The sequence below is a fragment of the Lissotriton vulgaris genome, chromosome 12 (assembly GCF_964263255.1).
Source record: "Lissotriton vulgaris chromosome 12, aLisVul1.2, whole genome shotgun sequence".
In the NCBI taxonomy this organism is placed as follows: domain Eukaryota; kingdom Metazoa; phylum Chordata; class Amphibia; order Caudata; family Salamandridae; genus Lissotriton; species Lissotriton vulgaris.
Window position 1 is genome coordinate 277,443,662 of NC_141700.1, and position 288,358 is coordinate 277,732,019.

The 288,358-nt window shown below is 45.7% G+C and overlaps 1 protein-coding gene across 1 annotated transcript; it reads right to left on the reverse strand.

Annotated features, from left to right (window-relative positions):
- Window positions 1–58,895: 58,895 nt before the first annotated feature.
- On the reverse strand, window positions 58,896–239,985 carry LOC147673956 (uncharacterized). The gene is made up of 5 exons (XM_086945038.1): window positions 239,848–239,985; window positions 218,829–219,044; window positions 215,547–215,651; window positions 125,799–126,389; window positions 58,896–62,313 (listed from the first exon to the last, which is right to left on the reverse strand). The coding sequence occupies exons 1-5, from the start codon at window positions 239,975–239,977 to the stop codon at window positions 59,309–59,311; spliced, it is 4,047 nt and encodes a 1,348-aa protein (XP_086801164.1). The 5' UTR covers window positions 239,978–239,985; the 3' UTR covers window positions 58,896–59,308.
- Between the last annotated feature and the right edge of the window lie 48,373 nt (window positions 239,986–288,358).

A 288,358-nucleotide genomic window follows, 5' to 3' on the forward strand; every position in this document is an offset into this window, starting at 1 on the left:
TGACCTTACAGTGCTTATAGCATACACAGGTTTTGTGTGTGTTTGTAGCTGGTATTTCATTAAGCAGCTCCTTTTTTCGAATATTTGTACATTTAATCATAAATAGCATAGCCTGCATCAAATATGAATCATTTAACTTTAGCTGGGGGAGGACCCAGGAGAAAGTCATTGAAATCAATATTTTCAATAATTGTGGACATGTGCTACTTCAGTCACAAGGCTGGAATGTGCTAGCCAATGTTACCACAGCTTACCTACACTGTATGCGGTAACAGTTACAGGTGTACATGTATTAAACCGGGGTTCTGGACAATTAGAAAAGGAGCCTTGGAAAGAGATCTGCGAATGTGTACACCAGTATCAACTGACGGTAAACAGACATAATATCGATTCCAAAATATAGACTGGACATAATATCGATGAAAAAATATAGACTAGACAAAATATCGACCAGACATAATATAGACTACAAAAATATCGAGTTATATCGATATTAATAGCCAAAATATCGAATCAAAAATATAGACTAGACATAATATCGACTAGAAAGAATATAGACAAAAAAAAATCGAAAATAAGGTAAGTGTTTACTAATTTGTAATAATTGTGTAATATAAATCTGTAGCGGGTAGTGGGTTTATAGGGGAATAGGGTGGGAAGTAATTTAAATATAATTAATTAATTAATTAAGTAAATTAATAATAATTGTAAATTAATTAATAATTGGTAATTAAATAAAATATAATTGGTAATTAATAATTGATAAATAATTAATTTATAGTAAATTAGTTTCAGTAGCGGGTAGTGGGTTTATAGGGGAATAGGGTGGGAAGTAATTTAAATATAATTAATTAATTAATTATGAAATTAATAATGATTGTAAATTAATTAATAATTGGTAATTAAATAAAATATAATTGGTAATTAACAATAATTGATTAATTAATAAATAATTAATTTATAGTAAATTAGTTTCAGTAGTGGGTTGTGAGTTTAAAGGGGGATAGGGTGGGAAGTAATTTAATAATAATTAATTAATTATGTAAAATAATTAAATTATTTAATTAATTAATAATTGTCCATTAAATAAAAATTAATTGGTAAATAAAAGTTATTGGTATAGGAAAATAAATTTACTTGGTACTAATATTACTATAAATTATAATTATTTATGAAGTTTTTCATTTTTATACTGTTGCACTCACTGGAGTGGGAATGGTAATTTTTACCCCTACGCTATCCAACGCTTTCCCTACTGTTGCACCCACTGGAGTGGGAATAGTAATCTTTACCCCTACGCTATCCAGCGCTTTCCCTACTGTTGCACCCACTGGAGTGGGAATAGTAATTTTTACCCCTACGCTATCCAGCGCTTTCCCTACTGTTGCACCCACTGGAGTGGGAATAGTAATTTTTACCCCTATGCTATCCAACGCTTTCCCTATTGTAGCACCCACTGGAGTGGGAATAGTAATTTTAACCCGTACGCTATCCAACGCTTTCCCTACTGTTGCACCCACTGGAGTGGGAATAGTAATTTTTACCCCTACGCTATCCAGCCCTTTCCCTACAGTTGCACCCACTGGAGTGGGAATAGTAATTTTAACCCCTACGCTATCCAACGCTTTCCCTACCGTAGCACCCACTGGACTGGGAATAGTAATCTTTACCCCTACGCTATCCAGCGCTTTCCCTACTGTTGCACCCACTGGAGTGGGAATAGTAATTTTTACCCCTATGCTATCCAACGCTTTCCCTACTGTAGCACCCACTGGAGTGGGAATAGTAATTTTAACCCGTACGCTATCCAACGCTTTCCCTACTGTTGCACCCATTGGAGTGGGAATAGTAATTTTTACCCCTACGCTATCCAGCCCTTTCCCTACAGTTGCACCCACTGGAGTGGGAATAGTAATTTTAATCCCTACGCTATCCAATGCTTTCCCTACCGTAGCACCCACTGGAGTGGGAATAGTAATCTTTACCCCTACGCTATCCAGCGCTTTCCCTACTGTTGCACCCACTGGAGTGGGAATAGAAATTTTTACCCCTACGCTATCCAACGCTTTCCCTACTGTTGCACCCACTGGAGTGGGAATAGTAAATTTTACCCCTACGCTATCCAACGCTTTTGCTACTGTTGAATTCACTGGAGTTATTACAATAAATTTTACCCATTTTGCTATGCTACAGTAAAAATATTATATATGTTTAATTCATAATATGTTTATATATATATATATATATATATATATATATATATGTATTATTTTTGTTTTATTTTTGTAATGTATAATCATTATTTAGTAATATAACATTTATTTAATAATTTTAAGTAAGTTTATATTACATATATTTATTAGTACATTAGTTTTAACTTAATTTAAAGACATTTAAAAAAAACGATATTTTGACAGTCTATATTTTTGTAACTCGATATTTTAGAGTCGATATTTTAGTACTTACCTGTTTGAAGATAGCCAGTCGATATTTTGTCCATCGATATTTTATCCACGATATTTTTGCATCTCGATATTTATGTTGTCGATATAATTTCAGTGATCCCAACTGACCATAGGGCTATACCTTCAGGATGTAACATGGCTAAATTAGAATCACCATACTGGATAATATGATTTAATACGGAATCAATATTGTTTTTCTTCCTTTGGAAACTGTGTCAAATTGACTTTTGGAATTGAAGGTGTATTTAAATCTCTAGTGGTTCCAAAACCCAGACAAGTTGTCTGCTGATGGCTTAGTTTAGAAAAATAATTTCTTTAGGAATCATGCATGCTCCAAATAAGGGTTCTTTGCCTCGAATTTACAAAACGTTTGTTCTCCAAGTACTTTTCCCAACAATATTTTCTTCCCAATATTTATAGCCTTGTACAGCAAGACTTTCAACAAATCTATGGAAATAAATCAATTTTTAGGTCTCGTGGCGTTGAACCGCGCGAAGCACGGTCTTGCCAGAGACCTATTGTTAGGCATTCTGCTTTCCAGGAGAGGGGACAGGAGCTGGCCGCGCGCTCAGAATTGAGCGGGCCACGCGCACATCAACGCGCTCGGTGTGGCCAGCTCCTTTCTCCTCTCCTGGAAAGCTGCCACACAGCCACACCTCCCCCTGCACACATGCGCGTTAAACAGAGACACACACACACTAGCGCACCTACACACACGCACGCACACACACATACAGAAACCCCCACCCACCCCCCCGCCGCACACACACAGACACAGACACACACGAGCGCACCTACACGCACACACACATACAGAGCCCCCCCCGCGCACACGAGCGCGTACACACACACACAAGCGCACCCCACCCTCCCCACAAGAAAGGCCCACTTACCGCCACTCCGGACTTCAGCCGCCACCGCGGGGCTCTCCCTCGGGCATGGGAGACGCGCGTCATCAGCACTGCTTCTCTCCGTGGGCGCGTGCGCGGGCTTCTGAAGACGGAAGTCCCGCCCCCACAGAAGGTTTCTGTTTCGCTCACGGCTTGTTCTTTTAGGAGCCTTCCAGCAAGAAGCCGACGAAGACGGACTAGGCTCATGATAAACATACTCCGGCTTTCTTTTGTGATGGTGAGGCTAAGTTGAACCAAGTTTGGACTTTGCTTTAATTTCATATATATTCCGATGTGTCCACTCGTCCTGCTTGTTCTTTGGCCAACATCTAGCTTTCCTTGTCGTTGCTTGTTCTTTTCTTTTTTGGATTAGGTGTGTGTGACCCATTCTGAATGTCACATGCTTTCAATTTTTTACCGAATTTCAGGCCGAGCGTATGTTGAAAAGTTATGTTTTTTGCTATTTATTTACTTTTATTTGTTTGAGCCGCTACGCATATTGCTGGGGCGAGTTTCAGTCTGCACAGTTTCCATTACTTCTGTTGTTCTGTGGTGTAAAGAAGTGCTTTTGAAGCAAGACCCTGCATTGATTTCTCAGTGATGTCTGAGAGACACAGGAATACATTATCGGATACAATGCTCGGGCGGCTTCCAACATATTTGTTGTTATTTGGGGCGCGGTGAGCGGGTGCGCTGACTCGGCCTTGTACAGGTGCCGTGTCCCCCGGTGTTCACACTTCACGCTGCTGAACTGAACCGAAGGAGAATGCACCGCCGCCCAAATTTGGCAGTTCTGGGGGCAATCACCACAGCTGGACCTCTATAATCCGATGGGCCCCTTCATCTTGCAACGCGGTTGCCTCTTTGGTCTTTAAATACGGGCTCCCACTACTCCACAGGGCCTACAGTCGCTGGCAGCTTTCAGCGATGATGGCCCGTCATCAATAGCCGCCCTGGAGCAGGGAAAATACGGCCCAGCGCCGGAGCAATGGACCCACATGTCCGACTCCATGCGCTGCTTCTTTCGCCCCGATACCCTCTATTTTGGCAATAATGTGATCTTCTGTATTTCTTGACGCCCCTCTATCCATTCTCGGCAGTCCCAATATTGTGCCTCCTCCAGTTTATCCTATGGTGTTTGTTTGCCACCATGAAAGGCTCACCAAGCACAGAAGGATGAAAGTCTGACTCAACCCAGTCGGGATTAAAACTCGTGGCGTGCAGTTGTGATATTTAGATGTTGAAAACGTGATGGTATTGACACCTTAGGATTTCCCCCATTTTTTAAATTCATTTCGTGTAAATACCCACAAAAAAGTCAGTTTATACTGACTTTTTTTTTTGATGCACATAAGTACACGAAAATGCCTGCGCACTCTCGCAGAAGATCTGAACAGCGTCTTTCAGCACACGAGTGACATTTTTGCCAGATGGACAGATGTCAAGGAGGCAGGCCGTAGCCACAAAAGTAGTTCCCATTGTCCAATGTCGGAAATATGTTAAGGAAGCAGAACGGGTCGTTGTTTTTTAATTTTTTTATTTACTTGCTTAATAATAGCTGGCCCGCTTAATGAGGCACGCAGCCCACCCAACTCGAAACAAGCATTTCCAATGCACTAGATCTCGCATTTTTGCAAGTTTGAGCTGTTGCCAAAATGACAATGCCTTTTATTTATGTATTGGTTTTTAGATTTAAAAAAAAAAGCATAGACAATTAAAATGCCAATAGCTAAAACTTGTCATTCCTTTCCTCCACATATTGTCACTTAGCGCCCCAAGGCGGATTTAGGACTTATACACGCTATATTAGGACACCACGTAACATTATATTGTCCCTTCACGCCATGCTATGCACCACCAAGCCCAGGTGTTCATTTATACACCAATTCAAAGTTTGAAAAAAAATTGATGCAACGCATTGTCATACACAATGCCATAACTCAAACTTTAATGCTGCGAGACCTATTGCATTGTAAATGCTTGTTTATTGGTGTACCAGGGAAAACCTGCCGTCTGAAGGGGTGACCCCTGTTGTGGACTGGTGGCTCACTGACATGGCTGTCCCCCCCTCTTTTCCTTTACATCAGGACGAGTGGAGTCCGGACTCCCAATTCATGTGGAACGAGACCGTCACACAAGAACAGGAGGGTTCCTTTAATCGGGCGTATCTCAAGGAGGAAGATACGCCCCTGCATGACGTCTACACAACCGGATTGGTCAAAAGAAAGGAAGTAGCAAGACCGGCGTGTGACGACACCGGGAGAACGAGTTTGGAGTGAAATCGAGAGTCGGGAGAAGAAACGTGGAGAAAAGAAGAACCAGGAGGAGAAACACAGCGCGGGGAAGAGGCGGAAGAAGGCTGAGACAAGGCTCGAGCGGAGGAGGTTGCAGAGTCAGGAGGCCACCGTCACCGCGATTCGCCCAGCCACACTCACAGGGGAGTGTGGCTTAGCCAGGTACGGGAGCCGGTAACGGGCTGGCTCAGGAGGAGGGGAGGCGCCCCTCAGTAGTGACAAGAGCGCGTAGCACTGTACTACTCAAACGTCGCATTGTGTAAATACTCCGCGTGCTCCCCTCCCTTACCTTTCCCTGATTACCTTTACACCCTCTCCTCACAAAAAGCCTCACCACGTGTATATATCTGTAACATACACGTTTCACGGTGCCCCATCACACCCCGGTTTTCCCTGGGAAAATACAAATAAAGGTCTGTACCTAACTGGACCTCATTCTCTCTCCACGCATATCCTACGGTGCTGTAACCGAGGAGGGGTGGACCGACGAGGACCCCAAGAAAGAAAGCCGAAGACCCTACCCGAATGCAGGAGGAGTCAACCCAGCAATATTGGCTAGAGAAAGACTATCCCAGCGGAAAAAGAAAACCTTTATAAAAATAAAGCCCTACCTACCAAGGTCTGGTCTCTGTGCCCATGCTTCAGCCTCTTCACAATTGGTAATAAGGTTCTTTTGTGCCCTTTTTGCCTTTTCTGTATAGTAGACGGCTGATGGGTCTAACCTGTCAGCACTGTTAAAATAAGGGAATTTGTTTTGGAAATTTGAAAGGCAATATTCGTGAAACCCCACAATGCCCCCATTGTATATAATTATACCTTTCTTGGAGAGTACTGCTTCTGTGTATGTAGTTCTGGCTGAAGTGATTAAAACAATTAATTTCTTTAAGACTGTTAGCATTTAAATAATGGTCTTTATTGTCTGATTTAGTATGCGCTTGTAAATCTTTTAACATTCTTATGACAGTTTTACTGTGCAATTGATCTGTAAAGGAACCAGGTATTATTATATCAGCTTTAAAATCTTTAAAACTTGAGTGGTAACAGCTGTAGGTCTAATGATCCGATAGGGATTCTTTTCCCAAATTACACAGTTCAGAACAGGATATGAGGTGATGTTTATAGCAAGATGGTCCTGAAGTGCTCTGCGAGAAGAAGAATGCAGTTGCAATTCCTCAACCACAAAGAACGGTACAGTTTTATCAGGAATGTAGTGTCCATTTCTTAACAGCATAATCAACATGATTATCCACATTTAGAGGAAAACATTCCTGTAGCAATCTAGAAGTAGGGTCACAGTAGTAAAAGACACTTGTAAAAAAAAAACAGGCAAACAGCAAGCCATTAGTAACGGTGAGCAACTGTTGAGCGCATTCGTATGCCGCCTAATTCAATGAATCATTTTCATAAAGTGTTATTTCTTGAATTGCCAATATTTCAACATATGTTGCATCAGGGGCAGTCCATAATGTTCTGAACTCCCTCTATGGGGTACCTCAGGGCTCTATTCTGAGTCCATTATTATTTAATATTTATGTTACCCCACTAGCCAAAATTGCTGAAGAAATGGACCTCACTATTTATTCCTACGCGGACGATACGCAATTAGTGTTCTCCCTAGCAACTACAGACAAGTCTAATATTTCCCCTCTCCGATCTAGACTCTTGAGAATGGCCGATTGGCTTCACTCAAACAAATTAAAACTGAACGGGGAAAAGACAGAGCTACTTATCTTTGGTGATCATAAGGATCTTTGGGGCCCCACTCATTGGCCGGCTGAAATGGGCCCGACCTCGGTTGCGGTACAATCTTCTTGCAACCTCGGGATAATAGTCGATGATAAGCTGTCAAAGCATGCACATACCGCTTAAACGGCCTCAACATGCTTTGCAATCCTTAAATGGTTGAGGAAAATACTGTGGCAACTCCCGGAAGGGGCACAGAGAACTGTTTTACAGGCCTTGATAGGATCTCCATTAGATTATGGAAACATCCTTTACTTAGGATCCAATAAAGATACTATTAACCGTCTTCAGGTTATTCAAAGCACCGCAGCTAGGTTGCTCCATCTCCCAGGGCGCACAAGCATGTCAGAACATCTGAAGAAATTGCATTGGCTGAAGATCGCCAATAGAGTGAAATTTAAAGCACTCTGCTATATGTTTCGGATTAATGTGAAGGAAGCACCGACCTATTGGCCCATTGTAAATTGGCCCAGAAATACTTGCCCCCTCGCACTCTTCGGTCCATGTCACAAGGCAAATTTGTGGTCCCCAGGTTTAAACGAGCACGCCTAGGTGGACATTCATTTACTTATTTGGCCCCAGTCTTGTGGAATTCTCTTCCACTTAAACTGCGTCTGGAACCTAGCTACCTCCAATACTGGAGGGGAGTCAAAGCCTCGCTTTTTAATCAGTAGCATCCACAATATTCCTAGTTCAGTCAAACAGATCCAATGCGCCGGGAAACCCTCAGGGTAGCTGTTGCGCAATACAAATATAATAAATAAATAAATATTAAATAATGTACTACAGCAGTAGTTGCGACGGATGGTATTGTTGAAATTTCAGCATCCGGTTCCTTCATGGAATCTGGCACATAGTGTAGAGCAGGAGACACACCAGGCTCTACAATCCCCAGATCAAAACTCAACATTGCAGCATGACTGTTCACCTCTAGGGGCAGTTCCTTCATAGTCGCGAACAGCTGTGAGGTTCTACTTCAAAGGCTCTTTGGTGTCGAGGGGGCCTTCTGCTGAGCAGAACTGGCCATATAATGATTTTTAATGTGATCAATGGACACATTTCTATGCTTCTTTAAATTACAGTTTGTGTGCCTTCTACTCCAAGAACTGAGGTCAGCGATCTGCAAGATGGCCCAAACATGCCTTTATTGGGAACCTTTGTTTTACTTGCTCTTGCGTCTTTCAGAGCAACCCATCAGCAACTTTGTAAACCTTATCTTTGCCAGTGGTGGAATGCTTTAAATTTGATGCCATGGAGGATCCTGATAGTGTATATTCAATATTCTAATCCGACCCAACTACTGCTTTAGTATATTAGGAAGTTTCCCCTGATCTATAGATACCTCTCTTGAACAAAGACAATGCCAATACTAAAATCTTCTCCAATTTTAGGCCCATTTTTTTGCTTCTAGCGCCAGCTAAAATTCTGGAAAAGTTAGTCAAGGCACAATATTCTGAATATCTCAGAACACAATCTTTTTCATCCTTTTTAAACTGAATTTAGACCTTTGTATTCTACTCTCCTGGAAGCTTTTGGAAACTATAAAATTCATGTTAGACAGAGGAAAAAACGCAATGTTAATATTTTTAGATATGCCACCTTCATTCAACACAGTAGCCCACTAAATCCTTCCGCAAAGCCTGGCCAATATTGGAATACAAGGCTTGGTTTCAATCTTTTCTAGAAAATAGGAATCAGTTTGTGATTATGGGTGATTTTACATCTACTGACAAAAATCACTCATATATGGCATCCCTCAGGGTGTGTCTCTAAGCCATGCCCTTTTTAATATATACATGCCCGCCATCTTTGGAGCTGATCAAATGATTTGTGATCTACATTATCTCATTTGCTGATGATACATAAGGGATCTTGTCACTCCATAGGAACTCTTTTAACTCAGAGTCACATTTTAAGAATTGTCTCTCTCAAGTAATCAATTGGATGTATTGTAACCACTTAAAGTGAAATTCTGAGAAAACGGATATCGGCCGTTTGGAAATGAGTACCTTTTCTTACAAAGCTTTACTACAATGCCGCGGCTTCTCTCCATGCACACCCTTAGCATTCGCCTTAATTCTCGCAATTTTCCCACAGATGCTAGGGACTCCGTTTTTTCTTTTATGGAAAAGAAATCAACAAGCAAGTCACAGTGAGGGCAAGAATGATCCCAGGAACACCATGGTCAGTACTGAGCGTTAGCGATGTGGATCTAATAGGGCCTCACAGGGGATCACTGAAATATTATCGACGGGCACATTATCGACTTACCAAAATATCGTTGACAAATTATCGACGACAAAAATATCGACTTACTATACTTATTACACAAACTACAAAAATATCGAGTAAAAAATATCGAGTACTAACTATATCGAATACATAAATATCGCTTACAAAAATATCGACTACAATTATATCGTTGGACATGAAATTAGCCCTAACACTACAAAAATATCGACTACAAAAATATAGACTACCACAATATCGTTAAAAAAAAAATATCGAGTTCATGTTTGCACACTTTTCTTTCTAAAATACCATCTTTATCATCAATAAAAGTCATTTCTCACTAAAAAATACATTTCACATATAATACCTGTTACTTACATAAAATTACTATTAATCCACATTTGCTATACATTCTATTACATGCATTTTATCGTTTTCTATTAATCTTTGCATTTAACTAACATTTTCATTACTTATTTTCACATATAAATATATTTCATTTAAACACGAACCTGCTTTAATGCGGGAATAACCACATACCACCATTCTCACATCAACAAACACTCCAATTAACTTAAAAAAATTCAAACTAGCCTATACTATGCTTCCTTACATCCTACAACCAATCAAATCAAAGCACACATAACACATATACTATAAAAGGGCTACATGCATTCTACCATTTGTTGCTGCTACCTCTCTGGAAAGTAGATGCCAACACTTTGAAGATTTTGTTGCAGAATAAACATCTTTAAAGATCCAGCTTACTAGCTAATTAATCAAGTAAGTAACACAACATTTTTGTAGAAAACTAAATTAGAAGTGCACTATTTTCCTTACATCTCCTAAGTCTTACACTTATTTTATTTTCATGTCTTCCTACTTTTCTGATAGAAACTACTCCAACACAATTCCTATTACATGGTCATATTTCTTCATGTGCAAAATCAGATAGTAAGTATATAATAATTCTCTGTTACACACCAACTGCTTTTTTTAAACACTAATTTACAAGAGTATTTATTTTTCATTAACATTATATTTACAGATATACTGAAATTGTGCTATTTCTACAGCAAAAACAATAAAACTACCCTAATTACACATGTAAGTATAGATGTGTTTGTTATAAAACGGCCAATGTCATTAATGCACATTTTTAAACAACATATCTTGCTTTTTACATCTTCCCTATAGATCATTTGAAAGATCCAAGATCAACTATAGCAAAACACAAGAATACCCTTCAGAAAAATGTAAGTATAATTGTTATTAGCTAAAATGTGGGCACAAAAAATGCTAACTATATTCTTAACACCATGTTATTTATTTTGAATTGCCTCTACAGATATTCAGAAAACATCATACATCTATTCTACATATCATATGAAAACATCCTACACAAAATATACCAATATAGAAGAATAGCCTTGTAAAAAATGTAAGTATATTTATCATTTCTCTAAAACTGCCGAAAATAACACAGACTATGTTCTTAACAACATCTTATCTATTTTATATTTCCTCTACAGATATTCTGAATACATCATACAGCTATTCTACCTACAACAAAGAAAACGCCATATTTAGAAGTTAGTATACGTTTAAATCTGTTACATTTCCAAACGGTTCAGTATTAAAATTATAATATTTTGCTTTTATTTCTTCTATCTACTCTACAGATCATACCTGTACTAAATTGATGAACTCCAGCAATTACTACTATTCTACTATTTAAACAAGTAAGTATATCTAATGTTTACATCAAATGCACTAGTAGACAAAAATGACAACTGCTTTTGAGTAGGAAATACGTTTGTTATATATAAACATTAACGTTGTTTTTCAATATTTTCATACCAACAGCAAATAAAGACATACATACAAGAACATCATTCAAAAGACATTTCTGCTTCTGTGACTACTACTTTGATTAACTGTAAGTATAAATGCATCACTAATGATGTTAGCACCACATAAGTAAAAAAATGTGTACTGATTTTGTTTCTTTCTACTCTTTCCTAGAACAAGTAAATCAAAATGACTGAAGGTGCAGAATTTGTCATGTCTCAGAAAAATAAATTACTATTATGCTACATGGGTTATGTGTATAATCAGGAGAGACAAAGTGGTAGAAAGGTTTTTTGGAAGTGTACAAAATATTACTCCAACAAATGTTATGGGAGGGCCACTACCGAGGAAACTAATGTGCTATTTACTAGAGAACATAATCATCCCCCAAATGTCACAGAAATTGAAATTAGAGATGCCTTAGAAAGTATTAAAAGTGCTAGCACACAAAGTGACAAACCCACCACTCAAATACTTAAAGAAGAACTGGTAAAAATCCCTGCCCATGCTTCAGGGCAACTACCCTCTATTGACTCCCTGAAGCGCACAATTGCACGCACCAAACGACTCACTAGCACAACCCAACCCAACCCAACTTGTTTTGAAGAAATTATTATTTCACCCGAAATGGCCATCACACACAATAAAGATAAATTTATTCTTTTTGATAATGAAAGCAGTACAAACCGAATAATTATGTTTGCAACTGCAAGTAATTTACGAAAAATCCAACAGTGTCCCCAATGGATGGAACCTTTAAACCCTGCCCAAAACCTTTTTACCAACTGTATTCCATCCACGGTTTATACCATCATTCTAACATACCTTTCATTTACTGTTTGCTACCCAACAAACAGCAAACAACCTACACCGAAATTTTAAATGTTCTCAAAACGGAAATCAATAATTATTTTCCCGAAAAAATAATTATTGATTTCGAATTAGCTATGATAAATAGCATTTTGAGAACATTTCCCCACACAGCAATCCAGGGTTGCTATTATCATTTTAATCAGAGTATATGGAGGCATCTCCAAAAATCTACTTTAAGTGTACTATACTCTACAGATAGCACCTTTGCCTATCAAGTTAAAAAGTTAATAGCCCTGGCCTACGTCCCTGTTACAGATGTTGCTGAACATTACAATTTATTAATTGACAGCGCATATTATAAGAGGAATGAGGATAAGCTAACACCATTGCTAGACTATTTTGAAGACACTTGGGTGGGAAGGTTGCACAGATCAGGACATCGACGCCAGCCCAAATTCCAAATCCCTTGGTGGAATGTCTATCTCAGTACTTTAAACCAAGAGGCTAAAACCAACAACAGTGTTGAAGGGTGGCATAATGCTTTCCAAGCAACTACAAACCGAGGCAAACCCACATTCCACAACCTTCTTGAAGCTTTGAAAAAAGAACAAAGCTATCAGGAACTAAGAATGGAACAATCAGTGTCACAAATAGTGCCCAAGCTCACTAAACAAACCCAACAAATGTTCCGACTACTTCAAAGTCAAGTCACATTATACCCTACAACTAGAGGTTTAGAATACCTGGCAATAATAGCAAAAAGTCTACTATAAAAATATCAAATAAATATACGAATGTCTTCTTACAATACTAATAAAATTCACATGTCATAAACATATATAATGAATTATAAATAAAACATATTTGTTTTTCAAACTTTGAAAATTTATGTTAAAAAATTCGTAACAAATATGCAATGTTTATAATTTTTTATAACATACACATAACATTAGAAATCGACATTTCCCACCCAATCAAAATAGTAAAATAAATACTTACAATTTTTGGACTTGAGAGACGCAATCAAGGACAAATCAATCCATACAATCCAATCCAATATCTTACTATTCCAAAGTGGGAAACCCTCAAAAACCCGAAAAAAATAGTAAAAGGTAAAAAAACGCTCCAGGAAATCCCGAAAACAGTAGTGTGTACACGTTAGTATTTAAAGTTATATACACACTATTTTAAAAAAACGGTTACGCATATCAATGTATCAATCCGATTCGAAACCCTCCAAAAAACCCGAAAAAGGTTTAAAAAGTGAAAAAACCGCTCCTGGCAAACACGAAAAATAGGAGATAAAAGTCAAAATATAAGCATAATAACTTAAACATTTGTTTCTCCGTTAAAAAACACGCTTCCTTCCATGTAGTTTTCATGCGAGGAACCGAAACCTGTAAAATAACATATATAACGAAAGCCACCCACAAATACCCCCTTCACATTTGTAAATATACTAACAATTAACATTAACCATGTAAGAAGACATTTCCGAACACTTAAAATTAGACTTGAAGGAAAAAAAGCACGACACATCTATAACGGAAACTTTTCACCCAAACACTACTTAAACTATTAATACATACACCAAAAAACACTACAGAGTTTGATTATACCCTCAAACATGACAACTTACTTATAATTAGTAGTTAAAAATAACCTTACCTCTCTCCACGCGAAGCAACTCCCAACCGCGAGCTTCTCCAGTCCTGAATGGAGCGCAATAACCTTACGCGGTAAAAAAGTAGTCCCCTTAACCCATTTGTGTAAAAGGATAATAGAATAAACAATGTCAAATGTAAAATATATAATACATACACATGTATAATGTAACAAATTAATACACTATACTCATGACAATTTTCCTTTATTAACAAAAAATAATATATTTAATATAAATTAATATATAATATGTATTATATATTAATAATATTAAATAATTATATAAAACTTTGAATAAAAGATGTAAATATTTAGTTATTCAGTATATTTATATGAAAAAAATTGTGTATAATTTTAATAAAACATTATAAATGTTTATGGGAATAATTAATAATGATAAATAATATAACTTATTTATTGTTATTAATATAACAAGTAGAACCATTTAGTATATAAAGAATGGCCTGAAAAAAATCTCTATTTTATCTGTGAATGTATATATTTTTGTTAATAATAAATGAATGTTTATGTTTATTAATTAATAATAATAATAATAATTAATAAAATAATTATTATTTTTATTAATTAGTACAAAAAGTTATATAATTATTTCTAAGTCTAACAAAATTATATAATTGCTTTAGTAATATTTGATAAATACCAGATATTATAATTAAACATATTGTTTCCCTATACAATTAGAAACTTTACAACCAAATCGATTAATATGTTTTATGTAAAAACAACATTGTGTGAAATATACACCAAGAAAAAGTTTTTTTGTATTTCAATTGATCCTAAAAAATGTAATATTAGTCATGTTACTTGTTAAAAAGAAATATGTATTATATATTTTATTATATTAATATTTAATATTAACATTATTAAATATTAATGTAAGAAATATATAAGAAATCATTGTTTAATGTATTTCTATATAAATACTTTAAATTGTAAGTGACTGATGTGAATATGTAAAATTTACTGAAAGAATCTAGTAATCCAAATTATTTTTTACATTGACCACATGTATATAAATGTAAAGATGTTATTGTGTGAATAATAAAAGTCAAAAAAAATGTGATATTATATTTGTTTGTGATTTTATTGTAGTACACAATAAAAAAATGAAACATTGTTTAATAAACTTATTAGAAAACATCTATGTTGCATTATTTTTTATTTGTAAATTACAGTAATGAACAAATGTATACAAATGTGCTGCACACTGACCAATTTTATATATATTGTTACTACTCCAGTCAATCTCAAATCATAGAAGCTGCAGGACACTAGCAAAAATTAGTGTACTATTCCTACTACACTCAAGGTAATACCATAAAATGTGGTGGAGACTAACCAATGTATTTTCATTAATCCAACTCCAGTGTTGGTAATATTACTGATGGTGCTGTACACCAACCAATTAATAATTAGAATTCCAACTCCACTCTAGCTACTGTCTGGAAACATGTTAATACATAAATTGTTTTTTATCTAAATAAAGGGTACTAATGTAAATTTATAATAATAGCTATTTTTGTGTAATAAATTTAATGTATCACTGTTAACTTAAACTATACATCAGCACTCTAAAATACCCAAAACTGTCCCAAAACACTAAAAAAAAACCATCTCCCTAAAGGCCAAAACTGACCCAGAACCCTACAAATACCCCTTTATCAACAAACTGAAAACTGACCCTGAACCCTACAAATACCCCTACACCCACAAACTGAAAACTGACCCTGAACCCTACAAATACTCCTTTCCCAACAAACTGAAAACTGACCCTGAACCCTAAAAATACCCCTTTACCCACAAACTGAAAACTGACCCTGAACCCTACAAATACCCCTACACCCACAAACTGAAAACTGACCCTGAACCCTACAAATACTCCTTTCCCAACAAACTGAAAACTGACCCTGAACCCTAAAAATACCCCTTTACCCACAAACTGAAAACTGACCCTGAACCCTACAAATACTCCTTTCCCAACAAACTGAAAACTGACCCTGAACCCTACAAATACCCCTTTACCCACAAACTGAAAAGTGACCCTGAACCCTACAAATACCCCTTTACCCACAAACTGAAAACTGACCCTGAACCCTACAAATACCCCTACACCCACAAACTGAAAACTGACCCTGAACCCTACAAATACTCCTTTCCCAACAAACTGAAAACTGACCCTGAACCCTACAAATACCCCTTTACCCACAAACTGAAAACTGACCCAGAACCCTACAAATACCCCTACACCCACAAACTGAAAACTGACCCTGAACCCTACAAATACTCCTTTCCCAACAAACTGAAAACGGACCCTGAACCCTACAAATACCCCTACACCCACAAACTGAAAACTGACCCTGAACCCTACAAATACTCCTTTCCCAACAAACTGAAAACTGACCCTGAACCCTACAAATACCCCTTTACCCACAAACAAAAAACTGACCCTGAACCCTACAAATACCCCTTTACCCACAAACTGAAAACTGACCCTGAACCCTACAAATAGTCCTTCACCCACAAACTGAAAACTGACCCTGAACCCTACAAATACTCCTTTTCCCACAAACTGAAAACTGACCCTGAACCCTACAAATACTCCTTTTCCCACAAACTGAAAACTGACCCTGAACCCTACAAATACCCCTTTACCCACAAACTGAAAACTGACCCTGAACCCTACAAATACCCCTACACCCACAACCTGAAAACTGACCCTGAACCTCCAAAAAACTCCTTTACCCACAAACTGAAAACTGACCCTGACCCCTACAAATACCCCTTTACCCACAAACTGAAAACTGACCCTGAACTCTACAAATAGCCCTTTACACAAGAACTGAAAACTGACCCTCAAACTCAAAAATACCCATTTACCCACAAACGTAAAAATTTCCCAAATCCCACTAAATACACCTTTACTCACGACTAGAAAAAAGACCCTGAACCCTAAAAAATTAACCTATAACAAAAACTATGAAACTAAGCCAGAACACTATAAATAATAATGAACACAACATTAAACATAAATATATAAAAAATACATATTTTTTAAGAAAAAACTATTATAAAATATATTTTCACATTAGCTATAATATTAATTTAGAATAATTAATATTGTTTAATTCCAATTAATTAATTAACTACAACATAAATTAACACATTACATTTAAATGTATACAATTAATGTAATTAAGTCATTATTATTAATTAATTACCAATTAATTTATTTAAATGATATGCAATATATTAATTACATCATTAACTAATTATAATTAATGTGTTAGCAATTAATAAATGTAAATAATATACTAATTCTTAATACAAAAAATCACTAATTATTATTAATTAATAACCAATGTATCAATTAAATTCATATACAAAATAATTTTTAAAAATTATAATTATTAATAATCAATTAATCAATTAATTTGTATGCTAATTAATCAATTAAACAATTAACTAATTAATATTAATTAATTACCAATTAAAATCTAATTAAAACAATTACCAAACATATATTAAATAATTAATTATTATTAAATTACTTCCCACCCTATTCCCCTATAAACCCACAACCCGCTCCTAAACATTAGGTACTATTTATTTATATATTATATATATATTATTTTAGAAAATCAATATTTTCTAACATTTTCTCGATATTTTTTACTTTCACTATATTTCGATATTTTGTCTAGTCGATATTTTTGAGTCGATATTTTTGTATTCGATATTTTTGGGTCATTTTTCCAGTCGATATTTTTTTCAACGATATTCCTATAGTCGATATGTTGGTATTGTCGATATTTTTCCGTCGATATTTTGTCCATTCGATATTATGTAGTCGATATTATGTCCAGTTACCCTCACAGGATCATGGGTAAGGTGGAGGAATACTGTTGGATAACCCTGGATCTTAAGGGAGAAACAAAGAATACTGTAGATGAGACAAATTAATAAGGCAGTTATTAAGGGGCAGACAGACTTTGAGTATCTTCAGGACCAGTTCTGGAATCATGTTTCTGGTGGTGACTTCAACGACAGTTAGGGTACCAGTGAACAAAACGGACTCATGCAGACTTAGAATTAAAAGGCTGAGAAAGGGTGGAATTTGGAGACCGAATGAGTGATCAACACCAGTGGTAAAGAGTCTACACTTTGGGCACGGTTAATTGTTATCAAAACAAGGTTAGATGCTAAGCTTCTCTGCATTTCAAGTTCAAGTTCAAAAGACCTTTATTCGAATTCCTTAAAATTCATAAAAGTACCGAACATAATTCATCAACAAACATAAAGTAATTAAACATACAAATAGTAATTAAAAATCAATATACATATGACGTACCCTTTTATGCAGTGACAATACAATGTGTTTTAAAAACAATATGCTAATTTCCATAGTAATGTTAACAAAGCTGATTTATCATACTCATGGGTTTTCCATCGTTTTGCGTGCTCGTATAGCCAGTCTTAAAAAAGAACTGACACGAAAAGTCAGTTCATCACTATCCAAGGCAATTAACATGTTATATGAGTCTTGAAGGGTCAGTGGTCTGGATTTTTTAAAATACGGAGTTAAAAACCATTTGATATACACAGAATAAAATTTACAGAAAAATAAAAAGTGCAAATCATCCTGAGTGCTCACGCCATCACAGGGACATGAGGTAGAATCAACACTATGACAATGTCCTAATGGAAATGACAACATAAATTTTACTGTTCCTGCCCTTAAACGAAACAACAATGATCTCTCCCAGCTAGTCATAGGCAGCGAGAGATAGGGCGGCAAAGTCGGTCCACACAAACCATTGCCTATATATTTCGTTACAGTTGATTTTTGTGATTCGCTTCTGAGCCTTTCATTGTTGTAAAGTGCATATAGTGCGTTCTTAACCTGAACTTTGTCCTGCAGTTCTATAGTTGTGGGATCATTAAACAAAGTTCCTCTGCCAACTTCATTCAAAGATTTTAAAACTTCAGACAACCATGGAATTCTCATTCCATGGTCGCTACTTAGACAGTCCTTTATAATACTCTGAGTAAGAGCAGCAGCTTCATTCAGCCAGATTCTGATCCAAAAGAGTGCCGGTCTTGCTCTAATAAAATCACTAATATATGGAGTGTTCAGTTCACTATGACAGATGAAGGTTGATGAGGAGATTGGTACACCCAACACTTTCCTGCAGAAGCGATTCTCCTCACTTTGGATGCATGGACTGTTTCTTGATCCCCATACCTCCGCTCCATACGTGGCAACAGGTGCGCACTGTAATTTAAAAATCTTTAAAATAGCCCTAGTGGCACCTATTTTCTTTGGGCGCGGGAGACTTAGAACAGAGTTGTTGGCTTTCGAGAACTTGCTCGTGGCGTGGGCCATATGCCCACTCCACGAGCCGTTCGCAGCGAAAACCAACCCTAAATATGGGAATTTAGGGACAGATATCAATTTATCTGTGCCTAACTGGATGGTATTAAGTTTCTTTTTGCCAGGGCCGCAGGACATAATAAAAGATTTTTTTAAATTGACCTTTAAATCCAGATCCTCCATGAACTTAGCAAAACTATGTACAAGCAGACGAAGGGCATTAGGAGTGCGGGCCATTAGCACCGCATCGTCTGCATATAAAAGTACTGGAAGTGGTTTCCCTGAAACAAATGGGACATCTGTGGTAACTTTTTTCAGACAGGTGGATAAGCCATTAATATAAATGATGAACAACAACAGGGGTGCTAAAACGCACCCCTGTCTCACCCCCCTTCCTATCTCAATGGCTCCTGATACCTCTCCGCCCATCCCGATACGTACCCGTGCTTTCAGGTCCGTATGGAGATAGGCTAGGAAATTTACCAGAGTGTCATCAAGACCATTAGTTGAGAGAATGGACCAAAGCTTTGATCTATTAACAAGATCAAAGGCGGACGAGAGGTCCATAAATGCAAGGTAGGTGGGGGAGGAGCGGGCAACACTATATTTGTCAATTATCAATTTTAAGTTTAGGCATTGCTCCACTGTTCCTACCCCACTACGGAACCCCATCTGACATGGATCTAAAAAGTCAGTGTCATTCGCCCAGTCCAGTATTCTATGAAAGATTATACGACCCAATACTTTCAAAGTATTATCCAAAAGGGAGATAGGGCGATAGTTCGCTGGATCAGACCTATCTCCCTTTTTGTAAATAGGGACAATAATACTGGTGGCCCAAGTAGTTGGCATGGCTGTTTTTGGTAAACTGTTAAAAACATTAAGAAATATGGGTGTCCACAAATCAACATCATGTTTAATGATGTCAATAGGGAGACCATCTGGTCCGGGTGCTTTATTTCCCAGACTCTCTTTTATGGCTATTCTAACTTCATGCTCTAAAATTAATAGACCACCTGATTGGTCAAAAATAGATGGAGAATACTCCTCTTTAGGGGCTGCATAGATGTTAGAAAAATGGGTCTCCCATGCAGCACTTGTTATGTTACAACTGATTTGGGTGAGTTTCTTTCCCATTTCCCGTGTTTTTCTAACAGATGACCAGAATGGGCCGCTACCACCCAAGTTTGCGCTGATTACCAAAGAGTCCCATTGGTCGGAAAGTAGATTGGCCTTCCGTTCTGATATTGTAGCTTTGTACTGTTTCCTAGCTAACTGAACAGCTGTTTTACACCTAGGTTTCATGGAGAGAGCCTTTCTTAGTTCTCTATTTGCCAGAGAACATGCTGAATCGAACCATCTTGGCTCTTTACCTTCTATGGGTAGTGGAACAGACAAAAGGGTTTTGATGGCTGAACACAAGGATTCAAAATCAGCAATTAATTGATCATAATTATTACTTAAAACTTTACAAGAGTCAATCAAATGTGGAAATAGCAATTGTACATTTGTTAAAATAGCCTCACAATTCACTCCCCTCCATTTTAACCGCAGGCCGTCAATTGATGGGGTAATGTCCCTTGCACCATTTAAATTTTCGAAAATCGGGCTTGGGGCAAGATCCAAAATTACAACCAATGGATTGTGATCGCTAAAGGGTGTTTGTAAAACAGAAGTTTCCACTATACAATCTATTAACAGTGGTGACATAAAAACGTAATCAATAGTGGAACTACTGTTCCCACCAATATATGTAGGAGCGTGATGGGAGTCATAATTATGTCCTACACTCAAAGCATCATCTAAGTCAAATTCAGTGAGTAGTTTGGATAGTTCAAAACCCCTACGCTCTGCTGGGTCAAAATAAACGTGATTAACAGATCCAGCACTCCCTGCTAATTTTGCGTTAAAATCACCCCCTATTAATATACATGACTTTTTGTCTACTGCAAGGGAACATTCCAGATTTCTTAAAACATTAGATAATGCCAAAAGGTTCTTGTTTGGTACATAATAAAAATCATTGTTATAAAAATTTATTAAATAGATTGTGGTCTTTGACTTCAATTTATACTCAAGAATCTGGATGTTGGGGTTTGCCGGACCATCGTATTGCAGGTTTCCAATTGTACCACCTGCAAGAATCTTGATCCCGATGAAAAGACCACCCACCGCTCGGCCAAAACATGGTTTTGGCGATGTTAAACTAAAGCAGTGATAGCCCTCAATATACAAATTACCAACAGCCCATGTTTCCTGAAACATAACAATATCCGCATCCTTAATTATCTTAATCCATGCAGGATCCAATAATTTGGATTCTAATCCTGCAACATTCCAACTTAAGATTGTTAGCCCATGAGTATTGCAACGGTTGCTTGGCCTAACCCTAGTACAGCTACTCCCTGTTTTTTCAGAAATGATATTAACAACTGCAGGTTGATTGTCGTCAACAGGCATTAGGTCCAGGATTTCTTCAGTATCACCCATACCCTGAGCATGTACAACCGGAACCTCTGGTATATTAACTGTAGTTAGGCTATCGGTATCTTTTGTTGGCATTATATTCAGTCAGTCCTGTTCATCTAGGTTGGAAAAATAGTCAAAACGATTATAGGTAGGGATGTTAAATGTTGACCTCGCTTCGAATGATGGTTGGAATAGATGAAGATCAGGGGCAGGATAGGATCTATCTCTATAATAGTTAGCTTGCTGCATGTTTGGGAATTGAAAATGGTGCGGAGGGTAACTAGGGGATACTAACATTGGCATCTGGTTTGGCATTTGGTTCCGCCAATTATTGTGGCCATTCAAATGACCAAAATCCTGATTTTGTAAGAAGAGCGGCGATTTGAATCTTGCACCAAAATTCAAATCTTGAAAGGTGGTAATGGGATTGCTCTCCATGACTTGGTTCTGGGGTATCAAATGTCTATAGAAATACCCTAAGGGAAGGAGTGTAGTATTGAATTCCCGAGTTGAGGGTGATGGGGCGCTTGCTAGTGTTTTCTCTGCCCACTGTGGGTTTTTAAAATTAATTATAACACAGTCACCCTCAAACTTTTTCCTGAGTGGGCCTATCCAGCCCACCCGCTGAGTATTGATAATTTCTCTTGCACCTTCTATTGGGAAATTGCAATTTGCAATTAACCAATGTAGGGTTTTGTTTTTAAGAGATGTGGGAATTTCTTCTTGGTCCTTCCTTAGTTTGGATACATTAACTAGAACAAGGACATAGGCCCCGCATTCAGGTGGTAAATTAATGCGGGAAGGAGCATGTCTAGATGTTTTTTGTGGTGGTTGGGCCTGGATGGAACCACCTCCAGAATTTGGGGGCTGGCCCATCATAGGGACATTTACATGTTTTGTGATATTATCCTTCCTTGTTACAGGGGCTGCCTTGTTACATTTCGCTGTTGGTTGGCTGACACTTATCCCCTTCGGTGGTGCTAGGGCAGGTTTGGGTGGGTTAACTGTATTTGTAAATAATACCTGAGAGACATTCGAATCGGGACCCACTGCTTGATTAGGAGTGGGTTGACTTGTGTCTTTTGCAACGGTTACTTTAGCTAAGCTCTTAGTTGGCCTGGTTAGTTCTGCTAGATGCTTTTCTATCCGGGTGAGCCTACTTTCGATAGGGGATAGATAAATACCAAGAAGTTCACCCAGTTTTGCCAATATATAATCATTCATTAATTCAGTAGGGTCGATCAATCTACCATCTTTTACTGCTAACCCTTCCAGGTGTTCCGTTTCTTTTCCTTTCCCAGCCTCATACTCATGGCGATTGTTAGCTGTGTCCACAGTCCTGCTTATATTTGAGTTGGGGTTGGTACTAGTTTCTTCCCCTTGGTGTTTACTGACCCTAGGGGCTTTTGACGTGGGTGCGCTTTGGTTAAGTTGTAATTTTTGAATAGCGCCCTCACGTCTGCCCCTTACTTCCCTAACATTCTCTGCTGATATAATTTCAGGTGAGGGAGTCATATGTAGGTCAGGGGCCTTCTCCAAATCTAGGCTAGTGTCTGTATCGGAATCAATCAGGGGAATGGAAGCAGATAAATTTACTTCATTGGGTATGGTATGAACATCAACACACGTGTTCAGTAAAGATCTATTATTATTAACAGCTAGAACCTGAATGGGAGTAGTAGCAGAAGCAATAAGTCCCAAGGAAGAGCGTCTTGCATGAGCAAGATCTTGTGAGACCCTACGTTCCAAAAGGGATATACCTTGATTTATGGCATCATTGGCCTTGATTATAAAATTGTCAATAGGACCTGTTTTGCTAACTTTACTACTGCCCCCGGCAGCTGCAGTTCTGCTGCGGCTTCCCCGTGGAGACATACTTATTTACGGTAGGTAGGAGAAAGTAGTAACTGTAGTTGTTATCACCTCATAAATCGAAGTGTAAGAACTACAGCAATCAATTTATAAGTTAGCAAATGCCTGGTACCTAAGATAAAATATACGTGGTCCCACAGTCTGTGAAGCAACAGCAACAATAGCTGATAGTAACAGTCTGGTTTTCTCCCGATCCAATAGTCTTTAGAATGGTTGGCAAAACACAGAGTCACTCGGAGAGGACTACCAAATACCTTATGTTGATGGCAACGTTAGGGGACTGGACCCGTCCCGTCCACCTCCGGCCGCTGACGGCCTAAGACGGCCCGCCCTCTGCCCGGGCTCTGCCCGGCACCGCCCGCGCGCGTCCCGCGGGGCGGGAGGCTCTCGGAGCTTTTGTGGCGCCTCCGGGCGCGGGGAGAAGTGTCACGCCCTCTCCGGGGCTGCTGGGAGCGGTAGTCCGCAGGTCCGCGGGTAAGTTTGCCTGGAGCCGTTTCCCTCACGGCGGCGTCAGGCTGTCCAAATGCCCCCCAGGAGCTCTCGGCGCTCGGAGCTTTTGTGGCGCCTCCGGGCGCGGGGAGAAGTGTCACGCCCTCTCCGGGGCTGCTGGGAGCGGTAGTCCGCAGGTCCGCGGGTAAGTTTGCCTGGAGCCGTTTCCCTCACGGCGGCGTCAGGCTGTCCAAATGCCCCCCAGGAGCTCTCGGCGCTCGGAGCTTTTGTGGCGCCTCCGGGCGCGGGGAGAAGTGTCACGCCCTCTCCGGGGCTGCTGGGAGCGGTAGTCCGCAGGTCCGCGGGTAAGTTTGCCTGGAGCCGTTTCCCTCACGGCGGCGTCAGGCTGTCCAAATGCCCCCCAGGAGCTCTCGGCGCTCGGAGCTTTTGTGGCGCCTCCGGGCGCGGGGAGAAGTGTCACGCCCTCTCCGGGGCTGCTGGGAGCGGTAGTCCGCAGGTCCGCGGGTAAGTTTGCCTGGAGCCGTTTCCCTCACGGCGGCGTCAGGCTGTCCAAATGCCCCCCAGGAGCTCTCGGCGCTCGGAGCTTTTGTGGCGCCTCCGGGCGCGGGGAGAAGTGTCACGCCCTCTCCGGGGCTGCTGGGAGCGGTAGTCCGCAGGTCCGCGGGTAAGTTTGCCTGAAGCCGTTTCCCTCACGGCGGCGTCAGGCTGTCCAAATGCCCCCCAGGAGCTCTCGGCGCTCGGAGCTTTTGTGGCGCCTCCGGGCGCGGGGAGAAGTGTCACGCCCTCTCCGGGGCTGCTGGGAGCGGTAGTCCGCAGGTCCGCGGGTAAGTTTGCCTGGAGCCGTTTCCCTCACGGCGGCGTCAGGCTGTCCAAATGCCCCTCTGCATTTCATAATAGGTCATTCATGAATGCAATGATTTTAAAATGGTAAGAGATATCCTTTTGGTACCTGGCTAGGTTTAACAATGTTATTATAAGCAGAATTTTGACTGGAAGGCTCTATACAGAAAATTCTTGAATGCTTACTGTGATTCCTCTAACCTCAATAGATTATAAATAAGGCTCCCTGTTTTCTGTTTTTACGGATTTGCGCAGATAAATACAGACAGAAACACTTTTTTTCTGCCAACAGCCGATCTGATGAACACCATGGAAATTTGAAAAACAGGATGAAATTTCTTTAAATGATGGGACATGTCAACATACATTTGTGGTATAATGCTAATATTTTGTGGATGCATGGTTACGTAATATTTGGCAGCTTAAATAGCTAAATCACGACAGACATCAAAGTATGAGTGTGTGTCTATCAGTTAATTGAATATGGAAATGTACAGTTTTACAACTTCATTTACATAAAACACAAAATAAATATGTATAAGTACAAATAAAATGTATAAAAAATAAATATGGATAAATACAGACAGAATTGTTAAAGAAATAAATACCATAAAACTGGGAGCCCTAATTATAAACAACACATTGGGAAATGAGTTACAGACGTTATTTAGCAAGTTTCGCTGAAATAATATATGTATTAGTGACAAAGTGTCAAATATCAGTTGCATATATTAATTGCTAGTCAGTATACATGGAAAAAACCTGGCATACAGGTACGGAATTGGTATGTTTCTTAGAAGCCACTGGCCTTTGGCATTCAGCCAACACTTATTACACATTTCACCTAACTCTTTAAGCAGAACATGACACACGAAGAGGTGAAATTTTTGCTCCACCAAAGACAGCCATGCGTTTCAATCATATATGAAGCAATACCCTTTGCCTGTTAGCAAGTGCATTATTTTACACCATTCCACTCATGTGCTCTAGAAAGACTGGTCTACATAACACTGCTTCACACAGCCATGTCACAAAAAGCCTGCAAAAATGGGGTTCTATGGTAGGATACTCAGCTGGGTTACAATACAGCATGAGTTATGAACACAATACTCAGCTAGAGGCAAAAGGACAAAAACAATGGGGGCTGCGGACAGGCCCGTCAACCAGATTTCAAAGGACTGGGACAAGTCTGTGCTGAACAAGAAGCTAAAGGATACTGCAACCACAGTACCTTGTTATGGTACTTATTTTTAAAACCCCCTATACATAACAGGAGACGATAGAATTGTGCACAAAGCATTCAACTCCTTAAATAATACTTAAACGGTTCAACGTTTTTGAGTGACAGAAAAAGCAAGGCCTTCAAATAGAAAGGACAGGGGGGCGTGGTCTGGCCACGCAGGAAGATGGCCGCCTGAGGGAAGAGCTCCGCCGAGGGATGGACCTCTAACAAGCTTCCTTCTCTTACCAGGCAGCCGGGATCCTGCTTTTGGTGCTCATAGGACAGCGGAACTTTCGAAGAACGCTGCGACGGTCTTTTCTGTGGGGCAACGCTGACTTCCTCTGACCTTCGGCGAGGCGAAGATGTGACTGCCTCCTCCGGTGTGCACATCGGAATTTGCGCGTTGAAGACGCCGCGCTTCCTGTCAGGGTAAGCAGCGCCTCCTGCAACTTCAGGGCCGGGCTTTTCTCATGCCTTAGGCCGCACCCCCTCAGACAACGAGGCCGCGCTCCTTTAACCATGAATATGCCGTGACTAACATTGTGTGCATTCTTAACACACGGTGCCCTCTTTCAATGCTTTAATAAGAGGATTTCTTTGCAGTTCTGTGGCGAAGCACTCTGATATTTCATTTTTTCACGGTACCTTTCATATGTTAGTGGCTTTTGAAGTATTTCATGCAGGAATTTCTACTCTGCCTCAGCTTGCTTTTGCTTCGGGAATCTCTTCAAATAAACGCTATGTACTTCATTATGCTGCCTCTAACTGAAAGTCAGTAACAACAAATTAACCCCTCCATTGGATTCTATTACTACATTTGGTAGTTTTGCATGACTCTGCTTTCTCATATACCACCTTCAGTTTAACAAATGCTCTTTCTGAGTACAGACTAATTCATCACCATGGCATTACTGGTCGGTTGACGCTTCCACTTACTGCGCCCTCATGCTTTATTTCTGAGGTAATTTTGGCGCACAAGATTTGTTACTTCAGTGTTGCGCTGGTTCTAGGTGTGAAACAATACTTGGTGTTTCGTGGCAATGTTGTTAAGCTTTCCACTTTCAAGCATTAATTACGCGCTGAGTGTAGTGGTCACAAACTTGCTACATATGTTTCACTGCCTCTTTGCTATTTGATGCATCATTATTGGTCCCATCATTGCCTCATATTCCAATATTCACTATTGTAGACCGTCTCTACAAAGGTGCACCGACATGTCTAATAACAGAAATGGTGGTCGTGGACCTAAGCAGACACTTTTCACTGACGTGGTAAAACAACCCTCTACTTCGATAACTGAAAGTAATGGCTCTGCGTCGCCTCCTTCATTACAAGCTGCATCACCTCAGAGCGACAAGTCCTTGTCTGACACTATGCAACGCATTTTACAAGAACTTTCTGGGTTTAACCGTCAATTGGAGGGTCTGGATGTTACCATGACATCATTGGCTGCAGAGACTAAGTCAATTAGGGCAGAACTCACTACTTTTCACACAAGGATTGACACCATTGACTCTAAAATATTGGATATTGAAAGCCGACTGGATTCTGTTCAGGGTTCGGATCAGGACCTACTCTTTCTACACAGTAAGATCATCGATTTGGAAGATCGCAGTCGTACAGACAATATCCGTTTTTTCGGCTTTCCAGAAAATATTGAAACGCAAGATATGAAGACCTTTCTCTGTAATTCCCTCCCCATTTTGAATGGTATCTCTTTGTTCCTCCTCTTGAGATCCAACGTGCTCATAGGCTGGGTCCACCACGTTCTGGTGCTTCTGCAAGACCCAGGCCAATTGTAGAAAAAGGTAGGGCCGATGTTAATCGAGAACCTTTTTAAGTATTGCCCGGCGCTAACCGCCTCTCATACCACTCGAATCTTTCAAACAAAGAGGCAGGTGCTGGAGACTGGAAGGCAGGAAACAGAGGTTTTATTCCGACGGAGCAGAACACGTCAACTCAGACAACAGGGTATCTTCTCGAGGTGCTCTAACTGCATCTCTGAGGCCTGGCCTCTTATACACAAGTTTATTGCTTTATTGCATAAAACACATCTTTGTCAACACTTTGATGTACGGAAAGACATCCTCGGAATCCCCGCTTCAAGCCCGTTCCCACACACATTTACAGTAGAAGTCCCCACCCCGGTCACAACAGGTGACGATTGTCACGCAGCTGGGCATTCCGCCGATTCCCGGAATGCATGGGGATGATCGGATCTCCTGGGGTGGGGGCTTTGATCAGTTGTGGATCCTTTGATGGGGGAAGCTTCCTACTGTATGGGGGCAATAAACAGCATCCGCAAGGCCAGGTGGCGGCCTGGGAACGAGCAGGACAATCGGGCACAGAGGAAAGGGGTTTATCAAAGGATACGGGATCATGAAAGGAATGGAGGGAGGTGTTGAGCTGGGAACAGGATGGGGTTCCGAGGCAGGGTTGCGCTGAAGAGGGTTTTATGGCCCAAGCATGTGAGAGCGGGGGCTGTCAGCGCGCGGGGGATGCCTGCGAGGTTAGGAGAGAGAGAGACGCGCTGGCTATCGGCAGTGGGCAGAAAGGCCATGGCATTCAAAATGGCTGCCGCTTACGCGCACGAATGGGCCTAAAAGGGACAAGATGGAGCCGATAATGTTGATGTCGCAAACTAGATTTTAACAGTCCTCCCTTTTCAACATATCTAGCCAGCTTGTCTAATCGATATCTATCTTCATCAAGTTCCTAACCTCGACATCGTACAATGCTCTCATGCGTTCTTTTTCGAAGTCCAGAGTCTAAGGGCAGATACAGTTTGCACATAGTGAACACAGGCGGCAGGCATTGAATCCCTCGGCAGAACCCACATATCACAACAACAGGAATCAGTATAATCAAAAATAACCTCCACCCCCAGTTTTTCACAGTACTCCAGAACCAACCACCAAGCGACCATTCTTCTTGTTCCTGGTGAACTTCTGAGGAAAGTCTGTGGAGGTGTTCAATGGCTTTGTATACTGAGGGTGAATTGTCCGGTATATATGTGCAGCAGCTGGACCCAATGATACGGCATGCTCCTCTACGATCCGCTAGAACCACAGCTAGAACAAGGCGGTTCTGGAGCGCCACCAGGCGGACCGCTTGAAGCTCGGCTGTATTGTTCGCAAGGATGCCAGCTGTAATGTTCATTGTTGTTTCAACTGCCTGGGTCAAATGTCGGATGGCACGGCTGTTTGCCATTGGACCCCAGAGAGGAACAAGTCCCTTCATTGCATCGAGGAACTGTGCTCCGGTGGAGTCGGCTTGCTCAATGTCCTTTGCTCGTTTTTGTCTGTGATGATTCGCTGGAGCCACATAGGTCGGAGGAAGGATGAAAGCGATATAACAGGTGCCCCCCCAGCCTTTGGGGAGCCAGGTGTAAGCCTTTGTACCACAAACAAAGTACATGTTCAGAGAGGTGACAAAAGAGGGTGGATCAGTGGAGTCCAAAATTCTGATGATGCTGCAAGCGCTGCGGCCTACCAGCTGTGTCCCAAGCCCTTCGATACACATAAGGCCTGTGACGTTGATGACGGATAGGGCCACAGTCAGGGTGGCGGCTGTTCGTTTCCGGAGGTAGAAGAAGGTGTTTGAGTTTGAGTTTGAAGGGATTTATATAGCGCTCGTACACCTGGCGGTTTCTTGGCGCTCACTGGTAACAGCTACTCAGTCGGTCGGAAAAAGGGGGAAAGGTGAAGAATTCAGGATGGGAAGGCTTGGGTAAAGAGGAAGGTCTTGAGATCTCTGCGGAAGAGGGGGTATTGAGTGCAGGTTCTGAGGGACAGTGGGAGAGAGTTCCAAAAAGCTGGGCCCGTGGTAGCAAATTTGGAACCACCCCATTTCTTCCGTTTGAAGCGGGGAACCACGAGAAGGTGGTGGGAGGAGGATCGGAGGTCTCGTGAGGGAGTATAGGATTGAATAGCCGAGTTGATGAAGGAAGGGGCAGAACCTGTCCTGGCTTTAAAGATAGTGCCCGAGCTTGAATAAGACGCGCTGCCGGACAGGGAGCCAATGGAGGGAAAGGAGAAGAGGAGTAACATGGTGTGATTTAGAGAGGTTAAAAACCAGCCGAGCGGCCTGATTTTGAACCAGCTGGAGGCGCCTCATGAGGTAGTCTGATCGGATTGTTGAACACCTGCATTTCAATCCGTTCTTTGACAGGGATGTCCATGTGGATAGAGTCGTTAGATGTCTGTGGACAAAAGTGTGCAGCAGTTTTCTTCGTTTTGTTCTGCCAGACCTCATGAAAGAAATGTGTCACAGTTCCATTGGAGGCGGCATTACCCTATAGCTTTCTTGCAAGAGGATCAGCCAAGCAAGGCAGGAACCGTGAACTGAGAAGGGTGAAGGGATGAAGGGTATAGAGTGTCCAGTGGCGTGGGGTAGTAACCCACAGATCCAGCAGTTGGTGGCATTGGTGCCGAGATTGTGCTGGTGCAGCAGTTGTACGAAGGAGTTGTTCCAAAACTCCTTACGCCTTTCTCGGAGTTGGGGTGAAAGAGAAATCAGATAATGTTCCTTTATTGTGGTAGGCTGTGCAGTGGTCAGGAATGTCTCATGAGTTGGTGCGCTCTCTTCCACAATCCAGAGGGTGGTCATGAGGAGGAGGCAAAATAGAAGGGCGATAAATAGTGCAATAGTCTTTGAACTGTGGATTTTGTCAGTCTTTGGATTTCTGTAGCGAATCTTCGGATGTCCGGTTGCTTCCATCATCTTCTTATCGGGCGCTTCCATCATCTTCTTATCGGGCGCTTCCATCATCTTCAAGGGAGCTCGGTAGCGGGCAGAACCACAAACTTCGTCTGGCTTCTCTCCTGACAGCCTTAGTAGTGTTAGGCCACCGCTCTGAGAATTATGACTTAGTCAGTGGTCTGCTTAGCTGAAGCTCCCTCCTTTCGTCGTAGGTTATACCCTTCTCTGGATGGCACAGTGGGGTCGGGATATTTTGCCAATTCGAGTGTCTCTGTATCAGGATAACAGTTCAAGGATGGTCGGTCTTTGTTCAGGAGCTCTTCCTGGGTGGTCGTCGTCAGAGTCGATGCGATTTTCTTGCAGTGGTGTGCATGCACCCAATTGCGCTTTCCTTCCACTCGAAGAGCTGTTCGGGTGGTGAGTAGGACTTGCCAGGGGCCCGTCCACCGGGGTTCCAGACTCTTTGCACGCTGGAAGTTGCGAATCAGTACGAAGTCCCCGGGTTGCAGGTGGTGTCCGGGACCCCTGGAAGCATCAGGAATGGCATGCAGCACCTGTTGGTGGATAACAGACAGTGTCTCAGTCAATTTATACAAGTAATCAGACATTAGGACGTCCAGGACGTCATGAATGGAAGTCGGTTTTGGTGCAGACCAGACGCTCATGGGCCGGCCGAAAACGACCTTGTAAGGTGTCAAGTGGTGTTTGGTGGGGGTGGAACGCATTGATAGCAATGCCAGTGGGAGAGCGTCTGGCCATTTCAGTCCTGTGGTAGCCACTATCTTAGCCAGTTTTAGTTTCAGAGTGGCATTATGTCGTTCAACTAGTCCAGCAGATTGGGGGTGGAAAACTGCATGGAACTTCTGTTTTACACCCAACCCCTTCAAGATGAGTTGGATAACTTCGGCTACGAAGTGGGGGCCATTGTCGCTCCACAAAATTCGACAAAGGCCGTAACGAGGGAAGAATTCTTTCAGTAGTACTTTTGCGGTGGCAATGGCAGTGTTGTCACGGGTTGGATAGGCTTCCACCCACTTACTAAATGCGCATACCACAACAAGTACACACTTCAGACCTTGGCATCTTTCTAGCTGGATGTAGTCCATCTGCAGGACTTCAAATGGATGATTGGGGACCCCAAACCCTCCCCGGGGTACTACAGTTCCTTTCCCAGGGTTGTGTTGTAGGCATATCAGACATTGTTGGACCAGACGTTTGGCGGAGTCTGCGATCTTGTCATTGTGCCAAACTTTGAAGACAAGCTCGGTCATAGGGGCTGATCCTATGTGTGCAGGGGAGTGTGCATTGGTCAGTATGGGGATCAGGTATGAATCGGGTAGCAACCATTTGTTTGTGTCTTTTGTCCGCCAGCAGCCTTCACCATCTTTCAGTCCCACCCGTGCCCATTCAGTCAATTCGTGTTGTGAGCTGGCCATTTGGATGTCCCTAATAGTTTCCCGAGCGTCCGTCCATTTCTCTGCTTGTGACCTGGTCACATACATGCGTGTCGTCGTCCTATTCTCAGCTGTGGTTCGGGCAGTGATGTCGGCTAGTGCATTCCCCTGTCCAATGATGTCTGTCACCCTTTTGTGTGCTTGGCATTTTATTACTGCAAGTTGTTTGGGAAGAAGGACTGCTTCAGTTAGGTCGGAGACTCGATCTCCGTGTAAGATGGGGGTGCCGTGTGAGGTCAAGAATTCCCTCTCCTTCGAAAGAAGCCCAAAATGATGAACCACCCCAAAGGCGTACTGGCTGTCGGTGTAAATGTTTGCTGTGGTTCCTGCTGCCAGGATACATGCTCAGGTGACGGCAATCAGTTCTGCTGCCTGTGCAGATCGTTGTGTGATGCGGGCTGTCTCTACTACAGTTCGGGCTGTGGTAACTGCATAAGCAGCTGAGGTGGTGCCATCGGGGAGTTTGATGCAAGAACCGTCCACCCACAGCTCTCCGTCAGGGTCAGGGAAAGCTGTGTCTCTGAGGTCGACCCTACTCCTAGTCTGTTCGTCCGTGAGGGTCACACAGTCATGTACAGGGGACACATTGGGATCGTTCTCTGGTAGGGGTAACAAAGTCGCTGGGTTCAGTGTGGTGCATCTTTTCAGGGTGATGTGGGGTGCAAGCAGAGTCAATTCGTATCCAGTCAGTCGTGCACTCGTCAGGTCTTGCGTCTTAGTCTGGTTCAGGAGGGTGTCAACCGCATGGGGCACTAACACCGTGAGAGAGTTCGAGAGCACGATCCCCTCACTTTGTCGGATAGAGATAGCAGCGGCAGCTACAGCTCGTAGGCAGGCAGGCAAAGCACTGGCTATGGGGTCAAGAGTGGCTGAGAAGTAAGCGCATGGGCGTTGCTTAGGGCCAATGGACTGGGTCAAGACAGACAAAGCACATCCCTCCCTTTCGTGAGTGTAGAGGGAGGAGGGCTTCGTGTAATCGGGGGTTCCTAGGACAGGGGCTGAACATAGGGCATCTCGTAGTTCTATGAAGGAGGATTGGCATTCAGGGGTCCAAGGGAGTGGGAAGGGGACATCTTTAGCTAGCAGAGAAAGCAGTGGTTTTACAATGAGGCTGAAATTCGGTAACCACTGTCGGCAGAAGGAATTGAGGCCTAGTAGGGAGCGGACTTGCTTCTGGGTTTTAGGGACAGGGGTCTCTAGAATGGTTTGGATTCGTCGGGAGTAAGTTTCCTTCCGTCTTTGGACAAAAGATGGCCTAGGTAAGTGACCTGGGGTTGGCAGAATTGCAACTTCTTTTTGGAGACCTTGTGGCCATTTTCCACAAGGAAGTGCAAGAGTTGGATGGTGGCTGTGACTGCAAGAGGAGTGGTGTCGGCCGCCAAAAGGATGTCATCGACGTATTGCATCAATACCACTCCATCTGGTAACTGGACTGCGTCCAGTTGTCTCTTGAGGGCCTGACTGTAGATGCTGGGGCTTTCAGTGTAGCCTTGGGGTGCTCGACAGAATCTATATGGGCGGGCTTTTAGGGTGAAGCCAAAGAGGTATCGGCTATCTGGATGGATGGAGATAGAGAAGAAAGCATTCTTTAGGTCAATGACTGTGAAGGTGGTGGCAGTGGAAGGAATCAGAGTCAGAATAGTGGTGATGTCTGAGGCCACGGGGTACTGAGGTACAACTACTTTGTTGACCTCTCGAAGGTCGATGATGAAGCGGTACACTTTCTCATCTCCCTCTCCTTGTTTCTTTATGATGGGTAGGATAGGGCTGTTGCAAACATTGCTTACTACTTCCTCTACCACTCCTGCGTCTATCAGGGACTGAATAATCTTTACCAATGCCTTCTCGCCCTCGGGCGATATCCGATATTGTGGAAGATTTGGGAGTATTGCGTCCTGTCGAACAGTTATGTGCACTGGGTCGATCATCATGCGTCCTACGTCCGAGTCAGTTTAGGCCCACAGATACGGAGGCAGAGTGTCAAGTAGGGACGAGTCAGTGTCAGAAATGGAAAACATGCGTCGGGAAGGACAATGTCTGAGCAGAGTCGGGTTGTCGTACAGAAAGACCCTAACTCCATCTTGTGAACACCTAATAGTAGTTTGGAAATGTTTCAGCAAGTCAAGTCCCATAATGGCGTCAGGGGTATTGGAAGAAAGCAAAAACGTTGTGTCAGTGGTGTTGTTCTCTAGGTCAAAGGAGATCGGTGTGGACAAAGGGTTAGTGGAGGGCGTTCCATCGAAACCTATCGATGTTACAAGTGAGCCAGACAAGGGTGCCCTTGGAATCAGTTGTTTATATAACGCAGTACGTGTCGCGCCAGTGTCTACCAGAAATGGAGACTTCGTACCCAGGACCTTAGCGGTGACATAAGGACCTTGCTGGTCAACATAGAGCTCAACTGGATCCCTCCCTTGCCCTAGGCAGTCCTATGCGAAGTCGTGGGCATTGTCGCAGTCAGACTGTTGGTACTGGTTCTGTCGGGGACGGTCAAATGTATTCGGTCTGCCTGATCTGTCGTTATTCGTATCATTCGTGGACCCTCGTCCCTGTCCTCTATTTCTTGGTCCACCTGCTACGTCTTTGGGGTCCCTATTCTTATTCATCTCCAACAGAACCGGACACTGGGATTTTTAATGGCCGAATCCCTTGCAGAATGCACACTGGTCCTCGCTAATATCTTTACGTCCAACATAGGGTGCGGGAGTACGGTCTTTAGGGGGTGAGTTCCTAGGGGCATTCGTCTGGTAATTTCCCTTGTACTGCTCTCGTCCTATAGTCACCCCTTGCAACTGTGCAATCATCACCCTCTCCTTCAAGTCCTTTTTCTTTTTCTCAGTCGCCCTATCGTTTTCGTTTTTCTGATGCTCATAATATTGGGCCATTTGGAGGATAGCCGGGGGTTTGGAGGCTGCCCAACTACTCTCGCTGGCCTGAAGTTTCTGAGAATCCTCCTGCGACAGACCTTTGACATAATTCTGGACAAACAGATGGTGTCCGGTTGTAGTGGTCATGTCCTGGTCGCTGTAATCGGAGAACACCATTTCAAACCGGGAGAAGTATTCTGATACGTCTTCCTGGGGTTTCTGACGACAGGCCGTTACTATCGACCAGTCTACTTTCTTTTCTGGGATCAGGGTGTTTAGTTTCTGCACAATTTTGTCTGGGAGTTCTAGAATGGATTTCAAAGGCTTCTGTCCAGGCTCTCGTTGTCTATCTATGCCATCGAGTTGCGACCAGGTATGTCCAAACAGCTCAAGGTGGTCGACTTTCTGGATTTGCTTCCACACATCAGCTGGCAGACATAACCCGAAAAACAAGTCGATGTCAGCTAGGGTCATAATCGTTGAACCTAAGGCTGTACCTAGTTCAGTATAGAAGGCAGTGGGGTTTTTACGTAAATCGGGCAGAGATTTTCGGAATATATGTCAGAATATCTTGCCGATCCCATGGCTGGTAAACCCAGTTGTACACTACCCTCCCTCTTGCATCTTGATGGTTAACGTCATCGTGTGTTCCCTGACCTCGTGGGGGAACCCAGTAGGGAGCAGCCTCTCTTATTGGCATCATGGCACCAGCTTGCTCTATTCGTGGTTCGGTCGCTACAGAAATCGTAGGCTTAGCTTCCAACCCTTGTTCAGTGAGGTGGCGGAAAACCTCAAGCGTACGCACAAGGAGGTCCATCACGTCACACTCGCCCTCATCCCCGATATCGACTTTTCTATACAGAGTCGTTATGCTCTCGGGACCTTTGTCTCGATATCGGTCCTCATACGCATTTAGGGCATGGTAACATAATCGTACAGCAAAGTGCCGTCTGTGGCTCCCAGCATATGAGTTGAACATATTCATGATGTGCTCCTCGCTCTCTTTTCGTTCTACTAGTGTCCTTACTACCTTGTCAATCCCTGCTCGCTCATCTTTGCTCAACCGGTTCGTTCTTGTGGAATCTGTCTTTCGGGCCTCATGGTCATCTAACATTGTTGCTTGTGCTATATCTAGTACAAGGGGTTCGGCCGGCGCGGAGGCCATGGAGACCGAGGCCCTGGTACTACTCTCGCTTGTGCTTGGGGGCGGCAGGTGCTGCGCTAAAGGTTGGGAAGGGGCATATGGAGGGGGCATGTAGATGATCGGAGGACCTAATAAAAGATCATCGTTGGCTCGCTGTTTCGAGGGTAATTCAGGGTAGAGCGTAGAGGGTGTTCTAACAGGACACTGACTCGATGTTTCGGATTCTTGCTTCCGTTTGGCTTCCTCTCTCTCCTTTATCTCTTCTTCTAATTTTCTAGCTGCTAGGTGAGCTGCTTTTCATAGCTCTTTCTCTAATCTAATTTCGTTTCTCTTTTTACGTTGTTCTGTTTCTTTGCGCCACATGCCGAGACTATCAAGCATAGTGGGCGTTGTCTTATTGTTACAAAGGGCTGTTTCCAGCGCGCTTACTTTATCTTCATCGAAGGATCCTATCAGTGGCCACTGACTTTTCTGATCCCTTTTCGTATATTTATGCCATAGTTTGCTATAAGCTATGGCGATTAATCCATGCTTCATGAACATGTCCTTATTAGGGGTGCCTTCCAGTGGAGCTGGATGGTTCATCTCTAATAAGCGGTCCGGGCTGAACCAACTACCAATCACTGGGGAGAAGATAGGCATGACAGATTACAACGGGGGACAAAGGTCCGCACTACCTATCCTTTCACTACTTGCAAAGACTAGACAGAATATTTCTATTGTACGTTATTTGCAAACAGAGAATATCTCAAAGAACCAATTTCGAACAGTCAATGTCCGAACAATCAAACAATCAGTGGGGAGAATGAATAGGCATGACGGGTTACAATGGGGGACAAAAGTCCGCGTTACCTACCCCTCACTACCTGCAAAGGAAGAGAGAATCTATTCTTCTCCGTTTGCAGACAGAGAATCTCCAGAGAACAATCCGCGAACAACAATGTTCGGGCAAACAATCAATCAGTGGGGGAGAAAAATAGGCACCACGGGTTACAACGGGGGACAAAAGTCCGCGTTACCTACCCTTCACTACCTGCAAAGGAAGAGAGAATCTATTCTATTCTTCTCCGTTTGCAGACAGAGAATCTCAAAAAAGGACCAACAATCGAAGAGTAATACTAGTATTTTCCAAACAATCAAACAATCATTTAGCAATTTGTCGTGTTACACGACCTTACCTGGACCGTATGGACAGTTTCTTGTCTTCCGAATCCAGCGCCTGATCGTCCTCTATTCTCCATGACTGTCGCGGCACTCCTGATGGTTCCCAGTCAGGACCGTAGATCACTCGAGAGAGAGGTCTGTTCGGAACCAGTGAAGTTCGGATGATCGGCTGTCAGACGAGGGTCTATCGGACAGGAGCTCTCCCGATCGTTGCAGTCATACACTCTGTCGTCAGGACCTCTCCCACTGGATCCACGTGTCACTGATGGGCCCACCCAGGGACGCCAATTGTAGAAAAAGGTAGGGCCGATGTTAATCGAGAACCTTTTTAAGTATTGCCCGGCGCTAACCGCCTCTCATACCACTCGAATCTTTCAAACAAAGAGGTAGGCGCTGGAGACTGGAAGGCAGGAAACAGAAGTTTTATTCCGACGGAGCAGAACACGTCAACTCAGACAACAGGGTATCTTCTCGAGGTGCTCTAACCGCATCTCTGAGGCCTGGCCTCTTATACACAAGTTTATTGCTTTATTGCATAAAACACATCTTTGTCAACACTTTGATGAACGGAAAGACATCCTCGGAATCCCCGCTTCAAGCCCGTTCCCACACACATTTACAGTAGAAGTCCCCACCCCGGTCACAACAGGTGACGATTGTCGCGCAGCTGGGCATTCTGCCGATTCCCGGAATGCATGGGGATGATCGGATCTCCTGGGGTGGGGGCTTTGATCAGTTGTGGATCCTTTGATGGGGGAAGCTTCCTACTGTATGGGGGCAATAAACAGCATCCGCAAGGCCAGGTGGCGGCCTGGGAACGAGCAGGACAATCGGGCACAGAGGAAAGGGGTTTATCAAAGGATACGGGATCATGAAAGGAATGGAGGGAGGTGTTGAGCTGGGAACAGGATGGGGTTCCGAGGCAGGGTTGCGCTGAAGAGGGTTTTATGGCCCAAGCATGGGAGAGCGGGGGCTGTCATCGTGCGGGGGATGCCTGCGAGGTTAGGAGAGAGAGAGAGACGCGCTGGCTATCGGCAGTGGGCAGAGAGGCCATAGCATTCAAAATGGCTGCCGCTTACGCGCACGAATGGGCCTAAAAGGGACAAGATGGCGCCGATAATGTTGATGTCGCAAACTAGATTTTAACACAATTATTGCCTGTTTTCGTCGGCATGAACAGACCAGACATATTTTATCAATGGCTTGTTCATGGGGCTCCTTTATATTTCAAGGTCATACCATTCACATGGCTGCAGACTTCTCTAAGGAAACAAATGAGCGGAGGAAGGCGTTTCTTTCCCTACGGCCCCAGCTACGTCAAATGGACATCAAGTACGGATTATTTGAGCCTGCACGTTTTCGTATTACCAGAAATGGAGAGTCTAAAGACTTTTATGACCCTGCCCTGCTACAGCAGTTTCTAGATGATATCAAGTCCGATGATATGGAAACTCAATCTTTTTCCTATGCTCAACCTTCTCAATCCAAGACTTTATCTACAAACATGTCAACATCTCCCTTGAAGGACTCTACTGACTCCAGGCAACGTGGTAGAGATCTCACCCGCTTGCCTCGCTCTCAGGAAGACAGGGACTCAGCTTTACATTCCGTCTCCTCCCTCACTAACACACAGCAAAGGGACAAGTCTAGATCGCCTCTCAAGAAGCCTTCTGATGCTGACTGAATTTCCCCTTTTTATACTCTACTGTTTTCTCTTTCTTATTTCATACGTTTGTAGCAATGCTTATTGTTTGTAATGCGTTTGCTGCTTGATTTGCCAGTGGCGAATCCAATGCACTGTATAATGTGGTCACTTCTGCTACAGGTTTTCATAGTGCTCTTTACCTTACTGTTATTTTATATTTTCCACCAGTGCATTAGTTCCAGTTTGGAAGCTACTTATCCATTTTCAGGTTCTGCTTCTTATATATTGCATGGTTATTGCCTCTTTCATGAGGGGTTGTACTTTCCTCTACATGTATAGTGCCTTATGCCTTACTGATATTCTATATTTGCTATTAATATGCGATTTTCAGTTTTACAGTTATTTAATCATTTTCAGGATTTGCTTATTATATACTATAAGGCTGTTACCTCCCCACAGGTAGTCTTTCATTCTTCCTGTTCTGCCCCCTCCTATAGTGCTGTTATTGTTGTTAAGGTAATCACTAAATATTTCATTTATTAACTATTCCGCTTTTGAATGATGTCTATTTGTTTCATTGTTTTCTATGTTTAGATTGTTTCTGATCATTTTCTTTTGTTTCTCTTCTATTGCATGATTTTATGGTTTTCCCTCCTTGTCTTACATCTATCTCTCTCCCTCTTTTTATGTGCCATTGTTGGTTTGTTTCCTTTTCGTGTTTTTTCTTCTTCTTCTCCTTGTCCTAATATTCTCGTCTAGGTTTTATTCTCACGCCGTCTTTCTTTTTGTGGTGTGATAACTTTTGTTCTCTGTTTCATATTGTGTCTTTTATCTCCCTGTTCTTTTATGGTTTTACACTACGTGTTCGGCCTCCTCAGAGCATGTCTCTGTTTGCAGGCTTGCCTCCAAATTGTTACCTTTCCTATGGTGATCCTTTTTCCAATGCATTCCTTTCCCTATGACTTAGACTCGTTGCTTAACGTGACAATCTTCATTTCCTTCATTGGACACTTTGGATACTTTCATATATTTCTTAAAATAGGTTCTGGTATTTTCCTATGTTTTTATTCCCATGCATTATTATCTGTACTTTATATTTCCTTTTCTCCCCCTCTTTATGATGGTGCTGGATTTCTCTATTCCTCTCATTTAACTTTCATATTTATTTCACTCTATCTTTCGCACCTCTTTTATTATGTCATATGTCTCGTTTTTATTTAATTTCCCTTGCTTTTATTTTTTCTCTTCCTGTTATTCTCTTATTGTATGGTTCTTATATCATGATTTTTTTCCATTTTACTGCCTATATTTCATGATAATGGTATATGGTTTTCCATGTTTTTCTTGTTGTAATCATATTCTAAATGCGTTTTACATATTCAGTTTTATCACTTGTTCCCCGAATCCCCATTCTTCTTTGCTCGGAGGGGGTCCGACCTCCCTTGGTGCTGCTGTAGATGCACCCAGACCCGTAGTTAACCGTCTAGGTTTCTTTTTTATTTTCTTTCTCTTCTTTGCATCTTTAATACTTTTTTTCTCTCTATTCATATTTGCTTTGTCTGTTCCACTCTTCACTCTGCCTTTATAATCTCCTTTCCCTTTTCTTTTTCTTCTCCCCCTTTTTCCTCCTTACCCAGAGTAACAAACTTCTTCTCTTATATCTATTTATTTATTTTTTCTTTTCTTTATCATCTCCTTGTTCAATTTTATTGTCATGTCTTCTACCCATCCATTGTCAGTGATTTCCTGGAATGTTCATGGCCTCACCCATTACATTAAATGAAAGAAGGTTCTTTCTAATTTGCATTCTAAACATGTAGACGTTGCCTTACTACAGGAAACTCATTTGGACGATGTTGAATCTAGTAAACTTAGCAGGGATTGGGTTGGTAAAGTCATTCATAGCAGTGTTTCTAAACCGGACCCCACTAATCCCAACCCTGTTCGTAAATGTGGGGTAGCCATCCTTTTTCGGAAGTCACTTCCTTTTACGATTATCAAGACATGGACTGATCCGGATGGTCGGTATGTATTTGTTAAGTTGAAACTTGGAAACTCTTTCATTTGTCTTGGTTCTATCTACGCTCCATTAGGTTCCAAAAAGCAATTTTTCCTTCGACTCAATCGCCTCCTCACAGAAATAAATGCGGCCCAATTTCTCATTGGAGGTGATTGGAACTTGGCTCCAGATCCTGCCCTTGACAGAACAGGTTGCCTTGATACCGTCGATGCATCCGATAGAGCCATTTTGAGTGACATTCTTACTGATACTGGTCTTGTTGATCACTGGAGACTCAGTCACCCTCAAGATAAAGAATACACATTCTTTTCTTCTACTCACGGTACATTCTCCCGTCTCGACTACTTTCTTCTTTCGCAACATACAGTCCGGCTAGTTACAGAATCAAAAATTCTAGAAGCAGCCATTTCTGATCACTCCCCTGCTTTCTTGTCTCTTGATTTGGGTCTTTCCAGTCCGGGGGCGCAAGTCCTGGCGTTTAAACATCAATAAATATAAAACACCAATAGGTAAACTTCTTCTACAGTACACCTGCGTGACTACCTTTTGAATAATGAGGTCTCAATTTCCTCTAAAAGAACGGTATGGGCAGCTGCTAAGGCAACTATCAGAGGTCAACTTATGCGGGAAGCTGCTCTATATAACAAGAAAAACGCTGCCAAACAGGCTGATCTGGAAAAAGGCATTTGCCGACTTTCTCAATTATATATTTCAAACCCAACCCTTCAAAATCGTAAATTGTTGGAGCAGGCACGCATGTCTCTTAATAGTCTTTTTACTTTGAAGGCCGAATATGCCTTACAAAAGATGAAAGGGCGTCATTATGAGCAGGGTGAAAAGGCTGGCCGGCTATTGGCTGCGCAGCTGCGTCAGAGGGAAGCTGCTATGGCAATTCCGGCTATCAAATCAAGTTCTGGCGATATGCTTACTCGACCGCAAGAAAATCGTTGATGAATTTGCTTAATTTTACAGATCTCTCTATTCACCAAGCACTCACATAGATACGTCAGAGATGTCCAATTTTTGGGATACAGTACATCTTCCACGACTCTCTCATGATGGTAGAGCTCTACTTGACGGAGCTATTACGAAGGAGGAAATTTCCTCAGCTATCGCTGCCTTACCGTACCATAAAGCACCAGGTGATGATGGTTTCCCCCCTGAATTTTTCAAATGGACTGGTCAGAGTATGGCTGATACTCTACACGCCGTATTTGCAGAAGCCACATAGGAATCTTCTCTTGGTTCTATTTCCAACAAGGCCATCATAGCTGTTTTACCAAAACCTGGTAAATATCCTCTGCTGTGTGGTAGTTACCGCCCCATATCTCTCTTAAACTCTGATGTTAAGATTCTTGCGAGTATTCCTGCAACACGTCTTCGTAAGGTTTTACCTTCTTTAATCCACAATTCACAGGTAGGCTTTGTTCCTGGTCCTTCATCTTGAAATCATTTACGTACTCTCTCTCATGCTTTATGGTCAGCTAAAAATCTCGCTACCGATGCCCTACTCCTTTCTTTGAATGCCGAAAAAGCATTTGACCGTATTGAGTGGGAGTATCTTTTTACCATAATGCAACGATTTGGTTTAGGTGACCAATTTATAGCTAAAGTGCGTCTGTTATATGATAGTCCTTCAGCTCAAGTTAACTGCAGCAGTTTCCTTTCTACTCCATTCCCGATCAGATGGGGTACTCGTCAAGGTTGTCCTCTTTCCCCTCTTCTCTTCCTTCTGGCAATGGAACCTTTGGCTGCTGCAATACGTCAATCACCCGCAGTGGTTGGAGTTCCTCTTCCAATTGGTCATTCAAAAATGTATTTATACGCGGATGATATTCTTCTCACACTTACTGATCTTCCCCGCTCTCTCCCTGCTCTCCTTCGCATCATAAATAATTTCTTTTCTTTTTCCGGTTATAAGATTAACTGGGATAAGAGTGAAGCATTGCCCATGTCCATTGGTACTACAAAAGCTGCAATTTCTGGTTTTTCATTTCATTGGCAACCTTCCCGCCTTAAATATTTAGGAGTATTGATTGACAGAGGATTGGATAATATAGTTATGGACAATTTAACACGTTGATTGCACAAATGCAAAGAGATTTAGATAAATGGAAAGTCCTCGGCTTATCTCTTTGGGGCGGGTTCAGGCGGTTAAGATGGTTACCCTACCGCAATTTCTTTATTTTCTAGGTATGCTCCCTCTAAACATTCCCCTGACTATTCTTCGGTCCATTGACTCCAAAATTAAATTCTTTATCTGGGGTACGGCTAAACCGCGTCTTACCTTGGCCAAATTAAAATCTCACCAATTACACGGAGGCTTGGGTCTTCCCTCTATCGAGCATTACTCACTCGCCCTCCATCTTTCACAACTTTTCTTCTTTTTGCCCAAGTCTAAAGACATACCTTAATGGGTCTCACTTGAACGTCACTTATTATCTTCTAGTCTTGGCTTGTCCCTTTTATATGGTAAGGGTTCCAGTTCTTCCGACCCTAAAAATCCTATCTTATCTGCTATGTAAAAATCTTGGCAAAGAAGTCATCGTTTACTTAAATCTAATCCGCGGCTTCATGTCAAAGCTCCTTTATGGTCCAACTCGGCTATTCGTGTTCGTGGTCGAATGTTATCATGGCCTCTGTGGCAGAAGGCTGGTGTTCACTCTCTGGAACAACTGTTCCATGACAACAACTTTAAATCTTTCTCTCAAATTAGTGAGGAATTCCATTTACCTTCCACACAATCCCGTCAATATACTCAACTCCAACAAGCCATCACAAAACATTTAGGTTCTCCACCTGAATTGTTGACAGCATCTCCTATTTTGTCTTATTTACATTTGTGGGGAAACTTTAAAGGTGTGACTTCTGGTCTTTATAAAACTTTCCTGCATCCTCTTTTTTCGCAACCCCTCTCGAAAGCTCTTCAATTAAAATGCCAATCTCGCAATGGGATCAAATTCTGGAAGGTTTACATATAGGTATCCGAGAGGCTCGTCTCAAATTTTGCATTTTCAAAATCCTTCATGAATGGCACTGGTCTCCATCTAAACTACATCATGCTAAATTGATAACACACTCTTTGTGTTGGAGATGTTCTGCTTCTGGCTGTGATATTACGCACATTATTTGTGAATGCCCCCGTACTAGATCATTTTGTCTTTTTATAAGAAAGACTTTGGCATCTACTATGTCATAACCATTACCCTTTACTTCTGCAAATATTATTTTACATGATTTTCGAGGTCTTCCGAAACTGTCTAAACCACAGACTCGTCTTCTTCATACTGCTTTAGCTACGGACAAAATCTGTATATTACGTCATTGGAAGTCCTCCTTATCTCCTTCTCAGGAAGAGTGGCTGGTAGCTTTGGTACAAACAGCCTCCTATGAACGTGTAATTTATAACTTGCACGATCAGGCTTCTGTTTTTCTTCAAACATGGTACCCATTCCTAGAAGCCACGGTGGATAGTGACTCTGTCTCCATTCCTTCCTCTCCAACGTCTGTTGTCCCTCCTTAATTATTTTTAATTTGTGTTTATGTACTCTTCCTGGGTTTTTTCTGCTCCTTAATCCTTTTCATATGTCTCGGTCTCATCTCCTTTTCTCCTTTCTCTTGTTACTTTGGGGTTCTATGTTCTTTTTCCTTTTCTTTTCTCTTTTCCTTTCATTCTTTCTCTTTCTTCTCTTCTGCTATTTTTGCTTTATAGCTTATAGAATATTTGCTGTTTTTGTTTCTTCACATCCATTATATCCTATGTATAACTATATCATTTTCATACCTGTATTATGCCTCATTTATCAATATCTTATTTTATTAACTATTTACATATGTACGTATTTCTGTATTTTCATCTAAAAACGTTTTAATAAAAAATGTCAACACAAATAGAAAGGACAGAGTGAAGTACCTCAGTCACAGCTGTTAGCAGGCAGACAGTCTTATATTTCTTAGCATCTTCAGACAAGTAATGCAATATTTCTGGGGTGGGTGCGGACAACAAGAGTTAGGTAGGAGTGAACACAGTCAATGAATGTAGACATGAAATTGAAAGCAGGAGGGCAAGCGGTAAACACAATCAAATTACTAAAAATGAGCACTGCAATTGCTAATTTGAGGCACGATCTTTGGCACTGTATTCGGCTGACTGTGGTCTCAAATTGTGGTAGAACCACCAGTCTAAACCATGGTAAATGGTCGTTGGTTACTGGAACCTCAAGAAGGAATATGCTGCTTTAGACTAGAAATATAGCAGCATGTGTTAACTTCTGTAAACACATTACAGAGCAGAAACAATAACAAAAACAAACACAACAAAAACGTAAAAGGGCACAACACAATAAAACAATTTGCAACCGACCAACCACAGTACACCTCCATAACACAATGTAATGATTCAGCACAAAAGCATCAAAATAACAAAACACAACACCATCATAAAGGAATTCAACACAAGAAAATAAAAACTCTAGTCACGCATTATCCCCTCCACAAACCTTCTTTCATAATGCAATGCGAAAAGGCATTTGCACCAAACACTTCCTTAGCTTACTACCAAAGACAAGAAATAATACTAGTCAAAATGTTTTGTGATCCAGCCCATTGGGTCAAAAGGGTCTACGCTGAGGAAGCTGCAAAAAACAAGGTGATAGACCTTACTATTATAGGATATTATTAAGGCTCCCCGTTTTCCGTTTTAACAGATTTTTACAGATAAATACAGACAGAAAACAATGTATTTTCTGTCTACATTTATATTTAAAAGCAGATAAGTACAGAAAATTGTGCTGTTTTTAAGTGACTCTCCGTGCTGACTTTCATGATATAGCCCAACAGCTGAGCAGACAGACAGCATGGAAAATTAAAAATCTCTATGAAATTTCTCTAAATAATGCATGTGTCAATATACATTCGTGGTGTAATGCTGGTATTTACCAGTGGATGTATTGCTATGTTATATTTGGCAGCTTAAATAGCAAAAACATGGCAGACATCAAGGAATGAGTGTGTGTCTATCAGTTAAATAAATATGGAAATATACAGTTTTACACCTTCATTTACTGGCAAAACACATAATACAAGTTGTCAGGTTTTACTCTTTGCTCAAGTAACTGCAAAAAACTCATGTTGCCAGGCTTTCCCAATCTGTAAAACAAGAACTGCTGCACTTGCTTGACCCCCCAAAAAATAGTATCATATCAGGACTCCATAAAAGAAGATGAACAGCGGATACAACCAGACAACTCCTAAAGTTTTTTTTCAGTGGATTTTTATTTTTAAGCGAACCTACAATAGATTCTTCAGGCTTGTTCAATTATTTATTTAAAACCCTTGCAATTGCAAAGGGCACAATTTTAGTATCCAAAATTCTTACAAAAACCATAAATCTTTAAATACAAAATAAACACATAAAATACATAAATTAGAAAAATGTAGCAAAATGTGAGCATATGCAATTAAATAAATAAAAGAAGCAGATCTTTCTCGCTGCTGCCTTGAAAACCTGACCAGAAACATTAAAGCATGAACCAATTTATTAGAGAACCCCATGTACCAAAGCAAAGTAGAAATACTTTTGGGATCCAGTTTTTCACATACACAAGATAATTTTTTGGCTTAAGAGATCAAGTCTGAGACGTGTACACATCCTGTATATCAAAGGTGTAAGCCCTAACGTGATAAGTTACACATCATTGTAGTGAGTTTGAAAATAACACATTTTGATTACAACAATAGCAAGTTCAAAATCATCACCACAATATGTTTTCTTTCCTAGCTTTGCATAAAAGTCATTTTAATTGTAGGCTCATTCAATGCACCCAAAAACGGATGTTTTGCCAACTGCACCCAAGAACCATGCTATATGGCTTTAAATATTAGACATAAATATCCCTGAAACATGGCTAGGTGGAAAGTAAGTGGCAAAATGTGTGTCTTCGAGAAAATAATAATGGAGGTGGCTGAGGTAGGCCTTGGAAAATACATTTTCACGGGTCCTGCATTGTTAGAAAATAAGATTTGGAGAGCGACTAATTCCAAAACATGGATATATATGAGCTAAAATGCTTCTGGGTGCTGTAGAGAAACTTGAAGTGAAAATGTGAGACCTTTAACAGCTGTGCTGTTATATACGTAAATGTTAGATTCTGGAATACTCCTGAGATCAAATTTTCCCCAAAAAAAGTCAACATGCTAGCTGCATGATGCAATCGTCCACATTCAATAGCGACACAAAACTAAAAATGGATAGATCAGAATATTCCACTTAAGAAGCGGGATTGCCACACTTAGCACTATGTTCTCAAAACCAAATACTTTAAGGCAATCTATAATAGTGGCAGCCTGGGACATGGAATATTGACTGAGACACACACACACACACACCTACACTCACACTTGACAATCCTACACCAACCATAACAAAATCTATTCAGTAAAATGCAATGCATTTTCACTGAGAATGACAGACAGACAAGGTTCTATAGTGAATAAGGAGTGAAAAGACTGCAGCTGAATGGGGCTTAGTGGGTTAATTCAGTGATAAATAGAGGTGCCTTCTTCATGAATGATGTACTCAAAGACCTGAAGATCACCCTCAATAACAACTAGAAGGAAAAGAAATTGCTTGAAAGAAGCAACTAGGCAGACTTGTGATACAAACACTATGGGCCAGATGTAGGTAGGCAAATACCGGTCGGTAACGGCCAAAATTCGGTCATTTCGGCCGTTACCGACCGGTATTTGGAAAATGAGATGTAGGGTCACCTAAAATACAGATTCGATAATTTTACCGAATCGGTAATTTTACTGATTCGGAAAAATTACTGAATCAGTAAAATCACCGAATCTGTATTTTGCGATGTAGGTAGCACTGTAATCAGTGCTACAGGGCTTTCAGAATTCGTTATTTACCACCAACTAGAAGTTGGTGGTAAATAATGAAAAGCCTTGAAAAAGCATTTTTTTTGCTTTTCAAACGCTGCCATGTTGCAGACATACATGCCCTTAGGGCATGTATGTCTGCAACATGTGCACCCATACACGATTGAGGGGTGCAACAGGGTGTCAAAGTGACACCCTGCCACCCTTCAATGTTTCCCCCAATTACCGAATCGGTATTTACCGATTCGGTAATTGACTTTCATTCCTATGGGCAAACAGGCCCATAGGAATGAATGACAATTACCGAATCAGTAAATACTGATTCGGTAATTACCGAATCTTACCGATTCAGTAATTTAAAAATAGAAATTACCTACATCCCATTTACCTACTCTTAAATATCGAATCGGTATGATTCGGTATTTAAGAGTAGGTAAATCGAGATTACCTACATCAGGCCCTTAGTCTTGCACTCCAGCATGTGCTGCAAGTTCTTAACAACCAACGGCAATACAACTAAACTGCCCCTCATACATCTATCAAGTATACATACAGATGCTTATGATAGGCATGTTGAATTAACACCACAGACTTGTGGCAAACTCCTCAGAAATGGACATGTCACTGGAGACAGCGGTGCAGCCTTACTGGGGGTGAGTATACCATGTAAACTGCCAACTGTACGAGAAAGTGGCAGTTTAGAATTGAAGCTTTAGAGGGTTTCACGCCTGAGTTGCTTAGACGATATGTAAAGAATACACTGATTACTTCATTGCTCTCTCATATCTATCACTGTAGGTCTTAAATCTATCTGACGTCAAGTTTGGAGTTTTGGAGTGAACCACGGAATACAGATTTCTTAGATTAACCCGTTGGCTGCGTCGAAAATTCAGCTCCAGTGCTGAACATTCAAAAAATGGGTATGGCAGCGTCGGCCAACAGACGTGCACAGCACTACCAAGGTAGTGCATGCGACGACCGTTGGCCGAAGGCAGCAGCCAACGGGTTAAAAGTAAATTACACTATCTAATCAGAAGTCCAAAAAAGTCCTATATTAGTTCTTGGGAAAAGCATAAACTACATCTATGATCATTTTCATGGAACGGGTCTTTGTGCTACCCAATAATCAAATGCTGACTATAGAGTTCAACTGTGCACTTGCCCATTGTTGTTATTTAATCAGCCTGTGTTTTATGGCATCAATGTATTATTTCATACATTTTACTGCTAGGCTTTCCTATACTCTGCAGCAAAAACCAAGTTTGTATCAGCTGGAAGCAATACTGAGAACTGTATGAAGAGTTGCTGTCTCCCTACAAAGAACATTACTTACTGGGTGATCTTAGCTAATCGTTTAAAACATGGACGGGCGTTTATATCATGGGCGGGGAGTTGAGTTGCTTTTTAATTCTATCGAACATGCCACACTTCTGTCGCAGCAGGGGTGGATTTATTTTTTATATCTGTATCAATAAGTCTTCTTCGTGGTACTCCTGAGATAGGCCCACTTTTACTATTGAACCTTATTTACAAGACAAATTGATTTGGTAGAGCTGGTTGACCCTCACTATGAATTAAACAGCTGTTAATCCTGATCTAAAGGACAGTGGTTGGAAAATTGGCAAACAGACCAAATTTGGAAAGTCGTTGATGTAGTAAAATCTAAATTCATTAGGAGCAAAGTTCGTACAGCTTTCTGTTGACAGAGGTCCACATGAAAATCCTTACAATAAGTGTGAATTCTACAAGCCAGATGGAAAGACGCTGAAAGCAACAGATCCACCATAACACATGCTGTAACAAGGTCTTGCTTGGAATGCTTCTGCATAGTATTTTTAGTGAGCTTCAGAAGTTGCAAATCAGCCTCCAAATCAAACCAGAATCTCGCTGCTTTTGCATCGATTGGTTTGTTGAGGTGGTATCATGCAAGCCCAACAATTAGGCTTCCCTGGGTTTCTATTGTTAGTTGAGTAAAGTTTCATACTCCAGTGCAGAGTTTCAAAACCGTTAAGCAAACGGGGTTTGGAAAACAATATTCCTTGAAAAGCCTTTTGGTCTCAGAACAAAATGTTTTGGCACAGTTAAGAGGATGAGAAAAATGGCACATTTTGTAGATGGTAAATGGTGAAAAGACCTTTCAAAGAAGCTAAGTTATCCACGCAGTCTAGACAATTTCAAAAAGTAGTTACAAAGCTGTCTCTTTTTCTTTAGTAATGTGTATTGTGGACTGTCTTTGCAGGCGCCCGGATCGCCAAGGGTGTTCGTCACCTTACAAATTCCTAACTATAAATATCAGTATGCAAATGACATACAACTGTTAAGATATTTAAGCCATGTACATCTCCTTCACAGCACAAGTGAAAAAACATGCCAGACTGCCTGTTTTCAAATTAGCCTCTAATGCAGAATCAAACCCTTTCCTCCCAGTCAACACATTCAAGTTCACAATGGCAGCTCAGATTTTACAACACAATGATTGGGGGGATCCTATATGGAATGGCTCAGATCAAAAAGTCCGACAGGACCGGTTGTGCGAAATTTCTATCCCGACAGATCTTACTGTCAAGGCAATAGTACTTTGTGAACATGTGCACTGATGCTCAAGTAGCAGCCTGACAAATTTTCAGGACAGGCACTCAGCGTGTCAGCACAGTATTAACAGATTTGGTTTGAGTGGAATGAACCCTCAATCCTTCAGTTGGCCATTTATGGGCTAATGCATAGCCGATTTGAGTACAGAGGATTATTCAGCTAGAGTTAGTCCTTTTCTGCATTGCCTTAATTTCCTTTCCTCAGAGAAGCCCACAAATAGCTGATCGGCCATCCTAGGGTCCCTGGTACAATAAATGTAGACACTGAGGGCTCTCTTGGGATTCAAATGATGCAGCCTTTCCTCTTGTTTCAAGGAGTGAGGTGGACAAAGAAGGTCTAAAGGTTGATAGTCTGACCAACATGAAGGGGTGTCACTACGTTTAGCAGGAATGCAGCTTGAGTTCTCAAGACCAGTTTGTCTAGAAAAAAACGTAGCATAAGATGGTTGGATCGAAAGTGCCTGCAGCTCACCCAAGTGACGAGCGGACGTTATCATAGCTAAAAAGATAATTTTTAGGGTTAAAAGACAAAGTGGGCAATTGTTTGTGGCCTCAGAAGGGGTGGATATTAAAAGGTGAGGGCCCAATTCAAGTCCCACAGTAGCATCACAAAGAGCTTCTGAGGGAACATATCCTGTAAACCTTTAAGAACCCTCATCACAACAGGTGAATTGGATGATTAAGGCAAATCCTGTGTCTGCAAAAAAGCTGAAAGAGATTATAAATATCCTTCAACAGTGTCCAGTGCAATGTCTTGCTGGGTCAAAGTAAAAACAAATAACAAAAAGCCAGTTTGGTATGTAATGGGTCCATCCAGCCGTTGCAAAACCAAACAATAAACTTTTCACTGTGGCCGGCACACGTTAATTCTGTGAAATGGCAGCTAGATGCCAAGATGACATCAACAACTTTCGTTGGGAGATCAAGTTAAATCAGCTGCCACCATTCAACCTCAGTGCATTGAGGTGCAGATTGCGGAAACCCAGATAGAGGACCCGCCCTTGCAACAGAAGATCCTTCTGAAGTGACTGCTTGTTCGGAGGACATATGCTTATGCCTCAGGAATTCCAGGTACCATAGTTCCCTGGCCCAAACTTGGGCCTAGTTCTTACTGATCTTTTTCAGAATTCGAGCCAAGCAAGCCAGGGGTAGAAATGCATACAGGAGTCCTGAGTTCAACTCTAAGCATAATATGTATCAGAGAGAGATACTTCCTGGGAACTCCAGGACGCAAAAAGTGTTGACAATGCATATTCTTGCTGGTTGGCAAAAAGGTCTGTCCACTTCTGTACACTACTTCTGGATGCAGTTGCCATTTATGATCCCCTAAGCAGCAGTAGCTGAGTTTTTCTCCCCCTGGTGTTTAGAGATCTCACAAGATGGTGCAAAACTAGAGAAATACCCTAGTGATTCAGTCACTTCCACAAGCATAGAGCTTCCTTGCACAGTGCCAAAGACCCCACCCTGCACCGCTTGTTGCAATAACAAATGACGGAGGTGTTGTCTGTGAAAAACGATACCAGCCTCCCTTTGATGATTAGCAGGAAGGCCCTCAATGCCAAGTAGATCGCACTCTAATGAAACTGAGTAATTTTCCGCCGGAGACCCGAGCCCTTCGATCTTCACCATTCCCAGATGGCATCCCTAACCCAGAAGTAATATGTTCATCACCACTGTCAGCTCTGGGTGTGGTAAGAAGAGAGGTCCATGGGCCCAATCATGGTTGAACAGCCACAACTGCAGTTCCTTTGCAGTCTCTTCCGAAACCTGGATAGAATCTGATAGGATCTCCTAGTGATGCAGCCACTAGTGCTTCAGATCTAACTGTTCAACCAACAGCCCCAGGAGTCTGAGAGTCATTCTCACTGAAATCCATGATAGTTGCTGAAACATTGCGATCTCTGCTCTGGGGTTGGGTAGGTGGGGAGGTATACACAAAATCACAGGGTATCCCTCATGGCTCCAACAAACGGGAGCATCTGTGAAGAAGTCAAGTGTAACTTGGCAAGTTGATAATGAACCTTAACAATGTTAGACGTTTCGCTGTTATTTGGAGGTGGTCAACAAAGGCCTGGGGTGAGCCTGCATTCAACAGCAAATCATTGAGGCGGGTGAAGTCTGGAATACCTATCCTCGGAGGGGTGCGGTAACCAAAACGTTCATGAACACCTAGAGGTCACTGGTGAGGCCAAAAGGGAACACTGCAAACTGAAAATGCTCTTTGCCCTTTGTATTCCACACCTGTGGATCTGCAGGCTGGTGATGTGGAAATAAGCGTCATGTACGTCCAAGACTACTATCCAGTCTCGGGGGCAGACACAACCTGGCCCAATGTTAACATCTTGAACTTGTCCTGCTGTAGAAATTTATCGAGAGAGTGAAGGACCAAGGAAGTAGTGGTAGCAATATCCGGTTCCTTTATACGAGTCCAGAACCCTCTCTATGAGGAACAGCCGACTGAAGCTGAACTGGGACAAGACGGAGGTCCTCATCCTCAGATCCACCCTCTCGGCCTGGAACGACTCCTGGTGGCCGACTGCACTAGGCGCACCCCCAACACCCACCGACCAAGCACGTAACCTAGGGGTCATCCTCGACTCTACCCTCTCCTTAATGAAGCAGGTCAATGCTGTCTCCTCCTCCTGCTTCAACACCCTCCGCATGCATCACAGGATCTTCAAGTGGCTCCGCACCGATACAAGAAGGACGGTCACCCAGGCCCTCATCAACAGTAGACTGGACTAGGGTAACGCACTCTACGCGGGAGCCCCCGCTAAACTCCTGAAGCGCCTTCAACGCATCCAGAACGCCTGATCCTCGACATCCCCCGCCGCAGCCTCACCACACCCCACCTGAGAGACCAACAGTGGCTCCCTATCAACACGAGGATAACCTTCAAGCTCCTCACCCACGCACACAAGGCACTCCACAACACCGGACCAACATACCTCAACAGCGGACTCAGCCTCTACACCCCCACCCACCAGCACCAGTCCGCAGACCGCGCCCTCGTCATCGTCACCCCGGCTCATTCCCACCCCCCCTATTATCACAGAGCTTCCCAACCACCCACTACATCTATCCTTGAGGAACTTTCGCCCCAGAAGCATCTTTGTCACCTATCGGAGGAGGAAACCCCAGCTCTCGTCCTCTCATACAACTCTACTCTCACCACACCAAATAGTCTTGACCTTACCGAAAAGGAAATCCTTGGCATCCTACAGGACTACAATGCAGCCCCAGTTACACCCTACCCATCAGACGTGAGTGCCAAACATCCCATCTGCACGGTCGCTATCAACCCCTGCAAATCAGCTACCCTCCAAAAGAGAAGGGTGATTGAAAGCAATTTAGCACCTGTACACCTGTCCGCCCCTACTCCCGAAACCCCCTCCAACCCACCTCTGACTGGTCTCTTAATTGGCTGCCAATCGGCAGTAAAGCATGCCGCCGATATGGCTGCTCTCATCCTGAACAAAAATCTTGATTTAGAAATTCTAACAGCATAGCTAAACGACTCCTCATCCCCATGCCTAGACCTCTTAGTCTCTCCCAACTATAACATTGCAAGGCTGGACAGGCTACATAGGAAGAAAGGAGGCGGCATCGTCTGCATCTACCGCTCTAACCTTATTGTCGCGAAACTTCTGGCGGATACCACCGACTCCTGCAAATACCTTGTCCTCTTCATTCGCAGTAACTCCACCCTACTTCTTAAGATTTGTATTAACTTTGTTGTACATGTGTTTGTATTTTATGTGTTGTCTTCTATGAAGAATCCTTCGAAATAAAGACGTTAAAAAACTAAAACGGTAACTCCACCCTACTATGCAACCTGCACGTTTTACCACCCCCCAGGCATGAATGACTCCTTTACAGACCACCTCATGGAAATTCTCACAGCAAAGATATCCCCCAACGCTAAAGACATTTTCCTTGGTGACTTCAACCTGCACTGGAACGATCCCAAGGACTCTCATGTAAACCCCATTAAAGACCTCCTGGCCGATCAAGCCCTTACCCAATCTTGCTTACTCCCAACTCACTCGAAAGGGGCCACCATTGACTGGATTATCTCCAAGGAATCGACAGTCAAGCTCATCTCCATAGAACCCTGTGACTGGTCTGACCACCACGCCATTGCCAGACAAGGGCACTGCAGCCGGTGAGTCCTAGATGCTGGGTCAGAGACACCAAGAACATGGACCACAAAGAACTGGAGGCTCGGTGCAAATCTGACCTCCCACCCCCCTCGCATCTCACAACAGTCAATGACCTTAACAACCACTACTCTTCGACTATATCGAACATTCTGGATAATCTAGCCCCTCGAAAACTAAAAAGAACCTATCTATCCATCTTTGACCCAAGTCAAAGATAAAAACCCCTATTTCACTGGATCCCTCAACAATGAGAGGAGATCCCTCCGGCACCCCTCTGCTGCTCACCTTAAACGTCTCCGCCAGGCCAGAAATACATACAATAGGAACATCCTCAACTCAAAAAAAGAATTCTTCAGATCAGAACTGGGGAACACCCAAAACAGACCCCGCAAACTCTTCGAACTGGACAAACACCAAACCAACAAACTGGCCAAAACATCGAAAGAAAACCCCAAGGCTCTAATATCTTCCGAGGAATTCTCCTCATTTTTTGCGGACAAAATCAAAGCATTAGGTAACAAACTCAGTTCTGCCTCATACTCTCCAACCCCCTCTGACCTGCCTCCTCCTTCCACGCAGGCTTCACCTAAGAATCAAGCACACTGGAGCGACTTTACACTCTACGAAGAAGAGAAACTGAAACCCTTCCTTGACGTTCCCGACCTAAAAATGGCAGTCCAAGCACTAGTCATCTCTAGGCTGGAATATGGCTGTTCAACCCTCTCGGGTTTACCCAATATCTCCTTGGCACCCTTAAAAGCCTGCCTCAACGCGGCCGCTAGACTACTCACTGGCACAAGGAAATTCGACCACATTTCTCCACACCTGAAAGCGCTGAACTGGCTTCCTCTCGAGGCCATAATACAGCTTAAGCTGGCATGCATCACACTTAAGGCTTTACACTCAAACTCCCCTGCATATCTCGCACAGAAACTTGTGGTATCTGGAGGAAGCAGAAATTCACGGTCCGCCAGAGACATCCTACTCCAGCCGGCACGCTTTCGGAAAAAAACCGTACAATCGCGCTTTCACTGGGGCCGCTCCAAGAATATGGAACTCTCTCCCACCCGCCATCAGAAGAATCCCCTCTCTTTGCACGCTTCAAAAAGGAGGCCAAATCCTTCCTTATAAATAAATTTTTTCCTTAAACTTGGCCTACTCTTGCCTCCTTCTGATGACCTACTCACCATGTAACCTGGGACCTTGTCTTGAGTAAATGGATTGTAAAATGTCTATGTTATCCCTCCATCCCTTTTGTACCCTGCACCCCACTCCCTCGCTATTGATGGTACACTTACTATTTCATGCCTTTTGTACAACTTTGCGACTCTGTAACGCACTCTGATACCATAACGGGTCAAGTTTGCGCTCTATAAAACACAAAAATAAAATAAATAAATAATGTGATTTACCGGTAGTGGAGAAGGTGCTACGGCTAACCCTACGGCTAACCCTACAAGTGGATGCCTGAACCACCAAGCTCTCCAAATATTCGGTCTCCTGGAGCTAGTCTATAGCGTCACGGGACCTACCTGTTGACTGTGAGGCCAGAACATGATTTTGCCTACATACCCCAGAGTGTATCCATAAGAACCTCATTAAAATGCAGGAGAGGGTCAGTAGGGGTTTGGCCAGGCTGAAGGACCTCTGTGAGAACAAAGGTCTTAGCCTCCACTGCGGGGAGCTACTAGTCAATGACCACTACAGCTTGTCAACTGCAAAAGATGCACTCTCCTCTGTTGTAGGACCAGGGGAGAGGATAGTTTGTGTCTCGGGAAGTGTCCAAACCACTGGTATCCTGTCATTTTTCATAGCAATTGTTTGCATCCAATTGCGGAACAAATTGGTCTCCATCATCATACTGCTGGTTATAATTTGAAAATTTGATGCAGTATGTGTATATGCTAGCACAGTATGGGTAGCGGGTCAGAATTGGAAGAGTTTCCAAACGTCTGGTGGGCTTGTAGCGAGGTCTCGGTCGAGACACGTTTGACATGGATTCAGATACCACTAGAGGGTGCACCTCCTCTTTCACGTCAAAGGGACTGATGCAGGGACCGAAGCTGGCACAAAAGCAGCGTGAAACCCGAAGCAGGTAAGAGGGACACAGACACCACCAAGTGCAAAGGCCCTGGTGGAAGTTCCACTGGAGTCTCCTTCAGATCCTTGGGGCTCAAAATTCCCCCAAAAGTAACCTGTAGCATGGCAAAGACACCCAGTATGGCCTCCCCAAAGGCCTCAATTTGTTGAGATGTCACTGATGGACCTGGAAATTCGGGTTGCTTCTGGACCAGACTCTGAAATGGCTTCTCAGAAGTTCTGACGTGAGACCAGATAACGTGTTGATGCCTTAGTGCCTTCTCTGAAGACAGAGTGGCGAGGAGAAGCCAATTCCGGCTTGGATTTGTTATGCTTCTTCCAGGACAGAGATTCAAGTCGGAATATCTCATTGTAGATTAAAGGGGGTATAGCTCTGAATCAGCATCTGAATGTGCGGAAAGAAAGGAACTGAAGTGCGCGGGTGTCATCTATATGCAGTTCCATTGTCACTTGTGGAACAGAATGACGCAGACACAGAGCCGCATGAGTAATGCTTTTTAGTTTTCCAGATCCAGTCTGACCCCTTTGGCAATAGTCACAATTGGGGGAATCTGCAGATAGAAGTGTCTGTAGGGAATTATCTTTCCCTTTATCAGAGACTAACTCTTAACTCTCACATTTGGGCCGGTAACCAGGCACTGTAATAGCCCAATAACTCTCCTTGACCACTAGATTTGCAGCCTTATGGACCAGCTTGTATGGAATGAGGCTCTGCCCCAACACTGGATGATCCACCATACTCATGTAATATTGTGCTTCTCATTTTAAAAATCAGGCCACAATCATACAATGAGTTCATTCCTTATGTAAAAATCTGCAGGGGCATTTCATATTCTTGTTTTTTGTCATGTAATTTCGTTCCTTAAGTACAAAGTCTAGCTTCTATCACGGTACAGGTCGTGCTAAAATAAATATAATCAAAAGAAACAAATAAAATGTTTTAAGTGTGAAGCGATGCCTCGTCCTCTGAAAAGAGGGTGTAGCGTTCAGTGCATATCTAAATCATCCTAGCAGGTTTACATATTTTCAGGCATAGCTAAATTAAGTGATTTCACCCAAATCACTCTTTTTTTAATTTAATGTTGAAATCTGGAGTGCAACTCAAGTTTTCAAAACCAGCAACATGGTCACAAAACTAAACAGAAAAGCTGTAACAACTGATGTAACCACAAAATCAAACAGAAAAGCTGTAACAAGAGCTGTAACTTTTGTAAAAAAAAAAACCAAGAGGCTGCACTGCGACCAATGGGACAGAACTCTTGTGGTATTGTTGATTGAACACTTCGAACACCATGCTCTTCGGATGCACTTTCTGGGTGGAAATAGGAAACAGATAGTGCAAATCCACAAAGCACAATCAATCCCTGAGCACAGCAGCACTTTTAATACTAATTTTTAAAGGGCGATTAACAAACTCAAGTTGTAAAAATAGAAAATGAACAGAATCCAGCTGGTCTTATTTTTATCGTAAAATATTCCCTAAAATTGCTCTTCAGTGAATGCCATCATTATTACTGCCAAAAATTTTAAATTTTCAAGAGCTGGCCGGGGGAGACCCTTTGATGCAGCAGCAAATGTGCAATGAGACGAAGGGCATCTGATGGGAATAGCATCCTCTTAATGATCAGTACCCACGCTTGTAAAGTTGAAAGTGCTCCCCTGTGAAGAAGTAAAGCCCTCTCTTCCACTGTTATTGGGTGGTCTTTGAGGGTCAGCATCCCACAAGCTCCAACACCTACACTTAGATCCTATTGTGTCATGGCTGAAGCTGTTCCTCTCTATAACTCGAAGTCTTTGATCACCTTCAGCCTCCCCTACAAGTTCACACCAAACAGAGCAAGTGAGTAAAGTAGTTGCAACTTAGTATTGCTCTTATGTAGTCAGGGGTCCTTTGTACATCATTATCTAAATGTAATACTTTTTTTAACATGGTTTTAAAATGTAACGTATTTATTAGCTTATATGTAAAATTGTACAAACTGTTTTTTATGTATTTTGTCTTTTATGATGCAAATCGAATAAAGACCTCTTGACTGACTGAGTAAAGTAGATTTTCTTTCTTTGCTCTGCTCAGCCATCCGGGTGTTTAGCAGAGAACAGAACTGCAACACGGAAAACAGGAGGTGAATTGAATGGAAACCCATTTTAACAGCAGATTTAAACCGCTGCCTTGCTGTGAGTCGAACAAGATGGTGCCTGATAATAAGCGCCTGTTACTTGTGCCAGAGAAATCCGTTTCACAGAAAATTGCTTGGCGTTAAACTGCCTCCAATACCATTTCCTTCATTCAAGATACATCAAATAGTAAAAGACCTATGCAACTTAGTACAACGCCGCAGAATGTGCAATCGTGAATACAATACACCCTCTATCTTACTAGTCATCTTTGTAAATACTGCAAAAATGATCTCCCTGAAATTCCTTCAGGCATTTCCCGCAGGTCTGTGTAACGTTGTGGCTCAACGTGTGGAATGCAAGCATGTCCTTGCGGATGAACACTGCCTCGCACTTATCACACTTATATGAGGCGTTATATGACGCGTGCCTTCTTAGGTGCGTCTTCAACATCCTTGATAGGAAAAAACTCTTGTTGCATTCCGTGCACGCAAAGGTTTTTTCTGTACCTTTAGGTGAGTGCTTGAACATGTGCTCCTGCAATGCGCCCCTTGTGGTATATGATTTCTCACACTCCGTGCAAGAGTAGGGCCTCAAGCCATCATGTGTTCGCAGGTGAAACTTCAAGCTGGGACTGGTATAAAACTCCTTCTCACACTTGGTGCACTTGTACTCGCGCACGCTCGAGTGCTTTTTCAGGTGCAGCCTCCGGGCGGAGGGATCCATGAAGTCCTTGCCACAAACTGGACACAAATATGGCCGTTCTCCTGTATGCTTATGCGTATGTTTCTTCACGTTGCTGTAGTAATTGCTTGTATAGGGACAGTGTTTACACTGGTACGTTTTTATTGCACGTCTGCTAGAGTTTTTAGTGGCTGCTTTCCTTCCCACCTTGGATTGGCGGGATGAGGTCTTGCCACGTTCTTCATCAGTGATTGGAGACATTTCTTCTTCCTCAGCTTCAGAAACGACTTCTTTGTCTGATGCAGACGCATCACTTTCCATTCCACTCGACCCAGAACGCAATCCATAAGAACTCCCAGAACCTTTACTACATGCGTCATCCTCATCGCTATCCTCTTCAAAGGTGTAATTCACTTTCTTCTGATCCGTACATAAACTATAGCCATTCCGAGTCCTTTTTCTATTTCTAGATGAGGAAGACTTTCTATTATTCTCCTCTGCCAAAGGTGACGCAGGTAAAGAAATTGAAGCTGGGAGTATTGCTTCGTTTTTGTTGCTGGTTTTCTTTTTTTTGTTTAGGAATGGAGCTAGGACATTAGTGGGCATTTTCTGCAACACTACTGACACTGCAGGCAACTGGGACACGACTTTCCCTCCCAGTTGGTTGTCTAGGGAGACAACGTTCAGTTTCTGAATAGGAGTTGTGGCATTACTGGGCAGGCTACTCTTAGTCAAAAGTAATACAGAAGGGGACGGTGCAGGACTTTGGTTCGCACTGGTGAGATCACTGTTCTCTAGAGAGTTGAATAGCCCAGATGCAGCACTACAGGGAGGTTTGTCTTTGTTTTCGGATGAAAATGATGACAAGAGAATTTGAGGGCTGAGCTTTGTACTGAGCTTTATGTCAGTTACTATCTGTGTGGCAGAAACATCAGGAGGCGGAGTTAGCGGATGGTTGAGGAGCTGCATAGTTTTCTGTGGATCACAGAGCAGCCAAGGTGGCGTATTAAGCGGTAGAGGTTGCTCCCTAATTGATACTGAAGCAGGTAACCAAGGCGATGGAGTGGTGTGTGGTTCACTTGTATGGTTATTTGATTGTACATGGCTTGGTAGCGGGGCTATTATGATGCTGGTACGCATTTGATCATGTATGGGTGATGGTGGAGGAGACGGCTGCATTAAGTTGGGAGTGCAATGGTTGTGCAGTTCAGGAGTATCATTAGAGGGTTGATTCTGCTCCTCCTTAGATAATGGCGTAAGATGCTGTAGAGACTCTGATGAGTCCACTTCCAGAGGAGTCAGAAGATTGTTGCTTGTCGGACAGTTTTTTTGTTGGGATGTTTTGTTCATGGGAAGCGTTTGCTCATCTTCACATAATGACAATGGCAGCTGTGAGGTTTCTTTGGAATTATTTAGGTGGGAATTCTGCTCTGCATGATTCGAGCTCACAGTTGGAGTATTATCTGGAAGCACGTGTTCCTGTCTGGATACTGATGACTTGAATAGTGGAAATGGAATATTTCGAGGCTGATCTTTCCTCTTGGCACGGCTATTCTTTCTGGATAAGACAGGCATGATCATGTTCTTTTCTGACAACGATGACACTAACTGTGATAAATACATGAGTGGGGACTTCGCGAGAAGGTTATCCTTGCTTCTTGGTGAAGAGTAGGATACTGTTAGCGAAGGATGTGTCTGATCACTTGTCCTGGAAGTCTTCATCTGTGAAAAATTCTGAGACACGAGCAGGGTATTTTTATCTCCAGATCCTGACGACAAGAGGGAAGATGCCATTCCTTGAACGTTACCACCCTGGTTATTAATAGCAGAAGAGTTCACAAGTTGAAATGCTGTGCTTACTCCTGCTGAGTCAGCATTCTGTAATGTTAAGGACGGTGCCAGCACAGGTGATGATGTTGTTAATAATGATACCGTTGGTTGATTGGTACCAATATTATTCTGTGATGTGGCGCTTCCAGGCAGATTAGTTTGAGGGGATGGAAGTGTTAACATAAGTAAAGAACTATTTGTACCACTGGGCAACAGGATGAGGGTGTTTGCAGGTTGTTGCAACGGCGGTGCTGATAGTACAACTGTGGTTGCAGCCTGTGAAATTGATAGAAACACATTACCAAGGTTATTTGTGTTTGCTTGGGGCAGCGAGTGGCTCTCAGCACCACTGATTTGCCCAACTTCTTTTGAAGAGGATGGAACTGAAGGATTATTTGCCACGTGTTTATTAATCATGTTATTTGCAGATGCACTGCAAAGCGTCATTCCTGCTCTACCGTCATAACTTTGAGCTTCTCTTTTAGACAACAGTGGTGACGTCAATGATGTGCAAATGGGATCTGGAGGCTTAAGAGGCCCTGGAACACAGTTAACAGTGACTGCATCATCTGGAGATGGAGCAGTTGGGTTGCATGGTGGTTTCTCTGTTTGAGAAGATGACAAAGTTTGAAGAGGAGGCCGGGAATTTTTTGTGGAATACTCAAGGCTGCCATCTCTCAGTGCATCACAAATTTTGACCGATGATCTTCTTCTGGTTGGTCGAGGTTTCCTTCTCGCACAATTTTGAAATTCTAGAAAACAAAAACAAGTCAAGGAGTTAATGAAATAATATAGTGCAAATTAACACAACATACCTAATTGAAGTTCAAATGTAATGAATCTAGTTGTTGGAGTAAATCAGTTTTGTGCCTTTGGTGAGATGCTGTACTGTAAAGGCCAGGAGAGTGAGCACTTAAGTCTCCTATACAATTGTAACCAAGGAACATGAAGTATGCCGAAAGCATAAAGGTTCTCATTGCATGAAGTGTAATGATTAACATCTACCTTGGATAGATCCAATGCCAGACAGGGCATGGAAAACATGATGCGAGAAGACATGTTGAGTATCTGATGGAAGTCTCCAAAGGATGCATTACACAGCACAGAAAATTGACTCTCCACCAACTGCACTTTAAAGACAGTCAGGGAGTTGCCATAAACTGCCGCCTTCCCACATGCACTGATCCCACTGAAGAAAACGAAACCTTTAAGCAACCCTTGTCTACACTGGGACGATTCACTCTTAGACCTGGGAAATCTATGCCCAGATGGCATTCACCAATTCTGCGCAGAGCTCTCAGCCCAAAAGTAAATGTATGAGTCTCAACATCCTTACACCAGTAGGTGAAGTCTCTAACAATAGAAATTATGACCAAAGTGACTGGATTTCTGATGCAAAACTATAGAGGGGAGATTTCAACAAAGGCAACATCAAGCTCTGCCTCATCTACTGAAAACTCAGATTTGAAAGAACAATAAAGTATCTACCTGACGGCAATCATACAGAGCTGATTATCAACAAACCCGCAAGCACATACATTCAGCCCTACCCTGGACTCTCCCCATCTCCCTTATACTAAGTGCCCCTGTGGACACCAGGAACCAGAATTATCCTGGATGCAGATCACTATATTATAAAAGCAGGGGAACTTCACAGAGTATGATACCAGCCTTGTAATTGTTTTGATGACTACAGGGAAGGAGATGGTCTGCCTCCCTTCACCCAAAGGGCCGTGGAGAAGGTTTCCATGAGGCAAAGAATTCTGCACTTATGAGAAAAAGCAACCATAAAGGGAGATCTCCACCATTACCTTAGGGAACACTGATGGAGCAAGGACTCGTAGAAAAGAGACTTGCTCTGAAGCAATCCGCTCGTTTAACTCACTAACATATTATGTATTGTGTGAAACTAACGCGCACCACATAAACACATGAATTAGTGCAGCTTGCATATGTGTTTGCTAACGTTAACAACTCGAACTAATGACTAAAACAGCTTTAACAGGGAAATCTTTACTGCACATGCCTCAACTGCATCTACGTAATATGATGTACTAAGGTTTGGAGGGAAATTCTTGCGCATGAGCAGAAGGCACTAAAATGGAATCTTGAAGACTCACGTGCATGGCACCTGCTTAGCTGAAGCAAAATCGAGCTATTTAACTAATGCTAATGTGGGGAAAGTATTAATAAGTAAAGGTCGTTCGAGTAGAGACGGTGGTATACAGTGAAACCATTTATTTTTTTAAATAACATCTGCCTTTCTGACTTCATCACTAGTGCGCATTTGGGCCTCTTGTGTATGGCTGAAGTGAGCTGGGTCACATGATAATGGCGCATGGCAACTGAAAGTCAACCCAGAAGAATGACATGAGGGTCAGGAAGAGAATATGGTCGTAGTGTGCCTGAGCCTGGGAACCGACCATGAAAAGTCTAAATGAATGAGTATACATGTCCAATTTAAAACAATTGTTGCAGATGAAATGTGAATGCGGGTGGGAAAATAAAGCATGAATAAAAATTAAGGGGATGGGACTGTTAACAATGGGCTAACTGAAAAAGTGATATGTAAGCATGGTATGATGATCACCCCCCCCTTGCCTGACTAATTAGATTTCGTATTTTTACGATGTTGAAACTTTAGTGGGTGGTACATGAGAAACGAAAGGTATAATTGAGGTAGCTTTAGTTCGTTAGTTAGAGAAGTGAGCGCTCAAGAGATGAAGATTTGTTGAATGCTGCACAACTTGGGATGCTGTTGCTGCGGGAGGTGCCAATGCTGGGAGAGAAGCTGTGAGATGCTGATGAAGAAGCCGAATGCAGAGCCCTCTATCCTAATTTAATTAGGTTAGATAAGAAGATTGCGGAAGTATCTCGAGGAGGAAAAGAGTGTCAGAGAGGGGTGCGAGGCGACCATCAGTGTTAGAGAGGTCATCTATCCTGTCCTGAAGTCTTTGTTTCCTGAACTATCCTGGTTGACCCTAACCAGCCCTTTGGCCAGGGTGCTGGTCTTCACGCCATTCTTGGTGAATATAATTTTGTGCATTTGCAGATGTATTTTTCTCTCTGTCCTGTCCTTTCTGAGCATAATACATTACAAAAGTTCAAAGTATGTGTTTGATGATTGATTAATTGAATTTTCTCTCCCACGAGTGAGGGTGACTGTACTGTTTTCTTGAAGTGGTTCACATTTAATTAACTTAGATCAATGCTTAAAACGTACCAGAGTCTGTGGTTATTTACTTCAAGGTATAGAGAAGTTTAAAAATATGTTCATTATCACCATCAATTAGTTCAACTAATGGTCCATCGACCAGAGGAAAGAACTTTTTGATCAGAGGGAGGTTAGTTAGGAATGCTGAATAACTAATCTTGATATTTTGATCACACACAAGAAACTTTGACTCCAGCGGTTTACTCAATTGTGTATTTATGGGCCCAGGTGAGTATATGGTAGTGGAGTATCTGTTGTTGGTACACCGCTGGAGGCAAAGAATTCTGCACTTATGAGAAAAAGCAACCATAAAAAGAGATCTTCACCATTACGTTAGAGAACACCATATGTGAGTTCATAAAGTAATATGCTGGAGTATATGTTTCCTGTTAGAAATGGATATGTTTCCTGTCAGAAATTGGGTTTCTGCTGGGCAGAGGTATAAACCATAATCACAATCACAATCCAAGTCAGGGTAAGTCAGATACACACCCTAAATTGACCTATGCTCACCCTCTTGTAGCTTGGCACAGAGCAGTTAGGTTTAAGTATTTGTGCAACACTTCAAACAGTAAAACAGTGAAAACACCACACCAAAAGACAACAAACCTGATTAGAAAAATAAAGCTTAATTTAATTAACAAAATAAGAGTAAAACGACAAAATTACAATAACTGCAGTTATGAATGTTTAAAGAATAAACTGAAAGGTAGTGCTTAAAAACATAAAGCACCAACAGGGGTTATCTGGTCGCTCTAACCGGGTCAAATTGAAAAGTTCAGACTGACTGTCGGATACAGGGACCAGTCTTGCCCACTGCAAAGTACCTTAGTTGCGTCATCGATGGAGCCTTGTGCATCTCAAGAGGGCTGAAAAGGGGTCATAACCCCACAATCCCTATCCTCATAGCTATCCTAGAGAAAGCTGATCTTGAGAAGGATCCTGAGACAGGTCCTTCAGGTAAGACAGGAGAAGGAAACCCCCCCAGAGAATGAAACCATCACCCCAGAAGATGAGGATAAGGATGGAGAAGATTCAGATAATCAGGGGGATGACCAGGTTGAAGTCAGAGGACTCAGCCAGGCCAATCTAAGGCTACATCGGAATGGAGAAGGTGTCCACCTTCCCAGGCCCAATAGTAGACTCAACCCTGGCACTAGAAGGGTTAGATCTCCTTCCAGGGAATCTAACCAGTCTAATGCCTCCAGGGGATCTCAAAGGGGAATGACTTCCCCCCAGAGAAAAGAACATGAGGCTAGGATGAGAGCTGTCCAACTTCAAATTGAGAAGGAAGAGGCAGCCCTGGCCCAAGCTAAACTTGCTTTAGCAAGGGAGCAAAAATTAAGTGGATTAGAGTCCACTGATGGCAGCAGTATCCCTAAGGATAAAGACAGGTCCTATGATCATAGAAACCAGAGTAAGATTGTGCCCCCCTACAAAGATGGGGATGACATCCACAAATGGATGACTGCTTTGGAGAGGGCCTGCAGGGTACAGCAGGTTCCCCAGAGTCAGTGGGCAGCAATCTTGTGGGTTTCCTTTTCAGAAAAAGGAAGAGACAAGCTCCTCACTGTTAGACATGAGGATGCTAAAAACTACACTGTCCTGAAGAGTGCTCTAATTGATGGGTTTGGCTTAACCACTGAACAGTACAGATTAATGTTCAGAGATACCCAGAAGACACAGACTCAGGACTGGACTGATTTTGTAGATTGTTCTACTAAGGCTCTGGAAGGTTGGTTGCTTAGCAGAAAAGTACATGACTATACAGGATTGTATAATTTGATTAAGAGGGAGCAGATCCTTAGTAATTGTCAAAACCAGCTTTTACACCAGCACCTGGTGGACTCAGATCTGACCTCTCCACAAGAATTGGGTAAGAGGGCAGACAAATGGGTCAGAACCAGTATTAGGCCTAGAAATCAGGGTAATGACCAGAAGAACGAGTCTACCAAGCCTCAAGAAAAAGGTGGGGATAAATCTAAAGACAAGACTTCCCCAGGGCCCCAAAACTCCAAGGATGGGGGTGGGTCCCAAGACACTTCCTCTACAGTGAAAACGCCTTATTGCCATGCTTCTAAAAAGCCTGGCCATTGGAAGACTGACAGCGGTTGCCCTAAGGTCTGCAATAAGGAGAATATTCCTCCAGGTAATACTCCAACACCTCCTGTTACTACTAGTAGTAATCCCCCAGGTGGTGGGAGTGCCCCCCCAAAAATTGGCTGGGTTTACTTGCGGAACTCAGGTAGACTTTGGCCTAACCAGGTCCCCTACCACGGTACAAAAGGGGGTGGTGATGGACGGAGCATCTGAATCAATCAAACACTCACACCCAGTCAAAAGATCTGGGTTTGATCCATCACCGTTCTTTAGCCCACTCTGCCACCCAAGTTCAGACATGGCTATATGGAAATCAGTCTGACCCTGTGCCTCATGGGAACAGTCCAGCCCGAACTGCCAAGCCATGTCTTCCCTGGACCGGAAACAAGATTCCGAGGACCGGTTTCTGGCAATCCAGCCGTCTTCAGCCCGGCTTACTTGAATCCAGTGGCAAAGTGAGCAAGGGACTCTCGTCTGAGCATACCCTGCCACACTTATGGCGGCCAAAAGCGGTACAAAAGGGGGTGGTGATGGACGGAGCATCTGAATCAATCAAACACTCACACCCCGTCAAAAGATTTGGGTTTGATCCATCACCGTTCTTTAGCCCACTCTGCCACCCCAGTTCAGACATGGCTATATGCAAATCAGTCTGACCCTGTGCCTCATGGGAACAGTCCAGCCCGAACTGCCAAGCAATGTCTTCCCTGGACCGGAAACAAGATTCAGAGGACCGGTTTCTGGCATTCCAGCTGTCTTCAGCCTGGCTTGCTTGAATCTAGTGGCAAAGTGAGCAAGGGACTCACGTCTGAGCATACCCTGCCACACTTATGGCGGCCATAAGCAGTACAAAAGGGGGTGGTGATGGACGGAGCATCTGAATCAATCAAACACTCACACCCAGTCAAAAGATCTGGGTTTGATCCATCACCGTTCTTTAGCCCACTCTGCCACCCCAGTTCAGACATGGCTATATGCAAATCAGTCTCACCCTGTGCCTCATGGGAAAAGTCCAGCCGGAACTGCCAAGGCATGTCTTCCTGGACCGGAAACAAGATTCCGAGGACCGGTTTCTGGCATTCCAGCCGTCTTCAGCCCGGCTTGCTTGAATCCAGTGGCAAAGTGGGCAAGGGACTGACGTCTGAGCATACCCTGCCACACTTATGGATCCAAAAGCGGTACAAAAGGGGGTGGTGATGGACGGAGCATCTGAATCAATCAAACACTCACACCCAGTCAAAAGATCTGGGTTTGATCCATCACCGTTCTTTAGCCCACTCTGCCACCCCAGTTCAGACATGGCTATATGCAAATCAGTCTGACCATGTGCCTCATGGGAACAGTCCAGCCCGAACTGCCAAGCCTAGTCTTCCCTGGACCGGAAACAAGATTCCGAGGACCGGTTTCTGGCATTCCAGCCGTCTTCAGCCCGGCTTGCTTGAATCCAGTGGCAAAGTGAGCAAGGGACTCACGTCTGAGCATACCCTGCCACACTTATGGCGGCCAAAAGCGGTACAAAAGGGGGTGGTGATGGACGGAGCATCTGAATCAATCAAACACTCACACCCAGTCAAAAGATCTGGGTTTGATACATCAACCATTCTTTAACCCACTCTGCCACCCCAGTTCAGACATGGCTATATGCAAATAGGTCTGACCCTGTGCCTCATGGGAACAGTCCAGCCCGAACTGCCAAGCCATGTCTTCCCTGGACCAGAAACAAGATTCCGAGGACCGGTTTCTGGCATTCAAGCCGTCTTCAGCCCGGCTTGCTTGAATCAGGTGGCAAAGTGAGCAAGGGACTCACGTCTGAGCATACCCTGCCACACTTATGGCGGCCAAAAGCGGTACAAAAGGGGTGGTGATGGACGGAGCATCTGAATCAATCAAACACTCACACCCAGTCAAAAGATCTGGGTTTGATCCATCACCGTTCTTTAGCCCACTCTGCCACCCCAGTTCAGACATGGCTATATGCAAATCCGTCTCACCCTGTGCCTCATGGGAACAGTCCAGCCGGAACTGCCAAGGCATGTCTTCCTGGACCGGAAACAAGATTCCGAGGACCGGTTTCTGGCATTCCAGCCGTCTTCAGCCCGGCTTGCTTGAATCCAGTGGCAAAGTGGGCAAGGGACTGATGTCTGAGCATACCCTGCCACACTTATGGTGGCCAAAAGCGGTACAAAAGGTGGTGGTGATGGACGGAGCATCTGAATCAATCAAACACTCACACCCAGTCAAAAGATCTGGGTTTGATCCATCACCGTTCTTTAGCCCACTCTGCCACCCCAGTTCAGACATGGCTATATGCAAATCAGTCTGACCATGTGCCTCATGGGAACAGTCCAGCCCGAACTGCCAAGCCTAGTCTTCCCTGGACCGGAAACAAGATTCCGAGGACCGGTTTCTGGCATTCCAGCCGTCTTCAACCCGGCTTGCTTGAATCCAGTGGCAAAGTGAGCAAGGGACTCACGTCTGAGCATACCCTGCCACACTTATGGCGGCCAAAAGCGGTACAAAAGGGGGTGGTGATGGACGGAGCATCTGAATCAATCAAACACTCACACCCAGTCAAAAGATCTGGGTTTGATACATCAACCATTCTTTAACCCACTCTGCCACCCCAGTTCAGACATGGCTATATGCAAATAGGTCTGACCCTGTGCCTCATGGGAACAGTCCAGCCCGAACTGCCAAGCCATGTCTTCCCTGGACCAGAAACAAGATTCAGAGGACCGGTTTCTGGCATTCCAACCGTCTTCAGCCCGGCTTGCTTGCATCCAGTGGCAAAGTGAGCAAGGGATTCATGTCTGAGCACACCCTGCCACACTTATGGTGGCCAAAAGCGGTACAAAAGGGGGTGGTGATGGACGGAGCATCTGAATCAATCAAACACTCACATCCAGTCAAAAGATCTGGGTTTGATCCATCACTGTTCTTTAGCCCACTCTGCCACCCCAGTTCAGACATGGCTATATGCAAATCAGTCTAACCCTGAGCCTCATGGGAGCAGTCCAGCCCGAACTGCCAAGCCATGTCTTCCCTGGACCGGAAACAAGATTCCGAGGACCGGTTTCTGGCATTCCATCCGTCTTCAGCCCGGCTTGCTTGAATCCAGTGGCAAAGTGAGCAAGGGACTCACGTTTGAGCATACCGTGCCACACTTATGGCGGCCAAAAGCGGTACAAAAGGGGGTGGTGTTGGACGGAGCATCTGAATCAATCAAACACTCACACCCAGTCAAAAGATCTGGGTTTGATCCATCACCGTTCTTTAGCCCACTCTGCCACCCCAGTTCAGACATGGCTATATGCAAATCAGTCTCACCCTGTGCTTCGTGGGAACAGTCCAGCCCGAACTGCCACGCCATGTCTTCCCTGGACCAGAAACAAGATTCCGAGGACCGGTTTCTGGCATTCAAGCCGTCTTCAGCCCGGCTTGCTTGAATCAGGTGGCAAAGTGAGCAAGGGACTCACGTCTGAGCATACCCTGCCACACTTATGGCGGCCAAAAGCGGTACAAAAGGGGTGGTGATGGACGGAGCATCTGAATCAATCAAACACTCACACCCAGTCAAAAGATCTGGGTTTGATCCATCACCGTTCTTTAGCCCACTCTGCCACCCCAGTTCAGACATGGCTATATGCAAATCAGTCTAACCCTGAGCCTCATGGGAGCAGTCCAGCCCGAACTGCCAAGCCATGTCTTCCCTGGACCGGAAACAAGATTCCGAGGACCGGTTTCTGGCATTCCATCCGTCTTCAGCCCGGCTTGCTTGAATCCAGTGGCAAAGTGAGCAAGGGACTCACGTTTGAGCATACCGTGCCACACTTATGGCGGCCAAAAGCGGTACAAAAGGGGGTGGTGTTGGACGGAGCATCTGAATCAATCAAACACTCACACCCAGTCAAAAGATCTGGGTTTGATCCATCACCGTTCTTTAGCCCACTCTGCCACCCCAGTTCAGACATGGCTATATGCAAATCAGTCTCACCCTGTGCTTCGTGGGAACAGTCCAGCCCGAACTGCCACGCCATGTCTTCCCTGGACCAGAAACAAGATTCCGAGGACCGGTTTCTGGCATTCAAGCCGTCTTCAGCCCGGCTTGCTTGAATCAGGTGGCAAAGTGAGCAAGGGACTCACGTCTGAGCAGTCTGAGCATGCCCTGCCACACTTATGGCGGCCAAAAGCGGTACAAAAGGGGTGGTGATGGACGGAGCATCTGAATCAATCAAACACTCACACCCAGTCAAAAGATCTGGGTTTGATCCATCACCGTTCTTTAGCCCACTCTGCCACCCCAGTTCAGACATGGCTATATGCAAATCAGTCTCACCCTGTGCCTCATGGGAACAGTCCAGCCGGAACTGCCAAGGCATGTCTTCCCTGGACCGGAAACAAGATTCCGAGGACCGGTTTCTGGCATTCCAGCCGTCTTCAGCCCGGCTTGCTTGAATCCATTGGCAAAGTGGGCAAGGGACTGACGTCTGAGCATACCCTGCCACACTTATTGCGGCCAAAAGCGGTACAAAAGGGGGTGGTGATGGACGGAGCATCTGAATCAATCAAACACTCACACCCAGTCAAAAGATCTGGGTTTGATCCATCACCGTTCTTTAGCCCACTCTGCCACCCCAGTTCAGACATGGCTATATGCATATCAGTCTGACCCTGTGCCTCATGGGAACAGTCCAGCCCGAACTGCCAAGCCATGTCTTCCCTGAACCGGAAACAAGATTCCGAGGACCGGTTTCTGGCTTTCCAGCCGTCTTCAGCCAGAAGACGGCTGGAATGCCAGAAACCGGTCCTCGGAATCTTGTTTCCGGCTTTCCAGCCGTCTTCAGCCAGAAGACGGCTGGAATGCCAGAAACCGGTCCTCAGAATCTTGTTTCCGGTCCATGGAAGACATGGCTTGACAGTTCGGGCAGGACTGTTCCCATGAGGCACAGGGTCAGACTGATTTGCATATAGCCATGTCTGAACTGGGGTGGCAGAGTGGGCTAAAGAACGGTGATGGATCAAACCCAGATCTTTTGATTGGGTGTGAGTGTTTGATTGATTCAGATGCTCCGTCCATCACCACCCCCTTTTGTACCGCTTTTGGCCGCCATAAGTGTGGCAGGGTATGCTCAGACGTGAGTCCCTTGTTCACTTTGACACTGGATTCAAGCAAACTGGGCTGTAGACGGCTGGACTGCCAGAAACCGGTTCTCGGAATCTTGTTTCCGGTCCAGGGAAGACATGGCTTGACATTTCGGGCTGGACTGTTCCCATGAGGCACAGGGTCAGACTGATTTGCATATAGCCATGTCTGAACTGGGGTATGATCTAGAAATCTTAACCTGGGCTGAGGTGGAACAAGAAACCCATCCAAAAATGGTAAATCTCCATGGAAAGGTTAGTGGGGCTGTGATGGCCACAGCCCTAATCCAAGATGTCCCCCCTGAACAGGTCAGGAGGGCTGTGCCAGTCTCAGCCCAATCTCAAGCAGATTCCTTCCCTAAGCAGGTTGGCAGGACCTTGATGGTAACAGCCCATACCCAAACTGAGTCCCCTCCTGAAAAGGTTGGTGGGGCTGTGATGGCCACAGCCCAAACTCAAACAGATTCATGTGTTGGGAAGCCTGAGACTATGGATCACTCCACAAAAACTGAGAGCATTGAGGAGGAAGAGAAATCTCCCTCCCACCAGACTCTAGGAAAGGATCAGCCTCCTCAGGGAACTGATCTTACCCCCTGTGAAGAAACTGCCCCAGAGGTAGTCAGGCCTAGCCTGGCAGAGCCCCTGATGTCAGTGGACCCTTCCAAGGTGGGACCCAGTCTGGAGCAGGTAACCTGCCCCTCTCTACCCTACCTCAGTCAGCACAGGGCTGTAGAGGTCAGGGAGGCCAGTGGTGGACCGCAAAGGGCCCCCTGTCCACGAAAATCACCCCATCAGCAGATTAGAGGCACCAAAGCTAGCAGCCCTAGCAAGGTGAAAAAGTCAAACAGTCCTGAGGGATCCCCCTTACTCTTAGTTAGGAGCCTTCCCCAGATGGATTCTGTTGGGCACGGCCAAACATGGGACCCAAGGCCCCAAACCTGATCTGTCCCCCAGTAAACCAACAAAAGGGACCCAGCCTCCAGCTTTAGGTAGCCAAAGGTTGACCCTGAGAGCACAGTGCAACCCAGTCATGGAAAGAAAGGCATTCATGGTGGATAGTGATTGGAGGAAGCTGAGCCCTACATTAGTGGAGCCTCACTTCAATACTCCATTCCCACACCAGCCTTTTACTTTGCCAAAACACACCACAGGTAGTGATTCCCTATGGTGGATACCCTCTGATACCCCTAGGGTGAGGGATTGCTTAGTGGACCATGAGACAGGGGGTAACCATGCTAGTACAGGTAATTCCTTATATGGCCGCTTAGGCAATATAGGCTTACCTGGTCAAGGATGGCCTTCTCCTTTCGTTTGGGGGGGTTATGTAGGAGGTGGATACCTGACTATGGTTACCCCAGATTTTTTTGCCTAGTGTTTAGCTGGTTTTCGACTTAGTTGACATGGGATCCTGCTAATCAGGGTCCCAGGCTATCTGCTCTCTCTGTAAAATGGACTCCATGTACCCTAGGTACATCTCCAATTGGATATTGGGTCACCTTATCAGCCCCTGTACAGTGTACTAAAGGTACCCAGGGCATAGGTGCATCCAAGGCCTGCCAGGGGCTGCAGCATATCTTTTGCCACCCCTGGCTGGCTATCCAAAATGACACAACTGGCTGATCACTCAGCTGGGGCAAGGTGGTGTAATCACCCCTTGCTTAGATATAGTATACCTATATCTAAACCTATATCTGGACACATATACACCTATAAGTCACTCCTATGGCAGGCCTCAACAATCCTGGAGGCAGAGTGCTTGGTTTTATGTGAGATGGTGCTCTAGCATGAGCTGAGCCAGTCAGCAGCTTTCGGAACCTGGGGGCATATTACCAAGCATGAGCGAAATATATCGCTCAGCTTGGTTAGCGGCCAAAATTATATCGTCGAGCATCACTGATTTTTATCGCTTAGGAGCCTTGATATTATCAAGGTTTATCTCCTAAGCGATAAAAATCGGCCGAAATGCATGATTATTGCTGTAAAGTCAGCGATATTCATGCATTATCAAGCAAATGCTCTTAGCCATGTAATCCACCTACCATTGGATTACATGGCTAATAACAGCTCTGTTCAGAAAAGGGAGTGGTGATGGACAGAGTATCTGAATTAAGCAGAACACTCCTACCCAGTCCAAAAATCAGGGCTTGATCCATCACCTTTTTTTAGCCCACTGCACCATCCCAGCTCAGAACCTGGCTACATGCAAATTAGTCTGTCCCTGGCCCAGTGCATCATGGGAACAGCGCAGACCAAACTACCAAGCCAATTCTTATACCAGGAAGAAAACAAACCATGATGCACTGGGCCAGGGACAGACTGATTTTCATATAGCCAGGTTCTGAACTGGGATGGTGCAGTGAGATAAATAACGGTGATGGATCAAGCCCTGATCTTTGGACTGGGTAAGAGTGGTCTGCTTAATTCAGACACTCTGTTCATCACCACCCCCTTTTCTGAATCGTTTTTGGCCACTATAGGTGTGGCAGGGTATACTCAGACATGAGTCCCTTTCTCACTGCACCATCAGGATTCAAGCAAGCCGGGCCGACGACAGCTGAAATGCCAGAAACCGGTCCCCGGTAGCTTGTATCCTTTCTGGTGAAGAATTGGCTTGGTAGTTTAGTCTGCCCTGTTCCCATGATGCACTGGGCCAGGGACAGACTGATTTGCATATAGCCAGGTTCTGAACTGGGATGGTGCAGTGAGATAAATATCGGTGATGGATCAAGCCCTGATCTTTGGACTGGGTAAGAGTGGTCTGCTTAATTCAGACACTCTGTTCATCACCACCCCCTTTTCTGAATCGTTTTTGGCCACTATAGGTGTGGCAGGGTATACTCAGACATGAGTCCCTTTCTCACTGCACCATCAGGATTCAAGCAAGCCGGGCCGACGACGGCTGAAATGCCAGAAACCGGTCCCCGATAGCTTGTCTCCTTTCTGGTGAAGAATTGGCTTGGTAGTTTAGTCTGCCCTGTTCCCATGATGCACTGGGCCAGGGACAGACTGATTTGCATATAGCCATGTTCTGAACTGGGATGGTGCAGTGAGATAAATAACGGTGATGGATCAAGCCCTGATCTTTGGACTGGGTAAGAGTGGTCTGCTTAATTCAGACACTCTGTTCATCACCACCCCCTTTTCTGAATCGTAATAACAGCTCTGGGCAGGCGTTAGCTTTTGGAGATAATCGCGCTTAGCGCGATTATTTCCAAAAGTTGGTAATAGGAGTTAGAGATGTTAGCGACTGATTCCAGTCGCTAACATCTTGGCACGCCCACTTTGCATGTCATTAGCGATAATTATCGCTGACATGCAAAGTGGGCACCTAAATGCCCGCTATCTCCTACTAGCTGTCGCTAACTGGTGTTAGCAACAGCTAGGTAATAGGGCGATGAAATTATCGCCGCTTTAGCAGGAAAAATTCCTGCTAAAGCGGCGATAAGGCCCTTGGTAATATGCCTTCAAGTCCCTTAGCTGTTCTGGGATATTGCCATACCATATACTCTTAAGTGCATTATGAACCTCGCGGTTCACTGCTAACTTTGGTTTGGCTTTACAAAACATGTCGTGTAAGGTGTCATATGCTTTGGAATACTCCCCCCTCGCCAGTCCTGGCGACGGGGGTAGCATTCCACCCTTCTAGAGGGAGAAGACATGTTACTTTGCTTAAACGCGGTTAAATCTAACCAGAGCCCCAGCATCACAAAATGGATGCTGCTGCCACAGACACAAGTCTGGCCTCCTGCTGCTTACCGAAACTCCGGCAGGGGAGGCCTGGACAAAAGGTTTCCTGTCACAGGGAGGTCTCACACCACCCCAGACAGGAGATAGTGGATTGTAGCATGGAGGGTCGAATGAAACTAGACACTGCCAGTTCAAACCAGTGCTGGGGCACTCCAGCCCCAGCTCTGGTGCGAAACTGGACAAAGGGAAAGGGGTGTAACCACCTCCTTCCTGGGTCCCACCCATAGGAGGGACCTAGCAGGTGATCCAGCCCCTTGATTTGGAATAAAGGTAGGAGCTGTGCCAAGGCAAAGTAGATCATCCTGACTGAAACTTTGAAATGAAACTCTGGACCCTTCGACATGCTACTCAACGTAGAAGACTGAAGAATCTCCCTTGTGGTCAAGGAGTGGCCACCCTGTGCAAACAGGCACCACCAGCGCATCGAGACTCCTTTGCGGTTGCTCCTGCCGGAGCTCGAACGACAGAGACCGGCAAGACTTGGAATCCTAGACTTCCAACAGCCCGATCCACAGTCCTAGCAAAGCTTAGACCTGTGGAGGCGACGTGAGACGTGGGACCGGCCATCTTGAAAAGTCGACGAAGTGCTTCCTGTGCAGCTCCCGAGGCTCCCTCGATGCTGTGCTTTGGGGTTTGAGAAGCCCCACCCCCGAGCAGCCTGTGCTCCAAAGATCACCTCTCCACACTCTCCGAGTGCTGCGTGGGGCCCTTTTGCACTTTTCCTGCTCGACGCGTTGTCCGGTGGCTTGTCCGTTGGCTAGTGGCCTCTGTGAAGACGATCCATCGAAACTACACTGCTGGTCCGGTTGCTCCAGACTAGCTCCAAAACAATAGAGGAAGCATAGAGGTACTGATAGAATCGCCCTCCTAGCAGAATTATATAAACAATTGGATTCTATCAATTTGTGTGGTGACTATTTTTTTTAGGTTAAAATTTTCTGTGTCCAGTAAGATACTAGGCTCTCTCTTAGACCTGAAAAGATGAGAGCACTATGTGCTTTTTAAAATACCCCTCACACACTAAAAAGTCCTTTAGTGTCATGCTTCATCATGGGGGTCTTCCCGTCCCTCTAACGGGGCGGGGCATGCTGCGACCTACGAACTACGCGGGAGCACTAAGTTGTTGTGACAGAAGGCTATGTGTCAGTGAAGGAGGTGTCAGTGAAGTGTAGGGACCTAATAAGTGAGTGTAAGAAAAGGTAAAAAAGGTTAAAAATTCCCTGGCTAGTAGAAAAAATATATTTTATTCGCTTCTCTAGCTGGGAACGTTAAGAAGGGGGTTTTGAGGTAGAGCAGTAGCTTGCTACCAGGTCGACATGTTTCATAAGCAGTCCCCTACTGCTTACTCATCAGGACTTTCTAGTGGTCCCTACTACACAATGCTCGGTTCTAAAATGATAAGCTAAAAGTCCTACAAACAAGCAGCAAAAATAGGCTGAATGTTTGAGCTTTAGGGCATGAGCTGGCCCTAGTGAAGCATGGTAAGTTACCAATATTGCCAAAAATATTGACCTATTGCGGTCTCTGTAAAGGAAATGGGAAAAAAAGGGGAGAGAGAGGAAGGAAAACAGAACATGAATATGTTTGTCTCACATTGGTAGGCATATAGCACAAAACATGTGAAAGTGCCGAGGGCCACATAGGTGATGAGTGACCTCTTGCTGATGAAGCATTCGTCATGTGCTTCATGGACAAACAGACGAGTTAAATATAACTCATTCGAATGGTTAATGGACCAACGTGTCTCACACAACCCTACTGGTTTTAGGGCAACATTATCTCATCAAACACACACCAGTGACTCGATACATACAAACGAACAGCCTGTAATGGGAGAGAGGTTGGAAACCCAATATTTACATTAAAAACAACATTAAAAGAGGTTTGTTAGGCCGTAGTAAAGATGTTGTACATACTAGTTCGACAAATGTTCTAAGCCCCATGAGCTTGCAGTCGAAGGGTATTCAACGTGGTAAACTGTAAAACAAAACCGCACCCTTTTGTCAATTACGGGTTTGATCCGTAATTCATTAATGCCCCATGCACCAAGTTTTTAGAGACTCATGGTCAGAGTCTATTACTTACGTTGACCGCAAAAGAACACTGCCTTATTCCTACCCTCGTACTGCTCCGAAGACCTCTGGCGTCCTTCGTTAGACATCCTTTAAACTCATTCAGTTCGCATTGTCATCTCTGTTTGTAGGTACCGGCAAACACTAGTGCGCTACCCTAAGATGGCCGCCGCTTCTGGAACAACTATCTGAAAAATGGGAAGTCTTTTTACTATTCCTATACTCTATGGAAAAAGTATATATTACGGATAGATTGTGGAAAATGTTCCAAATACGTAATTAATTTTATAGTGGTACATCTGGGTTCATATGTTCCAGGAGAAACGTGGTTGTTCTAGGCAGGAGTTAGTATCATCATCAGAAAGGGTGATATGAAGTGGAATACGGTCATATATGAGGCCATGCATAGAGGTGATGGTTTGGGGTAATAATCATAATGACCATAATCGTGAAGATGCACGGCGGGAGCTAGAGGTTAATTTCCAAAGGTGGTGGTTGAAGTAATGATTGCAGTATTCATGATCGTGGAGATGTGCTGCAGGGGTTGGAGGTATATTCTAGGCTTTTCAGACATGTTACACGTTGGCGTTTGTTGTTGGCACTTCTCAGGTGTTTTCGCAGAGTGTAACACAAGCAGTGGTCAGGAGGTTGCATATTTTATAACTGACTCCAAGGTATTTCGTTGTTCAGGCCATTCTTATTTGATTTAATATGGAAGACCCACCTCTGTTCTTTCTCCAGGAGGTAATTCTCATTTTCGACCTGTTCTATTATGGTCCAAGAGATGTCTTCAGGCTTATGATTACTTTCCAAGAAGTGGTTCGTCAGTTTGGTGCTTGATTTTTTGCATTTTATTGTGCTTTTATGTTCGCCTATCCTGATCTTTATCGCCCTACTCGTCATGCCCAATTACTCCAGATTGCATGGGCAGGTGATTAGATACACGACATTCGAACTGTTGCAATTGCTGAAGCTTCTCTGTTCCCAGATGGTCCCATTGTTAAAAGTTAATTTCTTGCTCTTTTTGGTCAGGCAGCAGACTTTGCACCCACCACAAGGATAGTGACCCTGTACTAAATGTGGGTTTCTTTGCGAATTGGTATTGTCTGTTTATGGTCTTGTGTGTACCAAGAGATCTCTTATGCTTTGTGCTTTCTTGTGTGAAAAGATTGGTTTCGGTATCTGAAGACCACCGCTGTTCAGAATCTTTCAATTCTTGGTAATGATCTTTGTCGCTTGCGGTAATGAAGGATCTTGACGACCTCGACCCTTTCAACAAACGTGTCTTCCAAAACATCTCTAATGAAGAACGTAAAGCACTGCGAGAACTGAGTAACAACAAAGAAGTCATAATAAAACCAGCTGACAAGGGAGGTGCAACTGTGATACAAAACAAGGAACAGTATGATAAAGAATGTACACGACTGTTACAAGACCAAAGGAACTATGAAGTTCTCCGAGCTGATCCTACTGAGAGGTTAATAATCAAGATCAATACAATGGTAGAGGAGGCATTGGCCCACAATTGGATTACTAAAAAAGAGGGGGATTTTCTTTGTCAAAAAAATCCAAAAATCCCCTATATGTACACTCTACCCAAAATCCATAAAAATCTGCAAAACCCTCCGGGACGCCCCATTATCTCGGGGATTGGGTCGATCTTGGAACCAGTCTCGAGATTTGCAGATGCATTTCTCAGACCAATGGTCCAAAGGACATCAACATACCTCAGAGACACGAAAGACGTGCTGAACCTACTGGAAGAATTAACATTCGATCCCAACAGCCAGCTCTTAATCAGCTGTGACGTGAAAAGTCTTTACACCAGCCTGCCACACAACGAAACCCTTGAAATCATCGAGGATGTACTCTTCGAAGACTACTGGGAATACCAAACTCCACGCAATGTGGTCAAGGAATGTTGTTCACTCGCACAAAAAGAGAACTTTTTTTTAACACAACGGCACCCTATACCTGCAGAAACATGGGACCAGCATGGGGAGCACTTTTTCTCCCAGCATAGCTGGTCTCTATGTGCATCATCTAGAGGTGACCAAGATACTGAACCCTAGTAATCCCTTCAGAAACAACATCAAGACGTGGAAAAGATACATCGATGATATCCTTATCATCTGGGATGGAGATGAAAAGACCTCTGAACAATTCCTCACTTGGCTGAACCTACAGGACGACTTCTTAAAATTTACTAGCACCACCTCAAAGAGCAACCTGCTCTTTCTGGATCTAAACATTTTTCAAAAAAATGGCAGACTGATGACCACTACACACTTTAAAAGCACTTTCAAGAATTGCTTGCTAATGTACAAAAGCTTTCATCCCAAACATCTACGGGACAATTTACCGTATGGCCAGTTCCTGCACCTCCGCAGGAATTGCACAGAAATTGGAAATTTTTAACTTCAGGCAAAAGACTTACGGAAGAAATTGGAAGCCCGTGAGTATCCGAACAAAATCATCGATCAGGCATACAAGCGGGCCAGAAACAACTGTCGGGAGAGTTTGCTCGAGGAGAAAGTACCAAAGGAGGAAGAACAAAGACCCATTTGTGTGACCACTTATAATACGAGCTCAAACCAAGTGACAAAGATCAATACCAAGAATTGGAAGATTCTGAACAGCGGTGGTCTTCAGATACCGAAACCAATCTTTTCACACAAGAAAGCACAAAGCATAAGAGATCTCTTGGTACACACAAGACCAAAAACAGACAATACCAATTCGCAAAGAAACCCAAACTTTGTACAGGTGCACTATCCTTGTGGTGGGTGCTAAATCTGCTGCCTGACCAAAAAGAGCAAGAAATTAACTTTCAATAATGGGACCATCTGGGAACAGAGAAGCTTCAGCAATTGCAACAGTTCGAATGTCGCGTATCTAATCACCTGTCCATGCAATCTGGAGTATGTGGGCATGACGAGTAGGGCGATAAAGATCAGGATAGGCGAACATAAAAGCACAATAAAATGCAAAACATCAAGCACCAAACTGACGAACCACTTTTTGGAAAGTAATCATCAGCCTGAAGATATCTCTTGGACCATAATAGAACAGGTCGACAATGAGAATTACCTCCTGGAGAAAGAACAGAGGTGGGTCTTCCGTATTAAATCTAATAGGAATGGCCTGAACGACGAAATACCTTGGAGTCAGTTATAAGATATGCAACCTCCTGACCACTGCTTGTGTTACAAAACACCTGAGAAGTGCCAACAACAAACGCCAACGTGTAACATGTCTGAAAAGCCTAGAATATACCTCTAACCCCTGCAGCACATCTCCACGATCATGAATGCTGCAATCATTACTTCAACCACCACCGTTGGAAATTAACCTCTAGCTCCCGCCGTGCATCTTCACTATTATGGTCATTATGATTATTACCCCAAACCATCACCTCTATGCATGGCCTCATATATGACCGTATTCCACCTCATATCACCCTTTCTGATGATGATATTAACTCCTGCCTAGAACAACCACGTTTCTCCTGGAACATATGAACCCAGATGTACCACTATAAAATTAATTACGTATTTGGAACAATTTCCACAATCTATCCGTAAAATATACTTTTTCCATAGAGTATCGGAATAGTAGAAAGACTTCCCGTTTTTCAGATAGTTGTTCCACAAGCGGCGGCCATCTTAGGGTAGCGCACTAGTGTTTGCCGGTACCGACAATCAGAGATGACAATGCGAACTGAATGGGTTTAAAGGATGTCTAACGAAGGACGCCAGAGGTCCTCTGAGCAGCACGAGGGTAGGAATAAGGCATTGTTCTTATGCGGTCAACGTAAGTAATAGACTCTGACCATGAGTCTCTAAAAACTTGGTGCATGGGGCAATAATGAATTGCGGATCAAACCCGTAATTGACAAAAGGGTGCGGTTTTGTTTTACAGTTTACCACGTTGAATACCCTTCGACTGCAAGCTTAAGGGGCTTAGAACATTTGTCGAACTAGTATGTATAACATCTTTACTACGGCCTAACAAACTGCTTTTAATGTTGTTTTTAATATAAATATTGGGTTTCCAACCTCTCTCCCATTACGGGCTGTTCGTTTGTATGTATCGAGTCACTGGTGTGTGTTTGATGAGATAATGTTGCTCTAACACCAGTAGGGTTGTGTGAGACACATTTGGTCCATTAACCATTCGAAGGAGTTATATTTAACTCGTCTGTTTGTCCATGAAGCGCATGAGAATGCTTCATCAGCAAGAGGTCACTCATCACCTATGTGGCCCTCAGCACTTTCAAATGTTTTGTGCTATACGCCTACCGATGTGAGACAAACATATTCATGTTCTGTTTTCCTTCCTCTCTCTCCCCTTTTTTCCCATTTCCTCTACAGAGACCGCAATAGGTCAATATTTCTGGCAATATTGGTAACTTACCATGCTTCACTAGGGCCAGCTCATGCCCTGAAGCTCAAACATTAAGCCTATTTTTGCTGCTTGTTTGTAGTACTTTAGGCTTATCATTTTAGAACCAAGCATTGTGTAGTAGGGACCACTAGAAGGTCCTGATGAGTAAGCAGTAGGGGACTGCTTACGAAACATGTCGACCTGGTAGCAAGCTACTGCTCTACCTCAAAACCCCCTTCTTAACGTTCCCAGCTAGAGAAGCGAATAAAATATATTTTTTCTACTAGCCAGGGAATTTTTAACCTTTTTTACCTTTTCTTACACTCACTTATTAGGTCCCTACACTTCACTGACACCTCCTGCACTGACCCATAGCCTTCTGTCACAACAACTTAGTGCTCCTGCGTAGTTCGTAGGTCGCAGCACGCCCCGCCCCGTTAGAGGGACAGGAAGACCCCCATGATGAAGCATGACTCTAAAGGAATTTTTAGTGTGTAAGGGGTATTTTAAAAAGCACATAGTGCTCGCATCTTTTCAGACCTAAGAGAGAGCCTAGTATCTCACTGGACACAGAAAATATTAACCTAAAAAAATATTCACCACCACACATTGATAGAATCCATTTGTTTATATATATGCTCCAGACTGGGCCCAGCTCCCCTGAAAAGGAGCCATCGATCTGACCTTCCCGGTCCGATCAAGAAGACATCTTCGAGTCCTGCGTGGGTTGCATTTGCCAAGGCTGGGTGACTCAGATTCGAGAACCGACACCGCCGACAGCGAGAGCCTTCGTAGGACAGCCCGTGTTCAACTCCTGGTTGTCGTCGATACTTCCTGGTCTACTTGGCAGGGGAGACAAACTACTCGACAGCACCTGATTGCAACCCGACATTGCCTGGTTCCATCCTGGTCACTGGCTAGTGACCTAGACTCTGTCCCCTCTGCTTTCAGGTACTCTGCATCTTCGATCCACCCTTGGATCCAACCGGACTCTGTTCTCCTGGTCACCTGCAGCATCTTCATCTCCAGGCTCCATAGAACTTCACGACGAAACCCGACACACTTTGGCACCTAAGCACCCGCTTCCTGTGGGTGAGGTAACGATATAACTCACATGCTCCTATAGTGAATTACACCTCTAGTGTCCTAGTTTTAAGTGGCTAAGTTCTAGTCTAGTCGGAAGACTCCTAAACCTATAACTTTCTGATTTTTACGCACCATTGACTTGTATGGTAAACGCGGTTGCCTATAGACACTGCACCCGCATCCCGTGGGCCTCCTATGTCCTAACCTTCGTTAGTCCAGTGTAGGCCCGGCGATTCCCAAGGCCCTAGGCCTGTTCATTGTTCGTGACGTGGTACTTATACCACTTTCTTAATATATGGTTTGAGTGGCCACCCGGCCTATCCATAATTGTGCAGCTTATTGTATGTTATACTGTGTTCTTGTTTAATGCTTGTGCTTCTGTGCTCATAAAGAGTATAGGGGATTATTCTAGAAATAAATACATATATTTTGTAATATGTAACTTGTGTGGTGTCCTTTTATTTGGTAGTTAAAAGGATTGCATATGGTAAAACAGCTGGCTTCACATGCCCTCTTGAGTTTAGCCTAAGACTGCTTTGTCCATGCTACCATTAGGATAGCTGGTCTATAAGGTTGACTTACAACCAATCACCATAAGGGTCGTTCGTTTGGACTGATACAAGGTGCTCACTAGAATTAGTGGTCATCATATACCAGGCCAACTTCTCACAGCACCCTCCCGAACGCCTCTAATCCTTACGCTATGCTGTACCCAGCCAAGCTAAAGATAACGCATGAAGGACAGGCGCACTTCTTTACAGACGGCAAGGAGGCTCTTAAGTACACCAAACATATATGCTCCAGAAAGTCACTGCCTTACCCATCCTGCCAAACTTAATCCGAGCAGAACTTTAGTGAAAATGACTGATATAGTTACTGAAATTCTCGTTTTAGATAATGGTCTACTACGGTATTCAGTATATAATCTAACAAATGTGTTCAAAAGATTTCCCAATGCTATTAAGCTACACGTAACTTATTCCCTTTGACTCTGTAAAGGCACAAGTTTCACATCTGTCGGATTCTATATAACTGGTACGGCCTGGACACCCTGGTTTATGCCAGCGTCCCTAGCCCCCAAAGGGACATCTCCCATGTGTTTCTGCTTTTTGGTTAAAAGGGGTTGTAAAAGGGGAGAGGGGGTAAATTGTCACAAACCTAATTGGGAGGTTGGTGTGGGTGGGGGGTGGGATAGGGTGCTTGCAGCATCTTCAGACATACATTCGTTAGCTATACATTATATGTTATGTTATGTTAGTTTATATTTGTAGAGCGCCAAATCACCATAAGGTCTCTAAGCGCTTACAGCATTTAATATGAACCTGGGAATCCCTTATTCCTGCTGGGCTCAGCACGTTTAAGGTGAGCTTATCCAAATGCCTCAGTGAACAAGATGGTCTTGAGTTTCCTCCTGAACAGGAGTAAGGTGGCTTCCCCACGCATACTGTCCGGTAGCTTTTCTAGAGCTGGACTATCACAACTGAGAAGGCCCGACCCCCCAAGGTGGCTCTATGGAAGCGCAGGCAGGCCAACAGGCTTGACTCAGATAAACTGAGGCATTGTCCAGGCACATAAAGCTTCAAACGGTCTTTGATGTAGCTAGGCGTCGCTTCATACTGTGCTTTATGTGGAATGCACAGGCCCTTGAACCTGACCCTCTGCTTAATAGGGAGCCAGTGAAGCTGTTGTAGCAGGGGTGTGGCGCGTGCTCTTCTTAGCAATTTAAAAATCAATCCTGCCGCATCATTTAGAACCACCTGAAGTTTCCCCTAAAGTTTATCAGGAAGCCCTATGTATACCGTGTTACCGTAATCCTTGCGTGACAAGGTTAATGCCGACACAACGGTACGCATGGTAGAAAATGAGAACAGGGTTGCAAGTTTACGGAGTTGCCTCATCAAACCCACACAGCTCCCCACTACAGCAGACACCTGGTTGTTCAGAGTTAACTTGGTGTCTAGCCTGATACCCAAGCTCTTTACAGCTGGCACCGGTGTCAGGGTGGTGCCAAGCTCTTGTTGCCAGAAGAGGCTGGACCAGGGGTTAGCCCCTGTAGTGAGGACAAGCACCTCTGTCTTGTCAGGATTTACATTAAGTGAATTAGAGGTCATCCATTTCATAGTGAAACGGAGAATGTTCTGAACATTAATCTGTACCGGAGTGGAATTGTCAACTTGCACAATTAGTTGGGTGTCATCGGCATAAATGAACACCTGACATTCCAGTTTTGCCAATGCTTCTACCAATGGCTAAAGGTAAATATTGAAGAGTAGGGTGGACAGCGTAGAGCCCTGCGGAACCCCACATGACAGTGCGCCATACCTAGATGTACATTCCCCTAGTTGGACCTTTTGAGACCGATCCTTCAAGAAGGAGGTGATCCATTTGAGGTCCATCCCGGTGACTCCCAGCCACCGAACATGGGCCAACAGCTGTGCGTGGTTCACCGTGTCGAACGCGGCTGAGAGGTCTAATAGGATCAGTGCTGAGGGGTTCTTCTTATCAGCTGCGAGCCTTAGTTCATCCAGCACTGAGAGCGTCACCAACTCAGTACTATTGTGGGCCCTAAATCCTGCTTGCCGTGCGTGTAACAGCTGATATTCTTCCAAAAAGGACAAGATAACTCTGAGCACATGTTGCTCAAGTACTTCAGCCAAGATTAGATTATTTATCTAAACCGTTATTCCAGATTCCATTGGTACTTAGGTATTATACTAGTAACATATCTGTACTGCTCCTGGCTCTAATTTGCACTCGATTTCTATGGGTATATACCATATAACATACCAGCTGTCCCATGACGGAGGCTAGATTCATTACTTGCAAGTTTAGAGGGCTTAACGACTTTAGAAAATCCAGACTGATGCACATATATTTAATTAGACATCGCATAGACGTGTGTTTTCTGCAAGAAACTCATCTGAAATATGATATGGATCCCAGATTACACAACAGATAGTGGGGGGAGACGCACTCAGCACCATATTCCAACTACGCAAGGTGATTATCAGTGTTGATCAGACCTGGTTTGGGCTGGACAACTGCAAACACACAGATAGACCCGGATGGGCGCTACGTCATTCTCAATGGCTCATTGATGTCCACACAGGTTACTTTCAGTGGCTATATATGGGTCAAATGTGGATGACCCTCAATTCTTTCTCACTGTATTCGCAAAGGCTGGGGGTGAAACAGTTATATGGCGTGGGGATTTTATTATCACTTTACAAAACGAATGGGACAGAGTTGGAGCTACTCGTTGCCCACACACTAAGGAAGCCCAACAATTAAACAATATCATACGTGATCACAACCTAGAAGATATCTGGGGCAGCAGAAAACCAGGCATCCAGGAAGGAACTTGTATCTCCTCATATCATAGTGCTTGGTCCAGACTAGACTACTGGCTGGTTACTGGTGACATTGCCTCCTGAACCACAGATGTGATATACTTGCCCGCACTTTGTCGGACCATGCTTCTGTTGTGCGGTGCTGGACGATACCACAGACTTTTCCCCGTGTGTTTAGCTGGCGCCTCCCGTATTTAAAGAAGAAATTAGAATTGAAATCACCCAATTTCTAGCCCACGAATGAGGGGGTCGGTAGACTCTCCTTCCACCATGTGGGAGGCCTTTAAAGCAGTTATCATAGGTGTATGCATCCCCAAGCAAGCAGGAGTTCTGAAGGCAAATAGGACAACACTAATGAAATTGAAAAATACCATTAGAGCCACAGAACTGATGTTTTTTCAGACAGGGGCGTCCACACATCTAGCTTCTCTACGTGAGAAGATCTCGGAATTTGTAGAGGAGGCGGAAAGGGAAACCCAATTTTGGGGATATACGCGAAAGCTCGAAGATATGGCAAGAGCCAGGTAGAACCCTTGCTAATACACTTAAAAAACATACATCCCAAACCTTCATAACTGAACCACTTGATGATAGCTTGGCCCCTGTCAGAGGCTAGCAGGTCACACACAATCTTCTCACACGCTTCTATGCCTCACTATATTCACCCACACAAAGCAGCACCCATCCTGAGCTAGACACATACTTAGACTCCATCGAACTGCTTTGGCTCAGTAACGCCCACAGATCCTACTTAGACTAACCTTTTTCGGTGGAAGACATAACTCAGGTCATCAACGGCCTACCTGGGGAGAAAGCACCAGGACTCGATGAGTTGACGACTTCTTTCTATAAAGCTTACGCAGCAGAGCTAGCCCCTGGCCTGCTAGATGTATACCAAGAATCATTAGAGTGTGGGATGCTACCGTCAAATATGCAGGAAGCAGTGATTATTTCCCTCCTCAAACCTGATAAGCAAGCAAATTTATGTGACTAATATAGACCTCTCTCTCTAATTAATGTGGATGTAAAGATCCGTGCCAAACTAATTGCCAATAGGCTACAACCGCTCCTACCACTTATAGCCAGACCAGATAAATCTGGTTTAATTCCAGGTAGATCCACAGCCCATAATTTGCGCACCCTTTTGCCACAGTTCACCAAATTGATCCCAAGTTGCCGGCTATTGCGGCAGTTCTTAATGCCACTAAAGCATTCGATTCTCTTGAGTGGCCTTTTTTTAAACACCATATTGCCCAAGCTGGGATTTAGCCCTAACTTCACCAAACTGATTAGCCGGCTCCACACCAATCCCTCTGCTCGCCTTAAGGCTAATGGGCTTTTATTTGAACTATTCCCCATAACACACGGCACAAGAAAGGGCTGTCCACTGTCGCCACGCCAGAATACAACAACACCATTTTTTCCAGGGGCTGGGTTTCACAGACAGTAGCCTTATAATTTCAATGTACACTGATGACATCACATTATATATTCCCAAACCAGATGAAAATTTGAATCCAGTGTTACATGCAATCCTTCAATTTGGCGGTATGTCAGGCATTACAATCAAGTGGTCCAAATTGTTGATTCTGCCATTAACTGATGCCCCAGTTGTAACTGAATTATAATTCCTGCTCAAATGGGCTGAGGAAGCAGTAAAGTACCTAGGTGTATGGCTCAGCAGAGACATGCAAGAGATCTGGCGCATGAAATTTGGTAAACTGCGAGAATGGCTGGAGTGCAAATCTAAATTTTGGTTGGATTTACCATTGTCCCTGGCTGGTAGAATCGCCATAACAAAAATGATAGTTCTCCCCAAATTTCTCTATTTATTTGTTATTATACCCATCCCTCTCACCCGGGCCTTTTTTACATCTCTTCACTCTATTTAAATAACAATAGTGTGGGCTGGCAAACAGCCGCAAGTTAGCTGGGAACTTCGGACACGGCAGCTTTCACAGGGAGGTTTGGGTGCCCCTGACCTCGAACTCTATGCATTATGCGCACAATACCAATTTCTCCATTTTTGGATATATCCCACTCCATTTCAGCCTCCCTGTGCTATCGAGAAAGGTGTGGCAGACCCCACTCCTTTGCATGCTGGTATTTATAAGTCATATCATAGAACAACGAGCAAAGTAAATACGGTTGAAACACTCAGATGGACCTGGGAAGTCTAAGGAAGCATATAAGCACCCCACTGCTACACGCTCCATCGATCCCTTTAGCATACCACCCACTATTCCCTATCCTTCATGAGAAGGGCACCATTTCACACGCACACAATATGGGCCTTTCTACACTGGGGGACCTGTACCCAAAAGATACTTACTTGGAGTTGCCGCAGAACCGAGTACAACCCCGTACCCGTCCTGGACCTATTACTGTACTACCAGCTCAGAGCAGCCTGTAGGACCCTACACCCTTTGTTCCCATCCTCTCTGGCCACTATGAAGTCGCTCGACTACTTATAAGTCACCCCTTCTTTCCGTAAACTATAGCCAGATTATACAATCTTACGCAGTTAAATTCTGCAGTTGCTGCCCCGAGGGCTGTGCTTCAATGGAGGGAAGATCTGACTAATCCGCCCACAGATGAACAATGGGCATTCTGTTGTTCCCAACTAAAACACCTCTCCCCAAATTATAAGCTAAGACTTATACAAATTAAATTCATCCACAGGGTATACCAGACCCCCTGGCAATTGCACAAACTAGGACTATGCCAGGACGCTAGGTGTTGGAAATGAGAAAAAGATAACGCAACCTTCCTGCACGTTGCATGGGCAGCCCATACATAGCTACATTTTGGGAGGGGGTGTATGGTACCATACAGGAAGTCACTGGGATAGCACTAGACTGCACACCGTTGGTAGCCATGCTGGGTACGTTGAAGAGGTTATACCTGAGAGACGCCGAGTCATAGCTATGATGCTACTTTTAGCAAAACGTAGTTAGCCACACAGTGGGGAGAATCTGCAAAACCTCGTATAGACACCTGGGTGCAGGATATCGCTTATTGTCAGGAACAACTGGCCGAATTCTGGGGTCTTATGCCTGCTGCGTCTCGCCCAAAGGATATTTGGGAACCTTTCCCGATTTGGCCTCAGAGAAAGAGATGTGACAGTTGCAGATGCCGCAACGTAAGACATGGATACTTAATTCTTTACTGTGTCCCAATTGTGGGTCTAGCCCAGATCACCCAGGGAATGGAGTTCTTTCTCCCTTATATTTGCTGCTACACTTAACAAATCATGCACTCTATATGTCACAAGTCAAAACTCTATATTTTTCCCTAAACTTGCATACTGCCCACCAACATCTAATGTATCTATGATTAACTCCAGTTGAACTGCCTTGTATATATGGTTCTTTAGGGGAACACCTCGTGCATAGCATAAGAGCACCCAGGGATATCAATCAATCAATTGATCAGAACATTTGTAGAGCGCACTACTTACCCGTGAGGGTCTCAGGCGCTGGATGGGGGGGGGGGGGCCTGCTGCTACTGCTCGAATAGCCAGGTCTTGAGCAGTCTTCTGAAGGTTAGCAGGTCCCGGGTATGCCGTAGGAGGATGGGGAGGGTATTCCAGGTCTTGGCGGTGAGGTGGGAGAACGTTCTGCCGCCGGGGGTTGATCTTCAGATGCGGGGGATGGTGACGAGGGAGAGGTCGGCGGAGCAGAGCTGGCGGTTGGGGTGTAGAAGGTGAGGCGCCTGCGGAGGTATGCTGGTCCGATGTTGTGGAGTGCCACATTTGTGCTTGGGTGAGGAGCTTGAAGGTGATCCTCTTGTTGACGGGGAGCTAGTGCAGGTCTCTCAGGTGGGGTGTGATGTGGCTGCGGCGAGGGATGTTGAGGACCAGGCGTGCAGGGGCGTTCTGAATGCGTTGTAGTCATTTCAGGAGTTTGTCCAGCTCCTGCGTACAGGGGGTTTCCGTAGTCCAATCTGCTGCTCACAAGGGCCTGGGTGACCGTTCTTCTTGTTTTGGTGGGGATCCACCTGTAGTTCTTGCGGAGCATTCGAAGGGTGTTGAAGCAAGAGGATGAGACGGCGTTGACCTGTTTTGTCATCCAGAGAGTAGAGTTGAGGATGAACCTCAGGTTGCCTGCGTGGTCGTGGGAGTTGGTGCTGTTCCCAGAGCGGTCGGCCACCAGGAGTCGTCCCAGGCCGAGGGGGTGGAGCCGAGGATAAGGACTTCTGTCTTATCAGAGTTTAGCTTCAGGCGGCTGTTCTTCATCCACTCAGGCGATGGCTTTCATTCCTTTGTGCAGGTGGGTTTTGGCGGAGAGGGGGTCCTTGGTGAGGGCTAGAATCAGCTGGGTGTCGTCGGCATAGGAGATGATGTTGAGGTCATGTAGTGTGGTGACGTGGGTGAGCGGTGCCCTGTAGATGTTGAACAATGTCGGGCTGAGGGATGAGCCTTGGGGTACGCCGCAGATGATTTCGGTGGCTTCGGAACAGAAAGCGGGAGGCGGACACTCTGGGTTCTGCCGCAGAGGAAGGAGCAGGTCCAGTCCAGAGCCTTGTCTCGGGTCCCTGCATCGTGGAGGCGTGTGTGTAGGGTGCGGTGGCAGACAGTGTCCAAGGCAGCTGACAGGTCCAGGAGGATGAGGGCAGCGGTTTCGCTGTTGTCCAGCAGGGCTCTGATGTCGTCGGTGGCGGCGATGAGGGCAGTTTCGGTGCTGTGGTTGCTGCTGAACCCGGACTGGGACGCGTCCAGGATGCTGTTCTTCTCGAGGTAGCGGGTCAGTTGTCTATTGACGGTCTTCTTGATGACCTTCGCCGGGAGCAGGGAGATGGGCCAGAAGTTCTTGAGGTCCTTAGGATCAGCCTTGGATTTTTTGAGTAAGGCATTGATCTCAGCGTGCTTCCAGCTCTCCGGGAAGGTCGCTGTCTCGAAGGAGATGTTGATGGCTTTCCGGAGATGGGGTGCGATGGTGGTGCTGGCTTTTTTGAAGATGTGGTGTGGGCATGGGTCTGACTGAGATCCGGAGTAGATGTTGGTCTAGGAGAGCAGGGGATTGCTGCGGATGGTGGCTGAGGGGACGGACGTCTCAGTGGCTGTCGGGCGGTCGTGACGTTGAAGCTGTCCTGGATGTCTGCAATCTTGCGATGGAAGAAGGTGGCAAGGGTCTTGCACAGGTTTTGCGAAGGTGGGATGTCGTTGGTGTTGGAGCTGGGGTTGGAGAGTTCTTTCACAATGTTAAAGAGCTCTTTGCTGTTGTGTGCGTTGTTGTCTAGGCGGTCTTTGAAGGAGGCCATTTAGGCGGATCTAATGAGGTGATGGTGTTGGCTGATGGCGTTCTTGTGGGCTGCGTAGTTGTCCTGTGTTGGTTCATGGTGCCATTTCTTCTCTAGTTTCTGCAACTTTGCTTGGAGGCCTGGAGGTCCTTGGTGAACCAGTTAGCTTTCTTGCTGGTGTGGATGTTGGGGGGTTTCTTGATCGGGGCGAGGGTGTTGGTGCAGTTGTTGATCCACTGTCTGAGTTTGCAGGCGGCGGGGTCGGTGGGTGGGCTCCGTGCGACGGTGGTTGTTAGCTGGTCTTCGGTGACTTTGCTCCAGCAGCGGTGAGGGATCTGTTGGGTGCGGTGGTGCGTGGTTGGTTTCCGGAAGGTGAAGTGGATGCAGCAGTGGTCGGTCCAATGGAGTTCTGTGGAGTGGCTGAAGGAGACGTGGGAGCTTGCGGAGAAGATGTGGTCAAGCGTGTGCCCGGCAGAGTGGGTGGGTGTTGTGATGTCTTGCTGAGTCTGAGTTTGGCAAGGTTGTCAATTTGGTGTCATTGTTGTTCTAGAGGTGGAAGTTCAGGTCCCCGAGGAGGATGTAGTCTGTGGAGGTGAGGGCGTGTGTACTGACAAAGTCGGCTTTGAAGTCACTTAACTGTGGCCGGGGTCCGGGGGGCCTGTAGACGAGGGTTCCTCTGAGTGTGGTGATGGGATCGGTGTGGATCTGGAAGTGCAGGTGTTTGGCGGTGCGGAGGGTGTCGTCGTGTTGGTCGAGACTCAGAGTGTTCCTGTGGACGATGGAGATTCTTCCTCCAGTTCTGTTGGTGTGGTCCCTGTGGGTGATCTTGTGGCCGTCCGAGATGGCTATGTCGATGTCGGGATAGATGGTTGTAACACAATCCGGGTATGCTTTGATCTACAAATGTACACTGTGACTCTGTAACCCTGGAAGATAGCTGCATAGTTTGTTATTGCGTTCCTGTATGTAACAGCACATGTCTGCAAAATGGCAATTAAAAATAAATAATTAAAACAAATTAACTTAGTTTGGAAGACAGAATATTTCTGCAGTCCTCACAGGTCTTGTAGCAAGTAATTCCAATGCTCTGTCCCCCCCCCCCCCCTCCCCACACACACCAATAAAAATAGAATCGATAATGTTACCAGGCAGAATGAACTGATCAAAATATCACTGAAGGAATTAAGGGATTAGCCCCACCAGGCACCAGGTATGTATTTGACTATTACGCTTTGGGACGCTGAAAGTAGGCAAATAGAGAGGACCATATTATGCAGCAGGGTCGACTCCACTACAGAGTAAAAAAAAAAGACAAAGTATGCAGCATAATGTGGTTTTACCTTAATCATACCAGTTTAAAACATAAATACAGCACTCAGAATCTGAACACTGAACAGGCATCGTTTGAAAATGTGTACCACTGCGCAGCACCACCTGTTTTTTGGTATTGTTTGGGCAGTTTATGTAACATTTTGTTCAAATCTGCAATTTATGGTAATGGTAGATTAAGTGAACAGTACACTAACGTCATTATTAATAAGAAAACACAGCAGGCTCTCAAAATGACAGTACTTGTGCTTATATCCGAGAAAGGAGTAAGTGTTATATGAATCACCTCCACCTTTAAGGCCAACGAAGCCAAAGGAGTGATTCTACTGATGTAATATGATCATGCAATTCAAGCCCACTATCAGTTATGTTATTAAAATTTATTGAGCGCACGAATACCAGGAGGTGTCTTGGCGCTAAGACAATGATGAGCCCTTTATGAAAGCAACTAGTTCTGAAAAAGCCTTGTTTTAAGGTCATTTCTGAATGTAGTGAGTGACCCAGCATTTCTAATAGCAAATGTTAACTTAATCCATAATGTTGCTGTGCCGTATGAGACACAATGGCCTCCCCAGCATAAACTTTGGATCCTTGAAACCCTCAAGAGTCTGGCGGCTGAAGAGCGTAGTTGTCTGACTCCTGAATGAATGAATGAATGAATGAATGAATGAATGAATGAATGAATGAATGAATGAATGAAAATATTTGTAGAGCGCACGATGGCCAAAACGGCTTCCTGGGGCTGGTGATCGGCCCAGCTGTGGAGAAACATCTGCAGTTGGCTATATGTAACATTCTACCATGCCTCAAAAGTGTGTAGGACAATTGACTCACATCAGAGGTTAAAATGGAAAGATGTTGCTATAAGAGAGGTCCAGACCTAAAGACATGTCATCACTCAACAAGAGGCTCAAATTACAATTATTATTCACTAGGAATTATATTTGCCGTAACAAATCCAGGGGGTTGATGCTTGTACTCAGCTGAGACACTCTTTAACCCCGAAGACATCAGTGCTTCAGCAAGATTCACGTTTGCTAGAAAGGGGTTTAGCTTTGAAGATGTTTACCGGTGCTAAAGGGAAGGTGTGTCAGAAAGACGCCACAAGAGAGTGGCCTTCACCCTATCAGGTTCATATACCCTCCTCTGCTTTCAGAATTGATCAAATACATTCATACGCTCTCCCTGTGACATCCATTTGCTGCTCTGAGCAGTTTTCCAGGTCCATGCCATTAGTATAACTAATAAACTTCAAAAGGGACTCTTTTGTTCAGGAAAGTCAGGCTTTCTATTCATTCATACTTTATGATTCCCCTCCACTCACCCATCAGGTGACAGTGCGATGCATTTTTACGAGGATGTGTGAGAAAGTGCCCTCTTTCTGCATGGTTGCCCCCTTTTTTGCTGAGTTGCTGATGTACTTTGACTGAGTGTGCCTGGGCTCCATGCTAATCAGGTACACAGGGCCTATGTTCTTTCCCTAAAACTGTATTGAAAACCCAATTGGCATCTCTGGCCACAGGTCAGCCCCTGGTAAATGGTACCACAGCTACCCAGGGCACTGTGACCAGATAAGGCCTCTAAGGGCTGCAGCAATTATTGTCCCACCCTTAGAGGTCCTGTACCCTGACACTCCCACACTGCCTTGCAGGCTGCGTGTCTTGGTACAGAACAAAGTGAAGAGTCTACATGGCACACAGCCCTGTGTGCCATGCTTACAAACCACTGCCCTGGCATAGATCAGTCACCCCTCTAGCTGAGTGCACTATACCAGCGGTGAGGGTACAGGTGAATGAGCCCTGTACCCCTACATTGTCTAAATACACTCTTAGACATTGTGAGTGCAGTGCTGCATTAAGAGTATATAGTGCTGGGAGTTTGTCATTACGAACTCCACAGCACAATAATGGCTACACTGAAAACTGAAAAGTTTGGTATCAAACTTCTCAGCAAATTAAACTCACACTGATGCCAGTGTGGGAGTTAATGAAAAATGCACACAGAGGGCATCTTAGAGATGCCCCCTGAAAACTAACCTACCACTAGTGTCCAGGCTGAGTGGCTGCTTTGAGCTGCCACCACCAGACATGTTTCTTGAGCTCTGGGTCAAGAGCCTGCTGCTCCCTGGGGCCTGAAACAATACACATCCTGGGACGAGGTGCCAAGCCTCCTCTACCAGGATGGGCATGGTGCACGAAGGGGAAGCTTCAAAGGCTTGCCGCCTTTATGAGCTTCCCCAGGCCACTTGTTGCTCTCAGCAACTGGTGCCCACTGGTTCTGACCCCAACTGTGGGCGGGAGAACCGGCGGGAAAAACAAGTGAGGAGGAGAGGTGTGCCCACCTCTGCCAACTCCACCCCTCAGGTGGAGGAGGTGAGGTGAAGCACAACTCTCAGTCCACACCATCTTTAAAATGGGGGACTAAATCAACCAGGGACGGGCTCATGCCCCCCTCCCACTGGAGGGTTGCATAATAGGGGGTGTACCCATCCCGGGGAAGGGACCCATTGGTCCCTGCCTTTTACCTAACTGTAATGCCCCTAAATCTAGTATTTAGGGGCATCCTTGAACCTTGCTTCATCAGACAAGAACCTCTAAGAAGAAGAAGAAGGACCGAACAGCTGTGCAGCAGCTAACAAGAGGAAGACGCCCCGTAACTTGGCCCCAGCCCTACCGGTCTGTCTCCCCCTCAAACCTGTTCCTGCGAAATCCCGGTGTCCTGCAGCCAGCTACCTCGAAAACTCCAGAGGACCTGCCTTCCTTTAAGCACAAAGACTTTGTCCCCCATAAACACCAGATCTGTTCATCTGCAACCTCTGGCTCCGGTCGGACAACGCAGATCCGCCCCACTCTGCACCTGCCGTCCACGGCCCGAGCGGGCAAACACCATGAGGAGGTCACCAGAGATCCGGCTACCCCAGACCTGCCTCAATCCTCCAGCAGAGGTCTGCAGCCTAAATCCAGAAGGCCCCCCTAACCGTGACCTGGAGCTGGTAAGAAGATCCAAACCCAAAAGGCACCCCTGCACCCAAAGCCCTACGGCCTTGAGTGCCCAAACCAATGGTGCCTAACCAACCCCTAACTTCCCAACATACCTCTGGAAGTGGTGGTCATACCTAGACCTTCATCCCCAAGCCTGCAGTGTCTTTCCAAACCAGAGTTTCTCCATTGAAAACAACAGGGCGGCCAACATCGAAAGAACACCTGGCCGCCCTAGTGCAGCTGAGGGTGCACCTTTGGTGCTACTTTGTTTCCCCATTTACCCTGAGCTGAAGTCCTGGAACTTTGCTCCCACAGCCAAGTGGCCTGCTAGTCAGCAGTCACCAACCGGAGGCCCCCTATCCCCCACTGGATAACATTGGGCCTCAGCACTCTGCACTTGGCCGCCCTAGTGCCGCTGAGGGTGTAACTAGAGTGCATCCTTGACCCAGGGGGACCCCTGAGTCTACCCCCAGAACCTCAACTCCCACTACCAAATACTTACCTCAAAACCAATAACACTATTTTCCTCCATAGGATAACATTGACTGTTTTTCTGTGAAAAGTTTTTAAGGGTGGAGTTTGAGAAACTAAAGAAATTCTTTAAAGTTGCATAATCTAACAAAAACTATTTCACTTACTGGTTTTCAGGAAATGGCCCAGAGTAGTATCTAGGTATGCTACTCTCTGTAAGCCTAGTAATCTCAATAGTTACTTACCTGCTATTTTACTAAAAAGCCTATTCAAATTGATGTAATGCATTTACTAAGTGTTGCATTTCTCTGCATCCACACTGTAAATCAAACCAAAGTGCATATACAATTATCATTCAAACTGTATTCCAAATGCATTACTACTGTAAAGTATTTATTGCTAACATGTGCCAGGCTGGCTCGGTTCTAGAAAATAAAATAACTAAAATAATATTTTTATACAAAAACAATTGGTCTGAAGTTCAGTCTTTGAGTGTGGGAATTTGTTTGCTGACTGAGTGTGTACAACAAATGCTATATACTGTCCTCTAATACTGCCTTACTGCTCAACCACACTACCACACATAGAGAGTAAGGTTCTATCTAACTTTATCTCTGCCTACCTTTCGGGTTCCACTGGACTCTGTGCACACTATACCTCACTTTGGCATACTATATACAGAGCCAACTTCCTACAGTATGTTCATTTCTCAAGGAAAGATTGCAGCGATGTCTCACCACACTTACCAAAAAAGATACCACAAAACTCATGTTAGCTGTAGGGCTCGACACCTATTGATAAATGCTACTGAGAGAGACAGCAGCAAATACCGACTGCTTGCTATTTCATTAATAAATACTTTTCTTCTTGAAAATAAGGAAACAACTATCTCACTAAGCTAGATACATTCGCACAACTACAGAGTTGATGCAGCTCCCTCTGGCAAGCACTTCATAAGAAAGAAAATGTCACCTAAGGAAATAGCTGCAGCCGTCAAAATAGAAAGGCATGTTCAAGTACACCCACAACGTTTTAATTCTAGCAATAACAGATCCAGATGAATGTAGGAAGCTGGGATTCTGTTGCTGCAACCCTTCACTTTTTCCCAGATGTCTGATGCACTTTAAATTGATGTGCCCTGGGTCCGTGCCAATCAGGTTCACAGGGCCTGTGTTCTTTCCCAAAACTGTGCCTTTGGACCCCCGATTGGCAACTCGCTGGCCACATATCAGTCCCTTGTAAAAGGTACCATGGGTACCAAGGGCACTGTGACCACGGCAGGCCTCTAAGTACTGCAGCACTTTTTGTGCCACCCTTAGAGGCCCTGTCTTTTTTTCACACACACTGCCGTTGCAGGCTGTGTTTTTTGGTACAGAACAAAGTGAAGAGTCGACATGGCACACATCCCTGTGTGCCATGCCTACAACCCACTGTTTTCAAAGGACAAAAAATCAAACGGATAAAAATTTAAAATGGTTAAAAGGAAGATGAACATGGTTGTAATTTAATTCATTGGATTCATACGGAGGGCATGGTTGTGCAACTTGGTGGAACCGGTAAAAAAGTTCCCCCCTGTTTTTGTTTTGAATGCAGCGCAGGAGGCAAAGCGCAAAACAAGTTTGCACGCTTACAAAGTGGGATCAGATTAAACAGGATAAATAATGGAAGAAATTTGGTGTGCATCTCACCACCATGAACTTCTTAACAAGAATCATTCGTTCCGATTTTGTTGAGATTGCACCCAGAAGGCAAACGAAGCAACTAAAAATGGCGAGCTTGGTTAAAAATCAAATTAAACATGCATGACAAGAACCGGAGACACGAGCAAGCAATCAAGAGTGACAATGGCACAGAATTGTATTCCCGATCTAGTAAAAATAAGCGCTTAAGGTGTACACAGCTAGTTAATAAGTTTAGAAAAATACGAAAAAGAAAGTTAAAGGAATACTTATGGAAACTGTCATGAAAATATATTGTTTTAATTCATTAAGATTTATATCGTACTTATTAAGGAGAGGATTTAAAGGTTGAGTAATTTTGCCATTGGGTGTTGCAGTCATGTTCAAACATTTTGGAGTGTGAATGTATAATTTCGGTAACCCATCTTTTAGTCTAGGATGGTAAAATGCATGCTGGGAGACGACGCAGTTGTTTAGACTATAGGTGAGGGATCACTGCAACAACGTATTCAGCAGATTGAAGTTAGGCTGAAGGCAGTGGCGTCACTAGGGTTGGTGTCATCCAGTGCGGGTAACTCATGGTGTCACCCCCTCACGACTTGGGCATCCGGTGCCCACGAGAACCCGGAAAGAAACTGCAGGGAGCAGTATCTGGCAGAAGTGCCCCTCAGCAAATTAAAGAGCAGGCGGATCCGGCTGCTTGAGGGCGCCACTTGTGTTCCTGGAGACACAAGAGGTAGGAAGGAGTGTGTGCTGCAGGGCCTCTCGTGAGAGAGAGGCCCTGGAGGCCAGTGGGAGGCCACAGTCTCATCCATTCCTGGTGCCCAGTGTAAGGACTAGAGTGAGGTCGCAGCCCTGCTGTGCCCTGGCACAGCCCGTGACTCTGGACTTGTCCTCTCCGCAGAGCCTACTTAACCGGCACCGCTGTCACGCATACCTCAAAGGGACCTGCTGTGTGGAGTCACTCCTACTGCGTGACACCCCCAGGAAGGAACCTAATTGTTTAGGATCCTTTTCTGGCAATACGGGTATACACATTAAAGTATCTTTAAAGAAGGAGAGATTATTTGCTGGCTGTGACAAGGCAATCGAGGAGGAACATCCCTCTGCACTAATTCTGTACTATGATTTATCATTTGTTACGTTCTCTATGCAGATCATGAGTGTTTTATGTACCAGAGTTGGATGGCACTGCGCCGTGGGATGCCATTTCCTCTATACGTTTCATACACCTGAGTGCATAAACGATGGTTAGTAGTCAGCAAAGCCTTCCCTCCAGATGTGTTACTTCATGCAATCTCCGACGGGCAGGGCCGCCTGAGGTACCTTTCCAGGGGATGTCGCAAGAAGATTGCTGGCATAGAGGCTGCCACGATCACCACAGGGGCCCAAATTCAACTTTCGTTTTGGGCTGTTAGGCTCCATCATCGCACCTGGCTGGCCCTCGCCCGCCTCTGCCCATAGCCTGGGACCGCCTGCCTGCTGGGCGAGGGCTGTGCTTGTTTTCACAGCTCTGGCTGCACTTGAAAGAATGCATTTATCTGTACAAACAGACGTCGAGAGCATGAGGTGACAACGAGGCAGGCATAGCTCCTAGAAGAGGAGACGAACTAGTCTCAACTTCCTTCTCACGCAGAGCCACCGAAAACATGGTTTAATGTTTCGTTCCTGCTTGGTTCTTGGTGCACGCAGTACATTCATCAGACAGGTGCTAAAACATTGGTTCGTGCGTGAGCATTAAACACGCTCCAGTTTGCATTTCTGCATGCGTGCAGTCTCAGACCAGACACCTTTCCACAGGAATATCTTGAAATGTACGTGTTTTAGCTAAACAAAAAAAACATACATCACAAACAAAGGAAGGCGCAGGCACTTTAAAAAGTGTACATTTCCAATAAGGAACGCCACACTTCTCCTGTCAGCTCACGCCTTTCTGTTTTAATGCACACTTTATTTGCCTGTTCGGTGGCACTTAATAAGTTCTATATCTCTAACTTGCGCCACCTGGGAAGATTCGCATATCCTGCAAGGCCTCAATGTGGGCACCCATGTTATCCACTGACAGCTGACAGGGGATGGGGGGGGGGGGGCACCCGGGCACCCTGACAAAGACCATCCACAACTGGAGGTTTGGAAGAGATTACAAAGAGGCAGTGGCATAGCTCCTAGAAGACGGGAAGATAACGATGTTGGACATTGAACCTGTAAAGACGGGCGGTGCTACAGTTAGACATGGCGCTCTGAAACCTGATGGAGGGGGTTAGTGCCAGACTGTAATATAAGTACCCAGGGGCTTGAGCAGAGGAAGAGTCAAGATGTCACATAGCGCAATAAATTGAGGAGAAGAGGGAAGGCCACATGCCAGGCAAAAGCGCCAAGAGGGGAGGCTTATAGGAAACAGGTAAGGAGCTTCGAAAGTGTGGGCGGGGACTGACGGTGTCACCCCATGTTAATGGTGTCACCCGGTGCGGTCCGCACCCCCCGCACCCCCCTAGTGACGCCACTGGCTGAAGGTGAATGTGAGTTTAACACCTGAGGGTAATTTAACAGGGCGTAGAGTCGGTAAAACTGGGGTTTCTTCGGCAGTTGAAACGCTGAGTTAAATGAAAAGCTTGTGCCGTGGCACGCTCGGAAAAGCACCATGCCGGAACTGGAGAATGATCATGTTTATGAACTTTTTGTTTTGGATGGAGATTTAAGTGTATACAAACGTGGCAAATACTGGTTACCCTTTTGAATATCTCTGAGTAACATGTGATGTACGTCACTTACTAAATTGCATAAAAGAGATAATTTTGGTCTAAACATTAACATAAGTACTTTGTATTATTTTCTAGATGCCCCTGACGAAGGGATTTTTTTATATCCCGAAATGCATTGGGTTCTTTTTAAAAAATAAACATCATGATATGCGGAATCAACTTGTGCCTTGGAGTTTGTTTGAACATTCCAGTAGCAGAAAGTGTATGGATAAAACGAATTGAAGGACAAAAAATCAAACGGATAAAAATTAAAAATGGTTAAAAGGAAGATGAACATGGTTGTAATTTAATTCATTGGATTCATACGGAGGTCATGGTTGTGCAACTTGGTGGAACCAGTAAAAAAGTTCCCCCCTGTTTTTGTTACACATCCCTGTGTGCCATGCCTACAACCCACTGTCCTGGCATAGGTCAGCCATCCCTCTAACTGGGTAACTATACCAGTGGTGAGAGTACAGGTGCATGAGCCCTGTACCCCTACAGTGTCTAGACCAATTATTGGACATTGTAAGTGCAGTAATTAGCCACTCTGAATTCGGCAAGGGGAAAGGGGGGGGTGTAGCTCCTGTCTCTAAACCTATAGTGGATACAAGACCTGTAATCACTTTAGTGACTACTCAAGAAACACCACCACTTACAACTGTTACTACCCCCTCAGCTGCCAAAACTGAGGGTACCCAGCCGATTGTCCCCACCCTGGAGCTTCTTGAGCAAATGCTCAAGACGCTCACTTCTCCTATTATAGATAGATTATTGGCTATTGAACAACGGCTAGGGAACTTGGAACAGGCTATTGTCAACAAGCCGGACAAGCAGAAGGCCCCTCCTAATTCTAACACAGCATTGGCTACGATCGGTTTAAACAATACCTCAAAACCTACTTTAGCCAAGGCGGCTCATACATCATCCATTATCACCACAACAGCCTTATTCCCTAAGCCCAATGCTCCTACTAAAATAGTGACCCACAATCCTCAAGGGTTTACAACCTCTACTATTCCCCCCCGACCTGCTATGCATACGGATGGTGCCATTCCGAAGGGCGTAAAACAGTACGGCTGCAAGACCATCGCAGCCGGCTGGAGAGAGGGAATCCCTAAGCAAAGCAGCAAATCTTAGAATTCCTCAGGTTGAACTTCCTCCGGAAGCACTACCCTATGTAGTGGTGCTTACGGGTGTTCCCATCCTTGACCCAGATAAGCGAGAAGGTCCACAGCAGCTTAAAAATAAAACTATGTATTGGTTGTCTAAGAATAGGCCACTCCCAGGTAATGTTAATGGGGACATAGTGCACATGCGTCGACTCCCCTGGTTGGGGGGGCGGGAGAAAGACATTGAGGGTGATTTGATTGTGATCAATTTTAGGGATCCAGAAGCTGTTAGGCACATTTTGAGCTGGATGCCAGGGAACCTAGGCAAATCAATTATGCCGTGCGATCTTACTTATTTCTATCCCAGAGCCCTAGTAGCTCCCCTGTCATGTCCCTGGCCTTCTATGGCCCTGACAGGTACTCTAGGCCCAAAACATAACAATCATTACTTCCCTCCGCAGCCTGGCCCTATGGTCTCAAAGAATGCATATGGGTGGGAATCCATACCACAAAGGGGATATGGTACCAACCTTAGGAGGTCGGACTATTCTCTTGAAACAGGGGGGATGGACCATTTGCTTCCTTTTACACCACTGGAAGTTAGTAATAGATTTGATGCTTTTTCTGGCTTGGACTCATGCGATTGACGCCTGGGTACTTCCCCTAGTCATCCTGCTCTAGAGAGGGGGTTAAGCGCACAGGATGTTAATTCTTATTCTTATTCATCTGGTGCAAACTCCCCTCCTCAGATGGCAAGTGATTCCCATGGCACGACTCAAACCCTTTCAGCCACTTCCAGCCATAGTCCATCTCCTCCTTCAGGGATTCCAATCTCACATGCAAGCTGTGATAGCGATACTACAGGGGGGGCAGGGATCCACATTGCACACTCCTTCTAGAGCTCTGAGGGTACTGTCATGGAATGTTGCAGGCATTGTCAATAAATTGCACACTGAAGACTGGGACACCCTAATAACAAATAGTGACATTTGTCTCTTCCAAGAGACATGGGCGAGGGAACCCGTGCTCAAAACTGGATATGCAACATTTGAAATTCATGCTACCTGGAATGGCAAGGGGAGGCCCTCGGGTGGTCTGGCGGTGTGGATAGCATGTCACATTGGTTGCACAGCAGAAACTATAGCCACGTCCTCTCAAGACATCCAGTGCAATGTACTGAATTGGCCGGGCGCCCACAAGCTGGCAATTATAAATGTTTATTCTCGCCCAGTTGGCCCTACGGCGGAGTCCACCACAGTAGAAGATCTTACGTCCTTTTTGGGTCAGTTGCCGACCGATTATAAGGTGGTAATGGGTGGAGATTTTAACTGCCACTTCAAGCCCTTAGAGGGCCTGAGGGAAGGGGCCCTTACGGCTGAAGACGATTTCTGGGGCATTCCAGTGTGTCAATCGCCCCACCCAAGATCCTGGTCCCCACTTGCGGTCCAAATCATGTCGCTGACCCTTAATTTTGCGTTAAGAGCTTGCAATGGACGTACACCCTCAGACACCCCCTCAAAATGTACATTTAATAGAAAAAATCATGAGTCACGACTGGACTACATCTTTGTAGATACCAGTCTCTGGCCAAAGCTTGAGGATTTCAAAATAATTCCCCGCACAGATAGTGACCACAATGCTCTCCTACTTTCTCTGGCCTACCTCCCAGTATATCCCGGATCACCAGCACTTGAGGATAGAGATGATCGGGGTAATTTGGTACTAACCTCTAATAGGCGTAGGGTGAAATGGCAGAAATTTTTCAAGTCAGAAGAAAATATTGGGAAAATCTATGATTTGGTGCTGCCTAAACTCGAGGCCTTGAGTGATTTAGTTAGCCAATCCAGTAACCAGGATTTACTTAAAACTCTACCTCTCATTCATGAGGATCTAGTGGGAGTTTTAGGTGAGGTCCTTTACCCTGAGGTGCCAAAGTCCAAGCAAAAGACCAGAACCTCCTCCTGGTACAACTCCGACTGCAGAAAGGCCAAATCTGACCTTATTACTGCAGTCAAAGATGGTGTTGCTCGGACCAGGGTGGCCGAACTGCGGCGTCAGTACAAGGCCACAATGGCCCGTGCGAGGTCAGACTGGGACTGGGACAGATGGCAAGATCTTTCAGCAGCCCTGACAACCAAGGACTTACAAAGATTCTGGTCTCTAGTCACCACTGGCACAGGGGAACCCAAAGCTGCAGTTGAACCCAATATTGGTGCACACATATGGGAATACCACTTCAGCAAACTTTATGCAGATACCCTAGAGAATACTGATGCCGTTGTTGCTACACTCCTATCCCTTCCAGGAGACACCTTAGAGTTTACGCTAGGGGAAGTGGTTTGTGCAATAGATGGTCTGGCGCTGGGAAAGGCACCGGGCCTTGATAAATTACCAGGTGACCTTTTTAGGTCCCAACCAGAGATCTGGGCGCCTTACCTCCATATTCTCTTCAATTCAATTGCACGTGGAATGGCGATCCCCAGTACTTGGTTGGGGGCAGAGATAGTCCCAATCTACAAGAAGGGCTGTTCTCTGCTCCCATCCAACTACAGGCTGATTAGCCTCATAGATGTCCCCCAAAAGCTTTATTCACGACTTCTACTGGACCAACTCCTGGACTGGATGGAGGATAATGTAATCTTAAGCCCCCTCCAGGCTGGCTTCAGGAAAAATACGTCCACCATGGAACAAATCTTCCGCCTGGTCCTCCTTTTTTGGAAATCGGTGAGCATCGAGGGAGGGAGACTGTACATGGTGTTCGTAGACCTGAAGTCAGCATTTGACTTGGTACCACGGAAAAAACTCTGGGAGGTCCTGAAGGAGATGGGAGTGCCCACTAACTTACTACAGGCCATAATAAGACTTCATCAGGGCAACTTCGCCCAGGTACGATGTGGGCGTGGTGGAGTTTTGACAAAAAGGTTTCCTGTCTCCCGGGGGGTTAGGCAGGGATGTGTCCTGGCCCCTACTCTCTTTTGTCTCTACGTGAACAATGTCATCTCACACCTAGTCAATGTTAGGGACAATGACGCCCCGGTTTTGGCAGGCAGGAGGGTGCCGGCAATTATGTTTGCTGACGACACCCTCCTGCTCTCCAAATCCCCCATGGGAATTCAGCGAATCCTAGATGGATTTGGTCTTTTCTGCAGGCAGTACGGCCTTGAGATCAACACAGGGAAGACCAAATTCATGATCTTCAACCCCTCTCCCACAACTAGACCCAACCCATCCCTAAATTCCACGGAGTTGGAGAGGGTTAAAACATTTCAGTACCTGGGCGTAACCCTACATGAAAACCTATCCTGGGGTCCACAGATCTCAAGTTCGCGAATAAGGCTTTCTCAACTCTCTGGGGCTATTTTAAGGGCTACGAACACCTCAACCTACAAACCCATAGCTCCTGCAGTTGAGATGTACAAAACACAAGCGAAATCAGCTGCACTCTACGGAAGCGAACTATGGGACATCAAGCTGCAAACGAGTTGCTGCGTGTTGAAAATAACTTTCTGAGGCGTCTTTTGGCCCTCCCAACTGCAACTCCTCTGTTTCCCCTACGCCTAGATTTGGGTCTACCATCTATTAGGGAGGACCTTGAATCCAAACCTCTAAGATTCTGGCACAGACTTTGGTCAACAAATGAGCTCAGACACTACAGGCAAGATCTTGTGCATGTTATGAATTTAAACCACAGTGATAATATCCCTTGGCTATCCTTTGTCAAAAGAGAACTGTTCCGGCTCGGTTTCAACGAGCTGTGGGAGGCCCCGGAAACAGGATGTATTAGGGTCCCCCGGAAGAGACTTGTGGTAGCTTACAAGGAACAAAATCTTGTCTCCCATGTGACTGCACCTCGCATCGGCACCCTAACACAGCGTTTTATTGAATCCAAAAATTCTTATAAGTTCGAAACCTTCATGGATTTTATTTACCCAATCATGGCAAGGAAGCTATTTTTACAGTGGCGGTTTGGCACTCTTCCTATCAAATCCTTTACCAGTAAATGGACTAATGGAGGGGACAAAATATGCCCTGGCTGTAATTCCAGCGATGAAGAGGAAATTCATGTTCTGTTTTTCTGCCCTTCCTACAAGTCACCTAGGAAATATTGGCTTGTGCCCTTATGCAGGAATTTGGCAATAAGGAACTGTGTAACATCTTTCAGAATACTGAAAACTGATTCCTCCCCCCACATTGTCTTCGCGGTTGCAAAATATCTTTTAGCCATGTGGCGCATTAGGTCCAAGTTGATCAAGGCAAAACCACCCTAGGATGCATGCCTACACCACTGTGACATTGTAACATCTGGCTCCCGTTAACAACGTCTCCTACCACACTTCATCTATTCCATTTTCAATGATATGAAATGTTGTTGTTTATTCTTTTTATGTACTCCATATTCCTGATTTTAAATGTCATGAATGTTGTCACTTGCTCTCTGTTGCACTTTATATGTTTGAATTTTAAATGTATGTATGTCTTTTATGCATCTTTTATGGCCTAAATGGCCGAAATAAAGAATTTTTGGATTGGATTGGATTGGCTTCTAAGGGCTGCAGCAATTATTGTGCCACCCTTAGAGGTCCTGTACCCTGACACTCCCACACTGCCTTGCAGGCTGCGTGTATTGGTACAGAACAAAGTGAAGAGTCTACATGGCACACATCCCTGTGTGCCATGCTTACAACCCACTGCCCTGGCATAGATCAGTCACCCCTCTAGCTGAGTGCACTATACCAGCAGTGAGGGTACAGGTGAATGAGCCCTGTACCTATACATTGTCTAAGTTCACTCTTAGACATTGTTAGTGCAGTGCTGCATTAAGAGTACATATTTGTGGGAGTTTGCCATTACAAACTCCACAGCACAATAATGGCTACACTGAAAACTGAGAAGTTTGGTATCAAACTTCTCAGCACATTAAACTCACACTGATGCCAGTGTGGGAGTTAATGAAAAATGCACACAGAGGGCATCTTAGAGATGCCCCCTGAAAACTAACCTACCACTAGTGTCCAGGCTGAGTGGCTGCTTTGAGCTGCCACCACCAGACATGTTTCTTGACCTCTGGGTCAAGAGCCTGCTGCTCTCTGAGGTCTGAAACAATACACATCCTGGGACGAGGTGCCAAGCCTCCTCTACCAGGATGGGCATGGTTCACGAAGGGGAAGCTTAAAAGGCTTGCCGCCTCTATGAGCTTCCCCAGGCCACTTGCTGCTCACAGAAACTGGTGCCCACTGGTTCTGACCCCCACTGTGGGCGGGAGAACCGGCGGGAAAAACAAGTGAGGAAGAGAGGTGTGCCCACCTCTGCCAACTCCACCCCTCGGGTGGAGGAGGCGAGGTGAAGCACAACTCTCAGTCCACACCATCTTGAAAAAGGGGAACTAAACCAACCAGGGACGGGCTCATGCCCCCCTCCCACCCCAGGGAAGGGACCCATTGGTCCCTGCCTTTTACCTGACTGTAATGCCCCTAAATCTAGTATTTAGGGGAATCCTTGAACCTTGCTTCATCAGACAAGAACCTGCAAGAAGAAGAAGAAGAAGAAGAAGAAGAAGAAGAAGGACCGAACAGCTGTGCAGCAGCTAACAAGAGGAAGACGCCCCCTAACTTGGCCCCAGCCCTACCGGTCTGTCTCCCCCCTCGAACCTGCTCCTGCGAAATCCCAATGTCCTGCAGCCAGCTACCTCGAAAACTCCAGAGGACCTGCCTTCCTTTAAGCACAAAGACTTTGTCCCCCATAAACACCAGATCTGTTCATCTGCAACCTCTGGCTCAGGCCGGACACCGTGGATCCGCCCCACTCTACGCCTGCCGTCCACGGCCCGAGCAGGCAAACACCAAGAGGAGGTCCTGACCCGAGATTCCGCGACCCCTGACCTGCCTCAATCCTCCAGCAGAGGTCTGCAGCCTAAATCCAGAAGGCCCCCCTAACCGTGACCTGGAGCTGGTAAGAAGATCCGACCCCAAAAGGCACCCCTTCACTCGACGCCCTACAGCCTTGAGTGCCCAAACCAATGGTGCCTAACCAACCCCTAACTTCCCAACATACCTCTGGAAGTGGTGGTCACACCTAGACCTTCATCCCCAAGCCTGCAGTGTCTTTCCAAACCAGAGTTTCTCCATTGAAAACAACAGGGCGGCCAACATCGAAAGAGCACTCTGCACCTGGCCGCCCTAGTGCCGCTGAGGGTGCACCTTTGGTGCTACTTTGTTTCCCCATTTACCCTGAGCTGAAGTCCTGGAGCTTTGCTCCCACAGCCAAGTGGCCTGCTAGTCAGCAGTCACCAACCGGAGGCCCCCTATCCCCCACTGGATAACATTGGGCCTCAGCACTCTGCACTCGGCCGCCCTAGTGCCGCTGAGGGTGTAACTAGAGTGCATCCTTGACCCTGGGGGACCCCTGAGTCTACCCCCAGAACCTCAACTCCCACTATCAAATACTTACCTCAAAACCAATAACACTATTTTCCTCCATAGGATAACATTGACTGTTTTCTGTGAAAAGTTTTTAAGCGTGGAGTTTGAGAAACTAAAGAAATTCTTTAAAGTTGCATAATCTAACAAAAACGATTTCACTTACTGGTTTTGAGGAAATGGCCCAGAGTAGTATCTAGGTATGCTACTCTCTGTAAGCCTAGTAATCTCAATAGTTACTTACCTGCTATTTTACTAAAAAGCCTATTCAAATCGATGTACTGCATTTACTAAGTGTTGCATTTCTCTGCATCCATACTGTAAATCAAACCAAAGTGCATATACAATTATCATTCAAACTGTATTCCAATTGCATTACTACTGTAAGGTATTTATTGCTTACATGTGCCAGGCTGGCTCCGTTCTAGAAAATAAAATAACTAAAATAATATTTTTATACAAAAACAATTGGTCTGAAGTTCAGTCTTTGAGTGGGGAATTTGTTTGCTGACTGAGTATGTACAACAAATGCTATACACTGTCCTCTGATACTGCCTTACTGCTCAACCACACTACCACAAATAGAGAGTAAGGTTCTATCTAACTTTATCTCTGCCTACCTTTCGGGTTCCACTGGACTCTGTGCACACTATACCTCACTTTGGCATAGTATATACAGAGCCAACTTCCTACAGAATGTTAATTTCTCAAGAAGAGATTGCAGTGGATGTCTCACCACACTTACCAAAAAAGATACCACAAAACTCATGTTAGCTTTAGGGCTCGACACCTATTGATAAATGCTACTGAGAGAGACAGCAGCAACTACCGACTGCTTACTATTTCATTAATAAATACTTTTCTTCTTGAAAAGAAGGAAACAACTATCTCACTAAGCTAGATACATTTGCACAACTACAGAGTTGATGCAGCTCCCTCTGGCAAGCACTTCATAGGAAAGAAAATGTCACCTAAGGAAATAGCTGCAGCCATCAAAATAGAAAGGCATGTTCAAGTACACCCACAACATTTTAATTCTAGCAATAACAGATCCAGATGAATGTAGGAAGCTGGGATTCTGTTGCTGTAACCCTTCACTTTTTCCCAGATGTCTGATGCACTTTAAATTGATGTGCCCTGGGTCCGTGCCAATCAGGTTCACAGGGCCTGTGTTCTTTCCCAAAACTGTGCCTTTGGACCCCCGATTGGCAACTCGCTGGCCACATATCAGTCCCTTGTAAAAGGTACCATGGGTACCAAGGGCACTGTGACCACGGCAGGCCTCTAAGTACTGCAGCACTTTTTGTGCCACCCTTAGAGGCCCTGTCTTTTTTTCACACACACTGCCGTTGCAGGCTGTGTTTTTTGGTACAGAACAAAGTGAAGAGTCGACATGGCACACATCCCTGTGTGCCATGCCTACAACCCACTGTTTTCAAAGGGCAAAAAATCAAACGGATAAAAATTTAAAATGGTTAAAAGGAAGATGAACATGGTTGTAATTTAATTCATTGGATTCATACGGAGGGCATGGTTGTGCAACTTGGTGGAACCGGTAAAAAAGTTCCCCCCTGTTTTTGTTTTGAATGCAGCGCAGGAGGCAAAGCGCAAAACAAGTTTGCACGCTTACAAAGTGGGATCAGATTAAACAGGATAAATAATGGAAGAAATTTGGTGTGCATCTCACCACCATGAACTTCTTAACAAGAATCATTCGTTCCGATTTTGTTGAGATTGCACCCAGAAGGCAAACAAAGCAACTAAAAATGGCGAGCTTGGTTAAAAATCAAATTAAACATGCATGACAAGAACCGGAGACACGAGCAAGCAATCAAGAGTGACAATGGCACAGAATTGTATTCCCGATCTAGTAAAAATAAGCGCTTAAGGTGTACACAGCTAGTTAATAAGTTTAGAAAAATACGAAAAAGAAAGTTAAAGGAATACTTATGGAAACTGTCATGAAAATATATTGTTTTAATTCATTAAGATTTATATCGTACTTATTAAGGAGAGGATTTAAAGGTTGAGTAATTTTGCCATTGGGTGTTGCAGTCATGTTCAAACATTTTGGAGTGTGAATGTATAATTTCGGTAACCCATCTTTTAGTCTAGGATGGTAAAATGCATGCTGGGAGACGCAGTTGTTTAGACTATAGGTGAGGGTTCACTGCAACAACGTATTCAGCAGATTGAAGTTAGGCTGAAGGCAGTGGCGTCACTAGGGTTGGTGTCACCCAGTGCGGGTAACTCATGGTGTCACCCCCTGACGACTTGGGCATCCGGTGCCCACGAGAACCCGGAAAGAAACTGCAGGGAGCAGTATCTGGCAGAAGTGCCCCTCTGCAAATTAAAGAGCAGGCGGATCCGGCTGCTTGAGGGCGCCACTTGTGTTCCTGGAGACACAAGAGGTAGGAAGGAGTGTGTGCTGCAGGGCCTCTCGTGAGAGAGAGGCCCTGGAGGCCAGTGGGAGGCCACAGTCTCATCCATTCCTGGTGCCCAGTGTAAGGACTAGAGTGATGTCGCAGCCCTGCTGTGCCCTGGCACAGCCCGTGACTCTGGACTTGTGCTCTCCGCAGAGCCTACTTAACCGGCACCGCTGTCACGCATACCTCAAAGGGACCTGCTGTGTGGAGTCACTCCTACTGCGTGACACCCCCAGGAAGGAACCTAATTGTTTAGGATCCTTTTCTGGCAATACGGGTATACACATTAAAGTATCTTTAAAGAAGGGGAGATTATTTGCTGGCTGTGACAAGGCAATCGAGGAGGAACATCCCTCTGCACTAATTCTGTACTATGATTTATCATTTGTTACGTTCTCTATGCAGATCATGAGTGTTTTATGTACCAGAGTTGGATGGCACTGCGCCGTGGGATGCCATTTCCTCTATACGTTTCATACACCTGAGTGCATAAACGATGGTTAGTAGTCAGCAAAGCCTTCCCTCCAGATGTGTTACTTCATGCAATCTCCGACGGGCAGGGCCGCCTGAGGTACCTTTCCAGGGGATGTCGCAAGAAGATTGCTGGCATAGAGGCTGCCACGATCACCACAGGGGCCCAAATTCAACTTTCGTTTTGGGCTGTTAGGCTCCATCATCGCACCTGGCTGGCCCTCGCCCGCCTCTGCCCATAGCCTGGGACCGCCTGCCTGCTGGGCGAGGGCTGTGCTTGTTTTCACAGCTCTGGCTGCACTTGAAAGAATGCATTTATCTGTACAAACAGACGTCGAGAGCATGAGGTGACAACGAGGCAGGCATAGCTCCTAGAAGAGGAGACAAACTAGTCTCAACTTCCTTCTCACGCAGAGCCACCGAAAACATGGTCTAATGTTTCGTTCCTGCTTGGTTCTTGGTGCACGCTGTACATTCATCAGACAGGTGCTAAAACATTGGTTCGTGCGTGAGCACTAAGCACGCTCCAGTTTGCATTTCTGCATGCGTGCAGTCTCAGACCAGACACCTTTCCGCAGGAATATCTTGAAATGTACGTGTTTTAGCTAAACAAAAAAAACATACATCTCAAACAAAGGAAGGCGCAGGCACTTTAAAAAGTGTACATTTCCAATAAGGAATGCCACACTTCTCCTGTCAGCTCACGCCTTTCTGTTTTAATGCACACTTTATTTGCCTGTTCTGTGGCACTTAATAAGTTCTATATCTCTAACTTGCGCCACCTGGGAAGATTCGCATATCCTGCAAGGCCTCAATGTGGGCACCCATGTTATCCACTGACAGCTGACAGGGGATGGGGGGGGGGCACCCGGGCACCCTGACAAAGACCATCCGCAACTGGAGGTTTGGAAGAGATTACAAAGAGGCAGTGGCATAGCTCCTAGAAGACGGGAAGATAACGATGTTGGACATTGAACCTGTAAAGACGGGCGGTGCTACAGTTAGACATGGACCTCTGAAACCTGATGGAGGGGGTTAGTGCCAGACTGTAATATAAGTACCCAGGGGCTTGAGCAGAGGAAGAGTCAAGATGTCACATAGCGCAATAAATTGAGGAGAAGAGGGAAGGCCACATGCCAGGCAAAAGCGCCAAGAGGGGAGGCTTATAGGAAACAGGTAAGGAGCTTCGAAAGTGTGGGCGGGGACTGACGGTGTCACAAACATCAAGCGGGGGTTGCTGAACTGTTCCTAGTAAAAAAGGAGGAGACTGGCTGTGCCGAAGGTGTACGTTAACACCCCTGGGCATCCATTAAGTTGGACATGTTTGCCTCACACACCCCGAGGGATGTCATGCTTCATCATCGGCGGTTGCTCCTCGTCGGGGAGGCGGTGCAATCCCCGACGGGCTCACCTCAAAGAGGGGCTCTTTGGGGGAGATCTTTTTGTCCAGCTGCCTGTTGATGAAGTGCGGGTATGTGGGCCAGGGCAATAGTATCCTGAAATGGAAGGTGAGGTTTAAAATATAGTAGAGGGTCCCTGAAAAGACTTTATTCTGGAGGTCCTCCTACTATCATTAAAAGGTGTAGTTTAGCTTGTTGGGTCACGGAGAGTTACGTGCCGTGTTTCAAACTAGACTAATGTGAAGATCGGTCAACATGTTTCTCGCTAGGGGATTTCCCGCGATTCGTCAGGACCTGGTGAGAATGTGGGTGGGGGTTTAAAACAGGGACATGCTAGTGTCATGAACCTCGTGTGCTTTACCTCAGGGGAAATCCTGTGCCTGAAGTATGGAGACAAAAGGAGACATTAGAGCAGGTATCATGTTAAATATCAACAATTGTCTTTGGTATCAGCCAATCTAGCATCTCAGTGCAGTGAAGTGGAAGTGGTGTGTGTTGTTTCACACATACGAACATGCCTGTGATGTATAATGAGTGTGTGGTGTAGTGAACACTCATATACCTATGTCCGTGGTGGGTGCGTTGTGATTAAAAACAATAGTTAAAACCAGTAGTTAAAAACGCAACTGCTATCTCAGGGAGAGAACTCGTTTCAAGAGGTGGCAAATCATGGCGTGGTTAATTACAAACTCACCTAAAGGTCTTGGACTAATAGCCACCTGAGTTGTCGGCGGGTCGGTACAACAGAAGTTGCCTAAAGTTCAGGCTAAGGAAAGAGACCTAAAGTTATGGAAGTTCTTGGTGTCTTTTCCTCCGTATAGGGCACCTATGGAGTTGTTAGATCTTACCTCAGGTTATCCGTGTCCGTGCTGAGTCACCTACCCTTCACCGCCGAGCTCGAATAGGTAATGAACTAGCGGGGCGTGGGCTATTTATAGGTAGACTCGTCATCAGGTAGCGTCAGTTAACGCCCTCAGTGCGGGTCACGTGATAACCAAGGTCATGCCGGCCATGATGGAGTGGTGTAGTTAGTGTTTGACCTGACGTGGGTTGACACAGTGACAAGGGGTTGGATGTTTACAGGGAATGCCAGGGAATGTCTTCATTCAGACCTTGTCTATCTGTGGAGAGGCGGTGTACCCACCTTTGTTCTTTGCGGAACAGGGCATTTTTTGGGCAATTTGGACTTGCCTCAAGAATCACCCACCGTATGCAGTCGGCGCTGTGTTGTTTCTCAAGATAGTGTTTGCACATCTTCGTGTGCGGTTTCTTGCACCGGAAATTACTGCGGTGTTCAGTGATCCTTGTCTTAATTGTACGTGTAGTCATCCCAATGTATTTGAGACCACATGGGCAAGTCAGCATATAGATGCAATGAGTGGTGTTGCAGTTCGTGTGGCCCTGGATGACCCATTTAAAGGTGTCGGTGAGCTGTAATGTTTTCTGGGGGGTAGTGTATTTGCAAACCCCACAGTTACCGCATGGGTAATGACCGGTAACCGGTGGCAGGTTCCATAGTGTCTGTTGGGAACTTTTTTTGGTGGTCTTAGGTCGAGTGTGGATCAATATGTCCTTCACATTTTGTGACCTTTTGAAAGCAAACCTCGGTTGTTCAAAAGTCAAATCACCTGTGTTAAGGATTCCCCAGTGGCGTTTAATTGTGTTTTTGATCTTGGTTGATAGTGGGGTGAATGTCGTCACACAGGTGATCGGTTGGTTTTCGATGGGTAGTTTTTCCCGTCTCTCCAGGAGTGCCTCTCTGTTATTATTCCTTGCCCGTTTTTTTGCTTTCATAACCTCTCCTTTGGGATAGCCTCTGTCTAGTAGGTTTCTTGATAAGATGGTGGATTCCTTTTTGTAGTCTGCAATGTTACTACAATTCCGTCTGATCCGGAGGAATTGTCCAAATGGTAAATTGGACCGTAAGGCTTTGGGATGGTGGCTCTCAAAATGTAGGAGACTATTTCGGTCTGTTGGTTTCCTAAACATTGTTGTCTGGAGTCTACCATCTACCAGTTGTACTGTTAGGTCGAGAAAAGCAATCTCTTTGGGCGAGGAGGACATGGTGAACCGGAGATACGGGTTCAGTGAGTTAACCCATACGAAGAAGGCCTCATGTGAGTTAGGACGACCCGACCATAGGATGAGGATATCGTCAATGAAGTGCTTCCACATTGTGATATTGGCTAGAAATGGGTTGGATTGGTGGTGGATGAATCTGTCCTCGAAGTCGGCCATATACAGACATGCCACCGACGGGGCAAAAGTGCTGCCCATCGAGGTTCCTTGGGTCTGATGGAAGAATTGCCCCTTAAACTCAAAGAAGTTTTCAGTGAGTGCCAGTGGCCACACTAGAGGTAATCGAGTCACGCCTGAGGATGGAGGATTGGGATTCTAACACTCCGCCCTCATTCATTATGGAATGCGCTACACTGGCACTCACTGAAAACTTCTTTGAGTTTAAGGGGCAATTCTTCCATCAGACCCAAGGAACCTCGATGGGCAGCACTTTTGCCCCGTCGGTGGCATGTCTGTATATGGCCGACTTCGAGGACAGATTCATCCACCACCAATCCAACCCATTTCTAGCCAATATCACAATGTGGAAGCGCTTCATTGACGATATCCTCATCCTATGGTCGGGTCGTCCTAACTCACATGAGGCCTTCTTCGTATGGGTTAACTCACTGAACCCGTATCTCCGGTTCACCATGTCCTCCTCGCCCAAAGAGATTGCTTTTCTCGACCTAACAGTACAACTGGTAGATGGTAGACTCCAGACAACAATGTTTAGGAAACCAACAGACCGAAATAGTCTCCTACATTTTGAGAGCCACCATCCCAAAGCCTTACGGTCCAATTTACCATTTGGACAATTCCTCCGGATCAGACGGAATTGTAGTAACATTGCAGACTACAAAAAGGAATCCACCATCTTATCAAGAAACCTACTAGACAGAGGCTATCCCAAAGGAGAGGTTATGAAAGCAAAAAAACGGGCAAGGAATAATAACAGAGAGGCACTCCTGGAGAGACGGGAAAAACTACCCATCGAAAACCAACCGATCACCTGTGTGACGACATTCACCCCACTATCAACCAAGATCAAAAACACAATTAAACGCCACTGGGGAATCCTTAACACAGGTGATTTTACTTTTAAACAACCGAGGTTTGCTTTCAAAAGGTCACAAAATGTGAAGGACATATTGATCCACACTCGACCTAAGACCACCAAAAAAAGTTCCCAACAGACACTATGGAACCTGCCACCGGTTACCGGTCATTACCCATGCGGTAACTGTGGGGTTTGCAAATACACTACCCCCCAGAAAACATTACAGCTCACCGACACCTTTAAATGGGTCATCCAGGGCCACACGAACTGCAACACCACTCATTGCATCTATATGCTGACTTGCCCATGTGGTCTCAAATACATTGGGATGACTACACGTACAATTAAGACAAGGATCACTGAACACCGCAGTAATTTCCGGTGCAAGAAATCGCACACGAAGATGTGCAAACACTATCTTGAGAAACAACACAGCGCCGACTGCATACGGTGGGTGATTCTTGAGGCAAGTCCAAATTGCCCAAAAAATGCCCTGTTCCGCAAAGAACAAAGGTGGGTACACCGCCTCTCCACAGATAGACAAGGTCTGAATGAAGACATTCCCTGGCATTCCCTGTAAACATCCAACCCCTTGTCACTGTGTCAACCCACGTCAGGTCAAACACTAACTACACCACTCCATCATGGCCGGCATGACCTTGGTTATCACGTGACCCGCACTGAGGGCGTTAACTGACGCTACCTGATGACGAGTCTACCTATAAATAGCCCACGCCCCGCTAGTTCATTACCTATTCGAGCTCGGCGGTGAAGGGTAGGTGACTCAGCACGGACACGGATAACCTGAGGTAAGATCTAACAACTCCATAGGTGCCCTATACGGAGGAAAAGACACCAAGAACTTCCATAACTTTAGGTCTCTTTCCTTAGCCTGAACTTTAGGCAACTTCTGTTGTACCGACCCGCCGACAACTCAGGTGGCTATTAGTCCAAGACCTTTAGGTGAGTTTGTAATTAACCACGCCATGATTTGCCACCTCTTGATTCGAGTTCTCTCCCTGAGATAGCAGTTGCGTTTTTAACTACTGGTTTTAACTATTGTTTTTAATCACAACGCACCCACCACGGACATAGGTATATGAGTGTTCACTACACCACACACTCATTATACATCACAGGCATGTTCGTATGTGTGAAACAACACACACCACTTCCACTTCACTGCACTGAGATGCTAGATTGGCTGATACCAAAGACAATTGTTGATATTTAACATGATACCTGCTCTAATGTCTCCTTTTGTCTCCATACTTCAGGCACAGGATTTCCCCTGAGGTAAAGCACACGAGGTTCATGACACTAGCATGTCCCTGTTTTAAACCCCCACCCACATTCTCACCAGGTCCTGACGAATCGCGGGAAATCCCCTAGCGAGAAACATGTTGACCGACCTTCACATTAGTCTAGTTTGAAACACGGCACGTAACTCTCCGTGACCCAACAAGCTAAACTACACCTTTTAATGATAGTAGGAGGACCTCCAGAATAAAGTCTTTTCAGGGACCCTCTACTATATTTTAAACCTCACCTTCCATTTCAGGATACTATTGCCCTGGCCCACATACCCGCACTTCATCAACAGGCAGCTGGACAAAAAGATCTCCGCCAAAGAGCCCCTCTTTGAGGTGAGCCCGTCGGGGATTGCACCGCCTCCCCGACGAGGAGCAACCGCCGATGATGAAGCATGACATCCCTCGGGGTGTGTGAGGCAAACATGTCCAACTTAATGGATGCCCAGGGGTGTTAACGTACACCTTCGGCACAGCCAGTCTCCTCCTTTTTTACTAGGAACAGTTCAGCAACCCCCGCTTGATGTTTGAGTACTCTGCACATGGGCACACGCTGGAACTGGACCTTCCACCTCCCCCTTGAGGTGGTAATTGGTGCCCGTTCGATCAATAGATCACACTCCCTCTTGTTTGATGACGACTGACGGTGTCACCCCATGTTAATGGTGTCACCCGGTGCGGTCCGCACCCCCCGCACACCCCTAGTGACGCCACTGGCTGAAGGTGAATGTGAGTTTAACACCTGAGGGTAATTTAACAGGGCGTAGAGTCGGTAAAACTGGGGTTTCTTCGGCAGTTGAAACGCTGAGTTAAATGAAAAGCTTGTGCCGTGGCACGCTCGGAAAAGCAACATGCCGGAACTGGAGAATGATCATGTTTATGAACTTTTTGTTTTGGATGGAGTTTGAACTTTGAAGAAATAAGGCATGTCATGGTAAGTTCAAATGTTAGAAAACCTGCTGGGTGGTAGATATGAGAACAAAGCCTAATTTAAAAAGGGACGGGTTATATTATGCATTTTCGTACATTAACATAACTGCAGATACAGGCGTTCAATTGATTTTTAGGTCTCGCCTGTCGATGCGCATGCGCATCGAGCAAGGCGAGAGTATTGCGAGTTATCCACTCTTTATCCACACTGCAAGGAATCGTGGCGATTCCTTGCAGTGCCCGTGACTTTTAAGGTCAATGCGCATGCGCATTAAGCTTATGCGCATGCGCATTGACCTTAAAAGTCACGGGCGCGTGCATGTCCGTCTTTGTTTACCCGCTCCGCCCCCTCCCGCCGTGTCGCCTTGCCTACTCTCTCTCTCCCCTCTCCGCCCCCGTTCCGCCCCCTCCCCTTCCCGCCGTGTCGCATTTCTCCTCCCCCCTCCCCTCTCTTCCCTCCGGCTTCTTTTTTTTTGTTTATTTTACTCGCACCTCTCCCCTCTCTGCCCCCGTTCCGCCCCCTCCCCTTCCCGCCGTGTCGCATTTCTCCTCCCCCCTCCCCTCTCTTCCCTCCGGCTTCTTTTTTTTTGTTTATTTTACCCGCCGTGTGACACAGATCCAGCATATACCCTTTCTAAAATACTAACCAGCTACCCCGTTCACTTGTTGTCCTAGGATCGAAGTACATCTCTGGTCTTTTTGCATGTCCCCTACATACATGCACAGGCCGCATGCTAAATCCTGAACTCACCAGCTATCAGCCTCCTCACCACGTCTTCTCTACTATGCTCCTTACGCCAAGGGAGCATCTTCACTACATGATGTCCTTCACAAGCATCCACACGTTGCAGCAACACTTTTCAGCTCTCCGCCCCCGTTCCGCCCCCTCCCCTTCCCGCCGTGTCGCATTTCTCCTCCCCCCTCCCCTCTCTTCCCTCCGGCTTCTTTTTTTTTGTTTATTTTACTCGCACCTCTCCCCTCTCCGCCCCCGTTCCGCCCCCTCCCCTTCCCGCCGTGTCGCATTTCTCCTCCCCCCTCCCCTCTCTTCCCTCCGGCTTCTTTTTTTTTGTTTATTTTACCCGCCGTGTGACACAGATCCAGCATATACCCTTTCTAAAATACTAACCAGCTACCCCGTTCACTTGTTGTCCTAGGATCGAAGTACATCTCTGGTCTTTTTGCATGTCCCCTACATACATGCACAGGCCGCATGCTAAATCCTGAACTCACCAGCTATCAGCCTCCTCACCACGTCTTCTCTACTATGCTCCTTACGCCAAGGGAGCATCTTCACTACATGATGTCCTTCACAAGCATCCACACGTTGCAGCAACACTTTTCAGCTTAACAGCTGGAGCACTTCTCCAGTCACTAAACAAACACCATCCAGTCTAGGTACAAGCCACACCAACAAACGCATTTTTCTCCCACACTTGCATGCACCAACCAGTATGTCTTTGAGGGCAAGGTAACAACAGTTCGGGCCACCCTGGTAGAAAGTAGAAATGACAAATGCTGGTGCAGAAAAGTCAGATATAGCTATCTCTTAGCACCACGTGTCAGCATTTGCTGGAATAAAAAATAAATGTAATAAGGCAAGAGGCTTAAATTAAGACCTTCAGCACATTTAGGACCCCCAACTAAACACCAGGATCCCGTAGTCTCACCCTCAACCCCTCACCCTCACTCACCCTCACTCACCCTCACTCACCCTCAACCCCTCACCCTCACTCACCCTCAACCCCTCACCTCACTCACCCTCACTCACCCTCAGTCACCCTCAGTCACCCTCACTCACCCTCAGTCACCCTCACTCACCCTCAGTCACCCTCACTCACCCTCAGTCACCCTCACTCACCCTCAGTCACCCTCAGTCACCCTCACTCACCCTCACTCACCCTCACTCACCCCCACTCACCCTCACTCACCCCCACTCACCCACACTCACCCCCACTCACCCCCACTCACCCTCACTCACACTCACTCACCCACCCTCACTCACCCTCACTCACCCTCACTCACCCTCACTCACCCACCCTCACCCACCCTCACTCACCCTCACTCACCCCCACTCACCCTCACTCACCCACCCTCACCCACCCTCTCACCCTCACTCACCCTCAACCCCTCACTCACTCACCCTCAACCCCTCACTCACTCACCCTCACTCACCCTCACTCACCCTCACTCACCCTCAACCCCTCACTCACCCTCACTCACCCTCACTCACCCTCACTCACCCTCACTCACCCTCACTCACCCTCACTCACCCTCACTCACCCTCAACCCCTCACCTCACTCACCCTCACTCACCCTCACTCACCCTCAACCCCTCACCTCACTCACCCTCACTCACCCTCACTCACCTTCACTCACCCTCACTCACCCTCAACCCCTCACCCTCACTCACCCTCACTCACCCTCAACCTCACTCACCCTCACTCACCCTCACTCACCCTCACTCACCCTCACTCACCCTCACTCACTCCCACTCACCCTCACTCACCCCCACTCACCCACACTCACCCCCACTCACCCCCACTCACACTCACTCACCCACCCTCACTCACCCTCACTCACCCTCACTCACCCTCACTCACCCTCACTCACCCCCACTCACCCTCACTCACCCCCACTCACCCACACTCACCCCCACTCACCCTCACTCACCCACCCTCACTCACCCTCACTCACCCTCACTCACCCTCACTCACCCTCACTCACCCACCCTCACCCACCCTCACTCACCCCCACTCACCCTCACTCACACTCACTCACCCACCCTCACTCACCCTCACTCACCCTCACTCACCCTCACTCACCCCCACTCACCCTCACTCACCCCCACTCACCCTCACTCACCCCCACTCACCCACACTCACCCCCACTCACCCTCACTCACCCACCCTCACTCACCCTCACTCACCCTCACTCACCCTCACTCACCCTCACTCACCCACCCTCACCCACCCTCACTCACCCTCACTCACCCCCACTCACCCTCACTCACCCACCCTCACCCACCCTCTCACCCTCACTCACCCTCACTCACCCTCAACCCCTCACTCACTCACCCTCAACCCCTCACTCACTCACCCTCACTCACCCTCACTCACCCTCAACCCCTCACTCACCCTCACTCACCCTCACTCACCCTCAACCCCTCACCTCACTCACCCTCACTCACCCTCACTCACCCTCACTCACCCTCACTCACCCTCAACCCCTCACCTCACTCACCCTCACTCACCTTCACTCACCCTCACTCACCCTCAACCCCTCACCTCACTCACCCTCACTCACCCTCACTCACCCTCACCCTCACTCACCCTCAACCTCACTCACCCTCACTCACCCTCACTCACCCTCACCCTCACTCACCCTCAACCCCTCACCTCACTCACCCTCAACCCCTCACCCACCCTCAACCCCTCACCCACCCTCAACCCCTCACCCTCACTCACCCTCAACCCCTCACCCTCACTCACCCTCAACCCCTCACCCTAACTCACCCTCACCCTCACTCACCCTCAACCCCTCACTCACCCTCTCACCCTCAACCCCTCAACATCAACCCCTCACCCTCACTCACCCTCACCCTCACTCACCCTCACTCACCCTCACCCACCCTCACTCACCCTCACTCACCCTCACCCTCACTCACCCTCACCCACCCTCACTCACCCTCACTCACCCTCACCCTCACTCACCCTCACCCACCCTCACCCTCACCCTCACTCACCCTCACTCACCCTCACTCACCCTCACCCTCACTCACTCTCACCCTCACTCACCCTCACTCTCACTCACCCTCACTCACCCTCACTCACCCTCACTCTCACTCACCCTCAACCCCTCACCCTCACTCACCCTCAACCCCTCACTCACCCTCACTCACCCTCACCCACCCTCACCCTCACTCACCCTCACTCACCCTCAACCGCTCACCCTCACACAGTGCAATAGGTCTCGGAGCATTTGAGTTAGAGCTTTTAGAAATGTTTATGGCTTTTTTTTTTAATTCTTTATCATTGGCTACAGGAAACAAAAATGCTAAAGATTTACAAAAAAACCCATAAACAATTCTAAAAGCACTAACTCTAATGCTGCGAGACCTATTGCATTTCCAATGCTTGTTTCAGTGTATTTTTGGTTAATCAGATTTAAGTGTATACAAACGTGGCAAATACTGGTTACCCTTTTGAATATCTCTGAGTAACATGTGATGTACGTCACTTACTAAATTGCATAAAAGAGATAATGTTGGTCTAAACATTAACATAAGTACTTTGTATTATTTTCTAGATGCCCCTGACGAAGGGATTTTTTTATATCCCGAAATGCATTGGGTTCTTTTTAAAAAATAAACATCATGATATGCGGAATCAACTTGTGCCTTGGAGTTTGTTTGAACATTCCAGTAGCAGAAAGTGTATGGATAAAACGAATTGAAATAATGTTTTCAAAGGACAAAAAATCAAACGGATAAAAATTAAAAATGGTTAAAAGGAAGATGAACATGGTTGTAATTTAATTCATTGGATTCATACGGAGGTCATGGTTGTGCAACTTGGTGGAACCAGTAAAAAAGTTCCCCCCTGTTTTTGTTACACATCCCTGTGTGCCATGCCTACAACCCACTGTCCTGGCATAGGTCAGCCACCCCTCTAACTGGGTAACTATACCAGTGGTGAGAGTACAGGTGCATGAGCCCTGTACCCCTACAGTGTCTAGACCAATTATTGGACATTGTAAGTGCAGTAATGCCATTAAGAGTATATGCTGCTGGAAGTTTGTCATTACGAACTACAGAGCACCATAATGGCTTTACTGAAAACTGATAGGTTTGGTATCAAACTTCTTAGCATATTAAGCCCACACTCCTGCTCAATGTGGGATTTAATGAAAAATGCAATCAGAGGGCATCTTAGAGATATCCCCTGAAAAACGACCAGCTTTTGGTGGGTTCCCTGACGGGTACGCACCAGCCTGCCATCACGAGACATGTTTCTGGACCCCTGGGTGGAAGCCTGCACTCCTTGAGCCCAGAAACAAAGCCTTTCCTGGGCGGAGGTGGTCACGCCTCTCCCAAGCCAGGAACAGCCATCTGTGGCAGGGGAGCTTTAAAGGCCTTGATGCCTTTGTAATGCGACTCCCAGCCTCTCCTGCCATCAGGAGTAGGCACCCTTCCTGTCTACCCTCCTATTCAGCAGGAAGACAGGCGGGAAATATTAGAACAGCCCAGAAGGTGGGACCACCTTTGCCAACCCCACCCCTCAGGTGGGGGAGGAGAGGTGAAGCCCACTCTTTAGTGCCCACCATCTTGCAGATGGCAGGCACTCTCTAATCAGGATTAGAGATTGTGCCCACTTCCCCACGTGGGGTGAGCACACCAAGGGTGTAGTCACCCTAAGGTCGGTAGCCCATTGGTTACTGACCTCAAGTCCCCTAACACAGCCCCTACATACAGTATTTAGGGGCGGTCTTGAACCAAGAATACAGATTCCTGCAACCTACGAAGAAGGACGAAAGAAGGCGCCCAGCAGAGGAGACTGCAGAGAAGAACTGACTTGGCCCCAGCCCTACCAGCCCGTCTGCAGTTTCCAGAGATCCTGCACCAAAAGTCACCTTGTCCTTCATCCAGCCACCTCCAGAACCCCTGGGAGGACTGACTGCCTTCAACAAAGACCGGATCTCCTTTGAACAGCAGCTCTGTTCAAAAGAAATAGCCAAGAAAGACTCAGAGCCTGTTGAGGACAAAGAAACCCGACGCCTGGGACCACCATTGCACCCGACGCCTATGGCCTGAGTCCAAGTGGCCACCCATCCCTGAAAGGCCCCCCAGCGCCCCAGCGTCTGAGTCCACCGTGGGTTGACCACTTCAGGACTCAATGACTTTGCCTGCAGCCTCTGCACGGATACCCCCCAACCGCTAGTGGCCCGGGAAGGTGAAATCAGACCTTAAAAGACACCCCTGCATTCAGCCGCTCTGCGTCTTGGAGAGGAGAACCCGAGGTGCACCTACATCCTCAAGCCCTCTAACTTACCTGCCCAGCTGTTGGTTTCTCCCGGAAGTCTTCCTGGACCGAGCCTGCAGCCAAAATCCAAAAGCAGCAACTCTCATTGAAATCAACAGGGCACCCAACGCCAAAACAGCACCCTGCACCCAGCTGCCCCTGTGCCACTGCGGGTGTACTTTGTGTGCTAACTCAGATCCCCTTTTACCCTGAGCGTAACACAAGGAGCTTTGCTCCCCAACCTTGTGGCCTGCTTGTGAGCAGCCACCAACCGGAGGACCCCTATTCCCCCATTGGATAACATTGGGCCTCAGCACTCTGCATCGGCCGCCCTCGTGCCGATGAGGGTGCTTTGAAAGTCCATTATTGACCCTGGGGGAACCCTGGTTCTAACTGCAGATAACCAACTCCCAAACCCAAGTACTTACCTTGAAGCCGATAACCTCATTTTCTTCCACAGAACTGCATTGACTGCTTTCTTGTGAAAATTGTTTCAAGTGTGGAGTTGGTTTTGTATGAGAACGTGAAAAACTACACATATCTAAAAATAGTTTTTCTTACCTTTTCTATAGGAAATGCCCCAGTGTGATATCTAGGCATATCACACTGAGTTGAAAAAGAAATCCATAAAGTAATTAAAAGTAATCTAACAGTAATTTCAACTGTATTCAAAGCATTTACAAAGTCATTTTCGTTCAGTTTGCTTGTAATGTTCAACCTGCCTTGAAAAGTACCATTTACACTTACTTGTGTCAGGCTTGCTTGGTTCTAGAAAATAAATATAACTAAATATTACTTTTATAGAAACAAAATCGGTCTGAGCTCTGAGTGTGTGACATCATTTGATGCCCGAGTGTGTACAACAAATGTTTAACAGTACCCTCTGATAAAGCCTTACTGCTCGCCCACACTACAACAAATAGGGAGTAAGGTGCTATCTACTTTTACCTCTGCCTACCGTTGGGGTTCCACTGGACTCTGTGCACACTATACCTCCTTTTGGTATAGTATATACAGAGCCAGTTTCCTACAATGATGTCTTGAGGTACATACCCAAGAACCTAGTTGGCATTACCCTTATATTTCGTCATCTTACAGTACATAGCGCAACAGGAGATCAGTGGGCTGTGACCATCCCCTGATTTTTTTGCATATAAATGTAGACCTATGTGCTTGGTCATCCAATTTGTCTCTTGATTGCAGATGATCTGTAATACTGTAAGCCAAAGGTTGCCCTAAGGCTTCCCTTACTGCTTACAGTAGCCTTTCTTAACCTTAGCTGAGAACCCAAGTGGTGTGGCTTGGACCCTCAACATGCAGGATCAAGTGTAAACATGTAAAATAGAAAACTCAGTGATTCTTTCTCTGCTAGGATACCCTAAATATTTATCGGAAACTTCTCAACCACTTATGAAAGATCAAGCGGAAATGTATTCCTCATATTTAAAATGCTGTAAAGTATTTGTATTAAAGCCTATGGATTTAGAGTTGGTCTTACCCTCCTCATTCTCACTCAAGTCGTCTTCGTTCATTTCAACAGCATTCTCTTCATCTTCATCTTCATCTTCATCCTCCTCATCACAGGTCCAGGATTTCTCAGAACTTCGGTCTGACCAGCTATAATTCTCCTCATCTTCTTCATCATCATCATTGAATGTGTACTTAACCTGTACACTCTTTTCTCTGAGCTGGTACTTCCGTTTTGAAGTCTCATCCGGCTCGGGTGAACTATATCGCTTTCTGCATGGTCGCTGGCTATGTGGGTGTGCTGGAAAAATGCTGGATTCTCGTTCCTTAATTGTTGGTTGAAGTTGCTCTGCTGCAGAGTAAGTTTGAGTCTTTCCTAAGGCTAGGTTGATCTTTTGAGAAATTTTAGAGCTGAATGTTTTGGCAAGATTGTTCCAATCGGAATGAAACGGTGATAGAGCTGTGGGCAACTGTGATGCTGGGGGAGGCTTTGACTGTGTTGTTGGCAGATACAAGGGTGGTGACTGTGATACAGATCGTATTGGTGCTTGAGGTTTCTCAGGGACATAGCTATCAATGCCATCAGGAAACTGACTGTGATCAGAAAGTTGTTGATGTTCACCTAGAAACAAAAACATACACATTTAGTCATATAGATTAGGCATAACAGTGAATAGAATCAGAAACAATGTGAAATGCAAGATTGTCCTGCTGAAAATAGAGAATTTTCAGAACAGCTAGATCAGCCTGAAGAGGTGGAGTGCCAAGTATATAAGACAGCCTTCAAAAGAGGACTATTTTCATGTACTGCCTGTTTTAATTAGCTGTGTTATTTTTAAGAAAAATTCAAACTAATGCCATATTGACTGTTCTTTCATAGATTTTTAGGGCCTCCATCACTTGTAATAAGGTACTCCAATTTTAGGCGGAAACAGCTGCTTACAATCTAATCAGGATTATGATGATTGTTCTTATACCCCATCAAACCTGCTGAAATGTGTACTTAAGGACCACTCTGAATGTGGGAAAAATGAGCAAAAATAAATGTCTCTAAAAAGATGTCCGTTTTTATTCCCAATTCCAAACGCAAAACTTGTAACATTGAGCTAATACCACACCAGGGTATTAGGAAGTAAGATGAGGAATTCCAGGTATAATATTACTTTACGAATTTCAGGTCATCTTGGAATGAGGGGTATTAGTAGGATGTTTTGATTGAAACTTAATTTTTCTGTCTGTGCCCTGATACTTTAGTTGTCCCCGTGCTGCCCCTCGTTCCCCCCCCTGTACTGCTGACCCCTGCACCCCCAATTCCCGCCGCCGGGGAGTATAGCCACGCCCCCTTCCTCCCCGCTCCCGCCTCCCAGCTGCCCCTCCCTCCCTGCACTTGGCCATAAATGGCGACCGCGCGGCACAGGTGAGTGTGACCTACTTGTAGGACACCCCCGCGCCGCACGGCCACCAGCTGCTGCGTGTGCCCCAGCCTGCCGATTCTGCCTGCCTCGCAGAGCCCTCCCGCCCTCCGGTCCGCCCTCAGGCCACGCCCCCCGCCTGCTGTCTCCTCCGCGCTGTGTACCACTGCCTGCCTGTCTCTGCTGTATTGTAATTTTTCTGTCTGTGCCCTGATACTTGTTTAGTTGTCCCCGTGCTGCCCCTCGTTCCCCCCCTGTACTGCTGACCCCTGCACCCCCGATTCCCGCCGCCGGGGAGTGTAGCCACGCCCCCTTCCTCCCCGCTCCCGCCTCCCAGCTGCCCCTCCCTCCCTGCACTTGGCCATAAATGGCGACCGTGCGGCACAGGTGAGTGTGACCTACTTGTAGGACACCCCCGTGCCGCACGGCCACCAGCTGCTGCGTGTGCCCCAGCCTGCCGATTCTGCCTGCCTCGCAGAGCCCTCCCGCCCTCGGGTCCGCCCTCAGGCCACGCCCCCCGCCTGCTGTCTCCTCCGCGCTGTGTACCACTGCCTGCCTGTTTCTGCTGTATTGTAATTTTTCTGTCTGTGCCCTGATACTTGTTTAGTTGTCCCCGTGCTGCCCCTCGTTCCCCCCCCCTGTACTGCTGACCCCTGCACCCCCGATTCCCGCCGCCAGGGAGTGTAGCCACGCCCCCTTCCTCCCCGCTCCCGCCTCCCAGCTGCCCCTCCCTCCCTGCACTTGGCCATAAATGGCGACCGTGCGGCACAGGTGAGTGTGACCTACTTGTAGGACACCCCCGCGCCGCACGGCCACCAGCTGCTGTGTGTGCCCCAGCCTGCCGATTCTGCCTGCCTCGCAGAGCCCTCCCGCCCTCGGGCCCGCCCTCAGGCCACGCCCCCCGCCTGCTGTCTCCTCCGCGCTGTGTACCACTGCCTGCCTGTCTCTGCTGTATTGTAATTTTTCTGTCTGTGCCCTGATTCTTGTTTAGTTGTCCCCGTGCTGCCCCTCGTTCCCCCCCCTGTACTGCTGACCCCTGCACCCCCGATTTCTGCCGCCGGGGAGTGTAGCCACGCCCCCTTCCTCCCCGCTCCCGCCTCCCATCTGCCCCTCCCTCCCTGCACTTCGCCATAAATGGCGACCGTGCGCACGCGCAGCAGTAATGCGCAGCGGGCGCGCCGATTGTGCGCCGAAGGTGCGCCAAAGGTAAGCCCGTCTGCGCCCGTCCGCGCCTGGACCGCGCCAGGACCCCTGGCCCCCGCAGACCCCTGCCCACCCGCCGGACATACGACACCGCCACCCTCAACGCACTCAACGCCGGCCGAGGCCCGGGCTGCTACCGAGCCACCCCGAGACGCACTCACGGACCCTTCTTCTGCAACGCCTGCAAGTTCACCTGCATCCGGACCTGCACCACTCCAGCAGTGCCCAAGACCTCAACGAGCAACAGCAGCAGCCACCTGAGATGCATCCTGCTCAACACCCGCTCTGTCCACAGGCACACCATTGAGATCTGGAACCTGCTCGACACCACAGCCCCAGACGTCGCCTTCTTCACAGAAACCTGGATGAACGCCTCCTCCGCGCCTGACATCGCCACCGCCATCCCAGACGGCTACAAGATCATCCGAAGGGACCGCATCAACCACACCGGAGGAGGCATCGCCATCGTCCACAGGAACACCATCCGCATCACGACCAACACCGATGACACCCTCGCTACCGCCGAGCACCTGCACTTCCAAGTCCACACCAACCCCAAGATCACCCTAAGAGGCACCCTCATCTACAGACCCCCTGGACAACGCACACAATTCAGCGAAGACATCGCCGACTTCATCAGCCCACACGCCCTCTGCTCCGCTGACTACATCCTCCTCGGGGACCTCAACTTCCACCTGGAGAACAACAACGACCGCAACACCACCACCCTGCTGGACAACCTCGCCAACCTGGGACTCAAGCAACTGGTGACCACCCCCACCCACTACGCCGGACACACACTCGACCCCGTCTTTTCATCCAGCAAGGACATCGCCTTCAGCCACGCCACCGGGCTCCACTGGACGGACCACAGCTGCGTCCTTTTCAGCTTTGCAAGGACCACGATCCACCACCACCAGCAACAGGCTTCACGCAGAAACTGGAACAAGATCACAGCCGACCAGCTCGCGTCCTCCCTGAGCACGAACCCTCCCACCATCACAACGAACCCTAGCCAGGCGGCCACCAACCTCACAAAGTGGATCAACGACTACGCAGACGAGCTCGCCCCCCTAAGGACCCCGCCCAGCAGACCCGGCAGCAAGAAAGCCCCATGGTTCACCGACGAACTCAAAAGCTCCAAGAAGAACTGCTGAGCCCTCGAGAGAACCTGGCGCAGAGACCCAACACCGGACAACATGACTGCCCTCAAGCTCGCCACCCGGAAACACCACCAACTCATCCGCGCCACCAAGAAAACTGCATTCAAGGAACGACTGGACAACAACGCACACAACAGCAAAGAACTCTTCAACATCGTGAAAGAGCTCTCCAACCCCAACGCCGGAAACAAAGACATCACCCCTTCGCAAGACCTCTGCAACTCCCTCGCCTCCTACTTCCACAACAAGATCGCGGACATACACAACAGCTTCAGCACCCAACCGACGAGCACCACGACCGAACCACCGCCCCCCACCTCCACCCTCCGCGCCTGGACTCCGATCAGCACCGAAGACACCGTCCGCACGATGAACTCCATCCACTCCGGATCTCCGACCGACCCCTGCCCTCACCACGTCTTCAACAAGGCCGACGCTATCATCGCACACCACCTACGGGACATCATCAACACCTCCTTCGACACCACTACCTTCCCGGAGAGCTGGAAGCACGCCGAACTCAGCGTGCTACTCAAGAAGCCATCGGCTGACCCCACCGACCTCAAGAACTACCGCCCCATCTCGCTGCTCCCGTTTCCTGCAAAAGTCATCGAGAAGACCGTCAACAAGCAGCTGGCCGCCTTCCTCGAGACGAACGGATCCCTCGACCCCACGCAGTCTGGCTTTCGGGCCAACCACAGCACCGAGACCGCCCTGATCGCAGTCACCGATGACATCCGAACGCTGCTCGACAACGGAGAAACAGCGGCCCTCATCCTCCTCGACCTCTTCGCGGCCTTCGACACTGTCTGCCATCGTACCCTAGTACAACGCCTCAGCAACGTCGGAGTCCAGGAGAAGGCACTGGAGTGGATCATCTCCTTCCTCGCCGGAAGAACACAGAGAGTCCGCCTCCCCCCGTTCAGATCTGAAGCCACCGAAGTCATCTGCGGCGTCCCTCAAGGCTCCTCGCTCAGTCCAACCCTCTTCAACATCTACATGAGCCCCCTCGCAGACATCGCACGCCAGCACAACCTCAACATCATCTCCTACGCCCGACGACACCCAGCTGATCCTCTCCCTTACCAACGACCCCGCCACCGCCAGAGCCAACCTTCACGAATGGATGAAAGAGGTAGCCGAATGGATGAAGAACAGCCGCCTGAAACTGAACTCGGACAAGACGGAAGTCCTCATCCTGGGATCCTCACCCTCCGCCTGGGACGACTCCTGGTGGCCCCCCGCCCTAGGCAGCGCACCCAAACCAACAGACCACGCACGCAACCTGGGCTTCATCCTGGACTCCTCCCTCTCCATGACCAGACAAGTCAACGCCGTCTCCTCGTCGTGCTTCAATATCCTGCGCATGCTACGTAAGATCTTCCGGTGGATCCCCACCGAGACCAGGAAGACGGTCACCCAGGCCCTCGTCACCAGCCGTCTGGACTACGGCAACACCCTCTACGCCGGAACCACCGCCAAACTCCAGAAGAGACTCCAGCGGATCCAGAACGCCTCAGCACGACTCATCCTGGACATCCCCCGTCGCAGCCACATCTCCGGACACCTGAGAGATCTGCATTGGCTTCCGGTCAACAGGAGAATCACCTTCTGTCTCCTCACCCACGCACACAAAGCCCTACTCAGCCAAGGCCCAGGATACCTCAACAGCCGCCTCAACTTCTACGCTCCCAAACGCCAGCTTCGTTCGACCAGCCACGCCCTCGCCGCCGTCCCCCGCATCCGCAGAGCCACCACAGGGGGACGGTCCTTCTCCTACCTCGCCGCCAAGACATGGAACTCCCTCCCCACCCACCTCCGCCTGACCCAGGACCACCTCCCCTTCAGGAAGCAACTCAAGACCTGGTTGTTCGAGCAGTAGCAGACCCCCCCCCCAGCGCCTTGAGACCCTCTGGGTAAGTAGTGCGCTATATAAATACGATGATTGATTGATTGATTGATTGATTGAAACTTAACCCCTTTTGTGCTTCGGACGGCCCCCGGCGTCACAGTGGACGTGTGCTGACGACGGCCGGTTGCCGTCCGAATCCTGCCCACTTAATAAAATTCCTGCAGAGTGCGAAAATTCGCGCAGCGCAGAAGGGGTTAAAGACGCGCCTAGATAATTGAAGTGAATCTCCTGCATTAGTAAAACATGATTATTGTAAGTTACAATAGTTATCAACACCCACAGGACGGTAAGCCATACAAATTTACCATTCAGCAGAAGCAACTAGTGGCACAATGAAAATGTTACTTACCCAGTAAGCATCTGTTCTTGGCATGTTCTGTAGATTCACATGCTTTGCATACTCCTGCCATCCAGTGTTGGGTCCGGATGTTGGCACTATGGTTTTCTTTGAAGAAGTTTTTCCAGTGACGAGGTAGGTGACTCCTCCTTTCAGTGATAGTGTGCATGGGCATCAACTCCATTGTTAGATTGTTTTCCCGTACAGAGTGAGAATGGAGTTAGTAAAGGCGGAATAGAGATGTCCATGCGTATGTATGTAAGATAAGAAATAAAACTGCAACAGGTATAGGTACCCAGGGAGGCGGGTGGGCGCATGTAAATCTACAGCTCTACATGCCAAAAACAGATGCTTACTGTGTAAGTAACATTTTTCATTTGAGGCATATGAGCTGTAGATCACATGCTTTGCATAGACTATACAGCTGTATTCTCCCAAAGCGGTGGTTAACCTGTAGCTGTTGCAGTTGTTTGAAATAGCGTTTTAAGTACTGCCTGGCCTACATTAGCTTGTTGCCTAGCTAACACATCTACACAATAGTGTTTGGTGAATGTGTGCGGTGTAAAGCATGTTGCTGCCTCACAGATTTCAACTAAGGGAATATTCCCTAGAAAGGCCATAGTAGACCCTATTCTGTGGGTGGAATGCGCTCTAGGGGGTACTGTCAAGGTTCTCTTCTCTTTTGTATAACATGTTTTCATACATTACACAATCCATCTTGCAATGCCTGATTTAGAAATGGATTGCCTTTGTGTAGTGGCGAAAAGGTAACAAAAAGCAGTTTCGTTTTACGAAAATCTTTTGTTATTTCTACATAATATAGTAGAGCTCTTTTAACGTGTAGTGCATGTAGAGCTTGTTCTGCTACAGAATCAGGATGAGGAAAGAATACAGGTAACTCAACTGATTGATGTGAAAAGCCGAAACTACTTTAGGCAGAAATTTGGGAATGGTTCGAAGAATCACTTTGTCTTCGTGAAGTTGAAAGAAAGGCTCCTGGATAGTTAGAGCCTGGAGCTTTCCAAATTGCCTTAAGGAAGTGATTGCAATAAGAAAGGCAACTTTCCATGAGAGGAATTGTTATTGACACCTGTGCATTGGCTCAAAAGGTGGACCCATTAGCCCTGTAAGGACTATGTTCAAGTTCTATAGTAGTGCAGGTGGAACTCTTGGTGGTAATACTCTCTTTAGTCTTTCTATAAAGGCTATAATGACTGGTACTCTGAAAAGAGACAAAAGTTGTCTATTTTGTAAGCACGCAGCTATTGAAGTGAGATGTAAGAGGATGGATGTGTAAGCTAGTCCAGTCTGCTGCAAGTGTAACAAATAACAAATAATATTTTGTACAGAAGCATCTAATGGATTGATAGGTATTGCAAAATATAACAAATCAATTCCATTTAGCTGCACTCCTGGCCTCTTTAATGATATTCATACAGGCTGGTGGAAGATTTAAATAGCTAAACTCTATGACTTCAGGAGCCAGATCGCTAGGTTGAGTTCTTTGGGAGCTGGGTGTCAGCTTTCTCTATGGCTCTGAGTGAGGAGTCTGGAGTTGAGATGCAGCTTTTGGTGTGGAACTACTGACAGCTTCATCAGGGTGGTGAACAAGGATTGACGGGCCCATGTGGGAGCTACTAGGATTAGTGTGAGGGATGTTTGTCTGAGTTTCCGAACTACTAATGGAATGAGTGGGAGAGGCAGAAAAGCGCAGGCAAATATCCCTGACCAGTTCATCCATAGGGCAGCAGGTGTAGGTACCTGGAGGTGAAGCTTGGGCATTTAGCGTTTTCGGCTTTTTGAGGAAATCCCCATTGTTGAAAGTATGGGAGGAGAACCTGAGGGTGAAGTTCCCACTCTTGGATTTGTTGCCTCTGCCTGCTTAGAAGGTCGGCAATCTGATTGTTCACTCCTGGAAGATGTTCTGCCAGAAGAGACATTTTGTGATATATGGCCCATTTCCAAATGGTCTGTGCTAGGCGTGACAGTTGGAGAGAGCGTGTCACCCTTGCTTTTATATATAGTACATAGCTGTCATGTTCTCTGTGCGAACTAGAACATCTTTGCCCACGAGGTGAGTTTGAAAGGCTTTAAGCGCTAGAAACACTGCTAGCGGCTCTTTGTGATTTATATGGAGATCTTTGTGCTTTTGACTCCACAAGCCTTGTATTGCGTGATCTTGTAGGTGAGCCCTCCTAACCAGTGAGAGCTGCGACTGCGGTTAGTACTGTCTGTGGAACAGGCTTGATGAAGGGACGCCCTTTTGTTAGGTTTTGTGGGTTCCACCACTGCAGAGAGCACTGGGTGTGACCGTCTACCAACACCAGATCGGTTAATTGACCATGCAACTGGTTGCACTGACTTGCTAAGCATTCTTGAAGGAGACCCACCTGAAGCCTTGCTTGGGGAATAATCATGATGCAAGACGCCATCATTCCTAGTAGTTGCATTAATACCCAAGTTAGTAATGAGTGGTTGGGCTGGAACTGAGTGATCAAAGCCTGGATATTGTGAATCCTGGCTGTACTGGGAGATGCTAGTGCTTTGGCAGCGTCTATAAAGGCTCCCAGATAGGTTTGTGTGTTGGAAGGTTGAAGATAAGATTTCTGATTTGCATATGGCCATGTCTGAACTGGGGTGGTGTGGAGTGCAAAAAACTATGGATTTAGGCCCAGATCTCTGTACTGGGGTGAATGTATGACATTGTTCTGCATTCTGTCCATCAACTGTGGTTTTTAAAGATAAGATTTCAACACATTTACTGTAAACCCTAGTTGATTCAGTAATTGAAGTGAGAGTTGAGTGTGTTGGAGACAGTTTTGGTAAGTTTTGGCTTTGATGAGCCAGTCGTCCAAGTATGGGAAGACATCAATATGTTGTCTTCGCAGGTGGGCCGCCACTAGTACGAGACATTTTGTGCAGTGGCGACTCCAAATGGTAGCACTTTGAATTGGTAATGTTGACCCGCTACAACAAATCTGAGATATTTGTGATGAGCGGGATGTGGAAATATGTCTTTTAAATCTAGCGTAGTCATGAAGTCACCCTGTTGTAGAAGTGGGAGCACTTGTTAAAGAGTTACCATGTTAAAATGGTCTGATTGTATGTATTGATTTAGATCTCTGGGGTCTAGTACAGGTCTCACAGAGCCGTCCTTTTTGGGGATTAGAAAATACAGAGAGTATACGCCTGACTCCTGATATTGTAGCGGTACAAACTCTATTTAATAAGAGAGACTGAACTTCCTGTTTTAGGAAGTGCAGATATCTGGTGACATTTTGTGTGAATGCAGTGGAATGTTTGAAGGATTGTTGGGAATCTCCAGGCAATAACCATATTGGATAATTCCTAGCACCCATTTGTCTGTAGTTATTGATTGCCAGATTGGAGGAATTGTAAAAGATGTCCCTCAACAGGTGTTAAATGATCAGGGGGAGTGTAGGCAAGTCAGTGTTTGTTAGCAGCGGGGGAAGTGCGTCTTGTGGAACTTTGACCTCTTCCCTTGCCATTGTTACCTCTGTAACCTCCTCTAAAGTAACCTCTGGAGGTGGAGGATTGATTGTTGCCTTTGTATGGTGCAGTAGTAGTGTCTGAGGAGATGGTCTTTGACCTTCCACGGTAGAAGGAGCAACAAAAAGAGTCACGATTAGAAGAAGACTGTAGGGCTCCCATAGGTTTAGCTACTTCTGTATCCTTTTTCATCTTTTCTAAGGACGTATCTACTACCGGTCCAAAAAGATGTTCTTTGTCGAATGGTGTATTTAAAATGAATTGCTGGACTTCAGGAAAAAAAACAGAAACCATTAGCCATGCTTGCCTCCTTAATAAGACACTGGTATTCATTGCTGTAGCTACAGTGTCAGCAGCATCTAAAGCACACCTAATTGAAGAATTTGAGATGAGCTTCCCTTCTTGGACTATGTCCTGAGCTTTAGCTTTATGCTCTTCTGGGAGATATTGGAGCAATTGCTCCATCTCGTCCCAGTGTGTCCTGTCATACCTGGCTAAAAAGGCAAGTGTGTTGGCAATACACCAGTGACTTGCAGCTTGGGCGGCTACCCTTTTACCAGATGCATCTATAAGTTTGGACTCCTTCTCTGGAAGGGGGGGCATCCCCTGAAGTTTGAGAATTGGCCAGTTTACGGGCATTAGAGACTACTAAAGAGTCCAGTGGGAACTGTTCCTTAATAAAAGCTGGATCTGATAGGGAAGGATTGTATTTTTTATCTATCCTGGGGTTGAGAATGCGTGCACAAACAGGGTCTTTGAATAGATCGTCTGCATGTCTCACCATGCCCTTGAGCATAGGGAGAGTGTGGCTAGACCTTTGCGAGCTACTAACGGTTTTAAATAGAAAATCCTCTTTTAAGGATTCTTTATGTGATTGTACCCCCATGATAATCTGCAGCTCTAGATATTAATTCTATGTAACCTACATTGTTGTCAGGTGGGGAAGGCTTTGTAGGATAAAGGTCTGGGTCATTATTTGTGGGTGTGTCAGTATTATAGTCTTTCCAGGGATCTGCGGGTAAAGGTTCGTCCCCCCATTCCCATCATCCTGATCATCATCCGGTAGTTGAGGAGAGTTATTTGGCGTAATTAATAAGTGATGTAATTGTGGGGAATGAGGTGATGAAAAAGGAGGAGGAGAGGGGTTAGTACTGACATGCTTCCTCTTCAAAGGAATATGTTAAGTGTGTTCTGACTCAGGCTTACGTTTCTGAAGCAATTTGGTAGACAGATGTCCAGTTTGAGGATTAATATAGAGTTCTTTCTGTTTGGGGGTCTGATTTCGGAGATGGAACATTGAAACAGAGATCCTGCAGTGGCACTGGAACATCTTTTTGTTTCAGCGCCAAAATATTTGGTGCTGGGGTAGTTTTCGGTTCCGTAGGTATTGGTTGAGAAGCCGTTTTTTGTTTTGGCGTCAACAGTTTTCGCTCTGAAGTGGGTTTTATTTGGAGGCCGAAGGCTTCAACTCAGTGCCCGACTTTGGCCAACTCAGTCCCAGGCCGGAAGGCTTTGATGCACATTTCGGTGCCGAGCCGGAAGGCAGGCATTGGTAGCATCTTCTAGGTGCCGACCATGACCCCAAAGGCAGAGGTGGGACCGGAGCCTTTTTATTGGGCTGACTAGGGTTTTGGGGCAAGGAGTGCTCAGTACCCACGATACGTGGACCTTGCGGCATGTCTTCTTCTAACTCAGAGTCTGATTCAGAAATGGATACAGGTTCTTAATATTCTACTTCGGCCCCTTGTGCATCGTAATCTTCCTGCTCTGAACCATCTCCGAAGTTGTCCGGCGTGGATTCAATGTTGTGGCTTTGCATTTCACAACGTCGAGCCCTATGGCTGCAAAGCGTTTTCTTCAAATGGAAAGACTTGCACGCCTTGCAGTCCTGTTCATTGTGCTCCGGAGATAAGCACAGGTTGCACACTTCATGCGAGTTGGTGAGCGGGTATTTCACGTGGCACCAAGGACAGAATTTGAATGGAATTTGTTCCATCGACTGCGAGGTGGACCGACGCGGTTAGGCCTGACGGCCTTCCAAGAGTTTCCTGATCGAAATAGAGGTTTTGTCGACCGATACTATACACAGAGAAGTGGATACGCGTACGAGAACAATACCATCAAAGGTAAAGTAGATTTCGCACCGAGGGAACACGAGAACGGCTTCGAACCGGAGTGCAGCAATTTACGTCTGAACCTGATGGCAAAAAAAACTATCTAACAATGGAGTTGATGCCCATGCGCACTATCACTGAAAGGAGGAGTAACCTACCTTGTGACTGGAAAGACTTCTTCGAAGAAAAACAAAGTGCAACATCTGGACCCAACACTAGATGGCAGGAGTAAGCAAAGCATGTGATCAACAGCTCACATGCCTCGAATGGGCGAATTACATAAATAGACAAATGGAAGGGAGACCTAGAAGGCGAATAGTTTCCTGTGTGATTTAATACTTTCCAATTAAGGAATACTGGTAGATTATTACATATTATTAAGGCACTAAAACAGATTTGACTGCACACCAAGCCCTGCTAAAAGGAGCTTTTCTGGAAAGACGCACCAACAGGTCTAGAGGAAGAACTGAGTAAGCTACTTACACTCAAGTAACATGCTTTCAGTCCATACTCCATCTAATTGCAGAATTCTCACCTTGTGACTCTCTTTCAGCAACTACAGCAGACACACCATTGACCTCTTTTGTAACATTGTCCTCCATCTGGACAGGAGGAAAGGGAGCTGCTTATGCGTATCACTCCTGTACTCTGCAGTGAGTTTATTCGCTGTTTTTTACTGCTTCCTCATATGGGGAAAGTACAGGACAGAATTAATATTGACTGATAGTGTGCTAATCTAACATTGGACATTATCAATTCCTGAGTGAACAACACAGAATGGGGGTGAGGGATGGTTGTAAAGAATCTGAAGTCAAATAAAGTATCCACAGAAAAAGCGCTACCATAGAAAAGTGCAATAATAGGGTGGGAGAACCCAATACACCCTTGGAGGCTTGGGGGTATTCTTGTAATGTCCGGTAAAGTGTGCCAACAAGGGATTTTATTCAAGAAATATGATTCCTTTTGAGTTATATTTAAGATAATTCTTTGAAAGTTTGCTAATTTTGATACAGTGCAAATAAACTGAATAACTTGTACAATCAATGCGCAGAAGATCAAAACAACACAACACACACAGGAATATCTTATAGTCCATATATAAATATATTTTCATTTATTAATCAGAATTAGCAGGGTACAGTCAAAACTGAGGTTAATTCGATGCATACACATGAAAAAGGTACAGTACACGTTAACCTATAGTTCATGAGTAGAAACAACCATTCCTAATTTAATCAAAACAGTGACAGCACCGAAGACTGGTCTGCTGCCCCTACTGCTCAGGCCACAGAGTGGGTTAGAGCACCCACCGAATGGCCCTAAATGTCTATTCCTGGACATAACATCAGTTCTGAAAATAAACTTTTGAACTTATAAATTTGTGTTGTCACTCATAAAAAAAAAGAAATCTTGTGATTGCGACCCAAACCTTTATTAAGGTCATCTGTTGGAATATAGCCAGGTGCCAGAGCAAGCTGTTTGATTGTGACTAGCTGGCCAGGCTGAAGAACTTTGGTCTGATCTGTCTACAGGAAACATGGGACACTAAGGGTTGTTTGTATCTTGATGGTTATTCCTCCACTCAGTTTTAGCTTCCCGCTCTTCTAGTGGGCATGCTAGGGGTGGCCTTAAGACTCTAATTAAATTAGAATATAACTGTAAAGTGCAGCTGATGCATTCTAAATGTAAAACTATCTTGGGCACCCTTTTAATATTTCCTAACAAACGTAGACTGCTCCCTATCAATTTCTATAATGCAGTTTACCTGAAAGATGAAACCGAAGATATGGCTAGTCTTAAATGTTTTATGACTGACTTTTTTCTGTCAGAGCGCCCTTTTACTCTAATTATGTTGGTGGGAGATTTTAACCAGCATCTATCCCGATCCTGTGTTAATAATAAGGAATCTGATTTTGAAGGGCCTTTTGTAACCCAGGCACATTTTAAACACAAATGCCAAGGCGAAGCAGTCTCATTTCGGAGTTTAATCTGGTGAACTTGTTGGTGACAAAAGATGACCCTGAGGAGGCTTACACACCCACCTTTAAAGGGGGAGGGCACCATAGTGTAATTGACTACATCTTTGTCTTTTGTTGTCTGCTCCCCACACTTTTAGACTTTGAGGTTTTACCACATCATCTGAGCGATCATAACCCTTTAACCGCTTCATTCTATTGGGATAATTAAGCGGTGAGCTCTATACCCGCTTACCAGGCGCACACCACACTAGCTGATCAGGGCCGAAGGATAAAGTGGGCTAACATCGTCCCATTGACATTTGTTGAAAACTTGGTTGGCTCCTGTCATGATGATTTTCAAACTTGTCTGTCAGATGCTGGGCCACCACAGAGGATCCTGGCATCATTTACTAACATCTGCAGGTTTATTAAGTCAGCATTCCTTAAATCGGTTACTTCGCCGGCCACCTTTGTGGTCAGATGGTTTGATAGACAACACTCTAGAACCCATTAGGACCTCTGAATTCCTATTGCATGCCAAGCCCCGCTTCCAAGAAAAAGTTAAGAAGGCTAGGACGGCCTTATGAAAGCCGGTAAAGATCATAAAGCCAACATCAAAGACAAGACCTGGGACAAGTTGATGATGGATAGTCAACAGCGGTGCCTTCTGGAGTATCATCAACTCGCCCCTTTTTCTTGAAGATCATCTCACCAATCAGGCATGTACCATTCCATCTCAGGCCTGGCTGGATCATTTTAGGGCCATTTATAGCCTTGAAGTAGAGCCGGAGCCTGCAGGTCTCCGGACAGAATGTAACTTAACCTTCAGCCTGACGGAGGTCAGAGCTGCTATTTCTCAGCAGCCAATAAATAAGGCACAAGGGCCCAATGGGGTTCCTGGTGATCAATACAAGGATTGTACAGATTTGTGGGCCCCAATACTGACACCGCACTTAAACTCTGCTGTATCTAGCTATCTTCCCTCAACATGGTTCCAGTCTATAATAGTACCTGTCTTTAAAAAGGGCAACAGATCAGACACTGCTTGTTTTAGACCTATTTCCGTCAGACTCAGAGCTGAAAATTACTGGTAGGATCCTCTTAAATTTCCTCATCGACTAGGCCGAGGAGCGAGGCTTTCTGTCTGACCTCCAGTACGGGTTTCGTCCTGGACGGGGAACAATAGAACAGACCTTGAATCTCTATCTTTTAAGCTGCAAGTATTCTGAGGTCCAGAAGGGGGCCATCCATCTGGCCTTCATGGCCTTAGCTCAGCCTTTGATAGAGTCAATCGCTCTAAGCTCTGGCCAATGAAGGAACAGATGGCTATTGACATAGTTTTCATTAACTTCCTGCACAAGTTGCACAATGGCCTGTCCACCAGTGTTAGGTTTGGCCTCAATGGGGAATGTACTGAGCACTTTAAACTCCAGCCAGGAGTACGGCAGGGTTGGTTGTACTTTAGCTCCCTTTTTAATTATATTTTACATCAACAGTTTAGAGCAGGTCCTGATGTCCCCAGAGTAGGTGGCCGCCCCGTTCCTGAATTACTGTATCTGAAAGATACAGTTTTAATGGCCCGAACTGCTAAAAACCTGAAAAAGCTTCTTTCTCTTTTTATTAATTTTATGAACAGCCTTGACCTATCCACCAACTTTTCTAAATCACATGCTATAAGTTTTGGCCCAGCAAAAACGAGAACAAAGAAATATGTAAGATGGCCAGCACATCAGAAAGGAGGATACGTTCAAGTACCTGGGGATACAACTGGACTCTGAGTTTAATTGGCACTCACTCATTAATCAAAATGTTTCCTCTTTTAGCAGGACAATATTTGGTGTCCGGGATTTTACCCACCGGTTGGGGCGCACTCATATCCAATCGGTTCTGGAGATTTACAGGGCTTAATGTATCCCTTTTGTGTGTTATGGCAGCGGAATTTGGGGATACTGCCAGGTGGCCCCACTCCAAGTTGCAGAAAGGAAAATTTAACTTACCAGTATGCATCTGTTCTTGGCATGTAGAGCTGCAGAGTTGCACACAGTGTATAGATCACCACCTAGTGTTGGGCCCGGATGTTTGCAGTTTGTTGTTGTCCTGAAAAGTTCTTTGGAAGTCACGAGGTAGGTGACTCCTCCTTTGGACCACATTGCGCATTGGCATCGTCTCCATCCCCAGATTGTTTTTCGCTATTAGGGAAATGATGGAGCTTTGCAAGAAAAAGGAAGGGTACCCATGTAATTTGTATATAATTAAGATAATACTGGAACAGACAAGGGTAGACGGGGAGGCGGGTGGGCGTGTGCAACTCTGCAGCTCTACATGCCAATAACAGATGCATACTGGTAAGTAGCATTTTCAGTTCGAGGCATATGAGCTGCAGATTGCACACTGTGCATAGATTGTATAGCAGTACTTACTCTTAGCGGCGACCACCCCTATCTGTTGCAGTAGTTTGGAATAATGTTTTTTAGAACAGCCTGGCCCACATTAGCTTGTTGTTTTGTTTGCACATCTACACAATAGTGTTTTCTGAATGTGTGTGGTGTAGACCATGTAGCTGCTCTGCAGATGTCATCTAGGGGAATGTTCCCTAAAAATGCCATTGAAGCCCCTATCTTTCTTGTAGAGTGGGCCTTAGGAGGAACAGATAACGTACGTTTAGCTTTGTGGTAACAAATCTGTATGCATTTGACAATCCATCTAGATATCCCAGATTTTGAAATGGGATTACCAATGTGTGGTGGTGAGAAAGACACAAAAAGTTGTTTTGTCTTACGAATGGGTTGTGTCCTTTCTATGTAGTATAGCAATGCTCTTTTATCATCTAATGTGTGAAGAGCTCTTTCTGCTACTGACTGTGGTTGCGAGAGAAAACGGGCAGTTCCACAGATTGATTGAGATGGAATGGAGAAATAACTTTGGGCAGGAATTTTGGATCAGTACGCAAAACTACCTTATTTTGATGCATTTGCAAGAAGGGTTCTTGAACGGTTAGTGCTTGTAGTTCACTAACTCTCCGCAGAGAAGTAATAGCTACTAGGAACACAACTTTCCATGTTAAAAACTGTAATTCACATCTGTGTAAGGGTTCGAAGGGAGGTCCTATTAACCGTGTGAGAACAATGTTTAAATTCCACACAGGTGAAGGTGGTACTCTGGGAGGAATTATTGTTTTAAAGCCTTCCATAAAGGCTTTAATGGCAGGCACTCTGAACAGAGATAGATGTTGTGTGTTTTGCAGATATGCTGCTATTGCAGCAAGATGTAGTCTAATAGACGTATAGGCTAAGTTACATCTTTGGAGATGCAGTAAGTATCCTATGATGTATTGTATAGACACATCTAGGGGATTAATATTGTTGTTGTGACAATATATTGCAAATCGTTTACACTTGGCTGTGTAACATGCCCTAGTGGTTGGAAATCTAGCTTCTTTAATGACATTCATGCAGTCTGGAGGAAGGTTCAGATATCAAAATTCTAGGATTTCAGGAGCCAGATTGCAAAGTTGAGCTGAGCTGGGTCCGGGTGTCTGATCTCTCCACGGTTCTGTGTTAAGAGGTGTGGAGACAGGTGCACTTTTTGGTGCGGTACTACAGACAGTTGTAGTAGTGTGGTGTACCACAGTTGTCTGGCCCACGTTGCAGCAACTAGGATGAGGGTCAGAGAATGCTGCTGTAGTTCGCAAATCTGTTTGACCAATTCATCCATATCGCATTGCCTTTGGACAGTGGGTATGGATATCTGGCGGCGAAGCTTGGGCATTTTACGTTTTCGTGGGTGGAAAATAGGTTTATTTGAGGTTGTCCCCACATCTGAGAGAATGTCTGAAGAACTTGCATATGAAGTTCCCACTTGTGGGTCTGTTGTGTTTGACGACTTAACAGATCCGCTATGGTATTTTGCACTCCCGGAACATGCTGGGCTAGAAGGAATATGTTTTGAGGTATAGCCCACCTCCATATGTCCTGTGCTAGTTGAGAGAGTTGCAGGGAGTGTGTGACTTCCTGCTTCTGTATGTAATACATTGCTGTCATGTTGTCTGTGCGGACTAACACAGCTTTGTTTGATACTTGCTTATGGAAAGCTTTTAGTGCTAGGAATATTAATAGTAACTCCAGATGATTGATGTGGAGTAATTTTTGTTGCGGTGTCCACCTGCCTTGCATGGTGTCTTGCAGTAGGTGGGCTCCCCAGCCGGAGAGTGATGTGTCCGCAGTCAAGATTATCTGAGGAACTGGCTCTAGGACCGGTCGTCCCTTGGAAAGGTTTTTGGTGTTCCACCATTGCAGAGAGCAATGAGTCTGAGCGTCTACCAACACTAGGTCTGTTAAGTGACCTTGAGCCTGGTTCCATTGATGTGATAAGCACTCTTGTAGCGGACGCATTTGAAGTCTTGCATGGGGTACTATGAAGATGCAAGAGGCCATCATCCCTATGAGTTGCATGAACACTCATGCTGGGAGGGAGTGTTGTAGCTGAAACTTTGTTAGAAGAGTTTGCATGTTGGCTATCCTTGCTGGAGTGGGATAAGCTAGCGCTGTTGAGGTGTTTATTGTGGCACGAGGTACTGTTGTATATTGGATGGCTGTTAGATGACACTTGGTGTGGTTTACTGTGAACCCCAAGTTGTGGAGCAGTTGGATGGTGGCATGAGTGTGTTGCACGCATTGATTGTGGGAGCTGGCTTTTATGAGCCAGTAGTCGAGGTACGGGAAGACATGGATGTGCTGTCTTTGTAGATGCGCTGCCACTACTGCTAAGCACTTGGTGAACACTCTTGGTGCTGTTGTGACTCCGAATGGGAGTACTTTGAATTGATAGTGTTGCCCGTCTATTACAAATCTGAGATACTCTCTGTGAGCTTTGTGAATGGGAATGTGGAAGTATGTGTCCTTGAGATCTAGAGTAGCAAGGAAGTCGTTTTGTAACAGGAGCGGAAGGACTTGTTGGAGTGTGACCATGTGAAAATGGTCTGACTGTATGTATATGTTTAGCGGTCTGAGGTCCAAAATAGGCCTTAGAGAGCCGTCCTTCTTTGGAATCAGAAAATATAGAGAGTAAACCCCCTTGTTTTGTTGGTGCAGAGGAACTGGTTCTATTGCACTTTTTTCTAGCAGAGATATTACTTCTTGCTTTAACAGTGATAGATGTTCTTGTGACATTGGATGCTGTTTGGGCAGTTAGATGTTAGTTCTAGACAGTAACCTGACTGAATAATTTGTTGCACCCACCAGTCTGATGTGATGTTGGTCCAGGCAGGCAGGAATCGTTGTAGTCTTCCCCCCCCTAGGAGTGGAATGTTGGGGGGAAGGGAAGGAAAGTCATTGGGTAGGGGTAGAGGCAGAGCGGGAGTTGTTGTTTTTGCCTCTGCCTTTGTTGTTGTTACCCCTGTAACCCCCTCTCTGGTAGCCCTTAGTGAATGTAGATTGGCTACAGGTTTTGTAGGAAGTGGAGGGACTTTCTAAGGAGTAGCCTCTTGTGTTGCATCTGTATGATGATCTATGAAAGGAACGTCTGGGAGCTTGCTGCTGCAAGGTTCCCATAGATTTTGCTGTATCGGTGTCTTTTTTCATTTTTTCTAAAGACACGTCAACATTTGGGTCAAATAAATGTGTCTCATCAAATGGCTGATTAAGGATGGAGTTTTGTACCTCCGGTTTAAAACCTGAAATACGTAGCCAGGCATGTCTACGTAGTAGGGTGCTGGTATTGATTGCCCTTGAGGCGGTATCTGCAGCATCTAGGACACAACGAATGGAAGTATTAGAAATATTTTTACCTTCCTGTATAAGTTCATTAGCCCTGTTTTTGTATTTTTCTGGTAGGTGCTGCATTATGGACTCTAGTTCATCATAATGTGCCCTGTCATATCTTAGGGGTCTTATTAGGGATTCAAGCGTAATCCTCTGCTCGTCACCACCTTATCAATAGTACAAGGGTATGAACAAAATGAAATTAACAAACCAGATCACAAGATGTGAAGAACCAGTAACGTGAGTCACCCCTGGTGTAGGATTCCCATCAAAAGTCTTGTAATGATCAATATTATCATTTGGTAGTCCTTATCGGGTATTGTCTCTCTAGATCATTGAGACCGGCATGGCCCGATAACCAGATACGGGGTAGCGACCCACAATCACTCGGTACTGCCACATGATGTTGATGTGATGGGAAGTGCAGTGTAAAAAATAATAAAACATAAGTGGTAGTCTTAAAAAAGGATAGGGAACTCAACCCAGAAACCTTTAATAATTGCTGGCCCCTTCCTTACTAAAAACAAGAACAGTATAATATCGTCATCGCAGTCCAAGCAAATAGCTGCGAGGAGACCAACATGTTTCAGCCACTAAGGGATGACTCCTTCGGCTTTCGTCAGGGTCTCTGTTCTATGATAATACTACTGCATTGGTTGTGATTAAAGTGTGAAAAATAAAGGTAAAAAACACACAAGTGAAAAATCAGTAAAGGATATAATGTTCCTTCGACTGTTTCAACTCCTCTCTTCGGCACCTGGTTGAATATGTACTGTTTAGGGAGGACAAACGTACAGGAAAATCACAATCTGTTACCCTGGTCTGTAAAAGACATAATAAATTGTTTAACAAAAATATAACAACTTGCTTACTCACCCAGTGTGTCCGGGGAGTGGACCTCACCTCTTCCTGGACCTGGCTCAGGATAAATGAGACCCCGCTCTACAACAACAGAAACCGACTGCGTAAAATACACAACCCAGACAACCAGACATGAAGCTATTCTGGCGATGTATATATCTCCGCAATCCAAGGTATTCTGTACATGGAGTCAATTAACACCCATCAGTAGGTTCACAAATCACCCTCACTCCACCTCCCTGTCAACTACAGGCTCAGCTACCAATGGTATACAAAGCTACTTAACTACAGCATAAGGCTAGCACAGTGGCATCCACCTAGTATAAGGCTAGCAAGCCAGGTAATCATACCTGTCCGTCGGTATCTCAGGCCTTGACTGAGTCAGGGGGAGGCGTAGTCACCAGTAAGCTCTAACTACTTCACTGTTCGGCTGAACAGCACTCAGCCAATCGATATCGGTAGGGGAGGGGCTTGCCCGAACACCGCCTACCCACAGATCACTTAATATATGTATCAAAGTTGTTCATCTGCCGCTTACCTTCCTACTAATGCCCGATGATGGTATCAGGACCTGATGTTAGACCTGTCCTTGGCAATACTCTGTGACACACTCATTCATGGCTTTGCGCGCGTACTCTCGCGAGCATAGGTCGGTGTGGAACTACAGAGTGACGTCACGTCATTCGAGATTGTAGTTCTTTCTTTATAAAAAAAAAAATTCTTATTATACTGCCGCATTACTAATCGTGCGTGGCCGGGCGCAGTATCTCACAGAACGCCTGCGGCCACGACCAGCAATGCTGACACCCATGCCTAGTCACAGTCCTGCCCTCTAAAGTAAACGGACTTGCTAATCGCCCGGTGTTGGGCCGTGCCCTCGCTCGCGCTTGTTCATGGACAATTGCGCGTCCTTCCTTTAGCATAGAACTACACGGTGACGTCATGTCGTTCGTAAGTGTAGTTTTTGATTATTTAATTTTCAGATTTGAGATTGAAAACCAGACTCTCGCACTGCTAGTTAGTCCACGGCAGAACGTGATAGGTCCTCACTAACATCTCAAATATAGTTAAATGAAAAAGACTAACTAGATAATAGTTAGACGTGGCAAAGCGCGCTCGCTTGCAGATGGTACACTGCTGGGTCAAACATTCCACAAATGCCTGGGTAGCACGGCTCCACCTCGCAACGCTGGAAATAGATGTGCCCGGTCAAGAGCATCAAACCGTAGGCGGAGTACTCTTATGGTAATCAATAAGTTGTAGGCTAAAGGACCACCTGGTGTATTACCCTCAAAGGAAGAATCCTATTATGTACAAAGGCAAAACATCCTTGTACTCTGTCGGAGGTATGAGCCACGCAACACCCTATATATTCATGCATAGATAGAATAACAGAGAGCTCAAGACAAAGCGACCCACGGAATGTCATCGTTCAGCCCTTGTCTGTCTGTCCCTAATTTGAAAACCCACTTTTGTTCCCGAATGAAAAGATATCTAGACACGTCACTCACATGTGGTGGAACGATTAGTTTCTTATCTGTCGGTGTAGTTTTGCAGCTTGATGATCTTTCTGGATTCACTATGCTGTGCATATTCCGCGGTCTTGTGGTTGGGTCCGGATTCGTAGTCTTTTCTCTCTTTTTTTTTTTTTTTTTTTGTGTCCCAGGTGGGCGTCGGCGTCACCCTTCCTTGGGTGTATTTCCGGTGACGTCGGCATGCTTCCTGCGGAAGCTCCCATCCCTGGGCGCCATCTTCGGATTCTTTTTTCCGTGTTTCCTCCGTTTCCGAAGTGATGGCAATGTTCTATGTAGGTGAATTTTCCTTAACCGCCTTGTATGTAAAATCCATTTTATCTATTCATCTTCTCTTTTTTTTTTTTTTTTTTTTTTTTGACCACCCCTTTTCTCTCCAGCCTCATCTTTCTGGCGGAGGTGGGTGGGTTCGCTAGTGAATCCAGAAAGATCATCAAGCTGCAAAACTACACCGACAGGTAAGAAACTAATCGTTTTGCAGCGTGAATCTTTCTGGATTCACTATGCTGTGCATAGATTTTGTAGCGGTTTCTCATTTCCATGGCGGCTGGGTGGAAGATGAGTTCTGGTTTCTGAATATGTGCTGGAGCACCTTTTGTCCGACTTGCGCTTCCTTGTTCATCTGCACATCCACGCAGTAGTGTTTTGTGAACGTGTGCACTGAAGCCCATGTTGCCGCCAGGCATATGTCCTGTATGGGCGTGTTAGCCAGGAAGGCTATTGTGGCCCCCTTCTTCCTAGTGGAGTGTGCACGCACTCCCTCGTCTAGTTCCTGTCCTGCCCTGTTGTGGCAGAGCTGAATCGTCTGTGCTATCCATCGTGCAATAGTGTTCTTCGTTACTGCTTTGCCCATGTAATTTTTGGCGAATGACACAAAGAACTGTTTCGTTTTCCTGTGCTCCTTTGTCCTTTCAATGTAATGCATGACCGCCCTTCTGGCGTCCAAGGTGTGCAGAGCTCGCTCAGCGCTATTGGTTGGTTTTTGGAAAAAACTCGGTATCTGTATGGACTGGTTCATGTGGAACCTGGAGACCACCTTCGGCATGAAGTGTGGGTCCGTCCTCATCACAACCCTATCACTATGTATTTGTATGTAGGGCTCCTGTAGCGTCAGCGCTTGTAGTTCGCTTACCCTGCGTAATGACGTTATAGCAACTAGGAAGGCTGTTTTCATGGTTAGCATCTTTAAGGAGGCCCTGTGCAGTGGTTCAAAGGGCTCCTTCATGAGTTCCGTGAGAACTACGTTCAAGTTCCATGCTGGTGGTGGCAACCGCTTGGGCGGTGCGATCCTCTTCGCTCCTTCCAGGAACCTCTTGACAACCTGGGATGTGAAGAAGCTTCTGCCCATCTCACCCCTTGTGTAGGCTACTATAGCCGCTAAGTGAACCCTCAAGGAGGATGAACTGAGTTTTTTGTCCAGCAAGTGTGTCAGGTATCGCAGCACTGTGGAGTCTTTCTTCATCTTCTTGTGAAGTTGTTCACGTTTGCACCACATCGTGTATCTTTTCCACTTTGCGACATAGCACCGCCGTGTGCTCGGCCTCCGTGCCTCGCGAAGGACCCTGAGGGTGCTCTCTGGCAGTCTCAAATGTGCAAACTCTATGTCCTCAGGAGCCATGCTACTAGGCTCATGGTCTCTGGCTCTGGGTGCAGCACCTCCCCGTTCTGCATGGAGAGCAGGTCCTTTCTTCTGCCGAATCTGTGGGGTGCACTCTGTGACATCTCCATGATCTGCGAGTACCATGTCTGCCTCGCCCACTGTGGCGCGACCAGTATCAGGGTCATCTTGCTCGCTCTGCACTTGCTCAGTACTCGGTGTATCAGTGGTATCGGGGGAAAAGCGTAGTCAAATCTCCCGGACCAATCTATCCATAGGGCATTCCCAAGGGACCCCTCTTCGGGTAGTCTGGATGCGAAGTACTGGCATTTCGCATTCTGGCGTGTTCCCCACCTGTTGAATAACCACCTCGTTTCCTGAGCATTGAGCTCCCACTCGTGGGATGCCGATGTCTGTCTGCTCAGCCAGTCTGCCTGAATGTTCTCTTTCCCTGGTAGGTGTATGGCTAGCAGGTCTATCTGTAGTGGGATGGCCCATCTCCATATCTCCTGTGCCAGTGTTGAAAGCGTTGTTGACTGTGTTCCACCCTGCTTGTTGATGTAGAACATCGCCGTGGTGTTGTCTGTCTGCAGTAACACCCTTTGTTTGTACAGTCTTGTCTGGAAGGCTTTCAGTGCCAGGAAGATTGTCTTCAATTCTAGGTAATTGATATGCTTTGTCGCATCTGCTGGCGTCCACAGTCCTCTCACTTTGAGCTCCTCCATGTGAGCGCCCCATCCCTTCAGGGATGCGTCCGTGGTGATGGTCACAGTCGGAGTTGGGGGTGTTAGAGGCTTTCCCATTGTTAGGTTTTCCATGTTCCACCATGTCATCTCCCTTTGCACTGCGTGCGTCACCACCACAAGATCCTCCCAACTGCCTGACGCCTGTGACCACTGTTCCTGGAGCCATTCTTGCATGGGTCTCATGTGTAGCCGCACATTCGGCACCAGGTGGATGCATGATGCCATCATCCCCATGATCTTGCTCGCAGTCCTCGCTGTCCGAGCTTGCCCCTTCCGGTAGAGGCGAGTTTCCTTGACCAGTGCCCTTGCTCTCTTCTCGCTGGGGAACACCTTGGCCTGCACGGTGTTGATCACCGCCCCCAGGAAGGTCTTCACTTGCTCCGGTTCCATTGACGATTTTTCCCAATGGACGGAGAACCCCAGGTTTATGAGCGTGCTCGTCACTGTCTGTGCGTGGTGTTTGCACCTTTGGTACGAACTCGCCTTCACCAACCAGTCGTCTAGATAAGGGTATACGTGTATCCCCTGTCTTCGTAGGTGTGCAGCAACTGCTGCGAGGCACTTCGTGAATACCCTTGGTGCTGATTTGAGTCCGAAGGCCAGCGTTGTGAACTGGTAGTGGCCTCCCCCGATTGTGAACCTGAGCATATGCTTGTGCTTTTTGTTCATCGGTATGTGCAAGTAGGCGTCCTTGAGGTCTATCGTGACCATGAAGTCTCCGACCTGCAGTTGCGGTAGCACCTCCTGCAGGGAGGTCATTTTGAATTTCTGTGTTCTTATGAATTTGTTGAGGAACCTCAGGTCTAGGATGGGCCTCATCTTGTCGTCTACTTTTGGTACCAGGAAGTACGTCGAGTAGACTCCCTTGTTCCTTTCCTTGAATGGGACTCGCTCTATGGCCTGTTTTTGCAGAAGTTCCTTTACCTCTTCCTGAAGCCTCGCCAGCTGGTCTCCTGCTGGTGGTCTTCCCCTTGGTTTCCTGCTTGTTGGCCTTTTCTCCAATTCCAGGCAATACCCGAATTGGATAATGTTTAGGATCCATTTGTCTGATGTGATTTCTCTCCATTCCTGGAGGTAAAATTTCAATCTTCCTCCCACTGGTGACATGTGGTCGTAGGTGTTTTGATTGTCCCGACCCCTTGGTACGTGGTGCCCCCCGGGGTCCTTTATGTGGCTGGGCACCCAGAGTTTTGTGGAGTCACTTCGAGGAGGGCTGCTGTCCCCCTCTCCTATTCTGGCCACGTCCGTTTCTCCCTCGAAAGGACTGACCTCTTGGTTGGTACTGCCAGGACTGCTTCTGCTGACCTTGATGTCCCTGTGAGTCTGTCTGTTGCGTTTGCTGGAAAGCCTGGTGTGATGTACCTGGTTGGTTTCCACCTCTCCCGCCGGGCCTCCGTGACGGGGTGCCTCTTCTGTTGCCTCTGAACTGCAACGCCCCCATAGACCTTGCCGTCTCATTATCTTTCTTGAGTTGGCTGAGTTTCTCGTCCACAGTTGACCCGAAGAGCGTTTCGCCGTTGAACGGTGTGTTGAGGATACTGTGCTGCACCTCGGGTTTGAACCCTGAAATCCTGAGCCAGGCGTGTCTCCTTTCCGTGACACCCATCATCATCAGCCTGCTGGCAGTGTCTGCTCCGTCCAGGGCCGTCTTAAGGCAAGAATTTGCCGCATTTTTCCCCTCTTCGACCAACATCTCGGCCTTCTGCCTGGCCTCCTGGGGTAGGTCCTTCACCAAGTGCCCCAGGCCGTCCAAGATCTGGTACATGTGCCTGTTTATAAGAGCGTTGGAGTTAGCCATGCGCCAGTGGGTCGCAGCATTCCGTTCGATCCTTCTGCCCACCAGATCCATCCTCTTGCTCTCCTTATCCGGTGGTGGGCCCGAGGTAGTGGATACGTTGGCCCTCTTCCTAGCCGTGGCCGTGATAATGGAGTCTGCGGAGACCTCGCCTCGAATGTAGGCCGGGTCCTTCGTGGAGTGTTTGTATTTTTTCTCTGTTCTAGGGGTTACCGCCTTGCACGTTGCGGGCTCCTTGAATGCTTCTTGTCCCTGAGCCAAGACGCTCTCGAGCATTGGGAGGAACTGGCTCCTTGTCTGTGTTGGGAGCAAAGTCTCGAGCAGGAAGTCTGCTTTCTGCTTTTCCTCGTCGAGCTTTAGCTTAAATGCCGCTGCGGCAGACTGTATCGCCGAATTGTATGCCCCGATGTCGTCAGGCGGCGAGGGCCTCGAGGGGTATGTGTCGACCGCCTCCTCCGGGCTCTCGGTGTCGATATCCAGGTAATCCTGCTCGTTGGGGTCAGAGGTGGCCGACTCGGCGTCCAACCTACTGCCCTCCTCCTCGTCATAGCCGTAATCCTCGTAGGGATTCTCCTCATCTCCCTGGTCGTCGACCATCTCGGCGACCGGGCCATGTGCGTCGACGAGTTCTTCTTCCTCTTCTACCAGATCTAGCACAACGTGCTTGGTCTTGTGTGGAATTGTAAAGGCACTCATCTCGGCGTCGAAATCCTTTTTCCGCTGCAAGATGCTCGCCATCTCGGCCTCCAAACGCCGTCTTTTCTTTTCCCTTTCGGCCGCGTTCTCGGCCTCGGAACGCTCGGCCCCTCTCTTCGTCACCTGGCTCGGCGGCGAGACTCCCGGCGTCGAATGTTTGGACGTCGAACTTTGTTTCGGGTCCTTGGATGTCGTCAAAGTTTTCGGGTCTTTCTCCCTCGACGCCGATCGGTCCCTTTCGGAGACGATCTTCTGCGCCTTCTGCTGTTCAACAGCTGGGCCCCTTTCGGAGGCGATCTTCGGAGCCTTCTGCTGTTCAACAGCTCTCGGCGCCAGGGACTCCTTCTCCGAGGATCCGCTGGGCCTGTGTGTGGTCGCGGACTGCAGATGTCGCTGCGTCGGCACCTTCGGGGTCTGGCCCTCGTTCTTTCGAGACTCAGGGTCTCTCGTGCTCTTGTGGGACGTCGAGTCTCCTACCTTATCAGGCGTCTTCTTGGAATCGGTCTCTACGACCGTGTAGCTGTCGTCTTCGGCGGCAGCGTTGTCCTCTTCCTCTGAGGACATCCCCAGGTCGTACAGCGAAGGCGGCGGGGCTTTTCCTCCGAGGGTGGCGTGTGCTACCCTCTGACTCTTCCTCACACGAAGGGTCCTCGCGGCGAAGACGGAGCAGGCGTTGCAGTCTTCGGTTCTGTGGTCCACCGGTAGGCAAAGGTTGCACACCGGGTGCTGATCTTTCTGCGCGTACTTGTGTCTGCAATTCGGGCAGAACTTGAACGGCGTGTTGTCCATCCTCGAGCGTTTCAGGCCTCCCTGACCGCGTGGACGTCGATGATTGTCGAAGTTCTCGACGTTCTCTCCTTCTTCTCTCTTCGCCAATGGTCTGCGAAGTCTTCCTTGGTCTTCTTCCTTCAATTTCTTCTCGAACTTCTCTCTTTGCAGTACTTTCTCCAAAAAAGTCTGGAGCCCAACGGGAACGATCCAGACCCGACCGCGGAAAAAAGAATCTGAAGATGCCGCCCAGGGATGGGAGCTTCCGCAGGAAGCATGCCGACGTCACCGGAAATACACCCAAGGAAGGGTGACGCCGACGCCCACCTGGGACACAAAAAAAAAAAAAAAAAAAGAGAGAAAAGACTACGAATCCGGACCCAACCACAAGACCGCGGAATATGCACAGCATAGTGAATCCAGAAAGATTCACGCTGCAAAATGTATGGTTTCTCAAGAACATGCCATTTGAAGTCTGTCTCGGCATGATTACATGTGATAAAGTGCTTAGTAAGTTTAGAGATATCTTTCTTACAGCGGAAAGTACTTTTGTGTTCCAGCATCCTCACACGCACCTTTCTCGTGGTCATGCCCACGTACCTTTCATTGCACGTGCAAGTGATGAGGTAGATCAAGTTGGTGCTGTTGCAGTTCGTAAACTGCCGCAGCTCCCAAGGCCTATCTGTACCAATGTCCACACTCGTGATTTTAGTTGTTAAAGGGCAAATGGAGCAACCTCCGCAAGGATGGTGCCCCACCACCGGCGGAAGATCCCATAGTGTGCCTAGCTCTCTCCTGGGTGTGGTCTTGGGTCGTGTGTGTACCAAACGGTCTCTCAGGTTGGTTGAGCGTTTGAAGGCGAAAAGTGGAAAGGGAATCTTTTCTTTCCCACTGTTCAGAATTCGCCAGTGCTTTTTAATCACTTTTTGAACATAGTTCGATTTGGTGTTAAAAGTGCTCACTAGGGTTAGACGATCCAGTGGTGGTTTCTCTATACGTGGTTCCAAAAGGGCAGCACGATGATTGTTAGCTGCTCGTTTGTATGAACGTTGGACCAATTTTTTTGGGTAATGCCTCTCTCGCAACTGTTTAGAAAGCTCCTCTGCATGGAGTTTGAAAGTATCTGGGGTAGAACAGTTCCGATGAACTCGAAGAAACTGTCCAAAGGGCAAATTATCCCTCAAAGACTTGGGGTGTTGACTTTCATACAGGAGCAATGAATTTCTTGCCATTGGCTTTTTGTACAGTTCACTCTCCAAACCCCTCGAAGTGCTGTAAATCGAGAGATCCAAGAACGGGAGTCTGTCTTTACTCATTTCCATCGTGAAACGGAGATAGTTGTTCTTGCTGTTAAGCCATTGGTGAAACTGTGTGACAGATTCACTAGTCCCTCTCCACACCATCAGAATATCATCAATATATCTTTTCCACCAAATAATGGATGGAAAGAAGGGGTTGGTGGGATGCAGCACTGTGGTCTGTTCAAATTGATGGACATATAAATTCGCCAGCGAAGGGGCAAAAATACTGCCCATGCTGGTCCCAGAGACTTGGTGGTATATCTGGTCCTCGTACATAAAGAAGTTTTCTTTCATGGCTATGGTAGCCAAAGCCATAATAAACGGTACTGGAGTGATAGAGTCCAGTTCCGATTCACCCAGGATGGACCTGATGGTATCCAGGGTCGCATCCTGGGGAATGGAGGTATACAGGGACTCAACATCCAGAGAGACAAGATAATCTGTGTCTCGATCAAATGCAATCTCGGGAATCACTCTCAGGACATCCGCAGTGTCCTTAAGAAACGTAGGCATCATGCTGACCAAGGGTTTAAGAAAGTAGTCGGCAAACGCTGAAAGCGGTTCAAGTAATGAGCCCTGGCCTGAAATTATGGGCCTCCCTGGAGGCGGTCTCTGTGACTTATGCACCTTAGGTAAGGTATAAAAATAAGGCATGGTAGGATGCTTAGCCTGTAGGAATAATGCCTCTGCGGGGGTAATCCAGCCTTCCCCTAAGGCTTCTTCAACCAAGACTTTGATCTCCTTCGTCAGTCTGGGAGTCGGGTCGATGGTCAGTGGACGATAGGCATCGCTATTGCTCAGCTGTCGGGGACACTCTGCCCTATAAGTATCTACATTTTGGACCACAATGGATCCCCCTTTATCAGCGGGCTTCACAATTATAGTACTGTCTTGGGTCAATGATTTCAGACCGTGTCTCTCTGCGGTGGTGAGATTATTATACCGTGATCTGGAACTGTACTGTATGAGATCTATCTCATTCTTGACAGCTAGTTCGAACGTGAGAACTTGAGTCGGTATGGCATGTAAGGGAGGTGAAAAAGTAGATTTGTTCCTCAAACCTGTATTAGTATCCCTCTCCTCCTCTGATTCCTCAGAGTTCTTGTTTTTGAAGAAATAATGGAGCCTCAGTTTACGGAAAAACTGCGCTAATTCCATTTGGAGGACAAATGGATCGCCCTCATCAGTAGTCACAAAGCCTAAGCCCTTATTCAGCACCGCTTCCTCTGTGTCAGTTAAAGTTTTTGAACTAAGGTTGACCACCAAGCTCTGTTGAGGTTTAATTATTGTTCTTGAGCATTCCTTCTCGTTTGACTCCGAGTTCCTGCATGTGGGCCTGTTGTATCCTCCCATTGCACCTGAGGTTGTCCCTGTGCCGGTCTTCTTTTGCCCCGTGACCGTCTGGGGCCACGCGCTAAAAAAGGCTGGCTATTAAAGTTTTGGAAACCTGGAAACGGGCCCATGGGTGGCGCAAAATTGCCTGGAAAGCCCCAGGGTCCTGGAGGCCACCACGGCCCGTCGTGGTGGCCTCCAGGACCCTGGGGCTTTCCAGGCAATTTTGCGCCACCCATGGGCCCGTTTCCAGGTTTCCAAAACTTTAATAGCCAGCCTTTTTTAGCGCGTGGCCCCAGACGGTCACGGGGCAAAAGAAGACCGGCACAGGGACAACCTCAGGTGCAATGGGAGGATACAACAGGCCCACATGCAGGAACTCGGAGTCAAACGAGAAGGAATGCTCAAGAACAATAATTAAACCTCAACAGAGCTTGGTGGTCAACCTTAGTTCAAAAACTTTAACTGACACAGAGGAAGCGGTGCTGAATAAGGGCTTAGGCTTTGTGACTACTGATGAGGGCGATCCATTTGTCCTCCAAATGGAATTAGCGCAGTTTTTCCTTAAACTGAGGCTCCATTATTTCTTCAAAAACAAGAACTCTGAGGAATCAGAGGAGGAGAGGGATACTAATACAGGTTTGAGGAACAAATCTACTTTTTCACCTCCCTTACATGCCATACCGACTCAAGTTCTCACGTTCGAACTAGCTGTCAAGAATGAGATAGATCTCATACAGTACAGTTCCAGATCACGGTATAATAATCTCACCACCGCAGAGAGACACGGTCTGAAATCATTGACCCAAGACAGTACTATAATTGTGAAGCCCGCTGATAAAGGGGGATCCATTGTGGTCCAAAATGTAGATACTTATAGGGCAGAGTGTCTCCGACAGCTGAGCAATAGCGATGCCTATCGTCCACTGACCATCGACCCGACTCCCAGACTGACGAAGGAGATCAAAGTCTTGGTTGAAGAAGCCTTAGGGGAAGGCTGGATTACCCCCGCAGAGGCATTATTCCTACAGGCTAAGCATCCTACCATGCCTTATTTTTATACCTTACCTAAGGTGCATAAGTCACAGAGACCGCCTCCAGGGAGGCCCATAATTTCAGGCCAGGGCTCATTACTTGAACCGCTTTCAGCGTTTGCCGACTACTTTCTTAAACCCTTGGTCAGCATGATGCCTACGTTTCTTAAGGACACTGCGGATGTCCTGAGAGTGATTCCCGAGATTGCATTTGATCGAGACACAGATTATCTTGTCTCTCTGGATGTTGAGTCCCTGTATACCTCCATTCCCCAGGATGCGACCCTGGATACCATCAGGTCCATCCTGGGTGAATCGGAACTGGACTCTATCACTCCAGTACCGTTTATTATGGCTTTGGCTACCATAGCCATGAAAGAAAACTTCTTTATGTACGAGGACCAGATATACCACCAAGTCTCTGGGACCAGCATGGGCAGTATTTTTGCCCCTTCGCTGGCGAATTTATATGTCCATCAATTTGAACAGACCACAGTGCTGCATCCCACCAACCCCTTCTTTCCATCCATTATTTGGTGGAAAAGATATATTGATGATATTCTGATGGTGTGGAGAGGGACTAGTGAATCTGTCACACAGTTTCACCAATGGCTTAACAGCAAGAACAACTATCTCCGTTTCACGATGGAAATGAGTAAAGACAGACTCCCGTTCTTGGATCTCTCGATTTACAGCACTTCGAGGGGTTTGGAGAGTGAACTGTACAAAAAGCCAATGGCAAGAAATTCATTGCTCCTGTATGAAAGTCAACACCCCAAGTCTTTGAGGGATAATTTGCCCTTTGGACAGTTTCTTCGAGTTCATCGGAACTGTTCTACCCCAGATACTTTCAAACTCCATGCAGAGGAGCTTTCTAAACAGTTGCGAGAGAGGCATTACCCAAAAAAATTGGTCCAACGTTCATACAAACGAGCAGCTAACAATCATCGTGCTGCCCTTTTGGAACCACGTATAGAGAAACCACCACTGGATCGTCTAACCCTAGTGAGCACTTTTAACACCAAATCGAACTATGTTCAAAAAGTGATTAAAAAGCACTGGCGAATTCTGAACAGTGGGAAAGAAAAGATTCCCTTTCCACTTTTCGCCTTCAAACGCTCAACCAACCTGAGAGACCGTTTGGTACACACACGACCCAAGACCACACCCAGGAGAGAGCTAGGCACACTATGGGATCTTCCGCCGGTGGTGGGGCACCATCCTTGCGGAGGTTGCTCCATTTGCCCTTTAACAACTAAAATCACGAGTGTGGACATTGGTACAGATAGGCCTTGGGAGCTGCGGCAGTTTACGAACTGCAACAGCACCAACTTGATCTACCTCATCACTTGCACGTGCAATGAAAGGTACGTGGGCATGACCACGAGAAAGGTGCGTGTGAGGATGCTGGAACACAAAAGTACTTTCCGCTGTAAGAAAGATATCTCTAAACTTACTAAGCACTTTATCACATGTAATCATGCCGAGACAGACTTCAAATGGCATGTTCTTGAGAAACCATACATTCCACCACATGTGAGTGACGTGTCTAGATATCTTTTCATTCGGGAACAAAAGTGGGTTTTTAAATTAGGGACAGACAGACAAGGGCTGAACGATGACATTCCGTGGGTCGCTTTGTCTTGAGCTCTCTGTTATTCTATCTATGCATGAATATATAGGGTGTTGCGTGGCTCATACCTTCGACAGAGTACAAGGATGTTTTGCCTTTGTACATAATAGGATTCTTCCTTTGAGGGTAATACACCAGGTGGTCCTTTAGCCTACAACTTATTGATTACCATAAGAGTACTCCGCCTACGGTTTGATGCTCTTGACCGGGCACATCTATTTCCAGCGTTGCGAGGTGGAGCCGTGCTACCTAGGCATTTGTGGAATGTTTGACCCAGCAGTGTACCATCTGCAAGCGAGCGCGCTTTGCCACGTCTAACTATTATCTAGTTAGTCTTTTTCATTTAACTATATTTGAGATGTTAGTGAGGACCTATCACGTTCTGCCGTGGACTAACTAGCAGTGCGAGAGTCTGGTTTTCAATCTCAAATCTGAAAATTAAATAATCAAAAACTACACTTACGAACGACATGACGTCACCGTGTAGTTCTATGCTAAAGGAAGGACGCGCATTTGTCCATGAACAAGCGCGAGCGAGGGCACGGCCCAACACCGGGCGATTAGCAAGTCCGTTTACTTTAGAGGGCAGGACTGTGACTAGGCATGGGTGTCAGCATTGCTGGTCGTGGCCGCAGGCGTTCTGTGAGATACTGCGCCCGGCCACGCACCGATTAGTAATGCGGCAGTATAATAAGAAAAAAAATTTTTTATAAAGAAAGAACTACAATCTCGAATGACGTGACGTCACTCTGTAGTTCCACACCGACCTATGCTCGCGAGAGTACGCGCGCAAAGCCATGAATGAGTGTGTCACAGAGTATTGCCAAGGACAGGTCTAACATCAGGTCCTGATACCATCATCGGGCATTAGTAGGAAGGTAAGCGGCAGATGAACAACTTTGATACATATATTAAGTGATCTGTGGGTAGGCGGTGTTCGGGCAAGCCCCTCCCCTACCGATATCGATTGGCTGAGTGCTGTTCAGCCGAACAGTGAAGTAGTTAGAGCTTACTGGTGACTACGCCTCCCCCTGACTCAGTCAAGGCCTGAGATACCGACGGACAGGTATGATTACCTGGCTTGCTAGCCTTATACTAGGTGGATGCCACTGTGCTAGCCTTATGCTGTAGTTAAGTAGCTTTGTATACCATTGGTAGCTGAGCCTGTAGTTGACAGGGAGGTGGAGTGAGGGTGATTTGTGAACCTACTGATGGGTGTTAATTGACTCCATGTACAGAATACCTTGGATTGCGGAGATATATACATCGCCAGAATAGCTTCATGTCTGGTTGTCTGGGTTGTGTATTTTACGCAGTCGGTTTCTGTTGTTGTAGAGCGGGGTCTCATTTATCCTGAGCCAGGTCCAGGAAGAGGTGAGGTCCACTCCCCGGACACACTGGGTGAGTAAGCAAGTTGTTATATTTTTGTTAAACAATTTATTATGTCTTTTACAGACCAGGGTAACAGATTGTGATTTTCCTGTACGTTTGTCCTCCCTAAACAGTACATATTCAACCAGGTGCCGAAGAGAGGAGTTGAAACAGTCGAAGGAACATTATATCCTTTACTGATTTTTCACTTGTGTGTTTTTTACATTTATTTTTCACACTTTAATCACAACCAATGCAGTAGTATTATCATAGAACAGAGACCCTGACGAAAGCCGAAGGAGTCATCCCTTAGTGGCTGAAACATGTTGGTCTCCTCGCAGCTATTTGCTTGGACTGCGATGACGACATTATACTGTTCTTGTTTTTAGTAAGGAAGGGGCCAGCAATTATTAAAGGTTTCTGGGTTGAGTTCCCTATCCTTTTTTAAGACTACCACTTATGTTTTATTATTTTTTACACTGCACTTCCCATCACATCAACATCATGTGGCAGTACCGAGTGATTGTGGGTCGCTACCCCGTATCTGGTTATCGGGCCATGCCGGTGTCAATGATCTAGAGACACAATACCCGATAAGGACTACCAAATGATAATATTGATCATTACAAGACTTTTGATGGGAATCCTACACCAGGGGTGACTCACGTTACTGGTTCTTCACATCTTGTGATCTGGTTTGTTAATTTCATTTTGTTCATACCCTTGTACTATTGATAAGGTGGTGACGAGCAGAGGATTACGCTTGAATCCCTAATAAGACCCCTAAGTTTGTAGTTGTTTGTTGATTCCTACGGGGGATAATACTTAGGCTGGTCTATAAATATCCCTCTAGCCCTGCAATAGATTTTGTTTTTTCCCTGTCATATCTTGCCAGCAACGCTTGGGTGTTGGCAATGCGCCAGATGTTAGCTGCTTGTGCCGCTGTTCACTTGCCTGAGGCGTCAAGGAGGCCTCACCTGCTGTCTGGGAATTAGCATGTTTACGTGCATTAGACACTACTAAATAATCTAATTGTGCTGGCCCTTTAATATAAACTGGATCTGCAGGGGCAGCTTTATATTTTTTCTCAATGCGAGGATTGAGGACCTTAGCCCTGACAGGATCCTTAAAAACCTCGGTTGCGTGCTTGATGACAACCTTAGGCATTGGCAAAACGGCAGTAGACCTTTCTGTGTTATCAAAAGTGTCTAATAGGAAATCTTCCTCCACTGCATCGGCGTATAAGTCCACCCCATGATATTGTGCAGCCCTTTGGACTAGTAGGTTAAAACCTATAGTGTCCTCTGGTGGGAAAGGTCTGGAAGGGTATACATCATTTTGTGGGACGTAAGGCACATCAGGGGTGTTGTAATTATCCCATGGATTAGGTGACTGAGGGAGACTATTGGTCCCTGCTGGGTCATGTGCACCTCCACCTGTGTCATCAGAATCTGTGTCTACATCATCGTTTGGATTAGTAGATGGTGTAGGTGAATGTTGTGGTGGAGGAGGTGTAGGAGGAGGAACAGTATGGGGAGGTGGTGGAGAAGGGACCCTTAATGGAGAGGTTGCAATGTCTCTCTTCTTTGGAGGGGAGGAAGTGCTGGCGCCTCAAGTGGTCTCTTCTTGGAGCTGAGAGTCAATTGTCCGGTTTTAGGATCCTTTACAGGAGTTTTCTGATTGGGATTCGGTGTAAAAAGTTCCTCTGAGTAGGGCAGATCCTTCGGCATCAAAGTTTTTGGCTCCGTAGGTTTTTTCGGCACCGAGTCGGTAGCTGGTGTTGGGTCTTTTGGCTTAGGAGTGTGCCCTTTTGAAATGTCTTTTACTGGAACCAGTTTTTTCAGTTCCAGGTGTTTTTTCGGCTCCGATGCCTGTGAATCTAGAGCTTTGGGCGTTTTTTTACTCAGCTCCGAGTGCGGTTTCGGCATCTATGAACCGCTGCCAGTCTTCGGCGCCATGTGCTTAGGCGTCGGAGCAACGGTCGGCGTGGTAGAGGAAGATGGCTTCTTCTTCGGTGTCAGTATAGGATTGGCACCGGGAATAGGCTGGCTCGAGCACGAGCCACCTGAAGGCTTAGTGGGCTTCTTTGCCGGGCCCGAAGGCGGGGCGTGGGAAGCAGTGTATCAGTGGGCACCCGAGCCCGAAGGTGAGGGTGTGACTGAAGCCTTTTTTGAGGGTGTCGAGGAAGGGTTGGGGTTGACGGTCTTACTTACGACCCGTTGAGCTGGAGTGATGTTCTCGACGTCGGAGTCTTCGACATCTGAGGATCCGATACTCTCTTCGGCGTGCTGGTGTTCTGGCACGTCGACGCCCTCTTCAAATATGCTGTCGGGGATCGAAGCAGACGAGCGAGCCATGGTTCGCCGAGCCTTTCGGTCCCGAATCGTCATCTTGGAGAGGAATGAGGCACACGCCGAACAGTCTTCGGCCTCGTGCTCCGGTGAAAGGCAAAGGTTGCACACCTCATGTAGGTCGGTGTGGGGAAACTTCAACCCACATTGAGGACACTTCTTGAATGGCGTCCTTTCCATGAGCCAGAAATTAAGGCATAGGAAAGCCCGAAGGCCTTTGTCGACGACCGGAATCGAAGACATTGAAGTGGTAGAGAATCGCGTCGATGTGGAGCGCGATCGAAACAATACCGTCGAACTGGGTGAGGATTGCGCGCCAAAGGAAATTCGGTTCCAAACCAGAGCGCAGGAAACAAATTCGAGCTCAATGGCGGAAAAAAATAATCTGGGGATGGAGCCGATGCCCATGCGCAATGTGGTCCAAAGGAGGAGTCACCTACCTTGTGACTTCTAAAGAACTTTTCAAGACAACAACAAACTGCAACCATCCGGGCCCAACACTAGGTGGTGATCTATGCACAGTGTGCAATCTGCAGCTCATATGCCCTGAACATACGTTTTTAAGGAGTCTCTTGGGCGTTTGTCAAAGCACACCTTACGAAATTGTTCACGAAGAACTAGGTTTGGATCATTTAACTGATCGGATTCGCTTAATCCATTAAAACTCTGGAACTCGATCTGGACAAAGGAGAAGTTGGGCTTTAGCAGACTGATCCCCCAAGACAGCTTACAATTAGACAAGCCCTTACAGATTCCGCCGCTGGCGTATGCGGCACGTAGCTTGAGGGCCTTGGTAACACCATAAGTATAACTCGAGCGGATGGTAATTGGATTGAATCTGCACTCATGGACAAGCTCAGGTCAGAACGCGAAGATGTTGCTTTAACAAAACACTCTATGCGAAACGCGCTGCTGGTGAAGTTAGTAATATTGAACTCTATCTGACCTGGGACATACCTCACTATCATCATCGCTTGTTGACCTATTTTAGGTACAATTTATTTGACTGACTGGTTCCTTTTAACTGTGACGGTTTTAGATACTCAGATTTGCCCCCCTGCAACTGCGATTTTTACCTCGATCAACAATACATTACAAGTGGTTATTTTTTGCCCAAAATACAGCTACCTGCGACACAATTAAATTCGCCCAATTTTCTCACCGCTCAATTTTAACCAAGTCAGGCCAACCTTACTCTTTTTACAGTTGTTGAATTCACCTTTTACCTGCTTTTCTCTTGTACGTATTTTGGTGGTAGTTTTAAAATATGGACGATTATGACATTGATATTCTGTGTGTTGTTTTTAAATGACTTGTCTTTGGTGATTTTATCCATAAAATCGAATAAAGATTATGATAATGATGAACGGTGGATATGTTAGTCAGTTATTTGAATTGAGAAGGGTAGCGGAGGAATAGAAGAGGGAAAAAGGTTTGCATATATATGGCGCTTGTTACTCCTGATAGGCTGTTGAAGTGCTTTTTTTGGCGAGTAGCACACTCCTCCGAAACCCATAAAGGATTAGTGGTGAATTAGTATAGTGAAATATGAGAGTAATTTGAGTCGTTGATATGTTATTCAGTTACTCGGATAGAGAAGGGTAGCGGAGGGATAGAAGAGGGAAAAAATGTTTTGCATTTATATAGAGCTTGAGGTGTTGGAAGCGCTTTTTTCAGCGAATAGCACTCTACTCTGGAAGGCATAAAGGATTAGTCGTGAATTAGTGTAGTGAAATATGAGATATGAGAAGTGGACATGTTAGTCAGTTATTTTGATTGAAAACGATAGTGGAAGGATAGAAGAGTGAAGGATTTACATTTTTTTGGGGAGGTCATAGCAGTAGGAGGAGACTTGGAATAAAAAGTAAAAAGGGAGGTGGAAAAGAGAGTCGGAGGGAAGAGTTTAGAACGGCTTGCTTTAGGGGATTGGTATAGTAAAAGAGGTGTCAGATGATGCAAGGAGGGGTAGAGTAAGGTAGAGTCTAGAAAGGGCAATTTTGGGGATCATAGTAGTAGTATGGGGGTTGGGATGAATGAGAGAGTGGATGTAGAGGATATATTGATAGAGATATAGGGTAAGAAATAGGGTAATGCATTAGAAAGAGTGGTAGAAAGAGGTTTATGATGACTCTGAGAGTTGGCTAGAAGACATATTGAGAGAGGTACAGGGTGAGAAATAGGGTAGTGCATTGGATATGCTGAATTAAAAGAGTAATAAATATATAGTTCCATAAGTGCATGGATAGTATATAGCTGAATAAAGGAAATACGTATAGTTAGATTAAACATATTAATATAGGTATAGGGTGAGAAATAGGGTAGTGCATTGAATATGCTTTTTTTTTTAAAAGTAATAAATATATAACTCCAAGTACATGGAAGGTATATTGATGTATAAAGGAAGTAAGTATATGTAGATTAAAGATGTATTAGATAAACTCTGCTTTTCAAGTGTTGTGCTAAAACATTTATTTTTTGTTTAAAAAAACAATGATTCTACATTTTTATACAAAGAAATCTACATATATATATGGGTACATATCTATAGTACAAATAAATGCTTATATACAGAGGGGGTATGCTGTATATTTCAGTTTGCGTATGGTGCTTATGCGGAACTACACTTGACCCTTTCTGCACTGCTGTGAATGAAAGATTCTTATGTGTGCTTACAAAATTATACCAAAAACACAAGAGCAGCAGCTGTCTGCCACAAGCACAATAACTTATGAAGCTTGCTTGCTTGCTTCATGAGCATTAGGAACGTTGAACCAGCGGAGCAGCGTGTGGGGGTAAGACGGTGGTGTATAGACAGGCTTTTTGGCCCTATTTTGGGAGTGATATAGACTTTAATCTTGCTCACATCTAGGATATGTATTCCTAGCTTGTGTTGGTCCTTTTAAGCCCTTTCTTTCAGACCTAGAAGAGGCCATCTATTGCCTATTGGCTTTGGCCTGTCATTTTTGCTTATAGTAGAGGTTGGATCCTGTGGTCCTGACTTTATATTACACATTGGTATGGTTTATGTAGGTACTCTGACAGAGCTAAGGGTTATTTCATCCTTCTTAGGCGTACAAGGCCCAGAACTAGAGGGACTCCATTTTGATGGAGCTGAGAGGCTTCAAGGGAAAAGGTAATATTTTGGTTTTGAGTTGTTGTTCGCCCTAAGCGAACCGGAGAGAACCGGCCAGAGCTGAATCTAATCAGGAAGTGTCTCTGGGCTCAGGTCTCTAGACGAAACAAGCAGCTGGTCACTGTGGGAGCGTCTAGCGCAAGGAGCCTGGTGCATGGGATCGGTGGGAGGAAGCTGCTGGCTGGAACTTTCCATGAGGAGACAGCATTCTATATTAGTGAAGTGCAGAGGCGGAGTCAGTTAGTTGAGTTGGAGGAGCAGAGAGAGTGAGTTGAGTTGGAGGAGCAGAGAGAGAGAGTTGAATTGGAGGAGCAGAGAGTGTTAGTTGAGTTGGAGGAGAAGAGACAGAAAATGCTTGGAACAGAGAGAAGACAAACAGACAGTCAGTGAGCTGGAACTGAAGGAAGCAGTCAGAAGCAGTTACTTATCAGGAGGAGTTGTGAATAGCTGGAGTCTGAAGTAATGCCTTTTAGAAGAGACTGAAGTTATATCGTGGATTAACCTGTTGGAGCAGCTGGAGTTAATTGGACATTGGCACAGAGACTTTACCCAGAGTGAACAAGCTAGTGGAATGAACAGTTATCAGAGCGGCAGAAACCATTAGATTGAAGTTGGAAGGTGGAGAGAGTCCGTGGGGGAGAGAAATCCAGTGCAAAGTGATCAGCGCAGATGTGTATCCAAGAGTACAGGAGAGAGAGAGTCTGAGATGAGCCAAGACACAGACGAGAGAGGGGCCCAGAGGACAGCTAGAGCAAGACTTCATACTCCCAAGGTGACCTCGTTCTTTATACTTACCCCTTAATCTTGTCCTTATTCCCTAGGCTATTGTATGTCTAATCCTTTTCTTTCAGCAGTGTGTTAAAAGTTCCTGTCCCCGCAGATAACCTTGTACTGTATGCCTAATCCTTTTCTTTCAGCGGTGTGTTAAAGTTCCTGTTAGTTATAGAGACCCCGCAGATCTGTGTATGTGTATTTCATCATTGTTAAAATAAAGATACTCCAGTTCTTAGTGAACTAGTGTGGTGTATATCTTTTGTCCCCATACAGTGGAGGTAACCTTGTCTCCTAGTCAGGTATTACTGTTTGAACAGAGTTACCCCTGATCAGGTAAGTGATAGTTGAATAATTAGGGAGATAGGAGACCTGCAACTAAGGCATAAAGTTTATACCAAATAATTTGGCCATCCCATAATATTATTGTAGTAGCAAACCCTTAGTGAATAGTGAGAGAGACTTCCCAACATAGAGAGACAGAGAGCTGAAGGTATTCATAGGAAAGTGGTCGTCATTGGTAAGTGGCGTTAGTGAGAGCACTGATTGTGGTCAGTGTGTAGATCTGCCGGATTGCAGATCGGATTGTAAGTGAGTGAGCATCAGGTAGGAGACTGGTGTGTAGTCCCGCTGGATTGGGGACACAATAGAAAGGACACAATAGAAAGAGAGTGAGCACGGGGCTGCAACCCGGTGTATATGGCACGCTGGATTGTGTGTCGAGTGAGCACTGAGGGTGAGCAGTGTGTATACCCGCAAGATTGCGGCTTGAGTGAGCACTGAGGGTAATCAGTGTGTAATGGTAGATAATCAGAACTGCCCCAGGGTAGATTAGTCTGGACCCATGTGGTCGCGAGACTATGAGGTATGAGTGTGGTGTAGGGCATGGATGTCCTTAGTAATCAGTGAGTATTCTTAGTATCCCTATAGATTTAGTGGTGTTTCTGATGATATGAGCTTGTATATTGCGAGTTCCCCATCCTCAGGTAGGTACCCAGGTGCCTGGATAGATGGTCCTCAGGAGGGAGGTGGTTACGTTCCGGCTGGGTTAGAGGGGCTCTCAGGAGCTGATCCCATCTGGTCCAAAAATCCAGTCGTTACAGGTGGTCACTGTGTCCCGATCCTATTGCAAAACAAGCAACACCTCTGACGTTCCTGATGCTCATGAAGCAAGCAAGCAAGCTTCATCAGTCATTGTGCTTGTGGCAGACCGCTGTAGGCACACTTAGCCTAATATTTCACTTTTTTGTAAATACATTGTGATATTTATTTAGAGATACGTGAGTAAGGTGGGGAAGTTGTGCCCCCGTCTTGAAGAAGGAGCATGCCTCCGAAACATGTCGACGCACACCAGAGGTCCTGTTCTTTAATATAACAGATCTGACCTCACACTGCACCCTTTTAATAGTACCAGCCAGAGTTCAGAATAAAATTTTTCCTTTATACTCATGTGCCAGGTACTTTTTAAATCTTCACCACATCCCACCACTCACTTGTAAATACACCGCACACACATACACCACACATAGTCATTTACTATAAGTGCTCCCGCGTAGTCGTTGGTCGTAGCACGCCGCATCCCGTTAGAGGGGTGCGAAGACCCAGATGATGAAGCATGACACCAAGGGGCCTTTTGGTGTGTGAGGGGTATTTTACAAAACACTGAGTGCTTCAACAATTGTTGAACACTCAACCCCACTTACAAAATTATACCTCCATTTCAATGTAACTCTTTTACATATACTAGTCATAAATCAATGCCATATTCATCATATTTTTATTATTGTGGCAATTTTTTTGAGGATTCCTCTCCGCTCGTGCATCAATAATTGTGTCTTACAGAAATCAATTTCAATAAACAGTTTGTACAATATTGATGATGTATTCACTGTGCACTAACTATACATAGTAATGCTCTCTCACAACATGTTCCCAATGCATTTCGGGATAATCAGTATCCCTTCTTCAGGGGTACAGTAAATATAAGTAATAAATCTGATTATTGATCTATACAGGAAGGAGCTGTTATATTACATGCTTCTTGCATGCAAATTAAGAATTAGAATATTGTACTATATTTCGATAATCCCAAGTATCAATGATAGTGTAAATATCATGCGTGCCATGCGTATCAAGAAACCAATTCGAAGGGAAATCAATACCAAAGAATGTAAGAGATTGCCAGTTAGTTGACTCAATCATCCATTTGACACTAAACCATACAATATTGCACTTCAACTAAGTGAATAACTGGTGATTGTTAAAATAGTGCTCTCGAAAGTTCAAAAGTGTTGACTGCATTTAATGCAAAATACCTTGTTCGAATACTTACTGAGAGAAAAGGTCAGTCCTCTCTGTGGTTTGATGCTAATGCCTGCTGTTATGTCCTGCGAGACACCTTCTAGTGTCTCGACAGACCCGGAGTTAGTAGCCACTTCCCTATGGGAGTGGGCACACTTGCACCCCACACGCATCCCTCACAGGCGTCACGAGTGACGTGAGCCGGTTAATAAAAGGGATGGAGTGCACGTGCTTGTGGCCAGTTAACTAACCATCGCCACAGTGTCTGTGTCAGTCATTCAGCAGTATGTGGGCCTAGAGCCCAGAACACCACAATGGCGACGAGCGGGTCTGACCCCGCGTGTACACCGGTTGGCTCTCAGTTATGGCCCAAGGAGAAATGTAGCTCGAGGCACCCTGCACCGGTATGCCTGTAAAGTATGCCGCTACTACCACTGGTCTGCACGCGCTTGGCCTGGGAGACAAGCAGAGGGATCGAGGAGTGACTCCCCCATAGCCACTGCTTGCACGTCTAGACACCACGGAAGCACCGGTGCTGGGCACGATCAAAGAGGGCAGAAGAGGACGAGGCATGTATGCCGAGCCCGACCTGCAGCTACAGACACAGTAAGCACCAGCATGGTCCCGCACCACGTAGGGGCCTCAACCCTGGTAGTGGTAGGACAAGAAAGTCATAGCTTCCGCGTCAAGCCCTGCCCCTCCCGCCAGCAGTCTGCTTTCACGCACTAGCGCAATACAGCGAGCGAGGCCCCTGATGCAAACACTGACCGCACAGTGGGGAAGCGAGTAGCCCAACCAGAGAGGAAGTGAGGGTGAAGCCGCAGCTCTGTGAACAGATCTAGGCCCCCTTAAATACTGAGGTGCCTGGAGCCTGTCTCGCCCGCCGCCAGCTGCCCCAGCGAGGAGGTGCCGTAGCGGAAGCATTGCCTTCCAGTTTTTCAAGCCCAGCTCCAGCAGCCATCACCTAGCCTGGAAGTCTGCAAAGGTTCTAATGGCTGGCGGAAGACATCTCAGAGTGCTCCCGATTCCTGCACCCGGATGCGGCCCGTAAATAGGCTAGGGTGACCAGCTGGCATTGGTGCAAATTCAGGATGGTGAGGGTCAAAATTCAGGACACAAATTCAGGACAGGAGGTCAAAATTCAGGACAATTGGATAAGTTTTACAGACACAGCAGAGGTCGAGCAATTGTATTTAAGTAAGTCCAGCCATACCTGGACATATTCAGCCATTTGCAAACCTATTCATCATGTATCCTTTCGTCTATCATTTCACTCATCCATCCCTTCATCCATCTTTTCACTCACCCATCCATTATCCATCCATCCGCTCTTTCACCCTATCCATCTGTACACTCATCCATCCACTCGTCTACCCATCCATCCATTCACTCATCCATCCAGCAATTTACCCTTTCACTCATCCAGCCATACTTTCACTTACTCATCCATCCACCCAGTCACTGATCCTTCCATCCGTCCACCCTTTCAGTCATCCGTCATCCTCCCTCTCTCTCTCCATCGACTCTTTCACTTAGCAATCCTTCCTTCCATCCACCCACCCATCCATCCATCCACTCATCCGCTCATGAATCCATCCATTGACCCTATCACTCAACCACCCTTTCTCTCATCCATTTATCCTTTCACTTCTTCACTGATCTATTCATCATTTTGTCCATCTACCTTCCCTTTCACTCACTCATCCATCCTTACATCCACCCTTTCACTCATCCGTCCATCCATTCGCCCTTGCACTTATCAATTCATCAATCCATCCATCATTTCACTCATTTATCCACCTACTCACTCATCATCCACCTTTTCACTCATCCATCCACCCTTTTACCCATCCAGCTACCCTTCCACCCATACATCCAGCTCTTTCCCTTTTCTCTCTTCAATCCTTCCACTCACTCATCAATCCATCCATCGCCTCCTATTATCCATCTATTCAATCTTTCATTCATCCATTCACCCTTTCACTAATTCATCCATCCATCCCTTCACTTACTCACTCGCCCACCTTTTCATATTAATTTTGAGCTGAGCCTTTTTGAGGAGAGGCCCATCAAGAACCTCACCCTCGCTGCAGGAGCCATTCCAGGACTGGGACAGACGCCACCCAGGGCAGAAACAGGATCCAGCACAGGGAGGGGGGTGGGGGGACAGGAGCCATCACAGGCAGGGGGGGACAGGAGCCACCACAGTCAGGGGGCGGGGCAGGAGCCACCACAGGGGGCGACAGGAGCCATCACAGGGGGCGACAGGAGCCATCACAGGCGGGGGGGGCAGGAGCCACCACATGAGGGGAACAGGATCCACCAGGGTGGGCACAGGGGTGGGTATGCAGTATTCTAGCATCATCTTGGTCTCTTCCAGGGTGGGGGAGGCCTCCTCACCCCCTCCTGGACAAGACAGGCTCTGTTTCAAAAATGTTAGTTTTGCCCCCCTCCCCCCCCACACTGATGTACAGTACTGAAAGGAGATACTCTAAGAGAACTGATTTAGCTGATTGTCCTCCATACTTTGTTAATCAGTGTAGTTGCGATTGTGCCATTTCTTTATTTCATTACAATATAGACTGCATGTTTGAAGAATCGAGGTTTGTTTACAATTTAGTGACAGTAATTAAGCTTTGGGGCCTTGGGCAGAAAGGGAATGTCTCACACCAATTGCAGATACAAGACGCATTCAGTGCTGTTTGCATCTGAATAGATGCCCTTGCTCCTGAAGCTGCAGCCCGTCCCTCTCAGTCACCTTCAAGCACCTCTTAACAGCTCATCAAGGGATGAAGATGTGAGGGTTGCCATCCCGCTGTGCATCTCCAATGCTGATGGTTATCTGAGCTTAAGTACAGCATCGGAGTCTGTTACACCCGACCTCAACAGCATTGGAATCAAGAAGGGAGGTTGGGGCCAGCTGTGCCGGTTGTGCGACCAGTGGTAAAATTATGGACAAATGGCGTCAGTTAAAGAATCCTTCACGGACAACGGATAGACGACCGAAATTACAGACTGTCCGTGAGATTTACGGACGGTTGGTCACCCTACCCGTAAATGAAGAGGCCACACTCGCCATCGGAAGGAAGACTGCTGCGCCTGGAAAAAAGTGTGCAGCGCCACCTAGCGGTCGTCGGAGTGCACCACATTCACCTCAAGCCCTACACGGTAATGGCACAATGGTGAAATGAACATGGGGAACTGCATTACCGTACCAGTGAAGCCGGTCTTTTCAGCATCCTCAGCCCAAGCGCATTCCCGCACCTTGCCTGCCTTAATTGCCCCAACCCTGGGTGTGCTGAATGTAATGATGACCACTGCGCCACCGGGAGGTCTGCAGCCATAGCGCACTCGGCATGCTGTGGGCCAGAGGTTTTGCTGAGAGACCATGTAACCAAGGACTGTGAAGCCACCTAGTGGTCATCTAGCCCTAAGTCCCTAGATTCATCGTAGAATAACATTCAGAACAGATACCACTGTACTTCTACTGTCTGGGCACTCTGTACGTTGCTGGCCTTTCTTTGGGCCTAACTTAGGGCTAGATGTAGGTAAAATAGATTTACCGATTTTCAATTACCGAATTTTACCGATTCGGTAATTAAAAATTGGTAAATCTATGGGGTCGACATGTAGGTATTCCAGATGTGCTGGAATACCGAATCGGATGATTTCGGTATTTACCGATTCGGTAAATACCGAATCGGTAAAGCCCATTCATTCCTATGGGCTTTGAAGCCCATAGGAATGAATGGGCATTACCGAATCGGTATTTACCGAATCGGTAAATACCGAATTTCACAAGGGTGCAGGGGGTGTCACTTTGACACCCTCTGGCACCCCCAAAACAGGCTCGGGTGCCATGTGGCAGGCATACATGCCCTAAGGGCAGGTCTGCCTGTCACATGTCATAGGTGTGCATGCACACATGTGCATGCACACCGGACTCGGTATTTTACCATCAAATTGGATTTGATGGTAAAATACCGATTCGGTAAGGCTCCTGGGGCTCTGAAGAGTCCCACCTACATATGGGTGACTCAGATTCTGTAAATTTACCGATTTTTTATTTTACAGAATCGGAAAAATTACAGATTCAGTAATTTTACCGATTCGGTAAAATAAAGCCCCCTACATGCCAAGCACCTTTTTACCGATCGGTAACGGCCAAAAATACCGATTTTCGGCCGTTACCGACCGACCTACATCGGGCCCTTAGTCTCCCTTTCAGCCTGCTGCATCATCTGTGCATCATACAGGAACCTTCCAAGGCCTGTGAAGGATCCAGGACTACCAAAGTAATCTCCCTTGGAGTGAAGTAGGCACCGCCACACTGCTGACCGGTCTGCTGGTCCTGAGCTCCTTCGGACTCCAAAGGGTTCTGCAACACAGGAGGTGGGTTTCTACATCCCTCAAGGCCCGAGCTGTCCTCTCACAGAATATGAGGCCAGTATCCTTCATGGGGGCTGCAATACCCAAACCCCTGTGCACGCGTACTTTTGCAAGTGCAAATGCTTGTTGGCAATTCTGCAACAAGTGCATTAGGCTCCAAGTAGCCCCAACTTCTGGAAACTTCTCCTGCAAAGATCTTCTACCACCTCACACCGTGTGCTCCATGGCCTGTTTTGTAAAGCTGCACGAGTTCCTCCTGCAACTCCAGTGTCTTCAACCTGTGGAGGGTCAACTACATCTTCTTTAGGCTTCCCTGGTTGCTCCAGGCTTGCCCTGAATCCCCTGACTGTGGTGAGTCTCCTGGACCTTGCTGGTCCTCTCCTTGCAACTTCTTGACCTCCTGTGTGGGTTGCTTTTGCTAAGGCTTGTTAGTGCTCCTGCCGGACACCGACCCCTCAGGACTCGACATCCTTCGTGGGACAGTTTGTATCTGGCTAAGGGCCATCCTCAGCGTTGCCTGGTTGCCACAGCTGGAGAGTCAAGATCAACGACATCACTCCTGAAGCACCCGATATTGGTGGGCATTTGTCTACCGAGCCCCTGGTCACTCCCAAGTGACCCAGACTCTGTCTCCTTTGCTTTCAGGTATGCTTCTTCCAGAATCCCCCTTTGGATTCCCACATACACTCTCTCCTTTTCCAGAAGCGACACTTTCAGGAAGTCCTCCATTGGGTTCGACGGCAGAGTTCGACACCACTTCACATCTATGCACCCAGTTCACTGGTGTAGGTAAGGTGGGTATTAGGGTATCCACGGGTGGGGTAGCTCTCCAACCTTCGGTCTTCCACTGGGTTTCTTCATGGTCCTCTGGGAAGGGTCCTTAATCTTTAAAAATCCAACCGCAACTTACACATAGAGTTGTACAGAGCCCGCGGTCGTGTTCACACACTTCACGTGGCCTCCGTGGGGTCCCTGTCTACTTACCTTTGGTGGTTCCTTTGGTCCCCAGCAATTCTACAGCCTCTCAACATTGTCCTGACTCGAGTCGTGGTTCTTATACCACTTACTTAGTATATGGTTTGGTCCCCACTGTGTATTAGTGCTATTTACTGTGATTTCTTTGCTACAGTATTTGTGTATTGTGTATATCTCCGTGTGGGAGATACTGCAACGTGCTAGAGAGTATTATATAATAAATACATATTTTTCTAAACACCTTCTCTTTTATTTAATCTATACTATAAGATTGCATTCTGGTAAAACAAGCTGCTTTACACTCATTCAAGACTAAGCCTGAAGCTTTCTGTGGTTGTCTAAGACCTCTTAAATCACCATAAGGGTTGTCTGGACATATGCAAGCTGCCCACTTTAATTAGTGGTCACCATATACCAGGCCAGCTTCTCACAGAGCCAAATCGCTAAGTTGAGCTGCTTGGGTTTGGATGCTTGATTTCTCCATGGTTCTGAGTAAGAAGACTGGAGATGAGATGGAGTTTTTGATGTGGAACTACTGAGAGCTCTAACATGGAGATGTACCATGGCTGATGGGCCCATTTGGGATCTATTAAAATCAGTGAGTAATGTTTGTCTGAATTTCTGAACCAGAAACGGAAGAAGTGGGAGAGACGAAAAAGCATAGGCAAATATCCCTGACCAATTAATTCAAAGGGCATTGCCTTTGGAGAGAGGGTGTGGGAACCTGAAGGCGAAGTTTGGGCATTGTGCCTTGTCTACTGTGGTGAACAGATCTATTTCTGGGTGTCACCATTGTTGAAAATATGGAAGGAGAACTTGGGGATGAAGTTCCCAATCGTGTATTTGCGGTCTCCTTCTGCTGAGGAGGTCGGCAATCTGATTGTTTACTCCCGGGACATGTTCTGCTAGAAAGTGAATTTTGAGATGTATTGCCCATTTCCAAATTGTCCGAGACAGGTGTGACAGTTGGAGAGAGTGTGTCCTCCCCTTGTTTTTGTACATAGTACATTGCTGTCATGTTGTCTGTGCGGACTAGGACAATGTTGCTTGTGAGATGGAGTGAAAAGCTTTCAGCGCTAGAAACACTGCTAAAAGCTCTAAATAATTGGTGTGGAGACATCTGGGTTTGTTGTCCCAGAGACCTTGGATTGAGTAATGATGGAGATGTGCAACCCATCCTGTGAGAGATGCATCTGCTGTTAGCACGACTTGTGGAACAGGGTCGACGAAAGGGCGCCCATTTGATAGATTTTGTGGGTTCCACCACTGCAGAGAGGGTTGAGTGTGGCTGCCTACCAACATTAGATCTGTTAATCGACCCTGTGACTGATTCCACTGATGTTCTACGCAATCTTCAATGGGTGCATGTGTAATCTTGCATGAGGTACTATTGCAATGCATGACGCCATCATTCCTAGTTGGCGCATGAAAGTCCTAGCTGGCATGGTTTGGTTGGTTTGAAACTGCAGCAGTAAAGTTTGGATATTGGAAATTCCAGCTGCACTGGGGCAGGCTACAGCCTTGTGAGTATTGAGATTGGCTCCCAGATAAGACTGTATCTGTGAAGACTGTAGGTGAGACTTTTGAATATTGACCCTGAAACCCAGTTGGTGAAGTAGGTGTAGTGTGTCTGAGTGTTTTGTAGACAGTTTTGGTGTGTGCTGGCTTTGATAAGCTAATCGTCAAGGTAGGGGAAGACATGAATTTGTCTTCTGAGATGAGCTGCTACCACTGCTAGTTATTTTGTAAATACCCTGGGAGCAGTAGTTACTCCGAATGGAAGTACTTTGAACTGATAGTGTTTGCCTGCATCTTTTAAGTCCAGTGTGGACAAAAAAATCACCTTGCTGTAGGAGAGGAAGAACCTGTTGAAGCGTTACCATATGGAAATGTTCTGACAGTATGTAGTGATTTAACTCTCTGAGATTCAAAATTGTTCTTAAGGAACCGTCTTTTTTGAGAATCAGAAAATAAAGAGAGTAAACCCCTGAACCTTGGTACTGAAATGGAACGGGTTCTATGGCTTTCTTTTGTAAGAGAGATTGTACCTTGTTTGAGTAATTGCAGATGGTCTGACGACAATTTGTGAAAACAAGGTCGTATGTTTGGTGGATTGGAGGTGATCTCCAGGCAGTAACCATTTTATATAAGGTATAGTACCCATTTGTCAGGTGTTATAGATTGCCAAATGGGGAAAAACTGTTGAAGTCTTCCCCTGACAAGTGTAAAGTGATCAGGGAGAGGTGTGGGCAAGTCACTGTTTACTAGGAGAAGTGGTGTTAAGTGATGTGGCGCCCTTACCACTGCCTTTGGAATTATTTCCTCTATATCGTCTTCTGTAGAAACCTCTAGAGTAAAAGTATTGATTGTTGCCTTTATAGGAGGAAGCATTTGGGTCCGAGGATGTAGTTTTGGACCCTCCTCTGTAAAATGAGCTTGCCCTCACATAGGCCAAATGACAAAGGCCGAAAACGAGTCTGAAGGACACGTACACCTTTGCTGACTCCTCTGTGACCTGAGCAAGCTGACTCCACTGCCTGAAGCCAAACCTGTTCGGCCAGTTCCTTTCCCAGTGGCCGAATAAGATTAGTATCAAGGCACAACATATCATAAACCTTTCATCGCACACAAACCACGCCTAATCTTACACACACCTGTCCCTGTTTCTTTCTTTATGACTTGCTTTACGAGGAGGAGGTGCCCGTTTTTATTGGGGGTCCGTCGATATCTGATGAAAATACTGGGTCTTGCCGGGTAATTGATTGTGGGCTGGACAAACTAAAATATGGGCTTGTCATCATGACTCTGCTTTTTCTTTGTAGTGAAAATATGTGAATGGTCAACTGTAAAATAAGGAATGTTTGCCTAAAGCATAATATTTTGTATAAAAAGAGAAGGCTGGCTTTGTAAGATTGAGCAGTCTTGTGAGAATATACACCGTGTTGTACTTCTAGGATACCTGTTACTGGCTGCAGCCAATAAATACGATCTTTGACTTCACCAAGAAGACTCTGTTTCTGTAGTCTGAAACAGGAAGGACTCGAAGTCTTAGGGTGTGTTCCCTGGCACCGCTGGGTTCTTAAAAACCCAGTACTTCAGTTGGCGCCCAACGTAGGGCGGTATTAGCGGTACCGGTCCAAGCCAGAAGTTTGTGAGGAGCTTCGTGTGAAAATTCTGGAGGAAGGCCGCCACTTCATCGACCCCTGTATGTCGACGTGGTCCGAAAGTCTTTGCTGCGAGGTTCCCCGCTTCCCGACGGCTACGAAGGACTGCTTCCCTGACTATCGCCCTGTTTTGGACCCTTGATGATTGGTAGAGCGAAACGTTAGACGAGTCTTCTGGTGACGTCATCGATACCTCAGTTAAGTATGAGTGGAGAATCTCCCAGTCCTTAGTTTAGTTCTTAGTTTTTGGGTATCCCCTTGGGATCGCTTTAATTTGGAACTTGCAAGTACCAAAGCCGAGGGACTCGTGTATTCACGAGACTATCGTATTCGATAATCCTTTGAAGTTTGAAGCTAGACTAGAGAGCGAAGATGCCTGGTCTTAGCAGACTTGGAAATCTGTTTTGTCTTGGTTGTAATAAGGATTCCCGATTGGAGGACTCGTGTCCGGTTCCTCCGATTGGAACTCCAACCTATGAACTTTATGTGAAACATGGCGTAGGCCCCATCGCATATAATGAAGTATGGACCCGATACACCAGGAAAGATGGTGTTTTAAAATGGCCCCAATATGGTAGTTTTGACGCGGAGATCTTGGATAATCTAGAAGTTAAACTTTTTAAGAAGAAAGCCCGGCTGGCAATTTTTGACTCTTTTCGCATATGGCGCAAAGAAGCCAAACAGAGAGAAATGAAATTAGCGAAGAAAAATAAAGGAGAACGAGGTATGTCAATGGTAAAAGCTGCTGTTGCATTTAGGGATAATGAGGAAGTGCAAGAAAGGGAACAGATGCTTAGGGTGAAGAAGTTAGCGGTAGATAGATGCTATCCAGTTTTGCCGCGTAAAGAACAGGAAGAAAAGAAAGATCTTGAGAAAGATCCTTTAATGTCGTATCTCTTAAGTTCGCCACCCCCTTATGCACAAAATGCTACTACACCACCGCCACCAGCTGTGGTTCCACCACAGCCAGCTCCCTTTCCGTTGGCTACTATTCCTTTGCGCAGCCTCCTCAGGGGCCGCCACCTTTGCCTCCTTCTTCGTCTGCTACTCCTACGCCTGTTCTTAATGCTCCCTCCATTCCGACTTCGATTTCTTCTGCTATTGTTCCGTCTTCTCTTATTCTTTCACCTTCTCCTTCTGCTAGACAACGAATGACTACTGCAGTTACTGGTTTCTTTTCTCCTTTGTTGGGACAAATGGGTATGTCCCCTGTTACTGAGCGTAGACAGTCACGTAGTCAGTTGCCGAATATGGATGAGCGTACGATTTTGGACCACATGGCGCGTAAATGGATTATGTACGATACACAGTATGATCTTGAGGGTGTTATGCATGTTTTCCTTCAACGGGAAGCACCGAAGCAACGGTACGTTTTCGATACGATGTGTGCTTTTCTTGTTGAAAAATCGGATGAGGAAGTGGGGCAAGCTCCTGACGAGTTGTACAGCATACATTCCGAATTTGCGAAAGGAACTATTGTAAGTCCACTGATGTTGGGAAAGCGGTCGCGATGTTGTTGTCATTTAGGAGTGAGTCTCCTTCTCGACAATTGTTCGGGCCTGATTCTTCAGTTGGGAGAAAGGCACGACAATATCCAATGAGAGAGGTTCCTCCGGTGTGGAAAGAAGCAGTGGTTGCTGGTGCAGGTAATAATCCGCCAGCTGTGCCGGTTCATTTTCAGCGTGTCTGGGTGCATGTTCCATGGAAACGTGCTGAAGTATTAGCTATTAAGCAGTCTTTGCCTGATCCACGCAAAAATCCAGCAGGGTACTATAAAGAGTTGACTCAGACTGTGGATTTGTGTATTATGAATTTGACGGACATCGACATGTTGTTTGGCAATGTTGTTCCACAACCTATTTGGAGTAAGATTCGCCATACGGATCATGCGGTTGAAATGGGTGATACATGGGTTAATCTTAGAGATGCCGACAATTGGCAAGTAGGCGGTGCTAAGCCTGAGGATTTGATTACTGAACTTCCTGATAAGATTATTACGTATATGAAGACTTTAATGCCCGAATTGCGTGTCAATTGGGACAAGTTGTCTGCATGTAAGCAGAAGAAAGACGAAACAGTGTCTGACTTTTTCACGAGGTTCGAAGAGACCTTTGTCGACCATAGTGGTCAGGATATGGCTACAGAGGGCGGTCAGAGATTGTTTGTTGACAAATTTGAACATAATTTGCTTCCTGAATTGTGCAATAAGTTGAAGGATTCTGAAAGTGCTTGGGCTGTTTCCACGTCAGCACAAATTTTGGCTACTGCCCAGTACTATGAAAATAGGCACAAGATGAGTTAGAGAAAGCGGATAAGAAGACTAAGGAATTGAAAACTAAAGTTCTTCTGCAGCAAGCTTATCCACCCCGTACTAATAATCAACGCGATTATCAGCAGAATCAGCAGTATTCGAGAAACTCGCAAAGAAACGAGTCTTCTCAACAGCATTTTCCGTATGGTCCTAATCAGTGTGCGTATTGCAAAGAAGAGGGTCATTACAAAAATAGTTGTCCGGTTTTGTTGCAGCGTACGAATGGTGTTTCTGGTGTAAGAGGTAGAGGTGCTCAACAAGCGCCTAGAGGTAGAGGTCGTGGACAGAATATACTTTCTTTGCCTCCACAGAACTCGATGAATAGTTTTGATCAACAGCGAGGTTCATCTGGTAAGACCGCTCAGTACTATACGGACGATTACTATAATGAAGGTGAGGAAATAAATGGTAATGATTGTTAGGACAGCCATGGACAAAGAGAGGGAGTTGTTTCAGTTCCAGTAGATCAGAGTGGACCTTATGTTGAGGTGATTACATCAGGTGTGTCATAGCCTTTTCTGTTGGATACTGGTGCTACAAAGAGTTCTATCATGCACTCAAAACTCCCTGGCGCACCTTTGTCTGGCAAAATGAATGTTTCAGTAGGTTTTTCTGGCGCCCCGGTTAGGAACCCGATTTCTAGTCCTATGTCTCTTTCTGTTGGACCTTATGAATTTGAAGCACCCCTTATTCTGACGACAGGTTGTGGGGAGAACCTTCTAGGATTGGATCTGTTGAAAAGACTGTATGCGACGTTGTATTGTTCTCCTTCGGGAGTACAACTTACACTGGGCAAGAGAGTAGTCTCCCCGATGTATTTGTCGAAGGATACACTTCCGACAGAATTATCTTCCCTTCCGGATGCTCTTTGGGCTACTGGTCCTAACGACGTGGGTCTTTTGGAAATACCGCCATATATTGTAACATTGAAAGCCAATGTTAGAATGCAGCGCATTCCCCAATACAAGATCTCTAGCGAAGGTGAAAAGGCGTTGTTAGCGATCATTTATGATCTGATCGAAAAAGATGTAATTGAAGAGACAAGAGGCAACGTTTGTAATAGTCCTGTTCTGCCTGTTTTGAAGAGTACCGACCTTTCCCAGCCACCTGTTTACAGGTTTGTGATTGATCTTAGAGAGGTAAATAAAATAGTTGTGCCACAGTTTCCCGTTGTCCCTGATATCACTGCCCTATTGACTATGATTCCAGCTTCAGCCACTTGGTTCTCGGTGATTGACTTGAAGAATGCTTTCTATAGCATCCCGATTGCCGAGGAGAGCAGGGATATTTTGGCTTCAGTTTAGGAGGCCGAAGCTTCCGCTTCAAACGCGCTCCTCAAGGCTACTGTGAAAGTCTTTCAATATATAGTCAGGCTTTAAAAACACAGCTTGATATGATTGTTTTTCCTGATGGCGCTACCCTTATACAGTACGTCGATGATTTGCTAGTCGCTGCAGATACTGAGGAGATTTGTAAACAAGCCACCTTGTCGTTGTTGCGTCATTTGTATGATTTGCATCACAAAGTATCTCTTTCAAAATTGCAATATTGTCGACAAGAAGTGACCTACTTAGGTCATCTCTTATCGAAGGAGGGAAGGAAACTGACCCCAGAAAGAATTCAGGCAATTGCAAAATTGAGTGTGCCAAGGACACAGAGAGAAGTATGTGCTTTCTTGGGCATTACATCATATTGCAGGCAATGGATACCGAATTTTTCTTTGTTGGCCAAACCTTTGGTGGCATTAACTTGTAAGGATACACCGAATTCCATTCCGTGGTCTGAAGATTGTCAGAAAAGTTTTTCCGAATTGCGTGATGCATTGTGTTCGGCTCCTGTGTTGGGTACCCCCAACTACAGTAAGCCCTTTACACTGTATGTCCATGAGAAAGAAGGTTGTGCATTGTCAGTGCTGAAACAGTCTTTCGGAGACAAACAGCGTCCATGCGCGTATTTTTTTCGTCGACTTTGGATCCGGTAGCTAAGGCGTTGCCAAGTTGCTTGAGGGCCACAGCGGCAGCAGCTGTTTCTATCCGACAGTCTGCTGGATTAGTGATGAATAATATGTTGATTGTGATGGTTCCACATGCGGTGGACACTTTGTTAAACAGGACCAAGACACAGCACTTAACTAGTGCTCGTTTGTCAGGTTACGAGTTGACACTGTTAGCGAGTCATGTGCACATAAAGAGGTGCAATACGTTGAATCCAGCCACGTTATTGCCGATTTCAGTAGAGAAAGATGATGTCGAACAGCACGATTGTTTTCTCACGACAGAAGAAGAAACTAAAGGGAGAGTAGATCTAAAAGATACTCCTCTTGTGAAGTGTGACGGAACCTTATGGGTGGATGGTTCATGCTTCAAGCTTCCGAATGGTGATACGACTGCGGCATATGCTGTCACGACTTTGCATACGATTGTTGAAACTGCACGTATCCCACATAATTCAGCTCAAGCAGCAGAATTGATTGCACTTACGAGAGTGTGTGTTGTCGAAAGGAATGAGAGTGACCATATATACTGACAGCCAGTATGCCTTTGGCGTGGCTCATAGTTTTGGACGATTGTGGAAGGAACGTGGGTTCCTGACTTCTTATGGAGCTAAGATACAACATGGTCAGTTGGTGAATGAGCTTCTTGAGTCACTGACCTTGCCGTTACAAGTGGCGATTGTGAAATGCAGTGAACTCAAAAAGGTTACTGATGATGTTTGTTGTGGAAATGCATTTGCTGACGAAATCGCAAAAGAAACAGCAAAAGATGTAATGAATCGAATGTATGTTGCAGGCCCTGCAAGATGGGTTGGTGACGTTGGAATGTGTGAAGATACGATAGAGTGTGAAGTCTATTCAAGCTGAAGCTTCAGAGAAAGAGTTGAGTGTGTGGAGAGAGAGTACGGGTAAATTGGATGCAAATGGTTGTTGGGTTGAATTGTCAGAACATCAGGGATGGTTGTTACCCGACGCGTATGTGCTTGCAGTGGTGACAATGGCCCATGGAATGGCTCATATCAGTGTGAAAGGGATTTGTAATTTGTTAGCTCCAGTATGGCAAAATGCTGGAATTCCTAAGTGTGCAGAGAATGTGGTCAAGAATTGCATGGTTTGTCTGAAATACAATCCTGGTAGGGGAATCCCAACTCCAGCTGGTCATTTTGCGCCTCCAACGTATCCGTTCGAGGTTTTGCAGCTAGATTTCATCCATATGGAAAGGTGCAACAATTTGAAATATGTACTCGTTGTTGTTTGTGCCTTTTCGAGATGGGTAGAAGCATATCCCTTAAAAAATAACACTGCCATATCCACAGCTAAAGCCCTTGTCAAAGAATTCTTCCCTAGGTTTGGAATGCTGAGAATGGTCTGGAGTTATAATGGGAGTGAATTTGTGCGTTGAGTGATGAAGAAAGTATGTGAAGGGCTAGGTATCCAACACAAATTCCATGCTGCAAATCACCCCCTATCAGCTGGACTAGTTGAGTGCTATAATGGCACACTAAAACTGAAATTGGCCAAGATCCAAGCGAGTTCTGGTCTTAAATGGCCTGACGCTCTGCCTTTAGCACTCCTATCAACAAGAATGACTGTGCATTCGCGAGTGGGACTTAGTCCCTATGAAATTATGTTCGGCCGCCCGGCCAACATATGGGGAGTGCCAAGGCCGACAAAATTCAGTGAGATCGAACACCCTATACTGCTTGATTATTTGTATGAATTGACGGCTAAATTGCGTGTTTTACACCAACAGGTTCACGATACTCTGCCTTAGGTCTCTGAAGCTCCAGGACATCCTATCGATCCTAGATCATGGGTGCTGGTCAAGAACTTCCAACGGACAAAGAATGGCCAGCCCCGTTGGACCGGCCCTCACCTCGTCCTTCTCTCAACAAGATCAGCTGTTCGAGTGGAAGGGAAAAAGAACTGGATCCACGGCATACACTGCTAGAGGGTCCCTTTGCCTCTACCGTACGACCGGTGGGTCCAGGAAGGGATAGCTGACTCTGAGACTGAGACTGTGCCTCGTTTTCTGCCTTTTAGCGATGCACGTGTAAAGGAACAATTTCTGAACGAGAAAGTGACAATATTTTGCAGGAAGCTGTGCCACCGTTAATCCGATTGAACACTACAGAGCCTGAACTCTTGTTCCAGAACCAGACAGTACCTGGAAAAAGCCGTTATAATTTGAGCCCGAGAACTATGGACAAATAAAAAATTATTTTTTCTATTTTTATTTTTTTTTAAAAACCTTTATTTAACATTTGCAATCAAGTACAAACAAGGGCCTACAACCCCCAGGGCTGGCCGCTAATCACAGGATCTTAATTCACAATGCGCATCGGTTGCAAAGGTAATTCAAGTTAGACACAGGATAAGAGGTTTTCATTTTAAAATAATAAGTAGAGAGAGTCAGGTATGGCACAGCGTCTCGGATCACAAAGTGGGGGCGAGCAAAAAAAAAACACATATCCAAGAGAAACTCGCTATCAACTAAGTCAACCGACGTAAGACGTAAGTCATCAGGATAAACTAGTGCATTGTGATCGTCGACTCCATCAGTAATGTCCGCCCCAGAACGCCAAAACCTCGAACAATCAAGGTACAAATATAGAGATCAGGATGTGTGAAACCGAACCCACTATACTAACCCGGGAGAAGAAAAGAGAGGAAAACAAGGGGAAGAGAAGGAAGAAAGAGGCCATAGAACAAAAATAAAAACGAACACCCATCCCCACACCCCCCCACCCTGCACCCCTGCGGATGACTACGGCCACCCCCCTCGCAGCGTGCCTGTCGCCCAGTAAGAGAACCCGAGATATAGAAGATGAGAAAGAAAGAAAAGACAAAGAACCCCACCCAGTGAGGGAAATCGGAGGAGGGCATGTTGTACGGACTCCAGGTCTCCTTCCTCCGTCATGACCAACCCCGCCCCGGACTCCGTTAGATCAGATAAACAATCCCGGTAAACCTATACGACAATGAGAGACCCAGATAACAGTATCAACCCTGGCCCCGCCTATCAAATGCACAGAAATCATTAATTAAAGAAAGTCTTTTCCACGAAGCACTGCAAGAGTCCAAAGAACAGGGGCAAACAGAGAAGAAAAGTGCGGCAGTTCTCGATGTGGAAAGTCGGTGCCAAAGATGCCCCTCCCCGCCTCCGAAGCCAAGCATTACCCCATCCGCCATCTTGAAAGCCCGATAGGGGAGGGAAGTCGACAAAATCCAAAACAACAAAGGATAAGGAATGGAAAGTTCCAGAATGGGGATATCTTGCAAGTGTCCCACAGGATACACAATCGGGGGTTCCAACGGCTCTACAGGGTAATCGGGCACAGTACAGTCGGATAGGTTAAATATAGTAGAAGCAAACCCTGCTTCCAGCGCCGGGCCAATACAAGTCTCCGAGGCATAAATTGAAATGCAAGCTGGTTGCCGGGGCGCGGGTGTCGAGTCAGGATCCGCTCTCAGGTCTATGAGTAGATCCGTCTCAGACAGCAAGCTGCAAGTCCGGGCTGCAATGGTTCCCTTGAGTGCCAAAAGTGCCTCCAGCACCGTTCGCAGTGACTGGCCAGTTCGAGCCTGCTCCGCTAGCTGCTTTTCTTCCTCCAACATAGTAGTACCCACGGAGTGGCGCCTTCTCCGGGGCAAAATTAGACGGAGCAGGAGTAAGCCATGAGGGACTGATGTGGAACAAGCAATAATACGCAGCGAGGTACCGACCCGGGGGGGATCGACGATGCGAATGTCGTACCCCCGGTCAGGGACCCCCGCGACACATCGCCGTGCGTCACTCGTCACCTCACCTATTGTAGAGCACTAGGCAGTTGGTGGTAGCAGACCAATCAAAAGTCCGAATGCTCCAGAGAGCGGACCCGACCACGTTCAGCAGTCCGTTGTTTTTCAACCCGGACCCGGCAGAGCCCGCACTCGAGACCCCGGCATCCCCGCTGGGTTAGGCCTCGGACGACCATCGATGTATCTCCACTCCACAACGGCGGAGGAACTCCGGGATTGCACCACTGGAAAGCAGGTCAAATCACACACACGGATCCGGTGCGGGTAACCAGGATAGTCGACAGGATAATAGGCCGAAAGACGGAGGTCGGCGGAGCCGGGAGACTATGCGGCCATCTTGGTTGGTGTCGTAGCTCCTCCCCCCATTTTTTCTATTTTTAAAAGTGCAGCTCTCTCATCTGAGAAACTTTCTTATTTTTGTTTTTCGAACCGCCATCCGGGTTCAGCTGCTAGGGTCGTGGTTGCCCAAGTCTTTGGAGTGCAGCTGAAGATGTTAGGTCGACAGTTCTGGTCGGTCTAAGGGAGTTGCCCTGGACTGACAGAAGCATTCCTAAGCATAGAACATCCTACCGCCACGGGCAGCAATTAGAGAGGATGGAGTTTTTCGAGATGGAGAGACCTGCCAAACAGATGGACTTTAAAGCCAGAATGTGTATATTGATGACAAAGAAACAATTTTTGATATTATGTGTTTTCATGTTGCTTAGTGTAATGACGTTTTTAATAGGATATGTTTTATTCTCTTTTCAAGTGACCTTTGCACCCACTACACAGTCCATACCTCCTTCTACTGTTTCCTCGCATTCTTTTCACCCTCTGCCTGAACATGAGTCCACTAGAAGATTAGAGTTTATCAATAACTCCTTCATTCAGCTCCTACACCAACACCAATTAGTAGTGAACACAACTAATTGTTGAGTGTGTGGTCTGGTATCGTATAAGTGAACAATGAAGGTGGGAGGAGAAATTGGGAAGTGTTCAGAATTAAATAATCTGTTCGATGTGCACGTTAATGAAGGCACCAGCCATGTTCAGTATTTATGTTTAATATCAGCGTAAGGGAACAGAAGACAAACAGCGCGTGATACATGTAACGCTTGTTAATAATGTTTATTATTATGCATGAAGCCATTTGTACATAATGCTCACCGGTGAACTGATGTAGTTTAATTCTTTTTACACTGTAGAAACCCCCGAAGAAGGGAATATTCCCGAAATGCATTGGGTATCTCGCATTAAAACGTGGCATGAGGAAATGATGACTCCTGTGTTTTTTGAAGAGTGGAATGTTTATGGAAATGGATAGAATGGATTGAAGAATATAACGGAGTAAAAAGATGAAGATGAAGAAGATGAAAAATATTGGATAAAAGATAAACTGATTACGAATTTGATGCATTCAATTCATTATAATAGGTTGTGCAGCTAAGGGGACAGAATGTTGTTCTATTTGTGTTTTGACTTATGCCACATACAACAGATAAGGGTATCCCATACTTGGTCTAACCATTTAGTTACAATGGTTCTTTGTGGGCTTTTCAGACGATGTTTATATATGCCATCGAACCATATCCCCCATGTTCCACGAAAAGTAACTCGAGCAACAAGACATTGGTAATGGGAATCACAAGTATGAGCAGAAAAATTGACTCGTACAGAACGATTCCCAGAGATGAGTTACAAGCTTACGCTAGATGGAATGTAACAGGATATGAAGTTACTCTGAGTGAGAACCAGCGAGCAAAGAGACCCCCCCCCCGATTTGGATTGTACCCCAACAGGGTCACCTATGTCTGCAAGGTAATGGCAAGAATCCCAGAGCTCAGTTAGGGAAAAGTATCTGCACTGAAACATATGTTTTTTCGTCTCAGATTTCCCCTTCGTTTCTAGCAGCTAAGGGTACCTATTTCATCTGCCATGATAGAGCCTATACATGGTTGCCCCCTGACTTCTCGGGCACATGTTTTGTTTCGTTCCTGTTGCCTGCCACCTACACGGCCGCGCGCAGATTACCATAAGACAAGGATAGTTAGAGGTGTCATCAGTGAAGAAGACACTGCAGGACAAGAATTTGGAGATTTCGTAAAGGGTTTTCTGCCGTTTTGGGGACCTATGGTTAACAGCAGGAACATAAGGCAATTGACAAGGGTGGTTGAATCCACGGGGATGGAAGATTCTGATAGTCATTGGGATGATCTTAGCCATTCTTTTCCTGTTCTGTCTGTGTGTACAGTGTGCTCCTGCAATATGTGGCCTCTGTGCTACATCGTGTGTAAGGAAACCAGTATCAATAAACGAGCTAAGTAATAGGATGATGCTACAGCAACATCTCAATGACTTTATGAATATAGACCTGGACTCAGATTAGCGTGAGTATGGGTTATTGCCTATGTAAGGGCAAAAGGAGGGTCTGTGGTACTGAAAATTCTGGACCCGTGTTATAAACATCCTCGTATCATGACGATTTTGGTATCAGTAGACCGAGAAGGATTAGAATACTATGGACAAGCATTTTCGTCATCTCCGGGTGACGAAATCACCCTGAAATCAGTTTCCGTCCTGAACCCTCGGGTTCCATTTTGTGAACGGCAGCCATTTTGTGATTGCCCTCACATAGGCCAAATGACTAAGGCTGAAAAAGAGTCTTAAGGACACGTACACCTTTGCTGACTCCTCTGTGACCTGGGCAAGCTGACTCCACTGCCTGAAGCCAAACCTGTTCGGCCAGTTCCTTTCATCCCTGAGGTGTTATGTGCAAGGGATCTTCAATTAAATGTAGAGAAGAAGGTGAAGATGGAGAGGGTTGTGGGGCAGGATAAACAGGGCTGAAAGCCATGTCCTCCTCCTTTTTTTAAGGGAACCTTATCAGAATTGTCCTCTGTAGGAAGCTGGTGTTTTGCTGGAGTTTTAGCCAAGATATGTCCAGTATCAGGATTAATATAGAGTTTTTTTCTGTTTGGGATCCAATTTGGCTTTAAAGATGTCTTGGTTCTGGAGGGTCAGGAACACTGTCCTTAGATTTTGGCATTGAAATCGAATTGTCTTTGGTGGACGGTTTTGGTTCTGAAGTGTGTTTTTGTTTCGTAACTGAGGGTTTTGGCTCTGAAGCATGTTTGTGTTTTGAAGCGGAGGGTTTCGGATTCGAACCAGATTTGTCCTTGGAGTCTGATGATTTAGATCTGAAGGTCGACCCGGTCCCGAGCCAGAAGACTTGGCGGTTTGTTTCGGTTATCGAGCTGAGAGGCGGGGCATCTGAAACATTGTCTTGGTGCCAACCTTGACCAGAAGGCAGAGGTGGTGCCGTAGCCGAATACGTTTTGGAAGAGGATCTCGGGGGCGAGGGTACTCCTGACACCTTGTCTCGGAGGCACATCTTCGGACACCTGATCGATCTCAGAATCGGATTCTGGGACGGAGAGAACATCTTGCTTGCTTCAAACTCTTCTTGGTCGGATTCTTCCCGAAGATATCCGGAGTGTGTTGGATGCTTTGTCATTGCATTTCTCGTCGTCGAGCCAGACGACTGCGTAGAGTTTTCTTGGACCGAAAAGATTTACAAGCGTTGCAGTCTTTCTCCTTGTGCTCCGGAGAGAGGCACAAGTTACAAACTTGATGTAAATTTGTGCGAGGATAATTGGTGTGGCACACAGGACAAAATTGAAATGGAGTCCGTTCCATCAGCAGAAGGCTGGACCGACAGCTACACACAAGGATTTCGATCGAAATTGGAAAGTTTGTTGAGCGATTAGATATGTGAATAACAGGGAAAGGCGTACAGAAACAATACTGTTGAGGATAGAGTGGATTGCGCATCAAGGGGAACCTGAAGAACGGTCTTCAAACTGAAGCGCAGCAATACACGTCCGAACCGGATGGCGGAAAAAAACAATCTAACAATGGAGTCGATGCTTATGTGCACTATCACCGAAAGGAGGAGTCACTTTACCTTGTGACTGGAAAGACTTCTTAGAAGAAAAAAAACATGCAAACATTCGGACCCAACACTAGATGGCAGGAGTACGCAAAGCATGTGTATCTACAGCACACATGCCTCAAACAAATATTTTAACTAAAGACAATTTTAGATTTCACTTATTGATCAAGTGGTACAACAAATCTCAAATTCTTGTACCCCGCCGCTGCACCACCAATGTAGGAATCTGGCTCTGAATATGGTATTTCACTAGGTGGTTAAACCTTGCACAGAATCCAGAGATTTCCCAGTAGTGTACTGGACTCAATGTAAACCCAAAATGCTCTATTAGTTATAGTGTTGGCGAGCAGCCTTAGGCCTAACACAGTGGAGTGTAAGATATTTAATGCACATACACTGACCAATAAGGGACACAAAACTCAAAAAGGAGCTCCACACCAATTCTTCAAAAATAAGCTTTGTTTAAGTATTTTTTTTTAAGACCAAGATCTTAGCAAAAAGGTAAGTATGTTTTTTAGGAGCAATACTTTAGCCTTTCAAAAGTCGACAGTGCAATTTTCGAACATTTCAATTTTATCTTATAGAGGAAAACAGAAATGGGGTTTCACAGGTAAGTACCCAACTTACAGTTCCAGTCTTCAGTGTTTAAGAACAGCAGAAAGTAAGGTTCAGGTAAGCACAGCAGCAGCGTTTGGGTTCAGAGGTCAACTTCGGAGCTGGGCCCAATGCTTTTCAATGGAGACTGGGGGTGCTTGGAGCCACGCTGCTTGCAGACAAGTAGATTTGTGGCAAGGGCCAAGCTTTGGGTTTTGAGCAATCACGGGGGACCACAAAACAGCAACAAACTTACACCACCAGCAGCACAGGTGCGGCCGGGCTCAGGGTGCAAATACAGCGTTAGCCGCCCAATGCGTTTCAATGGAGAACTTGGTTTGGACAAACAGGCTGCAGGTGTCACATCGTAGGATGCAGGAGGGAGACCAGCAACAGCAGAGGTAAGAAGGGGTGTTGGGTGTTGAAAAGGCACTGTCTGTTCAGCTTAGCCATAGGGCTTTGAGTGCCATAGGGCTTTGAGTGCAGGGGTGTCCTTAGAATCTGGGTTCTTCTTACCGGAGCCGGCCACGGGCAGGGTAAGCCTCTGCATTCAAGCTGCAGGCATCACCAAGGAGTCCAAGAGGGGTCAGCCAATGCTGGACTTGAGATCAGGATCACTGGGGAACTTGTTCTGGATCGGTGGGCCACCTAGACACGGGCCAGAAGCGTCGTTTGCACAGCGGGCAGGACTTATGGTTCCGGAGGACACCAAAGTCCTTTGTGTAGGTTTCTTGGGGGCAGATCCACTGTTCTCTGAAGTTCTGGTCTTAATCAAAGAGCATGTCAGTCTTCCTCTGGTTCTGGAAGTCATTGGCCGCAGGACAGGTGTGGTCTTCTTTTGCAGGGACTTGGAAGCCGGAGACTAGCCGTTGGGCTGGGGTCAAGTCAGTCAATCAATCAATCAGGCATTTGTTAAGCTCACCCGTAAGGGTCTCTATGCGCTGGTGGTGGTGGTGGGGGGGGGGGGCGGGGATGCAGGTTCCAGTCCATCAAGGAGGGGGTCTGTCGAAGAGCCAAGTTTTGAGGTTTCTTGCGAAGATGGAAAGCGGATGTTGTCCATCTGAGGTGGAGCGGAAGGGCGTTCCAGGCTCTGTCCGCGAGGAAGGAGAAGAAGCGGCCTCCTGATCTGGTCTTTCTGGTGCGGGGGACGGCGGCGTAGGAGAGCTGGGCTGATCGCAAGGTCCTTTTGGGTGCATGGAAATTGAGTCTGCTGTTCAGGTATGCTGGTTCGGTGTCGTGGAGGGCCTTCTGTGCGTACGTGAGCATCTTGAAGGTCACTCTGGTATCAATGGGGAGCCAGTGGAGTGTGCCCAAGTGCTGGGAGATGTGACAGTGTCTTTGCAGGTTGAGGACCAGTTTTGTGGCGGCATTCCGGATGTTCTGTAGCTTGCGGGTGAGGTTTTTGTTTATTCCAGCGTAGAGTCCGTTGCCGCAGTCGAGTCAGTAGGCTTCTTCAGGCTTTGCTGTACAGCATCTTCTTCGTCCTTCTTAGGTCGGCAGGAAATAGTTTTCATGTCTGGGGGAGCTATCTGAATACTAAATTTAGTGGCATTTTAGGGGAGTAGCAAGTAGGGCCCTCTGAGTACATGCTACAATAAATCTCACACTGGCATCAATGTGGTTTATTGAGAGGAGTAGTTTGGTACCAAACACTCCTGTGTTCAGTGAAGCCATCATGGTGCTGTGGAACTTGAGTTGTCAAGTTCCCAGCCCATGTACTCTCTAGGCTTCCGTGACACTTACACCATTGAAGAATAGACCCTAGTATTGTAGGGGAATATCTGCTCATGCAGCTATTCCCTTATCTGTGGTATAGTGCACCCTGCCATAGAGCCGCAAGGCCTGCTAGAGGGGCGACTTACCTAGACTTCAGGCACTTCTGGCTGGCATGGTACCCAGACAGGGTGCTATGTCAACTTTGTCGTTTTCTACCTCACAGGGGCATGAATGAAAGCTGCGAGGGCAGTGGCATGGTCCCAGTGAGAGTGGTCTCAGGGGACCCTCTTCAGCTCCCAGGCCCTAGGTACGCAGGTACCACTTACTAGGGTCTTACAGGGAACAGATGTACCAATTCTGGATATGTTTTAGGGATGAAGCACTGGCAAAGGGGAGCTCGTTGGCAGGGACACTGTGCACTACAATTTAAACCACATCAAAACCAAGCAGAAAGTGGGGCTAACCTTTTCAAAAGAGGCACTTTCTCACATGTGCTCCTTTGGTGGGCCAGTCTTTTTATTAAGGAGGTAGACACTGTTTTGGCGCGCTTTAAGCACAATAGGATTATGGTGCACTCTTTAGGACTGTTGACCACTGCTAAATTTTCCTGGATGATGAACCAGAGGGCTGCCTTATAGAAAGAGACCGTCTTCATAACTAGTGCAGCAATACCCCATTCCTTTGGACGGCGTGGACCTGGGGCTAGCAGTCAGTGCGTGACACAGCTAGGGCATCAATCTTCCAATTCCGCTTTCCATGGTACTTCGGCCACCAAGCCACCTTAGTTTGCCCATAGTGGCGAATGCCCAACCGGTGGGGCCCAGCATTCAACATTTCCTCCCAAGTTGGTGATCCATCACGTGAGACAGATGGATCTTACCAATGGTTCAAAATGGCTATGGGTGCTGCTGTTGCTCTCCAAAACGCCACTGAGATGTTTCTGAACTCAGAAAGTGGAGGGGGTTGTTACTCTCGCTATTGTTCTAGACTCAGAAAGTGGAGGGGGTTGTTAATCTTGCTATTTTCTCATTCCAAAGGAGGACAGTGGCCTCAGACCTATTCTGGATTCTGGCCTCAGAGTTCCTTCCTGTGCAAGGACAAATTAAGGATACTCACACTGGCCCATATCATGTCCGCTCTTCAACGGGGTGACTGTATGTTATCAATGGACCTGCAGGACGCATCACAAATATGTTTTCTGCCGTTCATGGTAGGCCAGGAGCATTTTCAGAATGCTGTGATCTTTTTCGTCCTCACCAGTGTACTTTGGTTGTTCACCAAAATGATGGCGGTGGGCGTGTCCTATCTTCAGAGATCAGGGATACCTGTATTCCTATACCTGGATGACTGGTTGTTAAAGGCGGGCTTGCCACTGTCAGTCATAGACCACCTCTAGACATTGTTACGGTTCGCGATCAATAGGCAGAAGTCCCACCTGACTCCTTCTCAGCTTGCATTCATTGGAGCAATCCTCAGCACTGCGAACTAAAAGATTTTCCCTCTGAAGAATAGACTGCAGGGCATTGGACTATTATCTTGTGTAGCAAAGTGCACCTTTTTGCTTTGATACCCTTTAACTTTTTGCCATATCCCAGACAACAACTTGACTGAGTATGTGCTGGGATCCTGCTAACCAGGCCCCAGCACCTGTGTTCTTTCCCAAAACTGTACCTTTGTCTCCACAATTGGTCCACCTCTGGGACACAGGTAAGTCCCTTGTAAAAGTACCTTTGGTAGGAAGGGCTTTGTGACCAGAGAGGGCCTCTGAGGGCTGCAGCATGTTTAACCTCAACAACCAAACACTGCGACTGCAGGCTGCGTGTTTTGGTGCAGACCAAACTGAAGTCTCGAAATGGCACACCCTCCCCAAACACTGTCTGTGGCATGGGTAAGTCACCCCTCTAGCAGACATTACAGCACTAAAAGCAGGGTGTACCATACCACAGGTGAGGGCATAGCTGCATGAGCAATGTGTCCTAGAGTGACTGTGCCATTCACATACACTGCAAGTGCAGTGGAGCCATTTCGAGTACATGGGCTGTGAGTCTGCCAACACAAACTCCACAGCTTCACGATGGCTTTACTGAAGACTGGGAAGTTTCGTACCAAACTTCTCAGCCCATCAAAACACACACTGATGCTAGTGTTGGATTTATGAAAATGGGACTCACAGGGCATCCTAGAGATGCCCCCTGAAAAAAGGCCAACTCTGGTATGGGTTCTGGAATACTGGGTAGAGAGCCCTCCGCTCTCTGTAGTCACCCCAGGTAAGGTGCTCATTAGCCCTACCTGCTATTCCCCTAAAACACCCCTAAATTTAGTATTTAGGTCCTTGGACAGCAGATCCGTCCCCAAAGAACCGAAACCCAATGACTTCGGATCCAGGCAGATCCGCGTCTCTTGCCCATTCTGCACCCAATACCCATGGCCCACGTCTGAGTGGCTCACGTGTGGAGTGAAGTCTCCCAAGCGATTCAGACCACGAATCCAAAGTTGGCTGACCTCTCCTGGATGCCACGAGGTAGCCTGCAGTGGAAATCCAGAGTCTCCACATTACTTTGACCGGCTTCGTAAGAAGACTCCGACATCGAAAGGCAACCCTGCACCCGAAGCGCCTGGACCTTGGTGAACTGAAAGGACGGTGCCCCCACGACCCCCTACATCTCTACATCTTACCTCTGCTGCTGCAAGTGTGGTACTTACCTGTGGAACCGCAATATTGTTTTCCACATATGATAACATTTTACTATGCAGAAACTGTTTCAAGTGTCGATTTTTGAAAGTGAAAAGTATTTATATTTAAAAACGTACTTACCTTAATGCGAAGATCTTGGTCTTAAAATAAAATACAAACAAAGCACATTTTTCTGAAATTGGTGTGGATCTTCTTTTTGAGTCGTGTATCCATTATTAGTAAATGCTGTGCAATAAATGTCTTACACTCCTCTGTGTTAGGCCAAGGCTGCTCGCTGACACTACTATCAATAGAGCACTTTGGGTTTTACATTGAGCCCCGTACACTTTTGGGGAACCCCTGGACCCTGTGCATGGTAAAACCAACTACTAGTTGGAGCTACAAGTGGCGCTTTGAGTTTGGGACAATCTTTTGATGTTTGTGCAAGCAATGCTAACAAAAAGAAAATATGTACTTTATATTTTACATGTTCTGTGTCCGGACCCACTTGGGATTTACACATGACTCCAACTCCTGTGATTCTTTGCTTCAGGCCCAGCTGGGCAGGAGATTAATTAGAGGGGATTTGTCAGTTGGAGTTTTCACGGAACGAACGTTGTTTTACATGCTGCCTCTGAAGAAAGAGTGTTTACTCTGAAACGCGTCAGGCAAGGCGTGTGTTGATTAAATTACTTGTTCTGCACGAAGACTGTCCCAGTGCATTTGAAAACCTTGTGTGGAGTGCTTTCTAAATTGGCAACTTGTGGAACTCATAGTAATAGTACCATATACAGAACCAGCTTCCTACAGCACATACATGAGGGAGCCCTATACATCACCAGAAATACCTGTGAAGAGCATCCATGCATGTCGAAGAAGTTCAACACTAGTCCTGACACTAGTCACCTTTTCCTTTTTAGCAATGGTCATCTGAAAACTGCTTTATAAAGGAAAATTCATCTCATTAGGATGCAGGGTTTTGAAACGGACATGATCGTGAAGATAATGAAGATTTCTTTCACAAAGCAAGCAGTTGATAAGTGACAAGTAGAATGGTGAACACGTTTTTCATTCCAGTATTGATTTATATCCTTAAGTATTCTGTGTAGCACTGTTTAAGTAATCTAGAGCTCGAGTCGATGGGTAATGCCAATTTGACTCTTCTGAAAGGTGCAGGGTCTCACAAGGAATTCTGTAACTACTGCAAAGTACATTTTTTTCACCCCTTCAATTTTTTTCGATGAATACCACCACAGACTTGTTGGAGAACACGGCAGGACTTACCTTAGGTGGAGCTTGAAGTATCCTCTATTAAAAGATGCTACAGGAACATTCCCATGTGGAATAAGTACCTCTAGCCCAGAAGATTCCGAACCCAGAGGTATGAGGGAGACTTAACTTCTGAATCAAACAGAGAAAATTGTCAGCAAAACTGTTTTCACAGTGTCACTATGAGGATTCAGAGCAGCGATAATGACTACCTTCCTATAAAAGCAAGGTGTGCTTATAAAAGGAAAGTTGAAAGTGATGGGGGATTGGTCTCCCACAAAGTTCAAAAATTGTCAGTTGAACTATTTGGCATTTGCTCCGATTCAGAAGTCCGTGGGTCAATGTTCAATGGTGCTCTCTGAGGAAGTGCTGAATATTCATCATCCAGCCTTTTGCAGCTTGAAATCACAGTTATGAAAGAAAAGCCAGAAAAGCACTTCGACACCCATCAGGGGTAACAGGTGCTATATGAATGCAAACCTTTCTTCCCCTTCTATCCCTCCGCTATCCTTCTCACTCCAGGTAACTGACTAATATCCACCACTCAAATTACTTTCATATTTCACCATTCTAATTCAACACTAATCTTTATGGGTCCCTGAGTAGCGTGCTACTCACCGAAAAAGCACTTCAATGCCTCGTCAGGGCTAGAAAGCGCTATATAAATGCAATTACAATACAATAAATTTGGCAGGACAGGTGGGAAAATTAGTTAGATTAGGAGATGGGCCCATATTTAGCCAACACCACTCCTAAGGTGGGGCAGATGATGTGGACCCCACTTTTCAGTTTCCTCCATCTTTTTGAGATGGAATAAGCCAATTATGGTCAGGGGTGTGCCTACTCCCCAAAGGAAGTGAAGTGGTTGCATTAGAGGGTGTAGACGCCTTAAAGATAGGTAGCCCACTGGCTACAACCTGTGTCCTACTATAACGCCTCTAAATTCAGCATTTAGATAGCAGCCATGGACCCTGAACTTTTGATTCAAGGGTCCTAAAAAGACAACGGATAAAGAAGAGCAGCTGACCCGAGAACGGAGCACCTGCTGCAAAATTTGGTGCAAAACCCTGCATGCAACTTCCAAGGACTTGACCATCATGGTATGCCTATTCATCCAGCTGATTTGAGGCCTCCAAGACCCCCCGAAGAACCTCCTGCCCTTCGACAATCGCCAGAGAACTCCCTTGTAGTAGAGGAACTACTCCCCTGCACCCACAGGCACCAAACCGTAGAGCCCGACTTACATCTCCCTTGTGACGCAGCAACCAAACCAGCAGCGGTACACCAGTTCCTCCGAGGCAGATCTGTCCCCCTACCAAGGGAGAGGACACCAGAGCTGTGCCATTGCAATACCTGTGGTTCCGGGCCACCTGAAACCAAAACGAGAGTCCAATCCAGATATCAACTTCCCAGGAAACAAGCACCCATAGAGAGACTTTGAGACCGCCGAGACCTATCCGCGGTCTCGAAGTCTTTCCATGGGTGCTTATTTTCTGGGCAGTTGAAGTCTAGATTGGACTCTTCGTGAGTAACCCAGCTGTCCTGGAATTGTCCCTACAACCTGTCTGCTCCTAACAGCTAAGAACATCTTGATACACAATGCCTGGCTGACCTATCTTGTCTGTACCCAACCCGCCTGGCCTAGGCGCTGGCGAACCAGCGGTGCTCCCATGGTCCTGAGGCACTTGAGATCTGATTCCCAGTTTGGGGTCCTTCTGCAGCCTGTTTTGAGGCGACCCACTTCTTTGTAGCGCACCAGCTACCAACGACCTAAGCACCCTGCTCCCAGCGGAATCCGGAGCGCTCCAGACAATCCGCTGGCAGAAAATTAGGCCTTGGCCTACTGCTACCCTAAACCTCCAAGGTGAACTCCTAGAATTTACAGTCCGATTGTATATACATTTATGTGTTTTTCTACATTGACTTTCATTGTTCATAATTGCACACAACAGTGAGCTATTTTCCAAACTTTGAAAAATCATAACTAAAAAAAATTGCTTACCTGTGAATTAAGTTCTTGCTCTTAAAAAGTATATAAAATTCAATTGGTCTCGGATTTATTTTTGACTGTATGTCCCAGTTATTGCCTCTGTGAGTACAATTAATGTTTAAGACTATCCTCTGATAAGCCTAACTGATCACGCACACTACCACAAATAGAGCGTTAGTATCTACTTTTGCCATTGTATACCAATCTAGGAACCACAGGACTCTGTGCATAGTGTACTTTGTTTTAGTGCATTATATAGAGAGCCAGCTTCCTACACCTGGTGAAGCTGGTGGTGCCAGCAAAGCTGTATTAGCCGGGGTTCTTCAATCGCTTTAATTTTTAGTGACTCCTAATTTTACTTCAGGAATGAATTTATCTCTTGGTAAGACTGAAGGTCCAACCTTACCAGGTACGGCCACAAAGAATCCTGCCATTATGAGGTGGAGCATTTTAGTGGTTGCTGCTAGTTTTCTCAGCTTTTGTCAGACTTCGACTTTCATTACTGATTTATGGGCACCAGGAACTACCTGTTGTCATGGTCCTGATGGGCAAGTTGATGAATTTTACAATACTCCAGACTTTTCTACAGTATGCTACAGTTTAATCTCCTGGAGTGTCTATCCGACAAAATAATCCATCCATTACAATTGAATATTCCAGTTTGTCATTGCCATGTCGCAATTTCTTTTTGAAGATTGACGATAATGTTGATGTTGCCCTTTAGTTTCTTTACGGACACAAACGGGATATGTCTTATTTAGACATGAGAGGTAAATCAGGCCAGAGGGATTTAAAGGTCATTTCTGAAAGGTTTGCAAAGTTTCACAGGCTTGTTTCTGATGCCATGTGGGCATGATGGATGTATGACATTACAATGCACGCTTTTACCACACATGCCTTTACAACGCGGTTTTTACATCGCAAACCTTTTCAACGCATAGCGCTTTGGGGTGCTGGATAGTGAAAAGTTTAATTTACTATTCCAACACCAGTCCCCGTGGACACTAGGGAAGGTGTTGGATAGTAAATTAAACGTATTCCCTATCCTAGAGCGCCCCCCAGCGCAATGCGTTGTAATGGTTTGCGTTGTAAATACCGCGTTGTAAAGGCACTGCGTGGTAAAAGTTGCGTTGTAAAGGTTGTTCACCGGGCATGATGGATTGTGAGCTTAATGAAAAAAGATGGCGCTGACACCAGATCATTTGCGGCACATTTAGAGAAAGTTGCTGCCAGTAGCACATCTATAATTCACTGACTAAACTACGAGCAGATACGTTTTTGAAGAGGTCTATTGAGTCACTGTTGTATCAGAGTTTAGTCAAATCTGAATCTGTTTGACCCAGTCAGGGTGAGGATTTTTAGCCTTTCAACGTGCATTTAATCCGAACCTCAATAGGTAGATTGTTCAATATAATTATTCCCGCTGGCCTTTTATGATGGTTTTTTAATTCCTTTATCTCTATAGTAAAAAAATATCTAACATATGATAAGAGAGCATTCAAGGTAAAACGTATTGAGAGATCTGAAGAACAAATCCTGTGCACACGCAAGTGTAGTTTGTAGTCCTAGTATGAGGACTATTAAATCTGCTGAGAGAAAATTAATGCTTCAAAGTTCAAAAAAGTCGGATACAAGGGTTCATGTGAATAAAGTTGTTTATAAGTCAAGTATTGGTCAGTACAGAAAATAGTAGCCAGCCGACACGTGTTTCGTCACACCGTGAAGGAGATGTGACTCATCAGGGCTGAAGGGCTACAGTGGTAACAGGATCGAGGAGGCACGGAGGGTTGGAATGCCAGCCATGTCCGTGTGGACTATGAATAAAGTAACGCCAGAGAGCTGCTAAGCTAGCAGGCGTAGAAAGCTAGGACGGTTGCGTCCCGAGCTTCAGTGATCCATTATCCGGACCTCGCACGACCTACAGACGCACGTATCGGGTGCGCTCCCCATAGGCACCTCACTGAAGCTCGGGACGCAACCGTCCTAGCCTTCTAGGCCTGCTAGCTTAGCAGCTCTCTGTAGCCCTTCAGCCCTGAGAGTCACATCTCCTTCACGGTGTCCTCAGAACAACCTTGTCCGGATGGACAGAGAGGAAAGGAGGCTTAGAAGAAAGAACCTGGAGCTCACTCACTCTTCTTCATAGGGAGCGCACATCAGATAGGTAAGAACCAGATACAAGTCCCACTGAGGCATCACGAAAGGAACAGGAGGGAACATGTGCGTGATGCCTTTCAAGAATCTATTTACAACTGGGGTCTTGAAAAGAGAAGGCTGATCAGGAAGCCTCAAGAAGGCTGAAATGGCCGAGAGAAAGCCCTTGATAGTGCCCAGAGCAGAGCCCTGCTGGGCAAGAGAAAGAAGAAAGAGGAGAACCTCAGAAAGAGGGGCAGAGAGTGGATCCACAGCCTTTGCTGTGCACCATGCCACAAATTTGTTCCACCTGCAGGCGTATACCGTTTTCTTGGAGGGACGCCTGGCTGCCAGAATGACATCACAGACTTCAGGAGGCAAGTCAAATGGCCTCAACTGTCGCCACTCAATCTCCACGCATGTAGGTGTAGACTGGACAGGTCCGGGTGGAGGACCCTCCTCTGCTGCTGCGACAGAAGCTCCTCCTGAAGAGGCAGTGGAATCGGGGAATCGATGGACATACTGAGTTGCTCGGGATACCAGTAGCTTTGTGCCCATTCCGGAGCCACAAGGAGGACTTGGGCCCAGTCGCGCTTAATCTTCTTCAGCACTCTGGGCAGAAGTGGTATAGGTGGAAAGGCATACAACAGACCGCAACTCCACTTGCGACGAAAATCGTCTCCGAGTGAGTGCTGCCTTGGAAACTCCAATGCGCAGAACTGATGACACTGCGTGTTTTTCTTCGGTGGGGAATAGATCTAACAAAGGCTCTCCCCGCTGCCGAAATAGACCTTGCGCCACGTACGAGTTCAGACGCCATTCGTGATCCATCATGCACTGGCAGCTGAGTTTGTCCGCCCTGGCGTTCAGGGAACCTGCCAGGTGTTGAACCACCAGGGTGATGCCCTGGTGTTCCAGCCATGTCCAGAGGCGCAGAGTCTCCTGACAAAGGGTCCATGACCCCACACCGCCCTGCTTGTTGCTGTACCACATGGCGGTGGTGTTGTCCGTGAACACCTGCACTACACTTCCCTGGACAGAGGGAAGGAATGCCATCAGTGCAAGCTGGATCGCCCGCAGCTCCAAAAGGATGATATGGAGCCGGGACTAAGCCGAAGACCAGAGGCCTCTGATCTCCGCCTCTCCCATGTGGCCCCCCCCATCCCAGGAGGGACGCATCCGTCACCACTGTGTGCGCCATTTGGGGAAGGGAGAGGGACTTGCCACTGACCCAATCGCGGTCCATGAGCCACCACTGCAACTGACTCGAGGCGCCCTCCGAGATCAAGACTTAGTTGGACAGGTTGCGCTGATGCGGTGCCCACTGGAACTTCAGGTCCCACTGCAGAGCCTGCACCCGCCACCTGACGTGATGTACCAGCAGGATGCAGGAGGCCATCAGCCCCAGGAACCTCAGCTTCATCCTGACCGAAACTCTGGATAAAGGCTGAAAGATCGGAATCAGAGCCTGAATATCCCGAACCCGCTGCTCGGGAGGATAAACCCGAAACTGCGCCGAGTCCAGAACCGCTCCGATGAAGAGGAGCTTTTGGGAGGGACTCAGGTGGGACTTCGGCACGTTGATGAAGAACCCCAGTGAGTGCAGGAGATCAGCCGTAGTCTGGAGGTGGGAGACGACTGTCTGGGACGAGCCCGCCTTCAACAACCAGTAAGACTGGAACCCCTAATCTGCCCAGATGAGCTGCGACCACCGCCATCACCTTCGTGAACACCCAAGGGGCACTGGTAAGGCTGAATGGGAGCACGGTAAACTGAAAGTGCTCGTGGCCTACCGTGAACCGCAGGTAGAGCCGGTGGGCCGGCAGGACGGGGATATGGAAATAAGCATACTGCAAGTCCAATTCTACCATCCAGTCTTCAGGGTCTAGGGCAGCCAGAACCTGAGCTAAAGTCAGCATCTTGAACTTCTCCTACCGGAGGAAGCCGTTGACGCTCCTGAGGTCCAAGAGAGGGCGCAGGCCACCTTTGCCCTTCTTTGGAACCAGAAAGTAGTGGGAATAACAACCACATTCTACTTCCGAATGGGCCTGAAAGCTCGGACTAGGAAGGCTTGGAGGCGGATGCTGCGGGAGCGTATGTGGACTGACATTGCCGTTGTCGCCCTGCATCGCCACGGCGGTTACCACGTCCGCATTGAGGTTGGTTTTGCGGCCTGTGGCTAAACAAACGTGTGGGGGCGACCCCTCCATGGCCGACAGGCCCAAGGACTTGGCCGTAGCCCTGGAGTCATTGAAGTGCTCAAGTGCACTGTCTGCTTTGTCGCCGAACAGGCGACGGCCATCAAAGGACATGTCCATGAGTGTGTTCTGGACATCCCCCAAAATATTGGCGGACCTCAGCTAGGTGTAACTTATTTGGGGAAAGAGTTACCGAGATTGAGGCAAGGGTGCTCTCTAATGAAAATGAGGCTACGGCAAATACTGAAAAGATCAAACTGCAAGAAGCAGAACTAACTGATATCAAATGGAAACTCGAAGATTTCGAGAATCGGCAACGCCGCAACAATTTACGCATACTGGGAATTCCCGAGAAAGTGGAGGGGGAGAACGTACGTGCTTTCGTGGTGAAACTATTTAAGGAGTCAATGCCTGAAATAACTCATTGGAATTGGGATGCTGAAGTTCAACGTGCCCATCGGATGCCGTTTAATCCACCGCCCAAACCTGGAGTCTATCCGCGAGCAATCTTAGTTTATTTCGGAATTTTTTTGCTAAGGCAGACAGTTGCAGAGAAAGCTAGGCATGATCACAAATTGATGTTCAACGACCTTTCGTACTTTACAAGGCCAGACTTTTGCCATGCAACGGTCGAGAGACGTTGGCGACTACGTTCATTAATCAAGACTTTTCAGGACAAGGGAGCCCAGGCTTATTCGAATAATCCGGCAAGGCGTAAAGTGGTTCGAGGTGGTCAGACAAAATTCTTTTTGTCTGAGATTAAAGCGAAAGCCTTTTTGGACGAGATACATTAAAAGGGGGTGGAGTAGATCTTTTGCCAAGTTAGAAACTTGTTTGAATTTAAAATCCCCAAAGTATTCTTTTTGCACTATAAGGAGAGTGTTATCATGGCCAACCGTTAATATTTAGTAGCGTTTTGGTTGGTCCCCTCTGTTCTGTCCCGTTTGGTTTTTTCTTTATCTACACATTCTAAGGTGGTAGCTCAGGTGTCGCACTGCATTTAATCACCCAGACTCTGATGGAGTCTGAATGCCTTTGTTCGGGGGAGGGAGGTCACGGGGGGGGGGGGGGTATCCTGGGGTGGGTGGGTTGGTTGGGGGGGAGGGGAGGGGAAAACAAAAATCTTAGAAAAAAACCAGGTCTACTAGCAAGAGTCATATTGTTCACTATTTTCTGTTCTGATTGTTGTATTCTTTTAACTAAAACAAAGGTAAAGAGAAACAAGTCAATGCACTGTATTAAACAGCATACTGGGAAGATTAATCGGTCAATTGGTCACATAAAGCAATGGCTAGGTTGAATATTCAAACCTTGAATGCAGGGGGTCTACTGACTGTTGATAAATGACGCCGACTGGGTGAACTAATCTGTATAAAACCTATTGATATACTATTTCTCCAAGAGACACACGTGCCTTGGGTTAAAAGATCATTATTGAGACTAAAAGGTTATAATCTATTAGCAACATCGACACAAACATCGAACATAAGAGGGGTGGCGATCCTAGATAAAACACATCTCGGAGAGGCATTACGCCACCTCTCAGATCCCCATGGTAGATGGGCGATTGTGAAATTTGCTGTGGTTATCACTATTTGTACTATTTATGGGTCCAATCAAGATGATCCCGCAATCCTCGAATATTTAGAATCAGAGCTTGCCACATGGCAGGGCCCACTTATTATCTGCGGCAATTTAAATATTTCACTTAAATTACAGTCAACTAAACACCCTTCGCAACAGAAATATGTTGGTCGCAAACCGAGGGTTTATAAAGCTCTTAATAGACTGGTAGACAGCTTTGGTTTAATTGATCTAAGGGACCACACGAATCATCTAGATCCAGGCTACACCTATTTTTCTCATCCACATCAGAAGGAGGTTCGGATAGATTATATGTTTGTCTCTAATGATCTAGCCCCACAATCCTCAATAAGTAAATGTCCTAAAATCATTTCAGATCATAATGCACTTATTCTTACGACTACAGTTGGAGCCTCATTTAAACAACATAGGCCATGGACATTCGACCGTAAACTTCTGTCGAATAATGATTACATTAACTTTATTAAAAATTGGACAGAAGAATTTTTTAACGTCAATCGGTTTAGTGCCTCAAAAAATGTGGTCTGGGACTGTTTTAAATCGGCGCTTAGGGGGGACACCATTAGTTTTCAAAGTCGGGCAAGAAAGCAATCAAGCAATGAATATAATGTAAAGATATTAACCCTGGCAAAAGCAGAAGAAGAGCACACTATACAAATCTCACAGGGGCTGGATGCTAAGCGCGCTATGTATCAAGTAGCAGTGCTGAAATCAGAACTCAACTCTAGCCTTAGTCAGAAAGCGGCTCAAACGTATAGGGCCCATAGAAAGGATGTATATGAGAGTGGTGAAAGGGTTGGTGGACAGCTGGCACTGCGCACACGGCAGAAGAATGTATTTTTTTTTTTTTTTAAAACCTTTATTGCACATTGTATAGTACACAGCGGAAAGCCTACAACCCAGTGGGCCGGCCGCTAACATAGTTCGTGATTCAAAATGCAGCATTTCAAAATAGTCATTAAACCATCAGTCTCTGTATAAATCCAAATAAGGTCGCTGCGAAAGAAAAGTGCATCCCAGATATCTGTATCGACGCTGGATGAGGCTTTTGATTTTACTTTTTTTTTTAAAACAACAACTTTCAACTTCAAACGTTAGGAATAGTATTACGATCTTGCATGAATCAACACAGTCTGAGTTACAAGTACCTCTTGGGAGAGGCCTACTCTAGTCTCATACCCATGTACTCGATCGCTCCCCACCAATCTTACCCTTATATCCACCCCCAGCCTCCCACGTAATAATTCAAATAGGAGATCCCGTACAGTATCCTTGGCTTCTCTTCTCCTCACACATTTCACTTAGCTTTACCCCTCATCCTCTTCCTCGTCGGAGACATCTTGATCATCTTCCAGCAAGGGGTCACCAATTTCCCCCCTGTACACATTCCATTTCGTCCAAACCTTATTCCACTTCCCTGGGCAGGCCCGGTTAGAGTATACTGCCCTTTCGGTTACCATCACCCTGTCCATATTTAAACACCATTGTGACTTGGTCGGCATTTCTGCCGCACCCCAGCGCTGTGCGATGTCTCGTTTTGCCACCATTAATACTACCGTGACCCAGAGCTGTTCATATCTGGAGAGGTCAGTAGGCTCCCATATGTTTGACAAGCACCTCCGTGGGTCAGGCAACAGCGACAGGTCCAACGTTTGCGAGATTGTGCGGAGTATCTGATTCCAGTATTCCCGAATCTTGGGGCATTCCCATATGGTGTGAAAAAATGTTCCCTCCTCCCCACACCCACGAAGGCAGTAAGGATGTGGTATCCTATGGATGCAGTGTAGCATGGTCCTAGTGTAGTAAACCCTGTGTAGTATCTTGAGTTGTACTAGCCGCAGTCGGGCTGAGATGCCCACTTCCTTAGGGGACCCAAGCGCCTCATTCCACTCATGTTCATCCATTTCGCTAGTGTCACCCTCCCATTTCGCCTTTAACAGGAGTGTTGGATCTGGGAAGTTATTGAGCAGTTTGCGGTATGTGAGTGATGTTGCCCTTTCCATCATACAATCAGTAAGGAGGCGGTCTTCCAATGGAGAGGACTCGGGCAGCGTTGTGTCGGGGGGCAGGGCTGCGAGCAATGCATGTTGTATTTTGATGTACCTGTAAAGTTCCCTGTCACCAAGGTCGTATAATTCTTTTAGCCGGTTAAAGGGTATCACCCCGTTCCTCTCCCAAAGATCACCCACCATGGAAATCCCTATAGTATCCCAGTGTGTAAAACCCTTGCTGTTCCTCATGTTGCCCAACACCCGAGAATCCCACAGCGGGGTCATTTTGGTGATCTTCCCTTTCCAACCCAGCGCTGCTGTTGCTGTATGCCACAACTGTACTGTCAGTTTAGTGGGCCCCAGTAAGGCACAAACTTTACGGTGATCATATAATGGACCCAACAGGTTGTTCGTGCCCAATTGTGCCCTGTCAGACTGGAACGCTGGCTCGGCTTGAGGTGCGTGAATTCACTGGTTGATCGGCTTAAGGTGTGCCGTCCAGTAGTACAGTCTTAAGTTAGGTAATGCAATGCCACCGTCGTACCAGCCTCTGTGCAGCTTGGATTGTGCAAGGCGTGCAGGGAGGTTCCCCCATAAAAGGTTGGAAACCAGCGCTGCCACTTTCTGGAAAAACCTAGGGGCTACAGGATAGGGTGTATTTTCGAGGACATACAAAAAACGTGGCAACGCCATCATTTTATAGAGTGCAGCTCTACCCAGGAGTGTTAACGGAAGACCCGACCAGAACGTAACATCTCGTTTAAGTCGATCCAGGTGAGGCTTCAGATTCTTATCCGTGAATTCCGTTGGATCCCTAGTGACATGAATGCCCAGATATTTAAACGACGAGCCCGCTATCGTTAGTGGGCACGCCTCGCCAAGGTTCGGGCCTGCCCCTGCAAAACATACAGTTCCGACTTATTCCAATTCAGCGTATAGCCGGAAACGCTGCCGTGTGTGTCACAAATGTGCAATAAAGCCGGCACTCCGCATTCGGGGTCTGTTAGATAAATCAACATATCGTCTGCATATAAAGACAGTCGGTCCTCCCATCCCTCACTCCATGATATGCCCTTGAGGAGAGGCGAGGTCCTTATGAGGGTCGCAAGGGGTTCCAAGGAGATAGCGAACAGCAGGGGTGACAAAGGACAACCTTGCCGTGTGCCCCTCCCCAGCGGGAACGTGCGCGAGATATGTCCATTAGCTACCACGTGTGCCATCGGGTCAGTGTATAATAGTTTGACCCACGCAATAAAGCGGGGCCCGAATCCCAAGCGCTTCAGTGCCTCAAAAAGATATGCCCATTCCACCAGATCAAATGCCATTTTAGCGTCAAGCGCCAAAATCACTGCTGGTGCGTTGATGGAATCTGCTCTAGCCAGCACGCCGTGCAGCCTTCGCAGATTCAACGCTGTGTTTCTGTGTGGCATAAACCCGGATTGATCCGGGTGTATAATCAACGACAGATGGGGCAGGATTCTGGTCACTAGGAGTTTAGCCAAAATCTTAACTTCGGCATTTAGCAAGGATATGGGGCGATAAGAGGAACACTCATCAGGTGGTTTGCCCGGTTTAGGAATGGTTACAATGGTCGCCGTTCGCTGATCCGGCGGAAGGGAACCCTTCTCTAGACATTCCCTAAACATTCCCAATAGATGTTCACTGAGGGTCCCAGGCACTGCTTGGTACCATTCAATGGGTATGCCATTGGGTCCCATTGCTTTGCACGGGTTTAGAGCCCGAATCGCCAGTTGGATTTCATCGGCGGTGATGTCCGTTTCCAACTCATTTGATGCTTCCGGTGACAATGTTTGGACCTCGATCGGAGCTAGGATGTCTTTGGCCATCTCAGGTGTGATCACACGTTCCGGGGTGTACACCCGTTCAAAGTGGGTCGCGAGTAGCTCCGTGATATGTCTTGGGTCTGTGTGTACCGCCCCATGTTCGTCTTTCAAACGTTGGATCCCCCTGGAGTTACCCTCCCGTTTATCAAGCCACGCCAACATTTTCCCAGCTTTTTCACCCACCTCGTAGATTCTATTTTGAGAGTCGGTTATGTGCCCTTTTACTTGGATGCGCAGGTGGTCGTTGTATAGTTGTTGTTGAAGGGTGAGTGCGTGAAGGGTTGATGGAGAGGGGTGCTGTTCATGGGCTGTGGTCCGTTCCTGTAAAGCCACTTCCAGATTAACTAACTCCTGAGACAGCTGTCTTTTATGACCCGTGATGGAGTTAATGGCTTGTCCCCGCAGGACCGTTTTATAGGCTTCCCAAAGTGTCTCGGGGGAACGCACTGAGTGTATGTTTTCTTGGAAGTATTGCTGTGTTGTTCTTTTAAGGGCCTTACGAACCTGTGGAACCTTGAAATAGGTAGCGTGAATGGGGTAAATGCGTTTACGTGATCGTGCCTGAGAAGAAAGTGTTAGCGTGAGTGGCAAGTGGTCTGAAATCCCTCGAGGGTGAATTGCCATTGCGTCTATATGTTGGAGGCCCTCTCCCAGCGCCAGGAAGTGGTCAATGCGAGAGAGACTGCCGTGCACAGCGGAGTGAAAAGTGTATTGTTTCGTACCAGGGTGCAAATGTCGCCAGATGTCAGTCAGTCCCATGGCCGTTGCAAACCGCTGGAGGTAGGAGACCCCCCCCCCGCCTGAACCGGTGAGGGGTGTCTATCAAGTTGGGTGTCCATAACTGCATTAAAGTCCCCCCCCAGGATGATCTCACCCTCGGGGAGAGTCAGAAGGAAGTCACCGAATTTTGGGAGGTGGACCGAGTGCAGTGCCGGTGAGATATATACTGAGACCAAATTAAAAAGTTTCCCCTCCCACTGCCGGGCAAGGCCGCGAAGCAGCCCTGGTCATCAGTCTTAGTCAGTAAGGGGATGAAACGTGCGTTTTTCTGTATCAGGATACCGGTCCCCCTGGAACCGGACGTGACTCAGAGTGGACCAACATTTTATATCCTCGTCTATCCAAGACCTTGGTAGCCCCCCCTACCAGATGAGTTTCCTGCAGTAGGGCTATGGTGGGTTTTTGTCTTTTAATTGAAGTCAGTACCAACCCTCGTTTGACCTTGTCCCCTAGACCTCTCACATTCCAAGACAGCAAACATAAGGGAGGGCACTGTGACTCAGGGTCCACTACCCCCCTTACCGGGACAGAGTTATCAGCCATTAGGTACTACGGGATTCATGGTGTATTGGCCAAGAAGTGGATCCGGTATGGTGGCTATGCCGGTGCATAGCGAAGAGCTAAGGGACATCACGGGGGCTTACGATCATTGTCCATCCCACCCATCTTGCATTGACTCATACAGAAATTCAAACATTGTCCTCGGCCGTATATATACATTCCTAACTGTAACAATACAACCCCCCCCCATCCCCCCTCCCTGCTACCCTGCCTAACGGACTTTCAACTGCCCGCCCCCCCAACTGAGCAGAGTGCTTAACTCATCCCACAACCAGAGTACTTGCGTGTAGGGGGAGAGCGTCTCCCCGAGCAGGCGGCATCCCTGCGTGCCGTTGGGGTGTTCGTGCCAGTGTCCAACTGCAGCTATACAACAGTGTGTAAATGGTCAGCGATTGCCCTGTTCATGAGAATTGGAGTATGGGGTTCATTCTTCACCACCGGCCCCCGCAAAACCATGGGACGGAGAGCCCTCCGCTCCTCCACGTCCTGACGTCTGTGAGCCAGTTCTGCTGTCGATTCTGCGATCCTGGTCGGACCTGTGTCGCCTCCGCTGCTGGTCCACAGTATGCTATCCCTCAAGCCAGTCCCGGGCCGCTTCTGGAGAATCGAAAAACCATACTTTTTTGTTCGCCACCACTCGCAGCCGGGCCGGAAAAAGCTTCGAGTACGGCAGTTCCTTTTCCCTCAAAGTTTTCTTTACCTCCAGGAACGTTCTGCGCTTTCTAGAGACCTCTGCCGTGTAGTCTGGGAAGAAGGCAATTCTTGAGTTCTGTATTTGAATCGGCGGCGCCACCCTCGCGGGCTGCAAGATGGCGTCGCGGTCCCTGAAATTGAAAAGTCTTGCCAGTATTGGTCTAGGCGGACCACCTGTCTTTGGTTTGCCCCCCGGCACTCTGTGGGCCCGCTCCACCGAAAAAAAGTTCGAGAGGCCTTTGGGCTGGAGTCTGGTTTTAATTAATTCTTCCACATAGAGGTCCATGGCGCCCTTGTCTTCAGATTCCGGCACTCCTAAGATTCGAACGTTATTGCGCCGGGAGCGCCCTTCTTGATCGTCCAACTTATCTCTGAGTAGTTTGTTATCCGTTTGTAGCCGTTCCATCGCCGTTTGTAACTCAGACACATCTTCGACCAATGATTTAGTGACCACATCCACCTGCTTTACCCTTTCATTCATTTTCTGGAGGTCCGCCCGTATCAGGGTGACTTCCGTGGCTGTCGCTCCTACCGTTGCCTGCACCTGAGCCAGCGCCGCCAGAACGTCCTCTAGTGTGGCCTTCTTTGCCCCCCTCAGACTCCGACGTTTTCCCCGCATTCTTGCGCTGTTCTTGGGGAGGAGTCTGTCTCTCGTAAGCGAATTTGTCCAGTTTGGCCTGAGTAGTGCTATTCCTGGGGCCTCTGTTGGACATGGCTCTGGTCTTACGAACCAACGCAAGTCCGAGATCAAATCAAGGAGGGCCGATGCTTCGTTATCCCGCCGACGTCTGTTGGAGGTCACGTTAGTTGACCGTTGCAGTAGTAGCCAACTGGAAGGTCTCCAAGACCGCAGGTCTTTATCGCCCCGCCATGGTGGGCGGCTCCGCGGGGGCGGTTGCTGGAAGAGCCCGGGGCACGACGTGCAGCCAACGCCCAAAATGGCGGGTCCGGCCGCCTGAGCCTTGGCGTTATCTGCGGCGCCTCCGGGCGTGGTCAGCGAATATCCACCGCCACAGGCCGTCTCGGGGCCCCGCTTGTATCACCGGGCCGCCGGGGGATGATTACGGATTGTCCTGGCAGTGCGTCCCGGACACCGGTACATCCGGCCAACCACCGCCGCCAAAAGATTATTTCCGGCTGGGTCCCATGTATACGCAACTCCGCCGCCTCCAGGAGAGCGCTAGGCCCCACCTTTCTGCCAAGCGATGTCGCGCTGTTTCAGGGTCTTCGCCGTCACGAAATTGGACCACCGGGTGCTGCACGGCCTCTGGGTCCGATCCACCCCTCTAAGCACCTCGAAAATCAGGATAAATATGACGGATTTAAGTGGGAAGCCGCCTCGTCACGGGAGCCTCTCTAAGCTGCGGCCGCCATCGTTGGCTGCTAGCCACGCCCCCCAGAAGAATGCATTTAATAACATTAGTTCTATACAGGACAGGGGGCATACCTATACACAACCCTCAGATATTATGTATTTGTTTCAACAATACTATCAGGAACTTTATACTGAGGATGTGGCCACAACTGAAAGTGAATCATATGTTTATCTTAATAATCTTCTTAATAACCCAGAGGCTGCGAAACTTTTAGACGACTTCTCCCGGGAAGATTTGGAAAAAGAAATTACATTGGCCGAGGTGCTGGCTGCCTTGTCGTCACTCTCATCGGGCAAAGCCGCCGGCCCTGATAAATTACCGATTGACCTTTACAAAATATTAAGTCACCAACTTGGACCTCTCCTTCATGATTTATTCCTAGGGATACAATGGAATGGGGTTCCCCCCGTGTCATGGAACGAGGCTAATATAATTGTCTTCCCTAAAAAAGGTAAACCCCCGAGCTACTAACTTCTTATCGCCCCATTTCGTTAATTAATTCGGACTCCAAATTTTATGCTAAAGTGATGGCCGCTAGGCTCAGTGGGGTCATTGAACACCTGGTCTCCCCGTGGCAGCATGGCTTTGTCCCGGGCAGGGGGACTACTGATCATACGCTCAGGGCTATTGCCCTATTTGATGCCATGTCTGTCACGGGGGATCGGTTGTCAATGATCCTACTGGACGCCGAAAAAGCTTTTGACCGCGTCTCATGGAACTTCCTTTGGGCGGTCATGTCGCAAAACAATTTCGGCCCCAAATTTCTGAAATCCATTAAATCCATGCATCTATCCCCCAAGGCAAAGCTGCAGATCTTAGGTTTGGAATCTGGTCACATCAGCATTTCCCGGGGCACTAGGCAGGGGTGCCCATGTTCGCCCCTATTATTTGCACTTTATATCAATCCCTTAATTTTGAAATTTCTTGAGAATCAGACAATTAAACCTGTTTGTGGCCAATATGAGATGAAAGTATTGGCATATGCTGATGACATCGCGGTAATTACACCTGACCCAATAGAGGCTATGAAGGAAATTGAGAATGTGACTTGTGAATATGGCAAGCAATCTGGATATTTGCTTAATAAGGGGAAGACAGTTATATTATGCACTGACAACATTGTTTGCCCTGATCTAAGGAGAGCCAATAAAGCCACTTACCTGGGAGCTATTATCAGCTCTAATATTAAACATATACCTAATCTTAACTTTGATCCTCTCTTGGATAAGATAAAAAAAGATCTGGATCGTGTAAACAGTCTCCACCTATCAGTTATTGGTAGAGGTAATTTTTTTTAAATGAATGTGCTACCCAGATGCTTATACCTTTTTCGAGCAATCCCCCTTGCCATCGATGATAAGACATTAAAAACACTCAATTCTCTGTCTAAATTCGTATGGCAGCAAGGCAAGATTAGGAGATCCCACAAACTTCTTTCACTACCATTTGATAGAGGTGGGCTCGCTATACCTAATATCATCTTATATTATTGGACAACATTTCTTCAACAAATTGCCCCGTTGGTTAGCCTCTCTACCGTTGAAACTAATTCCGATGCTAGCTCAATACCGTCAATATACAAGCTTGTACTCGGGCACAAAGCGAAGGGTCTTTTTACACTGCAAACTGACGCGATTTTTTATAAAACGAATTATAAACTTGTAATTATAACTAGCGCCTGGAGGGTATGGGACAAAGTTACTAAGCATATGCACATCGGGAAAATCAACAGGTATTCACCTCTCTGGCACTCAAATTTTACAACGGGTTTGGAATTTGATGTTATAGCTAGGAAATGGGAAAGGATCGGAATAAGAACAGTTAACGATTTTTTGTTAAGAGATTTTGAAACTACCTTCTTAGATTTAAAATTGAAGTATCATTTGTCCAATGGAGATTATCTAAAATTTGTACTGGTGTTTGCCAAGCTTAAAGCAAAAGAATCAACCATCAGTATGTTAAGAATCGAAATTATTGAAGCAATGAATAGAACAAATAGTAGAATTGGAACATTCTATGTTATTCTTCTGACTAGAATTCAAGATGATCTTGAAAAAACTGAAGTAAAGTGGGCGGCTAAATTAAGTGACCCTGATGTCGATATCGACAGAGTGTTGGAAATGACCCGTCACCTTCTTATGTCCAGTAATCTTAAAGCACAGCTCTTTAAAACTATATTTAGTCTCTATTACACTCTGGCCAAGTTATATGCTTGGGGTAAAAGGGAGAATGATTTGTGTCCCAGATGCTCACAAGGACCAGCAACCTTAATTCATATGTATAGTAATTGTTGTGAGCTTGCTGTAATTAAAAGTATGATTTCAGACTTCTGGGAAGAGCTGTTTGGGCATAAACTCCCTGATTCTGATACACTGTATGTACTAGGATATGATAACTATCTAAGTCTATCAAGAAGCGAAGAAAGACTGCTATTTATAGGTACTGTTGTATTAAGAATCATATTGTCCGCACGATGGAAAGAGGCTGACCCACCCAGCTTCCAGATGTGGTTAGCCCGCTTCCTTGCGGTTTTTAGTTATGAAACTGCCATATATGCCACAAGGGGTCGCAAGGCAAAGAAACTGGGGGACGCAATATGGCTCCTCGTCACTAACTGGAAGGCTGGTATAAAGCCGAATCTTAGTGATAGCAATTACTGCTGAAGCAATATACTGTTGATAACATAAGGGCTTGATGAAATCATGATTGTATTGTTTAATCAATTTTAAGCCGGGTGTTTTCTTTGTAATAGTTTCCTTTTGTCAGATTTTCAGCATGCCTGCTTCTTTATTATCATCCATATGCAGCGTCCACTTATTATGTTTTGAATTATTGTTAAAGTATGTTTTTGTTTTTGACTCTTGTTTTTCCCTGGTTCAATAATAAAAAGAAAATTAAAAAAAAGAGGTTGGTTTTGCGGCCTGTGGCTAAACAAATGTGTGGGGGCGACCCTTCCTTGGCCGACAGGCCCAAGGACTCGGCCATAGCCCTGGAGTCCTTGAAGCGCTCAAGCGCACTGTCTGCTTTGTCGCCAAACAGGCGACGGCCATCAAAGCGCATGTCCATGAGTGTGTTCTGGACATCCCCCAAATATTGGCGGATCTCAGCTAGGCGTGACGACGGATCCCCACCGTCGTGGAAATCGCTCTGCCTAGCGAATCTGTGGTGTCAAGTCCACATCTGATGGAATACCGGGCTGCGTCCTGCCCCTCAGCAAGAGCCTAGGCGAGCAGTGTCTGGGCCTCCTCCGGACACTGGGGCAGCACATCCGCCACCGTATCCGATAAAGAGTGGGTGTAACGGCCCAAAAGGCATACGGTGTTGATGGACCGCAACCCTAAACGAACTGAGGAGAACAGTTTCTTTCCAAACTGATCAAGCCTTTTGGATTCCCGATCCAGGGGAGCGGTCGGGTATGCGGTCTGGGACGTAGAGGCCTGGATGACCATACTCTCGGGGTGGGGTGGGTGGACAGAAAGCAGGGGTCGCCCGGAGCCGGGCAATGGTGTTGGGCCACGTTCCGATCCACAGAGGGCACTGTGGAGGGCTTGGACCAGGTGCCCATCTGAATGTCTGTGAGGGCCTCATTGAACGGCAGCATAGGCTCCGAAGAGCTTACTGGTGGTTGAAGCACCAAGGTGAGGAGATTAGTCCTCACAGCCTCAGCAGGGATCTCAAGAGCCAAGGCCTTGGCTGCCCTGCGCAACACCACACCATATGTAGCACCCTCCTCCATAGCCACGGAGGGAGTAGAGCTGAAACCAGTGTCCGGCGATGTGTCAAGACCACTGGCCTCCCCCAGCTTGTCTGCCCAGTCCTGACTTAACTGGCACTGTTGTGCCAGAGGGTCCTCAGACCCCTCCTAGTCCTCCCCTTCATCCGTCTACTGATAAGCAGGCAGAAATGACGGAGCCGGGTCGTAGATGAATTGCTCACCCACCGACGCCGGAGACAGCGCCGTTCCAACGTCGGACCAGGACCGGTGCTGAAACGGGGGGCGGCGGTATCCGAGGACGGCACCGGGAGTGACACCATAGGGGTCGGCGCAAGCGGAAGAGTCGTAAGGTCGACTGGCGTTGACCAGGATCTAGGCCTGGATCCGGGGAGGTCCTGCGGCGCCGGGACCAAAGTCTCAGCCGGGGCCAAAGGCGCCAGCGCGCTAGGACCTCTAGTCGGACCAGCGGGGCCCGAAGGCACACCGGCGGGTCTCAAGGCCGGAAAGAGAGTCATCATGGCCACGAGGAAATCTCGCCCGGCGTCGCATTGGGCCCAGGGACCGGAGGGTGTGGGGCTGGATGCAACACCTGCGGATCCGGCGGAGCCGCGTGGGTGGTGCCACCCGAACCCTCGGCCGAGTCGCGCGACCGGCGAGGGGAGTTAGAAGAGCGGTGTCGCTTCTTCGACTTGGAGCCCGACGAACTGTCGTGGGTCCGCGACCGGTCCCTCGACTTTCTCCTCGACCGGGGCCTCGAGCGGCAAGGAGCCGACTGACGGACCTCGAGGAGCTTACGGGACCACTCCCGCCTAGCCTTTGAAGTCAAGGCCCAACAGTCAGGGCACGACTTGTCGTCGTGGTCAGCCCAAAGGCAGTAGAGACACCGACGGTGGGGGTCGGTGACCGACATCAGGCGGTGACAGGCGTCACATGGTTTAAAACCGGGTATCCCTACCGGCACCAGGAGTCGAAGTCGACTCGAAAAAATTGTCCAAAATTGACCAAAAAGTTAGTCAAAAAGTGACTAAAGGTACTATCTCTTCCCGGATCTGCGCTTGCTGGCGGGGAAAAAAGAAGAACTGACATCAGCGCGCGAAGGCGGCGTCTAAGTACTCCGACGACGAAATCCCGGCGATCACGACGCCGACGACGGACGTGGAGCCGCAGAAGACGTCTACCAACGCGCAGGGGTACTGCTGATGAAAACTTTCCGGATCCAGTCTGATTCCTGGGGATATTCTAAGATAAGGAATCTAACACTAACGTGTTTCTTTCAGATACAGGATTTTTGTTGTATACATGGCCTGAGGCAGAATGTGTTTATCTTCTTAAAATCATACCTCATTTGGGTGACAATGAGGTGTGAAATTAGGCTCTAAAACTCCTCAAACAGGTATAAAGAAGATTCACTTCAGTAAAGCACATGGCCACACAGTCAATGAATAAAATATGTCCATTGAAAAAAATATGCATCCTCTTTACTTACTATCCTCCAGGTGCTGAAGAGCTTCCTTGTCCACCTGAGCCATATCGTAGGTCGGTTCTTCTGAAAGATCATGCATTCCCAAGAGCTGCCGCCAACTTCCATTACCTGAAATGAAACATGCACATTCATGTACAAGAGCTCATAAATAGCAACTCGCCTCAAAAATACAAAAAACATACTGAGTATAAGCAGCTACTGATGTCGATTACATACAAAATAAATTGTCTTTTTCAAGCAAAGAATGCACACTCTTACCAATAACGATCAAACCCAATCAAATTCAATAAAAAACTATTTGCATCAAGTATTGCACCCAACATGAAATAGGTCCCCTCTACTAGATCACTAACATTTTCTTTGGTGTTGTCAACGTACCTTAGAACATAAGGTTAACAATCCTCAAAAAAGAACATCTGATACCGAAGCACACATAGTGTAAAGATAAAAGAATAAAACGTCCCCGGCTGCGAGATGATGTGCATAAAGATAGAATCATACTCAGTGTGAAGAAATAAATTGAGAAATGGCTTTCACTGAATAAAAGTTCTGGAAACTAAGAACTGAATCTTTTCTGACTTTTTATACGTTGGGCTTTACACCAAGTGTGTTTTGGTATCAGCTGTTCTTTTCTTAGGATTGCTAACCTTGTGGACATAAACAACATGCACTCATTGGTAGTGAGATGCAGGATATCATGGGAGGACCACCATTATTGACTTAAGTAGTGACTATACTTGACCCGAAGGGTGTTTTGGATGTGCGTATGAACAACCACTGCTAACCGTTTAATTGTACATTAGAACTCCCCCCAAAATAATCAAAGCTAGAAGCGATTTGCTCCATAAACCAACTCATAAATAGCCTTATTTCCGAACCTCTGAGAAAAGGCAACATACATACTAGATTTATTAAAAGCTCTCCTAACTTTATTACCATAGACAAAACATTAAAGCTCGACTGGATGGATCATCTCCTTCTCCACCTTTCAAAACCATCCTGCTAGATGTCTTGAAAGAGTAAGGTTACTTAAAACCCAGAAAGAGCTAAGTAGAGTTCTAGAAGATATAACTCTGCAACAACTTCACGAGGGCTCCATAGCCACATGCTCTAGCATAACAGACTTCAGATAAAAGCGAAAAGAAAGTACACCACATGTATCCTAAAAATTTTCAATGATAACCTTGCCACTTTCGCGTGAAACCCAATTAGAGATAAAACCCACTTCCCGTATAGCTACGTTAGAGAGAACATAACAAAAGCAAAAAGAAAAAGAGGAAAACTATACAGAATTTAGAGAAGAATCAAAACTCATCCTTCTAAGGTAATTCAGAGTCCTTTGGCAGGTGACTGTCTGGACAGAGTCGGAGTACTCCACTACATCTACATGGTCCATCTCACCTTTACCTCTCTACAGTGTCACTGCCTCTCCCGACCCCTCGAGCCAGGACTGCGACTATTTCTCACCCTTTGTTATCCCCCAGCACTGCGAGGGCCGGCTGTTTTTACAGCATGTGTCTCATTTAATAGTGAACAAATAACAGTCACATAGCAATCCGTGTCAACCATTCGTATAGGTTTTGAAATTGTTGCTCTTCCCCAGATTTAACAGTATTGATTGGACCATCTGGGTTCTTATAGTACTTTGTAAACTGATGGACTTAGGTTTGGTTTGTGATATTAGTACTACATATTATCAAAAAACACAACAACCATCACCACTCAGTCCTGAGAATTGAATAATCACTGAAGTACACATGGAGGTCAAATCACCAAAAAAGCCCAATTTTGTGAAACTGATATCATGGACCATTTGACTTCCTAAATAACATTGCAGGATTGGCCCTTCCTAAATAACATTGCATGATTGGCCCTTTCTAAATAACAATGCATGATTGGCACTTCCTAAATAACATTGCAGGATTGGCACTTCCTAAATAACATTGCAAGATTGGTCCTTCTTAAATGACATTGCAGGATTGGCCCTTCCTAAATAACATTGCAGGATTGGCCATTCATAAATGACATTGCACAATTGGCCCTTCTTAAATGACATTGCAGGATTGGCCCTTCCTAAATAACATTGCAGGATTGGCCCTTCCTAAATAACATTGCAGGATTGTCCCTTCTTAAATGACATTGCAGGATTGGCCCTTCCTAAATAACATTGCAGGATTGGCCCTTCCTAAATAACATTGCAGGACTAGCCCTTCCTAAATGACATTGCATGATTGGCCCTTTCTAAATAACATTGCAGGATTGGCCCTTCCTAAATAACATTGCAAGATTGGCCCTTCTTAAATTACATTGCAAGATTGACCCTTCCTAAATAACATTGCAGGATTGGCCCTTCCTAAATAACATTGCATGATTGGTCCTTCCTAAATAACATTGCATGATTGGCCCTTCCTAAATAACATTGCATGATTGGCCTTTCCTAAATAACATTGCATGATTGGCCCTTTATAAATAACATTGCATGATTGGCCCTTCCTAAATAACATTGCAAGATTGGCCCTTCTTAAATGACATTGCAGGATTGGCCCTTCCTAAATAACATTGCAGGATTGGCCCTTCCTAAATGACATTGCAGCATTGGCCCTTCTTAAATGACATTGCAGGATTGGCCCTTCCTAAATGACATTGCAGCATTGGCCCTTCTTAAATGACATTGCAGGATTGGCCCTTCTTAAATGACATTGCAGGATTGGCCCTTCTTAAATGACATTGCAGGATTGCCCACTTTTCCCATCCATAATACTTAAACCTCCTCCTACTTGTCACTAAAGGGTTAGGGTAAGGACAGCAAGTTAAAAGCTTTTAGTTCTCCGAGTCACAATCACTGGGAACAGGGTCAGCAAGGGAATGGGATACCAAAGGGCAAGCTGGGGGTAGCATTGGATACTAATTGATTGGAAAAACCTAAAACTTCAAAACAGTGATGATTAAAACATTTATTTGAATAAAAGAAAATTCAAAGAGCTATTAACCTATTGCAACAGTAAAACGTTTGTCATTACTAATGTACTTTTACGTACCAGATGTAAGAAGGATAGATTGTACATTTCGGCTCTCAGCCTTCATGTTGGAAGGCATTAATAGCTTGACTACTAGATGTGTCTGACATGTATTTCATAACAAATTATAATTGTGGCGTCCACCAATAAAGAAACTATGGCCCAAACATAGCAGTAACGGTCTGTTCTTGTTTTGACAATGATTCAACACTGTAATCATAATGCTGCTTCAGGATACGTTGCGACCATAGAACTCTGGTGTACCTACTGGTAATTAGAGGATAGGTGTACATCTCTTCGAAGTCTGGGCTTGGAGCTCTGGTTTCTGCTGGTCCCACTTCCCATTGAAGCATGATCCCTTCAATTTCATTGTCCAACGTTTTGAGAAGCTGATCGAGAGCCTTCCAGGTAGCCTGCGCCTCAGGATCCACTGGAGCAGGAACCATTTCTTCGCTGTCTTGTATTTGAGAGACCTTCTCTAGAACTACAAGGAATGCAACAAAGTTCATAAATGGAAATCGAATGACAACCGAGGCAGTAATTTCAGGATGACAGTACAAGTGGATCAAAGTTAAGGACTTTGGTGCAATTCTACTTGGACGCCCACACAAAAGGCAATTACAAATGCAAAACAATGTCAAATACAGGGCAGCAACATCAGAAAGGCAACATACGGGAAGCAACACTGATTGTGCAAGATAATGAAGAAAAGGTAGAAAAACTCATGTGGAAATGAACAACTATATGGCTGCACTCTTTTACAGGCATTCGAAGGAGTGGGCAATGAAGGCAGCAACAGAATAGTAATAGCATGATTGCAAAACGAAGGCAACTGCATGGATGCAATATGAAAGGTATGAATGTAAAGGGGGCCCACAAGACAAACACAAGAATGCAAAGTGAACAACTGCAGAATAGCAACAGATAGGAATATGGAAAAAACTCATGGAGATGTAGTTTACCTTATACTGCAATCTTGGAACTAAACGAAATATAGGAGATGGACTTAACCGAGAGACTATCGATGCGGATAAATCGATTAAGCGATCAACAGATGGACAGCTAGAGCTCTATTGAGAATGAGTGAGAGATCAGGACAGTGAACAACAAAAAGGAGTGTAAATGCCAATTAGGCAGTGTGACATCACAGGAGTGAGAACACCACGTAAGCAGTCCAAGAGGCATACGTAAAGAAATTTAGAGCAGGAGTGACAGATAAGTCCTGGGAAAGTGACAGATCAGGAGAATTAATGAGTGCAATATGCAGGAAGACCACGAGTGACAGCCCAGGAGAGTAATAGCATCAGATAAGCAGAATGAAACGCATGTAAAGCAGTGAAGGCAACAGAAATGGAGAATAAGAAACAAATGGCTGGACAGTAACAGCAATAAATGAGGAGAAAAGAAAGCTGGTTAAGTTAGTGAAGGTAACCGGTTAGGGGAATGAGAGCAAAATGGCAGGAAAGCGATATTAGGCAAGAGAGAAAAAGAGGTTACGAGAACAACAAAGAGTGACGGATAAGAAATGAGAAAGACTGTCTAGGAGAGCAAGTGCAACAGGTAAGGTGAGTGAGTCTGGCAGGTTAGAAGTGTAACTGCAGCAGATACAAAGATAGAGAGAAGGGGGCTAGAAGCATGAGAGCAGCTGGTATGGAGAAAGAGAGCAGAGGTTTTGAAAGTGATATCGAAGCAAAAATATGTGACTGTCAAGAACGTGTAATCCTCACTCAGTGTAGTAACTGGTGTACTCGTAGTCTTTCAGTCCTATTGAGTCTTACTTATTGGACATCCTTGTCCTTTGAGGATGTTGTAAGACAACAAAGGGTAGTCCGGACACATGAAAAAAGGAGAGAAAATGAGTAGGAATGTCAACTAGACAGTAGTGATGGTGAACATGACTGTTTTCTGATCAATATTACCATCTTTGAAAGTGAGCCGATGAGCTTTGGCTACCACCAAGGTTTGTGGATCAGCATTGACTACTGCTGGCCCCTGCTGCTGATCGTTGCCTGTAGATGAGTGTTCCTGCTGAGTGGCGACTAATGTTGCTAGCGGCTGCAAGTAGGTGATCGCTCTAACTAATGAGTGCTGATGCAGCTGAGGGATGGCTGCCACTCAAGAAGGATTTTTCTGATTGTTGGCAGGAATTACAGACTGGTGCTGCTGACTGGCACTGGCTTCTGTAGCAGGGTACTTCTGCTTTGTGTTGGCTCCAACACACATTCTGTCCAACTAGTGGTTAAACACACACACTCACTTGTAAGCTGGTGAGTAAAGTTAAACTTTTTCCGTAGTGCTGATTCGTAAATCCTCCTGAGTATGAGGATGAAAAATGTGCTTGATGTGCTATCCCCAATTCGGGGAGGCAGTGGGGGGGTCTCTAATTCGCACCAAATTTTTAAGTAAAAGTCTTCACGAGGTGTAAAGTCTTTTTTTAACGAAAATTCTTTTTATTTCATGTTTTTGTTCTTCACGAATTGTTTGCTGTCTTCATGCATTAACTTCCATTGGAACAATATCAAACTTGTATTCAGAAACTTAAATATGCCCAATGCATTTTGGGCTGCGCCCTTCATCAGGGGATTAATCCTACAGAAATAGAAGAAACTTGAGCTCAGTTTTTTTTAAATAAATAACATTAAACCAATTGACTGTCAATAGTAAGAAAAGATCAGTACTCAGATCTCCAATGATTCATGCAAAGTGTTCAACTACAATGAATGGTATAGTGTAGCATCTATTTCAAGAGATGAACTTTGTTTATCTGCTAGTTGTTACCATATTAGAGGGTTACAAAACCATATGGTCAAAGACCCATTCTTTACCAGTGGATATTTTAAGAAAATTAACTTTGCAACTGTCGTGATAAAATATGAAACAAGGTTTGGTCATGCAAGTGCTTTAAACTTCATGCTGGTAACCATGTGTGAACTGAAACGAGAACCAAAATGCAAGCGAAGATTTACTAAAGTGAAAGAAAGAAGTTCAAATGCGTAGGGAGATTGATGCACTCATTACTGTGTGATAGATGTTCCCATGCTTAGAGGCTCCTGCCAGTGACTGTAGAAAAGTGTCAAGAAAATACGTGAAGCGATTCGCTTGATCAGATCTATGTGATTATTATTTACATGCTTAAAGATTCATGTCAGTAGTTGTGATGAGAGTGCCAGTGATTACTTACTGAAACGACAAATGCATGAGTGTCCATGTACGGTGTTTTCAAGGTTAACCTGAAAGAAACAGGGGTGAATGTTACCACTAAATGGTGGTACTGCTACTTAAGAGCACATATGACCGTAGGCAAACTTACCCTATCAGAAATGTTTTACTGCATGAACCGATTCCGCGATTCCATAGTTGGAATACTCATGTGTGTGCGGTGAACCAGATGTGCATGTGCGCTTAGCCCAGAAGTATCCAAACGTGCATGTCACGTCGCAACTGCCAAAGTGCATAAAAACAGAAAAAAGACTGAGGGAATTAACTCTTTCAGTGATGTAAATGTGGATAAAAGAGCCTGTATTTAGTGAATAGACTGCTGGTTTAAGAACCATGGAACAGGACAATTAGATATCACTTCTAATAATGTGTTACTGGTAACAAAAAATGGTAGAGATGTATGTATTTAAACAACAGAGCATGCAATGTTGTTCAAAATTCACCTGCTATCAAGATTTTCAATGTATGAACTGTGTTTCCTAAGACATTAACCCTGTAGGGGCATGTACAAAATTTTTTGATGATAAAGTTTTACAGAATTATACAGCTATACACTAAAAGTCACAAGTGTATGATTTAATTAGGTATGTTGATGTTCATAAGGCTGTTGCTAGAATGTTAAAGAAAGCAACTTAAATCCATTCTTTCATTGAGACCTTTTGGGTTGAAAGTATTCAAGTAATTATTCCAAAAGGTTTCCCTTTGTAGCAAGAATTGTGTATTGTCTCTTCCTGGTGTAACGGGAATCTGTTCCAAAATTAAATACCTGAGTTGGCTTATATTGCGATTGCTGAGGTTGAAATGAGTAGCAACAGTTGATTTTTGATTCTCTGTACGGATATTACTCTTGTGCTCATGGATTCTTTTTTAAATTTTTCTCTCTGTTTTTCCTACATATGCATATCCGCATGGGCATTTCAACATGCAAATTACGTTACTACTGTTGCACGTAGCTGTCATTTTTAATTGGACAGTGGTACCTCAAGTGGGATGGAATGTAGTATTCCCTTTGATGATGTAATTGCAACATCCACAATTCATGCAGGGTAAAGTAACCCGATGATTCTGTTCTTTCTTATCCTGTGTTTTGTTGAGAATTTGTTTTAGATTTTTCGTACGTAGATAGGCAAATCCAGGTTGGTGTTCAAATATACCTTTGAAGTCCTTTTCCATTTTTAACATTGGCCAATACTTTAATATGGTGTTTTTGATTCTTTATCTACAGGTTGAAAACTTGGATATGAAAACTGTTCTGTTTTCCTTTTCATTTGATAGCCTTGTGCTGGTTAACAAGTTTCCCTGTGTTTTGTGCCTTTATCACTGCTTCCTGTAAAAGGTTTCTGGATAACCCAGTTTCTGAATTTTTCAACGGTTGTAACAAGACTGTCATTGTACAATCCTTCGTTTGATGAAATCCGTTTCAACCTTAGCATTTGGGAGGATGGTAAGTGATTTTTTAATGAAGGTTGGTGGAAACTCTTTTAATGTAGTAAATTGTTCCAGTCAGTGGGTTTGGTGTACACGCTAGTGATGAGATGACCTTCTTGTTTTTTAATCAAAGTGTCTAAGGATGTGATCTGTTCTTTACTGATTGTAAAGGTAAATTTGATTCTTTCATCCACTGCACTACGTTTTTTAATTGCTTCTGTTAAATTTTGGTGTGAGCCTTTCCAAAGTATGAAAATATCATCAATGTATCTCTGATAAATGATGAGATTGTCGATCAATACTCTTTGATTCAATATGTAGTTAAATTCAAATCTGTATATAAACAAGTTCGCATACGCTGGAGCGGTGCAGTTTCCCATTGATGTTCCAGATGATTGGATGGAAAAAAAATTTGTTCTGCTATTTAAAATAGCTATGAAACAATATGAAATGTAGTAGCTCCATCAAGAATACTTTAAGATCCTCGTCCTTGTTTGTATCCAACAAAAATGATTCTATTCCTTGAATACCCAAATTGTGAGGGATTGACATGTATAATGATTTAACATCTATTATACATAAAATCCGTCTTCAAGTTTTCCAAGATATTTAAAAGATCCGTGGTATCCTGTATGTACGTGGGCATATTCTGAACCAGGGGCTGAAAATGCTTGTCAAAGTATTTCCCAATTGTTTCGTGAATCGAATTTATGGTAGATACAATGGGTATGTATGGTGGTTTTGTAGGATGTTTATGAATTTTCTGAATTTTCCATTCTTCTCTTTTTCTCATATCCTTTCTTTCTCATTACTATATTCACATTTCTTCTCAGTTCTCTCAGCTTATTTAAATGCATTTAACGAGCATGTTGCTGTTAGTTGTTTCTCTATGCCGTTTCCTTCCGTGTTACGTCATGGAACGTTAAAGGTTTAAATAATCCTATTAAAAGGCAAAGGGTTTTATCACATTTGGCTAGGCTCAAGACGGATGTTGCCCTCCTGCAGGAGACTCATCTCTCTGAGTCAGAAGCTTTGAAGCTTAAGCGCTGTTGGGTGGACCATGCTCTATGCTCCCCCACGATTAACAGGAAAAATGGTGTTGTGATTTTGTTGCATAAAAAGTTGAATGTTTCCTCAATTTCTCACGAATGTGATGTTGAAGGCCGTTGGGTTATTGTTACACTACTTATTGACAACATTCCTCTCACCCTTTTTAATGTGTATGCCCCTACCGGGATTGACCAATACTTTTGGCCCTCTATCTCTGACAAGTTGTCCTCCCTCTCCGGTGATTACATCCTTCTCGGAAGGATTGCAACCAAGTCGTAGATCCCTTCATTGACCGACACTCAAAAGTCAAATTTGTTCCATCCAGAATGCACACCCAGTTTGTTAATGCTTTTCAAAACAATGCTCTGGTAGATATATGGAGACTGTGCTACCCAGACCTTAGAGAATACAGCTTTTTCTCCCCTCCTCATCAATCACAATCCTGCATTGATCATATTTTCCTTAGTAAATCCCTGTCCCAACATGCCATTCGTTCTGAAATTGGCTCCATTCTACTTTCCGATCATGCTCCGGTTTTTGTAGACCTCGACCTACTCCCATTCTCCCCTCATTCAGGCAGATGGCGCTTCAACAACGCTTTACTTTTGGAGACTACTTTTTGTTCTGAATTTACTGTCTTTGCCACTGAATTTCTTCTCCTTAATCACACCCCTGATTACTCTTTTGTTATGGTTTGGGACTCTTTTAAAGCAGCTTCTAGAAGTTTTATTATCAATTTTGTGGCTGGAAGGAAGAAACTCAGGGAGCTCAAGTCTAATCAAATTTTGGCAGATATTAAACACTTAGAAGAAGTCTACTATTCTTCTAAATCTGAGGCTTCCCTAAAAAATCTTATTGACGCGAAAATCTCATTTAATAAATTCACTACCGATGCTGCCTCTAACCTTTTGTTAAAATGTAATTCCCGATATTATGGTGGTAAAAATAAAATGGGTAAACTTCTAGCCAATTACTTGAAAATAAGAAAGGAACGTACAAAGATTGAATCCATAAAGATCTCCTCTGGAGAATTTAGATTTAGAGATAAGGACATCCTCACTGAGTTTGTTCAATTTTATGATACTCTTTACACTCCTGAACGGGTCCCGGAATCTTCCGATCTTCTCTCTTACTTTCACTCTCTTCCCTCTCCTCCGGCTTCTCATATTGATTTCTCTTCTCTGGAACAGGACATTACACTTTCTGAAATTTCCCTCGCTGTCTCTAAGTTTAGGCACGGTAAGGCTCCGGGTCCTGACGGTTTCACTATCGAATTTTATAGCCATTTCGCCTCTTTCCTTCTTCCTAAACTCCTACTCTTATTTCAATCCTTTCTTTTAGCAGGTTCTTCGCATGGTTCTTTCCAACAAGCTTTAATTTGCCTTATCCCCAAAGAGGACAAAGATCACTCTTTATGCAAAAATTATAGACCGATATCCTTGGTCAATACCGACTACAAATTCTAGCTAAGATTCTAGCATTACGTATGGATCCCCTCTTACCCGATCTAGTTGGTCCTGAACAATCAGGTTTTGTCAAAGGCCGCCTTTCCTCCGACAATTCACGTGTCTTCCTTAACATTCTTAGTAAGGCTTCTTCTCTGCATCTCCCCCTCGCAGCCATATCCTTGGACGCGGAAAAAGCCTTTGACAGGATTGGATGGGACTTCATGTTTCAGGCTTTGCGTTGGATTGGCATCCCTCCCAAATTCATCTCTATCATCTCTTTACTCTATTCTAACCCTCAGGCTTCCATTTTCGTTAACGGGATGACATCGGATTATTTCTCTTTACACAGGGGTGTTCGACAAGGTTGTCCTTTATCCCCCTTGCTTTTTGTTTTAGCCTTGGAGCCCTTCCTTACTAGGATCCATCTGGATGACAGTATAAAAGGTTTTCAATTTGGTTCTCATCAGGTCAAATTCTCAGTTTATGCTGACGATATCCTTTTTTATTGTTCTGATCCTGTCTCCTCTATTCCTTCCTTTCTTCAGCAAGTCTCTTCCTTTTCCGCAGTTTCTGGTTATCGCCTCAATGCCGATAAGTGGGAAATTCTCCCCTTAAACTCTGCGTGCCAGAAACATCTTTTTTCTCAGACTGTTTTCTCCTGGCAGCCCTCCAAAATCAAATACCTGGGTGTTTGGTTTGCTCCTCTTATATCTGACACCCTCAAACTAAACTTTGATTACATTTACAAGAAAATGGGCACCGCTATCTCACGTTGGCATCCACTTTTCTGTCCTGGTGGGGTAGGCTTAATTCCATAAAAATGATGTTATCCCCCTTCTTCTTTATACCATTTCTATGCTCCCTCTACGCATCCCGATTTCTTTCTTCAAAAAGATTGATTCTTTATTACTAAAATTTCTGTGGAATGGTAAGCGTCCTCGGATAGCTCTTGCTTCCTTACGTAAAGACAAAACGAATTCTGGTGTGCGCTTTCCGGATTTTAAGGAATATCATCGCGCTTTTTCTATGAAACAAACTACCCGCTGGTTCTCTCAAGATCTTCCTTATTACCCCCCTGTCTGGTTAACTATGGAATCCTCCTTTATTTCCCCTTTTAATTTTCGCGAATTCTTGTCTTTCTCATCTTCCCCAGCCCGTCTTCTTACTCCTGTTATCTCTTTCTCTCGCAATCTCCTTTTACCCTACTTGACCTCCTCTTATCCCTCTCTTACTTCTACTCATGAACAACCGATCTGGAATAATTCACTTATCAAAATCCGTAACCGCACCATCTTTTGGAAGTCCTGGCACTCTCGGGGATTGTGTTGGGTCTCTCAATTAATCTCTCACGGCTCTCCTCTCTCCTTCACGGATCTTCAGTCCTCTTTCTTGCTACCCTCCTCTGCTCGATCACAATACACTGCTCTTTACCCAGTCCTGATCACTTACCTCCGCTCTTTACCTTCTTCAACTGACATTCCTCTGGACCGCAAATCCACTTCATTACTTCTAGAGGCCACTCCCTCCGCCTCTGCTCTTTATGATTCTTTTCGTTTTTCTACTGACAGAGTAAAATCTAAGATCGAAATTGCCTGGGAATCTGATCTCTCTCAGGATTGGTCGGTACTTCTTTGGGATAAACTTTGGAATAAACTTCATAGGACCTCTAGAGCTGCTAATACTACCCAAACCTTATATTTTATTTATCACAGGACTTTATTTACCCCACTTGCCCTGTCCCGTTTTTCTTCAGACACCCCCTCTACTTGTTGGTCATGCTCATGTCCCTCTGCTGATCTCAAACACATGTTGTTTGAGTGCCCTCCTATCTCCAAATTTTGGCAACTAATCTGGAAAAAATCCGGAAGATTTTTCAATTTCAAGTCCCCTTTTCCCCCTCACTAATTTTTCTAGGTTCCCTATCACCGGTACTTCCCCAGTCTCCTCGTCATTACCTCCTCCTTGACCTTTTGATTGCTGTGGCTTTCCATATCATTACCTCTAATTGGAAGCAAGCTGCAAATGTTTCCTATCATTCCTGGTGGAATGCGATTTGCTTTCACTACCGACTAGATACCAACTATGTATCCCCCATCTCCCTGGCAATCAAACGTGACCTGATTTGGCTTCCTTTGGTTACAGATCTTTCTTCCTCTGCCCCAACACATGCCTCTCCTGATCTTAACACTGTCGAGGTGCGTAAACCTCCATGATTTCCCTCTTGCCTTTATATTACAAATTTGCATTTTACTGTGTTATACTGTACTTCTGCTTCATATACATATGTTATGTTCATTTAATCCTCATGCTGGTTATATATGCCTTTCATGAAGTTTTATTATATTACTGATTTTCTTTTTGTATTTACTTTAACTAATATTCCTCATTCTGATATATTATATTGTTGTATCCATTTCCTGTTTTTTCTCTCCATCCCCCTCTCCTCCCTTTCTTTATTTCTTCAATAAAATCAAACTTGCAAAAAAAATGAATTTTCTGAATCATATGTATGTACGGTATGGTCGGATTTGTTTTGGTAAAATATGTTTTTTCTTCATTTGTGATGGTTTCTCTTTCTATGGCTTTGTCAATTACTTCAGAGAGAATTCTTTGGAACTCTTTTGTGGGGTCGAAAGATAATTTGATATAGACGTTATCATCTTGTACATGCAAATTAACACTTTCCAAATAATACTCGGTGTTCATGACTACTAATGCTCCTCCCATTTGTTCAAGAGCATGTCTCTCCTTTTGTGTAATGTTTGTAGATTTTGGTTGCTTGAAGGTGGTACGTTAATCTGGCTGCACGACTGCTTTGAAAGCGTCCAGAACCTTGTGACTGTTCAGAGCAATGAAAGTACTTTTGTTGCGTAATTCTCGTAAAGTGTTGGTTTGCGGAAGGTCACGTTCTTCCACAATATTTTCGAAAAAGTGTCTCAATCTTAAAGTGCGCATTAATTTATAGAAACTAATTTGGCTTTCCAAGGCATTTGAATGATCGGTAGGTACGTAGGATGTTCCTTTTTGTAAAGTCTTCATTTGGACTTCTGTTAGATGACATTTTGAAATGTTGATTACTAAGTTCTCTGACTCCTTGTGCCCTTCTCCACAGGTTGTTGTTTTGCTTTTGAACCCCCTCCTCCTGGTTCACCTTGTGGTCCTTGGCCTTTCTCTAAAAAATAAATTTTGTTAGATGTTTTACCCGCTGTGAATGGTCCCTCTCTCTCAGTTTTTATTGTTGTTATTGTCTCGTTGTATTGGAGGCTTCCTTGTGGATAGCCAGTCATCAGAAGATGAGGATTCGGTATCTGTTGGCCTTCGTTGTCTTCTGCATGTGTAGATGTCTGCCCAGTTATAAACTTCTCCAAGTTTATAATCTATGGTATCATGCTTGAATTTTCTCATTTTTCTTTCATTGATTTCTTTGGTATATTTATCTAGTTGCAAGTTGATGTCATTGAGTGTTTTGTCCCAGTTTTCTTTCGACATTTTATCAGTTAGCTCATGTTTGAGCTGAGTTACCTCTTTGTTTAGATCTTCCAGAGGTTTTGAGAATTCTTTAACAATTAACAATATTAAGTCTAATGAACATTTAGTAAGACTGGCGTACCACTTCTCTGTAAATCTAGTATTGTTTTTGCATAAAGTTGATTTTAACGATATCCTTGGTCCTTTTGGGATTCGTTGTCTTTAATTATGTGATATTTAATTAGAGTACTCGCAAGAAAACGTAGATTAATTGCTTTTTTGGAGATGTACAATAGTTGTTTAATATTAGATTCAATTGATACCATGCTAGTTCTGGTGCTCTCCGTTTCTTCTATTAGTGAATATATTTGTTGAGTTTCATCATGCGTAAAACAAAATGTATCAGCTCTGTACTCTGTCAGGTTGGCTATTTCTGTTTACTCAGAAAAGGTTTAAATATTCTATCCAACTAGTGGTTAGACACACGCACTCACTTGTAAGCTGGTGAATAAAGTTAAACTTGTTCGGAGGTGCCGATTGGTAAATCCACCTGAGTAGGAGGATGAAGAAATTTGCTTGATGCGCTATCCCCAATTCTGGGGGGTGTTTCCAATTTGCAAACAAATAACTTTTTAAGTAAAAATCTTCACAAGGTGTAAAGTTCATTTAATGAAAAATCTTTTTTATTTCATTTGTTTGTTCTTCAGGAATTGTTTGCTGTCTTTATGCAGTAACTTCCATTGGAACAATTTCAAACTTGCATTCATAAATTTAAATATGCCCAATGCATTTCGATCTGTGCCCTTCATCAGGAGATTAATCCGGTAAGATACATCCGGTAAGATACTGGATCTAGTTCAAAATTAGATGTATGTAAGTAAATATAGCTAATTATATTATGGGTAGAATACTAGCTATTTTGCTTCTGCGTATCCTGCAATAGGAGTTTCTTTCTGTAAGTAACTTTTCTTCAAACTATTCAAAAATAAAAGCCGACCATAGATATATTTCCAAATTCAGTAAAACAGACATTACCAGTTTCAAGTAACAGATATTGATGGTGTTCTGATGCCCAGTAAAATGTACTGCTAATTTCACATGCCTAGTAAAACAAGCACTGGCAAAGCTAATAGTTCTGGCTTTACTGCAGTAACGCAGACATGCACAAAAGCAGTCAGCAAGCTTAGCACATTAAAGCCAGACTTATTGGGATTGGGTTTGCCAATGCTCTTTTACTTTATTATTCACTCTCCCTCCATACACACGAAACAACCACATCTGCCCCTGCTACTTCATGGATCCAGTGACACTTTTTAATCAGACTATCCCTACTCTGCATGCAACCTAACCAAACTACTATCATACCCATCCTGGCTCGGATTTACTTTTTTGTAGGCTCCTGGAGGCTGATCAACTTGTGATAATTGTAGTATCCTAGAGGGATGATCATTATCATTAATACCAGACTGGCTTTGCTTTTCATCAGATGCCGTGCAATTATATCCCCCATATCTACTCAGTGCTTAATTTGTGCTGATGGCTGATCAGGCACTAATTTGTGGGCTCTATTTGTGGGAGCCGTCCAACATTTATTTTATTTAAAAGTTTTCTATAGCACGAACATGACCACTGGGGGTATCAAAGCGCTTTACAGTTTAGAAGTCAAGGAAGAATACAAAGGGTAAAAACAGAGCGAACCAAAGAAAAAAACAATCTTAACGGTCTCATAAAACTGGGCACACTAGTGAGCATAGAGAGCAAGGAGTCCAGGTGAAGGTTTCTTCATCCGTTTCGCTTGTTGTTTCATTGAGAAAGGATATGTACCTTCTAGTATCTGGTAACTGGTTGCTGGTGTCCCATATGTTTGGTATGATGGGTAGCAAAAGACATTTCTTTAATGTTGCTATGGCTGAGCTCTCGCTCTTTCATTTCAAGTTATTATATACAGTGTTTGTAATGGGTTAGAGATGTTCAAGATGTTGGTTTTGTGAAGGCAGCAGAGAACAGTTGTTCAAAGGTGCTCTGACTCCTTTGTTATTTTGTCAGGGACTGCATGTTCGGTCTCTACATTATTCTCAAATGTGTCTATGGTTAATCACTGGTAGACTCTATAGAAAATAACTCAGTGGCTTACTCGAGCCAGCATTGAGCCAGCATTGAGCGACCGAGTGTGAAGGAGGCAGCAAGGGAGCCAAAAAGGAGCCGTGAAAACGCCAAAAACAAACGGGAAAACCAGGCGGTTTTATCTTCCAGCCGCTCACTCAGAGCCTGATGGCTGACAGCCCAGCCCAGCGGGTAAGGACGGCGTTTCACACCCGCTTCATCAGGCGCTTACACTCAGCCGCAGAGTTGCCTGTGGGCTGGGCCAGCTAAGGGGATCAGGCTGCGAGAAGTGATAGGAGGCGCAAGAGGCGGCTGCATTCACGGTCGCTGCTGCGTAGCCCATTGGAAGGCACCCCTCCAAGCCACGGTCCTTGAATGCTGACTGCCGCAGTGAAAACGATGAAAGCAGTGAAAAGCGAGCAGCGTGACTGACCAGCTGTTGTGAGTCCTTCTTCACTTCGTATGCCAAGGACTTTTGTATTGTAGCTGGAATTTACAACGGTAACCACAATCCCATATAATCACATAACTAAAATCGAACTGTAAGCCCTGTAGCCCTGTATGCCCACCCCACCCCAAACATCAGCGGCCGGCACCCTAAGATCACCAATTCATGGAGAGTGGAGGGGAGGTGAACTGAGACGATTAAGTAGTGGGTACACTGTCAAATTAGGAGAGCTATCTTGCCAACCTGTCTGCCTCCCTGCGGGTCTTGCCTGTGGCCCTGGGGCCCTGGTACCGAGCAGTCCGCCAGCTTGCGTGTCAGCCACCAGCCATGGGGCGAGGAGTGCAGGTGAACATGCTTGAGTAGCATACCAGCTCACACAGTACGTAAACTTGACAACCTGGCGGGCCTGGTCTGTCCTTTGGTTTCCATACACCCAATAACCTTATTACAACGCTCACAATTAAACCGTTTTGATCAAACTTCACAACCATTAACAACTCAAACCGTAGTATTGATCCACTCCAATTACAAATCTCAAGACAAAAATAACGGAAACATCAGAGAGGATGAGAATTCCATTCGACAAAATAATTAAGAAACGCAATTGGCTGAAAAGGCAGCCGAAGAATCAAATGTGTCAAACACGTCATGTTCAAATAAGGAACACGACAGTCACCGGCAGGTCTCTCAAGTCATTCAGCAGAAGGACATTAAAAACGAGCGAACACTGAGTCCTCAAGCTGTGGGGGCTTGCCTTGCCAAAAACACAATCTCCATTTCAACAAGAGGGAAAAGTTTCAGCACTCTGTCCATCATCTCCCTGCGTTTGCTTTGTTCGCCCTAAGTTGGCAGGGTATGTCCAGATGTGGGTCTCTTGCTCACTTTGCCACTGGATTCAAGTTAGCCTGGCTAAAATATTTTCTTGCATTGTAAAATTGACATGTTCTGTTCTATTTAGTGGTATTTGGTTGTTTTTCTTTCCATTACTAATCTATAACTTGTATATTTGTTTTTATTGTGTTTCTTAGGGTTGGATGATATGTAATATCCTACCTTGTGGGAATTCGAATGTTGTGAAGGCATCAACATTCCAAAGAGTCTCGATTGTGGTGCAAATTCTATGATGGGAAGTTGGCTGACAGGTTGGTTGATGGTTCACACAAATAAAGGTCTGGATTACTTACATCAGACTATAAAGGTAGAAACACAAACGGAAAGTGCTGAGATGGATTGGGATGGATCAGTAAATGAAAATAAGCATCCTGGAGATCCCTGAATACCAACCAATCCATGCACGGATGGCCAGCAGAACGTTGCTTAGGGGCAACTGTTTGAACTTGTCCTGTCAAAAGAAGAAATAAAAATAAAAAAAGGAGATCCAAGATGAGTTGGAGGCCTCCTTGCTTTCCAAGAAGCAAGTACTGAAGGGAATAAAGTCCTCTTCCTCTCTCCTCTAATCCTTCCTTTTAACTAGAAGGGCAAATACCTCTGCCTCCAAGATCAAGGTGTGTGCCAGAAAGCACTTTCTGCAGAATAAGTGCATTCCAGGGTAGAGGGAATCAATGAAGGGTGTAGCTCTTGTGGATAAACTGGACTACCTAGAGATCTGTTGTAATAATCATTCAAGTGATCAAAAAGTGGGAGACCCTCTTGCCTACTAGAAAGTTGTGGTGTGGTGGGGGGTATAACTGCTATAGTCATGGACCGAGCCACTAAGGATTCAGACCATCACTGGCCATATCAACTGGAAAAGGCTTTTTACTATTCAGAAAGATTAATTATAACCATTTTCACCAAGTACCGAAAAGGGTGGACGTGTCGGCTGAGCAGGCATGTGGTGTTAGAGGAGGGCCAGAAGAAAAATCTTTTCGACCCACACAGTCAAGTATTTTCAACTCCCAATCTTGAAGATCCATAGGAAAAGTATTTGGATTCACCTAGGCAAATGAGGGTTGAACCACTAGCCTCTCTGGTGAGGGATGAGAGTACAAGAGCTGTGGATTAGAGGCCGTTATATAAACAACATAAAAAGTCACCGCCTGACATGCACCAGAAATCCACTTTAGTCATCTTCAAGGCATCTGCACCTAATCCAAAGAGTTGCTCCATAATGGGCTCTATGTTGGGTGCTCAGCCAATTTTTGTTATCAAATCAGGCCCAGGATTTTTCGTTTGCACTCATATGATGTTAGCCAAATGACATCAGCTGGTGAAGGAGTGGTAAGCTGTGCATGAGAACAGCCTTATAAAATTTCTGCAACTTCCTCAGTTCAGAAAATGCTGCCTGTTTCTTGCTGTCCCTCACGGAAGACCACTGTTACTCATAAATTTGGAAACATTTCTGTAAAGTAGATTTTCTTTTGATGAACCTAAATATGGAGTTCCCTTTTTCTAGAAAAAAACAAAGAAACAAAACATATACTGTGGTCCCTTAGACTAATCCTACCTATAGATAACCTCATAATGTATCCATTCAATTTCTTCTTCCAACTTGCTTTTATGCAAACAGAATAATATCTAACTCAGTAAATCCATGTAAATGTTGTAGTTATAGTGAACAATCAATCTGACTTTCTCAGTTTCAAGTTCTCCTGGAAAATGTAAACAACTGACATCTGAACCTTCCATACACGAGAGTCAAAGCAGAAACTAGCTGTCGTCCGTTGTCTAAAAATGGGCACTGCTTTCAAGACAAGCCCTTCTCTGTCTTTTTAGCAGGGGAGTTTCCCTGGGAATTTCTATTGAGGACTACAAGTAGGTTATCAAATTCTACTTTTGACAAGGAGGAATTAAACTAACTCTGCCTTGGAAGGAATCAGAGGAAAATGCCTAGATCATTAAACGTAATCGGTCATGTGTTTCTGCTCTCAGGATGCATATAAACGGAAGACCTTTACTGTGGATGTTTGAGCAGTTTAGGAATCCTTTGACAGTCATCCATGTTGGTATTGATGTATCTCATTGGTGTCCAGCACTCAGCTACTAACGAAATCAGATGGTATTCTCCAGTCAGGACATGCTACAGGAGGTGGTTGATGGTTTGGGAGCTGCATTCAAAGCAAATTCCCCATTGCACAGCAACTTTGGCAATGCGCAGTAGGTGGTTGTATCTACTCTAAAACGTCACCCCAAACCCGCAGCACTGGTAATTTTCATTGTCAAACAATGGTTTCTGATCTTGATATGTAATTTGAAATTACGGTTTACTTTGTAATTGTCAACTTAAAATCTTCTTGAAAATAATTATAAAAGAAAAGAAAATTAACCAACTTTCTCCACATATAAAAGAAAGAGTCTTAGTTTTGGGTGAAGGTCACAATAAATAACCAATGACAAAATCCAATAGAACACAATCATACCAACATCTCACATGGCTAAAAGGAACAATACAGATGGACCTTATGGAATTCACAAAAGCACATCACTTCCTAAAACAAATATATATATATACGGCTCCAACACCTCACATACTAAGAGGTACAATACAGTTGGACCTCATGGAATTCACAAAAGCACATCACTTCCTAAAAAAACAAATATATTACTCCATGAATAACACAAACACTAAAACTACTCTACCCAACACCCCAAAGCAGGTGCAGTTTAAAAGAATACTTTCGAGACTACCAACAGGCAGCTCAAAACGACACATAACAACATGTAACAATCTAATGGCAGTTCACTCTATTTCAGATGTATAGTGAATTAATTCAATGTAAAGCTTAATTTCAGTCACAGACCACAAAAATCACAAATCAAAAGTGCAGTACATAAGCCCAATTACGAGTACAGTTAATAACAAGACAACATTTAAAATACAATGTGGGCTCACTTAAGTGACAACATGACAAATTACATAAAACCATAAAACTATGGGTTAATATAATAATTAAAATAATCATACGTTGGATAAGAAAATATTCTGAATGTTAAAAATGACACATTAGACTTGCATAATTACTCAAATTTAGCCACTATGCATGGAGCAAGTAACAATACCCAGATCAACAAGCCTGTGCTACAACGCATTATTCTCATCCAGTAAGCGGTGAGAGCAAGATAACTTTGCACCAGATCGGCCAAACGCTCTCTAGAAATGTAGCCATCAAAAACACAATGGTGGACAAAGTGTAAACCCTGCAAATTCTCTTATACAGGTGCACTGCTATCAAGCGCAGAAAGGGGATAATTTAGCGGTGATGCTGCTTCGATTCGAGGGGCAAAAAAACCAGCAAATGACACTTCCACGCACCCATTACATGATGGCCAGAGGGTGCTCCCCTCCTCCAGCCCCCCTCCCCGAGCCACTTTTCCATTTGGAAGTGAATGAAGCCAAAGAAAGAGTGCCCAATCTAAACCCTATGTGAAAGGCTTTAGTGGAGAGAGGGTAACTATGGTCCAAATAGGCTCAAAAGCCAGGATGGGCCTGAACCCAATGAAACGATCACTACAGAACCCGGGTTTAGCTGGCTTATCAGCTTCCGCACCTCATGTTCCCAATAAAGAGACTTCAGTTTTTGGCAGAGGAAGATGTAATGGCTGTAGTATCTACCCAGAGCTCTTGTATCCCACAGGAATGGAGAGACTGTTTAATATAACAGCCATGGCAACAAGGCCCCACTTTTTTACCTACCCAAGATGTTACATAAACCCGCTCTTTAGTTTCACAACTCGGGAACAGACCAAAAACTTAACAATACAGTGCGGGTTTAAGCCATACCTGGGAGGAGGGCAAATACCTAGATCTTGCTTAAAGATCAAAGTTACTTTTCTATGCCCTCAGAGTTCAATACCGTAGGCAGTGGCTGCTACTGCCTGGGCTCGAATGTTTGGCGTTACATTGCATACATTTAAAATGCATGCCTTTACAACGCAGTTTTTACATCGCAACATCCTTTACAACGCATTCTTTTACATTGCATGCCATTACATCGCATTTTCAGAAACTACCTTTACAATGCATTCAATTACATCATATTATACCTTTACAACGCATACCATTACAATGCATACCATTACATCGCATTTAAGGTAAGTGTTGGATAGTATAGGGGTAATAATTACTATTCTAACTCCAGTGAGTGCAGCAGTAGGGTAAGTGTTGGATAGTATAGGGGTAAAAATTACTATTCTAACTCCAGTGAGTGCAACAGCAGGGTAAGTGTTGGATAGTGTAGGGGTAAAAATTACTATTCTAACTCCAGTGAGTGCAACAGCAGGGTAAGTGTTGGATAGTGTAAGGGTTCTATGCGTTGTAATGGTATGCATTGTAATGACTTGCGATGTAATGCCTGCGTTGTAGTGACATGCGTTGCAATGACATGCGTTGTAGTGACATGCAATGTAATGGCTGCGTTGTAATGACATGCTATGTAAAGGATGTTGCGATGTAATGACTGCTATGTACAGGTAGTGCGATGTAATGCCTGAGTTGAAAGGTTGTTTCCCCCTGGGCTCTTCAGACATCTAAGAGTGGAGAAATGGGGTGGAAAGAGGTCTTGCCAGCTAATCTTTAGATAGCAGCAGTCCTGTGGTTTAATGTGAGCATACTCTGGGAAACTTGGCTGTCCCAAGAATTGGAAGTGGAAATCCGAAATTCAGAGATAAATCAAAATCGATAACTCTCTCCAGTTTAAACCCCTTTAGGGATAGTGCCCTTCTGTAACCCCTATGTGGATATATTGCCATAAACCTGGTTTTAGATGCCTTGATAGTCAGGCCAGAAGTAATACAGAATGATTGAAACCTTAAAATGAGTCTTTATGCCCACTGGGGTTTATGAGAACAGCAGTGTGTTGTCTGCGAACAATAACGCTGGAATTTTGGTACACCCGAAGAACAGGGAGTCATTTTCGCAGTCCATAAGGTAATCAACACAGCTGTTTATATCGATCAGGAATAGTGTGGGGCATAACTCCCCTATCGATCCAAGATGATCAGTGGATTCCCCATTTACTCCCAAACGGATTTGAGCGATATTATCGCAATGGAGTCTAGTTATGATGTCATACAGGAGACCAGGTAACCCTAGAGCCTTGAGGGTGGATCAAAGTATAAGTTCTAGGGACCATATTAAAAGCTGTCTTAAGGTCGATGAAAGCAATGTGTAAGCTACCCCTGTTCCTGTCGACCTCCTACCTTCTTATAAGCTGAAGCCTGAAAGCCTGCACGACTTTGCTGGTTCTGGAGCGAAACACGTCTTGGAACATAGAGTATCTTGTTGTCCTCAATCCAGGCCTGCAAGCAATCCAAAACCAGCTAACAGAAAATGTTCTGGCTAGAGTTGATGAGACTAATGGGCCTCTAATTTGCTGGATCAGATTCGAGGCCCTTCTTAAAAATAGGAATAATCTCTGCACCTTTCCAGGTAGAAATCATTGCAACACCTGCAGTGAATTCATTAAATGTGTGAATTTCCAAGGTTATGGAGACTAAATCACTTCTTAGTAAATAAACTCTATTGAATAGTGGATTTGGTCAAGTAGGGGAGGATTGTATATGTGACAAGAACATATTGACATATTGCTTGAACTGTAACCAGGGTAACATATTAGTAGGGCAGGTGATTGTGTAAGACCGTGGATGTGGCACGGATATATTTTTAACTTTAACCAAGGAGAGAGGGAGAAGGTTATGAGACAAAGTAGTTGCCAGAATATAAAAGGCATTTTTTGGAAGAGTTGTGGAGACTTTGTCACTTGATCAATGAATTATCCTGGTTGGAGTCGTGTGGTTAAAAAGCTCTCCTGCCAGATATAGGATAATGATCGTTTTGTGATCGTTGGTGGTGTGCGTTTTCCACCTGTAAATTGAAGCGGAGTAAAGCTTTTTTGTTGAACTCTCATGGTGTTTTGTGTATATTTTATTAATTAAGGGACAGGATAAAATGAAATTAAATTTAAAATGACCAACACGTCAGGGCACCTGCACACTTATGGCAAGGGAATCCCTGGAACTAAGATTGTGCTGTGTGACTGTGTACAAACTGTCCCTCCTCGTTATGACTCAAAAAAGCTCCAGGGCACCTCCTTCCTAAGCCTACCCTGCTGGCACAGGAGTTCAGAGGAAATCCCCAGGGATTACCTGTGCCCTGGGGAATATGACACTGTGACTATTGCTGGTTCATAGCCAATAGGCCTCACTGCAATCCTTTCAGTCATTTTTATACGTCAGGGGAGGTGGAGAGGTACAACCATTGGCTTAGTGTTATCCCAGTATTCACGCCCTCTTTCTATATGGTGGCTTTGGGGTGGCAAAGAGAGGTTAAGGTCTCTTTCTGCCAAGGTATAAATTGGGGCCCTCGTGTAATGTTTTCTGTGATCCAGTTACGAGACCGAAAAGTTATTTTAAAAGAATGCAAATCTGACACGGGCTAAACAACTAGCCTTTCTTTGTTTTAAATTATTACATCTGCCACGTCACATCCTGATCTACTCATCAACTGATCGCACTCTGTTTTGCACCAGGAGCGGAAGCAAGGAAAACCATCATCTTTCTTCTAACTTGTTGAATCAAGGAGGTGGCCTCTACCTGTCTAATCCCAACCCCCCACCAACATCCTTTCAGCCCACCTCCTCACAACCACACACTATGATTTCGAGAACAAAAAATATTTGCTATGTTGTCTGTCAGGCATTGGTGTTTGTGAAGTGAATCATGAATGGCTTTAGGGGTAATCTGAGCAGAACAAGCCTGACAGTGATGCTCTAACCCTGATGGGGGAAGAGGGTCTCTGTTTTTTGGATGGGCTACTCGGACGCAGAGATTTAGAGGGAATGCAGATGAACAATGAGTGATGCCAACCTATAGTGAAGTTGAGCAGATTCTCCGCCACACGCAAAGTTGAGTAATAAGTAATTTCACAAACAAAAAAGTCCTTTGGCAGCAGCCTGAATATATCAATACATAATCAAATAAGTAAGAAAGAAAAAAAAGAAAAAGTAACTGCCACAATCAAAGAATTTCCTGGTCATAAATAGAATCCCAGACTCACAGGTGTGAGTGTGCCTTTTAATTAATGGATATGTTTCTCTTGACACTCTGGGATATGTGAAGGTAATGAAAATTGTGCTTTTGAGTGTAAGGAGGCATAAAGAGAGTTACAGATAGTGAGTATGTCTTACCTTTAACATTCTGAGGTTCACATTTAGGAAGCACAAAATATGATTCACGCCTAAGTCCCTCAGGAACTGAACTGTTAAAGCCCACTTGTGTAGGTTTGATGCTCTTCAAAAATTTCATTAGGCTATCCATGATGGTTCCTGGATCATCAAACGAGTCTGAAAACAACAAAACAGTAAGAGAATTACAGATCAGTAAAAATATAGATATCTGTTAAAACAGTCAGTTACAAGCAAGGATCCCATTAGTTGGATCACCCATAGGGCATTAAAGGGACTATGAATGAATGAAGAATTTATAATGCACTGAACTCACCCCCGTAGAGGTATCTCCGTGCTATAAACTGAGGTATGGAGGCTGGAACAGGCGATCAGTTGTTAAAGAGTTCAGTTTTTAGGAGTTTCCTGAACTTAAGAAAATTCAGGCATCTACGCAGGTTAACGGAGAGTGAGTTCCAGTATCGAGGGGCAAGGTAGGTAAAGGTTTTCCCACCGGAAGTGAGTTTGTTAAACCAGGGGATAACTAGCAGAGCCTTCTCTCCAGAGTGCAGAGATCTTCTTGGTAGGTAATGAACGAGTTTTTCGGCAAGGTACATGGGATCCCTATCATTGATTGATTTGTGGACCAAGCAGCAGATTTTTATCTAAATTCTTTTACGAATGGGGAACCATTGAAGGCGTCTCAACATTGGGAGAGATGAAGTTCTAGGAGGCATATTGAGGGCCTCCTAGGTGCTGCTGTGTTCTGAACCACTTGCAACCTGTTCAGCACGGTGTTGTTTGCTGCTGCCAAAAGGGCAATACAGTAGTCGAGGCGACTGACTACCAGGGCTTGAATCAGGGTCTTTCGTCCTGATAAAGGGAGGAGGTGGAACACTCTCCCTAGAAGCTTCGGCATATAGAAGCAGGTGCCTGAGGTAGTCACTATCTGATCTCTCATAGCTAGAGTGTGGTCCAGATAGACACCTAAGTTGTTTTGCCTTCGTTGTACGGGTGGTGGCCAGGCCCAACTCTGATGGTCACCAGACAGGAGACCACAGTGTTTGTGCTTTGCCGAACAGTAGTATTTCCGTTTTATCGGCAATAAGCTGGAGAAAATTTTTTGTTATCCAATCAAATATTGCTTGCACAATTTTTGCTGGGAGTACACTCTATAAGAACAATGAATGTCATTAAATAAAATTCATGTGCACCCACTGTTTGGTCAGTCTATTCTTTCAACCTCTGTAGTGGCAGGCAGGGCAGCCCCAGAGACAGTTATCCATTGAATGTCTACACGTTGTTTCCTGCGTGGTAAATTTAGGTCCCACACCGGGGGTGGAGGGGCAGTACTCTCAATAGAAGCAGACTACAATATGTCCCAGCGAGAATTCCCATCATTCACGTCATTGATGTTTGCTCAAACATGTGGAATGAGTGTTTCCATGTCATTCCTTATTACTAAAAGCTGAAAACAGCAGAGACAGGAGGAAAACAGTGAAGGCTATGAGAGCGATCACTATCCTTACTGCCATCAAGCTCGGTCTCAGACCTACTGAAGGCGATACTTTCGTTGTAAATGCATTCCAGTAGCTGTAGTGGGGCGGGTATATCGGGTCACGCTAAATCGGGAGTTCGTCATATACCAGGTACATTGTGCAAAAGCTTCTGGAAAATAAATGTTTTCCCTTGCACACTGTCCAGAACTTAGTGCAGAAATGCCACAAAAAACAGTGGCAACCTCATAAATTCCTTATTTTCCTTGTGACTATTAAATATATGTTTATATAACTAATGTGTAAGTTTAGTGCCCCAATACTTTTGCTGTACGTTAATTGATATGTGTAGGAAGGTGGAATCTGACTATATGGTTACCCCCACTTTTTCCTTGTGTTTTGATGGTTTTTGACTTAGTTTGGCTTGGATCCTGCTATCCAGGGTCCCAGCCTATCTGTTTCCCTCTCTAAATTGATTACATGTACATTAGGTACACTCCAGATTGGTTACTGGGTTACCCTTAGGGGTCCCTAGTATATGGTACCTTAGCTACCAAGGGCATAGGTACCCCAGAGGCCTACCAGGGGCTGAAGCATGTATTATGCCACCCCTGGGAAGCCTTCCAAAATGGCACCACAGGTCTGCACTTGCACCTTGGGTAAGGTGGTGTAAGCACCCTTTACTGAGATATAGTATACCTATATCTACCATTTAAAACAGACACATATTAACCTATAAGTCACTCCTATGGCATGCCTTGACAATCCTGAAGGCAGCGTGCTTGGTTTTGTGAGAGAGGGTGCCCTAGCATGAGCTGAGCCCCTCTGCAGCTTTTGGAATCCCTTCCTTATGGCTGTTCTGTGATCTGGCCATACCATATACTCTATTTAGTGCATTATAATCCTCGCAGTTAATGTTAACTTTGGTTTGGCTTCATCAAAGCATGTTGTGTTTGGTGTCAAACACTTTGAAATACTACACCCCCCCGCCCTTCCACCCTTCTAGAGGGAGAAGACATGTACACACTTACTTTCCCGGTAATAGTTTAAAAGAGCCCCAGCATCACAAAATGGATGCTGCTGCCACAGACACAAGTCTGACCTCCTGCTGCTGGACGAAACTTTGGCAGGGGAGGCCTGGACAATAAGTGTCCTGTCCAGGGAGGTGCTAGCACCTCCCCAGACAGGCTTTAGTGTATTGGGGCAGGGTGGGTTGCATTCAGTGAATGCTTTTCAGACACTGCCTGGGGACACAAGGTGTCCCATGCATTTGCCAGTTCAAACCGGTTGCTGGGGCACTCAGCCCCAGCTCTGGCGCGAAACTGGACAAAGGGGAAGGGGTATAACCACCCCCTCCCCAGGCCATCCTATAGGTGGGGCCCTAGAGTTAGTCCAACCCCTAAACTTAGTATAAGTATGGAAACCCAGTCCCTAGGACTTTAGATTACCCTGGACAAAACTCTGAAACAGAATCTTGGACCTGCATTCGGCATTCCATATCGACTGGAAGATGGAAGAAATCTCCCTTGGGGTCAAGGAGTGTCTCCCCTGTTCAAACAGGCACCAAAGAGGCATCTTGCCGTTCTGCATTTTTGAGGCTCCCGCCAGATCCCGAAGAATCTGCGACACAGGACACAGACTTCCAGACATCTCCGAGGCTGACACGAGTCCCCAGCGAAGCTGGGACCTGTAGCTATCACGAGAGACGTGGGACCGGAATTCCTGGACAAATCCTGCACATTTGCTAGTGCATCGACTTCCCGAGTTTTCCCGAAGTTGTGCATTGGGCGACTTGTAGTCCAAGCCTGAGCACCTTTTGCATCGAAGATTGTGGGCCTACACTCCACAAGTGTTCCGTGGACCCGCTTTCAGCATTTCCGCTCGAGGCACCTTGGCGATCCCTAGTCCGTTGGCTAGTGGGTCCCCACAAAGGAATCTACATTGTTTCTTGGGCTTTCCTGGTTCACCCAGACGTGCCCTGACTCCCCTCCAACGGGTGTGTCCTTCAGACCTTGAGGGTCTGCACCGAAGCTTCCGTGGGTTGCTGTTGCCAAGGCTTGTTGAGTCCAATCTGGATACCGACGCTGCAGCACTCGACATCCGACGTGGGACAGTTCCAATTCAGCTCCTGGTTGTCGTCGACGCCTCCTGGACCTCGTGGCTGAAGAGTCAAGCTTCACCTACTTCACTTGAAAGCACCCGACATCGGCTGGCATCCTCTTGTCACCACCCTGGTCCCTGGCTAGCGACCCAGACTCTGTCCCCTGTGCTTTCAGGTTCTGCAGATCTCCGATCCACCCTTGGATCTATCCAGACACTTTTCTCCTGGTCGCCTGCAGCACTTCTTTGCAGCTCTCCATTGGAAACGACGACGAAACCCGCCACGAAAAGACACCTATGCACCCGGCTTCCCTGGGTGAGGTAACACGAGTACTTCGGTGCTCCCGTGGGTCTTGACTCTCAAAGGGTCAAGTACTGATGGGGTTCTACCGTAGTCCACTCCCAAGTGTCCTTAATCGTTAACTTTGTACCTTAAACTTTCGCCATAGAAGTCAATGATGATTCGCTGCTGTGTTTAGACACTGTATGCGTCCCCCGTGGGTGGTTCCTGGTTGCCCCCGCGGTTCTACAGACCCTAGGCCTAACTTCTATCCCGAACGTGGTTCTTATACCACTCTTAGTATATGGTTGGTGAGGCCCTTAGGGCAAAACGTATACTGTGCTAATTTACTGTGTGCTATTTAAGTTCTTGTATTGTACTTTTGCCTCTAGCCTCATAAAGACACTAGAGGGGTGTGTTTTAGAATAAATACATATATATATATATATATATATATATATATATATATATATATATATATATATATATATATATATATACCTGGTGTGGTGCTCTTTCATTTGATCATTAAAGAGAATATAGACGGGTAAAACAAGCTGCTTTACATTCCTTCAAGACTTAGCTTGAAGGCTGCTCTCCACAGCGAGCACTAGGATAGCTTTCTATAAAGGTTGTCTTAAACCTACCATCAATAAGGGTCGTTTGAACTGGTGCAAGGTGCCCACTAGAATAGTGGAAATCATATGCCAGGCCAACTTCTCACAATATGTAAGTTGTTAAATAAATAAAGTACAGACATAGGAACATGGTAGAATTGCATTTTGCAAACAGACCGAAAATAAAAGGAATGCAAAAAGAACAATTGATGGACAGAATGCAGAACAATGTCGTAAATTCACCCCAGTACAGAGATCTGGGCCTAAATCCATACATTTTTTTGCTCACCATGTCATTCCAGTTTGGACCCAGCTATACGCAAATCAGTCTTGACCCTGTGCCCAATGGGAACAGTCCAGCCCGAACGGCCAGGTCAGGTCCTCCCTGGACTGGAAACAAGCATCCTAGGACCTGTTTCGGGCTTTCCGCTCTCATCAGCCAGGATAGCTTGACTCCAGTGGCATGGAGAGCACAGGACCCACGTCTGGACATACCCGTCCCACTCGGGTTGACAAATGCAAAAAGAACAATTGATGGATAGAATGCAGAACAATGTAATACATTCACCCCTGTACAGAGATCTGGTTCTAAATCCATAATTTTTTTTGCTCACGATGCCATTCCATTTTGGCCCAGCCATATGCAAATCAGTCTTGACCCTGCACCCAGTGAGGGCAGTCCAGCCCAACTGTCAGGTCTGGTCCTCCCTGGAAACAAGCATGCTAGGACCGGTTTCGGGCTTTCAGCCCTCATCAGCCAGGATAGCTTGTTGACTCCAGTGGCATGGATTGTGTGTCTTTTGCTTTCTCGCCCTAAGTGCGCAGGGTATGCCCAGACGTGGGTCCCGGGCTCACTGTGCCACATGTATCAAGCTATCCTAGTTGATGAGGACTGAAAGCCCAAAACCGGTCCTAGGATGCTTGTTTCCGGTCCAGGGAGGACTTGGCTTGGCAGTTCGGGCTGGACTGTTCCCATGAGGCACAGGGGCAAGGCTGATTTGCATATGGCCAGGTCTAAACTGGGGTGGCATGGTGAGAAAAAGAATGATGGATTTAACCCAGATCTCTTGACTGGGGGTGAATGCTTTGATTTGTTCAGCATTCCGTCCATCAAGTGTGTGGCTTTTGCTTTCGCGCCCTAAGTGCGCCGGGTATGCCCAGACGTGGCTCCCAGGCTCACTGTTCTATGAACAAAAAATAAGGATGGCAGCCAACGCCCAGAGAGAAATTTTTCGGATTGCCAAATCGTTGATTAGCACCCCACCTATTCCCCCCGACCCAAAAGAGGCCCAAAGCCACTGCGACAAGCAGGCAGAGTACTTCTTCTAAAAGATCCAATCCATCTCCCTTTCCTTCACTCCCAACGAACAGAATTTCCGGGACACTGATAATATCCCTATTATACCCAACTGCCAGCTAGCGGAATTCCCACTGCTTAATGAAGACTCCTTGAATGCTTCAATGCTAAAAGTGACATTGGGGTCTCCCACCGATCCTGCTCCCCGCGCCATCTATTGAAGGTTGCAGATATTATTAGGCCAACTATCCTAAATACTCTGAATGCCTCCATTACTACAGGAACCGTATCAAAAGCGTGGAAATGTGCTCAAGTCAGGGCATTACTAAAAAAACCCAACCTTGATCCAGCAAACATGGCTAACTTTCGCCCAATTTCCCTCCTCCCCTGGATAAGCAAGCTGCTTGAGAGACACATTAATTCCATCTTGGTGGATTATTTGGAATCCAATCATCTACTCTACGACTCTCAAGCAGGCTTCGGTCCTAAACTGGGGACAGAGGCTGCTTTACTGACAGTAACAGAGCTAGCCCGGAAGCACATGGATCAAGGCGGAACCACAGCAATTATGCCATTAGACCTGAGTGCCGCCTTTGACACCGTGAACCACTACATCTTAATCTCTTGACTAAAACATCTCGGATTGGCGGGGCAGGCCATCGATTGGTTACAGTCCTTCTTAGGGGACCGGGTGTTTCAGGTGTCTGAGGGTGCCACTCAATTCAAAGTCTGGCCCCTCAATTGGGGTGTGCCTCAGGGCTCCTTCTTGAGCCCTACGCTTTTTAATATAGATATGGAATCTTTAGCAGAGATTGTTCGTCCCTATGGCTTTGAAATTATAACCTACGCAGACGACGCCCAATTAGTGGTGGCTCTGAATCAGCTAGGGGGCATGCCCAATAATTTGGGCAACTGCCTAGTGGTAATAACTAAATGGATGGCCCTATCCCATTTAAAACTGAATGGGGAAAAAACTGAGCTGATGTTCCTGGGCAAATCAGCTGTACCGAGACCCACCATTGAGTGGCCGACCTGCATGGGTACCCCACCAGAACCAAAGGACCGGATCAAGAGTCTGGGAATCTGGCTAGATGACACCTTAAGCTTCAATCAGCAAGCCACCAAACTCTCTGCTACATGCTTTGAGCTGATGCGAATGCTGAGGAAAATCCTGCCTCTTCTCCCTTTTTAAGCTCAAAGGATAATGGTCCAGGCCATCATCCTGTCCCGCCTTGACTACGGGAACGCCCTCTATTTGGGCGCTCCGTCAGTACTATTAAAAAACTTCAAGTAACCCAGAATGCTTGGACTTTCTCGAAGGCACTCAGGCGTTGCCTTGAGGAAACTACACTGGCTGCCCATTCAGGCCAGGGTAAAATTCAAGGCGATGTGTATAACGCACAAAGCTATGTGGAAAATAGCTCCCCCAATGATCTGTTCCTTAGTGACCCCCTACCACCCACGGAGATCATTGCGCGCTGGCTCAACCTTTCAGACCTCTAATAAGAAAATTAAACGTGCCAGATGGGGAGGCCGCTCCTTCTCTTGGAATGCGGACTCTGTCTGGAACTCCTTGCCAATCACTTTGCGCAGTGAACCTGACATCCTAAAATTCCGTAAGAATTTGAAAACACTTCTTTTCCGCTAATCCTCAGCTGGTGGTTATCGTGTCCCATCCGTCCTCAGCGATACGAGGCCTCCGGGTAGTAATGCGCTTTATAAAACCCCTATTTCATTTCATTTCACTGTGCCACTGGAATCAAGCTATCCTGGCTGATCAAGGCTGAAAACCAGAAACCAGGCCTAGGATGCTTGTTTCCGGACCAGGGAGGACCTGGCTTGGCAGTTCGGGCTGAACTGTTCCCATGAGGCACAGGGTCAAGGCTGATTTGCATATGGCCAGGTCTAAACTTGGGTGACCTGGTGAGCAAAAGAATGATGGATTTAACACAGATCTCTTAACTGGGAGTGAATGCTTTGATTTGTTCAGCATTCCATCCAACAATTGTGTGTCTTTTGAAAATAAAAGGAAGGCACAAACAGTAGCACCATTTACCAAATGTGAAGAAGTTATAAATATTATGCAGTATAAGCTAATAGGTTTGGAATTAGCACATGAAAGTTGTGAAATTTAAAAAGGTAAAAAAATAATTTGTACTCTGAAAAATACAAAGTATACAAGGTAATTGAAAGCAGTGGCAACAATATCTACAGTTGATTTCCTAAATGTAATACTCCTTGGAGAAATATGAAAAGGAAAAGTTTGCGTTTTGGAAGTACGGGTTTATATCAACTTTTTCAACCATCTGGCTAGGCAGGTCAACAGAGACTGTGTTTCACTCCTCATCCTTATCATTTTAGGGCTGTCTCCTGCATGCTACTTAACATGTATGTGTCCTTCCTGGGGCACTCAAAGCTGCTTTCAAGAGGTGTGAACTGTTTGCAAGATACTGTACTTAAAAGAAACAAATGGCTGCCTTTTAAGGAGCTGTGAACTTCACCCTCTGGCCACAACTCTCTGTGTCATTTGCATTTTGTAAAGCTTTGTGTTTAATTAAGGGAAATAGGTGCCTATCAAACACACACTGGAGCCACAAAATGACCTTATATAAAAATTAATTTAAATGTAATGAGTCGCACAGAGCATTAGTTAAACTCACCACCCTAATTTACCGGTATTTTTTTTTGCAATGGAGCAAAGTAAACATGCAGTGTAAAAGCGTACGTTGTCTTATACTATAATTTAAAGCCGGTAATGATAAGACGCAGAAGCTTCATTAAAGCACACTGGCACTGAGAAATGTTTATGCTATTTTATATACCCAGCACAGAGTCAGGGAAAGGTTTGCTCCATTTAAACTGGAGCATGTGCGCACAAGTGAGTTGTTTAGCAGGAGAAAAAAAGTTTGTGTTTTTTACAAAATGGTGGAGCGTGCTCGTAAATAAAAAGTGCTTACACGTTAGACAATATTTCAATGTTAAGCTTCAAAGCTCCAAAGCTTTTGGAACGGTCAGAAGGCCGTAGTGGCACAGAAAAAATAAAAAAAGATTCCTAGAATTTGGACAAGTCTGTAGCAGGAACAGCACGCGGGACCCAGCTGCAAGGTAAGTTTGAATTTATATATTTTTTTCTTCATTGCGATGCGCCGCCCAATGAGCCGCCGCCGCACCCCCGCCCAGCCACCCGCAAGCTGTGCCGGCCACCACAGCCTGCAAGGTCTAGACGCAGAGGTCTTCACTCTGTGGGGCGCAACCCCCATGGGGGCCGTGGAGTCATGGGAAGGGGCCGTGGAGTCATGGGAAGGGGTCGTGGAGTCATGGGAAGGGGTCGCGCATTCCCAGAACTCACTTCTGCCGTGACTCTTGAAAAAACAAGCATTTGCAATGCAATAGGTCTCGCATTTGGAAAGTGTGAGCTATTAGTATTGTAAACGACACATTTTTTAAATATGTGTTGGCTTTGAAAATATAAAAATTAATAGCATTGTTATTCACAAAGCCAATAGCTTACACTTTCCTAATGCGAGTCCTATTGGCTATGGCAATGCTTGTTGGTAGCAAGCAAGGACAGTGCTGTTGTGGTGCCGAGTGATGATGTGGTTGGGCTGAGTGATGTGGTGGTGTCCCAGAGTGATGTGATGGTGTCCCCGAGTGATGTGGTGGTGTCCCCGAGTGACGTGGTGGTGTCCCAGAGTGACGTGGCGGTGTCCCCGAGTGACGTGGCGGTGTCCCCGAGTGACGTGGTGGTGTCCCCGAGTGATAGAGGGTGGATTTGGAGGGTGGAGTTGGAGGGAGAGCAAGAAGTAACAGAAAGAGCGTGGGTGCGAGAGCGAGAAAGAGACTTAGAGAGGGGTAGGAGGAGAAAAAAGAAATAACACACGAGTGGTGCGCACGTAGACAGTGAAAACAATTGAGTTAAAAACACCTGGCGACTGCTTATATTTTTCAATATTCAGCATTGAAAGGGAAAGTAGGTTAGCGAGAGGGATGTTACGGGGATAGTGAGGGAGAGCGCGAGAATGAGAGAGAACTACTGGGGAGGAATGGAGATAAAGAGAGCAAGGAGTAACAGAAATAGCGTGGGTGCGAGAGCAAGAAAGATATGTGAGGAGAGGAGCTTTTAGTGAGGGGCAAAAGGCCCACTGGTGAGCTTCAGCTAATGCATGGCGAGTGTAGGCCTAAAAGAACAAGATAGTGGGGAGTACATTCCTTTCAAGTCTGATGCGGGGGGAGCAGCAGCCTTTGAAGTCTGATGCGAGGGCGGGGTAGCAAATGGTGAGGCACATGCACTGGCCATAATCCGCATTCCAAAGCCATCTGGCATCAAAGGAAGGGTGGGAGGGAACGAGCATATTGGGTGTGAGCGATAACGAAAGTAAGAGGGGGAGCAGGAAGGGAGGCCGAGCGCGCGCTGGCGAAAGCAGTCCAGATGCCAGCTTCGCTCTTGAATGCCTCACATGCACTGGCCATAAACCGCATTTTTAAAGCTCTTTGGTAGACTTTTCTTTTCCCCTTACTATAATCTCGCCAGCCAATGCACAAGCGCATTGTCTCAGGCGAGATCTAAAAAAGTACCCGGACAGTTCATTATGTAATTAAAGTTTTAAAAGCTGTAATGCCATTCTGGGAGTGTTCACTTGTGAAACCGGAGCCGATCATGCAGCTAAACAAGGTTTCCTTCCAGGATGCCTGCTTGTCTGAATGGAACTGAAATATGTGCTACCAGTTAATCTAAAAATGTAAAGGGCAATTTGCAGCTGTAAAGAATGATTGGGAGCTGGTACTGGCTTCCATTGATCCAATCACTGGAAGTTGTGTGATGAGCTGGGAAGTGTGTGCTTCTAATTGTAAAAATATTTACATAGTGCTTCCTATCCCAGAGGAGGTGTTGACGGCCAGTAAGGAGCAAGAAAAACAAGCATTTGCAATTCAATCGGTCTTGAATTTTAGAAACTTTGACCAATTGGTATTGTAAATGACAATGCCTTTTATTATTGCAGGTGTTTTGTAAACACATAAATAAATGGCATTGTCATTTACAATGCCAATAGGTCAAAATCTCTTAATTGCGTGACCTATTGCATTGCAAATGCTTGTTCTGCCAGTGGCCAAGTACAAAAAAAATGAACAATTCAGGAATGTGGCCCCTTTGTTGGTGAGTGCCCCGGCCTAATTATGATCCCAGTCCGACACTGATGGCCCATGGTGGCCACATGAATTAATATTTGGGGACTGTTTTTCATCAGGTTCTGACCCAGAGAAAGAAAGAAAGAGAAAAAAAAGGGAAGGATAATAGAAAATGGTGACAAATGGAGAAAATAAGCGTGAAAAATAACCAGCAAAAGTGAGTTAAAGAGACACGGAAAGAAGGGTGGTGGTAAAAAAACAGGTTGAATCAAGACTAGGATCCTGATGATCAGTAAGCAAAGCATTCAGTATAACACTAGCTGTGGGCTAAGAAAAAATGTGGGCCGCTACTCTTACGTTTATTACAAATTAAGCGCTGGCCAGTATCCTAAACACAACAAAAACGAGACAGCAGACTGTGACTCTAAGTTGGCCATTGTGGAGAAGTGTGGCTCAGGGGTTAGAGGCGGCAGACCCGGAAGCTGAGATCGGTCCTGGACCAGGGTTCAATTCCCCCCCTCGGCGGGTCTTGGGCTAAAAATTCCATGGACTCGATAATTCTCGCCCCGGTGCCTCCTCGACTCACGGGTTCACACTCTGCGACTCTGGGCAACAGCTTGCTTAATCTCCACAACGGCCCCTCGCGGCGGGATGCCTGACTTTCACCGTGTGGATACCCTGCTATTTCACAGGGGAATACCAGGACGGGTTCCCTAAGCAAGTGCCAGGAAACCCACTGCGGGTAGCTGTGCGCTATATAAGCTCAACTACATTCACATTCACATTCCTGAGAGTCAAACTTTTTTAGCGCCAGTGCTTAATTTGAGTTGGTAGGGAACATAGGCACTTATTTTTGGAGACCAGCCCCTATTTTTCTGTATCAGATATTTACAAGTAAGAGAGGGAAAACAGATAGATTGGGAAGACAGAGGGAAAACCGCCAAGCAATCACAAACAGAAAACACGAACCCGCAAGTGCGGTCCTGAAAAAGGGGGCAGGAGTGTCTGTAGTTGCAGGTATTCTGTGCGCATTTAATTGCACCTGATGTCGATTTCTAAGCAGGGCTTCGGGCACCACTACTCATTCTTTCACAAATTAAGCACCGTCTAGCTGATGTATTGCCTATCTCTTTTTTGTGGGTGACTTTTTTTTTCTGTGAGTGCAACACTGTTTTGTATTTACTGTTTGAAAAGATTTCATGTGAAGAAATTGCAGACTCTTGCTTTTGGTCCAAACAGAAAGTTCAAGAATGTGGTGGGTGTTAATGCACTTTCGTGTAAAGTGTGAAAAAGCATGAGTTTTTCTCTTTTCTCTCCAGGGGCTACACCATGAACATTTCCTTGCCTGGTTCCTACGTGCAAAATTAGTTGGACAATTGTAAATGCAATTTTTTTAATGTCTTTGCTGCCGTAAATCCTCCAAACATGTGGTAAACTGCCACCACAACGTCACTTTTATCGACGTTGTGGTGGCGACAGGGGCTGCGCCTTAATTACCAGGCAGCCTTATGCCACAAAACGTGTCCTTATTTACAGGGCAGCGCTAAGCCACTAAACGTGGCTTAAGGCTGCCTTGTAAATAAGGACCCCTTCACTCTATGGTACAATCTTCTATATGGCAACAGGCTTCACTGAGAAACAAGGTAGGCTAACAAAAAACAAACTCTGTGAAGGAGAAGCACTTAGGAAAATGTGCAGCTGGGAGCAGTGAGGTGGGAGGGAACCAACCTGTGTATAAGGCTGCAATGCCCATACAGGAGGGGGAGGAGGGGCTATGACAGCTGTACAGTGTCATGCCACCAAAATGTTCTCTGATTGAAATCTCCGGAAAGAGAGCAAAGCACACAAAGGAGGGACATTTACAGAAATGCACCCAAAACAAAGCTGGACTGGTCACTGTTTTGTTGCTTATTGTTGTATTTGGGTGTTAAACTGGTTTTTATAAGGTGCAAACACAGATTGACCGTCTCTCTGGAGAAAAACAAGCACACTCATCACTTTAGTTCAGAAAGGTGTTTAAATACAAATAAGTTTTGCCAAAATAGGTTTTATTTGTGAAAAAGTATCATTGTGAATTTTTGGGTAGTTCTTTTTGGAGACTTTTTGTTAGAACTGTGTACTAAGCCTCTGATACCAATCCGTTTATGGTTGTCGAGGATGGTTGTGTTGTATCATGTTCCAGAACTTTTTGTCAGGAGGGGGTCCTTACGCCTAAAAAATTTTGACAGGGGGTCTTGCATCAAAAAGTTTGAAGACCTCTGGTCTAGAGGAACCGTGTCCCGGAGGCTTAGAGAGACATGTATTAACTGAGTGGGAAGAAGTGTACTCTACTTTAGAGAGTGAGAGGCTGTGCTGTGGAAGAGTGAGCCCTGCATTTAGGAAATGAACTGCACGCCTAAGAGGCAGGAACGCCTGCTGCAAAGATAAGAGTCGGTCCATGTAGCATGTGTTCTGCACCTAACAGAGAGCCAGCATGTGAGGGAGATAAATAAGAGAGGGAGCCTATGTTTTGTACCTTAGAGAGGGAGAAAGCATGCGCTTTGTGTAATGAGAATATAAGGTGGTTATAAGAGGTGTGATGAGCCTTGGAGAGAAAGAAAAGGCTTTTGATAGAGAGAGACAACGCGTGCTTCACAGAGAGAGATGGGGAAGGAGAGAGAGAGAAAATGGTGTGTGTGTGGGAGAGGAAGACAGAAAACATAGTATTGCAGGTTGTACAGAATGACGTCTATAAAGAAAGTGTGTGTGCGTGTCTGTGTGAGAGAGACAGCCAGAAACGGATATGTGTGTGTGAGAGATTAACTGAGGAGAGATAATAGAATGCGCATGAGAGAAAAAAAGTGTGTGTGTGCGCAAAAGAGCCACCGAGAGACCTTGTACTACGTATTTTAAACACTGGCTGCACCATAGTGAGGGAAAGTGCTGGAGAAAACAGGAGCACTTAACCGCCTCCGTGCGGCGCCGATTCCCCCGCCCCCCCCCCCCCCCCCCCCCCCCGGTGCTGGACATTCCAAAACAGGGTGCGGTCGTGACGGAACCATTCCGTCATCAGCACAGCTCAACCGTGACTGATGACGGAATGGTTCCGTCACAAGCATCGAAGGGGTTAAATGCCGCTGCACTGGTGTGTTGAGGCAACCAACAAGGCGTAAACAGTGGCACCGTTTACAAAATATGAAGATGATACAAATACTATGTAGTATAAGCTAATAGTTTTGAAATGTGCGCGTAAAAGTTGTGTAAATTTCTGACTTGTGGCAACTAATGTGGGCATTGTTTAGCTTTTTTTTAGGGTTTTGAGGCATTATATTATGAATCTAAAACGTGCAAGACTGGGATTTATTCACTGTTAGCGTAGTGTTGTTGTTGCATATGAGAAAAGAGTAAGTACACACGGTTTACGAAAAATGTGGAAAGTTTCCCAAAATTAGTAAAATGGAATATGATTTCCCTAAACAAATAGGCACATTATAGCATACTACAGTAAGCAAGCCGCTGAACAAATTTCGCACAAGCGTTTGAGAAATACATTTGTTAAAACACTGTTGTAAATATAAAAAGTTTTCCCTTGCAAGTGGTTTAGAACGTGTTGTACAATTGCAACTAAACAGTGGCAACATGGTAAATTCCATATTTATTTTCCCAATGCCGATAAATTAAATTTTAATATAACTTGTGTTTGTTTAGTGCCCCAATACTTTCCCTTTACCACCAATAATATGTAAGTTGGTAAATAAAGTACAGACATAGGAACATGTTAAAATTGCATTTTGCAAACAGAGATGTATTAGAAACACCACAAAAAAGGAAAAGTAAGAAACAAAAGTTGTGATTGCAAGGAAAATAAAGAGGACACAAACAGTGGCACCGTTTTGAAAATGTAAAAATGTTACAAATACTACGTCATATATTCTAATAGCTTTGGAAGTAGCGCGTGAAAGCTGTGTAAAAGAAAATATTAAACATTTAACCAAAAAGGAAGGGGTGCAGCACAGAACAGCTTGTTAAGTGTGAAAAGGGCCACTTTATTGAAGACAGGTGCAACTTACAATCAATATTCTTGGCATGTGCCATACAAAACTAAACCTCACTAAATATTTTCCTCCTACCTTGCCCCCACCCCCTCCCCTAAAGTTTCCCCCCTTGCAACCATTTAAAAAACCCCAACTCTGTCCTCCTTGCTGAGCCGTTAAAACTGTAACTTCTTCTCATTTCATAACATTACTATCTATGTAACCTTCCTAGGCTACTTCCCCTTCCTGCGTGCTCCTGGAGTGACATTTTCCAACCAATAAACAAACTGTAAACAGATCTATCAACTATTACCCAGAAAAAATGCCACCCTATAACCAAATCCATATACCACACCAGCGCCTGCTTCAAGAGACAGCCAATAAGTATATGTTTCTCCACCCGGTGCACCTGTTCCCAACAAGACCCAACCTAACCAAAATTAAAATTTCCCAATTTACCGTCTCCCAGCACCTAAAAAACCCTCCCTCAATCCCTTGAAAATGGGGCGAGCGGGTGGGACAAAATTCACTTTCCTTGCCTAAGCCCCAACCGGCTGCCGTGTCACCCCACCGAAATGGTGGCTGGTGACACAAAATGGCCGGTTAAATATCCCCCAGCCCAAAACTAGCCCAAGTGCAGCCCAATTGAGTTCTGGGCTGCACCCCAGGCCCAAAACCCCCTGGGGGTGGCAGGCCGCCACCCCCCTCAATCCCTATTGGGCCAAAAAGGGGGGGTGCAGTACAGACCAGCTTGTTAAGTATGAAAAAGGAAGCTTTATTGAAGACAGGTGCACCTTACCTTGGGCTGTGCCATACAAAACTAAACTTCACTAAATATTTTCCTCCTACCTTACCCCCCCTACTCCCTCTCCTAAAGTTTCACCACTTGCAACCATTTATAAACCCCCAACTCTGTCCTCCTTGCTGAGCCGTTAAAACTGTAACTTCTTCTCATTTCATAACATTACTATCTATGTAACCTTCCAAGGCTACTTCCACTTCCTGCGTGCTCCCGGAGTGACATTTTCCAACCAATAAACTTAAACTGTAAACAGATCTACCAACTATAACCCAGAAAAAACGCCACTCAGAAAATTCTGGCCCCAGACTTTTCTGACCCCACCAACTAGGGACCCTGTTGTTTCGGATATCTGGGTATGTCCAAGGCCCTGTCCAGAACCTCCTTAATCTGTATGATCAAACAGTCCTGACCTCGGGATCCTCAGACACCAGCAATCTGTATGATATACAACTCCAACCCATATTGTGACATGGGTACCCCATCCTCTATAAAAAAAATAGACCGCCGCATACCTAGGCTCCAGATGTTCCACTCTCCCAATGCCTTTCTTGTCACAAAAGCTTTGCATGTCCCTATTGATCTTCCTCCTGGCCTTCTCTATCACCACTGGCCTCTCAACCCTCCCTCCAATGCCTCCTTGGTATGAACTCTGATCAGATAACATAACAACCTGACCACTGTTGTTTAATCTCCAAGAGATCCTCTTTATCTGTTTTAACAGTGCTAAACCTTTACACTGAACCAGGTAAATTTCCCCCCCAAAAGAATAATCAACACATCTGGACATTCCCACCTCTAAACATCCTATTTAACGTCGGAAACAACTTGTGCCACCTCATACACCCCTTTCCGTTTCAAAAACACTGAAACAACTGGGAGTCCAAACCCAAATTCAAACCTTTCCCTTTTGTACACTCATAACGTTCTGCCTATCTGCCCAATAAGTGTCCTACTATCCAGATGGATAATTCCGCCGCAGCAGGACCCGCCACCACACCTGAAAAGACACATATATGAGGCAGGAAATTAACATTATGCGTCCCCTTCCCCAAAGCCCAGCACCCGAATGTAGGTTTTGAAGCAATCTGGCTTACAACGCCCTAAGCGCATAATCTATTCCCTTCCCCATTCCCTCTTCGCTGCGTCCGTAGCTGCACCTATACGGAAAGAATGTGTCCCAAACTGGCTAGGATCCTCCCCTAGGCATTGAAGGGCACACCTCCAGAGCAGCTGAGATGCCGTCACACTGTCTGCTTTTCGGTGGAAAACCTCCCTCTCATCCAGAACCAACCCCCTGCCCATCATCCCCACCCATGCTGTTGGATACACTGTCTTATCCACCACCAGTCCCATGACCACCCACGTACCCACTCCCCGCTGGTCTGTTTTGGATCGCTTGAGCCACACTGCCACCTCGTCGACCCTTCAGTCAACTTCCCCACCACTGAACCCCTAGTGCCCCCTTAGTACCCAGCAATTCCGAAATCCGAAATGCCCTGAAGTACATCCAAGACCTTAACGTGGAAAACAAGACCACTTCTTCTGCATTGCGGCATATTAGTGGAAAATCCTGTATCAAGCTGGCCAGTATCCCAACAGCCAATGGCCTTCTCGGCCGTGGTCCTCCACCCCTCTCCCGCTCGCAACCTTCCAGCAATCGGCTGCTGAATTCTGCCGCCGAAAGCACACACCCCCCACCATAATATTCCCATGAACGCTATGGCCAACAACTTGCCTGCTATCGTTACCTTAGACAAACCTTTGTCAATCAAGGACAACATGAACTGCACAACCTGCTCCTCCCTTAACCATTGCTGTCCTCAACGCTTTGCGCCACTATCAAGAAATTCCTTCCAAGCTTGCTCATATGCCTTCCACGTGGATGAGGCCAGTGACCCTCTTACCAACTGTATGACCCTTTGTCTCTTACATATCACATCTCTTCTGGTACTAGCGTCCGGCCCTTGTCTGCCTCTGTGACTAGCCCATGGAACCTCTGCCACTGCGAATGACACAAAGCGACCGCAATGTCATTGTCCATCCCGGCACATGCCTGGCCTGAAAAAGTATATCATGCTCCAAACATCTCAGCACAAAAACCCGCAACAACTTGAGCATCCCTGGCTGACTGCCCGTTCACCACCTGCACTACTGACATATTGTCCACCTTAAAGATCACCTTCTTGTGCGCCAGGACCCATGCCCACATGGTCACGGCCACTACCACTGGAAAGAGCTCTAAAAAGGCAATACTCTTCCCCCCATTCTTTCAGTGTGGTGGCCATTCTTCTGCGCACCACCTCCTTTGCCAGTAAATCCAAAGCCTCCTGCCGCATCTGAAGATATCGTGACATCCCATTCCCAAATCTCCGGAGTTGCCATAGGGATGCAGATAAAATGTTCAAGAAAGGTGTGCCACATGCGCGAGTCCTCCTTAGTTCCGGCCGACAGCCGCATGTGATCATGCGGCATTGTGAAACCTGCCAAGGACATCCCCAATCTCCTGCAGAATCTTCGCCCTGCTCGCACCACCCTGCACGCAAAATGTAGGTGTCCTAGCAGTATCTGTACCTCCCTAACGTCCCCTTCTTTTTGGCCAGCAAACCATCAATCAATATGAGCATGTGCAATTTTTTGTCTCTTAGCAGGTGGGCTTCTATCGCCCCTGAATCCAACTCAATACCAAGAAATGACAACATTGAACTGGGACTGTGTGTCTTCTCTGGTGCCAGGGGCACCCCCAGGTAGCCCATGAGCTCTTTAAAACTTGCCAGCTGCTGCTGACAGTCCGTCGCAGAACCAGGCAGTCCCACCAGGAAAAAGTCACCCAGGTAGTGTGTCACCGTCTCCTTCCCAGTGTGCCACGAGAGAACCCACTGCAAGAATGTACTAAAGCGCTCAAATAAGGCACAAGATATGGAACAGCCCATTGGCAGAGCCTTGTCCAAGAAAATGGACCCTTCGACCTGTATGCCCTGCAACTGGTAATCCTCAGGGTGTACTGGTAGCAACCAAAATGCCGACTTTATGTTGCATTTTGCCATGAGGGCCCCTGCCCCTACGGTGGCAACCAATTCTCTTGCTACATCTACCGATGAGTAAGACACTGAAGACAGCTCAGCCGCTATGAAGTCATTGACCGATGCTCTCTCTGGCAGTGATAGATGTTGTATCAGCCGGTATTGCCCCGGTTCCTTTTTTGAACCACACCAATCGGGGAAATGATCAGGTCCCGGATGGGGCTTCTCGTGAACCAACAGGAGCTACCATGCGCCCTTCCCGCAACTCATTGAACAACTTTGCCCGCACTACTAGTCTGTGTGTTTTCACAGATTTCATATTCTCAGCCCACCTAGCAGCCCGCGGACCCTCGTAACCCAGCCTGAAGCCTTCTCGAAAATCGGCGCGGCAAAATCTCTGCGTCAAATATGTTTCTAGACAGTTCAGTTCAATGGGAGTATGAGCCTTTCCCTATAGCCCCTTGTCCTCCCTTTCCATCCCTGCCCCCTGCTGTGTGCTATGAGGCCTAGTTGGCCTGCTGACCTTGCCTGCTAAATCCTGTCCCCCAGCATTGCACAATGGGGTGTTTACCCCCATACTTCAAGAATTTGCTCCGAAACTTGCAGTATTGTCTGGCTGCACTGGGCCAGGGACAGACTGATTTGCATATAGCCAGGTTCTGAGCTGGGATGGGGCAGTGAGATAAATAACGGTGATGGATCAAGCCCTGATCTTTGGACTGGGTAAGAGTGGTCTGCTCAATTCAGACACTCTGTTCATCACCACCCCCTTTTGTCTGGCTCACGTGCCTTTATTGAAGTCCCAGGACCCACTGTGCCCCCGGTGATGTTCCCTTATACCCCACCCCTCCTTGGGTGCGGCGGTTCTGAAAGGGGGGCGAGACTAGCGGCAGCCCGCTAGCCGTGTATATGGTCTTCCCAAACTTTGCCCCCACCCCCCACATAGTCTGCTGGTTTAAGTCTGTATTGATCTCTCCCACTTAGCCTCTGGGGCCCAGGCCAAATGCGCCCTGAACTCGTCATCATAATGTGACCACACGTACACCCTGTACATTACTAGGGCCCTTCTGATCATGTCCATGTATTTAAACAATGCAACGGACCGGTCATGGTACTTCTCACAGTACACGCTGGCGAAGTTCTGAAACGCAGCTGACCAATGCTCGTCGCAACCTGAGTTCTCTTTGCAAGCTCCAATTCTTCTTCCTTGGACCATTCCTTAGCTGTGAGCTCCCTATGCAGCAGCTTCAGCATGTCCACATATTCGCCCTTCCCGATTTTTTCCTTGGTGGCCAACATAAGGTGGACTCCCAAGGGCTTAGTTATCACCATGTAAGGCAACTTCTTCACCGTAATGTCATGACTCTCTTTTGTCCCCATATTGGTTATTCCGTCTGTCCCTTTCCCTCTCGCGTCTGCGACTCTTTGGTGCCCCATTGCCTGTCCCTCTGCGGGGCTGGGTGCCGCAGCCCCTTCACTGTGGTTCCCCCATTTTGTGGCGACTCGGGCCCAACTCCTGCATCCTTCACGTACACACCCTTCTTCAATCGCACCTCCCCTTTCTCCCCCCATGCATCCATACCCACCAACACCCTGTGTTGTGGTTTATTACCCAACCATGCCCCATTGTATGCACCGCCTTGCGACCTCCCTTGTACCCTCCCTGTCACTATGCCCCACAATCCATTGTCCCCCCCGCTTGTGCGCCTGAGCCTTACCTGGCGTCAAGGTTGGCGTCCGGACCGGATCCCGCCGCCTAACCAGTTGTGAAGGGGGGCTGCCACTTTATCCACAGAGTCCTGTCTGCCTACTTCTTATTATACTTCCAAAGCTCTGTCTGTGCCCTTGCTCCATACAGGCTCTTTGCAAGACCTGTGGTGCACCAAGGACAACTTGCAGGTACCTTAACGCAACTGACGTTGCTTTTGCCAAGGCTTGTTGGTGCTCCAGCCGGACACCGATCCCTCAGCTCTCCACATCTTACGTGGGACAGCTCACCTTCGGCTCCTGAACGTCATCAACGTCTCCTGGTACTAGTGGCTGCAGAGTCAAGCATCCCTTCTTCGCACCTGAAGCACCCGACATCGGTGGGCATTCGGCTACCGAGCCTCTGGTCACTCTGCAGTGACCCAGACTCTGTCCCCTCTGCTTTCAAGTTCCTTCCTTCCACAATCCTGGCTTGGATTCCACTGTACCCTTTTCACCTTCACAGCAGCAGTACTCCTTCATAGCCCTCCATTGAGAACGACTGCATGTTCCGACACCGCTCCAGACCTATGCACCCGGCTCGTCTGGGATAGGTAACTCGGGTACTACAGTATCCATGGGTGAAGTGGCTCTCCAACCTCCTAAGTTCCAAAGGCTTTGCTTGAAGTCCTCCTAGAAGGGACCTTAAACTTTAAAACTGTCACTGCGACTTCCCCATAGAATTGTACGAAGCCCGCCATCGTGTTAGCACACTGCACCCGTCCTCCATGGGGTCCCTATCTACTCACCTTGGGTGTTTCCTTGGAGTCCCAGCGATTCTACGTGCTCTAGACCTTGTCTTGATCCAAGTCGTGGTTGTTATACTGCTATTTTAGCATGTGGTTTGGTCTTACCCTGGAGCACACTATGAATTGTGTTACTTACAACTGTTCTATTAATCTTTTATTGTGTTCTATGTGTTATATCCTCATGTAGAGGATACTAGAGAGTGTTATATTATTAAATACATATTTTTATATAACTGCTTTGCGTTTCTCTTTTCATTTAATCAATATAGGAGGTGACATTCTGGTAAAACAAGCTGCTTTACATTCCTTCAAGATTGAGCCTGAAGGCTGCTCTCCAAAGCTACTACTAGGATAGCTTTCTAAAGGTTATATTTGACCTCATACATCATAAGGGTCGTTTGGACTGGTGCAAGGTGCCCACTTTAATTAGTGGACAGCATATACCAGACCAACTTCTCACAATTGATATTAAGCAAAGATATAGAGTAGTACAAGAAGCATTTCATAGATTGTTTCCCTAGTTTAGGTAGCACTGTAATCACTGACTCTTGTATAGTTAGGGAGGGTGTCTTTGTCGCCAAAGGAGCTGTATATTCAGATGAGGCTGTAGATGTCTGGGGCTGTAGTTGCGAAGCTCCGGCCGTGCATTCGGCTTCACAGAGTTGGATGCATCAGAAGATGAGAGCGGGTGGACAAGCCAACTGAGTAATCAGTCTTGGTAGCAAGCTGCTTCATGGTGTGGTAGGTGCTGTAACAGTGCTGAGCATTCTCAACAGCTCTCATCAGTAGTTGGTTGGCGTGAGTGACTTCAAAGTGTACTGCTCCCGTTTGCCTCGAGTGTGGCAGTCCCAGGGTCAGCCATTTTTAGATGCCTCTAATCTAGGGTCATCCAGTCTCAGAAGATTGTAAGCCTCCTCTAGTGTGCGGATGATGTGTGTTTTGGTTTTCCAGATAAAAATCAAGCTGAACAGGTGCCCCCATTTGTATTAGATGCCTTTCTCACAGAGAAGGGTCATTGCAGGCTTAAAAGAATGGCGTCGCTGCAGCATGGCGCAGGACAGATCCTGGTAGAGCCATATTTTCCCACCTTCAATCAAGATGGGGCCCCAATCACGCACCGATGTGCCCAAAGATACAGACATTCTGCCTCGTGGGTGCGATTTAGAACGATTTCTTCCCCTCCAGGTCCGGGAATATGCGACAGAAAAGGTGAGTGACATAGCCTTCCAGATCTCGGAATCTGCCTGGAGAGGGACGCCTCGAGCGGTTTTCAAGATTCCACAGGCGACGTTGCAGCTCTGTATTGTGATCTTTAAAGTTGTTGGTATAGTCAATGGCATTGTTTATTATCAATTTATTTTTAAACAACAAATATATACAAGGTTATTTATAATGTTAGTATGTGAAAGTGGGGTAAATGTGATCTGCACGATTTTCTGACCAACGCTATGAAAGCGGCTACCACGAGTAAAAATGATGTCTCCCTGTAACCACAATATCCTTGGTGCAACAACATCAACTGTTGCGTGCCTAAACACTTATAGGGTCCCAATGGCGAGACCTATTGGCTATGCCAATGCTGGTTATTTTTTGTTCTTGGGGGTAACCGGGCTAGTGCCAGTAGGGTCAAGGGTGAGTGGCAGGGAGGTGAGGAGTGAATGCCAGGAGGGACCAGGGTGACTGTCAGGCCATGTGGGTGAAGGATGAGTGCCAGAGAGGTGCAGAGCTGTAGAAAACCTTTGGGTATGCACCAATCCTGCGTAGGTGGCGTAACCTTGCTCAATACCATCTTACACAGATGACCTAGCAATTCAGAATTATAAGTGGAGACAGTATACATATGCAGAGCAAACAACTTTGTGCAGGCAACTATAACTTCTTCGATTCAAGCAGATTTTGGACACCATGAAAATATTCTGTAGCTGTTCTCCGAACTTCAAGGCACAAAGAACATTTGTATAAACATAAAATAGGAAAGAGGAATGACTCAGATAAACTATCGGAAGGTCAAGATAATTATATTTCGCAAATGGTCAGTGGGAGGGAAGTAAATAGAAGGGAAACAGTTTGAAAAAAAAAAAGAATTGATTATGTAGGCGTAACAAATGATGAAAAACTGACCTGCTGCTACCACACAGGAAAGAAAGCAGTGATGACAGGTGCGGCTACAAATATGCACAGAAGCATTGTGGGTTTAGGCAAGATGTTTCTTAGTAGTCCTTGGAAAGAATACCATGTAAAGTTCTGCAATGCTTTAACGCATTTTGGGACAGGGTTTGGTGGCAAAGAGAGATTAAGACTGATGCAGAGGGACAGCAAGCTCTGTAAAAGATGTCCAGCAAAAATCCCTTCCACTCCACTTGATCATGAGATTCAGCCAATGTGCAGTGCTTTTGCTTCACTGAGGTTTATGTAATTGTATACTACATCCATGACAGATGTTGCACAGGCTGGGAAGTGATGAATGCCAGAACTGAATATAAAGTTAGAGGAGCACCATTTTCAGCTTCTGCACCAAAATAGTGGAGGGGTGAGATTGCCATCAAATAGGCCACTTAAGGGAGGCTTGCAGGACATTCGATAACCAAGCACTTTTGAAGAGAAGAGGCAAGATATCATCAGGGGACGCCAAATATTGTATTTTTAAAACGTATTCTAATTGTTTGGACATACTGCAAGAAGTTTTATTTTATTCAGATGAAGACAGGGTACCACAGTTCAAGGGCGTGCTCTGAAATAGAAAATAAAGTCTGCCCGCCACGTGGACCCTGCCAATAGGTGAACGCTTCCTTTTAGAAAGCGAGAGCACAGAAGACAAAACAAAGAATCTTACCTGAGTAAAGGAGTTGTATTATCCAATAAAGGTAAATCAGTATCGAAAGGTGATGATAGGTAACTATGTATTTTATATGCTGAAGTGTGAAGCAACACATTTGAAAGGAAACACTACCAATTCTATTAATGCTATTTAAGCCCATTTAAGCCCTTCTGAAGTCTGTGTGGTTTCATACCGATCTACAACACAGACAATAAACGTAGCTTTAATGTGATTCTGCACGAGGCGAAGCAGAATATCTTTATTAAACTATAAAAGCCTAGGAGAAACCAACAAATATATCATTCAGGCATCCCTATGTACAAGACGCCATACTGGAGCAGCACTTGCCTCGTTTGTAAAGCCATAAAGTCTTTTCGTGAAGGACCTGCCGGGTCCCGCCGGGGGGCTGCGAGGAGAGAAGGCCTCTGACGCCTCTCGGCTGGGAGACTGCCAGGGGGTCTGTTTCCGGAGGCCAGTGAGGATTTGGGCAGCTGTTGACACATGTTCACAGCTGCACGCCAATGGCCTCTCACATCCCTCCCGCAGAGCCGCGCTCTGAAGGGCTGGGAACTGAGACAGTACTGACAAGGGCTTTAGACGCGAGCACCCCCCCCCCCACACACACACACAGCACAACAGTGTGACGTCATCACCAGCCGGGTGCCCCAAATACGAGGACAGTACCAACGAGCTTTTTATATTTCCCCACCCTAGTCATTTACAGACTAGAACATTAATTTGATGGCAGATAAGTAAAACAAATAAACATATATGCTTCTGATACAGAAAATTTGAAAAAAAAATTTGTTTGGGATATATATACATATATATTTACTAAAGGGGCACTCGCTATGGACTCCACAAACCAGCATGCAACAGTCTGGTGAGTGCAACGTTGTAACACAGCTATGAGGCGCAGGAGGGGCCATGACAAGGCTCAACTGGGAGTGGCCTTTGCAGCATCTAAAGGACCCCCAGGGGAAGGAAGCTGCCTCAGTAACTTGGCACTGAAGAAAGCATACCGGCTGAAAGGCGTATGCCACACATGTTACAGGAATTGGAACTTGCGCTTAACATCTATTTTAATGAAAAATCTACTCGAACTCAACCAGGCGGTGTCGGACCACTTTTCTTGAATGGAAAGTTGGGGATGGGGTGTGTTTGTGTGTACATATATGTGTGCATGCATGTGTGTGTATATATACATATATATACACACACACACATATCAAATGCCCCGTTTATCCTCCAAAGGCCCAACCGACATTTTTTCTAATTTTCTATATCAGAAGCATTTAATGGGAAGCCATTTCAAAGTGGCACTTACAAAGCCGACAGGCTTGCTTTTGTATAGTATTTGCACGAATTCACACACCAAGATGACATACATGATCAACATGCATTGACCAACACACCCAACAGAAACATACTATCACCTCCCAGGTCCAATGAACAAACAAGTCCTGCACAATGGTCTCCACAAGTACACAGCACTGTGCAGCACAAGGAAGCAGAGGAGGATGAGGGGCACTGTGGCATAGTTCACATGCATAGAGTTTTCTGCAACATGCTAGAACGGATTGTTACACAAATATGTAGAATGTATGTAGAGTGATTCTGGGCAAATCACTTACAGCCAGATTCATCATCGTCCCGTTTTGCGAGTCCTTAATAGCGATTATTAAGGAATCGCTATTAAGGACTTGCAAAACGGCATTCATGTAGGAATCGCTAAATAAATTGCGATTCCTACGCATTCCTTATTTGCGATTAGCAAATTGCTAATCGCAAATAATGAATAACTCCCCATTCATTCCTATGGGCCTAAGGCCCATAGGAATGAATGGGGAGTTACTCCTTATTTGCGATTAGCAATTTGCTAATCGCAAATAAGGATGCGATTTCAAGGGTGCCAGGGGTGTCCAAAGGACACCCTGTAGCACCCCTGAAATGAAAATGTAGACTGATGTTGCGCACACACATGTCCAAAGGACGTGTGTGTGTGTAACATACAACTGAGAAAAATGCACAAAAGTGCATTTTTCTCAGTTTTCACTATTTACCACGAAGTCAGACTTCGCGGTAAATAGCGGCAAATAATAGCGAAATCGCAATTTTTTAATGGTTCATGAATAGCATTTAAGGAATCTCAAATTGAGATTCCTTAAATGCGATCGCAATTTGAAAAATCGCAATTCTTTGCGATTTTTCAAATTGCGAGTTCATGACCCATTGATGAATTCCAAATGCCATTTTTGCGGGCGCAAACAGGCGAATTCAGCGATTCGCACCGTTTGCGCCCGCAAAAATGCTTGATGAATCTAGCTGTTAGTATCCCTGTGCCTAACAAAAATGAATGTGTGTCCTCATGTAACTAACTGGTGCTTTGTAAAGCGCTCTGATACCCGATTTGGTTGCGGGTCAAGTTCGCGCTATATAAAACTCTGCAAAAAAAAAAAACAAGCACTGCCCAGTTTGTAAAGACTGTGTGTGAATGGTGTTCTGATAGTATAGTAAACGAAGATGCTTATCCTAAACATCACTAATATTTACGATTATTTTTGTTTTTATACAAGCGCCCCGAGGAAAGGGTTGTGATGCATTTCTTCTATGATTGACAACTTTGATTTGTCCGTTATCAAATATTGCACAAGGTCACTGAAAGATTATTTAATAGAGAAAGCCTTTCAAGTAGGTTCCTGTTGCACCGGATGTGTTTAGAAATCGGGCTGCATAATTTCCACTTCTGATTTATTGAAATTCAGTTTATAAAGAATGCAGTGAACTGTTTTTAAGATGTGTGCTTGAATATTTAGCGGCAGTGTCTGACACACCATGACACAAAAAAGGAAGCGATTGCAGAACAATTTTTTTGTATCTTGTGCTCCCACACGGATGTGGTTCTGAAAGTCATCAGGATTTTAGGAAACATGCCATATTTAAAACGAGAATGCTAAGTATTAATAAATAATGTAGCTGGGGGTTGCACAGGGGGACGGCGGCGCGATCGGGTGGCATTGAAGTGTTTAGGATGGGCGTTATAAGCAAGTTATATATGCGCAAATACTGGGAAAGGGCGTGCTGGAATTTAAGCACCATTCAGAGAGGAGGGATGTTTGCACCTAGGGTGACCAACCATCCGTAAATTTCACGGACCGTCCGTCATTTTAGTATGATGTCTGTAAGGCGTCCGCAATTTGGAGATCTCAAATTACGGACGCCTTACAGACATCATGCTAAAGTCGAAATGGGAAATTTCAGTAAGAAATGCAGTTTCCTATGCGAGAGGCCCCGTGAGTTTAAAAGATTCTCCTCGAGCCTCTCGCTCTTATCTTTTACTCTGTGTAGAGACTGCCTGCAGCCGCCCCACCCGGACCTCGCTCAGACTGTGTATTGGCCCATTGTCATTCTGAGAGTGCAGCTGATTAGCACTTTCGAATGACAATGGGCCTAAATGTAGTCACAGCATGTGGGGTGCCTTCTCCTGCATGGGACTAGTGCAAAGCATTCTGCTTTTGTATTGGCGCCATGCTGGAGAAAATAAAAAGAAAATAACCAACACCGTTTTCACTGTACATTTAAAAGACAGATTTCAACATACAAATAAAAAATACGATTTATTAATGTTTGTTACTAGCACAAATCTTGATTACAGAAAGGGCCCGATGTCGCTTTGCAAAGTTGCGCGCATACTGAAAAACTGTGAAGTGCACGATTTGTTCAACCTTATATAAACTTATTTTTACTTGTATTTATTTTGATTATTTACTTACTTATATATTATTGTGTCACCTCCTCTGATAGGTTTGTAAAACTTATGTTTTGTCCCAAATTTTTGTCCTGAATTTTGACCTTCTGTCCGGAATTTTTGTCCTGAATTTTGACCCTTTGTCCTGAATTTTTACACTGACCGTCCTGAATTTGCACCCATGCCAATTGGTCACCCTATTTGCACCGGGCTGGGCTCAGCCTACTGATTTAATGTAAGCAAGCTGCCGCCGGCAGGTGGTTTATGGCGGGTCAGCATTATGGACACGCAGACTGCAACCAACTTTATTTAAGTTGTGAGAATGCTAATGTGGTGATAGGGGAAAATGTAGGGTGTTGTATGCAAAAACTAAATGTGAAGACAAGGAACGTCAATACATACAGACTGCAGCGAACATAAGAAAAAAGTAACGCGAGGACACCGAGGCGCACAGAATTGCAAAGAGTAGACGTTAACGGTGTGCAATGTACAATGAAAGAAATGAAGTATCCACAAGGCGTATGCGCTTGTACAAAATTGAGCATTTTAGAGTGCTGCAGACACTGGCGGAAGTATAAGTGATAAATGGGGACTTCATTAAGCGAGACAACAACGTGTCCCGCGACCTGTTTGGGGACAATTCTGGAAATTGGATGGGGATGGTGTTGTTTGGGGGTGGACTGGGTTGAGGGTGGTGCAAATGGGCAGAGTGGTGGGAGTGGCACAGCAGGGATGTGGGTGCCACTTATTGGCAAGGGACGTGTGCGGGGCTTTGGCCGCCAACTTGCAGCAATGCGTGGGATGTAGGGTGGGGCAGAGAATTAGGATGGTGCAGAGCGGTTAAGTACCCGGGAATGGCAACGGGGGGTGGGGGGGCACCAATGTGGATATGAGGGGGGGGGGGGGGTAATGGTGGTTGCCCAGTGCAGGCGTGGGGGGAGGCTTGGGAGTACGGGTGGAGCTCGAGTGGGAGGCGGGGGCCTCTCGGGATGCGGGATGAAAAAACATTCATGGCAAAATATAAAATAAAAGATGCAGGCAAAAACGCGGGGTACCCATGCCGCTTGACCAACCTGGCAAGCGTGCTCGACCTGTGGTCAAGGGGTGGCCGGCTGTTTTTCACAGAGTTAACACAGCATATTTCCTTATTTCCCAACTCCATGCGGTGAGGTATTGCAGCCACTGCTCACACATGTGAGTAAGGAGAGCGGGATGCTCAACCCTGAAGTCACCACCGCAGCCTGCTCCCCTGTGCGCTGGGAGAATGGGGGCCTGGAATCAGTGGGGGAGTCTGGGGGCGGTGCCACCAGCTCGGATTATCTGGGATTTCTCAGACCCTTTGAGGTGCCAGGGTGTGAGAAGAGGCGGCTTGCGCGTCCTGCGGGGGAGGGGGTTATTAACATAAATTCCACAGTATGCCCCGCGGGAGAAAGACATGGAGGGGATTGGGGGTAATCAGATAAGAGGGGAGGGACAGGGACACAGAGCAATCAAATGACGTGGTTGATCAAACGATGATGTGGGGCATATTGTTGATTGAGTGTTATATAGAGAGATACGAAGAATTGGCTCACGGAAGAAAGAGGAATGAGGTGGGAGCAAGACTGGGCAGCAGTGGTATTTAGCAACCTCGTCATTCACCAACGCCGTCGCCGGGCTCCTAAGAAAAACATTGGTTACCTTATTTTCTACATATTACAGACTGGTTGTAGAAACATAAAAGAACCGTGCACATCTTGAGGCAAACGAGTAAACAATAATTAAAAATAAAAGAACACTTTTCAGCATTTAAACGCATGCTTGGACCTTAAGGAGCGCTTAGTTTACTAGAGCAGACAGAAAGTCATTGTTTATTCCAGTCATTTTTCAATCCATTGCTTGTTTATCACGCACAGAAAAATAAAATTACGTAAGTTACCGAATCAGGGTAAAAGTCACATAATTGTATTTTACTGCTGTTTCAGCCAAGCAGTTACGAAAGTCGAGCGTTTACTTTCTACAGCACCGTCTTAACAGGAACAAACAAGTTACGTGTGCTCCGTAGCCGAGGGTGGGGGGCTGAAGCGAGGAAAGGCTAAACAAGGAAGGAAGATGCAAGCACACAAGCAAAACAAACACTCAGCATTGGGGAACGGGGGAGCGGCAGCCTTTGAAGTCTGATTGGAGACATGGTGGTGTGACGTGGCTGGCGCTGTACACGCGCATAGATCACATGAACTGTGTATAATCCGCCTTTGGTAGACTGTTCTTTTCCCTTACTATAATCTCGCCGGAGCAATGCGCAAGCGCATTGGCTCAGGCGAGACCTAAAAACGAGTGGAACATAGGGCAGAAGGGCACAAAAAACAAGGGAACAAGCATTTGCAATGCAATAGGTCTCACATTAGGAAAGTTTGAGCTATTGGTCTTGTAAATGACAATTCTTTTATTTATGTGTTGGTTTTGAAAATAGCTAAATTAATAGCTTTGTTATTTACAATGCCAATAGTTATAACTTTCGCAAATGTGACACCGATAACCTGGGGTTGCGCTGAGTGATGCTGTGGTGGTGCTGAGTGGTGCTGTGGTGGTGCTGAGTGATGCTGTGGTGGTGCTGAGTGGTGCTGTGGTTGTGCTGTGGTGGTGCTGTGGTGGTGCTGAGTGATGCTGTGGTGGTGCTGAGTGATGCTGTGGTGGTGCTGAGTGGTGCTGTGGTGGTGCTGAGTGGTGCTGTGGTGGTGCTGAGTGATAATGTGGTGGTGCTGAGTGGTGCTGTGGTGGTGCTGAGTGGTGCTGTGGTGGTGCTGAGAGGTGCTGTGGTGGTGCTGAGAGGTGCTGTGGTGGTGCTGAGTGATAATGTGGTGGTGCTGAGTGATGCTGGGGTAGCGCTGAGTGGTGCTGTGGTGGTGCTGTGTGATGCTGGGGTGGCGCTGAGTGATGCTGTGGTGGTGCTGAGTGGTGCTGTGGTGGTGCTGTGGTGGTGCTGAGGTGGCGCTGAGTGATGCTGGGGTGGTGCTGAGTGGTGCCGTGGTGGTGCTGAGTGGTGCTGTGGTGGTGCTGAGTGGTGCTGAGTGATGCGGTGGTAGTGCTGAGTGGTGCTGTGGTGGTGCTGAGTGATGCTGGGGCAGCGCTGAGTGGTGCTGTGGTGGCGCTGAGTGGTGCTGTGGTGGTGCTGAGTGGTGGTGTGGTGGTGCTGAGTGATGCTGTGGTGGTGCTGAGTGATGCTGTGATGGTGCTGAATGGTGCTGTGGTGGTGCTGAGTGATAATGTAGTGGTGCTGAGTGATAATGTGGTGGTGCTGAGTGGTGCTGTGGTGGTGCTGAGTGATCCTGGGGTGGCGCTGAGTGATGCTGTGGTGGTGCTGAGTGGTGCTGTGGTGGCGCTGAGTGATGCTGGGGTGGTGCTGAGTGCTGGTGTGGTAGTGCTGAGTGGTGCTGTGGTGGTGCTGAGCGATGCTGGGGTAGCGCTGAGTGGTTCTGTGGTGGTGCTGAGTGGTGCTGTGGTGGCGCTGAGTGGTGCTGTGGTGGTGCTGAGTGGTGGTGCTGAGTGATGCTGTGGTGGTGCTGAGTGGTGATGTGGTGGTGCTGAGTGATAATGTAGTGGTGCTGAGTGATAATGTGGTGGTGCTGAGTGATAATGTGGTGGTGCTGAGTGATAATGTGGTGGTGCTGAAAAAATGCGTCCAGCACCCGAGCTTAATGTCGTGTCTGCCGTCTTTAGTTATTTCAAAAATATTCGCTATTAAAATGGGATCATAGGCGGTGCAGTTCCAATGTTTATAAACATAAAACAATATCCTGTGTTGGACAACTGTAGGGTTTGCAGCGTCGTGCCAGAGGACAGAAATAATTACCCACAGTCAAAGTATAACAGATGAACAGTTGGCAAAGGTCCATCAGAGCTCACATAACTGTAGAATGACTCAAAGCTCCCAGGGCCGCCAAGGAATGAGTTGTTAGGACCAGCAAGTGAGAAAGGGTTTCGCAGGCTTTACTACACGGGGAGGCTGCACCACACCAGCATGAAATGAACAGGGAAAATATTTTCCAGAACAGCAAAAAACAAGTGTTGGACACATTATTTTAGCTCGGTGGAAAAACTGAACTTAGATATGATACTGTATGCAGTGGAAGATAATAGGAGCGTGCGTTTGTGTCACACAACATTTTAAATATATAGTCAAAAATAAGTCTAAAAGTGTATAATAATTCCAAATCGGAAACAACCTGGTCAAACTCGCTTCCTACATATGTACAGGTCGGTCCATATTTAGCTTAGATGGAGTACAGCCAACAGACACCAACCTTGTGTGGCATAGAATGAAGGCGAGAATGTGGTAGCATAACATGCTCTTGGCATTGCTGTGGGGAGGGGGAGGGGAAAGGCGAGACACAGCCTACAAGACAGGATGTGGCATAACGGCTAGAGCTGTCGCTTTTGAAGCTGGGGAACAGAGTTTGAGTCTCGGCGGGAGGGTCAAGATCCTGTGAATCTGGGCAAATCACTTAATCTCTCCATGCATAAATAAAAATCACTTTTGTGAAGATTATGTTCAGTGTATTTTACTGTGACGAAAATCCAAGAACAGAATTGAAATATTAACATATTTTTGTGACATTTGTAATAAAGCTTGAAACATTGAGAGAACATATTTGAACCAGTGATGCTGTGGTAGTGCTTAGTGATGCTGTGGTGGTGCTGAGTGATGCTGTGGTTGGGCTGAGTGATGCTGTGGTTGCGCTGAGTGATGCTGTTGTTGCGCTGAGTGATACTGTGGCTACGCTGAGTGGTGCTGTGGTGGTGCTGAGTGGTGCTGTGGTGGTGCTGAGTGATGCTGTGGTGGTGCTGAGGGATGCTGTGTGGTGCTGAGTGATGCTGTGGTGGTGCTGTGGTGGTGCTGAGTGGTGCTGTGGTGGTGCTGTGGTGGCACTGAGTGGTGCTGTGGTGGCGCTGAGTGGTGCTGAGGGATAATGTGGTGGTGCTGTGGTATCGCTGAGTGGTGCTGTGGTGGTGCTGAGGGATAATGTGGTGGTGCTGAGTGATAATGTGGTGGTGCCGAGTGATAATGTGGTGGTGCTGAGTGTTGTTGTGGTGGTGCTGAGTGGTGCTGTGGTGGTGCTGTGGTGGTGCTGAATGATGCTGTGGTGGTGCATAGGGGTGCTGTGGTGGTGCTGAGTGATAATGTGGTGGTGCTGAGTGATAATGTGGTGTGCTGAGTGATAATGTGGTGGTGCTGAGTGGTGCTGCTGAGTGATGTTGTGGTGGTGCTTAGTGGTGCTGTGGTGGTGCAGCGTGGTGCTGTGGTGGTGCTGAGTGATAATGTGGTGGTGCTGAGTGATAATATGGTGGTGCTGAGTGTTGATGTGGTGGTGCTGAGTGATGCTTTGGTGGTGCTGAGTGGTCCTGTTGTGGTGCTGAGTGATGCTGTGATGCCTAGCAGAAGATGACTGGGAATAAAAGAGATGCCGCAGGCTGGTAAGAGAGGTGTAAAAATAGCCTGGTTATGGCAGTATAGGTGCGTGAAATATAGTCAATGGAGGGCTGTGAGAGAAACATGAAAAAAACTAGACCAGTGCAGCTATAGCGAGTGTTTGCTGCAAACACTGGCAACACAAAAAGATAAGCATTTAAAACATCAAAATGCCAGGGATGGCAGCCAACGTGGAGACAGTAAACCCAGGGTGCTCAGTTGGTCCTACTCACTGCTTCTCCATTTTACCAGTTGGTTAAACCACCTCACTCCACTGTATCTTGGCTACCAAGCCTGACAACAGTACTCGTGTATTAAAAAAACAAATCAGGCTATCACCCAGAAATTTACTGCAGAAAGATCAAATTTGAATACTGTAGGTACCCCTTGCAATCTGATCACAGCTTCCAATGTGAAAATTGCTGAACTGGTCTTTCATCCTCACGATGATGACAAAATAAGCACAAATGTGACGTTGTGAATGATACTGAACAGTTAAAGTGCAACTACAAACTCGCATATTTTGCCTGCCGTTTACCGATCACAAGATTAAGTTTCATCTAAACTGCTCGTGCCACCCGTAAACTACTGGAGGCCATAATACATGGGGAGGGGTGGAAGCTTAGGTAACTGAGCAAGCGACATAGTTATGCCCCATGGAGCAGCAGAACGGGACTTGCAGGCAGAGATGGAGTGTCAAATTACCAAGCACACACAGTACAGGAGATGGACCTTGATGGACCACAGAAATGCTTTACGAGTCAGTGAGGGAAGGCAGCTCCAATAATGCCAGTGTCTCACAAGCCTCTCAGGAAAAACCTACATACATTATTCTGCCTGCCAAATTGGCGGAAGAAAGGCAAGTGGTTCAATAGTTAGTGTCAAGTGTAACCCCACTCAACAGAACCCTGTGTGGCACACGGGGTGCTGAAGTCCGAGGAGAAGCAAGGTAGCGAAAGGCAAGCGAGGATTGAGCTACCAGGCAGCAGAAGATGCTGAGCGGGTGGCACAGATGACTGCTGAAGGGATGACTATTTTTCCGTTAATGCTTGCATATTTTGCCTGCCGTTTACCGATCCTAAGATTAAGTTTAATCTAACCTGCTCATGCCACCCGTAAACTATTGGAGGCCATAATACATGGAGGGGGGGTGGATTTGGAAGCTTAGGTAATTGAGCAAGCGCCATAGTTATGCCCCATGAAGCAGCAGAGCAGAACTCGCAGGCAGAGTTGGAGTGCCAAAGCCTAGCAGAGGAATGTTGGCTAGGTCATACCCCACAGCAGCCTCCCCACACAGGTTGGTGGTATAAAACCAGCAGATGCAATATTTAGCAAGCAGACAGTGGCACTGAGGAAACGGACAGTCTGCCTATGCGAGCAGAAGGTGGCAGAGGCAGGGAGTGGGAAATCAACACTGTAGGAGGCAGAAGCACGATGGAGAAAGCACACACGAGAGGGAGCAGTAGAAAGACGGAGGAAGAAAGGTGGAGAAAGAGGAAGGATGGAAGGATAGGGAGAAAGATGCAGATAAAGTCAGTGAGGAAGGAAACGATGGGGAGAAAGGAATGGACCTAGAGCAAGAAATATGGAGGTAAAAGGCAGAGAGGAGGCTGAGAGCGCGTGGCTAACTGAGAACATCAAAGCGGCCGAAAGGGGAAACAAGTACGGGAAATGCAAGCGGTGGGGGGGGGGGGGGCGGATCCCTTTGAAGTAGCTCATGGCCTCGCGCCATGAAAGTGAAAGCAATTAGGGGGGAGGTGGGAGGGAGGCTGATGGCTTTGATGTGTGAAGCAGGTAGGCGGCTCGGGAAGCAAATGGAAAGCGTGTGCACGGACACACATGCACTCGACAAAATCCGCCTGGTTTTAGCTTTCTGGTTTGACCCCAAAAGGTCTCTCTGCGAGACATAAAAACGAGTGGAACAGAGGGCAGAAAGGCACAAAAACGAGTGGAACAGCGGGCAGAAAGGCACAAAAACGAGTGGAACAGAGGACAGAAAGGCACAAAAAACGAGGGAAAAACGAGTGAAACAGAGGGCAGAAAGGCACAAAAATTGAGGGAAAAACAAGTGGAACAGAAGGCAAAAGGGGCATAAAAACGAGGGAAAAACGAGTGGCACAGAGGGCAGACGGGCACAAAAAACCAATGGCACCGAGGCAAAATACAGAATACAGAAATATAGGGGCAGCTAAGAACAGAAGGCAGAACGGGCAGAGAGGCACGGGGGCAGCGAGGGGAACAGAAGGGAAAACCGGGCAGAGGCACGGGGCAGGGAGGGGTACAGAAGGAAAGACCGGGCAGAGAGAGCACGGGGACAGCGAGGGGAACAGAGGGAAGAAAAAAGGGCACGGACCACGTACAGACAGCGGGGGAAGACAGACAACAGCAGTCACAGACAACAATGAAAATACAGGCAATACAATAAAAGCAATAAAACGTTGATAGGCACATGTGTATAGGTTGGCAGGCAGGTAAAAATAGATGCAGCCAGGATCAGCAGTAGGATTTTCGTGCTGCTGTCTGATTGCTCACTTTCCACAAGCCCTTGGGTACCACTAAATAATACACTGCTGTATGCATACATGTCCATGCCAACAGACCCAGTTCAGGCTGACTCCCTCTTGAAATTGCCTCTGCTTCAAAAGGCGTTTTTAAAAAGAAATGTAAATTGTGCAAATTGCTTGTCGGTCCCCGGCTTCCAATAGTGATTCAGTGGGGTCCTCAGAAGTCAAAAGTTTGGGAACCACTGCTCTACAGGATGGACTAACTCAAGTTGGACAGCCTAAAACAAATAAAGCCAGCAAATAAAAAGTTTGCAAATGTGAGTTTCATACCATAAAGCCAGTGGTAAGCAATAGGCAGAAAGCTTTCAAATCATAAAGCCAATGGTAAGCAATAGGCAGAAAGTATTCCCCAGGAAGCTTTCAGAATGCACACAAGAAGTCTTTTCGCAACAATATCTGCGCTGTCTAGTAGGCTTTGACCTAAAAAGGAGCTGGACCTCAAATGTAACTCCACCTTACTTCTTATCTTAACTGTTATCCCACAAATTGTTTAAAGACAATGAATTAGGTTTATGGGTTTTCAAGAATAGGTGCTGATCACATGATATACCGATTTAAACCCATGTACATTTCCATTTTATAATATCTGTATGATGGACACCACCTTTTCTTTTGGAAAGTTTTTTTCGTAATTAGTTCTGCGGGTCAAATTATAATTGAATCTATTTATTAAGTGACAAAAATGTAATGCTATATGTCTTATTAGACTTTGTTGCTGGATTGAAAAAAACATTACTAGGGTCTACACTGCCTCCATGTATGGGGCACATTGGTTGTTCACATGTGGGCTCGCTCCACAATTATGTCACTGAAATGTAGTCGGGTAGATCAGACAAATCCCTGTATTCAACAATAATAGTACTGGCCTAAGCACTAATCCTGGTTACTTTCCGGAGCACCGTGCTGCCTGGCGCAATGCGTTTCGACGACTCTTCCGGGTCGTAAATGTTCTATAGATTCAATTACAAACACCAATATATACAGGGATCACGCGGCCAGCTCTAATTGTCATGGGCGCCACCTGCAGTCAGTCTACCTTTTTAGACAAGAACATCAACGCCCGGCTTTTAGTGTCCTTCGCATCTGGTGTTTCAGTCGCTGCCTCGGGATGCAATGTACCGTGGACTGAAAAACAGAATTTGTGACACGGTGCTTTTTCACAGAGTTACAGCTGCATCTACTGCTGTTAGGGCCCCCCTACTCCCCGAGCGAAAATATACTGCTTACCAACAGCTCCGCACCAACTCTCCAAACTGTCTTGCTGTCTGAACTCACGGACTCCGAGGGACTTCAGGTCCCGGCTTCGCCTTCCACGGACGAGGTGCCGCCCATGCTCTTCAGTGCGGAGTGCGGTCCTCACGTGCACCGACTCCCTCACCCGGCTCTGTTTCTCTTTGGGGGTGGGGGGGTCTCATGGTTTCCTTCGCGCGAGCTTTCCAGCTTGAACGAAAAAGGGGCGCGGCCACTGAATGGGGATGAGTTAGCTGGCTCCTTCAGACATGGGATAGAAAGGTATGGGCGGGGCACCGGATGGTTGTGTGGTCTTACGATATGATATTCACAAACCCCACTGTTGGAGTGGCTGTGGCCAGATAACCGTGGGCGCAGCTGAAGCAGGGGAGGGGGCTGTTTTCTACCAAAGTGATAGTGAGTCGTGGAACTCAGGGCGCATACTTAACATTTGGTGCATGTTTGCGGTGATGGCAACTTCAACATACGAACGCATCTGTTTTAAGAGTGCAACTGCAGCTCATAACACTCATACTATCTGATCTTCACTGACAGCGCAAGCTCCATTTGAAAATCCTAGTTGTGGGTCTGCTCTGTTTTTTTTTCTTTTTGCAGATTTATATAGCGGGACCTCGACCCAAAAGTATTGGAGCGCTTTACACGAACAACGGTTACGTTACACAAGGACACATTCCGGCACGGGGAGATTAAGTGATTTGCACCTAGGTTTAAGTTATATGCACCAAAGCCGGCTGCTCTGGCCGTTAGACCGCATCCTCTCCCCAGGATGAGGATGCTGTTGCTCAAAGAGAACTTTTTTTTTAAACTATTCCTAGCAACGTTTATTTACTGTGTGTAGAGAGCCACCCGGGCTCCGCACTACACACGGCATGTGCTCACGAGGAGAAGGAATAGTAACCTTCCAAAATGTTGATGGCGATAAAGGAAGGCCTGAGTGAGTGGAGAGAAATTACCTAAGGAGAACAACACTTGAACATCCCTGAGTCTTCTAGGTCACCAATAGAACTGGTATATGAGAGCTCGGATGTTGTGTAGCATCGCAGTGTTTAATTTTTGCCGGGGCCTGCTGGCGGAGGAAAACGGTATGAATTTTTGGGGCGAGAACGTATTTTTTCTTGCTCAGTCTCTGACCAAGCTAATAATGCGAAACCACTAATCTCTGGTTATTCAGTAGCGTCCTACTCGTCTTAAAGCCTTTTAACGTCTTAAGGGTAGTAAGCTCTATCTAAATCAATTTATAATACAAGAGTGACAGGGAAAACAAGCATTTGCAATGCAATCGGTCTCTCCTTTGGGACCTTATATGTATTTACCTATGCAGCACATTTTCCGGGGTGCTGAAACATCTACTATTCTTTAACATGGAGGCAAAATAAGCACCAAACTGTGTGACACGAAAGGTATGGGAACACATGGAGAGAAATATTGCCTTTCAGCAGGCAAGAAGGATGTGCACAGCCTCAGGCGGTAGCGGACGGAACCGGGGGTAAGAGAAGCCCAAGGGAGGATGTTTGCATACGGTGTGTGCTTGTATCTCCTGTGAACTGGCGGTGCTTTGACTGTCTATACAGGGTTCGTCAGTGTACAGCAGAATTCTGACCCCTGTGAATAGGGGGAAACTGAGTGCACGCGTCTCCGAGCGTCCGTATCTATGTGCACTGTAAGAGCCGCTTTGTACAAGTTTGATTTGAGTACCTCTGCGCACAGTGAGTGAATGCACCCAGTATGTGCCTGCATTTATTTCTATGTACACCAAGGGTATGTGTTGCGCGTGTGGCCGTGGCTCTTATTTCTGTGCCTTTGTCTGCGTGTAGTGAGTGACTGCATCTTAAAGTACAGTGAATTTCTGTGTATTTTTGGGGAACAACCTGCACCTCCATGTACAGTGAACAGGGCTTGTACCTTTGGGTTCATGTGTGTCCTCTTCATTGTGTAAAATGATCGCCCTGTGAAGCCCACCTCTACTTCCATTTTCTCTAGTACCTCGAACGATTGTGTACATATGTGGCCCTCCCCCTGTGTACCATGAGCGCCCTGCACCTCTAAGAAATGGAATGGCTGGCACCTCCGTGTAGGGGTGAGCAATGAGGGCGATGTGAATCAGTGTCAGTCAGTGTCAGTCAGTCAGTGTCAGTCAGTCAGTGTCAGTCAATGTCTATCAGTCAGTGTCAGTCAGTCAGTGTCAATCAGTAGTGTCAGTCAGTGTCAATCAGTAGAGTCAGTCAGTGTCACTCAGAGTCAGTCAGTCAGTGTCAATCAGTAGTGTTAGTCAGTCAGTGTCAGTCAGTGTCAGTCAGAGTCAATCAGTGTCAGTCAGTCAGTGTCAGTCATGTCAGTGTCAGTCAATCAGTGTCCGACAATCAGTGTCCGTTTCAGTCAGTCAGTAAGTCAGAGTCAGTCAGTGTCAGTCAGTCAGTTTCAGTCAGTCAGTGTCAGTCAGTGTAAATCAGTGTCAGTCAGTGTCAGCCAGTCAGTGTCAGTCAGTGTCAGTCAGTCAGTGTCTGTCAGTGTCAGTCAGTTTCAGTCGGTGTCAGTCAGTGTCAGTCAGTCAGTCAGTTTCATTCAGTATCAGTCAATCTCAGTCAGTGTCAGTCAGTTAGTCAGTTAGTGTCAGTCAGTCAGTGTCAATCAGTAGTGTCAGTCAGTCAGTGTCAATCAGCAGTGTCAGTCAGTCATGTCAGCCAGTCAGTTTCAGTCAGTCAGTGTCAGTCAGTGTCAGTCTGTGTCAATCAGTGCCAGTCGGTGTCAGTCAGTCATTGTCAGTCCGTGTCCGTCAGTCAGTCAGTGTCATTCAGTTTCAGTCAGTGTCAGTCAGTCAGTGTCAGTCAGTGTCAGTCAGTCAGTGTCCGTCAGTGTCAGTCAGTTTCAGTCGGTGTCAGTCAGTTTCATTCAGTATCAGTCAGTCTCAGTCAGTGTCAGTCAGTTAGTCAGTTAGTGTCAGTCAGTGTCAATCAGTAGTGTCAGTCAGTCAGTGTCAATCAGCAGTGTCAGTCAGTCATGTCAGCCAGTCAGTTTCAGTCAGTCAGTGTCAGTCAGTGTCAATCAGTGCCAGTCGGTGTCAGTCAGTGTCAGTCAGTCAGTGTCAGTCCGTGTCAGTCAGTCAGTGTCAGTCAGTCAGTGTCAGTCAGTGTCAGTCAGTCAGTGTCAGTCAGTTGGTGTCAGTCAGTCAGTGTCAGTCAGTAAGCAACAGTCAGTCAGTGTCAATCAGTCAGAGTCAGTAAGTCAGTCAGTCAGTGTCAATCAGTAGTGTCAGTCAGTCAGTGTCAATTAGTAGTGTCAGTCAGTCATTGTCAGTCAGTGTCAGTCATGTCAGTGTCAGTCATGTCAGTGTCAGTCAGTCAGCGTCAGTCAGTCAGTTTGAGTCAGTCAGTGTGAGTCAGTCAGTGTGAGTCAGTCAGTGTCAATCAGTAGTGTCAGTCAGTCACTCATTGTCAGTCAGTTAGTGTCAGTCAGTCAGTGTCAGTCAGTCAGTGTCAGTCTGACAAACCGTCTACTGTGTTTGGTGCTGTAAAAATATCAGGCATCGAAGCGCTTTAGTAAACTGTTTTATGATTATCCTATGTTCACGTCTCTTTCTCTCTACGATAGTTGTACCAATTAAAGGAGATTGCTGTTTTTAGATTTTCCTAGAATGTTGTCTCTCGTAATAAAATGTGCAAGCTGCAGGCTGGGTCGATGAACGTTTTTTACATAGCGCTGGCTGTTTCTCTTGCAGTTAAAGAATGCTGTAAAAACAAGCTCTAAGCTTTGGCAAAGGCAGACGCTTGTGTATAATTGCATCGCGCTTTCACTTTATGTGAAAGCGCAATGCAAAAATAAACACGCAGCTGCCTTTGCCAAAGGCGAAGGCTAACAAAAAAGTGCGTAGACACTGTCTCCCCCCGACAGTAAGAGATCCAATCCCGCTGGGCGTGGATCAAAGGAGACAGGGTGGCAACAAGCAGCGATTGACATGCCTTCAGTAGAATCATTGCACTGCCTGTGGCATAATTCATGATGCCAAATGACGCGTACAAATCAAAACTGAAGGCTAAGCTGGGACGATGCTTCTGGAATTGTATTGATTCCAAAAAACCTCGTATGACGAGAGCAGTGCATGCGCTGCTTACATCAGGCCTAAACCTAAAAAGCAGATAGTGTCAGTCAGTCAGTGTCAATCAGTAGTGTCAGTCAGTCACTCAGTGTCAGTCAGTTAGTGTCAGTCAGTCAGTGTCAGTCAGTCAGTGTCAGTCAGTCAGTCAGTCAGTATCAATCAGTGTCAGTCAGTCAGGGTCAGTCAGTGTCAGTAAGTCAGTGTCAGTCAGAGTCAGTGTCAATCAGTCAGTGTCAGTCAGTCTCAGTCAGGGTCAGTCAGTGTCAGTCAGTGTCAGTCAGTTGGTGTCAGTCAATCAGTGTCAGTCAATGTCAGTCAGTTAGTGTCAGTCAGTCAGTGTCAATCAGTGGTGTCAGTCAGTGTCAATCAGTAGGGTCAGTCAGTCAGTGTCAGTCAGTCCGTGTCAGTCATGTCAGCCAGTGTCAGTCAGTCAGTTTCAGTCAGTCAGTGTCAGTCAGTGTAAATCAGCGTGTCAGTCAGTTTCAGTCATTGTCAGCCAGTGTCAATCAGTGTCAGTCAGTCAGTGTAAGTGAGTCAGTGTCAGTCAGTCAGTCAGTTTCATTCAGTATCAGTCAATCTCAGTCAGTGTCAGTCAGTTAGTCAGTTAGTGCCAGTCAGTCAGTGTCAATCAGTAGTGTCAGTCAGTCAGTGTCAATCAGCAGTGTCAGTCAGTCATGTCAGCCAGTCAGTTTCAGTCAGTCAGTGTCAGTCAGTGTCAGTCTGTGTCAATCAGTGCCAGTCGGTGTCAGTCAGTCATTGTCAGTCCGTGTCCGTCAGTCAGTCAGTGTCATTCAGTTTCAGTCAGTGTCAGTCAGTCAGTGTCAGTCAGTGTCAGTCAGTCAGTGTCCGTCAGTGTCAGTCAGTTTCAGTCGGTGTCAGTCAGTTTCATTCAGTATCAGTCAGTCTCAGTCAGTGTCAGTCAGTTAGTCAGTTAGTGTCAGTCAGTGTCAATCAGTAGTGTCAGTCAGTCAGTGTCAATCAGCAGTGTCAGTCAGTCATGTCAGCCAGTCAGTTTCAGTCAGTCAGTGTCAGTCAGTGTCAATCAGTGCCAGTCGGTGTCAGTCAGTGTCAGTCAGTCAGTGTCAGTCCGTGTCAGTCAGTCAGTGTCAGTCAGTGTCAGTCAGTCAGTGTCAGTCAGTTGGTGTCAGTCAGTCAGTGTCAGTCAGTAAGCAACAGTCAGTCAGTGTCAATCAGTCAGAGTCAGTAAGTCAGTCAGTCAGTGTCAATCAGTAGTGTCAGTCAGTCAGTGTCAATTAGTAGTGTCAGTCAGTCATTGTCAGTCAGTGTCAGTCATGTCAGTGTCAGTCATGTCAGTGTCAGTCAGTCAGCGTCAGTCAGTCAGTTTGAGTCAGTCAGTGTGAGTCAGTCAGTGTGAGTCAGTCAGTGTGAGTCAGTCAGTGTCAATCAGTAGTGTCAGTCAGTCACTCATTGTCAGTCAGTTAGTGTCAGTCAGTCAGTGTCAGTCAGTCAGTGTCAGTCTGACAAACCGTCTACTGTGTTTGGTGCTGTAAAAATATCAGGCATCGAAGCGCTTTAGTAAACTGTTTTATGATTATCCTATGTTCACGTCTCTTTCTCTCTACGATAGTTGTACCAATTACAGGAGATTGCTGTTTTTAGATTTTCCTAGAATGTTGTCCCTCGTAATAAAATGTGCAAGCTGCAGGCTGGGTCGATGAACGTTTTTTACATAGCGCTGGCTGTTTCTCTTGCAGTTAAAGAATGCTGTAAAAACAAGCTCTAAGCTTTGGCAAAGGCAGACGCTTGTGTATAATTGCATCGCGCTTTCACTTTATGTGAAAGCGCGATGCAAAAATAAACACGCAGCTGCCTTTGCCAAAGGCGAAGGCTAACAAAAAAGTGCGTAGACACTGTCTCCCCCCGACAGTAAGAGATCCAATCCCGCTGGGCGTGGATCAAAGGAGACAGGGTGGCAACAAGCAGCGATTGACATGCCTTCAGTAGAATCATTGCACTGCCTGTGGCATAATTCATGACGCCAAATGACGCGTACAAATCAAAACTGAAGGCTAAGCTGGGACGATGCTTCTGGAATTGTATTGATTCCAAAAAACCTCGTATGACGAGAGCAGTGCATGCGCTGCTTACATCAGGCCTAAACCTAAAAAGCAGATAGTGTCAGTCAGTCAGTGTCAATCAGTAGTGTCAGTCAGTCACTCAGTGTCAGTCAGTTAGTGTCAGTCAGTCAGTGTCAGTCAGTCAGTGTCAGTGAGTCAGTCAGTCAGTATCAATCAGTGTCAGTCAGTCAGGGTCAGTCAGTGTCAGTAAGTCAGTGTCAGTCAGAGTCAGTGTCAATCAGTCAGTGTCAGTCAGTCTCAGTCAGGGTCAGTCAGTGTCAGTCAGTGTCAGTCAGTTGGTGTCAGTCAATCAGTGTCAGTCAATGTCAGTCAGTTAGTGTCAGTCAGTCAGTGTCAATCAGTGGTGTCAGTCAGTGTCAATCAGTAGGGTCAGTCAGTCAGTGTCAGTCAGTCTGTGTCAGTCATGTCAGCCAGTGTCAGTCAGTCAGTTTCAGTCAGTCAGTGTCAGTCAGTGTAAATCAGCGTGTCAGTGTCAGTCAGTTTCAGTCATTGTCAGCTAGTGTCAATCAGTGTCAGTCAGTCAGTGTAAGTGAGTCAGTGTCAGTCAGTCAGTTTCATTCAGTGTCAGTCAGTCTCAGTCAGTGTCAGTCAGTCAGTTAGTGTCAGTCAGTCAGTTAGTGTCAGTCAGTCAGTCAGTGTCAATCAGTAGTGTCAGTCAGTCAGTGTCAATCAGTAGTGTTAGTCAGTATCAGTCAGTCAGTGTAGGTCAGTGTCAGTCAGTCAGTGTCAGTCAGTCAGAGTCAGTAAGTTAGTCAGCCAGTGTCAATCAGTAGTGTCAGTCAGTCAGTGTCAATTAGTAGTGTCAGTCAGTCATTGTCAGTCAGTGTCAGTCATGTCAGTGTCAGTCAGTCAGTGTCAGTCAGTCAGTTAGAGTCAATGAGTCAGTCAGTGTCAATCAGTAGTGTCAGTCAGTCATTGTCAGTCAGTGTCAGTCATGTCAGTGTCAGTCAGTCAGTGTCAGTCAGTCAGTTCCAGTCAGTCAGTCAGTGTCAGTCAGTCAGAGTCAGTCAGTAAGTTAGAGTCAATGAGTCAGTCAGTGTCAATCAGTAGTGTCAGTCAGTCAGTGTCAATCAGTAGTGTCAGTCAGTGTCAGTCAGTTAGTGTCAGTCAGTCAGTGTCAGTCAATGTCAAACGGTGTCAGTCAGTCAGTGTCAATCAGTCAGTGCCAATCTGTCAGTGTCAGTCAGTCAGGTTCAGTCAGTCAGTCAGTGTCAGTCAGTCAGAGTCAGTCAGTAAGTCAGAGCGAGTCAGTCAGTCAGTGTCAATCAGTAGTGTCAGTCAGTCAGTGTCAATCAGTAGTGTCAGGCAGTGTCAGTCAGTTAGTGTCAGTCAGTCAGTGTCAGTCAGTGTCAAACGGTGTCAGTCAGTCAGTGTCAGTAAGTCAGTGTCAGTCAGTCAGTGTCAATCAGTCAGTGCCCATCTGTCAGTGTCAGTGTCAGTCGGTCTGTCAGTGGCAGTCAGTCAGTGGCAGTCAGTTTCAGTCAGTGGCAGTCAGTCTTCCCCACCGGCCTGTCAGCTTGTTACTACCCCTTCTGAAACCCCACCGGCCTGTCAGCATGTCACTACCCTTCTCCAGCCCCACCGGCCTGTCAGCATGTCAACACCCTTTTCCAGCCCCAACGACCTAGAACGTGAATCTCTCTGCTACAGGTATAATACAATGTCACTACCCCTCCTCCAGCCCCACCGGCCTATTAAGGGTAGCAGCCTAGATTGTGAATAACTCAGCTCCTGGACTGGCAGAGGCCTGAAACTCCTCCCTCAGTCACCGAGCATCCGCTCCTCCCTGTCTCTGCACTTTCTTCAGTGCTGCAGTTCATGCAGGGCGAAGCATGCATTAGTGCAGCTGGTGCAGTGGCACCTGGCTCACCAGCTGCAACTACGTTCCTCGCTTGCGGGAAGGCCTGTGGCAAACTTGGTAATGATGCTCTGCTGCAAACCCCACTTTAAAAGGCAGGTGTCCTGCCCTCCTGTCCAAGAGCTGTGGTTGCAGGGAAAACCTGTGTGATGGAAGTCCCGGGGTGGACACCAGGGGGAGCTGGAACGGGACGTGGCTGCGCCGGCTCTCCTTGCCTCTTGGCAGCTGGTACTCTGTAGGAGGAATTTTATTAAAAGTAGAGTTCATAACAGCTGCATTCAGCACTCTGCCAACGGGTGACATGTGGTTTCGGTGCTAAACTGCCATCCATGAAGTTAAAAAAACTGTGGCTTTACGCGGCTCGCCTGCTTGAGCAGTACTTGTGATCCTGGGTGAATAACTTTATTTTCTGTCTTCATCCTCTTGCCTGACGGCAAACGGAAATTCCTATAAGACAAACTGTCTACTGTGTTTGGTGCTGTAAAAATATCTGGCATTGAAGCGCTTTAGTAAACTGTTTTATGATTATCCTAGGTTCACGTCTCTTTCTCTCTACAATAGTTGTACCAATTACAGGAGATTGCTGTTTTTAGATTTTCCTAGAATGTTGTCCCTCGTAATAAAATGTGCAATCTGTAGGCTGGGTCGATGAACGTTTTTTACATAGCGCTGGCTGTTTCTCTTGCAGTTAAAGAATGCTGTAAAAACAAGCTCTCGGCTTTGGCAAAGGCAGAAGCTTGTTTATAATTGCATCGCGCTTTCACTTTATGTGAAAGCGCAATGCAAAAATAAACATGCAGCTGCCTTTGCCAAAGGTGAATGCTAACAAAAAAGTTCCTAGCGGTTAATTAGGAGACAATGTCTCCCCCCGCCAGTAAGAGATTCAATCCCGCTGACGTGGATCAAAGGAGACAGGGTGGCAATAAGCAGCGATTGACATGCCTTCAGTGCAATCATTGCCAAACAACGCGTACAAATCAAAACTGAAGGCAGAGCTGGGATGAAGCTTCTGGCATTGTATTGATTCCAAAAAACCTCGTATGACGAGCGCAGCGCATGCGCTGCTTACGTCAGGCCGAAACCTAAAAAGCAGATAATGGAGAAAAAAGTAGGAAGACAACAGTGACAAAGGGAGACAGCAGGGATGAAAAGCTTCCACCCCCTCGCCCATCGTGTGTCTCAGCCCCGGCTGCTGCTTCTCGAGCTGAGCTGCTGTTACTCGGCTAGTCAGTGTCTGGAGTATTATCTCCCGTACGCCCGAGTTTTTCACAGGTCTTTAAAGATCATTTGCATATTTACATACCTTGGTAAACTGTTCACTGAGGCGTAGGTTTTTTTTCTGGGTCCAGTACCCCCTGGGCCCCCACTCTGCCTATTCCTTACGTTTGTATTTATCTTTTACTGCCATAGTGTGGGAATGCATTTCATGAAAAGAAATATAAAGTAGGGTTTCCAAAAGAAAAATACCAGCCATGTGTTGTTTAAAGAGCCTGCAAAGACCTTGTCTTGACACTTAATAGGGTTCTAAATAAAAAAGTATGTATTCATTTGTAATGTGACTTTTCCGTCTTTGTTGCCTTTAATTATCAGTCATGGATCATTTAGGCAGCCCTAGAACACAATTAAAAATGCTCTCTATTTATATGTGCTGTTCCAAGTATGCACAGATAAGTGCTGAAAATAGTCTTTAGGTGACTGCTTATTTTTGTACAGTCTGGGACATCAATATAATGAGCTGGCAACCCTAATCACGAGACTGGAAGTTTGTTGCAGAATGAGCACTGTATTTATTTCCTCCACCTGCGATCCCTAAACAGGACCGGACTGGGATCGCAAATCGGCCCTGGCAATTGAGTCGGACCGGCCGTGCGGAGTGGGCGGTGCACTTGGAAAACACTGCAGCAGCTTTTGGTCCAGGGGTCCGATATTGCAGCACTGCTGAAAAAACAGACTCCTGTAGCCTGGCAATTGAGTTGGACTTGCTGTTGGGGTGTGGGGGTGGGGGTGGGGGAGGCTGCGCATGGAAAACACTGCAGCAGCTTTTGGTCCAGGGGGCCGATATTGCTGCACTGCTGCAAAGACGGCCCCCTGTACGAAAAACAGCCCCCGGCAGTCCAAAACAGGCACCACCTTTCCGGCCCACTGAAAAACCGCACGGGACCCGCTACGGCCAGTCCAACCCTGTCCCTGAATAATGCCATAATAGCAATAGATTAACATGTCTGAAACCCTACACCAGCCCTCAATACCATACCGAGTTAATTCAAGTGTCTGGGAATGCACCCTGCATACAGACAACTCTCTTTTCATTCTCGCCCTTTACTTTCACACTCACCCTGCACTCACAGCAATCACAATGCACTCACAGTGACCACACTGCACTTATGCCACTCATCATGAACTCACATTGTTCTCCCTCCTCTTACCCTGTGGTCACATGAGCACACTGCTCACTTTGCACTCACAGTGATCATTCTGCACTCACAATGCACTTGCGCTGTTCAGCCTGTACCTCAACCTGCAGTCACACAAGCACACTACTCACCCTGCACTCATGTGTCACTTCACTCACCTGTCCCCCTCACTGCTCACTCTGCAATCTCACTCAAACAAGCCATCACTAACCATACATTAATTCGTCCCAATCTGCACATACATCTCACTCCCCTCACCCTACTCTCACATTGTTGCATTGCTCACCGTGCACTCACATGGGCACTCCCAGCGCAGAGGGTTCATGTGCCTGCTACCAGGAAACATGTACCATGCAGATTACAGAACTAAGTGTGAGTAAACTACGAGTAGCCCTACAAAAAAGTGAAATGTTTGTCAAAAAGGGGCTATAGGGAGATGAGGTGCATTGTTGGTGAGTGGTAGTGAGGGAATTCATGGAGAAGGAGGAAATTGGGGAGGGCAGCCAAAAAAGACTGTTGCACCGTATGCAAACAGTGCTGGGGCTAGCCCTGGCAGGGAGTCTTAGCCCCTCCTCCGTGAAGTTCGGGTCTAGTTGCGCCCCTGAGGGTGGGGAAGAAAGTGTCATGAGGTGAAATAATTTGACACTGATATTTAGCAACTTAAGCTGAGGAATCCTAAGGAAAACATGGACCCCTGCACTTTTTTGCAAAGTACTGGTAACACAAGGAAAGCTTAAAATGAAATATTCCTAAGAGCACGGACTAAGGTACAGAGTGATTTTGGCCTTTTCCTCAAACTATGCTTAATAACTCTAAATATACAATCACAGTTTTAATGAGATCATTTTAATGCCATGCTGGTACTGTTATGTTGTCAAATAATAATATAAAGGACAGTGGTGGTAAGATGCACACCGCTTTTTACTCCATTTCAACTTTTACTTCATGAGTATTCACCAATTCAACCTTTTGTCAGCGTGCAAGCTTGCTCCGC

Coding starts and splice junctions, on each gene's coding strand:
- LOC147673956 (XM_086945038.1), bottom strand. CDS start 239,977: ATGGATAGCCTAATGAAATTTTTGAAGAGCATCAAACCTACACAAGTG. Junction 215,652..218,828: donor CACCTATCCTCTAATTACCA/GTAGGTACACCA, acceptor GTTTCATTTCAG/GTAATGGAAGTTGGCGGCAG. Junction 62,314..125,798: donor CTTGAGTGAGAATGAGGAGG/GTAAGACCAACT, acceptor TTTGTTTTCTAG/AATTTCAAAATTGTGCGAGA.